Source organism: Salmo salar, chromosome ssa03 (genome assembly GCF_905237065.1).
Source record: "Salmo salar chromosome ssa03, Ssal_v3.1, whole genome shotgun sequence".
Classification (NCBI taxonomy): domain Eukaryota; kingdom Metazoa; phylum Chordata; class Actinopteri; order Salmoniformes; family Salmonidae; genus Salmo; species Salmo salar.
The window spans coordinates 51,621,193-51,842,528 of NC_059444.1; the positions used below are offsets into that span (position 1 = coordinate 51,621,193).

The following is a 221,336-nucleotide window of genomic DNA, read 5'->3' on the forward strand; positions in this document are numbered from 1 at the left end:
GAACATTTCATCCAACTCGGAATTGTAAATCGGGAACTCAGGCCTCTTTCTAGAGCTACAACCTGAAGATCACTGACGTCATCATGATTCAACCTTTTTTTTTGGAGTTCCCAGTTGTCTTGAAAGCACCATACATCCAGAGAATGCCAGACTTTGATGACGAAGTTTGATGACAAAACAAGGTGAGTCCAAAAATGTATTGTATGCTGCTGCATAAATTATGTAATAAGCCAGGGAGGTATACTGTACCTAAGGAAGTAATACTAAGTGTATGTTGTGTAGTAAGCTGTTAGTAGCCCATGTGACTCACCCTAATAATTTGGTCTATTTTCACCTCTTAATTTCGTCTACTGTTCTGACTTGGTGGTGCACATGTAGCCTATAGCCTGTTTTTGAGAAATGTAATCATCGAATATTGTAAGAGCTTTCATTGTCTGCTTATATGCCCCCTTTATTTATCCTACAATTTTGACTTGGTGTACAGGGAGAACACTGTAAGAACGGCCCACGTTCTGAATTCTGTCGCTGTACATTTCAAAAGTGCTGAACAAATAGTTATATTGACTACGTCCGTCCTAGCTTGCTCATTAATGTCTTAATCGAAATTACAGATGGCCTCTTATCCGCTCGTCATCCCCCTTATGCCATAGTTTGTACATCTCAATTGTCAGTAGAAACCACATTTGTTTAAGCAAGTCAGCCATATCAGATATGTTTTTTTAAAGGTAGTAAATGAGGCTGAATGAACTGTTTCGCTGCCAGACAAGGAAGGCTCCGTTGATAGCCAGGTGTAGCAGTGGTAAAGTGTTGGAACTGCTGTTGGGACTCTGCTGTTGGGACAGCTTTATGTAAGCTCTAACAGTTTGCGGGCACCGTTTGTCACCATTGTACTGCAATGAATGTATTCTTTAGTGTTGTGTAGTGAGAGAAAAACATAGGTAGACTGTTGTTTTACTATTAAACTCAATGCTGCTATTGTTTTTGATTTCGTAAAGCAGCTTGTGCTTCTTAACCAGGCAAAGGGCAGCTAACTAGAAGGCTGGTGGTGACTGGTTAGCTCCGGGGAAGCAAGAGAGTCACCTGCAGAATGTGTATAATCAGAGGCGGAGCCTGTCTGCCTGTCACACTCATCGCTTGCTCCTCCGCAGCTCACCAGCTGATGTAGGCTGTGTGTGCCGGGTCCTTCCCACTGCTGAACAGAACTGCACTGCACATCTGTGCTGCTAATATTTTCACTAAAAAGCTCTCAATCTCTCCGGAAACTCTTGTCCAGTCCACCTAGTAGTCCGATTTTAGTCACGGAGATACAGTACATTCGTCTCATCTCGTTTTAGTGAACTGAAATGAAAACAAAAAAAAAAAGTTTAGTTATAGTTTAAAGTTTTTTTCTGGGTCTATTTAGTCAGTTATAGTCTCGTCAACTGCCCCTGAAAAATAGGTGTTTGATGTATATTTTGTTAATGGAATTAACAAATTAACAAATTAAAATAAACTTATCCCGATATAGCCGGCTTCACCAAAACAAATCATGTTTCCCCATCATCAAAGGCATATGTATAACCTCTAGGAACTATACTTACCAGACGTAAAGTGAAATGTGTCCCTCGCTATCAAATAAACGTCTGAATCCAACTTTTGTCTGAAACGCACCATATTCCTGCTGTGTAAACAGCAGGGTTGGGGCCAATTCAGAATTTTATTCAATTCAAACAATGAATTTGAACTCAATATAAATTGATCACACCTACACCGAAGCAGAATTTGAATTAAATTTGAATTGAAGGAAGAAGAATTTAATTCAAACCAATTCAAACCAATTCAACTGAGACATGAAACATGAAAGTATCATTTATTTGACAAATATTTTATCAAAAGGATATGCCACCTATTAATGCAAAAAATACAGATTTCTTATATTAATTTGAACTTTGATTATAATTTAAAGATGTCAAACAGTATTATTCTTTATCACAAGATGTTCCCTTCCATACTGCGGTTTGATTTAATGCATTCTGGGATTTTTCTCACCAGATATTTTAAAAACATTAAGGGAATTATGAATGATTATAGACAACCCACAACATGATCTTGGAATATTTCCAGACCACTATAATTCAAAAAAATTATTTCAATACCACATTCAATTAGTTTTAGCCAAATTTGTATAGATATTTCTATTTGAATTAGTTTTGTGGTGTATGGTGTTAGAATGCCCTGCGTGCTTTCTCTCTCTCAGTTCATTCTCCGCCTCATTTAGGTGTCCAATTGAGCCTATTTTTAAGCCTGAGTAATTCTAGTCTGTGCAATACTCTATAAACGTTGGTCTAATTCCCTGAGATCTGGATATTCTCTGGAAAATCATTATTTTTGTCTTTTTGGGATTTACTGCCAGGGCCCAGGTCTAGCAGTACTGCTCTAGCAGGTCCAGGTTCTGCTAGAGGCCATGTGCTGTGGGTGACAGCAAGCACAAGTCATCTGCGAAGAGCAAGCATTTAACCTCTTAATTGTGGAGACTAACACCAAGGACTGAGGATTTTTCTTGAATAGTGTCCAATTCATTGATGTAAATATTAAAGAGCGTTGCAACCCTTGCAAATGCCCTGCCCCTGGTTAAAGAATTATGTTCTACTCTTGACAATTTTGATGCTGCACCTGTGTCCCCCCTAAATTGTCATATTATTATGCCATTTGATTTAATTATGTCATACGTTTTGCCCCTTCACCACTTTCAAAAACTTTGTAGAACAGTCCTGTATGCCAAATAGAATTAAATAATTTTTGGAAGTCAATAAAGCGAGCATACAGTTTGGTCTTATTGTGGTGGACATGTTATTTTATCAGGATGTCTAGGGTGGAAATATGATCGGTTGTGCGATTTTTGAAATATTTTTTGGGCGGGTATAAATCCAATTTGGTTTTTACTCAAGACATTGTGCTTATTAAGAAAGTTAAGAACTCTTTATGTCTCTGTCACTGTACTCTCTATCTGCCTCTCTCTCTGTCCCCCCTCTCTATCTGCCTCTCTCTCTGTCCCCCTCTCTCTCTCTTTACCTCTATCTGCCTCTCTCTCTGTCCCCTCTCTCTCTTTATTTTTATCTGCCTCTCTCTCTGTCCCACCCCTCTTTCTCTATCTGCCTCTCTCTCTGTCCCCCCTCTCTTTGTCTGTCTGCCTCTCTCTCTGTCCCACCTCTCTCTCTCTCTCTCTTTAACTCTATCTGCCTCTCTCTCTCTGTCCCCCCTCTCTCTTTCTTTATCTCTATCTGCCTCTCTCTCTGTCCCCTCTCTCTCTTCATCTCTATGTGCTTCTCACTCTGTCCCCTCTCTCTCTATATGCCTCTCTCTTTGTCCCCCCTCTCGCTCTCTTTATCTCTATCTGCCTCTCTCTGTCCCCCCCCCTCTCTATCTACCTCTCTCTCTGTACCCCCCCCCTCTGTCCTATCTGCCACACTGGACCCATCATTCAATGCCGCCTACCTCTCATTCAAAGCACCCCTGCCCTCATCTACCCCTCCCTGTTCTACTGTCCATGCTCCATCCAAAAACATATTTTATTTTCAGTTTGACGGCAGACAGCGGACCCCCTCTGCAGTTGGTGCCCAATTCTTCCACGCGTGACCCCCCCCATAGGACCCTCCCGGCCCACCCACCTTTGCTCCCCTCAGCCAATGAGGTGCAGGCGCATGGTGAGAGAGCACCAATCGCCCCACTTTTGTGTCTGTATAAAACTTTTCAGGAGCCTGTGCCAGGTTGCACTTTCTGTCAGTCCAGGGCTCCAGTTTGCCGGAGAGGTGAGAGAGTTGTGAGAGAGAGAGAGGGGGGAGAGAGAGAACAAAGGGGGTTGACAGTTTTTATCCCAATCCCACACTTTTATAAAGTGATGGGTAACAAATCATTTCTCTGGTTGTAAAACCTCATAACTGGAGAACTACCTACCTACTGCACCAAGCCACGCATTACCGGATAGATGTGTCCTAAACGTGTCTTTGTTTTGTTCTCTTCTTCTGAAGCGTCTCCTGTTTGGTGAGGATGGAGAATGCACACGCAAAAGAGCCGGAAGAGGTCGTGTCATACTTTGGTGTCGACCAGACCACCGGCCTCACACCAGAACAGTTCAAGAAGAACCTGGCCAGATATGGTCACAACGGTGAGAAAGAGAGACTGAGATGGATGGATGGATGGAAAAGGATAGAGAAACCAAGGGATGGACAGAGGGACATGGAGGTAGATAAGAGGAGGGATAGGGCTTGTTGGAAAGATGATGGCGAGGAGGAAGAGGAGGAGAAAAAGGGAGGAGAATCTGGTTGGGTGTAGAGGTTCAGACCCAAAATGGGGTTCATTGGTGCTAAATGCTGTGGAAGGGATGAATGCGATGGAGGGACAGACAGACATACATACAGACAGACAGCAACAGGTGTTCCACTGGCTTGGACAATAGTTAGTCTTTGTTTTGGCTATGAAGAGGGGAAGGTCGGATGTTGACTCTTTGTGATTGGCTGTTGGCTGGCTGACTGACACATTGGCGCACGGCAACCAACATGGTTCACGTGACCTTGTGATGGTGCGGCAGATGCCATTTGAAGGTCAGCTGCACCAAGGGATGCTTGGGTAGTGTAGTTTGTGATCAGTCCAGTACAGGCTCTCTATTGTGGTTGGTTGGATTCCAGAAGTTCATGACCACTTCAACTTGAATAACTGTTGTATCAGTCCTTTTATTTTAGTGTATTTGCAGTTAGCACACTTGATAATAACATTGAGTGGCTAAGCATCATACTTTATATACAGAGGCAAAAGTAAAGTTATGAGGTTTATGATAATATTTTTTACAAAAATGTTTCTTCTTGGTCATCCATGCTTAAATCATAATATGAAGCATTGGTATAGTCATTGTCTCATCCAGCCAATGAAAAGCAATGACAGACTCAAGGCTCTGATTGGCTAACCAATCAGAGGTCAGTGAGAAGGACAGAGGTTTGCTATGGCTACTGTAGGGCCGAACCGGGACAAACCAAGGCCCTAACACTTGTTTGCAAACGTTTGCTAAAGAAAACCACTTAGTTTGATCCTTTAGAAATAAAGTAGAAACACAGTTGTGCAATACCAATTCTTTGGTTTGTTCACGTTTTAGTTTTTGCATAATTTGAAGATTTGAAATTAGTTCAGAGAGATTTCAGTCCTGACGTAAGTTATCAATCAAAAGGTGGATGACATGAGCTAAGTAAAGGTTTTTAGGTAATTAACTATAGGCATTTGTATCAAGTGCAAAGGTTTGCACCTGTATTTTCAATGACCTGATCTGACCATTTTAAACAGGTGGAAACAAAGGCTTAGTAAATCTGGTCCTTTACGTTTAATCAGTGTATAATTAGCCTTTCTGCTATCAAAGTTAGAGGTAGTAGGCCTAATGCTGATCTCAATTAGCGATGTTAGTAGCAAATAGCAATGCTATGGTAATAATCTCCCATCTCTTGCTTTCCCCTTTTACAGAGCTGCCAGCTGAGATTGGTGAGTTCCCAACGTTTATCTTTGCCCCTCACACACCTGTCTGCGGTCTGTCTGCACACACACTCCTATTTCCGTCCCAGTGTCCGGGAGGTTACACATCCCATCAGTCACACTACCTCTTTATTTCTTGCCACCATGTCACACACACGCATATGCACTCACACGTACACACCTGTTGTTCTGCTTCCTGCCTGGGATAGTGGACTTCCTGTCAGTCGTGCTATCGTGACATCTGTCATCACAAACCCTCCAGACATTCCGATTCGCCCATTTATCTCTGTATACGCCCCCTCTAGGGTTTAAAATCATTGGATTGGTTGGTGTAGAGTAGCCATATTTTTTTATCCAATCCGATGCTTGACAGGGAGTGGCTACACACTTCAGAGAGAAGGAAGGGGAGGATGTGAACAGGATTGCTCTTCTTGTCAAACTTGTCATAACCCTGAAAGAAGAGGATCTTCCTATGCACAGATCTGTGTCCTCACTTACCCATCACATCTGTCACACAAAACCTAAAAAACCCAGAAGTAAAAACTTAAATTGGGTTATCACTAGTTAACACAGTCACAAAGTCATAAAACCCACCACCTATTTCTACAATTTATTTTCAAAAAATCTGATTTTAAACCCGAGGCGGCCAGTAGCACCTCAATTGGGGAAAACCGCCTCAGAGTGATGGCTGGGACAGAATAAATGCAATGGTATTGAACACATCAAGCACACCGTTTCCATGTTTTTGATACCATTTCATTCACTCCATTCCAGCCATTATTATGAGCCTTCCTCCCCTCAGCGGCCTCCTGTGTTTTAAACCTAACTCTAAACTTAACATTAATCTTAACCACACTTCTAACTTTATGCCTAATCCTAACCTTAAATTAAGACCAAAAAGGTCGTTTTTGCTTTGATACATTTTTATGATATACCCAATTTTGACTTTGTGGCTGTCTTATCTAGTGGGAACCTTCCAGTTGTGTTGTGTGTCTACCCATGAGAGTTTATTATCACACTGACTATTCCTCCCTGTAACAGTTATGATTCTCACATCTGACAGTACTATATCATCATGATGCAATAGAGACATTAGCAACGGTCATCGAAATTGTTCAAAAGTTTTAAAAACAATTCTAATAAATGCAACAGTTGGACAATGGATGAAGACACTGCAAACTTTTAGAATTTTTATAGTCCATCAGATATTGACTGAATTATAGCTCATAAAACATTTTACTGGCACGGACAAATAATGAATGGAGTCCAGGGATTTAGGTGGGGATTTAGGTGTTCAATTTATTGTAGAATGTCCCAATTTTTGGGGGGCGGGTGGGTATGCACTCATGTATACATTTTCTTATTATATCAGCAATTTTTTTGTGTGTTAAAATAAGGGAATGTTTATGTGCCTAAATTGCATAAATACAATGGGTGAATTTGCATATATTAGACATTAACATAAAGGGGAGAGACAGGGCTGCAACAACCAAACACTTGCTCTGTCTACCCTATTTGCGCTCACCTGCGCTGTCTAGACTGCTTCATTAATTACTGTTGTTGTCACTTTATTTAGCATAAATCAACAAGTGTATCAAAATAGCAGGATACCCTTGGATTATAAATCAACATGCTTGGCTCTAGATTACACCTGCTTTACGTTGTTTGCGAGACCAGACATACACTACATGATCAAAAGTATGTGGACACTCAAAATCATGGGCATTAATATGAAGTTGGTCCCCTATTTGCTGCTATAACAGCCTTCACTCTTCTGGGAAGGCTTTCCACTAGGTGTTGGAACATTGCTGCGGGGACTTGCTTCCATTCAGCCACAAGAGTGTTAGTGAGGTTGGGCACTGATGTTGGGCGATTAGGCCTGGCTCGCAGTGGGTGTTCCAATTCATCCCAAAAGTGTTCGATGGAGTTGAGGTCAGGGCTCTATGCAGGCCAGTCAAGTTCTTCCACACCGATCTCAACAAACCATTTCTGTATGGACCTCACTTTGTGCAAAGGGGCATTATCATGCTGAAACAGGAAAAGGCCTTCCCCAAACTGTTGCCACAAAGTTGGAAGCACAGAATTGTCTAAAATGTCATTGTATGCTGTAGCGTTAAGAATTCCCTTCACTGGAACTAAGGGGCCTAGCCCAAACCATGAAAAACAGCCAAGACTATTATTCTTCCTCCACCAAACTTTATAGCTGGCACTATGCATTTGGGTAAGTAGCATTCTCCTGGTATCCGCCAAAGCCAGATTCATCAGTTGGACTGCCAGATGGTGAAGCGTGATTCATCACTCCAGAGAATGAGTTTCCATGGCTCCAGAGTCCAATAGCGGCGAGCTTTACACCACTCCAGTCGACACTTGGCATTGGCATGGTGATCTTAGGCTTGATGGCAGCTTTGCCAAGAGTGTGCAAAGCTGTCATCAAGGCAAAGGGTGGCTACTTTGAAGAAACTCAAATATAAAATATATTTAGATTTGTTTAACACTTTTTTGCTTACTACATGATTCCATATGTGTTATTTCATAGTTTGGATGTCTTCACTATTATTCTACAATAGTAAAAATAAAGAAAAACCCTTGAATGAGCAGGTGTGACCAAACTTTTGACTGGTACTGTAAGTGTCGAGACGAAGCTTTAGCGTTCTTGTAGATTCAACGGAAAGCCAATGTATCTGCGGTCATAACGGGGGGAAAAAAAGGACAGGCACAAGCAAGAGTATGAAAGAGTCGCAGGAGTAAAATGAAAACAATCAATCGAGTGAGATTTAAGTGACAAGGTTCTGAAAAAGACAGATCCTCAGGTGGTCGGTCGGGCATGCACGTTGCTAGGGCACATTTCTGTTGGTTTCCACATTGCATGATGTTGGCAAGTGTCTTGAAGATTTGTCTGCATGTGTAACCACACAAAACAATCGTGAGATAATAGTACTGCGATTTCATTTGGCAGTTTAGTGATAATACACTCCTGCCAACACACACAGATCCACACACACACACTGACATTATTCTCATTCCCTCCTCTACTGCCTCTCTCTCTCTCTCTCTCTCTCTCTAAGGTAAGACCATCTGGGAGTTGGTCGTAGAGCAGTTTGAGGATCTGTTGGTCAGAATCCTGCTGCTGGCTGCCTGCATCTCTTTTGTAAGTAGACAAAATGTTGTCACTGATTTTGACCTCCTAGTCGCTAGATTCATTGCTGCGTTAGAATGGTGAATGACTTTAGATGTTCTGTTCCTAGCTTCATTGGTATAAGACAAAGTGAGGTCATCTGGTCTGCTCCTCAATGATTGGTGTAATTAGAGCAAGGGGAAGATGTTAATGTATTGATAATACCTATTGAGTCTTCTCAGATCTCCACAAGTGGGGTAGGGTCTATACAGGTTGATAGGTTTGGGTGTATGTATGTGTTTGTTGGTGTTAGCACCTGTAAGGTCACTGTGAAGTCACTTCCTGTCAATTTCCTCCTTCCACGTCCTCTCCTTACCCCAGCGCAGGATGGGTAAATGTTTCAGCGTAGCAGCTGTGCATGGTGGCAGAGGCCCTGAGAGGACACTGACAGCTAACACACACAGACACACACACAAGGTTACATACCTGCACAATGAAAGACACATACTGTACACACATAGGTCAATTATGCTGTGCGTACACACACCCAGAACACATGCTGTGACCCGTCAGGTTATATTTCATATGGATTGATGTCCTCCCTCTCTCCCTCCCTCGCTTACTCACTCACTCACGCACACACTTGCTCACTCACTCTAGGAATCCCTCCCCCGTCCCTCTCTCTCACTATTTCATTTCACTGTTGTCTCCCCTCCACCCTCCTGTCTCGCTCTCTCTTTTCAAATCTGTTTTGGGGTAGGGGGGGTGACACAATGTTTTAACCCCCCCCAACCCTTAACACTCTGTCCCTGACCAGCTGTCATTATGGCCTTAGAAAGAATGGTGTGTGTGTATGATATAGTGTGTGTGTGGGTGCATGGTGTGTGTGTGCGTACGTGCGTTCGTGTATGTGTGTGACAAGAGGGCGCGAGGGGAGAGAGGCCGCGTTATTTTAAGAAAGTCTCAAGCCAGGCCGAGAAACTGTATCCTTCCACAAAGGTCAGGGATGAAAGGAACGAAGGATTGCCGGCGAGAGCGCAAGAGCGAGATAGTATTGCACAATGGCATTGATTGTTGCAAAGACAAACAAACCGATAGGTGATAGGTATGTACAGTATATGGTTGAGGAAGACACTGTAATGATAATAAAATGTAATTCATAAACGCATAATATAAAGTTAATATACTGTGTAAATATATAAATGCATTGGCAATATTGTTGTAATGTTTTTCATGTACTTTCAAATTAAGTTTTGCTTGGAATGGAAGGGTTCTACGATAGCATGGTACGTGTGAGGAGGCTACAATGGATTTCAATGCGGCATCTTTTAGAATAGAGAGACAGAGAGGATGAACGATGTAGAAATCTTAAAAGAGAGGGAATAAGAGAATAAATGGATAGAAACAAGAAAAGAAAGAAAGAAACAAGCCAAAGAAAAAAAGAAAGAAAGAGAGAGAGAGAGAGAGAGAGAGAGAGAGAGAGAGAGAGAGAGAGAGAGAGAGAGAGAGAGAGAGAGAGAGAGAGAGAGAGAGAGAGAGAGAGAGAGAGGGGTAGAGAGAGAGAGAGAGAGAGAGAGAGAGAGAGAGAGAGAGAGAGAGAGAGAGAGAGAGAGAGAGAGAGAGAGAGAGGTAGAGAGAGAGAGAGAGAGAGAGAGAGAGAGAGAGAGAGAGAGAGAGAGAGAGAGAGAGAGAGAGAGAGAGAGAGAGAGAGAGAGAGAGAGAGAGAGAGAGAGGTAGAGAGAGAGAGAGAGAGATGTAGAGAGAGAGGTAGAGAGAGAGAGAGAGAGAGAGAGAGAGAGAGAGAGAGAGAGAGAGAGGCGATGGAAGAATGAAGTCTGCACTAAGGAACAACAGAGTAGAGAAGGGAGAGGCGATGGAAGAATGAAGTCTGCACTAAGGAACAACAGAGTAGAGAAGGGAGAGGCGATGGAAGAATGAAGTCTGCACTAAGGAACAACAGAGTAGAGAAGGGAGAGGCGATGGAAGAATGAAGTCTGCACTAAGGAACAACAGAGTAGAGAAGGGAGAGGCGATGGAAGAATGAAGTCTGCACTAAGGAACAACAGAGGATGGTTTGGACAAAGGGAATAGGGAATAACGAATAATGGATGGATGTATACAATAATGGAGGGATGGAGGGATATCTGTCTCTCTCTGTGGGTTAGATTGCTTCTCACTCTGCTTCAGTGGATCAGAACTGATCTGTGTCCATGTCAACACAGCCCCTTTCCTAAACAGACCAGTGACAACAACTCGTTACACTCACATACACGCAAGCGCATACACACACGTGTAGAAACACACACAAAAAACCTCCCTCTATCGCACATGTGCACGGACACGCAGACAAAAAAAGTCTGGCATAGAGTGGAAAAAAGTGTTTTGATATAGGTGCATACAGCCAAGTGTCATAAAAATGCATTCCATTCCATTATCAATAAACATAAATTCTCTCTCTCCCTCTTTTTCTCTCCCTCTCTGTCTATCTCTCGCTTTCAGGTGCTGGCCTTGTTTGAGGAAGGTGAGGAAACAGTCACAGCCTTCGTGGAACCCTTAGTCATCCTCCTCATTCTCATCGCCAATGCCATCGTTGGAGTCTGGCAGGTCAGTTAGTGGAAACACACACACACACGCGCGCACAAACACCACACACACACACATAATACATCACATGCATTAGTTTACCCGCTCAGGGTCAGAATGTGTTAACCGCGGGCTGGGGGGAGGGGTGTTATAAGGGGAAATGCAGCAGCCCCCAAACCCACAGCAAAAATACAGAGGGACGATCGGGTTACCGCAAGCCACAAGCAGCGGGTCCATATTGGCCTTGTGGTGGTCATTTGGAAACTATGTACAAGGATTCACACATAGGGGGTTATGGGACGAGGGAGCAGGAAGGGGGTGGGTGTGACGGGTGTAGGGGGTGGGCATATTGGCATAAGTCAGGCTTTACACTTCTGGGAGGGAGGTCAGGAGGAATAGGAGGAACTGATCTTCTGTGGGGTTATTGTTGCCCTGTAGGAGCGCAATGCAGAGAGCGCCATCGAGGCTCTGAAGGAGTATGAACCTGAGATGGGGAAGGTTTACCGGTCAGACAGGAAGAACGTCCAGATGATCAAGGCCAGGGAGATCGTCCCTGGAGATGTGGTGGAGGTGTCCGGTAAGATTCAGATCTGTGCCCAAGGGCAACTTCTACCCCAACCGGACCAAGAGTTGTAGGCCCAGGTCCAAGTCGACCCTTTAGCCCCAATACCCACAAGCCACTAAAAATGAATGTAGATCTGATGTAATCGAGAGAAAATCTACCTTGCCTATCGGAGGTGAAGGTATGGAGATTAAAGCATATAGCCCTTTTTACAACAACTTTAATCACAAAGTGTACAATTTCTCACAAAATATGTCAAAGTGCTTGAATCTGTCAAATCCTCTCAGATGGACATCACGTCTTTAGGGTTTGCTATTATTCCCCCCCCCCCCCCAACAAAAAATAAATAAATAAACAAACAAGGCCTAATACCCATAGTGAATATTATCAGTCTACTGGTTGACAGACAACATCGCAAAGGGCACTCCATTCACTTTATAGCCATTGAGCTCTGGTCAAAAGTAGTGCACTATGTACTGTAGGCCCCAGGACCCCTGAGGGTACTTGGCTTATCCACAGAGTGTACTTGAGAAGACTCACGACACCATAGGGCTACTGGTAAAATGCACATGAGCGGGTACTTCAGGGGTACTCAGGGCAGAGCAAAATTCAGTTGGTGGTACAATAACTGAAAAAGGTCGGGAACCACTGATGCAGGATGGGATGTATACCAGCAGCTGGTCCTGGGTCAGATTAGTTTATCCCTCTAATGGTTAAGGTTAGGTTTAGGGTTGGCTAATCTGATCCAAGTATAGATAAAGGGACAGATTTGACTAATAAGGGCGCATTTTAATGTTTAATGCGTGTTATTCATTTGCAGGCACAATTTCCAAACTTAGCAGGTGATCTAAGAACAATCACTATAATTAATGCATTACATTTATATTTGACATTTGAGTCATTTTACAGATGCTCTTATCCAAAGAGTCTTACAGTAGTGAGTGCATACATTTTTTATTTCGAACCCACAACCCTGGTGTTGCAAGTGCCATGCTCTACCAACTGAGCCACACGGGACCTGCACCAATGTACTAGATGTGTGGCTTGGACATGTGTGTGTGTGTGTGTGTCCGTGTGTATTTGAGAGGGTAAGAAAGAGAGAGAGGGATAGAGAGTGTATGACAATGACTAAGTGTCATTGTGTGAAGAAGGGAGGGAGGGTGGCTGTCCTTGTGTCCTTGAGACAGTGGGTCCTTTTAAGGCAATCAGAGGGTAAGAGAGAGAGGGAGGTATAGAGAGAATGAGAGAGAGAACAAGAGAGAGGAAGTTATATACATTGTATATACTGTAGTTGACAGTAGAACAGTGTAACCATCATCCATACATTTTGTTCTTTATTTATTAGCCATTTGTATTTTTTTATTTTTTATAATCCTATTTTTATTTAATTTTTAAAAAATTGACCGAAGATTCCACAATACGACAGCAGTAGTGTTGTACCTGTATACATGATTAGACGTACTGTTATTATTACTACTGAAATGAACTGTATTTCGTTATCCTCATTTCATTGTACTGAAATGCTGTACCACTATACTGCTTTGGCAATACCTACAAATTGTATTTCATGCCAATAAAGCAATCTGAATTTGATTTTGAGAGAGCGATAACGTGTGTGCTTATTACTCACACCTGTCTATCTATCTCACTCTCTTACACCCTCTCTCTCTCTCTCCCTCTCCCATACCCCTGTTCTCTCCATATCACGGTGTCTCGCCCTCTGTCTTTCTCTCCCTCTCGTTCTGTCTGTCTGTGGGGTCAGCTTTCAGTGTTGCTATTCATCCACAGTTCTAAAACTAGTCAGTCACGTCAGGCTCGCTCACTCCTTCTCGCTCTCATTATTGGCTCTCTCTCTCTCACTCTCTTTATTGGCATGTACTTTCAATTCATTTGGGGCTTTATTGGCATGGGAAGCAATGTTTTACATTGTTTATGTCACTTGCTTTGGCAATCACAAATAAACAGTTCAAATGAAACACACAAAAGTTTGTGTTATATTATTAACTATGTACAGTGTTGTTACAATGAGTAAATAGTACAAATCTTTTCCGAATAGGTAATATCATTGTATTTTTGTTTGGTTATGATGTGGTTGGACCAGACTGTCTGAGTGCTGTCCTGAGGCTTTGTTGGGTTGGTAGTGGTTAATAAACTTAGCCTCGAGAGTCAAGACTAGTTGGATGAGGGGACTTTTCTCCATGATCAATTCTCTCTCTCTCCTTCTCTCTTTCACACCCTCTCTCTCTCTCTATTTTGCAATACTGAAGAGTCAAGATGTCAAATGGTGATATTTCGACAGTGCTAAAAAGCAGTGTGTTGGACAGAATACACTTTAAAAAGTCAGACTAAGCACAACGTTAACCAGGGAAAACCTTGATTGTGATAAAGACTGTGAATTCCAATGTAGTAATTATGTTTGAACATACGTGAAATGAACTCTGAAGTGGAGTGGAGTTTGTGTGTATATGCATGAAGTTGAGGCAGCTACTTTGAGCTAACATTGTGTATTTTTGTTCTTTCTTTCCCAGTTGGTGACAAAGTCCCCGCCGACATCAGACTCGTCAAAATAAACTCTACTACTCTGCGGGTTGACCAGTCCATCCTCACCGGTGAGTGATATGATCAACTCTTGTCTGTCAGTCTTAACCCTCTTTACAAGATCACAATGGATATAAATGAGGGCTGACAAGAGTTAATCAGTTAACTCGAGTTGACTTTTTGTCATTTTTTAGTGCACTCTTTTTTCCCGCATTGTCTGAAAATACACTGAAAACATCCAAAGTACATAATATATACAGCTAAAAATCTACAATGTCATGTATAAACAAGTTGACATTGAGGTTCAGTAAAGTGCGCTTTCTCAATTTGGCCAAAATAAAATAAATCTATTTGGCTAACAATTATTTTAGACAAAATCACAACGTCAATATTCTTGAAATGTTTTTTGTATGAATTTTTTTTAATTACATTTGGAATTTGCAATAAAATCCTGAGAGTTAACTTGATTAAATGTTTTTCATCTTTTGACAGCCCTATTATAAATACATGTAAAACGTTTTTGATGTAAAACTCTCTCACTCTATCTGCCTCTCTGTCTCCCACCTCGCTCAGGTGAGTCTGTCAGTGTGATCAAACACACCGATGCCGTCCCAGACATGAGAGCTGTCAATCAGGACAAGAAGAACATGCTTTTCTCTGTGAGGGACTCTCCTATATATTTATCCATCTATCTATCTTTCTATTCCTCCATCTCGGAATCTTTCCATCAATCTAACTGTCATTTTCCACACTCCTGCCCTCTTCTACTCTCCATCTCCTCCACCCTTACAGCCATTCATTGACCGCTCCCTCTTTTCCCCTCTCGCTCTCACTCTTTCCACTATCTCCTTCTCCCCTCTCTCTTTCTGTCTCTCCTTCTCCCCCTCTCTCCCTCCCTTTACCTCGCTCCCTCTCCCCCCTCTCTCTCCCTCAAGGGCACCAACATCGCTTCAGGCAAGGCTATCGGCGTAGCCGTGGCAACTGGTGTCTCTACAGAGATTGGGAAGATCCGCGACCAGATGGCTGCGACAGAGCAGGAGAAGACCCCCCTGCAGGCCAAACTGGACGAGTTCGGAGAGCAGCTCTCCAAGGTGAGACAGACAGCTACTACTATACTACTACACTGCTACTATACTACTACTAAACTACTACTACTGCTGCTACACTACTACTATACTACTACTACTACTACTACACTACTACTACTACTGCTGCCGCTACACTACTACTACTGCCGCTACACTACTACTACTACTACTACTACTACTACTACTACTACTACTACAACACTGCTACTACTGCTGCTACACTACTACTATACTACTACTACTACACTGCTACTACAGCTGCTACACTACTACTACTACTATACTACTACTACTGCTGCTACACTACTACTACTACTGCTGCTACACTATTACTACTACTACACTGCTACTACTGCTGCTACTGCTGCTACACTACTACTAATACTACTACACTACTACTACTGCTGCTACTGCTGCTACATTACTACTACTGCTGCTACACTACTACTACTACTACTACTACACTATTACTACTACACTACTACTACTGCTGCTACACTACTACTACACTACTACAGCTGCTACACTACTACTACACTACTACAGCTGCTACATTACTACTACTACTCCACTACTACTACTACTACAGCTGCTACACTACTACTACTCCACTACTATTAATACACTACTACTACTGCTGCTCCTACAGCTGCTACACTACTACTACTCCACTACTATTAATACACTACTACTGCTGCTACACTACTACAATTCTACTACACTACACTACTTTAGTTGTTGCAACTTGACAAGATGAGTTTCCCCACGCCCTTAAAATGGTCAAGTAGCCAATTTTTGCCAGTTTTAATTTGATACATCTTAAAGGGATATTTCACCCAGATTACAAAATGACAGTGGGATTTGTGCCACAAACGGTAAAACGTAAGCATTTGGAAACAGTGACAGGGAAATAAAACCAAGTCATACCTTGTCCATAGACTTAGAATGTAAGGAAACCAATAGTGTAATGATGACAATTGTATTATATATATATATTTTAAACCAGGCTTTATCTGACAACCTGCGGTTGTCTATTCCATAACAGGTCATCTCCCTGATCTGTGTTGCCGTGTGGATGATCAACATTGGCCACTTCAACGACCCTGTCCATGGAGGCTCCTGGATCCGCGGGGCCGTCTACTACTTCAAGATCGCTGTGGCCCTGGCTGTGGCTGCCATTCCTGAGGGTGAGCAACTGATACTGGACTAGCACTAATCTAATCTAAAAAGTCTAGATGGGTCAAAGTAAAGTGGACAAAAGTCAATCAACCAATCACCCTCAAGACTGTGTTAACCTGGTCTGCGAGTCTTCAGGTCTCAAGAGAGGTTTCAATTCACAAGAACACGAACAGGGTTTACTGCATAACTAATAGCACTATTTTCCCCTCTCTCTCTACCATCTGTCCCCCTTCTCCCCCCTCTCTGCCCCTCCCAGGTCTGCCCGCTGTGATCACCACCTGCCTGGCTCTTGGTACCCGCCGTATGGCCAAGAAGAACGCCATCGTCCGCTCCCTGCCCTCTGTGGAGACCCTGGGCTGCACCTCCGTCATCTGCTCCGACAAGACTGGCACCCTCACCACTAACCAGATGTGTGTCACCAAGGTGGGTACACAAACACGCCGTACAAACACACACACACACAAACATACGCCCTACAAACACACACACACGCCGTACAAACACACACACACACACGTCGTAGAAACACAAACACACACACACAAATGCACATGTGCGCTGTCCGTTCAAACACACACACATACATCAGAGATCCAACACACTGTAAAACAAATATGTGGACTTTTGTTGATCAAATGTTGAGGAAACACACAATCCTATTGCAGCTGGTTGCCTTATAATTGTACGTTGAATCACCCTCAATGCCATTATTATTTTAGTTATTATTTTTTATTTATTTAACCTTTATTTAACTACTATCCTATTGCAGAACACTCACAATCCTATTGTAGCTGGTTGCCTTACAATTGTACGTTGATTCAAACCTCAATGCTGGCTTGCAAAGTGATGTTTAATTCCTATTGGAATCCAGAGTGAGAATATCCTGCAATTGGAACTTTTCACCTGCAACCTGCATTGAGAATGACTGCCGGGGTAGGAAGACTGATGAATGAGACTACCTAAATCATATACACTGGAAAAGACATCTCAGTAACGGGTGCAAAACGTACGTCTACTAACAGATTGGATTAGTTTATGAGTGTTCAAAACATTAGGAACACTGACCAGGTGAATCCAGTATGAAAGCTATGATCCCTTATTGATGTCACCTGTTAAATCCACTTCAATCAGTGTGGATGAAGGGGAGGAGACAGGTTGAAGAAGGATTTTTAAGCCTCGAGACAATTGAGACATGGATTGTGTATATGTGCCATTCAGAGGGTGAATGGGCAAGACTAAAGATTTTAGTGCCTTTGAACGGGGTATGGTGGTAGGTGCCAGGCGCACTGGTTTGAGTGTGTCAAGAACTGCAACGCTGCTGTTTTTTTCACCCTCAACAGTTTCCCTGTGTATCAAGCATGATCCACCACCCACATACTGTACAGCCAACTTGACACAACTGTGGGAAGCAATGGAGTCAACATGGGCCAGCATCCCTGTTGAATGCTTTCGACACCTTGTAGAGTCCTTGCCCCAATACATTGAGGCTGTTCTGAGGGCAAAAGGGGGTGCAACTAAATATTAGGAAGGTGTTTCTCATGTTTTGTAAACTCAGTGTACATTATTTGTGTAATCAGCCAATCAACCAATGTAATCAACCAATAAGTGCCTTAAGAAAGTATTCATACCCCTTGATTGTTTCCACATTTTTTGTTGTGTTACAGCCTGAATTTAAAAATACATTAAATTGAGTTGATGGGCTCTATTTCAACAAATCTAAACGCAGTGGTAAATCTAAGCACTGCTAGTAGCACTATAGCTTCAGGGGTGTGTCAGAAATATTTGTGCTATTTTCACCCCCATAATTATAGGCACAGTTGCTGGAGGTGGCGCAAAAGGGCTGGGTTTTGATAAATAAACCAGTTGTGGGTGTGTCGAGGCTTGCTGGCCAATCAGAACGTGATCCATGCCTAATATGTGGTCGCATCAAGTTGTGTCTTTTGTGTAGTGCGTTGTTATCAACTCCAATTCGAATGTTACTCTGTTATCACCTATTTTGTTAAGTAGCCTGCCCCATATTTGCAACATATTTTGAACATGTTTGCAGTCGAACTGTTTATATAAGCATTGCATTAGTATGGAAATACATTGTTAAATAGGCTATAGCATTTGCACTGATATAGGGGCTCTAGGCCTACTATAAATTGCTGTCTGGACATGCCAAATGTAGTCATAAGCAAGATTTACATTTACATTACATTTTAATCCCAATTTTTTCCCAGACATGAAAATATCCAAATCTTGTGTCATTAGTAAGCCTTTGAAATAATCAATCATCATTTTTTGAAGTTTTCATGGAAAAGTAGGTAAAAAAAGTGTTTTATGGTCGGTCACAATTGTGACTGGTGGGATAATGTTATGTATACTGAATCAACATATTTCTCCTATGCAGTCATGAAAATGCTTATACATCCCAGCCCAGTTATTAACACATTTAAAACTCTGTCACTGACAGTCCACAGCATTGCCACTAGAATGCCCCATCACATTCTAGTGTGACTATTTTACATATCAAAAACCCTTATACAACACCGATATGAATACCGAGAGCAAAAACAAAAATCAACAACCATCAACGTATTTCAACATTGTTACTTTAGTGCAACATGTATTGAAACATTAATATTGTAACATTTTAACTTGTACTTTAGTGCAATATTCATTGTAACATTGTCATTGTGACATTTTAGTGCAACATTCACTAAACTGTATAGCAGTCGTGTCATTCATTCACATTGAACCTAAAGGTAACATTTAGGATAGAGGTAGCCTGTAGAACATGCATTCAAGTAGAGGCCTACACTGAACACAATAAGAAATAAATAAAAAATATATATTATACACACACACATATATATATATATATATATATATATATATATATATATATATATATATCACACTGCTCAAAAAAATAAAGGGAACAATTAAACAACACAATGTAACTCCAAGTCAATCACACTTCTGTGAAATCAAACTGTCCACTTAGGAAGCAACACTGATTGACAATAAATTTCACATGCTGTTGTGCAAATGGAATAGACAACAGGTGGAAATTATAGGCAATAAGCAAGACACCCCCAATAAAGGAGTGGTTCTGCAGGTGGAGACCACAGACCACTTCTCAGTTCCTATGCTTCCTGGCTGATGTTTTGGTCACTTTTGAATGCTGGCGGTGCTTTCACTCTAGTGGTAGCATGAGACGGAGTCTACAACCCACACAAGTGGCTCAGGTAGTGCAGCTCATCCAGGATGGCACATCAATGCGAGCTGTGGCAAGAAGGTTTGCTGTGTCTGTCAGCGTAGTGTCCAGAGCATGGAGGCGCTACCAGGAGACAGGCCAGTACATCAGGAGACGTGGAGGAGGCCGTAGGAGGGCAACAACCCAGCAGCAGGACCGCTACCTCCGCCGTTGTGCAAGGAGGAGCAGGAGGAGCACTGCCAGAGCCCTGCAAAATGACCTCTAGCAGGCCACAAATGTGCATGTGTCTGCTCAAACGATCAGAAACAGACTCCATGAGGGTGGTATGAGGGCCCAACGTCCACAGGTGGGGGTTGTGCTTACAGCCCAACACCGTGCAGGACGTTTGGCATTTGCCAGAGAACACCAAGATTGGCAAATTCGCCACTGGCGCTCTGTGCTCTTCACAGATGAAAGCAGGTTCACACTGAGCACATGTGACAGACGTGACAGAGTCTGGAGACGCCGTGGAGAACGTTCTGCTGCCTGCAACATCCTCCAGCATGACCGGTTTGGCGGTGGGTCAGTCATGGTGTGGGGTGGCATTTCTTTGGGGGGCCGCACAGCCCTCCATGTACTCGCCAGAGGTAGCCTGACTGCCATTAGGTACCGAGATGAGATCCTCAGACCCCTTGTGAGACCATATGCTGGTGCGGTTGGCCCTGGGTTCCTCCTAATGCAAGACAATGCTAGACCTCATGTGGCTGGAGTGTGTCAGCAGTTCCTGCAAGAGGAAGGCATTGATGCTATGGACTGGCCCGCCCGTTCCCCAGACCTGAATCCAATTGAGCACATCTGGGACATCATGTCTCGCTCCATCCACCAACGCCACGTTGCACCACAGACTGTCCAGGAGTTGGCGGATGCTTTAGTCCAGGTCTGGGAGGAGATCCCTCAGGAGACCATCCGCCACCTCATCGGGAGCATGCCCAGGCGTTGTAGGGAGGTCATACAGGCACATGGAGGCCACACACACTACTGAGCCTCATTTTGACTTGTTTTAAGGACATTACATCAAAGTTGGATCAGCCTGTAGTGTGGTTTTCCACTTTAATTTTGAGTGTGACTCCAAATCCAGACCTCCATGGGTTGATCAATTGAATTTCCATTGATTATTTTTGTGTGATTTTGTTGTCAGCACATTCAACTATGTAAAGAAAACAGTATTTTATAAGATTATTTCTTTCATTCAGATCTAGGATGTGATCTTTAAGTGTTCCCTTTATTTTTTTGAGCAGTGTATATATAAATAAATAAATAAATAAATAGAGGTAGGCTTCAGAACCAAGTGCACGATTAGTTTGTGCATCACTATTTTGAACTACGATCAGTCAGATGCTGTAATACAGTATGTCTAGAATCAATTGATCCTCTTTTCCAAAAACATTTCAGTCATTTTGATTCTTTTTCCGTTTTTCGTCGACTTTTCTGTTCTTCCTAGAGTCTGTTGTACTGCTTCTCCTCACCCTTTATTGACTTTTCTATTTTTCTTTCATTGGCTTTTTCAGCCCTTTTTCATTCGCTCTTATCTCCTTTTCTACTGTCCATGGTATATCTTGAAGCACTCAATGTACAGTGGCGCTTTGCAGTTCTCACATGCGTAGGTAGTGCGTTTGTCACAATGAAGAGATCTATGGAACCGGTGCATCGTGTTGATTGGCCAATGAGAAGCTTTGTCATATCTTGCCCGATCTTCAATAGTAGCAGCCAGTAGAGATCTCCTTCCGTGGCTCAGTGGTTTCGTGCCAAACTTTTTCATAAGAGACTGTGCCACTATCCATGTAAAGGTGAGCAGGTTGATGGTCCCTCCCATGACATCTCTGTAAAATAAATGGCTGTTTACGAGTGCACTGTTGAGAGACCCTGCAAAGATGGGCCACCACCACTTCTTAGACCTGATGGAGATATGGTATCTTGAAACCAGTAGGTCGTGAAGTTCAACACCACCCATGTGCTCATTGTATCGGTTGATGCATTTTGGTTGTGGGACTTTGTCAAAAGGCACGTCGCTCCTTTATCCATCTCTCGACAGAGGTCTCACTGTATTTCTCCTCCATGTTTGATGCCACTGTGACAATGTTATTGTCTTTCTAACGGACCAGCAACTTGTCTCCTTGGGTCAGAACCTCAGAGGTTTCCCCGGGGTAACTTCATGAACTCCTTCTGTGGCTTGAATGGGACATCAAACAGACGATTTTGCCTCATCGTTCCAGAGCTCCCATATCCTCTTTTTGTCATTTCATCGAGGAGTGCAAGCGAAGTGAAGAGGTTGTCATGAAGGATCTTGCAACCTTGAGGCGCCTGAGATTGCTCTGCAATACCAAGAACGACACTGGGTCCATGACCCAACCCAGTCTCAGGGAGGAGAGTGTGGGGTGGTGAGGGGTAGGTCATCATCACTGATAACGTTGTTCCTGTCATGATCTGTTTGCATAGGTTCAGCATATACATTCAACAGCCTGGCTGGCAAATGGTCAGTCTCCCCCTCATAGTCCATATCTGACCAATCGCTATCACAATCACTGAGGGATAACTGCAACGTTGCACGCCTTGTCTGAGCAGTCACCTAGATCCAACATATCAGAACTTCACTCAAAGTGAAACTAAAAGAAAGAACAGAGTAGAAGGTTAGGTAGAACAAGAACTATGTATGTGTATAGCTAGACGCACTGTGTTATCCCGCCGGTCACTATTGTTGCCGTCAACATGTTTACTCATTCTATGACCACACTGAACAAAGTAGTAATTGAGTAATTGCACATGCATATATCAATACTAGAGACCTTAAAGATGACGTGTACCAAAAATCTTTGTCCTATCTGAATGTTAACGAACTTTACTAACCCTTTGTTTGGGAGCTTCAATGCAGCCATCGCCTTCTCATGGCGCAACCAGGAAGTAAACAGCTCTGGTCACGTGACAATTTACACTAAACATGTGACACTGCACATATTTCATTGAGACCCTTTATTATTTCAATATTTGCTGGAAATGCATTGATACATCCTTCAGAAACATTTTTAGAGCCTTATAACTGAAAACGTTTTTTTTTTACGGTCACTATTGTGACTGATGGGATTAAATAGGTTAAATTCACTAGGCTATTGATAAGGCCTAAAAATACAGTGTATACTTTTAATCAAATTCCAATAAAAACTAAACGACGACTTCTTTTAAATAAGCTATGTCTAAATACAGTTACAGGAACCATAATTGCTCCCTGTGGGCATAATACATACATCTTAGACTATGGAGGGTTTTATGCACATCCAAACTTTTCACAGGTGCTGGATAAATATCCAATATAAAGAGAAAGGGGAAATGTCCACACCATTATACTACTGGCAAATGTAATGTTTATAAACATTCTGGAACCATCTTACAGGTCATATTTGCACTCCGGAAATAGCAGATGAAATTTGCATTGCATTTGAGCCATGTTGCAGCTTACTTCATCACCATAAACCCACGGATGTGAATATTTCTAATAAGTTTGTTTTTCAATCAAATTAAACGAAAAACAATCAACCTGCTTTTTAAACCAACAACAACATTTCTAAAAAGGATTGGGTCAGAAGCTTGATATCATAAATCGCGTATCTCATTCCTTGGCATGTATGCACAGGTACGCCTAAATGACTTTACGCGTAACATTCGCACGTCTACATACAAACTAGACTCCTGTCAATTGTATCGTTGCCTACGTCCTAGGGAGATTCTGAAAAAAATACAGCATTGATATGGCATTATAGGAGGGTTGAATAGTTTGAAGGAGCGCGGGTGTCTTTGGTAACGTTATTTGGGTGATGAGCGCTCTTTGGGTGTGTGCAACGCCAGGGTTGTGGGTTCGATTCCCACGGGGGCCAGTACCAACAACAACAAAAAGGCATGAAATGAAATGTATGCATCCACTACTGTAAGTCGCTCTGGATAAGAGCGCCTGCTAAATGAATAAAATGTAAAAAATATAAATGTTATTCATAGGCTAGTTGGCTAATGGCCAGGATAAAAAGATGCACCTATGTGATGGTGCTTAACCAGCCTTGATTAAGGGAAGGGTAGGCTATGCTTGGTTCTTAATTAAACGAAATGGAGAGAAACCAATAGTTTATGTTTCTAAATACTAGATTCAGCAGCATAAAATCACATCTCTCTTCCATGGGCACTCACTGTGCATCATGGCTGGATAGGCTGCACTTCTGCTCTCAAAATCCATGCAATTATCAACTGCATTACTGCGAAGACCTGCTTTTTGTGAGTCTTAAATCTTCCCATTAGCACTGCATGAAATTGTCACTTTTGCACGTGTTTTTAAGGACACACCTCAAATATGGCCACCCCTCCCCTACAACGCCAGTGAGCTGATGTTAGAACATGGCGTTAGGGCTGGAAAATGCTATATTGACGAAAACAAAAATGTCTAAAAACATGTTTTCACTTTGTCATTATGGGGTATTCTGTGTAGAAAATAAATCAATTTAATCCATTTTGAATTCAGGCTGTAACAAGAAAAGGTGGAATAAGTCTAGGGGTATGAATACTTGATGAAAGCAAAAACACAGGTATTGAAAAATTCAAACTGCAATAAAGCATGCTGGAAAATAGGATAATGATGGCTCTCGTTTTCAGTGGTTTTGAGCAAACATACATTTTGTAATTTTACTCATCAAGCTTGTTTAAATTCAGCTCACCTCAAGCATAGTCTGTTGATTCAACGTACAATTGTAAGGCAGCCAACTGCAATAGGATTGTGAGTATGCTCAACATTTGGCACATACTGCAACAGACCCAACATACATTGCTGCCTTCAAAAGGCAAACATTAATTTGTCATTTTACTCCAAAAATTACTCATACACACATTAGATCAATTTAAGTCCACCCAACTCATAAAATAACGCTGATTAAGAAATTGGTTCAGTTGGCTTTTTTAAAGTGCATAGTTAAGTAGTGTGTGTTGTGTCTGTGATGTGGTTCCAGATGTTCATTATTGACAAAGTGGAGGGAGACAGCGTTTCTCTGGGTTCTTTCGACATCTCCGGTTCCAAGTACACCCCCGAGGGAGAAGTGTGAGTATAGCTGGACATGGACACACACACACACACACACACACACACACACACACACACACACACACACACACACACACACACACACACACCTGCTTACTGTCTTCTCCATCTCTCTCTCAGTACTAAGAACGGTGCGTTAGTGAAGTGTGGCCAGTATGATGGCTTGGTGGAGCTGTCCACCATCTGTGCTCTGTGCAATGACTCCTCTCTGGACTACAACGATGTAAGGAGAAGCTTTCTATGTGTTTGTGAGTTTGGGTGCGTGCATGTGTGTGCATGGTACTGTGTCAGCACTCAGTATCTGTATATGTGTAGCTGTTATTTTATGGATCTGATACGTGTATTGGTCTAGCCCAGATCTGATATCTGTATTAGTCTAGCCCAGATCTGATATGTGTATTAGTCTAGCCCAGATCTGATATGTGTATTAGTCTAGCCCAGATCTGATATGTGTATTAGTCTAGCCCAGATCTGATATGTGTATTAGTCTAGCCCAGATCTGATACGTATATTAGTCTAGCCCAGATCTGATATGTGTATTAGTCTAGCCCAGATCTGATATGTGTATTAGTCTAGCCCAGATCTGATACGTATATTAGTCTAGCCCAGATCTGATACGTATATTAGTCTAGCCCAGATCTGATATGTGTATTAGTCTAGCCCAGATCTGATAGTGTCTTTCTCCTCTCCCTCTCTCCTGTAGTCTAAGGGCATCTATGAGAAGGTGGGCGAGGCCACTGAGACCGCTCTGTGCTGCCTGGTTGAGAAGATGAACGTGTTCAACACTGAAGTGCGCGGCCTGTCCAAGCCCGACAGAGCCAACGCCTGTTGCTCTGTAAGTCTTCCTTCCTCCCTCCCTCCCTCCCTCCACCTTTCCTCTATCCCTCCTTTCCTCCCCCTTTCTGCCCTCTCTCCAGTCCACCCTCTTTCACCTCCCTCTTTTCCATCTGGCTCCCCTCTCCCCTACACCCCTCTCGTCCCTCTCGTTCCTCCCTCCCCTCTCCAGCCTACCTCCCATTTCTCCCTCTCTAACGCCTGCCTCCTTTTCTAAACCCTCTCCTCCCTCCCTCTCTAACCCATGGCCTCTCCGTCTCTCTCCCAGGTGATCAAGCAGCTGATGAAGAAGGAGTTCACCCTGGAGTTCTCCAGAGACAGGAAGTCCATGTCAGTGTTCTGCTCCCCAGCCAAGTCCTCTAAGGCCGCTGTCGGCAACAAGATGTTCGTCAAGGTGAGAGAACACCGGCAACAGTTTCTATGGAAATGCTCAGAGTAAAGGTCCCAGTGACGTTGTCATATCGATAATCTCTATAGCAATCTTGCAGTGATTGTTTCTAAAGTTCCAAAATGCTCCTTGAGTCCTGACCGTTCTCGCTCGCTCTCCCTCCCTCCGTCACCCTCTCCCTAGGGCGCTCCCGAGGGTGTTATTGAGAGGTGTGCATATGTGCGTGTTGGCACTACCCGTGTGCCCCTGTCCGAGCCTGTCAAGAACAAGATCATGGCTGTGATCAAGGAGTGGGGTACCGGCCGTGACACTCTGCGTTGCCTGGCACTGGCCACCCGCGACACACCCCTCCGCATGGAAGAGATGAACCTCGAAGACGCCACCAAGTTCGGCGACTACGAGGTGAGAAAGGAGAGGGGGATTTAAGTACCTACTGTATTCATTTCCAGGTAAATAAAGGGGTTCCTGAGTTACTAGGTAAATACAAACAGTACTACTGGAATTTCTAAATCCATCCGAAGCACTTACCCTATGTCTCCTCTCTCTCTCTCTCTGTCTCTGTCTGTGGTCCTCAGACTGATCTTACCTTCGTGGGCTGCGTGGGCATGCTAGACCCCCCTCGTAAGGAGGTCATTGGAGCTATCGAGCTGTGCAGGGCTGCTGGCATCCGCGTCATCATGATTACTGGTCAGTATGCTGCAAAAATCTGGTGCTTTTCCAAGAATCCTCCAACCAGGATTTCTGGAAAACCTTTATCACTCCCACTGTTTCCATCCATCTGCCTCTTCTCCGTTGGTTGTCTTTCCTCCATTATATTTCACTCTGGTGGTCTCAGAGAGGACTGAAATAAATTGAGAAAAAAGAAAACAAAACTTCCCTCCCTCCCTTCCTCCCAGGTGACAACAAGGGAACAGCCGTGGCTATCTGCCGTCGTATTGGCATCTTCACCGAGGATGAGGACACTACTGGCCGAGCCTTCACTGGCCGCGAGTTTGACGATCTGCCCCTCCACGAGCAAAAAAAAGCAGTCCGCAAGGCCTGCTGCTATGCCCGCGTTGAGCCCTCTCACAAGTCCAAGATCGTCGAGTTCCTGCAAGGCTTCGACGAGATCACCGCCATGGTGAGGGGAGGGAACAGGAACAGAGGAGACACTCCTATTCAAAACTCAAAAGCTTACCGTACAACCATCCAATTGACAAAAAAACGGAATATTTGCGGAAATACGATTCATATCATGCAGAACAAATCACTAACAGTCATCCTCCTTCTCTACCTTCTCTTTTCTTCCTTCCTCCACCAGACCGGAGATGGAGTGAACGATGCCCCCGCCCTGAAGAAGGCCGAGATCGGCATCGCCATGGGCTCTGGCACTGCCGTTGCCAAGTCTGCCTCTGAGATGGTCCTGGCTGATGACAACTTCTCTTCCATCGTGGCAGCTGTCGAGGAGGGCAGAGCCATTTACAACAACATGAAGCAGTTCATCCGTTACCTAATCTCCTCCAACGTTGGTGAGGTCGTCTGGTGAGTGTTCGGGGGGGGTGGGTTGAAGTGACCACATCGTGACCACATCGTGACCACATCGCGACAGACATAACCATGGTCGAACGCCAATCCAGAGATTCACTGTAGTTGCAGCATAAATACTTGGTCACGCTCCTGCATTGGCTGTCAAGACACCACCGCGAGCAAGAACATCAATATGACTGCCACACACAGTTCTAGTCAAAACTTACTCTTCTCCTTTCTTTGTTCTCTCTTTCTTTCTCTCGCTCCCCTCATCCATCCCTCCATCTCTCTCAGTATCTTCCTGACCGCTGCCCTGGGTCTGCCCGAGGCTCTGATCCCTGTCCAGCTGCTGTGGGTCAACCTGGTGACTGATGGTCTCCCTGCCACTGCCCTGGGCTTCAACCCCCCTGACCTGGACATCATGGGCAAGCTGCCCCGCTCCCCCAAGGAGCCCCTCATCTCTGGATGGCTGTTCTTCAGATACCTCGCCATCGGAGGTACGATAGGATAAGATACCATACCATATAATGTGACAACACTTTTATTGTCCATTTGCATGGAAATGTATTCTGGGAAGTCAGGAACACATCAAAAACACTAAATACATAACAAAACAATTACAAATGCACTGGCCATTATGCTTTCCTCCTCTCATTTTCCTTCAACAACCGTTGGGGTCACTAGAATACCATTGTGAATGCATGACCAATACATTGCCTCATTCGAAGTAGTTTGCTAGTGTGGATGTTGTTTCTAAATAGTATGCTATGGTGGATATTGTGTCTAAAGCCCCATCTATACCTGGTGCTAACATGCATCCTTTGTTCACATTCTAATTGTGCCCACATTTTTAGACAGGTGTAGACAACTAAAAGACTCCTTGTGATCTGATTGTAATCAGATCTTCCAAGTGTAAACAAACAAGATCAGGTCAAATAACACATATTTTACATGAACAAAATTGAGTAATTTAGCATATGCTCTTAACCAGAGAAACGTATTTTTCATACCTGTCCCCCGTGGGAATCAAACCCACAACCTTGGCGTTGCAAGGCGCCATGCTCTGCCAACTGAGCCACATGGGACCTGTTAGCAGTAGTTATAAATGGGGCTTATGTAGTACGCTAGCGTGGATATTGGAACAGAGTCATGTTCCAGGTTCAACATAGACGCTATGCTCACTATCCATCTCTGACCTAATTCTATCTCATGAAGCTATGTCTGACTCTCCAACCCTGAACTATCCCTGGCTCAGTCGTAAATCTAAATACAACCCTGACCAAACGTCAAACGCTTAGAGCTTTCAACCCTCACCGACTGCTGCTTTGCCCAACAATGGGCGTACAGCAGTTGTGGTCGGTGCCAGTTAATTAAGATGAGGGAGGACAATATATTTTTTTTATGAGCATGGCTTTATTTCTATTACAGCATATTGGATAACTTTAATTTATATTCCATTCCCTCAGCTCAATGTAACATCGATAGGTTTAGGCTACTACATGATACTTACATTTTCCCTATACGCATCATTAGATTTCTACAACCTAGCCTATGAATGAAAGTTTACAATGTAGGTGCAGAGGTCGAGAGAAATTTGAGTAATCAAGGTGACAGTGACACATTCAATACCGCCTTGCACACTCTTGCCTACATCTAGCTGATCTACGGTGTAATCATTAATCCAACAGTTACAAATAAGAGTTTCTATTGGACAAATTCAGGTACGTTTGTCCCCATTTTGTTTCCGTTTGCTTCTGTTTAAGAAACGTTTTAACAGAATCGGCGGAATGAATATACCCCTGATCACACACAAACACAGTTCACTTTCATAGCAGCCACATACAAACAGCATGATTACTTTTCTTGTAGTATATATCCTTCTCGCATCTACGTGATCAACCTCCTTTCACAGTTCCCTTCGCTTGTGGACTTCAGTGCACAACACATCAGCTGTCTGTGACCAGGCGAAAAAATACTTTCCAAGCCAAATCTTCATATCATAACCGCTACACACAGCCTACATCGTTGTCACCATATTATCTAATGTCATAGTCAACATAGCTACTAGAACTAACGCATTAGTAAACCCGCTACAATCACACAGTACAGTCAGCAAGCAGTTTAGCAGTTACACTGGTGGGGGCTCCAGTGGCAATACATTTATAAAACCAAAAGCTTACCTTGACTTAGAAGAGTTCCAGTGTTGGATACCCAAAGCTGGCTAGCTAACATAGCATCCCTCTCTGTTTGACCCGAGTGTTTGAGTAGGCTAAAGTAATTAGCTGCATTCACTAGCGAAGTAAGTGGAATTGAAAAAAAATATGCAACGAAATATAGCTAGCTTTCTCTCTCTCGCTTCGCCTTCATTTTTGAAGAAATTAATTTGTTAAAAACTGTTCATCTATTGTCGTTCTTTCTCTTTGAGTCAGCTACTCACCACACTTTATGCACTGCAGTGCTGGTTAGCTGTAGCTTATGCTTTCAGTACTAGATTAATTCTCTGATGCTTTGATTGGGTGGACAACATGTCAGTTCATGCTGCAGGAGCTCTGATAGGTTGGAGGACGTTCTCCAGAAGTTGTCATAATTACTGTGTAAGTAATTCTATGGAAAGGGGTGAGAAACATGAGCCTCCTAGGTTTTGTATCGAAGTCAATGTAACCAGAGGACGGAAACTAGCTGTCCTCCAACTACACCATGGTGCTACCCTACAGAGTACTGTTGAGTCTATTGTAGACCTTCATTGAAAACAGTGTATTTTAATAAATTATTTGGTGACGTGAATATATTTAGTAGTTTTTATCTAAAGAGGATAGGTTTTTTTATATTTCACTATTTTAAATTTTTATGAAATTCAACATAGCATTCCTTTCTGTTTGAGCCGGGTGTTTGAGTAGGCTAAACTAGCTAGCTGCATTCACTAGCTAAGTAAGTGGGAAAAAAATCCTATGAAATATTGCTAGCTCTCTCTCTCTCTCTCGCTTCAAAAATGTTCAACTATTGTTATTCTCTCTCTGAGTTAACTACTCACCACATTTTATGCACTGCAGTGCTAGCTAGCTGTAGCTTATGCTTTCAGTACTAGAGTCATTCTCTGATCCTTTGATTGGGTGGAAAACATGCCAGAGGACGGCGGAAACTAGCTGTCCTCCAGCTACACCATGGTGCTGCTCTACAGAGTACCGTTGGGCTACTGTAGACCTTTAATCCATTATTTGGTGTCGTGTAGATTTAGTATAGTTTTATCTAAAAAGGATAACTGTTTCACAACAACAACAAAAAACACCCCTTCCTCCTCTGAGGAGCCTCCACTGGCGTACAGCGTAGACACCCCCCCCTCTCTACAACACCACATACAAATTGAGCAGTGCTTTATTGGCATGGTGGTGGGACACAAACTGAAGCCAAAGCAATAATCAAATTAATGTTATATTGTTTCTGTACATCCTCGTGATAAAGGAACACAGTAGATTAAAAAAATCAAATTAAAAGTTATGCAAAACAAATTTTCACACAAGTAAACAACAAAGTATGTCATCATCTCATCTCGATACGTCCAACAGAAAAAGGAAATCAAATAGGACCAATTATAATTGAGATCAATGTTACCTGACTTCCTGTGGTGTGTGTTCCAGGCTACGTTGGTGCTGCCACCGTTGCTGCTGCCGCCTGGTGGTTCCTCTACAGTGAGGACGGCCCTGGTGTGTCTTTCTATCAGTTGGTGAGTAGCAGCATCAGATACGGAAGAGGAAGCAAGACCTCCCACATTTTTCTTTCAATGGAAGTCAATGAACTAAGCAGACTGTTATCTCATTGGTGTCTATGGGAGAGGTACCCCCTTAAGCAGACAATGGTAAACGGCTTGAGCATTTCATCTTAAAATCCAACATCTTTGGTAGCATCACCGATCGGAACCCGAGGCATAGCTCATTGCTCTCCATGTAGATCTGAATATATATATATATATATATTTTTTTTAAATCCTATACAATCCTGGGGGTACGGGCTACCTAGGACTTACATTTAAATTAGTTATTGAGCAAAAACGTAGTCTGGTGAGTAGAGGTTGCCTCCCCTATATAGGGCCCATAGGCTCTGGTTAAAAGTAGTGCACTGTAAGAAATAGGGTGCCGTTTGGGATGTACAAGACTCTGTAGAACAAGGAGTGGTCTCCACCTTTACTGGGTGTGCAGGCTTTTGTCCCAGCCCAGCACCAACACACCTGTATCAGATACTAATCAACTATTGTTTTTTAGAATTTGAAAAACTCAACACAATGTAGAGATTTGTCTTTGGCTTCACCAAATAATTAAAGAAACCATACAAAGTACAAAAGTGCCACTGCAGTTCCAAATTCATATATGTTGCGTCATTGGTCTAAAACCATAATTATCGTCAAGAGATCCTCATTTAAAATACATTAATGGTCAAAGACCTTCATCATGATCATCATCAATCTTGGAGATATTGCATCTTAGGTGTAGGGTCTACCTAGGATCTACATTTAAACTTCTTACTTAAAAAAATTTACAGTGAATGATTGTGATAACCCAGGAAATGGTTCTATCCTAATTTCGGATTTTTCTCCTCAGTCCCACTTCATGCAGTGCCACGAGGAAAACGAGGACTTTGTCGACGTCCACTGTGAGGTGTTTGAGGCCGCTCCGCCCATGACCATGGCCCTGTCTGTGTTGGTCACCATCGAGATGTGCAATGCCCTCAACAGGTCAGACTGCAACTAGAGCTAGAAGCAACTTTAGTTCCTGCCTGTTTCAATATAAAGCAATGTTTGAAGATTCATGGTAGAAATGCAAGATTCAATTAGGCATAACATGAAGGGCCTGTTTCCCAGTCCCAGATTAAGCCTACCCCTTGACTAAAAAAGCACTTTCAATGGAGATTATCCATTTGACATGCTTTGTAGTGCAGGACAGGAGTAGGTTTAATCTGGGTCCTCAAAACTTGCAACGTTGTCACGGTTGTCGTCGGTTAAGGAGGACCAAAACGCAGCAGGTATGTATATGCTCATCTTGCTTTTTAATAAATACAAAATGAACACCAAAATAACAAAGAACGAACGATCGACAAAAAACAGTCTGGTAAGGCACAAGGCTAAACACAGAATAATCACCCACAAATAACAAACACAAACACACCCTCATATATGGGACTCTCAATCAAAGGCAGATAGACAACACCTGCCTTCAACTGAGAGTCCCAACCCCAATTAACCAAACATAGAAACAGACATACTAGACAAAATCATAGAATACCTGAAAACCAAACAGTGCCCAAAAACCCCCGGAATACTTAAACCAAATGCCCCTTCAACAAAACACACCACCCCGAACCACATAAAACGAATACCCTCTGCCACGTCCTGACCAAACTACAATACCAATTAACCTTATACTGGTCAGGACGTGACAAACGTTGGTAGTTTGTTAGCACTGTAATTCTTGATACACACAGTATATCAACTTAGAGGTAGAACATGAACAGTAAAATTATATAAAACACTTGTTTATGTTTATAAATTATAGCACTTCTATAACAGTGTGTTTCTAAAACACAGAGTATCAAGAGTATGATATGAAAGCCTAATCTCAGAAGTAGCTATTACATTGAAAGTGTAGTGTAACCCCAAAGAAATTGGAAGAGTAACTTTAGATTAAACGTGCAGAACAAACATTATCCTCCATCCCTCACCATGTAATCTCAGATCCCCACATGCTTCTGCACACCTCTTGGCACACACCTCAGTGGATAACAGTGTATAAACACACACATTTTAAATACTTTATTTGGATCCACAAATCAAATTTACATTTCAAGAAGGATCCAAACATCTCAGCACACACACACACACACAGTGTTTAGCCAGCGTGGATTACGTAACCCCTCCGCCCCATCCCCCCCTCCCCCCCCAGCTTGTCTGAGAACCAGTCCCTGCTGCGCATGCCTCCCTGGAGCAACCTGTGGCTGGTTGGAGCCATGTCCCTCTCCATGTCACTCCACTTCGTGATCATTTACGTCGACCCCATGCCCGTAAGTCTGCCTTACCTCGCACCACAACCCTCCGGCTCAAAGGACCACTAGTTTTGATCCTACATCCACCTCTCTTTGTCTTACTCTCTCGATCTCGCCTTCTGTCTGCTTCTCGCTCTCTCTCCCAGTCAAACATTATTGTTATACAGACATTATTGTTATACACTCCCCTTTACTGTGATATTCAGCGTTAGAGCGTGAGTGAAATTTAAAGGCAATGTCCCCGCGTTAGCGGCGGATTCACGGTAAACGCTACATATGTCGGCGCAATCGTAAATTACCTGAACATTTCTATCACATAATCTGTAATGAATCAGCGATACAGATTGAATAGAGCCCTAAGAGTGATAACTGAGTAAGAGTATTTGAGAACTGAGTAAGGCCTAGATTCAATCTGGGCCGTTATAGTGCGATTGACATTTAAAAGGTAATTCCCCGATTGATCCGACATGTGCAGGATTTACAGTGAGTGGTCTGCGGAAACATTGCTTTTAAAAAAGGTGCATAGCCGAAAAGGGCCGATCGGATTGAATCTAGCCAAGAGTATGTGATAACTAAATAGTATGTGATAACTAAGTAGTAGTATGTGATACGTGTCTGAAATGTGCCTGCCCTCTCCGCTGCAGATGATCTTTAAGTTGACCCACTTGAACGTGGAGAAATGGATGGTGGTGCTCAAGCTCTCCTTCCCTGTCATCCTCATTGACGAGGTCCTCAAGTTTGTGGCCCGCAATTACCTGGAGGGTAAGGACACACACACACATTTCTGTTATCGATTAAATCTATAATATTCCTTGTAATAATATCCTGTAATATCCACAGAAATGTTCCCTCTATTTTGGGCACTGGGCAAATTTCAGGTCTTGCGAGTGGAAACTTGAATGTTGTGAGAATTCTGTGCAACTTCCGGCGTGCATTTACAGTGAACACTGAGGCTGTACCATTACAATTTTAGACAGCAGCCAATAGGATATCGTGGCTATTTGAGCATAATGTATGCCTATCAGCGTGGCCTACCAACAAAACCAATTATGGAAATCCCGTAACATTTTCACAATTTTGATGTCTATGATATAGCCTACAGTAGCCTATATGGGGTGTTCAATGCAGTCTTTTAAAAAACTTTTTTACATGATGCTCTTGTAGGAAGCAGTAACACCGCATTGCTGACCAATTGAAGAAAAGGCGCTAGGGTGGACTGTAAATTAGGTTTAGGACGGTTGCTACCGCTATTGTACATTGGTCAGGATGTTAGAGGAATGAGGAGATGGGGCAGGAATCCAATACTTGAGTTTATTGCACACACAAAGCACACTGGGTTGTTTGGAGGTTTTGGAATTGTTGTGGTTTTTGGTCAGTCACGCACAACAAAGAAAGAACAAAAGCAAGATGGCCACCCGATTTAAATCACCAGCACAACTGAAAGCTAGGGGGAAAATTGCAGCTTAGTGCAGGAATGTCAATTAGTTCAGTGGGAACAGGTGCGGTAATTAGACAGGAGCATGGCCAGAGTAGAGGGAAAACCTGGTTGCTGCCATGAGGCTTTGTAACACCAATACTTACCTAAAACTGGCCTAATAACTCGCTAACTAGCAAAGAATATCAAATGCGCACACCACACGTGCGCTACCCGTCAATAGAATTATTCTCCGATGCACTTTGGCTTAGCCTCGGCAGCCGATAGTGGCCACTTGATCTGTACTATTTTTTAGGATTTGATGTGCCCAGTCAGTAATACATTTGTGTCCCCTGTGGGCCGGCTCATACATAAAGCATCCTCCATTCATGCTGCAAAGGCATAATTTTCCTTAACTAGCTTTGATGGCGGGCCGTCCGAAAAAACCTGGAGAAATGTGTACTGTAGCAGTGATGTAAAGATACATTAAAGTACTACTTAAGTAGTTTTTTTGTTGGTATCTGTACTTTATTATTTATATTTTTGACAACGTTATACTTTTACTTCACTACATTCCTAAAGAAAATGTACATTTTTACTCCATACATTTTCCCAGACACCCAAAAGTAAATTTTGAATGCTTAAGCAGGACAGGAAAATGGTCTAGTTCACACTTATCAAGAGAACATCCCTGGTCATCCCTACTGCCTCTGATCTGGCAGACTCACTAAACACAGGCTTCATTTGTAAATTATGTCTGAGGGTTGGAGCGTGCCCCTGGCTATCTGTAATTTGTTTTTAAAAAACAAGAAAATGGTGCCATCTGGTTTGCTTAAGGAATTATAAATAATTTATACATTTACCTTTGATACTTAAGTATATTTAAAACCAAATACTTTGACTTTTACTCAAGTAGTATTTTACTGGGTGACTTTTACTTGAGTAATTTTCTATGAAGGCATCTTTACTTTTACTCAAGTATGACAAATTGGGTACTTTTTCCACCACTGTACTGTAGCTGAGGAAACGATCTAGAGCCCACTACTGGCTGCCTAGGCTAGCTGTGGCTCTGCCTACAACAAAACCACAGACTCAATCTTAGATTTGTTTTGGTTTGTTGCATTGAAAGTGGCTGATAGTGAAGTTCAACGTCTTGCATCTCTGTGCGGGCTGGCATTTCTTCTGCACAGCAGTCCTGGAGGTGGTGCGTGGCCGCGCACCCAAACAGCTTAGAGTGAACATTGATCCAGACTTTCATACTTGCTTCAGTTCTAAATATGAATCTATTTAATTGCAAAGTCTTTCATAATAATAATGATTAATATGATTTACCTTTCTATCAAGTGTTTTCATATCTCTTCATCGCCCTCTCCCCCACTTTACCGATACCTGCCACTGCCTTGGCTACTCCCCCCTTCCATCCTGTTTTCACTTTGTTTATGAATCAATGGTTTTGTATTTTGTGTCCAGATGGTGTCAACACTGAATTTACACAATACCCACTCTTACATGTATTCACTAAAGTCTGTGTGAGTGTTTTCCTACAGGTTTCTATGTATCCCCATACTTCTTAAAGTTTGTCTAATTTTATGGCTATAATGTCACATTTAGGTAGTAATTGCCTTTGTAGACTCTTCCACCAGCAAGATCATACTTGGGGACAAGGTTAGCCATTGCAGTTTTAATTTGTTAATATAAAACATTTCCAACATGAACATTTAACTATGGTCAACATACTTATGATTGTATGGAAAAGTCCATTTTTTTTAATGAACATAGTAAAAATATTGGTATCATTTAGCAGACACTTTTATCCAAAACAACTTGGTCATGCGTGCATCCATTTTATGTGGGTGGCCCCTGGGAATTCACAATCCTGCCGTTGGAAGCGCTATGCTCTACCAACTGGGCTACACAGAACCAGCGATATTTGGTGTTGAGTATATAGGTGGATAACATAAATTGTGCAGTACTAAAATATAACTAAATGGCCAGAATAATAGATGCAATAATAATAGATGCCCAACTCCACATCAATCAATAGTACTTCATGTAGATCTAAAAGGGTTGTATTAAAAATATGGTCATTTTTTTTGGCTGGATTGGAATGTTCCCCATATTGCTTATACCTATCCTCCAAATTGATCCCTGGGGGCTAGTGCTCAAATTGGGACTTGAGTCTAGTCCTACCTCATCCGGTTGCCAATACCCTGAAAATGACAGCCATTTTCTTTCCCATGCAGTTGCTGATGACAATCTAGTAAGCAAGAAGTGGGACTAAAAGAACACGAGGAGTATAAAGGAGAGAAAAGAACGAGAAGAGAAACGGTGGAAGCGCTTCCCAGAAACGAGAGCGCAGACCGTCACTAGAAGTGAGATTTTTTTTTTTTGACAAGCTCAAAGAATGAAACATAAAAGCCACCTGAAAAAAATTTATAAAAATAAACAAAAACAAAAACTTGCAAATAAACACTTTTTTTTCCCTTTCTGTGTATGTATTGAAATAAAGTTAATATATAGGTAAGCGTTATGAACATGAACAATATATTCAAATTATTCTGACTATTCTTAAAAAATAAAACTGTATTAAAAGAGAATGTGAGAGTGGCTGGTTAATTGTTATTGGTTTTGGTTTGATTCCCAGTATCTCACATACTTACGGTCGATGAGAAGCATCTTCTCCTTTACCGTCCTTTGGTGGCTGTGGAGATCAATCATGGTTTTACAGCTGTGGCTGCAGACTGGGCATGCAAAGGCTTGGTTGGAGGGGGCAGGAATAGCCCTGTTAGCATGCCTCTGCACGCTTTGCCTCCAGATGTTGTGTGCATTCGTCCTCCATACTCCTGATGCCCATTGCACAATGAGAGCGCCAGAATGTTCGGCAGGTGGCTAGGTCCTCTATACTGGATGGATTGATCTTGCACCTCTTCAGAGTGGTTTTAATTCGGTCCTGCATCCGCTTCTTCTGGCCAACAGCAGAGCGTTGGCCTTCATGTGACCGTTGAGCACTTTCTGCGGCAGTCGGCCCTCTGGCATGCGGATGACATGACCAAGCCATCTTAGTTGGTGATTGTTTAAGGTGGACTGCATGCTACCACTGCCAGCCCGTTTCAGTACCTTGGTGTGGGGTATTCTGTCCTGCCAGGTAACAAAGAGAATCTTCTGGAGGCACTTTATGTGGAAGGCCTCCGGGGTTTTCATGTGCTAAGGGATCCATGCTTCACAGCTGTTTAACAGGGTGGACACACAGACACCGCTCTCTCCGCAAACAATCACACAAGAAGAACACGATCCTGCAATGAGTAGTCTTTCAATGTATATTTATATATTACGGCAATTAGTATCAACAAGAGAGAATGCCAAAATCATTCACATTATTTTACAGGTTTCTCATCTCTTACTCTTCATTTAGAAAACATTGTGAAGTCTAAAAAAGGTAAAGATGGTAATCGTGTCACTGGATTGGTTTGGAACAGGGTTGTTAGTGTTAATAGCTGGTATCAACAAGGGCAGTGCTATTAGATCAATGGTCGTACGTCCTGAGAGGTGTGTGCTTATGTGTATTTACATGCATCAGAAGTATCATAATACGGTGGAACTTCCAGTAGATACTGGCCTTTTTTTTCTCAACATATTGCCTTTTAGTGACTTCCACTAAAGCAGTAATGGAATGTTTCTCATCACATCTGACCTGCGGGAATGTCGAGTCAGAAACTCCAATACAAATATTCAAGTTATCTCAATGAGTCCAGTTTAAAAAAAGGGGGGTTAAGTTTGGTCATAGAATGAGTGTTTGGTCATTGAACATGAGAAAATACATTTAAAAAAATTCCTAAAGATGGAGGGTGCTCAAGCAACATGAGTCGAGGTGCAACCGACAACAAAAAAATCAGAACATCATTGAACAGCTCCAAAGTACAAATATTCCAAGTCACATTACAAGCAGAGGTGGTGATTCCCAATGTTGGAGAGGACTGGCCTGAGCAAGGCCAGCACAGATCTGGTTCTCATTAGGAGTTGCCTGGAATGAAAGCTGATTTGTATATCAGTGATTATGCACAGCTCCTTGCTCAGCCCACTCCTCTTCAACACCGGGATAATCATGATAGTGGTCAAGTCATTCTCTGTGGTTACTGTTACACTTCATGTCCAGCCTCGTTCTTATTGGTCACCCTTGGAATATTTCTTGTTTCTCCCGTCGCTTTGGCTCTGTTGTGCTGCTCTGATAGACTCACGTGGCACCAGCGGGTGGGGCACCCTCTTCAGGAAGCCCCTCCTCCAAGATGTCCCTGACCTGGTCCAGAGTTTCAGCCTGACGGATCAACTCCAGCTTCACCTAGAAGAAAGGGATGGAGGGAGAGAAGGGGGTGTAGAGAGAGGGAGGGGGTAGAAGTGGAGTAAGAGAAGAGAAAGCGAGAGAGAGAGAGACCATTTGACTATGAACCAAAAATGAAAATGGAATCCAGCTGGACTGGTCCTAGATCAGTGCTGTAAACGAACATAAACCAACTCATTGTGAATACACCCTGAGTGGGCTGGTCCTGAATCAGTGTACTGTACCTGCAGTGACTGTGAAAGCTGGACAAAGTCCCTCTGCACCGTTTGGCTGGTGTCCACCTGAGAACGCATACTGATGATCTGGCTACGCAGCTCCAAACACTGTTGCTGAAGGGACGCCTGGGAGGGAGATAGATCGAAAGGGAGTGAGAATGGTGAGGGTAAGAGAGAGATAAAAGAGAGAGAGCTATAGTAACATGTTAGTGTTCCCAAAGTAGGAAAGATAAGTACACAAAAGGTATAACACGGACAGACGGACGCACACACAACTCTATCCCTGGTCTCCCTGTACAGTACCTTGTCATGGGTGAGAGTCTTGCTGTCTCCCTGTAGGTGTGAGAGCGCCACCCTGAGGCCTTGTAGCTCGGTGCGACAGGTCTGTAGCTCCAACTGCAGCTTCTCTTTCTGACACTGGACCCGCTCCATCTCGGTCTTCAGACTGGACAGCTGCACTGCAGAGGGCAAAGGTCAACAGGACTATTTTTACTGAACGTTTATTTATCAAGGAAGTCCCATTGAGGTCAGACGACCTATTTCACAAGGGAAAGACAATGGGCTTGTTGGAGCGGATACGTTTTGTCAAGTCACCGCCTTTCAATATGCATGACGTGGATAACTGCATGAAAAACCATGTGATCTAAGGTCATGCGGTTTTTGATAGTCTCTTTCAATTTCTGCAGTTGCTTTTCACCGATGGCACCATACAGCCATTGCCTGGCTACTGGTAGGCACTACTTGTCAACCAATCAGTGTTTTTGTTTGACCCACGAGGACAAGACCAAAGACGTGACTGAAACAGGAACCAGCCTGAAGCTACAGGGGATACAAATGAAAGCGATATGAGACCTCTAACAAATGCTTTATACAATAGCTTCAGAAAGTATTCATATCCCTTGATTTATTCCACATCTTGTTGTTACAGCCTGAAATCAAAATTCATTTTCTCAACCATTTACATACAATACCCCATAATGAAAAAGTGAACTTTTTAAAATTTTATTTAGGAAATGTATAGAAAATTAAATACAGAAATATCTAATTTACATAAGCATTCACACCCGAGTCAATACATGTTAGAATCAATGTTGGCAGCGATAACAGCAGTGAGTCTTTCTGGGTAAGTCTCTAAGCCACGTGTCTAACTCATTCCGCGGGGGGGGCCTAGTGTTTTCGCTCCTCCCTTGTACTTGATTGATGAATTAAGGTCACTAATTAGTAAGGAACTTCCCTCATCTGGTTGTCTAGGTCTTAATTGAAAGGATAAAACAAACACCACTGCTCTAAGCGCTTTGCACAGCTAGATTGTACAATATTTGCCCATTACGTCAAATTGTTTGTTGATCATTGTTAGGCAATCATTTTCAAGTCTTGCCATAGATTTTCAAGTAGATTTACGTCATAACTGTAACTCAGCCATTCAGGAACATTCACTGTCTTCTTGGTAAGCAACTCGAGTGTAGATTTGGCCTCGTGTTTTAGGTTATTGTCCTGCTGAAAGGTGAATTCACTCCACATGTCTGGTGGAATGCAGACTGAACCAGGGTTTCCTTTAAGATTTTGCCTGTGCTTAGCTCCATTACATTTATTTTTTATCCTGAAAAATGTCCCAGTCTTTAACAATTACAAGCCTACACATAACATGATGTAGCAACCACTATGCTTGAAAATACAGAGAGTGGTACTCAGTAATGTGTTCTATTGGATTTGCCCCAAACATAAGACCTTGTATTCAGGCCAAAAAGTTAATTGCTTTTCCACATTTTTTTCAGTATTACTTTTGTGCCTTGATGCAAACAGGATGCATGTTTTTAATTTGTTTTATTCTTTACACTTCCTTCTTTTAACTCTGTCAAATAGGTAGCATGTGGAATTGTTTTAAGATGGTCATACCAAGCACCATTTAGCTATTTGATTTAGAATTTTAGATATAAAGAATATATATTATTTGATAAAATAATGGGCTAATGGCCTTACTGCTATTAGCCCATAAAAACACATTGAATAACAGATTGATACATGGGGGAAAAAAGGACGTTTTTTTTAAAGTGTCTGTCCAATATCTGAGAAAGATATGAAAGATCAGGAAATTTAGAAAAAATATTGGGACCCAAATTTAACAAAACACTTGGCACTTAACTACTTCCATATATATACTTCCATTAATATTTTTAACTGGTACCGGGCTTCAGACGAGTCTTGTGGGCATCAAAACGACCGACAACTACGGTGCATTCGGAAAGTATTCAGACCCCTTGACTTTTTCCACATTGTTACATTACAGCCTTATTCTAAAATGGATTAAAAAATTGTTTTTTTCCCCCTCATAATAAATCTATAAAACAATGAGAAAGTCCTTGACAAATGTCCTTGAGTAGCCCAGCCAGAGTCCGGACTTGAACCCGATCTAATATAACTGGAGAGACCTGAAAATAGCTGTGCAGCGATGCTGTAAGGCTGTAATGTAACAAAACGTGTAAAAAGTCAAGGGGTCTGAATACTTTTTGAATGCACTGTACGTGTTCGAGTGAGTCTCACCTTTGCATGGAGGGGTCATATTACTGTGTCGACCAAACTGATAGGACACTACAGTCAGAAGTTGGCAGATCAGCGGTACCGACTTCATATGTGTCCTGTGGCGCTTGTGGGGGGTAGTAGAGCTAAAACGGAGAACACCATGTTCATAAGTCTCATGTAGGCCAAACCGTTCGGACGCTACAAATGTTTTTGTGAGAAGACACATTTTCGGGATGTCTCATGGTCTGACAAACACCGCTGTAGCTCGGCCACCTTCCACCCCAGATGCGGAAGGCCGCCATTGGCAGATGCGATGGACTGAGATGCAGCCCATGCAACAAAAAAAACATCTCTCCAACTTAAACAGATGGATTTTGCTGGGGATGTTTTTTATGCTAACTAGATTTCCGCAGAGGTGCAGATAGACTCTAGGGGGTTATTGAACACTATTATTGCACAGAGTGAGTCCATGCAACTTATTATTGTTAAGCAAATTCTTACTCCTGAACTATTTAGGCTTGCCATAACAAAGGGGTTGAATACTTATTGACTTTTGTGACCCGTTTCAAGAAGCTAGGCGCATGTCGCAAGTCACTACTTCACATTAGAGGCATTAACATTTAATAATTTTTATCAAAATGCATTTTGGGGCAGAAATACCTTCTGGAACATGTGAACTTTCATGTGCCTTAATACAAACGTGCATGCCATCTGTAAATAAGAATACAATTGTTCAATTACGAGCTTAGTTGGTTTAGCCACAGAAAAATACAGGAACCTACCCGCTAGCCATGATTTGCTGAGATAGATGGGCTGGACATGCCAAGAGATGAGTTCAGATTGGTCTGCCATTGTATCATGCTTCTGTCTATAACATAAGCTGCTCAGTAATGTGTGGATAATCCTTTCTACAGCAGATTTTTTTTTTTTAAGATATCAGAAAGAACTGAAAAAGTGTTGCATTGCTTCCCTGAAGTTAAAAGCGCTACCGACTAAGATCAGTGGGAAAAAGTTGTGATGGACTACTTTCCGGAGGACGATCGTGCCATTCCGACTCTCTCTGACGCTGAAAATGATCCGAGGTTGAGAAAATCCCTGATTTAGGTAAAAACATTTTTCATTGAACCAGACATTGTGGTCTTCTGATGACCATGATGGGGGAAGAAACGGCGATCAACAGTGTTGTTCTCACGTTGACCGAGCTTTGAAATCAGTGGAATTCCCGGTTGAAGCAGAGAGATGATTGCCAAATGCGGAGAGTCGAAAAGGCTATTGTATAAAACACCCGTCTCCGGATTACATCTTCAAACTAAGGGCAACCATGGCATTCATGACAGAGGGAGAAGCGTTCATCCATGTATATGGGTAAGAGTCTAGCTACATGTTCAGATATTATAAGTCTCTAATTTTGTCAGAAAGTTGTTTTCATTGCAAGTTAAAGTGTACTGTTAGCTAGATAGATGGCTGGCTGGCTAGCTAATGTTACATGTATGATCTGTGTAGTAATAATATTTGTATCTCAGAAAGCCATTTGCATTGTTAGTTATAGCCCAATGTCATTGAACCTAGTTGGTTATCTTTAGCTACTTGCAGAATCATGCATGGTAGTATGAGTTGGGATCATCGTTTGTTTACCTAGCTAGCTACATGTCTAAACAAAAGACTCTCCTATACAAGTAACCATTTCACTGTACCGTTCACAACTTCTGTATCCTGTGCAAGTGACAAATAAACAGATTTTATTTGATATAGTGTGTGTTTACCAGAGACGGTAATGTGAAGAACAACATGACCTGCACCAAAGTCAGATTAGGATATAGGCCAAAGACTAGGTAGTGTATTTTTACTACTACTTTTTGCTACTACTTTCACCCCTTTTAATCTAGAAAGCTTGGGTTGTTTACCACACTACCATATTCACTCGCTTTAGCACATGGCCTCACATGTGAATCCTTAAAGAGATGGGTGGGGCTAAGGCTTAAGCGGGTGTGAACGATGCTGAATGGGTGTAGACATAGAAGAGCTCTCCAGGTGTACTAAAACATTCACGTGCCATTTTCTCAAACGTGGGGTTACTTTCCCATTGTTCCTGAACTGCAGTGTATGATACACCACGTTCTTGCTCTGAGTCTCTACTCTTATCCAACGTAAAAAAAAATGTTTAAAAAATGTAAATGTTGCTACATAGGACCGAATCCAGGTGGTACATTTAAGCTTTACATTTTGTATTAATTTGTACAAATTTCTAAATACCTAATTCCACTTTGACATTACAGGGTATTGTGCATAGGCCAGTGAAAATAATTCTAAATTGTATACATTTTAAATTTAGGCTGTAACACAACAATATGTGGAAAAAGTAAAGGGCGTGTGAATACTTTCTGAAGGCACTTCAGAAAGAAAGTACGTTACGTTTTCAGTTTCTGAGTGTGTGATATTAGGGGTAAAGAAAAGTTTATTTAGACCTTTCATAAACATTTGCAGCTATGTTGACACCGCCATGTTGATCTGAGCTTCGCGGTTGGAAAACCACTACAGTGTCCGACTCGGCTGTGGCAGATGGACCTCCCCCGACTTCATTCGTCGACCTTCGTCTAAAGTTGGCTTCATTAGCCTAACTACTCGAACACACCCTATGAGTTTACTACGGTCAACGCCTGTTATCAACTGCCTGTGTGTAATGCATTACGGATTCATTTCTATGGCCTTCTATACCACACAATTTTCTAATTCTCTCGCTCGCTCTCGCGCACACACACACCAATGTCCACTCACCTTGTAAAACTTCTGTTGAGGCAGTACCAGGGAAGAGAGAAAGAGAGAATGGTTAAAAACCAACATACAGCTGGCAGTTTCTATTACACTTATCAACACAAAGAAAGAAACAAAGACACAAAGAAAGAGCGAACGAAAGGCAGATGAACAGACCGCTCTCCTCCACGCGGGTCTCCAGTTGTTCCTTTAGGTTGACGATCTCAATAAGCAGCCTCTCTTCACTGTGTGCCCCCTACAGGTGGGAGTACAGTAGTGCATACAGTAATAGTATGTTTTCAATGTATTTTAATGATTCTTGACTGTATGAATACACACACACAAACGTGCACGCATATACAGACACACAAACCGTACCTGTAGTGTAGGACCAAGGGGTCTGTTGGCGTCCCCTGCCCCATCAGTCTCCTCGATCTCCTCCCCTTTTAGCCTGGACAGCTCGCTACACACCCTCCTCTGAGAGAGAGACAGCTCCGCCTGGGAACACAACACACACAAAACACCTCAAACACACACTACATGGACCTCATCCCCCTCCTCCCTGGTTGGACCAGGTGCCTGTCACTCACCAGCCTGCTATGGACGGCATTCTGTGATTGGTTGAAAGATTTCTGCAGCTCCTGTAGGAGGGCCTCTGAGGTCTGAACCTGAGACTGGAGAACTGAGACCTAACACACACACACACACACACACACACACACACACAAGTAACATTCACATTCAATTCCGTGGATAACTGACGCTTCTCAATATACAATATATGCCATGTGTGTAAAGGTGGGAGTACGTGTTTGTGTGTCTCAGTAGTCTGTGTGTCCAGCTCGCTCTCCAGCTCTGTCCTCTCGTCCCTCAGTCGACTCAGCTCTCCCTTCAGCTCCTCAACCTGCACATCAGACCACACCACATCAGACGCCATGAGTCCACATCAGAGATAATGAGTCCACACCACATCAGACGTCATGAGTCCACATCAGACCACATCAGAGATAATGAGTCCACACCACATCAGACGTCATGAGTCCACTCCAAACCTGTACAGTTTGGCTCACCTGTTTGATAGAAACGCTGGTGTTTGACTGTTTCAAACATTTTACTGAGTTCTAGCAAAATAACTCAAATAACAAAATCAATCAATTTAAATAAATGCATTAGGCCCTAACCTATGGATTTTACACGACTGGGAATACAGATGTGCATCTGTCGGTCAGAGATAACCTAAAAAAAAATGTATTCATTTTTTTTCTTCTAAAAACCAGTCACTATCTGGTGACACCACCATTTGCCTCATGCAGTGCGACACATCTCATTCGTAGAGTTTATCAGCCTGTTGATTGTAGCCTGTGGAATGTTGTCCCACTCTTCAATGGCTGTGCAAAGTTGCTGGATATTGGCGGGAACTGGAACACTCTGTCGTATATATGTTGGCGGATGAATGGCACGACAACGGCCCTCGGGATCTCGTCACGGTATCTCTGTGCATTCAAATGACCATCGATAAAATGCAAATGTGTTCATTGTCCGTAGCTTATGCCTGCAGTACCATAACCCCACCACCACCATGGGGCACTCCGTTCACAATGTTGACATCAGCAAACCGCTTGCCCACACAACGCCATAAACGCTGTCTGCCATCTGCACGGTACAGTTGAAACCGGGATTCAACCGTGAAAAGCACACTTCTCCAGCGTGCCAGTGGTCATTGAAGGTGAGCATTTGCCCACTAAAGTCGGTTACGACGCCGAACTGCATTCAGGCAAAGACCTTGGTGAGGACGACGAGCAAGCAGATGAGCTTCCCGAAGACGGTTTCAGACAGTTTGCGCTGAAATTCATAGTTTGTGCAAACCTACAGTTTCATCAGCTGTCTGGGTGGCTTGTCTCAGACAACCCCACAGGTGAAGTCGGATGTGGAGGTCCTGGCCTGGTGTGGCTACACGTGGTCTGCGGTTGTGGGGCTGGTTGGACATACTGCCAAATTCTCTAAAACGACGTTGGAGGCGGCTTATGGTAGAGAAATGAACGTTAAATTCTCTGGCAACAGCTCTGGTGGACATTCTTGCAGTCAGTATGCCAATTGCACATCTGTGACATACCACCCTGCATCCCACTGCTGGCTTGCTTCTGAAGCTAAGCAGGATTGGTCCTGGTCAGTCCCTGGATGGGAGACCAGATGCTGCTGGAAGTGGTGTTGGAGGGCCAGTAGGAGGCACTCTTTCCTCTGGTCTAAAAAAAATATCCCACTGCCCTGTGTATGGTGCAGTCTTTCGGACGGGATGTTAAACGGGTGTCCTGACTCTCTGAGGTCATTAAAGATCCCATGGCACTAATCGTAAGTGTAGGGGTGTTAACCCCGGTGTCCTGGCTAAATTCCCAATCTGGCCCTCATACCATCACAGCCACCTAATCATCCCCAGTTCACAATTGGCTCATTCATCCCTCTCCCCTGAAATTATTCCCCAGGTCGATGCTGTAAATGAGAATGTGTTCTCAGTCAAATTACCTGGTAAAATAAATAAAAAACTGCACATTTTAGAGTGGCCTTTTATTGTCCCCAGCACCTGTGAAATGATCATGCTGTTTAATCAGCTTCTTAATATGCCACACCTGTCAGGTGGATGGATTCTCTTGGCAAAGGAGAAATGCTCACTAACAAGGATGTAAACAAATGTGTGCACAACATTCGAGAGAAATAAGCTTTTTGTGTGTATGGAACATTTCTGGGATCTTTTATTTCAGCTCATGAAACATGGGACCAACACTTTACATGTTGCGTTTATATTTTTGTTCAGTAGAAGTCCTAGTTGGAGTGTGTTTCTGTGGCTAGTGCTCACTTGTTTACTTAGTGAATTGATGTCAAAGTGTGTGTGTTCACCTGTGTGTTAAGCGAATCCCATTCGGTGTGTGTGACCAGACGGTGGCCGGGCGGGGGCAGGTAGATGGCCTCGGGCACCAGGGTTCCCGTGGAGACCAGGGAGGCAGTGTCTTCCTGGGGGGGTGGGCGGCGTGGCAGTGAGGGCGTGTCCAAGGAGAAGGAGGAGAAAGAAGCGAAGTCACAGTTCTGGGAGAAATAGCCCTCCAGGCCTGCCCCTTCACCCTCCCCTGGTCCCTCCCCCGGCCCCTCAGCCTCCGCTGGTTGGCTATCCCATCCGTCCGTTCCTGGTTCTCTGAGGGTATTGGTGGGAGAGTCTGTCGACTGTCTCTCGGACTGCATAGCTCCTGCCTCCAACCTGTCCTTCTTTACACTGCCCTGAGAGAGAGAGAGAGAGAGAGAGAGAGAGAGAGAGAGGTCAGAGACAAGGAAATAGGTTTAGTAACATTGAGGTGAACACACACACACCTGAGACTGCACACTGGCTCTCCTCCACTGGGCACGCTCAGACTGCAGAGTAGATATTCTAGCCTCATACTGAGAAGCCGTCTCTGAGAATAGAAGAGAGAGAAATGAGATGACAGACAATAACAGGTCATCTAGGTGGGTCCTACACATTATCTGCGTCCCAAATGAGACTCTATTCCCCATCTAGTGCAATACTTTTGACCATAGCCCCCATTGGGAACGCATGATGAATAGAAGGCATGGAGCGACCTTTCTCACAAGAGAGAGGGGGCCCGCCCCATCTATACAATGGTAGGGAAACACTGGTATGTAGAAAAGGTGTCTTCCACCTCTGACTGCATCTCCTGGTCACACTGTGTATATCTCTCTCTCTCTCTGACCTCTGAGGGCCTCCTGAAGAGACTGCATCTCCTGGTCACACTGTTTCTGCAGCTCTCCCAGCTCCTCCTGTTTGCTCTGTTCGCAGATCGTCGCCACGCCCTGCCAGTGCTCCAGCTGCGCTCGGCAACCTGCTAGCTGGGCCTGCAAGCTTTCTATTGCATCTGACAAGCAGGAAAATTGAGAGATAACATAAGATATCTGTTTATGGTGAATATAGGACAATACAAGGTTGTGAACAGAGTTAAACACTGACTTCAATGTATCTTATGAGCTGCATAAAAGCATGATCATGCAAGCAATTGCACTTAGTCCTACTACACAGGCTATTCCTTCCGATGTCAATAACATTACAAAACACCACACGCAAAGCAATTCATGAATGTAATAAAACACCTGTTGACAATCTAAGTGACAGATAACATTGTTTTGGCTGTGTATCAGTGGAGACACGGCAATCCTTGGCACACACCTGCCATAGCTTCTAATTAGGTTGACTGACGTCTCCACAAAATCATTATTATTATGGTTAAACCCCCGCCTATTTCTACAATTTCTCTATTTAAAATCAGATTTTAAACCTAACCACACTGCTAAACTTATGCCTAACTAACCTTAAATTAAGACCAACAAATATATTTTCGTTTATTCATTTTTACGATACAGCCAATTTTGACTTTGTGGCAGTAACAGAAAGGTCAAACGAGTTCACTTAGCAAGTGGCAGCTCTAGCAATAGAAACCTTTTGTACATTTTCAGTGATCTGTAGCTACATTCCGAAATGCACACGCGTTTGTGAGATTTTGTTATCACGAAGGGTTGGTTAGCTAGCAATCAAGCTAGCCTAGCTAAAACACTTGTTGATGACTAGCTAAGTGACATTCTTACCAGTGTCGTCATTCTGATATTTCTCCGACGGTTCCATGATCAATCATTTGTGTCCGATCTGTTCTGTAATGGCACCAAATGTCTTAGTCGTGAAAATAATCTACTGTATGTGTGTTTAGGGTTGGGTTGGGTTGGGTTGGTGTGAGAGCTCAAGGCAGGACTTATTCACTACTGGTCAACTTCAGGAAATAACTTTCCCCGGTTTAAGCCTACGGATATTACGTAAACATCCTTCCTAATGCCGACGACTGCATAGATGTTTTCCTTATTCTTCCCAGTTCCAACTACCGTATTGTCATGGGATGAGCGAATAATAATATGTGAAAAGACATACAGACATACAGTCATACACCAGTCAAAAGTTTGGACACACCTACTCATTCAAGGGGTTTTCTTTATTTTTACTATTTTCTACATTGTTGAATAATAGTGAAGACATCAACACTATGAAAGAACACATATAGAATCATGTAGTAACCAAAAAAAAGGTCAACAAATAAAGGTTCAATAAAAAAATAAAAAATAAAACAATTATTCAAAGTAGCCACCATTTGCCTTGATGACAGCTTTGCACTCTCTTGGCATTCTCTCAATCAGCTTAACCTGGAATGCTTTTCCAACAGTACTGAAGAAGTTCCCACGTATGCTGAGCACCTGTTGGTTGCTTTTCCTTCGCTATGCGGTCCAACTCATCCCAAACCATCTCAATTGAGTCTGATGCAGCTCATCTGATGCAGCACTCCATCACTCTCCTTCTTGGTTAAATAGCCCTTACACAGCCAGGAGGTGTGTTGGGTCATTGTCCTGTTGAAAAGAAAATTATAGTCCCACTAAGAGCAAACCAGATGGGATGGCGTATCTATCGCTGCAGAATGTTGTGTTAGCCATGTTGGTTAAGTGTGCCTTGAATTCTAAATAAATCACCTCCTCCATAGTTCACGGTGGAAACCACACATGCGGAGATCATCCGTTTGCCTACTCTGCATCTCACAAAGACACAACGGTTGGAACCAAAAATCTCACATTTGGACTCATCAGACCAAAGGACAGATTTCCACCGGTCTAATGTCCATTGCTCATGTTTCTTGGACCAAGCAAGTCTCTTCTTATTATTGGTGTCCTTTAGTAGTGGTTTCTTTGCAGCAATTCGACCATGAAGACCTGATTCACGCAGTCTCCTCTGAACAGTTGACGTTGAGATGTGTCTGTTACTTGAACTCTATGAAGCATTTATTTGGGCTGCAATTTCTGAGGCTGGTAACTGTAATAAACTTATCCTCTGCAGCAGAGGTAGCGCTGAGTCTTCCTTTCATGTGGCGGTCCTCATGAGAACCAGTTTCATCATAGTGCTTGATGGATATTGCAACTACACTTGAAGAAACTTTAAAAGTTCTTGACATTTTCCGGATTGACTGACCTTCATGTCTTAAAGTAATGATGGACTGTCGTTTCTCTTTGATTATTTGAGCTGTTCTTGCCATAATATGGACTTGGTCTTTTACCATAAGGGCTGTCTTCTGTATACCACCCCTACCTTGTCACAACACAACTGATTGGCTCAAACGCATTAAGAAGGAAAGAAATTCCACAAATTAACTTTTAACAAGGCACACCTGTTAATTGAAATGCATTCCAGGTGACTACCTCAGGAAGCTGCTTGAGAGAACGCCAAGAGTGTGCAAAGCTGTCATCAGGCAAAGGGTGGCTACTTTGAAGAATCTCAAATATAAAATATATTTAGATTTGTTTAACACTTTGTTACTACATGATTTCATATGTGTTATTTCATAGTTTTGATGTCTTCACTATTATTCTACAATGCAGAAAATAGTAAAAATAAAGAAAACCCCTGGAATGAGTAGGTGTGTCCAAACCTTTGACTGGTACTGTACATTAAGAGTAAAATTACGGTTTTCATCTGGTACTTTCCTTCAGTGACCCAAGGAATTTAAAATATTCCAAATCAATTATATTTGGTTCTCTGAGCTTGACACCATTAAGCATAAAATAAGAAAAATGTGACCTGTATTCGTTTTTATATTGGCACAATATGTGCCAGAAATGTAATGATTTTTCTTTTGGGATAACCAGAAATGTGCCTATTTTTCCAAGAAGGACCATAGTAATTCTATCAGATATTAGCACAGAATAAAGAGTTTATAAACAGTGGCTATTAAGGTGTCTTCACCTGCTCTTCTCTTCCTGGTGGTTTAGCTGTCGATCAAAGTTTTGTTTACAATATTTCATGGTATTGTGTCCAAAAAAAGTAATATATGTGAATACTGAATCTGCTATGATGAGAAGGCAACAGCCAACATACCAATAAACTTATTTCAATACATTTTATGTTCAATGTCCAGCAATGCGATACGGTATGAAATGACATAATAACATCAACAGTGTGTTTTCTTTCTTCTTTTAATATGTTAAAAAAAGATTATTCTCCACCCATTTAGAGAACCGGTTTATCCACTGTCTCTTTACAGTACAACTAATACATATCAACACTTCCTGAATAGCTCTGAGCCATAAAAGGGCATTATAATGTCAAACAGTAGAAATGAGTATTTCCTGAACAGCAAAACATATTCAGTGCTACAGTACTAATGTATTTTGAAAAGTCCATTATACAAGTCCCTCACTTCAGTCAATCTCTTCAATGGTTGGGCCTTGGGGGCTGGCACCAGAACTGGACCGTGCCTGATTTCCACAGCTACCTATAGGCATCCCTCCTTGCTGGTACAGCTTGATAATGATAGGCTGGCACACTTTCTCCAGCTCCTTCAGCTGAAGCTCGTACTCCTCTTTGTCGTCCTCCAACCAGAAAATGGCCTGGATGCACCTGTCCACCACTTTCTTCTTGTCCTCCTCGCTGATATTGCCTTTCACATTGTCGTCCTCAACGCTGCTCTTCATATTGAAGGTGTACGACTCCAGGGAGTTCTTGGCTGCTATTTTCTCCCTCTGTGCATCGTCCTCAGCTTTGTTTTCGTCGGCATCATGCAACATCCTCTCAATGTCCTCTTTGCTGAGCCGCCCCTTGTCGTTGGTGATGGTGATCTTGTTCTCTTTGCCCTTGCTCTTGTCTACCGCTGATACGTTCAGAATGCCATTGGCGTCGACGTCAAAAGTCATGCCCCTCAAGCTGAGGGATTCCTCGTGGGTCAGGGGGGATTCCAGAGAGCTCAAACCAAATATTCTAACAAACCATAATGTTAAAGCTAAGGCTTTGTCTACACAATCAAAATTGCATCATTTTTTATTTCTATGAAGCCTATAGCACAATTGTTACAGCCATTTATGAAAATAATGAAAGTTACTTACAGTTTGTGAATGTAGAAGTCTCGTTGAAAGGTATAGGGCAGTAGCTTAAGGTCGCTCTTCTCTTTACTTACTTTCTTCTCTCTTTAGTGTTCTCATTGAGTCGATGTTTGTAACTGAATTAATTTATATCATCCCTTTTAATTTCTCGACATTTCTCAACTCTCTGACTACACTGTAGAGCTCTGCTACCCGGCCCGAGCCTGTACAGCGCTGTACGGTCATATCTGACTAAGGCCATAACACGGTGTCAGAAGTGCTTAAATATCATCAAATAAAAAACAGGAGAGATTATTTCACAGAAAATAATAATGTTCCTTGAGTTTTGTCGGAGTTTAGAGTGACGAAAAGTAGCTCAGCTAACTACTCCCTCGTCTCATTATGGAACAAAGCAGCCCAAGCGGGGGGCCGACGTTGCTATGGATACTCACAGACCCAGAGCTGCCATAAGCAGAGCGTATGCAGAGTAAGCAGCTTGCAGGGAGCGAGTGAGACAGAGAGGAGCAGTTAATGGATTCACTAATGGAGTAAGTTATTTCTGATATCGGGTTTCGGGCAGGGCCGGGCCGGGCCTTAAATTTGGCAGTAGCAATCGGGCCTGGGTAGGGTAAGACCTGAACGTTGCAGACATGGGTAGGGCTTGGCTTAAAATTCATGCAACTGCAGGGCTCTACTATACTGACCAATGAGAGCGCAGCTTCCTGTGCAGTGGTCTTTCGGTTACAGAAGCACAGAGACCTGTCCAGAAGTACTTGTGGAAGAATATTTGTGCCATGAACTTTGACAAATTAATAATTTACTATTATAAACTGGGGGGTTCGAGCCCTGAATGCTGATTGGCTGAAAGCCATGTTCTATCAGACTGTATACCTAATTGCATCGGTAAACAGTTTATAATAGCAATAATAGCAATAACGCACCTCAGGAGTTTGTGGGAGATTGCCAATATACCATAGTTAGGGCTGTATCCAGGCACTCTGCGTTGCGTTGTAACTTAAGAACAGCCATAATACATCGTATATTGGCCATATACTACAACCCCACGGGCCTTATTGCTTAAGTGTCCAACGTGGAATAACATCTAAAGGCAATTATTATTATTACTCATGGATCAATTCATTTCAAATCTTTGCTACTAGTCGCTTTTTGGACACCACGGTTGAATCAGATAACCCATTACACAAACTCCACAGCAGGTGGCGGTAATGAAACTTTTGTCAAGCCGCTCAGTGGACAAACGAGGAACAGAGCATGCGCACACTTCATTGTTTTGTGCTGTTCCGTAGCAAGAGAGAACATGTGGAATTCTGTTCGGATAGGACAGAACGACGCCTTTCATTCTGCGAAAATGGCTCAAATATCGTTGCTGAGAGTGCTTCTCAATGAACGATTAACAGCAGTTGCTGATGAGATATTTGGGGCTGTTGAAAAAACGGTGGCAGAGTACCAGGAAGAAATCTACCGTTCAAAGGAGGAGAACGAGAAGCTACGGAGGCTGCTTGATATCGTTCTTAAACCAGATATAAAGTTGCATAGATCGGGTTAGTAACGTTAATTGATTAAAATGTGTGTATATGAAACATTTTAGCAGGAAAAACAACGGTTAGAAAACAACTCAGCAACCACCCATCCAGTAGCCTATTCACAACCAATAGCAATCTAATTTCACCTCATTTTAAAAGTTAAACTTTGTTTCAAACTACTTTTTACGTGCATTTGCAGAAAAACAGTCGCTAAACTGGTGGCATATGAATAAAAAAGGTAAACTCAACGATTTTACTTAGTTGAGTCAGGCCCTCTATGAATTTCACACAACTGGGTAGGGGCGCAGCTATGGGAGGGCATAGACCCACCCACTGGGGAGCCAGGCCATCCAATCAGAATGAGTTTAACCCACAAAAGGGATTTATTACAGACAGAAATACTCCTCAGCTGGATGTGGAGGTCCTGGGCGGGTGTGGTTACACGTGGTCTGCGTTTGTGAGGCCAGTTGGACATCCTGCCAAATTTTCTAAAACAAGGTTTGATGCGCCTTATGGTAGACAGTATTTTTGTGCATTCAAATTGCCATAGATAAAATGTAATTGGGTTTGTTGTCCGTCGCTTATGTTTGCCCATACCATAACCGCACCACCATTATGGGGCACTCTATTCACAACGTTGACATCAGCAAACGGCTCGTCCACACAACGCCATACACGTGTTCTGCGGTTGTGAGCCAGGTTAGATGTGCTGCCAAATTCTCTAAAAAGACGTTGGTAGAGAAATGAGCATTACATTCTCTTGTTGAACAGTTCTGGTTCAGTTCTGGTGGACATTCCTGCAGTCAGCATGTCTATGCACGCTCCCTCAACTTGAAACAGCTGTGGCATTTGTGTTGTGTGACAAATCTGCACGTTTTCTGTCCCCAGCACAAGTTGCAGCTGTGTAATGATCATGCTGTTTAATCAGTTTCTGATATGCCACACACGTCAACTGGATGGATTATCTTGGCAAAGGAGAAATGCTCACTAAGAGGGATGTAAACAAATTTGTGCACAACATTTGAGAGAAATTATTTTGTGTATGGAACATTTATAGGAGAAAAAAAAATTCAGCTCATGAAACACAGGACTAACTTGTTGCATTTTATCATTTTTAAGTGTAAATAGATTTGTAACAGGCTAATGTGATTCTCATGACCCGTTACAGGATAGTACTGTTTGGCTAGCACAGAGAATTTTCGACCAACCTTAACTCGGCGATACTCTTCATTCTCGATTCGGCAAAACGTGTATCTTCTAAAATGTCTGTGTTCAGTTGCAGTTGGATCATTGGAATTTAGAAAATGCTCCATTTATTAAAATAAATGTTTTACGCCATGAAGTAATCCAACAATGTGTACACCGCCATTTTGTCTATTTCAAATCTTCTCTCATTGATCGAGACAGGTGAGTGTCGTCATGCCGTGCGGCACTTTTGGGTGGACCCACCTATCTGTCAATGAGAGAAGATTTGAAATAGACAAGATGACAGTGTACACATTATTGGGTTACTTCATGGAGCGAAACGACTTACTCATTTTATTAACGGAGCATTTTCTAAATTCAAATGAACCGCCTGATTGATTGGCCAGGTGCCGCTTGTAATATTTTTATAATTTTTTTATTTTACCTTTATTTAACTAGGCAAGTCAGTTAAGAACAAATTCTTATTCACAATGACGGCCTACCCCGGCCAAACCTGGACGAACCTAATAGACTTGAGCTCCCTCGTCTCCACTGCTACAGCCACCTTTCAACTACGCTACTGTAGTTACTAGGCTACTGTATTGTGGGCGCAGTATTGACAACAGAAATGCTACGGTGATTTTAATGAATCAATAACTAGTAATTCAAAGACGTAGCCTACTTTTGGCTGCCTGTCATGTTCCAGTAGGCTTAAATGAGGTCATGATGCATTTTTCTACGGTGATTATTATGCACCGAAGTAGGTAAGGTTGTCCACCAATGTAGCTCCCGGGCTGCTAGCATGCATTGCATGATCAGCACTGCAAATGTGAACCGCAAGCCACTGAGCATATAGGCATGTTGCATATGGATGCTCAAAATAGATTTATTTGTATTTCTAGAATCAGATGCCTATATGAATGAATAGGCAGGTCCATCTTAATTCTGGTGCTAGGCAGTGGGCTATAGATTTCATGCCAAATATTTATACATTTTCTGGTTAGTATGCTGCAGTTGTTTGACTGGTTCCTCGAGTAACGTCAAAGTCCATTGTTTCAGAACGCCAAACGTCCCGAGCGTTCAAAACTACTTTGTAAACCGTTGGTTTAAAATTCCTATTGATTCATTTTTAGGGATATCATTTTCATCAATAAACAGAAAAACAATGCTGTGGTGCCTGGTGAAGGGTTTTGTTCTCCATGACCACTTGTTTCATATACACCCTTTAAGTAAATAACCAAGTACATGTATAGCTTCACAGGTGTGTGGGGGGGGGGGTCACAATTATGTTGTCTTGGCTTATTATTGTTGTCAGCTGAATTCACTTAGTCATCCGTCTCATCCTTCCTCCAGACCTACAGCAGCTCACTGTCTCTGAAAAGGTTCCCCCTGAGCAGCAGCACTGTGAACAGGAGTTGAGCCCCAGTCTGAGGCAGGAGGACCCAGAGCCCACACAGATTAATGAGCAGGAGCTCAGGACCAGTCATGGGAGAGAGCAGCTTCATGCTCTGGAGTCAAAAGACCCTAATGTTATATTCACAATTGCTTGTGTCAAAAGCTTGTGCCAGAATCAGGTCTCAACTGAGCCTTCACATATTTACCAAACCCAAAGTGTGGAATATGAACAGGGAGCCTCTATACAAAGCACTTCAACGGAACAGATCAAAACAGAACCCGATGGAGAGGGCTACATGTCATTAGAACCAACCAGGGAACCTCAGCCCCTCTCTGCATTTAATCACTATTCTGCTGTTCAGCGTGAAAACAGAGTAAACCTCAGTGTAGATCGTGTGGCGAGTGGAGAGCTTCCATCAGGATCAAAGAGCACACTGGTCAGTGAAATTGGTACTGCTGGTCTTCATTGTGGCACGTTATGTGGGGATTCCGTTCACACCACGTTTTCTGTTATGATCAGAGTGCATGCTAGTGGGAGAGAACCTGTCTGTGGTGTGTGTGCGTAGAATGCTTTAAGTTAAAAAAAAGTTTTTAATAGATAATCTTGAAACTAACGTTGACACACATTTGATTAAATGGAAATGTATATATTTTTTTCACATATGTCTCTTGCAAATATAATCTGAACCTGCACATGGAGACTCATGATGAGAAATCTTTCCAGTGCCAGGTCTGTGATGATTGCTGTAAGGTAAAGGGTACTCTCATAAAACATCAGAAGACTCACATAAGGGAAAATGGAGCAATGAAATGGCAGCAGGTCTGTTAAATGAAAGGGAATCCCATGAAAGTAACTTGAGTATTTAGTGCCATCAGTGAGAAGGTATATGAATAGATTAAAGTAGAATTCTTATAGGTATTCTGATTCTGCGTCTGCCCTGCAGGATCGAGGCCCCGCTGCTGCCACAGGCCAGGCCACAGCAAGCCAGTCCCTGGACCCCACTCTTTCCTCACCACCTTTCCACCGCCCAGCTGTGCCCCGGTCCATTGCATGGCGCCAAAAGAGGAAGGGGGAGGAATATGCACACGCCCAGCAGCAGGGCGCTCTTTACCCAAAACGCTCAAATGTATACCGCTCGAAGGTACATCCTGACATTTCCATTCCTCATCTGACGCCAGAATATGACGAACTGCTCACCAACCGCAGCGGGGGCCGTCCGGACCGCTATGCTGTTCTGCTATTCCGTGCATGCGTAAGCGAAGAGAGATACCGCGAGTGGGAACAGAATACCAACTGGGATGGATCACGAGGAAAATTTGGCTTGCCAGTGAACCTCCGAATGTTCATCAGGACCACTGTGTCTCAAAAGTTTCCTTCCATGAGTGATGTAACCCGAAAAAACATAAAAGACAGAGTAAATGAGTACTTGAGGTCACCGAGGAAGTCTGGACATGGACTGCTCTCGCTTATCTAAGGAATTAGGCATATTGCAGACCGATCTCATAATCACTTCCTTTCCTAGATGAGATGATTACAAACAGCTGCCTACAGTAACTCATTGTCCTGTTGTCACACTGTACAGTATCTTAATACAAATCTGCATTTTGAAATAAAAAATGGATTTAAATATTTTATTAATAAAAACAAAGATGTTGATGAAAAAGTACTATATAGTATATTTTTATTAGAATACTGGGCTTACAGTAGTGATGGAGGCTGGTCACAGTTCACGCCTTGATGAGCCATTAAATTGGACAATAGCTAGCCAAAACTCTCTCACTTCATAGCAAAACATGTGTGGCTAACTTTATTTTCCCAGAAGGAATTTAATTTGTGCTGTCAGATACATCAAGCACACTAATTTAAAACACACAACAGTGCATTATTACATTCAAATAAAACACAGTGCATGCAGGTGTAGCCTATTAATAAATGTATCCATAAATTGCTAAATAGGCAGCCAGGGTGACTAGGAGGACAGTGCAGCACTCACTCAGTAGCCTTATGGAGGCAGGTATAAATCTAGAAGCCACTTCCACTATCCTGGGCCCCAATGGTAGGAAGGCTTACTGGTCAGAAAATCTGTCCTTGCCCTTTTTGTGTGCCTATTCTTGTCTTTGAGGCTGCATAGCCAGTTACCTGCTATCTTGAAACTCAATGACAACTTCTTTCATTTACTTTTCCAGCCCGTTATAGTTTGTGACCCTGTGTTACCCAGCACAGTGAGGGGCAAGAAGCAGTGGACTGGGCCAGGCAGGACTGGTTCTGAGCCAGGCAGGTGGTTGGTCCTGGCAGCAGGAAAGAAAAAAGACATGAAGATACATCCAATGTAGTGTATAGTGCAACAACATAAGGAAGGAAAGTGTTCAGACCGCTTGACTTTCCCCATTTTTTTATTTTACAGCCTTATTCTAAAATGGTTTAATTGGGGAAAAAATACTCATCAATCTACACACATTACCCCATAATGACAAAGCGAAAACAGGTTTAGAAATTTTAGCAAATTGATAAAAAAAAGAAGCTTTAAATACCTTATGTACATAAGTATTGAGACATACAACATGTACAGTGAGGGAAAAAAGTATTTGATCCCCTGCTGATTTTGTATGTTTGCCCACTGACAAAGAAATTATCAGTCTATAATTTTAATGGTAGGTTTATTTGAACAGTGAGAGACAGAATAACAACAAAAATCCAGAAAACTGCATGTGTAAAATGTTATAAATTGATTAGCATTTTAATGAAATAAGTTATTTGACACCCTCTCAATCAGAAAGATTTCTGGCTCCCAGGTGTCTTTTATACAGGTAACGAGCTGAGATTAGGAGCACACTCTAAAGGGAGCCAGTTTGTTACCTGCATAAAAGACACCTGTCCACAGAAGCAATCAATCAGATTCCAAACACTCCACCATGGCCAAGACCAAAGAGCTCTCCAAGGATGTCAGGGACAAGATTGTAGACCTACACAAGGCTGGAAAGGGCTACAAGACCATCGCCAAGAAGCTTGGTAAGAAGGTGACAACAGTTGGTGTGATTATTCGCAAATGGAAGAAACACAAAAGAACTGTCAATCTCCCTCGGCCTGGGGCTCCATGCAAGATCTCACCTCGTGGAGTTGCAATGATCGTGAGGAATCAGCCCAGAACTACACGGGAGGATCTTGTCAATGATCTCAAGGCAGCTGTGAAGGACTGAAATCCTGCAGCGCCAGCAAGGTCCCCCTACTCAAGAATACATATACATGCCCGTCTGAAGTTTGCCAATGAACATCTGAATGATTCAGAGGACAACTGGGTGAAAGTGTTGTGGTTAGATGAGACCAAAATGGAGCTCTTTGGCATCAACTCAACTCGCCGTGTTTGGAGGAGGAGGAATGCTGCCTATGACCCCAAGAACAACATCCCCACAGTTAAACATGGAGGTGGAAACATTATGCTTTGGGGGTGTTTTTCTGCTAAGGGGACAAGACAACTTCACCGCATCAAAGGGACAATGGACGGGGCCATGTACCGTCAAATCTTGGGTGAGAACCTCCTTCACACAGCCAGGGCATTGAAAATGGGTTGTGGATGGGTATTCCAGCATGACAACGACCCAAAACACACGGCCAAGGCAACAAAGGAGTGGCTCAAGAAGAAGCACATTAAGGTCCTGGAGTGGCCTAGCCATTCTCCAGACCTTAATCCCATAGCAAATCTGTGGAGGGAGCTGAAGGTTCGAGTTGCAAAACGTCAGCCTCGAAACCTTAATGACTTGGAGAAGATCTGCAAAGAGGAGTGGGACAAAATCCCTCCTGAGATGTGTGCAAACCTGGTGGCCAACTACAAAAACGTCTGACCTCTGTGATTGCCAACAAGGGTTTTGCCACCAAGTACTAAGTCCTGTTTTGCAGAGGGGTCAAATACTTATTTCCCTCATTAAAATGCAAATCATTTTATATCATTTATTTTAAAATATTTAGATGCACTATTGTAAAGTGGTTGTTCCACTGGATATTATAGGTGAATGCACCAATTTGTAAGTCGCTCTGGATAAGAGCGTCTGCTAAATGACTAAAATGTAAAAAATAAAAAAATAAAATAAAAAACTTTTTTGACATGCGTTTTTCTGGATTTTTTTGTTGTTCTGTCTCTCACTGTTCAAATAAACTTACAATTATAGACTGATCATTTCTTTGTCAGTGGGCAAACGTACAAAATCAGCAGGGGATCAAATACTTTTTTCCCTCACTGTATTTTCCATAAATATTCCAATTATTAAACTAGTTTAAGGCAGATAAAGTAAATATGTGTTTTTATCAAGAGCAAACACTTTGCATATGTTGTAATCAATACTCTACGTGCTTGACATACGTCCATTTTGTTTTAAGCCGACTTCGCTATTTCACCCGGCTCATGCCCAGGAGGAAGCCCGGTTTCAAAACGAATGTAATTACTTTTCACCCGGTGAAATCTCCCACCCGGGTGCCTGGGCCAGCCTGATCAAATCCCCTCATTGGGACTTAAAATCAAGGCCATGCTGCTGTTTATATAGGCCGTAAATCTTAATGCAATCAAAATAAACAAATCCCAGTGACCATATTATTTTTGGAAGCCCAATTGATTCTGATGTTGGGCATTTAAAATGTATGCTTTTGGGCATTTAAAATGTATTGTTATGCTTAGACCTCTTGACGTCAGGACTAAGGCAGGGGTGTCAAACAAAATTCCTGGAGAGGCAAGTGTCTGTGGGTTTATTATTTTGGAACTCCTCTCACCTGGTTTTCTAGGTCTTAATTGAAAATTAATTCAAAGGAAATAACCCAATAGACACGTGGCTCTCCAGGAATTGAGTTTGACACCCCTGGACAAAGGTGTAGGACTGATTCTCATAGGGAGTCCCAGCTTGGCTACCCATCAAATTTGCTTTTGTAGGATATTATACAGTTAAACTGAAGATAGAATTATGGTAGACCAATTATGTACATACAGAATAAATTAGGATTGATTTCACCAGAATGTCATCTTGAGGAACATCACATCAAAGACAAAGAACAGCTTATCCAAGTTTGCCAGCCTGGGGTGCGCACCACCCAAAATGATGGCTTTAGGTCCGGTGGGTCCTGTCTGGTGTGTCCTGTCCATGACCTATGAATGTAGACACAGAGAATGTGGTTGCAGAGCATAAATACAGTCATTACAGAACACCATTACATGCACCGTCCTGATGCCTATTAATAATTTGAACAAAAATGTTACTTTCCATCATTCACACTGAAAATAAATACTTGATACAAATAGGCTATCCAATATCATAGCTTAGGCTAAATTGTATTGCATAATGTGGAGGTGAGACAAGGAGGTGAGACAAGTATTTTAAGATAGTCCTAAAACTACTTTCTTTATTCTCTGTTGTGGGCAGCCCTGGCATGGTCTGCCAGTAGTTTCCCCACCTGGATCTTGACTGGTGCTTTTGCCTCCCTCTCCCTTCACTACCTTGGTGAGGTCAAAGCATTTCTTTTTCTGAGGTGGCAGAGACAGGCAGTTGACACCTCAGGTGGTTGACCTCTTCTTCCAGTGGGGTAGTCTCCAATTGGCATTGATATATAGTTTGTCCAATGTGCAGACTTTAAATTGGCAATCAGCAGTTGCTACATACATTTTTTGGACTTATGTATCCATTGATTCTTGAAGAATATAACGTGTAAACGCCTCATGAGCTTAGTTCAACTGTCGCACCCCACCAGAACCCAAAATATGATCTTGTTTTACTCCAATGTAAGCAAACAGTATATAGTCTCAAAACATGGTTAAAACTATAATTTTGATATCATTAATGACAGTGGAGGAAGCGGAGGACCATCCTCAGTGAATTTCATTACAAAAATGTTTTAAACATTTAAAAGGTTATCCTTTTTAGATAAAACTAAACTAAATCACTTCACCAAATAATTTATTAAAACACTATTTTACAATGGTCTACAGTAGCCTCAACAGCACTCTAGGATAGCACCATGGTTTAGCCGGAGGACAGCTAGTTTAAAATTACTATAATTGTTTTTAATTACTCAAGCCTTGGCTACCTAGCTAGTCTCTAGGTCTCTGCGTCGATCAGAAGCAAGGATGGTTCTGTGCTATGTACCGGATGGTAAACACTACGATAAGCACACATGCATTTTATCGTTTCCCGATCTCTGTATGCGAGAGCAGTGCTTAATTTGTAAATTGGGCGGTCCCGGGGGCTCCGAGATACACATTGAGAAAAAAAGTGTCTAACACAACATAGCAGCGCAGCAGACGGAGTAAACAGGCAAGTCGTATGACGGTGAAACGGACAGCACTCTCCAAGGTGCTGATTAATTCAAAGCTTTTTAGATGTCACTGCTTTATGCAGACATACTTGAGAAAAGATAATATTTGTTCTATCTTTTCAGGGGGGGAAATTAAAATTGTAATCAACTCTGCAATGCTTGTTTAAAAAAATAGAGATACCTTGAAAAATATATAATTTTCAATTAATCGAAAAATGAGACATGGCAATCTGCACAAAGGCAAATGGGACATGTTTTATTAATGGATGAGCTTTTCTTAGTAATCTACTTGAGAACCATTTAGGGTTCAAGTAAAACTTTTGAATAAGTGAAGCTTTTAGAGAGAGGTTTAGTGCTTTTATATTTAATCTCAACCCACCCAATTGATATTCATTATATAGATAGGCACACTTTATCTTGTGTGGTTTAGGGTCCTAGATAAAGCCAAATATTTTTTGCTAATATGATTTGAAAACGAATCATCAGGAGTAGGCAGCGCCATAAGTGAGTAAACTGAGATACGACTAAGGAGTTAATCAGGGCAATTTTTCCATAAATAGACAGGTATTTACCTCCATGGTTGCAGGATCTTGTCTATGTTTTACAAGTTGTCTTTTGAAATTCATTGTGGAGAGCTCATTTATGTATTTTGTGATATGAATACCAAGCATGTCTACTTCACCGTCAGTGTCACGGGCAGTAAATAACAGGAGGGATGAGTCAGGCGCAGGAGACGGAGGTCCGTTGAACAAAAACGTATTTAATACTGCCAACGGGCAAAAATCCAAAATACAAGACAGGGTTCACAAAAGATAAACTAAGAGAACGACTCCACTCTCAAAGTTAAACGGGGCGCAGCCCGGCAACCCTAATGCCTATCCAACACGTAGCACAAACTACTACGTACATAAATTCTGACCCCTATCACACGTAACATAAAACAATCCCGCACGAATCCTAACTAAACACAGACAAACTAAATACCCCCCACTAATGACAAACACGAAACAGGTGCAGCCTAAAACAGACATAACTAACAGACACTGAAACATAGATCGGTGGCCGCTAGTAGGCCGGCGACGACGACCGCCGAGCACCGCCCGACCAGGGAGAGGCGCCACCTTCTGTGGACGTTGTGACAGTCAGCCCATGTTATAGGTAAACTGCAGGGTAGTGTAGAAGTTGTGTTTTTTAAAGATCCAATACGTAGTATTGTACACTCATAATTAGGTTTTAGTCCAGAGAGTCCAGGAAAGTTATCTAGATCTTCAATGAGATATTGCAGGGATCTAGCTTGCCGACTTCATATAAAACATGAATCATCGGCATACATGGACACCTTTGTTTTTAAGCCTTGGATAGCCGTTATTTACTATTTTACACCTGGGGTTGTTATACATTACTTTTACCCATTTTATAAGAGAATCACCAACATTGAAAACATCCAGGCATTTATAAATAAAATCCAGTTTTGAAAGGCCTTTTCAAAATGCGCTATAAATGCTTCTTAGATGTTTCATGATGTTCTATTATTTCTAGTAGTTTTTGTATATTATCTCCAATATATCATCCATGTAAAAAACCTGTCTGATCAGGATAAACAATACCTGGTAAAACCTATGCTGTGCATTTTGCTTGTATTTTTGCATCACACATTGAAGTGGATCTTTATATTTACCATCTGGGTCTTGCTTTAATAATAGTGAAATCAGACTTTCTCGCTAAGTACCTAACAGACTACCATTTCTATAGGAGTAGTTAAAACCAGCTAACAATGGAGCTTTGAGTATATCAAAAAAAGGCTTGATATACCTCTACCGGTATGCCATCAAGCCCTGGGGTTTTCCAGACTGAAAGGATTTAATAGCCTCAAAAAGTTAGTCCTCTGTAATTTGGCCTTCGCACTTTCTGTACATGAATTTTCCTTTTTTTTATTATTTGGAAATAATTCCTTACAGTAAGGATGAGACAGAAAAGAGAACATCTGCTTAAAATATTTAGCTTCCTCTTAAAATATAATTTGGAGAATCATAGATGACTCTCAGTAACGAGTTTCTGCAAAATATTTTAGTTAGCGTTCCTGGTGCGTTTCTCTCCATATTCCATCCAGTTTGCTTTATTTTTGTAATAGATTACATTAGATCATTCTTGACTACGTTCCCCCAATTCTTTTTGATTTTCCTCTAACTTATTTTGTATCTCTGTAGTATCGTTTTTATTGCTATCTACACAACAGTTCAAAAGTTTGGGGTCACTTAGAAATGTCCTTGCTTTTGAAAGAAAGGCAACTTTTTTGTCCATTAAATGATAAACTTGGATTAGCTAACACAACGTGCCATTGGATCACAGGAGTGATGGTTGCTGATAATGGGCCTCTGTACGCCAATGTAGATATTTCATAAAACATTTGCCGTTTCCAGCTACAATAGTCATTTACAACATTAACAATGTCTACACTGTATTTCTGATCAATTTGATGTTATTTTATTGGACAACAAATGATTTTCTTTCAAAAACAAGGACATTTCTGTGACACCAAACTTTTGAACGGTAGTGTACCTGTACTATTAGTTCAGGTATTTCCCTTGTTAGTCTTGTCTCTTTAGCCAGAAACATTTTTTTTTATTATTGATGAATATTGAATTGAATGACCTCTAAAGGAGCATTTAAAAATATCTAAAAAAATAAGGCGATTTGCTTAACTTACAGTTGAAGTCGGAAGTTTACATACACGTAGGTTGGAGTCATTAAACTTATTTTTCAACCACTCCACAAATTTCTTCTTAACAAACTATAGTTTTGGCAAGTCAGTTAGGACATCTACTTTGTGCATGACAAGTCATTTTCCAACAATTGTTTACAATTTTACTTATAATTCACTGTATCACAATTCCAGTGGGTCAGAAGTTTACATACACTAAGTTGACTGTCCCTTTAAACAGCTTGGAAAATTCCAGAAAATTATGTCATGGCTTTAGAAGCTTCTGATAGGCTAATTGACATCATTTGAGACAATTGGAGGTGTACCTGTGGATGTATTTCAAGGCCTACCTTCAAACTCAGTGCCTCTTTGCTTGACATCATGGGAAAATCAAAAGAAATCAGCCAAGACCTCAGAAAAATAATTGTAGACCTCCACAAGTCTGGTTCATCCTTGGTAGCAATTTCCAAACACCTGAAGGTACCACGTTCATCTGTACAAACAATAGTACGCAAGTATAAACACCATGGGACAACGCAGCCGTCATACCGGTCAGGAAGGTGACACGTTCTGTCTCCTAGAGATGAACGTACTTTGGTGTGAAAAGTGCAAATCAATCCCAGAACAACAGCAAAGGACCTTGTGAAGATGCTGGAGGAAACGGGTACAAACGTATCTATATCCACAGTAAAACAAGTCCTATATCGACATAACCTGAAAGGCCGCTCAGCAAGCAAGAAGCCACTGCTCCAAAACCACCATAAAAAAGCCCGACTACGGTTTACAACTGCACATGGGGACAAAGATCGTACTTTTTGGAGAAATGTCCTCTGGTCTGATGAAACAAAAATATAACTGATTGGCCAAAATGACCATCGTTATGTTTGGAGGAAAAAGTGGGAGGCTTGCAAGCCAAAGAACACCATTCCAACCGTGAACCTTGAAGCACGGTGGTGGCAGCATTATGTTGTGGGGGTGCTTTGCTGCAGGAGGGACTGGTGCACTTCACAAAATAGATGGCATCATGAGGTAGGAAAATTATGTGGATATATTGAAGCAACATCTCAAGACATCAGTCAGGAAGTTAAAGCTTGGTCGCAAATGGGTCTTCCAAATGGACAATGTCCCCAAGCATACTTCCAAAGTTGTGGCAGAATGGTGATTGAAAGTTTTCAAGAAAAATGCCCACCCTAATTTGTCTGGCTACCCAAACTCCTTGCTCTGGCCAAGCGCAACAGCATGACCACGGTCGTTAGTTTCTTCTCTGCAATGATTCTAGATCTGAGTACCTCCCAGACGATTTCCAGAATGCGAACACATTCTAACCGTTCTGATTGGTCCCTAGAAACCTATGGGTTAGGCAAGAGCCAGAACACACATGGGTAAAGCAGCTTTTTTGAAAATGTGTCGTTGGCTTTGATACGCTGATTGGTTGGAGATGATCCAATCGCTGATTACTTTGTTTTGTACAACACCCCCCACTTTAACTTCACCACAAACAACTTCAACGATGGAGGTCTCAGACTGAAGTACGTAGCGAACACAGAACAGAGGAAGAATTCCGTTTGAGTCGTCAGGCAACCTCATAATTTCACAGCAAATTGGCTGTTTTTTTCACATCATTTATTATTGTAAACATTTACATGAGTGTTTCATCAGTTAGCTAAGTTACCGACTAAGCTAATTCTTATATTTTGTTGCATTTCAGGTGGAGTGGCATTGATGACAAGCCAGCATGCTGACAGGCCAGGGCCCATATTCCATAGGCGAAATTGCCACAGGGGATTGGGGGGACATGTCGCCCCCCAATTCAGGCGAAAAACTCAATTTTCAAACAGAAATTATCATATATCCCGCACCAATATAGCTAGTTCATTAGCTAAGCTAGCCACTTGCAGCTAGCCAGTAACTCCTCCAGTATGTGTTGACGTCATTTCACAGAATCTTTTTTCGGATGGAAGCTGTAGAGTTCGGTAAGAAATGGCACTTCTGTAGCCCAAATACACTACCGGTCAAACGTTTTAGAACCTACTCATTCAAGGATTTTTCTTTATTTTTCTTTCAAGGACTTTCAAAGTTCAAATGGCTTGCATTGAGCAATAGCCCTGGTTTCCACAGACAGTGTAGTATATTCTGAGCCTGTGTGACATAGGATGTGAAATCTGAAACCACTGGGATGCCCTTCCTATCATTTAATTTGCTCGTCTGACTGTCCAACTCCTGGCAGAAGCCTATGTCACAGCCACTGACAAACCACATGCCTGCAATCGTTACATCGTACCACAGCAGGAGAGTGTAGGTTTCATCACGGTGGCACATCGATTTATAGCCATTAATCTAAAATAATTAAGAGATTTTAAACAGAAAACACTTTCTGTCTGTCACAGACCGACATTGACTTCACCAAAAGCTAATTGGAGTCAGGAGTCAGCTAACCTGGATTCCAATCAATGAGACGAGATTGGAGAAGTTGGTTAGAGCTGCCTTGCCCTATAAAAAACACTCACAAAATTTGAGTTTGCTATTTACAAGAAGCATTGCCTGATGTGAACCTTGCCTCGAACAAAAGGGATCTCAGAAGACCTAAGATTAAGAATTGTTGACTTGCATAAAGCTGGAAAGGGTTACAAAAGTATCTCTAAAAGCCTTGATGTTCACTAGTCCACGGTAAGACAAATTGTCTATAAATGGAGAAAGTTCAGCGCTGTTGCTACTCTCCCTAGGAGTGGCCGTCCTGTAAAGATGACTGCAAGAGCACAGCGCAGAATGCTCAATGAGGTTAAGAACAATCCTAGTGTCAGCTAAAGACTTACAGAAATCTCTGGAACATGCTAACATCTCTGTTGACAAGTCTACGATACGTAAAACACAAAACAAGAATGGTGTTTATTGGAGGACACCATGGAAGAAGCCACTGCTGTCCAAAAAAAACCCATTGCTGCACGTCTGAAGTTTGCAAAAGTGCACCTGGATGTTCCACAGCGCTACTGGCAAAATATTCTGTGGACAGATGAAACTACAGTTGAGTTGTTTGGAAGGAACACACAACACTATGTGTGGAGAAAAAAAGGCACAGCACACCAACATCAAAACCTCATCCTAACTGTAAAGTATGGTGGAGGTAGCATCATGGTTTGTGGCTGCTTTGCTGCCTCAGGACCTGGACAACTTGCTATCATCAATGGAAAAATTAATTCCCAAGTTTATCAAGACATTTTGCAGTTGAATGTTAGGCTATCTGTCCACCAATTGAAGCTCAACAGAAGTTGGGTGATGCAACAGAACAACGATCCAAAACACAGAAGTAAATCAACAACAGAATGGCTTCAACAGAAGAAAATACGCCTTCCGGAGTGGCCAAGTCAGAGTCCTGACCTCAACCCGATTGAGATGCTGTGGCATGACCTCAAGTGAGCAGTTCACACCAGACTTCCAAAGAATATTGCTGAACTGAAACAGTTTTGTAAAGAGTAATGGTCCAAAATTCCTCCTGACCGTTGTGTAGGTCTGATCTGCAACTACAGAACATGTTTGGTTGAGGTTATTGCTGCCGAAGGAGGGTCAACCAGTTATTAAATCCAAGGGTTCACATACTTTTTCCACCCTGCACTGTGAATGTTTATATGGTGTGTTCAATAAAGACATGAAAACGTATAATTGTTTGTGTTATTAGTTTAAGGAGACTGGGTTTGTCTATTGTTGTGACCTAGATGAAGATCTGATCAAATTTTATGACAAATATATGCAGAAATCCAGGTATTTCCAGGTATTTCCAAGACATACTTTTGCTTGCCACTGTAGCCTACATATCAGTGCATACACACAAACTATATAGGTCAAATAGGGGAGAGACGTTGTGCCACGAGGTGTTGCTTTATCTGTTTTTGAAACCTGGTTTGCTGTTTATTTGAGCAATATGAGATGGAAGGATGTTCCATGCAATTAGGGCTCTATATAATACTGTACGCTTCCTAGAATTTGTTCTGGATTTGGGGACTGAAAAGACCCCTGGTGGCATGTCTGGTGGGATAAGTGTGTGTGTCAGAGCTGTGTAAAAGTTGACTATGCAAACAATTTGGGATTTTCAACACTGTTTCTTATAAAAAGAAGAAATGATGCAGTCAGTCTTTCCTCAACTCTTAGCCCAGAGAGACTGGCATGCATAATATTTATTTCAGCCCTCTGATTACAATTAAGAACAAAATGTGTCGCTCTGTTCTGGGCCAGCTGCAGCTTAACTAGGTCTTTCCTTGCAGCACTGGACCACACGACTGGACAATAATCAAGATTAGACAAAACTTGAACCTGCAGAACTTGCTTTTTGGTGTGTGGTGTCAAAAAAGCAGAGCATCTCTTTATTACGGCCAGACCTCTCCCCATCTTTACAACCATTGAATCTATATGTTTTGACCATGACAGTTTACAATCTAAAGTAACGCCAAGTAATTTAGTCTCCTCAACTTGTTCAACAGCCACATCATTCATTACCAGATTCATCTTGACGTCTAGAACTTAGCCTCTATGGGCTAGGTGGGACGCTTGTGTCCCACCTACTCAACAGCCAGTGTAATCCCGTGGCGCGATATTCAAATACCTCAAAAATGCAAAAACTTCAATTTTTCAAACATATGACTATTTTACACCATTTTAAAGACAAGACTCTCGTTAATCTAACCACACTGTCCGATTTCAAAAAGGCTTTACAACAAAAGCAAAACATTAGATTATGTCAGCAGAGTACCCAGCCAGAAATAATCAGACACCCATTTTTCAAGCTAGCATATAATGTCACATAAACCCACACCACAGCTAAATGCAGCACTAACCTTTGATGATCTTCATCAGATGACAACCCTAGGACATTATGTTATACAATACATGCATGTTTTGTTCAATCAAGTTCATATTTATATCAAAAACCAGCTTTTTACATTAGCATGTGACTAGCATGTGACTAGCATTCCCACCGAACACTGCCGGTGAATTTACTAAATTACTCACGATAAACGTTCACAAAAAACATACCAATTATTTTAAGAATTATAGATACAGAACTCCTCTATGCACTCGATATGTCCGATTTTAAAATAGCTTTTCGGTGAAAGCACATTTTGCAATATTCTCAGTAGATAGCCCGGCATCACAGGGCTAGCTATTTAGACACCCAGCAAGTTTAGCACTCACCAAAGTCAGATTTACTATAAGAAAAATGTTATTACCTTTGCTGTTCTTCGTCAGAATGCACTCCCAGGACTTCCACTTCAATAACAAATGTTGGTTTGGTCCCAAATAATCCATTGTTATATCCAAACAGCGGCGTTTTGTTCGTGCGTTCAAGACACTATCCAAAAGGGTAAATAAGGGTGACGAGCATGGCACATTTCGTGACAAAAAAAATCTAAATATTCCATTACCGTACTTCGAAGCATGTCAACCGCTGTTTAAAATCAATTTTTATGCAATTTTTCTCGGAAAAAAGCGATAATATTCCGACCAGGAATCTGCGTTTAGGTAAAAAGAGGAAAGAAAATAAAGCACGGGGTTGACTCGTGCACGCGCCTAAGCCCATTGTCCTCTGATCGGCCACTTGCCAAACGCGATAATGTGTTTCAGCCAGAGGCTGCCTCGATATCATTCAGCTTTTTCCCGGGCTCTGAGAGCCTATGGGAGCCGTAGGAAGTGTCACGTTACAGCAAAGATCCTCAGTCTTCAATAAACAGAGCCAAGATGAACAACAAATTGTCAGACAGGCCACTTCCTGTTCAAGGAATCTTCTCAGGTTTTTGCCTGCCATATGAGTTCTGTTATACTCACAGACACCATTCAAACAGTTTTAGAAACTTTAGGGTGTTTTCTATCCAAAGCCAATAATTATATGCATATTCTAGTTACTGGGCAGGAGTAGTAACCAGATTAAATCGGGTACGTTTTTTATCCGGCCGTGTCAATACTGCCCCCTAGCCCTAACAGGTTAAGGAATGATTTGTTCCAAATACAATGCTCTTAGTTTTAGAGATATTCAGGACCAGTTTATTACTGGCCACCCATTCCAAAACAGACTGCAACTCTTTGTTAAGGGTTTCTCTTACGTGCCTCCTAAGAGAGGTAGGTGCAAGAGTCAGGAGCAGGAGAGCAAGGATTTCCAGAAGCACAAACATTTATTAGAACGTCCCAAACACGACAACAACAGGTGGGGAAACACACCCAACGAAGTCGCCACACACAGGGAAATAAACATAACACACGGAGGAGAAACCTCTACTCCTAAATACACTACAAACGGTACAACACGACCGTGAGAAAAAACCCTGTGGCGCAAACACGCACCCCTATCGTAACAACAACAGCAAATAATCCCACACAAAGAATAGCAGGCAGCGGGGGTTAATAAACCAACCGAAATTAACTAATAGGACACAGGTGTAAAACAAAACAGATAGACACAAACGAAAAGGAAAGATGGATCGGTGGTAGCTAGTAGGCCGGCGACGACAACCGCCGAGCACTGCCCGAACAGGGAGAGGAGCCACCTTTGGTGGAAGTCGTGACAGTTTCAGTGACTGCATTAGCTGTGGTTGCTGATGCGTATATGGTTGAATCATCAGCATACATGGACACACATGCTTTGTTTAATGCCAGTGGCAGGTCATTGGTAAAAATAGAAAAGAATAGAGGGCCTAGAGAGCTGCCCTGCGGTACACCACACTTTACATGTTTGACATTAGAGATGTTTCCATTAAAGAAAACCCTTTGAGTTCTATTAGATAGATAGCTCTGAATCCACAATATGGTAGAGGTTGAAAAGCCATAACACAAGTTTTTTCAACAACAGGTTATGGTCAATAATAAATGCTGCACTGAAATCTAACGGTACAACTCCCACAATCTTCTTATTATCAATTTCTTTCAACCAATCATCAGTCATTTGTGTCAGTACAGTACATGTTAAGTGCCCTTCTATATAAGCATGCTGAAAGTCTGTTGTTAATTTGTTTACAGAGAAATAGCCATTAAAATAATTAGCAACATCAAATGGTTTCGTGATGAATAAGCCATCTGATTCGATGAAATATGGAGTTGAATTTGTCTTTTTGCCCATAATTTAATTTAAAGTACTCCAAGGTTTTTTCCATCATTCTTTATATCATTGATCTTGGCTTCATAATACAGTTTCTTCTTCTTTTTGTTGAGTTTAGTCACATAATTTCTCAATTTGCAATAAGTAAGCCAGTCAGATGTGCAGCCAGACTTATTAGCCACTCCTTTTGCCCCATCTCTTTCAACCATACAGTTTTTCAATTCCTCATCAATCCATGGAGCCTTAAGTTCTAACAATCAGTTTCTTAACAGATGCATGTTTATCAATAATTGGAAGAAGCAATTTCATAAATTCATCAAGTGCATCGTCTGGATGCTTCTCATTAATCACATCTGACCAACAAATATTTTTAACATCATCCACATAAGAGTCATAGCAAAATCTTTTGTTGCTCTCGAGTGGCGCAGTGGTCTAAGGCACTGCATTTCAGTGCAAAAGGCGTCACTATAATCCCTGGTTCGAATTCAGGCTATATCTCATCCGGCTGTGATTGGGAGTACCATAGGGTGACTCACAATTGGCCCAGTGTCGTCCGGGTTTAGCCGGGGTAGGCCAAACTAGGACGGACACTATTTTAGGCCCAGCTGTTGGAACTTTGGCCCTCCTGGATATAGCCACTCTATTGTGATCACTGCATCTAATGTGAACGGATACAGCTTTAGAATTTAAGTTCTGCAGTATTAGTAAAAATGTGATCGATACATGTGGATGATCTTGTTCCTGTAGTTACAGTAAGAAGCTTCCCCTTGAGCGGACAGCTTGATAAAAACCAGTCAATATTCAGGTTCTCAAGAAAGTAGACCTCTCTGTTTACATCACATACACTATCAAACATACACTATCAAAATTTGGGTATGAGAAAAGTAACATTCATTGGACAGTTACTTTAAAGCTGCAAATGTTCTCTGAGCCTCATGGCAAAATGTGTAGAGTAGCAGGAAATTTGCTTCAAAACTATTATTTCACAAAGATTCTTTTACAATCAGTTTACCCTTCACACTGTGCATCTTTTTCCAAGAAGGAAAAAGATTGTATCAGACGTTATCACAGAATAAAGAGTTGATAAACATTGGCCATTACGGTGGCTTCACCTGCTCTCCTCTCTCTGGTGGTTTAGCTGTCGATCAAAGTTTTTGTTTACAATATTTCATGGTTTTGTGTAAAAAATAATATAAAAATGTGAATATTGAATCTGTTAAGGTGAGAAGGAATTTAAAGAAACAACCAACAGACCGAGAAACGTATTTCAATACATTTTATTTGCAATGTTCAGCAATGCAATATGGTATGAAACAACACATTTACATCACAGTATCTTTTATCTTTTGTTGTGATGTGACTGTCATTATTGTGATGACTGCTATTTATCAAATAATTACCTACTACGTCTAATTATTACTCAATTAAATAAATCATGTAACAATTCATTAGGAATTTGAGGCACCATAGGAAAAGTTTGTTTAATGAGTTACCGTCTCCCGAATTAACTCAAGAATATATAGAGATCATACCAGTCACTAATGAATAATTTCCTCCTATGAGTGTCATTCTGAACGTCGTAGACTCTGCAAAAACCCGGGTCTCACTGATCATTCCATACCACACAAATTGATTAGATTTTTTATTTACTAACAAGCTAAATGATAACATAACATACACACACACACGGTATAGGTTATTGATTAGAAACTTTGATGACAGCAGGTCCCTAGCGGACTAACACAATATGACACTGGTTACACAAGATGGAGAGTTAAAGAGAGAGAGAGAGAAGCAACACTTGGATACATTTGGGAACTACACTCGCAATAAGCCTAATACCTTGCCCTGAACTGCCGCTCTTATGGGTAAGAAGTAATGCATGTATTTACGTGTTAAAGGTCTTCGTCGGGTATCTTTGTTGGGCCCAGGCCTTCGGGGGCCAGGTTCCGCTTGGTGAGGAGGGTTTGATTGGGCCTTCTTATTTCGGATGGCCTCCTTTGTTTTCTGGTGTAAGTCTCTTGTCCACAAGATGTCACACTGTCCTTCTTAGTTGTCGGTTTACTTGCACTCGTTCTGGAAGAGTGGTCTCCTGAGGACGGCTAGTCAGCCGTGTTGATGATCCCAGAGCGGTGATGAAAGCAGTGTAGGACACGAGGATTTGAAGGGAATAACCGGATGGTCCTACTTAAATTAACCTTCTTAGATGCAGAACAGCTACTCAACCATAGCATTGATTTTTAAGAGGTTCCTTTGTCTTCTTCAACATTGTGTTGCGTTTCGGGGTTGTGACTAATCGTAGACCTCAGCTGCAGATGGTGGACCTTCCAGTCTGATATGTTAATTCTTAACTCAACACTTTTATACCCTTGGTATGCGCCAAATAATGTTTGTACCATGTTTTGTGCTGCTACCATATTGTGTTGCTACCATGTTGTTGTCATGTTGTGTTTCTACCATGCTGTATTGTCATGTGTTGCTGCCTTCCTATGTTGTTGTCTTAGGTCTCTCTTTATGTAGTGTTGTCTCTCTTGTCGTGATGTGTGTTTTGTCCTATGTTTATTATTTTTGTATTTTTTATTTAATCCAAGCCCCCGTCCTCGCATGAGACCTTTTGCCTTTTAGTAGGCCATCATTGTTAATAAGAATTTGTTCTTAACCGACTGGCCTAGTTAAATAAAGGTTAAATAAAAAATAAATAAAAAAGGGGAATTTACGTCATGCTGACACGCTCCCTGGGGCGTGGCTATTTATGAGGCAAGGTATCACAATTTACTATGATCTCGTTAGAGAACTAAAATCTCAATCTTATCGTCACTAAAATACATTCTCTTTATCCTGAATATTTTCTACACAACGTAAAGTATGTAAACTTGATATACATAGTGTTAAAGCTCTTGAAGTTACAATGTTTTTGTTATAACGTCTTTATAACAATTTTAATGACATCTCAAGATGGAATATGGAAAATTAATGTCTATCTCTCATAATTCAACATTCGGATGTTGAAATATATTGTCCCAGTGTCCATTGTTTGATGTTTTTGGGCGGCAAACTCTTCTGTAACACAAAGAGACATTCCATTCGCCCAAATTAGACCCAAAAAGGAATCGTCTGCTGTCTACAATCGACGTGAGGTGTCATAAAACCTCCACATCCACCCTTCCCCCCTCTGCGGGTGAGAGGGTTCTATTGAATGCTGATCCACTGTAACCTGATCCTTGAATACTCACAGGAGAGTCATGACTACAAAGGGAAGCACAGCCGAGAGCTGCCAAGTGACACAAGCCTACCAGACGAGCTAAATAACTTCTATGCTCGGTTCGAGGCAAGTAACACAGAAACATGCATGAGAGCATCAGCTGTTCCGGACAACTGTGTGATCACGCACTCCGCAGCCGATGTGAATAAGACCTTCAAACAGGTCAGTATTGCAAGGCCACAGGGCCAGACGGATTACCAGGACATGTACTCCGAGCATGTGCTGACCAACTGGCAAGTGTCTTCACTGACATTTTCAACCTTTTCCTGTCTGAGTCTGTAATACCAGCATGTTTCAAGCAGACCACCATAGTCCCTGTGCCCAAGAACACTAAGGTAACCTGCCTAAATGACTACCGACCCGTAGCACTCACGTCTGTAGCCATGAAATGCTTTGAAAGGCTGGTCATGACTCACATCAACACCATTATCCTAGAAACCCTAGACCCACTCCAATTCGCACACCGCACAACAGATCCACAGATGATGCAATCTCTATTGCTCTCCACACTTGGTCAAAAGGAACACCTATGTCAGAATGCTATTCATTGACTACAGCTCAGCGTTCAACACCATAGTGCCCTCAAAGCTCATCACTAGTCTAAGGACCCTGGGACTAAACACCTCCCTCTGCAACTGGATCCTAGACTTCCTGACGGGCCGCCCCCAGGTGGTAATTGTCGGTAACAACACATCCGCCACACTGATCTTCAACACTGGGGCCCCTCAGGGATGAGTGCTCAGCCTCCTCCTGTACTCCCTATTCACTCATGACTGCATTTCCAGGCACGACTCCAACACCATCATTAAGTTTGCTGATAACACAACAGTTGTAGGCCTGATCACCGAAAATGATGAAACAGCATATAGGGAAGATGTCAGTGACCTGACCATGTGGTGCAAGGACAACAACCTCTCCCTCAACGTGATCGAGACAAAGGAGATGATTGTGGACTACAGGAAAAGGAGGACCGAGCACGCCCCCATTCTCATCGACGGGGCTGTAGTGGAGCAGGTTGAGAGCTTCAAGTTCCTTGGAGTCCACAACACCAACAAACTAACATGGTCCAAGCACACCAAGACAGTCGTGAAGAGGGCACGACAAAACCTATTTGGCATGGGTCATCAGATCCTAAAAAGGTTTTACAGCTGCACCATCGAGAGCATCCTGATGGGTTGCATCACTGCCTGGCATGGCAACTGATCGGCCTCCGACCGCAAGGCACTACAGAGGGTAGTGCGTACGGCCCAGTACATCACCGGGGCCAAGCTTCCTGCCATCCAGGACCTCTATACCTGGCGGTGTCAAAGGAACGCCCTAAAAATTGTCAAAGTCTCCAGCCACCCTAGTCATAGACTGTTCGCTCTGCTACCGCACAGCAAGCGGTACCGGAGCGCCAAGTCTAGGTGCAAGAGGCTCCTAAATTGCTTCTACCCCCAAGCCATAAGACTCCTGAACAGCTAATCAAATGGTCACCCAGGCTATTTGAACCCAGGCTATTTGAACCCCCCCCCCCCTCCCGAACGCTGCTGTTATTTTTCTATGCATAGTCACTTTAATAACTCTACCTACATGTACATATTACCTCAATTATGTCGACACCGGTGCCCCCGCACATTGACATTGACTCTGTACCGGTACACCCTGTACATATCCCCGCTATTGTTATTTACTGCTGGTCTTAAATTATTTGTTATTCTAATCTCTTACTTTTTTGTATTTTCTTAAAACTGCGTTGTTGGTTAAGGGCTTGTAACTAAGCATTTCACTGTATTCGGCGCATGTGACAAATACAATTTGATTTGATTTGACAAAACCTTAACGAGAGTCCTCGGTTTATTGTTTTTGTAAAGTTGACAGTGTTTTCATATACATATACTCCCGGGATCCCTCCAGATTCCACAGAGGGTGAGAGACACGGAATCCCAGCTAGCCTAGCTGGCTCGGCGGCTCAAATGGAGGTCGCTATTGAACGTTTCCAGCACTGCAGGAGCTGTGTTTACTTTGCTTTGTTCTGGGACAATGTGGACCGCACTGACTTTCAATGTAGCAACTGCTTGCTTGCGGAGGACTACAGGGGCGAAGTGGCTACGCTTAGCAAACAAGTAGCAAACCTACACAAGCTACTGGGGAATCCACGCCCTCCTACTTTTTATTTTTCTTCCACCCCAGTAGCCGGACGCCGCTCTGGTCTGGTGGAAGTGTCGGCTCTCCACCGAGCTCAGCAGGGTTCCATCCCCGAAGGGGTCTCCCCCTTCCCTGGAGAACGAAGCTGTTCTCGACCCAACCAACCAGCCATAGAGATACGTCACTCGCTGTGGAAGTCAAAGACAGAGTCCTCTGGCAACGGGTGTCTCCTTGGAGGTGTTGAGCCCGGACCTGACAGACAAGAAGCAGCTTTGCCGCCCTGGATCCAGAGGTTCCAGCGCCTTCTTCCTTGGGGGCTTCCCATTCAAGATCGGATCCGGAAGTGCCTGCGTCTTCGTCCTCTGTTCTGTCTCCCTCTCCGGTAGCTTCTACCTTGGGTTCAGATCCTTGGAGCTCCCACCCTCATCAGACCGTGAGGCTGCCTGAGAGACCGGCCCATTTAACATCGCCACCTGTCATCATACGCAGCTCTACGGTGAAAACATCTCGGTTCCCAAGTCAAAAACCATGTGCTACCCAGGTGCACGAGTACAGGACATCCAAAAGCTGCTTCCGACTGTTCTACGACAGATGCCGTGAATTGACATTGTCGTAGTCCACGTGGGGTCAAATGACATCAGGAGGGCTAGCTCGGAACATCTGAAAATGTATTTTAAAGAACTGATTTTAGCATTAAAAGATTTTAAAAAACAGCCAATCATTTCAGGTCCAGTACCATTGTTGGGCCGCGGGTGTGAACGATTCAGCAGGCTACTGGCATTACACATCTGGCTAAAAGATTATTGTATCTCTGCTGGAGTCACTTTTATATATAACTTTGACACCTTCTGGAAACAGAAGATACTCAACAGGAGTCCATCCAAATCACCTTGTTTCCTGTCCATGCATTTCAAGGCTGCGTTGAAACAATGACTTATCAATGACCAAGAACAGCTTAGCTCATCCCTACCATTGTGACAATGAGTCATCATAATGCTGCATTAAATTAACATTATCCTCGGGGCGTTGGCAGACACAATGTAAGTAACTTAATTTATGTCACCCTAATTTCCCTGAATACCTTTGTTAATACTACAGCTACTGGATGCAGTAATCATGAGCCTATGAACCAGAGTAACACTGTTAGCATTGAGGCGGTGTGCCCTAGTAGGAAGACCACTTTGTGCAGCTCACCCTGCACTATCAAGTCTACTTCTGATAAGCTTCCCAGTAAAGCATTAAAAACAATCAATCAACCCAGTAAAGTGCTAAAAATAGCCCATATTAACATATGCAGCCTGAGAAACAAGGTCCATGAAGTCAATAACTTGCTTGTAACAGATGACATTCATATTCTGACAATACCTGAAACTCACTTAGATAATACCTTTGATGATACAGTGGTAGCAATACATGGTTATAACATTTACCGAAAAGACAGAAATGCCAACAGGGGTGGTGTTGCGGTCTATATAATGAACCACATTCTTGTAAAGCTTAGAGAAGATCTAATGTTAAATACTGTTGAAGTAATATGGCTACAGCTTAATCTGCCTCATCTAAAACCCATTCTTGTGGGAAGCTGCTATAGAACACCAAGTACTAACAGTCAGTATCTGGATAATATCTGTGAAATGCTTGATAATGTACAGTGGGGGGAAAAAGTATTTGATCCCCTGCTGATTTTTGCCCACTTACAAAGAAATGATCAGTCTATAATTTTAATGGTAGGTTTATTTGAACAGTGAGAGACAGAATAACAACAACAAAATCCAGAAAAACTCATGTCAAAAATGTTATAAAATGATTTGCATTTTAATGAGGGAAATAAGTATTTGACCCCTCTGCAAAACATGATTTAGTACTTGGTGGCAAAACCCTTGTTGGCAATCACAGAGGTCAGACGTTTCTTGTAGTTGGCCACCAGGTTTGCACACATCTCAGGAGGGATGTTGTCCCACTCCTCTTTGCAGATCTTCTCCAAGTCATTAAGGTTTCGAGGCTGATGTTTGGCAACTTGAACCTTCAGCTCCCTCCACAGATTTTCAATGGGATTAAGGTCTGGAGACTGGCTAGGCCACTCCAGGACCTTAATGTGCTTCTTCTTGAGTCACTCCTTTGTTGCCTTGGCCGTGTGTTTTGGGTCATTGTCATGCTGGAATACCCATCCACGACCCATTTTCAATGCCCTGGCTGAGGGAAGGAGGTTCTCACCCAAGATTTGACGGTACATGGCCCCGTCCATTGTCCCTTTGATGCGATGAAGTTGTCCTGTCCCCTTAGCAGAAAAACACCCCCAAAGCATAATGTTTCCACCTCCATGTTTAACTGTGGGGATGGTGTTCTTGGGGTCATAGGCAGCATTCCTCCTCCTCCAAACACGGCGAGTTGAGTTGATGCCAAAGAGCTCCATTTTGGTCTCATCTGACCACAACACTTTCACCCAGTTGTCCTCTGAATCATTCAGATGTTCATTGGCAAACTTCAGACGGGCATGTATATGTATTCTTGAGCAGGGGGACCTTGCGGGCACTGCAGGATTTCAGTCCTTCACGGCGTAGTGTGTTACCAATTGTTTTCTTGATGACTATGGCCCCAGCTGCCTTGAGATCATTGACAAGATCCTCCCGTGTAGTTCTGGGCTGATTCCTCACGATCATTGCAACTCCACGAGGTGAGATCTTGCATGGAGCCCCAGGCCGAGGGAGAGTGACCGTTCTTTTGTGTTTCTTCCATTTGCTAATAATCTCAACAACTGTTGTCACCTTCTCACCAAGCTGGTTGCTCGATGGTCTTGTAGCCCATTCCAGCCTTGTGTAGGTCTACAATCTTGTCCCTGACATCCTTGGAGAGCTCTTTGGTCTTGGCCATGGTGGAGAGTTTGGAATCTGATTGGTTGATTGCTTCTGTGGACAGGTGTCTTTTTTACAGGTAACAAACTGAGATTAGGAGCACTCCCTTTAAGAGTGTGCTCCTAATCTCAGCTCGTTACCTGTATAAAAGACACCTGGGAGCAAGAAATCTTTCTGATTGAGAGGGGGTCAAATACTTATTTCCCTCATTTTAAATGCAAATCAATTTATAACATTTTTGACATGCGTTTTTCTGGATTTTTGTTGTTGTTATTCTGTCTGTCACTGTTCAAATAAACCTACCATTAAAATTATAGACTGATCCTTTCTTTATCAGTGGGCAAACGTACAAAATCAGCAGGGGATCAAATACTTTTTCCCCCCACTGTATGTGATATCAACAGAGAAGTATATTTTCTGGGGGATTTAAATATTGACTGGCTTTCATCAATAAAATCATTCAATAAAACGCTTCAAACTGTAACCAGTGCCTGCAACCTGGTTAAGGTGTCAGTCTGCCTACCAGGGTGTCTACAAACAGCACAGGAATGAAATCATCAGCATGTATTGATCACATCTTTACTAATGCTGCAGAAATTTGCTTTAAAGCAGTATCCAAATCCATAGGATGTAGTGATCACAATATAATAGCCATATCTAGGAAAACCAAAGTAACAAAGGCTGGGCCTAATATAGTGTTTAAGAGGTCATACAATAAGTTTTGTAGTGATTCATATGTTGATGATGTAAAGAATATTTGCTGGTCTGTGGTGTGTAATGAGGAGCAACCAGATGCTGGACTTGACATATTTATTCCAGTTTATTCCAGTTACTAATAAGCACGCACCCATTAAGAAAATTACTGTAAAAACTGTTAAATCCCCTTGGATTGACGAGGAATTGAACATTTTTATGGTTGAGAGGAATGAGGCAAAATGTATGGCAAATAAGTCTGGCAGCCAAACTGATTGACAAACATACTGCAAATTAAGATATCATGTGACTAAGCTAAATAAAAATAAACTATACTATGAAACAAAGATAAATTATATAAAGAATGATAGTAAAAAGCTTTGGAGCACCTTAAATTACATTTTTTGGGGAAAAAAAAACAACTCGGCTCCATCATTCATTGAATCAGATGGCTCATTTATCACAAAACCCACTGATATTACCCACTGATAACTACTTTAATGACTTTTATTGGCAAGATAAACAATCTTAGGGATGACATGCCAGCAACAAACGCCGGCACTACACATCCAAGTATATCTGACAAAATTATGAAAGACAAGAATTGTACTTTTGAATTCTGTAAAGTCAGTGAGGAAGAGGTGAAAAAAAAGTATTGCTGTCTATCAACAATGACAAGCCACCGGGGTCTGACAATCTGGATGCAAAATTACTGAAGATTTCAATTTAAGCCTACTAGAGAGTGTGTGCCCTCAGGCGTGGAAGGAAGCTAAAGTTGTTCCGCTACCCAAGAAAAGTAAAGCCCCCTTTACTGGCTCAAATAGTCGACCAATCAGCCTGCTACTAAACCTTAGTAAACTTCTGGAAAAAATGGGAAGGACACTCAACAAGCACGGCACTTACACAAATGACTGATCATTGGCTGAGAGAAATTGATGATAAAATGATTGTTTGGGCTGTCTTGTTAGACTTCAGTGCAGCTTTTGACATTATCGATCATATTCTGCTGCTGTAAAACCGTGTCTTACGGCTTTACACCCCCTGTATATAATGTGGATAAAGAGTTACTTGTCTAACAGAACACAGAGGGTGTTCTTTAATGGAAGCTTCTCAAACTTAATCCAGGTAGAAGCAGGAATTCCCCAGGGTAGCTGTTTAGGCCCCTTGCTTTTTTTCAATCTTGACCAACGGCATGCCACTGATTTGAGTAAAGCAAGTGTGTTTATGTATGTGGATGACTCAACACTATAGATGTCAGCTACTACAGCGACTGAAATGACTGCAATGCTTAACAAAAAGCTGCAGTTAGTTTCGGAGGGGTAGCTACTGCCTTGGCAGCAGCTAATGGCGATCCATAATAAAGTCCTCCCCACCCAGGTGAGTGTCCCCAGCAGTGGCCTTCCCCTCAAAGATCCCATCCTCGATGGTCAGGATGGACACGTCGAAGGTGCCCCCGCCCAGATCAAAGATCAGGACATTGCGTTCCCTGGATTTGCCTTTGTCCGTTCCATAGGCGATTGCCGCCACTGTGGGCTCATTGATGATCCTCAGCACGTTCAGCCCAGTGATCACTCCAGCGTCCTTAGTGGCCTGTCTCTGTGAGTTGTTGAAGTAGGCGAGGACTGTGATGACTGCGTTGGACACCTTCTGGCCTAGGTAGGCCCCAGTGATCTCCTTCATCTTCACCAGCACCAAGGAGGCGCTTGGCGTCGAAAACGGTGTTGTTTGGGTTCATGGCCACCTGGTTCTTTGCTGCGTCACCGATGAGTCTCTGTGTCTGTGAAGGCAGGTGTGGTCCTGTTGCCCTGGTCGTTGGCGATGATCTCCACTTTGCCATGCTGGAACATCCCCACACAGGAGTAGGTAGTATCCAGGTCAATGCCGATAGACAAGGTTTTAGCTGATGACATCTTGATGGTTTGGAGTTAGCAGACAGTTTTAGAAATTGATATTATTCTACGAAAACCTAGGAGCAAGTAGTGTCAATCTCCACCGACAGAGGTGTTAGCCTAAATATACTTGAATAACAACCAAACCTGAGTTCAGTAATACATGCGTATTTAAGTATTTGTATTTTAAAGGCTTATTTTCATGCACAAACTAGATGTCCTAACCGACTTGCCAAAACTATAGTTTGTTAACAAGACATTTGTGGAGTGGTTGTAAAACTAGCCTTAATGACTCCAACCTAAGTGTATGTAAACTTCCGACTTCAACTGTATATTTATTGGAAGATAATTGAGTGAGTGTGTGTGTGACACAGAGAGAGGGCGATAGAAAGAGAACGTACAGTACAAATGGCATTGAAAGTATTATTTTATTTTTTACAAACAACCACTAGTTAGGTTCCTCCTTACTTCTCGACAGATTCCAGGGAATATATATTTTTTTGTATTTAAGATTTCCAGTATAATTTTTTTTTAATGAAAGACGAATTATGAACACACCGGCTAATCCTTCTCAATTCTATTTTAGTCTATTCAATGCTATTCTATTCTTTTGTAGTCCATTTGTCTATTTTAGAAAACTTTATTTGAAAACAATCACAGTAAGGAACATAATTGTTACCTGGAAAGGATAAATACTAAGATAAAAAAAATAAAATCTGCATTGGACCTTTAAACACATGCTGGTGAAATGAAAGAGAAATGCCATAGAAGATGAAGAGAAAGGTGGAACCTGAATTGACAGTAAGTACACGCTGTGTATAAACAACACAATACTGAAAGCAGCTATAGAGACAACACCAACACAGCAGTAGGTCTATGTGCTCATGTGGCCACTGATACAGAAAGGCTGCATATAGGCATACTATAGCCTACAGTAATCACGGATCTATTCAGCTAGTTTGAAATCAATTATCTCCATAAGGATATATTTTAATTACAAAAACATTTTAAATGATATGCTATTATATAGGCTTTTTGTAAACATTCATGCATTTTTTTAAAGATAGTCTAGTAGTTCAGTATGAGACAAATGTTAATTTACGCCTCACACAATTCACAGACGGTGGTGATTGTTTTTCAAAATGTTTTTAGTGCCCCTCCATTTTCCCACCATCCAAGTACTCAATGCAAACGTAGTCCCTGCAACTCCTCCTGCTGCCACCCTCCTCGCTAGTCTACTTTCCCTTCCCATCGTCTCTCTCCCACTATATCGCGAGAGATAGGGAGCACAGAAATATTCATGTTAGTAACAACTATTATAAAATTATATTTATTTCGCGGATATATGAACGAATTGTATAAAGCGCTGGAGCGTATAAATTACAATTCTAATGTAAGCCAACGCAAGATTACTAAATTAGTTGTTTTATTAATAGCTTGCTAGCTAATAATAATATCTAGGTAGCTAGCTAGCGATTCGCCTGTTGTCTGTAGCACGTATGGGAGGCTAGCTAACTGTAAGTGGACACTATTTTGAAGACAAGCGTGTACAAGTGGGTAAACATAACATTACTTCAATTAGCTAGCACCCCTTATTCAACGATAATAGCCATAGTCTAGGTAGCTACTATATCAAACGATAGCTCGCTACTATTAGCTTACTAAACCGCTGTTATTTAATTAAAACAGCAAGCTAGGCTTACATTTTAGCTACATTGTTGAATATTGGCTAGTTAGCTACTTAGCTAACTGCTTCAAGCTGGTGCTTTTTATTTAACTAGCTAACATGGTTCTGTTAAGATGGATGGCGTTACTAGCTAGCTGTGATGGGTCGCTAGTTAGCGACCGTTAACTAGCTAGCTCAGTAACGCTTACGCTAACTAGATTGTTTATCACGCGATGTGCTGGCTCTTGTTGCTAGTTAACGTTAGTTAAGCTAACATGACCTCACTGTGTGTCATTTTGCCATGTCCATGCACTATCATTACTCTGTAATATCAGCTATCTAGTTAACTGTCTCTCCTCCTCTCCTTTAGGTTATTTTAGCCATCAAGCACTGGCCTCGAGTATCTGACTAGGCCGACAATGGTTTGTGAATTCAAGCTAACTTCGTTAGCCAGTAACGTCAATACTAACCAGGCTCTCTGGATTGTTTACATCCAGCGCCAGTTTGCAACCTAGCTAGGTAATGTTGTTAGCTAGCTAACTGGTTTCATACGCAGTCAGTTGTTTAGCTTCAATAATCTAGCCAATAAGGTATTTTATTTATTTTGTTGCCAGTAAGGTAGTTAGTTAGCTATGCCACAGTATATTTGGCTTTGCTACAGTGTGTGAAAGTGATTAAGCCACTAGTTATCTGAACACTGACAAATCAGTTGGTGTCTCACAAGCAACCGTTTGGATCTTCACCACATGTAGCTACCTAAGTACCGTTATGTGAAGATATCTAGCTAACTAATTGAATGGGTTGTCAGTAAAACGGGTTGCTTATCAATTTGTTTTTGTGGATGTAAAGCATTGACTCAATTTAAGTCAATAGTTGACAACTATTGTGACCACTAGTCCAACAGACAACAACTGCAGGTGGCAACCGGTGTTAGGGGTATTTGTATTAGTTACAGTTGATTAGATATTGTAGATCATATTAGAGTTGGTTATGGCTCTGGAGAATATATGTAACAGGTAATGTGATGTATCGCCATTGATTGTGCTTGTATTGTTTTCACAGGCTGCAGTTGTATTCTTGTGGATGTGTGGTGGACCGTAAGCAGGGTGGCCACTTGTGAACCTCACCTATTTACCTCACCTCTTTGTCTTATACCTCCTCCCTGACACCGATTTTACCCTGTCTTTTATCATAGATATTTTTAAATGTATGAAAGCATGTTGCACAGAGACAGACCCCCTATATTTCTACCTCTTCTCAGTCTGTGCTCATCAGTGTGTTACAGTAGTCTTTTAGCTGAAGGTTTTAAATGGGGGTGAATCTACTCTATGCCTGGCATAGTACGGTACTTGAATTCCCACCTGTTTGTAAATTAGCCCTGATGAGCTGTGCAGGTTTCATTAATTAACCTTAAGTGATAAACCAAATAGCAGCCAGCTAGTTGGCCAATCAGCTTCCCCCCACGCCCTCCTGGTAGAATGAACGGCTCTCTTTTAACCCCACCTAGCCCGCGGGCAGCCAACTCCTCCCCGCTGCCCCTTTCACCCTCCCCCTCTCCGTCCCCTCCATCCCCATCCCTGTTGCCCATGTTCCCTCGGCCACCCCCCCTGCCTCCTCCCTTGGCCCAGCCTCACCCATCCTCGCTGTCGGACACCCCCACGCCCTCCCCCTGCCTGAGCTGGACGGAGTTCTGTGAGCTGCATGCCCGCATGGCGGCCGGGGACTTTGCCCGCCACTTCCGGGCGTTCCTCCTGGAGAACCCTCACTACTCCCCCGACTCTGCTGCCACCTTCTGTCGCCGCTTCACTGACCGCTTTGTCCGACATTTCCAGAGCGAACTGGAGGGAGTGGCAGGGGCGCCGGGTACAGCCCCTGGGATGGAGGCGGGGAGCTGGGCCCCCCAATCAGACGCCACCTCCCTGGAAGAGGAGGCGGTCTCTCCCCCTCCCGTCACCGAGGGAGCCTCCTACCACCCCTGTGCCCCAGCCAACCCGGTGAGAGCCCTGCCCAAGCCTGCCTCCACACGACTGGTGTTGGAAACCAGAAGTGGGGACCAATTTCAAGACTCCTATGCTGTCACAACGGTCCTCCCCCCATCCTCCTCCTCCTCCTGCTCCTCCTCAGTGGGAGGAGGAAACAACGGCAGGCGGGAAGAGAGGGGTGCCCCAGTTAGAGAAACGACAGCCGAGGAAGAGGACAGCTGGGCGGGCGTAACGGTCATGGAGGAGGAGGTGGAGCCAGATGAGGGGGAGGCGGAGCTGGAAGTTTGCTTGGACGATGAAGACCCCTCCCATATGCCCCAAACGCCTGCCTCCCCTTGCTCCGACACAACTCCTCCTCGCTTCAAGGGTAATGGCACCCCGGCCTCGGCAGGAAGCCAGTCCAAAACCAAACTGAAGAAGCGCTTCTCTCTGCGGAGTGTTGGGCGCAGCGTGCGGGGCAGTGTCCGGGGCATCCTGCACTGGCGCAGCTCGTCCAGCGACTCCCCCCAGAGCTCCTCCCAGATGCCCTCCAGCTACAGCTACACAATGGGGGTCCAGGACGCTGCCACCGGCTCTTCCTCCAAGAGGAACTCTGGCACTCAGCCCCCTACACCCACCTCCTCCATGCCTGTCTCCCTCTCCCTGCCCCTCTCCCTCCCCCACTCCTCCTCCTCCTCCCTGCCCCCGTCTTCCTCCAGCAGTGCCACCTCCCTCTCGCTATCGGAGGCACGGGACCGCCGGCGGAGCAATGGCGAGGGGGGAGAGAAGGAGAAGTGGAGCCACCGGCTGGAGAAGCTGCGTCTGTCTCGCTCCCCGCCCCCCGTTCTCTCCTCGGCACCCGCTTCGGCCGTGGTGTCACCTTCTTCCGGCCTGCCCCCCAGCAGCAGCAGCAGCGCCACCCCGAGGAAGATGGGCCGGCTGGTGAGGGAGGGAGGAGTCAGCGTCAGCTCCTCCATGCCAGATGAGTTTGCCGGGAGCCACAGTGGTTTCCCTGGCTTTTCCTTCGGCCTGCTGCACCACGGCACACAAGAACACAACAACGCTGGCACTGGCTTAAACAACACTACGTCCACCGCTAACGCCGCTCAGACAGCCGCAGTGCAGCCTCTCGTCCCCGGGGGCACTGTGGGCTGGAGGGGTGGTCGGTGGCACAAGTGCAGACTGGTCCTGAGGGAGAGGGACAAGGAGGGGGAGCGGGGCGAGGAGTACTATCTGGAGTTCTTCATCCCGCCTAAAGTGAGTGAGAGACCTGTTCGTTGCAACTCAATATTAGGAAGGTGTTCTTAATGTTTGGAGTACATAGTTGCCCCCAAAAAATCATATTTTATAATGATACATTAATAAAACGTTTGCAATTGTATTTTTATGTGAACATAATCAATGATGAAATTTAAACGCAATACTCCAGTTTGCATTTAAGTTGTCAGTTTTTGTTTAATTTCCTACCAGATAACACTGCCATATTGAGAAATAAAATTGGAAGATAAAGTTCACATTTGTAATTGTACTACATTATACTGATCGCATTATTTGTGACAAAAATATATAAACTAAATGTGCAATTTAACAATGCTTATTCTTAACCTACAAAGTACAACATTTTAATTCAAATCTTTTATTGGGTAAAACTATGTTATTCCTCCCATTTTCTATTTATTTTCCTCATTATCATTTGTTATCCTGGCCACATTAACAGTTTAGCCTGTCAATCGATCACTGTGGGTGGGATTGTCGGAAGGAGCTGGACATTTGTGAGAGTCACGGGGTTGGTAGGGTTTTCAGACCTGTTAAGGAATCATTGGGGTGGGATTTTCAGGGAAGGGAGTAGATTAGTAATTGAGTCATTAAAACACTTTTTCAATATAATTTGTGGCAAAACCTAAGAACAATATGCTAAACAAAAATATAAACTTAACATGTACATAAGATACCAGAAATGTTCCATACGCACAAAACAATTATTTCTCTCAAATTTTGTACACAAATTTGTTTACGTCCCATTTAGTGAGCATTTCTCCTTTGCCAAGATAATCCATCAACCTGACAGGTGTGGCATATCAAGAAGCTGATTAAATAGCATGATCATTACACAGGTGCACCTTGTGCTGGGGACAATAAAAGGCCACTTTAAAATGTGCAGTTTTGCCACAACACGATGCCACAGATGTCTCAAGCTTTGAGGGTGCAGGCAATTGGCTTGCTGACTGCAGGAATGTCCACCAGAGCTGTTGCTAGAGAACGTTGTTTTAGGGAATTTGGCAGTACGTCCAACATACCTCACAACCGCAGACCACCTCAGGACCTCCACATCTAGGGGGGAGGGTGCTGAGTTGTGTATCTGTCTATAATAAAGCCCTTTTGTAGGGAAAACTAATTCTGATTGGCTGGGCCTGGCTCCCCAGTGGGTGGGGGCCATCAGAGTAGATTGTGTATCTTTGATGTAACACTGAGGCATGACAACCTGTCAACATGCTCCTTTGGAATGCTTGGAGATGAATGTCATTGGCAGGCATTGTGCAATTTTCACATTATGGAATATTCACAATTTCTCTGAGTGCACAGATGTGTCTTATTCAATGTTCTTCTCTGTCCCCCTGTCTCAGTCCTCCAAGCCCAGGCTGACTGTCCCATGCTGCTCTATTGTGGATGTGAGGAGCACCACAGCCCTGGAGGTGCCTGACAAGGAGAACACCTTCCTCCTGCAGGTGATGCTCTGCTCTGTCCATCCTTTCATTTCCCCTTTCTTGTTCTCTCTCAGTTCATTATGTTCAGATAGTCAGCTCCTGTTCTGCTTGCATCTGTAGACTGACTTGTATTTCTCTTGCTCGCTCACTCACCCCCTCTCTCTCACCCCCTCTGTCGCCCCCCCCTCTCACCCCTTCCTCTCTCACCCCTCTCGCCCCCAATGTCTCTCGCCCCTCTTTCACCCCCCTCTTTCTCTCGCCCCTCTCTCTCACTCTCTCGCTAACCCTATCTTTCTCTCTGTCAGTTGGAGGGACAGGTGCAGTATGTGATTGAGACGCGAGACGCTGTGCAGATGAGAGCCTGGTTGAGTGACATCAGGAACGGTATATGTATCAGGTAAGCAAATTGTGTGTTAAGTAATACATGTAACACATGTTTTCTTTCAAGTCAGTGATTGGGGGGGGGGCAGTGAGGGAGAGTTAAGAGGGACCATATATATGCTTGTATTCACTGACTGTCAACTATTGATGAGGTCAACGGAAGTAGAAGCGACGCCCCAGCTACTGTAGAACAAGCTTTGTGTATCTTGACTCTACAGTGAACAGGAGGACATAGAAGCTGTGTGTGGGGGACCCATGGACATCAGTGGAATGCCAGAATTCAGTGACCGCCTCTCTCAAGGTGAGTGGGGCATGCCAAATCCCAAATCGACCCCTACACACCTCCCCAAGCTACTACTCTTAGACCAGTATATACCAACCAGTCAATCGCGGTCCTAGTCAACTAGGCATTCCTAGTCGATCGCCGAACCGTTGGTGGTAGATACACTTGATTCGGCAGCCCTGTGCGCCGGGTAGGCAAAGTGTTCCCATTTTGAACCATTTAATTTGTCTGAAGGAACAAACTCTAGAGCTAAATCAAGTGCGCCTACTGCGCTGGCCAATCGGATAGCTCAAATCATCGCGCCAGTAGCTTCCACTACCCCACAGCAAAGTCTGATACTAGCCTAAATGAGATTTGAATAACTTTTAAAACCCTGACCAGAGAGACTGTCAAAGAATACAGCAAATAGCTGCTGCTTTTACAATTCAACACTTTTCAAAACATAAAAAACGCGCTTCTCCCTACTTACACTCGCGTTACAACCAGCACTGCAGCTGCAGTGAATGAGTAGCCAAGTGTATCGATGGGCCTGCGTTTTTATTATTAACGGCTCGTCTTGTCTATTTTAATGTCGACTAATAATTCACTTTCTCTGGTCATAGGAACAACATGAATTTGTGCATGAGACAGAAATAATGCGGTGTGACTCGAGTTTGGTCATCAGACTGTCTCCCCTCTCTCTGGTCAGTCTCACCGGAAAAAGGAGAGATCAGGGACCGTGAGTGAGAGGCAGACCCTCTGCTGCTCACTCTCTCCCTTCATCCGCTGAGACTGACCATCAGATGCAGATACAACCAGACATGGAAACGGTTTGTGGGTTTATGAAATGCACATTCCTTTATTGAATATAATGTGTATGATGCCTTGTCCTTTTGGTGCTGTCGATGTAGCCTGTAGAGCGAAACGCAGGTTGTGAGTTCGCCGGCAATTCATTTGGTTTTGGCAGCAGCTATTTGTTTGTTGCACTGCATTTAATGTTTCTTATCAGGCCTTTTCTTATCAGTGTTACAATTCAAGTGCACAGAGTTCTGAAATCACTATGTGAAGTAAAATAATTGCTTTTAAAACGTAGCCTACCTGTGAATTGTTTGTTCCTCTGTCATGCTCCTGCTGAGATGGGAGGTGGGTCAAACGGAGCTTCTTCTTCTTTGGGATTTTGTTGGGAGATTGCATCCAACTTTTAGGTGCATACACCACCATCTACTGTACTGGTGTAAGGCCATTCACGGTCTACCTACATTAAATTATTTGATATGGTAATATATAAAATTGAGACAAAGGGAAATTGCCCAGCCAACTATTAGCCCTCTCTACAAAACCCACCACCCCATTCCACTGTTTAACCCTATCAAGTCCTACTTCAGACCAACGGTCTGAGAAGACAGAACACTACCACTCAACACCCCCCGCAACTGTTCTGCAGTAAAAGTACTTCTCTGCCACCTCAATTTTCTGTAGTACAATTAACAACCAAGGCTATAAATGCTAAAAAGTCCGCCGTACTGAAGCACATTTTCTTCCCATCTCTCAGGATCCCTCACCCGGTCCCCATCTTCCTCTACCACTCTCTTCACTGCTTTGGCATATGACACTTTCTGTACTACTCTAACCCTGGCTACCTCAATGTCCCTTTCTCCAAACTCCAGTTCCCTGCGAACCCCCACAACTAACATGTATTACTTTCTCCGCCGATACCACATATTCCTTCGTCTCATGCCCTCCTTTCTCACATCAAGGCATCTCCCTCCGACACACTGCTGCAACATGCCCATAAACTTGACACCTAAAACACTCTTTTGTTTTCGAAACAAAAGCTCTCACTGGGTAATTGACACTTCCTACCATGACCTTATCTGGCAAAGGCTCTGCATCAAAACTCAGCTTGACAGACGATGTCTTCTCCGTTTCCCCACACTCTCCACCAAATCTACAACTCACCAAACGGCGGGTGTTAGACACCGGAATCTTCAAGTTCAACTGCTCCTCCTCAACACTTAATGCCACCCCCGTTATCACTCCTTTCAACGGCACCCTGCTCTGCAAAGCAAGTCATAATTATTGTCCCTAATCGCGTAATCCGGAGCACCCACTCCCTCTGGGTGGATGAAACACAATAAATCATCACGAGTCCACTCCGAGTTAACTTCACCAACTCAACAGTCCCCAACCTGACACCACACACCACATATGGATCAGCCAAAATACAAGGATCCATTTGCTCTACAAATCTCACTCCCACTGGGCCAGAATCATCCTCAGGACAAGGCCTGAATTCGGCAGTCCTCACCGCATGTATTTCATCCTCACTCTCGCCAAGGCTCCATCTCGGATGAACTTCACGCCGACCTTCCTCACTTCTCTCTCTATTCAACTTTCTCAGCAGTCAGCAATGCACCTGCCACCACAGTTAATTCATCCTCACTCTCATCACCTTCAATTTCCATGGGACACTCGCCATTCAGCAAACTGCTCGGCCACACGACGCCATACACGCTGTTTGCCATCTGCCCGGTACAATTGAAACTGGGATTCATCCGTGAAGAGCACACTTCTCCAGTGGCCATCGAAGGTGAGCATTTGCCCACTGAAGTCGGTTAGGACACTGAACTGCAGTCGGGTCAAGACCCTGGTGAGGACAACGAGCACGCAGATGAGCTTCCCTTAGACGGGTTCTGACAGTTTGTGTTGAAATTCTTTGGTTGTACTAACCCTCAGTTGTTCGGGTGGCTGGTTTCAGATGATCCCGCAGGTGAAGAAGCCGGATATGGAGGTGTTGGAGGCGGCTTATGGTAGAGAAATGAACATTAAATTCTCTGGCAACAGTTCTGGTGGACATTCCTGCGGTCAGCAAGCCAATTGCACGCTCCCTCAACTTGAGACATCTGTGGCATTGTGTGACAGAACTGCACATTTTAGGGTGGGCTTTTATTGTCCCCAGCACAAGGTTCACCTGTGTAATGATGATGCTGTTTAATCAGCTTCTTGATATGCCACACCTATCAAGTGGATGGATTATCTTGGCAAAGGAGAAATGCTCACTAACGGGGTACTAATTGTGCACAACATTTCGAGAAATAAGCTTTTTGTGCATCGGGAACATTTCTGGGATCTTTTATTTAAGCTCAAGAAATGGGACCAACACTTTACATGTTGTGTTTTATATTTTTGTTCAGTGCATGTTTATTGTGCTTTTCAGGCCTTTATGTAAGGTAATAGTTACCATTGATTTGTGATTAATCTAAAAGTGTACAGTCCAAGATGAGGCCTGATGGGAATTGTACATGAAACCCTGTCATTTCATTGGTTGCCATGCTGGCTGAACGCTATATTTTCAGCTATTGATTGAAGCTTGGCTTCTTTGGAGCTCAACTTATTATTTGATTAATTATCCAGTTTATGCTCCTGTCCAGTTATGGTTATGTTATTTTTGATTGTACATAGTGAACAGTTTTCCGGCGGCTCCAACTCAGCACTGTAAATAAACACCCTCATTCTGAGTTGGCCCCGTATCGAAGCATCTGCCTCCTCACTGAAACCTCTACTGCTAGGGTGGCCTCCATTACAGGCCTACTGCAATAAACCTTATTTCTACAGAACTGTTCTTATTTGGTAAATGTTGCATAGGCTTACATAAAAAAAAAATATATGTTTAGAAACAGTTTTGGGCTGTAGATCTTGGCTTGCATTTTGAAAGTGAACTTGGCTCAGAAAAGGTTGGTGACCACTGCTCGAGACACTTAATCTGTAAGAATCTACAAACAGCAGACATGTAGCATAAGGTAAGCAGGAGCTACTCCTTACCTATCCAATCTTCTCAAATATGACTGCACAAGATAGGATCTAAGAGCCCATTTGGGATTGTTGTGTGACGATTTCCCTGTTTCACTATTTTTTGAAGCTTTACAAATATACAGTTAGATCACTTAACACCTGATACAGAAAGCGAGACGAAAAAAGTTGTTTTAACCACCAGTCCAACGTTTCGTTGCTGTTTGAAAGTAAAAGAAGTCTGGTTAAATAATAGTTAAGACTGATGTTTTTGCTCCTGTCCTGTTGCAGTGTGTTATGGAGGTGTGGGCAGCTCCTCCCCGCTGATGGACCCTCTCCCCCCAGAGTTACCGCCCCGCGCCCCTCTGGATGAATCAGACGGACGCGTGGGTGGAGCCGGCCTGGGCACACCATTTGCGGAGACACCAGATGCCACAGGTGTGAAGCCTGTTACTTACGCATTAGCAAACACACATATACACCAGAATGTACAGAGCAAGTCTGGTGATACCTTTTTTTTGGTCTAATCTTTTCATCAATCCCTCCTCACCTCCCAGGATCCTTCCTGTTCTCAGACGTGGCGGAGGCGGTGGAGCACCCTCTGAGCGAGTGCCAGTGGTTCCACGGGACGTTGTCGCGCCTGAAGGCGGCCCAGCTGGTGCTGGCAGGGGGTACGGCCAGCCACGGCGTCTTCCTTGTGCGCCAGAGCGAGACACGCCGCGGGGAGTACGTCCTCACCTTCAACTTCCAGGGCAAGGCCAAGGTACAAGAGATGGGGGAGGGAGAGTGTCTGTGTCAAATCAAATCACATTTTATTTGTCACATGCGCCGAATACACCTGGTGTAGACTTTACTGTGAAATGCTTGCTAACGAGCCCTTCCCAACAATGCAGAGTTTTGAAATTGAAATAGTAACAAGAGGAATACAATATAATACACAAGAATGGAGCTACATACAGGGAGTACCAGTACCAGTTCAATGTGGAGCTACATACAGGGAGTACCAGTACCAGATCAATGTGGAGCTACATACAGGGAGTACCAGTACCAGTTCAATGTGGAGCTACATACAGGGAGTACCAGTACCAGATCAATGTGGAGCTACATACAGGGAGTACCAGTACCAGATCAATGTGGAGCTACATACAGGGAGTACCAGTACCAGATCAATGTGGAGCTACATACAGGGAGTACCAGTACCAGATCAATGTGGAGCTACATACAGGGAGTACCAGTACCAGATCAATGTGGAGCTACATACAGGGAGTACCAGTACCAGATCAATGTGGAGCTACATACAGGGAGTACCAGTACCAGATCAATGTGGAACTACATACAGGGAGTACCAGTACCAGATCAACGTGCAGAGGTATGAGGTGCTTGAGGTAGATATATACATGAAGGCAGGGTAAAGTGACTAGGCATCAGGATAGGTAATAAGAGTTAAATAAAGAACAGAGCAGCAGCAGCAAATTATGTGTGTGTTTGTGTTGTTGGTCTGCGTGTAGGTGTTCTGTTTGTGGGTTTTGGTTGTGTGTGTGTATACATACATGCATACATACATGCATACATACATACATACATGCATACATGCATACATACATACATACATACATACATACATGCATGCATGCATGCAAAAAAACAAACCTTCCTTTTTCTGGACCCTGTCTTTCAAAGATAATTTGTAAAAATCCAAATAACTTCACAGATCTTCATTGTAAAGTGTTTAAACACTGTTTCCCATGCTTGTTCAATGAACTATAAACAATTAATGAACATGCACCTGTAGAACGGTCGTTAAGACACTAACAGCTTACAGACGGTAGGCAATTAAGGTCACAGTTATGAAAACTTAGGACACTAAAGAGGCTTTTCTACTGACTCTGGAAAACACCAAAAGAAAGATGCCCAGGGTCCCTGCTCTTCTGCGTGAATGTGCCTTATGCATGCTGCAAGGAGGCATGAGGACTGCATTTGTGGCCAGGGCAATAAATTGCAATGTCAGTACTGTGAGACGCCTAAGATAGCGCTACAGGACGGACAGCTGGTCGTCCTCACAGTGGCAGACCACTTGTAACAACACCTGCACTGGATCGGTACATCCAAACATCACACCTGTGGGACAGGTACATGATGGCAACAACAACTGCCCGAGTTACACCAGGAACCCACAATCCCTCCATCAGTGCTCAGACTGTTCGCAATAGGCTGAGAGAGGCTCGACTGAGGGCTTGTAGGCCTGTTGTAAGGCAGGTCCTCACCAGACATCACTGGCAACAACGTCGCCTATGGGCACAAACCCACCGTTGCTGGACCAGACGGGACTGGCAAAAAGTGCTGTTCACGTACGAGTCACGATTTTGCCTCACCAAATCAAAGTTTATTAGTCACGTGCGCTGAATACAACAGGTGTAGACCTTACAGTGAAATGCTTACTTACGGGCTCTAACCAATAGTGCAAAAACGGTATTAGGTGAACAATAGGTAGGTAAAGAAATAAAACAACAATAGAAAGACGGGCTATATACAGTAGCGAGGCTATAAAAGTAGCGAGGTTACATACAGGGGTGATGGTCGGATTCGCGTTTATCGTTGAAGGAAATAGCGTTACACCGAGGCCTGTATTCTGGAGCGGGATCGATTTGGAGGTGGAGGGTCCGTCATGGTCTGGGGCGGTGTGTCACAGCATCATCGGACTGAGCCTGTTGTCATTGCAGGCAATCTCAATGCTGTGTGTTACAGGGAAGACATCCTCCTCCCTCATGTGGTACCCTTCCTGCAGGCTCATCCTGACATGACCCTCCAGCATGACAATGTCACCAGCCATACTGCTTGTTCTGTGTGCGATTTCCTGCAAGACAGGAATGTCAGTGTTCTGCCATGGCCAGCGAAGAACCCGGAGCGCAATCCCATTGAGCACGTCTGGGACCTGTTGGATCGGAGGGTGAGGGCTAGGGCCGCTCCTGCCAGAAATGTCTGGGAACTTGCAGGTGCCTTGGTGGAAGAGTGGGGTAACATCTCACAGCAAGAACTGGCAAATCTGGTGCAGTCCATGAGGAGGAGATGCACTGCAGTACTTAGTATCTGGTGTGGCCACCCGCTGCATTGACTGTTACTTTTTATTTTGACCCCCCCCCCCCTTTGTTCAGGGACACGTTATTCCATTTCTGTTAGTCACATGTCTGTGGAACTTGTTCAGTTTATGTCTGTTGAATCTTATGTTCATACAAATATTCACACATGTTAAGTTTGCTGAAAATAAACACAGTTGACAGTGAGGACGTTTCTTTACATACACACGTGGGTCAGTGCAAGATACAGGCATTGCAGTTAGTATGGTTACCAATATTTGACTATTTAGTAGTCTGGCTATTTAGCGGTCTTATGGCTTGGGGGAAGAAGCTGTCTTTGAGCCTGTTCCTCTGAGAGCCAATGCTCTGGTACTGTTTGCTGGATGGTAGCAGAGTGAACAGTCTGACTTTGGTGGCTGGAGTCTTTAGCAATTTCTCTGGCCTTCCTCGGACACCGCCTGATGTAGAGGTCCTGGATGGCAGGGAGCTTGGCTCCAGTGATGTACTGGGCTGTCCGCACCACCCTCTGTAGCGCTTTGCTCATTTGCCATATCAAGTGGTGATGCAGCCAGTCAAAATGCTCTCGATGGCACCAAGGAACTTGAAACTCTCGACCCCCTGTGGATGGGGGGCGTGCTCACCTCTCTTTCTCCTATAGTCCACGATCAGCTCTATGGTCTTACTGACGTCGGGGGAGAGGTTGTTGTCCTGCCAGGTCTCTGACCTCCTCCTTGTAGGCTGACTCATCGCTGTCGGTGATCAGGCCTACCACCGCTGTGTCATCAGCAAACTTGTTCGTGTTTTAGTCGTGCGTGGCCATGCAGTCGTGGTTGAACAGGGAGTACAGGAGGGGCCCAAGTACACACCCCTGAGGGGCCCAAATACACACCCCTGAGGGGCCCCTGTGTTGAGGGTCAGCGTGGCAGAGGTGTTGTTGCCTAACCGCACCACCTGGGGCCGGCCCGTCTGGAAGTCCAGGATCCAGTTGCAGAGGTAGACGTCAGTCCCAGAGTCTTTAGCTTGGTGATGAGCTTGGATGGGACAATGGTGTTGACCGCTGAGATGTAGCCCATTCTCACAGTTATTTCCCCTCTTGTTCAGGTGGAAGAGGGCAGTTTAAAGTGCAATTGAGATTGCGTCATCTGTGAATCTGTTTGGGCGGTATGCGAATTGGAGTGGGTTTAGGGTGTCTGGGATGGTGGTGTTGTTGTGTGTCACGACCAGCCTTTCAAAGCACTTCATAATTACAGGTGCTACAGGGTGATAGTCATTTAGGCAGGTACTTTGGAGCTCTTTGGAACAGTGAAAATGGTGGTCAGCTTGAAACATGTTGGGATGACAGACTGGGACGAGGTCTGCGCATGCTTTGAGAACGCGCCGTGGTATTACGTCTGGCCCATCGGCCTCGTGATTGTTAACCTGTTTAAACGTTTTGGTTACAGAGAGCGAGATCACACAGTAATCTGGAAAAACAGGGGCTTTCACGCAAGGCACAGTGTTATATTCCTCAAAGCGAGCATAAAAGGCATTTAGCTCGTTTTTGAGTTCTGCATCGCTGGGCAACTCATGGCTGGGTTTCCCTTTGTAATCCGTTAACGTCTGCAAGCCTTGCCGCATACGACGAGCATCGGAGATGGTGCAATATTATTCCACTTTCCTCCTATATTGTCCTTGTGTGAAAGAGAGAGTAAGACTATTGATGTTTACGTGTGTTTGAAAGTACCAGTGTTTTTATGTGAAATGGTAGGGGAAACAACTATACCATGTTAGGAGATATACCTGCTAAGTAGCGTCCCCCTCTCTTCTCCCTTCTTTTGTCTCCCTCCCTTCTACTCCTTCTCTATCTCTCTCCTCTCTCCTTCTCTCTTTCTCTCTCTCTCCTTCTCTCTCTCTCCTTCTCTCTTTCTCTCTCTCTCCTTCTCTCTTTCTCCTTCTCTCTCTCTCTCTCTCTCTCTCTCTCTCCCCTTCTTTCTCCTTCTCTCTGTCTCTCTTTCTCCTTCTTTCTCCTTCTCTCTCTCTCTCTTTCTCTCTCCTTCTCTCTGTCCGCTGCAGCACCTGCGTCTGTCTCTGAACGAGGACGGCCAGTGCCGGGTGCAGCACCTGTGGTTCCAGTCCATATTCGACATGCTGGAGCACTTCCGCGTGCACCCAATCCCCCTGGAGTCTGGGGGTGCCTCGGACGTCACTCTCATCAGCTTTGTGGGCGCCACCGCCGTCCGGCAGCCAGGTAACAGGTCAGGGGTGAAAGGTCACAGGATATTCCACTAGGATGAAACTACACTGGGTTTACACTGGCCTCTAAATACAAGTCTTGGGTGTTGTATATACGTTGTATGTCTGGTGTATGTGTTTTATGCATTAGGATTGGGTTACACTATGCTATTACGTCAGTGAATCAATACAGTGTGCGTGTGTATCATCCCATTGAAGATCAGGAGTGTGTGCGTGTGTGTGTACAGGCCATAAGTAATTTTGTGTGTGCTAAAACATGGCCACTGCATGATGTTTCTGTCAATGTCATTATAACATAAGACTGGCTGCTTTGCATCCTCATCCTATGTCCACTACAGCATGCATGCTTACATGCGCACACACACACTGGAGTGGCTCCGCATGGCTCGGTCCCATCAATTTGCACTGATGCTCCCACCCATACACCCCTTCCTCTTACAACTGCCCCCCCCCACCACACACAATTCCAAATCAACCCCTAGTCCATATTACTCTCTATGTCCCTAGGCCCTAGCACTCTACCTCCTTTCCTTCTACACCCTTCTTTCCACCCACCCACCCCACCCCCCTCCCCCGTGCCTTCCAGAGCTCTGATTGGCTGTCTCTTATTGTGTTTTCGTTGGGTCATTCTTCGCAGGCCGGGACAGGGCAGGCAGCCGGCCCACAGTCTGTGATGTCATCACCACGCGCCACCCTGACTCTCCATCAACCCCCATCTCTGACTGTGTGTAAGTGAGACCAGACTCCACAGAGAGAGAGACACCGAGTTAGAGGGAGATGTAGCGCGAGAGACCGAGGGAGACGTAGCGGGAGAGACAGACGGCAAGAGGGAGACCTGGAGAGAGAGACGGCAAGAGGGAGAGAGCGGTGGCGAGAGAGAGACGTAGAGGGGGAGAGACCTACAGAGAAAGATGGCGAGCGAGAGGGACAGACCGAGACCTAGCATTAGAGACAGACCCAGGCCTCGAGCGAGCGCAATGGTACGAGAGAGAGACCCAGAGTGAGGGACCCAGAGCAAGGGACGGCAAGAAAAAGAGAGGCAGCGTGAGAAACCTAGAATGGGAGAGACTTAGTGAGGAAAAGACGGCGAAAGAGACAGAGATATCTAGAGTGAGAGAGACGGCGATCTAGCGAGAGACCTAGAGAGAAAGACTGTGAGAGAGAGGCAGCATGAGAGAGAGACAGACAGAGAGGGAGCGGAACCGAGAGAATGACCTAGAGCGAGAGACACCTAGAGACCCAGAGCGAGAGAGGGACCCAGAGCGAGAGAGGGACCCAGAGCGGGACCGAGAGAGACGCCCAGAGCGAGGGACTGCAAGAAAGAGGGAGAGAGGCAGCGTGAGAGACCTAGAGAGAGGAGAAACCTAGACTGGGAGACCTAGTGAGGGAAAGGCGGCGAGAGAGAGAGATCTAGAGTGAGAGAAACAGTGACCTAGCGAGAGACCTAGAGAGAATGATGGCGAGAGAGAGGCAGCACGAGAGACAGAGAGAGAGAAACCGAGAGAGGGACCTAGCCAGCGAGAGGGACCGAGACCTAGCCAGCGAGAGGGACCGAGACCTAGCCAGCGAGAGAGACGGCCGGCGAGAGAGAGAGATGTAAGAGAGAGCGAGAGAGAGAAAGTGATGGAACGCACCATAGTGCGAGTGTAGAGCTAGCTAGAGTGGCCATTCACCTCAGTGTACTGCTCAGTCTTCCAGTGAAGTTAGTCTGTACTAACCTTATCTAGAACTGGACTACCATAGAGTATTTTTGAGAACACAGATCACTCCTAGAGCAATGACTTGAGAGACCACCACTGCCATAGAATGTTGTATCTGCTAAAAAGTTTAGGGTCATGTAGAATCTTCATAGAACATTTTCAGACTATGCGTTGTTTTGTGTTTTCCATGAAATGTATTTAATAGACGGGAACAAGGTGTGTATGTGAGCGCACAGTGTGTTTGTGTGTGTCTCGACTGATTCCATGACATGGACCTGTCACACAGACGTCGCGGCCATGACACTCACTCTGTCTCTCCCCCTCTTCCTCCTCCTCTTCTCCCTTCTCACCACTCGCTCTCTGGAAATGTCACCTTTTTATCTTGTCCCCCGCCCCACCTGCCCCTCCTTTATTTACACCTTTTACCACTATTTCTTTCTCTGCTTTTCTCTCTGGGCTGTTCTTTCCTCCCAACAGACTTGACCAGCAGACCCCGTAGCCCCCCCCAGCCTCCTCCCCCACCCCTGCCCCCCGGCCGGCCCCCACCCCCAACCCCACCCCAGGAACGAGGGAACGAGACCGAGCTGGGAGGAGGTGGAGGAGGAACTGCAGCAACTGCAGGAGGAGGTGAAGGAGCGGAGGACTGGGAGGAGAGGGAAGCTCCTCTTCGCCAACTGGAGGGGGTGGAGGGGCGAAGAGCGGGAAGGAGGGAGGGCAAGAGCCATTGACAACCAGTACTCCTTCTTCTGAGGAGGGAGGGGGTTGTTTGTGCGAAAGGGAGAGTGGAGGAGGTGGGAGTCATAGCCATTCATAACCAGTATTTGTATTTTATTACGAGACTGTGAGGGGAAGGGGTTAGAAGGATGTACTAACACTATTAAAACACAAGCATTCTGGGAGATTCAGCAAGATTGAGAGAAAGAGAAAACGGGTGAAAGAGAAGAGAGAAGGATGGGAGCACCTTACAACACTAAGTAAAGGTACACTAATGTTTAGCGAGATAAGCTTTTTTGTCGGTACACCTCTTGGTACGCTTTCTGTAGACTTTTGAATCCATTTATGGATGTAGGTAGTGAGAGATATCCTCTGAACCCAGCAGTACCATACCTCAATATCCTGCAGACATTCTACTGGCCAACAGTACACTTTCACAGAGGTAGAGATGGAGGACAACCATATACTTACAAGGTGGCAAAGAGACTAGGCTAGAACCGGCAGGCAGGATACATATACCTCAGTCACTCTTTCAACCTCACTCTTTCTCTCCGTCTCTGTTTTTCTCTCCACTCATTTTCTGGTTTTCTTTAATGGTAGAGAAGTGGCCAGAGATAGAGAGTGATTATATCTATCATTCAGATAAAAAAAAATACTTTATTGATAATAATGATATGATTAACAATAATGATAAAGGAAATAATGATGATGGTCGGAAATAATAGTATTAATTTTATTTTTAAAATGCCTTTTATTGTATGTTGTTTACTCCATGTAATGCGTAACACTTGTTCCTGCCCCCATTCGGTTATTTCAGTTGAAATTTGTTTGCGTTTTTTTATATTCCTAAGCCTCATACTCAGTCTTTCCCTCACACTCATACAGTCCTCTCCTCCTGGACCTCATCCAAATTTAATTTTAATGTGCAGAAATAGAAAATAAGAAAAATATAAGGGGGGGAAAAAACATTTTTCTACTTGTGCCTTTCTTTGTTATCACCTCTGTCATACTCCTTCAACCTGTGCCTGGGTTGTGTGGCCATGTCCGTGTTTCTGCCATTCAGTTCAGTGCCTCTTTCTTTCTCTTTGTATCCCCCTCCTTCCTCTCTTTGTTTATACCTTCACTTCTTCTGTTTGTCCTCTACTCTGAGCCTTGTCATCTTTTACACATCTTACCCCCATCCCCCTGTTAATCCTTTTCAAATGTTGATCTCTATTTGTGCCTTTCTGTCTCTGTCGCTCTCTCTTTTGCTGGGACCTTGTGTTGACGGTGGGCAGGGTTTTGTCCAACCTGTGTGGTTAGTTTCAGGTACTACATTGAATTAAATGATAATATGATATAATATAATTATACTGAAACATTTTGGCCTCGTGTGTTGTTGCTTTGGTTCACTGTTATTGTTTCTTACTGAATAAAGGGGAAGGATGTAAAGGAATGTTACAGTAATTCTTGCAGTTTTGGGTTGTCACTAGTTGCCACAAAGTCAGATGGCAATGTCATGAAAACAAAAATTAGTTTTTGGGTCATAATTTAAGGTTAGGCATACGGTTAGCAACGTGGTTAAGGTTCGGGTTAGGTTTAAAATCAGAATTTAAGATACATTTTAGATATAGGCGGGGTTTGGCTGGAAACTAGTGCTGACCGCAGTTTTGGGGTCTAAAATGTTTAGCGCGTGCACGTTCTTAATTTGTGAATGCGCACATACACACTCGTACACGCCCCCATCAACCCAGTCAGCCACGCGCAGACTACAGCATCTTTGTGGTGCCAAACCGGCGAATTTGTTTTCCCCGAGTTTTAGAATTTGTTCAAGTTACAAATGACATGCAATCGGAATAAGCCACACGCAAGAGTATATCTACGGAGAGGAAACGAAAACAACGTGCTAAAAGTTTTAGCTACAGAAGGGACATTACTGCTTGCTCTTCTAGCTAGCCAGTAACCAGATAAACTATCGATTGAGATCCGAAGAGGCAATGTCTTTTCGTCGACAGAACGTGAGTTGTAGTTGTGTCAAGTTGTTAATGGTCACTTGCTGCTACATGTATTGGTTTCTGTGTGTATGAATTCTAGCTAGCTGGTTCGATATTTGTTAGCAGCTAGCTAAAAGTTGGATAGCTAACGTGAGCTTTATCGATGGTGTCCTCAATGACTTAATTGTACACTAGCGAGGTAGCTAGTCTGGTAATGTCAAATACTATTTAGTAGACTAAAGGCAAATGTAATCCGTATAACTGTTACTTGAGGTGTAATTATTGGCACGTGTCACACCAGCAACAACCCGGTTCAGGCGGACGAAAAACCTCAAATGGAACGGCAGGGCCAGCCGGTTTGCCCCCTCATATCAGCGGGAGCAATACCAACAGAGCTGTGCCTGGAAGGTAAGCACATGTTCGGCCACAGTCGTCAAGCAAGTCCGGGGATCTGCCACATATCCATAGAGGTTTACCGGTCAATACGAGGATTACAGTGGGTGTGCCCATGTCAAATGGAGACTTTAAATCGTTGTTTTAAGCCAATTGGAACCAAGTAAATATAATAGATGTAGGTTGCGGCCAATGGGCACAAAGGTTCTGCTAAATCGACATTGCTATGATTGACCGGTGTCCGAACCAATGGGATAGACGATACATTTTGATTGACGCCATTATGCCCATTCACTTTCTGTGGGGAGGGGATTATCCGTGTTTTGTTGTGTTTTTAAGCATTTGCTTTAGATTTTGTTTGGCCTGTCAAGTCGTGTGATTTTTCACAGAATCAACAAGACTGCGGAGTAACAGGGATGCACATGACTAAAAAGTATTAATGCTCTCATTATTTATTGTATTCAACGTCTCTCTCGATATCTATACATTCTTACATTATTTACCAGTTTGTAGTTGGTTTCCTCCTTACTAGCTGTCTTTTTTAGCTAGCTAGCTAACGTTAACTAGACAACAAACAGCTAGCTATTGTATTGTACCTAAACTAGCTAATGTTTATATTTTTGATCTTTTGACAATCTCGCCAGTTACTCAGTTGTTAGCCAGTTACCAGATTACTTTAGCTAAAATAGTTGCACGTTAGCTGGCTACCGCTAGGTAACGTGAGCTATATTGTTAGCCACACGCTTTAACGTTACCTTCGGTTTTAGCTGACCCTAGTTAGCCAGCTTGTGTCAACACAATTGTTTTGGTTAAGCCTCACAAACAATGTCGTACGGCACTGTAATAAAGAACAGAACATGATCCGCTGCGGGGCTAGCTTGTTTCCCCTCCACCAAATGTCATAGCTAGCTAACGTAGATCACCGGCGTCGGCACGCATTCGTGACCGTGATAAGTCTTTTGCCCTACGGCTGCATAGACGGGTCTTCTAGATCATCTAGCTAGCTTCATGCAGTCCTATGACAGATCGAGGACCACCAGGCTAAAAAGTCCACATTTGATCATCGCAAAATGTCCCGTGTCCATAATGCTTCGCAAGTTTGCATGTTAGTTAGCTACATTGAAAGTGGTGCAGCTGCCGGCCTATTTCTAGCGGTGCAGCATTTTGCCCCGGAGCCAGCTACACCCATTTGTCTTGTCTGTTGCTAATGTTCTCTCTTCACATTCAGGACAAGAAATACAATGAAGCCGCCATCTCAGTCCTCTCCCGTAAGTCATATATCATGAAATGTAGGCTATCCAGCATGTACTACAGAAGTGCATAGCCTAGTACCCTTTTGATGACATAATGTAGGTTGTCTTTCTCTTTGTTTGCTTCCATACTAGTGCACTACTGTACAAAGTGTAAACTCTAAAATGTTAAAAGAAAATTGCGTTTAGAGTAATGTCACATTTTTTTGGAGCTTTGAAATAGAGGTCCATGCCATACTGAAGTCAGACATGCTTGTTTACACAGGTATTTGAAGGTGTCTACAACAACACCAGGATGCTTCACTATCTCACAGCTGTAGTGGTGAGTGTTCATTTGGTCAATTAGGCCTGGTCCACCATGGTGCCTTACTTTGATGCAGCACATACACTATGCCCTAATGTGCACTATTTACACTATTTAAGTTGTCGACAACTGTCTACTAATGTATATCATCATGAAATGATCAATAACCATATTATTATTATTATTATTATTATCCATCAAGGGCTCCACCTGTGACGTCCGAGTGAAGAGTGGAAATGTGTATGAAGGCATCTTCAAGACCCTCAGCTCAAGGGTAATTGTATACTACCTTGTATTAGACCATACAGGGGTGTTCTGCATACTGGCACGTTATAGACCGCTCCTAGAAACATGGTTGTGGTCAGATCTCTGATGTATTCATTAGTCGGATTCGTTACAAAACCTAGTCAGTTGCACATCTGAATGCATTCAACCGAAATGTCTTCCGCATTTAACCCAACCCTTCCCTCTGAATCAGAGAGGTGCGGGGGTTTGCTTTAATCAACGTTCACGTCATCGGCGCCCCGGGAGCAGTTGTTCAAGGGCTCTGGGATTTGAACTAGCAACCTTTCAGTTACTGGCCCACTGCTCTTAACCGTTAGGCTACATGCTACCCCTTTTACCGTTTACTCTAGGGACTAGTATTGTCACGATACCAGATTTTTTTTTACTTCGATACCATGTTTACACGATATATCACGATAGATGCCAAAATAATACCACAGCAAATAAAAGAAAGCATATTAGCCAAAGACACAGAATGGCACCTGATCCAGACCGATAAACTCAGCTACTGTTCTGTTCAACCGTCGGGCATCTTTTGAGTAAAAAAAATGTTGGGACACTTTGTTAGGCACAGCCATGTGTATGCATTTATGAATCAATTTCACAATCATACAATCAATTTGACTTTGTTTTTAACAATCTAACTACTTAACATAATGGTAATTTATTTGAATGGTAAATCTCTTGATAAACTGGGTACATTTACGATGGCCTAGGCCTACCCAAAAACAAGGTCAATGCCTATTTTTTATTTTACCTTTATTTAACTAGGCAAGTCAGTTAAGAACAAACTCTTATTTTCAATGACGGCCTAGGAACAGTGGGTTAACTGCCTTGTTCAGGGGCAGAACAACAGATTTGTTTGCAACCTTTCGGTTACTAGCCCAACGCTCTAACCACTAGGCTACCCTGCCACCCCTATTCAATAGGAGTGTGTGCATGCATTGAGTTATTGAGCTTATTTTTGGCTGATTTCATGGGGCTACAGGTGACAATCTGTTTCTTTTACATTTTTGGACTTATTTTATTGTACCGATCAACATTTGCATTGAAGCAGCTTCTTTTATAAAAATGTGCGCTGTCTACCAGGAATGACGCCATTCACGAGGCAAGAGCGGGACGGCCCGTAGGAGCACAGTCAGTTCGCCGAGGCAATAGATTATCTTTGTGAGAGAGACCGAAATAAGAGAACGGATAACGTTTTTTGTGGCAATCAACTTTGAAGTCAGCATATTTTGCGTTATGGTTTGCAAAGTACTAGGGTAGTGAACTGATGTTAGCTTTACCTGTCAGCTAGCAAGGAAAGTTGGCCTGCAATAGCTGGAAGCTACTGGTGTCATCTTGCATTGTAAAGTGTTGTAGCCTATATTGACATTGTTTTGCGAACAGTAAGTAACAGTTTCGACATTTCTACGTGCCGTCGTGTCGCATTATTAAAGTGTGTTAACTTGTGTGCGGCAAACATGATGCAGCCCAGACTCCCAGTGCAGACTAGCAATGAGTAAGTGGAGCAGGCACAGTGCACACTATAATAAGAGGTCGGCTGTGCTGATAGACACACTTGATCCGTGAGACACGTTTGACAGAAGTACCGAAAGTAACAAAAAATGTAGTACCGAACAGTTTTTCATGTTCTAGTATCGAAAAACGACTGAAGTTTCGGTATACCATGCAACACCAGGAGGGACCTACCTGCAATTGTCCAAACATGTTTTACGTTTGGAGTAAATGGATTTCGTTGCAAAATGTTTTGCAATCGAATCAGTGTAAGGAATACACCCACAGGTCACATTGACCACTGCCTGCAGCCGCTCTTCACTTAACCTCTGTGGTTCATCTGTGGTCCTAATGTGTTTTTCTCCAGTGTGAGCTGGTGGTCGACGCGGTCCACAAGCGGAGTGAGGGAGGAGATGCGGATGGAGACGGAGGGGGAGGCTTGCCCCCCTCTCTGCCCAGGATCGAGGAGATCACAGACACCATGATCTTCAGCCCCGGCGACCTGGTCACAATGACTTGCCGAGATGTGGACCTCAACTACGCCATCAGAGGTACGTGTGTGTGAGAGAGTGCGTTGTCAGTGTGACTGAAACTGATTCAAGATAAGGATGTGTGTTTAAGTAAGCAGTGGAACTGAATGAGACAGATGGGAGGGTGAACCGTGTGTGTGTGTCATTATGTACCACTAGTAGATGACACATTATACCTTCAAGTTGGGGCTTTGTAGATGCTTTCACAGATACAGCAATCAGCTCATCGCGGGTGAACGGGGAACACCGGGAGAAGGTGCTACAGCGGTGGGATGGAGGCGACAGCAACGGAGAAGGCTTCGACCTGGAGACAGACACGGTGAAGCGCGCTCACACGCAGAGAAATGCATAGACGCAGTAGCTAGGTTTCCATCCAATTTGTAACAGATTCTAAAATCTGCGGTATAAAAAAAAATCCAACCTCAATTTGGGTTTCTATCAAACAGACTTGTTGCTACTAAAACAACTGCGTGATGACCTAGTGCACATAAACACTTGCGCTTCATTTACCATGTACCAAATGATAAACAGACGTTCAATGGGTTTCCATCACGTGTTTTACTCTACTGATGGTTTTGTCACACAAACTGTTGTGATAAATAGCAAACTTTCCCAGTCTGGTTTTAGTGCATGCTCTCTGTTTGCTGATGAAGTTGATAAGAGCAAGCTCATTTTTATTTGATAATGGCAGCCAATCATCACGTCACCAGCGTTCAAATAACACCCTCAATATTTATTGAACATTTTCATGAATCTCACCGTGCACTTAACCACAACGGGAAGTTCATAACTTATTTCATCTGCTTGTAAAGTCTTTATGCTTTCACACGTCGTGATGGTAGTAGGTTACAAGAACGTAACATATCATTGCGTGACTCCCAAGTTTATTTCGACACGATGGTTATTATTTCAGTAGTTGCACACAGCAGCGTTTCCACTTCAATTATGGCAAAAATCGATTTCACCCAACCAAAAACGGTGTTGTCGACAATAGGATATTTTGACGGCAAATGAGCTGTTTCTATCATGCCTTTTGAGGTTTTTTTTTAAATTTATTTTTATTTTTTGTCAAGTAATCTGCATGAAATGGTTGGATGGAAACCTGGTTACTGACTTGCGCACACTTGGTGAGACACAGGCACACACTTACCGTACGGTTCTTCTGTCTCTGTTAGTCTAATGGCTGGGATGCCAGCGAAATGTTCAAGTTTAACGAGGAGACATATGGCGTCACGTCCACCTACGATTCCAGCCTCTCCATGTACACGTGAGTATTCTCCCCTCAGCTCCTTATTCTGATTGTGGAATATGCTACGGTCACTCTGTCTGTCTATATAGCTCTGTATCATTCTGTGTTGTTTTTTTTCCAGTGATTGGTCTTTTGACCGATCACATCTTTTTCAGAGCTGATCGGTCAAAAGGCCAATTAGTGAAAAAGAGATCAGAATTGGGCTTCCTGTGTGACCACAGCCTTATTCACTCACATCTCCCTTTCCCTCTCACACACGTTTTTGAATGACCTTGGAGGTCTTATCTCTGTCTTTCTCCCCCTTCAGTGTTCCCCTGGAAAGGGGCAGCTCGGATGGCTTCCGGCAGCGGGAGGCACGTGCGGCCCGCCTAGCGAATGAGATCGAGGGCAGCCCCCAGTACCGTCACCGCACCAACCTGGAGAACGACGATAAGAGCGAGGAGGACAAGTACAGCGCCGTGGTCCGAGAGAGAGATGAGGGGAGGGAGAGAGGCAGCCCTGGATTCCAGAGTAGTGCCGGGAGCAGGTGAGACCGTAAGGGAATCGCAGACATACACTACCGTTCAAAAGTTTGGGGTCACTTAGAAATGTCCTTGTTTTTGAAAGAAAAGCCCTTTTTTTTTTTGTCCATTAAAATAACATCAGATTGATCAGAAATACTTTTTTTCTTTTGTGTTCTTTTGCCCATCTTAATCTTTTATTTTTATTGGCTAGTCTGAGATATGGCCTTTTCTTAGCAACTCTGCCCTTCATGTGCACCAGAAGCTTATTTCTCTCAAATGTTGTACACATTTGTTTACATCCCTGTTAGTGAGCATTTCTCCATTGCCAAGATAATCCATCCACCTGACAGGTGTGGCATGTCAAGAAGATGATTAAATAACATGATCATTATACAGGTGCACCTTGTGCTGGGGACAATAAAAGGCCACTCTAAAATGTTCAGTTTTGGCACACAACACAATTCCACAGATGTCTCAAGTTTTCAGGGCGCGTGCAATTGGCATGCTGACTGCAGGGATGTCCACCAGAGTTGTTGGCCCCTAACACGCTGGAGAAGTGTGCTCTTCACGGATGATATCCCGGTTTCAACTAAACCGGGCAGATGGCAGAAAGCATATATGGCTTTGTGTGGGCGAGCGGTCTGCTGATGTCAACAGAATGCCCTGTGGTGGTGGGGTTATGGTATGGGCAGGTATAAGCTACGGACAATGAACATAACTGCATTTTATCGATTGCAATTTGAATGCACAGAGATACTGTGATGAGATCCTGAGGCCCATTGTCATGCCATTCTTACTCCACCATCACCTCATATTTCAGTATGATAATGCAAGGCTCCATGTCGCAAGGATCTGTACACAATTCTTGGAAGTTGAAATGTCCCAGTTCAGGAGGCCTCCTGAGTGACGCAAGGCACTGCATCGCTGTGCCACTAGAGATCCTGGTTCGAGGCCAGGCTCCGTCGCAGCCGACCGCAACTGGGAGACCCATGTGGCAGCGCACAATTGGCCCAGCTTCGTCCGGGTTAGGGGAGGGTTTGGCTGGCCGGGATGTCCTTGTCCCATCGCGCTCTAGCGACTCCTGTGGCAGGCAGGGCGCATGCACGCTGACACGGTCGCCAGGTGTACAGTGTTCCCTCCGACACATTGGTGCATCTGGCTTCCGGGTTAAGCGGGCATTGTGTCAAGAAGCAGTGCGGCTTGGCTGGGTCGTGTTTCGGAGGACGCATGGCTCTCGACCTTCGCCCCTCCTGAGTCCGTACGGGAGTTGCAGCGATGAGACAAGACTGTAACTACCAATTGAATACCATGCAATTGGAGAGAAAAGGGGGTAAAAAAATGTTCCGGGTTCTTTCTCGGCCTGCATACTCACCAGACATGTCACCCATTGAACATGTTTGGGATGTTCTGGATCAACGTGTACGACAGCGTGTTCCAGTTCCCGCCAATATCCAGCAACTTCGCACAGCCATTGAAGAGTGGGACAACATTCCACAGGCCACAATCAACAGCCTGATCAACTCTATGCGAAGGATATGAGGCAAATGGTGGTCACACCAGATACTGAGTGTGTTTTTTGATCCACGCCTCTACCTTTTTTATTTATGGTATCTGTGACCAACAGATGCATATCTCTATTCCCAGTTATGTGAAATCCATAGATTAGGGCCTAATTTATTTCAATTGACTGTTACTCAGTACAATCTTTGAAATTGTTGCGTTTATACTTCTCTCTCTCTAGGGAGGGTAAATACATTCCTCTTCCCCAGAGGGCCAGGGAGATGGGTGTCCCCCCCAGCAGCCTGAGGGGTGGCGCCTCTGGTCCAATACCCAATCGAACAGGACTCCCCGGCTCCTCTAGGCCCTCCCAGGGTTCTGATAGGAGCAGCCCGCTGTCCGTCAGGGGCGCCTACTCTCCCCACCAGTCCCAAGCCAGCCCCCCGGCCCAGCCCAGTAGCCCTACCCCCTCCTCTTCCTCCTCTCACCCGATCCCTCACTCCATCTCTCACCCACAAGCTCTAGCCGATGCCTCACGCTCTTCTGTCAACGGAGGTAAGACTTCTGTCTGTTTGGGTATTTTGAGGGAGGGAGTGTGAGTTTTGGGGGGAATATTGAGTTTTAAGTGTGCTCTTTCTGTGCATCAGTGTCATCTAGAACTTCTCCCAAAGCCCAGAGATCCGTACAGACCAATAGAACTCTGCGCAACCCAAGTTCCCAGTCCTCACCTGCAGGTACACACACACCTCATCTGAAAGTGCACACAAACACACATTTCCATCACTCATATTCTAGACTATTCACATCCCTCACCTCTCCTTTTCCCTTCTTTCTCTCTCCCCGCAGTCTCTCGCTCTCCAAAACTAGACGACCCCGTTCTGGCTAGCCCTGCCTACCTGGACACTTCCTCCTCCTCGATTGCCTCGGCAACACCCAAGTCCTCTGGCCCCACCCCTCTGTTCACTGTGGATGGTGAGGAGGAGGATTACTACACTATTATTCTTACTTATTGTTCTATTGAAGTTATTTTTGTGAATAATTTTTTGATTTCTGTTCCTTTATTTGTCCATCTGTCTCTTGCTATCTTTTTCTCTCGCTCTCAGTGAATGAGATCCTGAGCTCAGCGGCTAAGGAGAGGACAGAAGGCCCAGCCAGCCCTCAGGACGGCAAGAGCGGCAAAGGTTAGCTCTCTCACTTCCTCTCCGTTTGACTGGTCCCTGTCCTTCCCCTCATCTCAGGTCTTTTGAAAAGTAGATTTTTCTCTCCATGATTTTCTCTCTCCCTCTCAGTTCCCTCAGTCCTGCAGAGAACACAGTTGGAGGAGCTCCGGAAATTTGGTAAAGAGTTCAGGGTACGTATGTGTCTCGTGTCCATGTGTGCCTGTGTGTGACCCCATGTATCTTATCTGATACTGACACCCTCGCTCTCTTCCACAGCTCCAGCCCAGCTCCTCCCCTTCTGCTGGCCCCACTTCCTCAGAACCCGCCCAGCCCTCCCCATCAGACTCCGCCACCACAGCCGAGTCTATACCCGCCCCTGGCCACACCCCCTCCCAGGACCCCCAGACTGGAGAGGGGTCCCCCTTCACCCCGAACCCCACCACCCCTACCCCCTCTCCAGCCCCCAACACCGCCTCTCAGTCATCAGGTCCAGACAGACAGGCTGCAGGGACACCCCAGCCAGCCAGGACCCCTGGCAGCGAGGAGGGCGGCGAGCGTGTGGAGGGCGTGGCTGAGTAAGTGACCCAAGAACAGTGCAATACAGTACATTATTCCACAGTGTAGTGTAATAGTCTACTCCTAAGTCAACCTTATACCTACAGTTCATCTGTTATATGTAGTAGTGTTGATTAGGGGGTTTAACGGTTCACCAAACCCACAGTTCGGTACATATTACGGTTGTGTGGTCACGGGAAAATTGTAATGTCATTCACAATGTTCCTTGCATTGTCTGTTTTGGCTGGATTGTTATGTTGGGCCTCAAGTTTCTACTCCGATGCTGCGTTTGTAACCATGTGGGAAGTTACCAGTTGTGAAGTCGTAAATACTAGTTGGACGCATTCTTGTGATTTGAACTCGTTGCAAAATGCCAATCGGCTAATGGCCAACAAGCTGTGTCAACCATAAACTGAAAGTACAGCTATCGTGCTTGTAAACAAATGGTAGAGTTTTAAAAAAACACATTAACTTCTCGGGGCTACGTGGGATGCTACCATCCCACCTGCGGGACACACTATTCAACAGCCAGTGAAATAGCATGGCGCGAAATACAAAACAGCAAAAATCTCATTATTTCATTTTCTCAAACAATCAACTATTTTACACCATTTTAAAGATAAACTTCTCGTTAATCTAACCACATTGTCCGATTTCAAAAAGGCTTTACGGCGAAAGCATAAAATTAGATTATGTTAGGACATAAACTTCACAAGAAAAACCACACAGCCATTTTCCAAGCAAGGACATGCATCACAAAAAACAAAAATACAGCTAAAATATTCACTAACCTTTGATCTTCATCAGATGACACTCATAGGACTTCATGTTACACAATACATGTATGTTTTGCTCGATCAAGTTCATATTTATATACAGAAACCCCATTTTACATTGGCGCGTGATGTTCAGAAAATGTATTCCCACCAAAACTTCCGTTGAATGTGCACATCAATTTACAATAATAGTCATCATAAACTTTGATCAAATTTACAACAGTTATTGAAAGAATTATAGATATACTTCTCTTTAATGCAACCGCTGTGTCAGATTTTAAAATAGCTTTACAGAGAAAGCACATTTTTCAATATTCTGAGTACATAGCTCGCCATCAAAGCAAGCTATACAGATACCCGCCAAGTTCTGGGGTCAACTAAACTCAGAATTAGTATTATAAATATTCTCTTACCTTTGCTGATCTTCGTCAGAATGCACTCCCAGGACTGCTACTTCCACAAGAAATGTTATTTTTGTTCGAAATACTCCATATTTATGTCCAAATACCTCCGTTTTGTTCGTGCGTTCAGATTACTATCCAAAGGCATAACGCGTGAGCGTAAATCCAGACACGAAAAGTCAAATAGTTCCATTACCGTTCGTAGAATCATGTCAAATGTTGTTTACAATCAATCCTTAGGGTCTTTTTAACCTAAAATGTTGATAATATTCCAACCCGACAATGGCGTATTCATTCAAGAAGAAAAAGAAGGAACGGTGCGCTGGCGGGCTTGCGCATCACCAAGTCCTTTGTCCATAGGCAGTCCACTCATTGACTGAGCTCCTATTTTCTGCCCAGTAACAGGAGAAGGATGAAACACGTTTCTAAAGGCTGTTGACAGCCAATGGAAGCCTTAGGAAGTGCAACGTGACCCCACAGACACTGTAGTTCGAATAGGGATTCAAAAGAACTACAATTTTTTTTGCCTGCCATATGAGTTCTGTTATACTCACAGACATAATTCAAACAGTTTTAGAAACTTCAGAGTGTTTTCTATGCAAATATTTGACTCTGGGCCCGAGTATAAGGCAGTTTACTCTGGGCACGCTTTTCATCCGAAAATGAAAATACTCCCCCCTATACCTTAAAGTTAATAGATTGCTTTTTATAAATAATGTTTTGTTGTATTTAACTGCCGAAAATGCTGTTATAGAGACCATTTCCTTAAGTGATGTCAGAGGTCAACATGTGGGAGAAGTGGGTGCTCAGGATGATAGACGAGTTTCCCTACTAGTAATTACCAGCTTGAGGACTGTTCAAGTGGGTTTTTCCCCCAGTCGTATGTGGTAAATTCCCCTTTCCCTCTTGGTTACGAACGCACAATGAAAGGTACAGGTTCACAATGCGGACCGAACCGAGGTCCCCTTACACCCTTATAGTACCCTTACAACCCCTAGTGTTGATAAGATGTGTTGACACTTATCTGTAGGTATTATGCAGGATCTGGGTGCTATATCATGAATACTGGTATGGATTTTTATAACAATATGTTGTATCTAACAATATGTTGATACAGTGCTAAATTAAGTCAAAAGTGAGCCCCATCCTCAGGTGGGCAAGGTAGTCGCCGTGTTGAGGATGGATGTAGGGAAAAGGGATTTGAAAGATGATTTGGAGTAGTCATCTCGCTCTCCTTCTGTGTGTTTTATTTAGCCAGGTGAAGAAGTCTACGCTGAACCCCAACGCCAAAGAGTTCGTCTTCAAGGCACCCATGACCCTGGTCTGTCTCTCTCACTCTCACGGAAGTAGTTGAGAACAAATTCTCTCTCAAAGCAACCTGTTTGGCCAGGAGTTCAGCTATGTTCAACTAAACACACACTCACATTATCTCACAAACCAACCTAAACTGTGCACCTTCTCTCCTCCCCAGGTGAAGCCGTCCCCAGCCCCCACTCCCCCGCGGCCCACTCCTCCCAGCCCCTCCGTGGTGCTCCAGCCCCCCCCAGGACAACAGGCCATCTACAGCACCCCCTACCTGTCCTACCTCTCCCCCGTACAGATACAGGGACACTCTGTACAGGTAGGACTGAGGCTGTGTGTTTGACTTCGTTCTCTGTGAAAAATAAGCATTAGTGTGTCTGGGGTGTAAAAAAACAAATGGTGTGTGTATACACTTGATGTTGGGGTATAACTGTCCTTTTGTTTCCCAGCCTCCCCAGATGTATCAGTACACCATGTCCACAGTCCAGCAGGGGAAGTATCCCAGAGCTAAAGGTACACACACTCACACCATTGTGTTGCCTAATCAATAGGTTGGTCGCAACACTGTCCTAACCTTTCTCTTTTTTAATTTAGCAACTGGGGAACATTTTGAAATCAACAAGTAAAGAATTAAAGTTATGATCAGTATGTTAATTCTCCTCCCCCCCAGGCCAGGTGGTAGGCCCTCGTCCGGACCACCACGGCTCTTCTCAGCCCCAGATGCTCCAGGCTGCAGCGTCTGCAGCAGGCCCTCCCCTGGTGGCCTCCCCCTACCCCCAGGCCTACCTGCAGTACAGTCAGGTCATCCAGGGCATGCCCCACTACCCCGGACAGGTAACTATTGTGCTAGTGGTGCTGGCGCTAATACTTATCCACACTTATAACAGCATAGGTCCGGAGACCCAAAATATGTGTTGTGGATGGAAGTTTTGTTTCAATAGAAGCCTGACCTGCATAGGATAAAAAAATATATATTTTGTTCATATCATTAAATGTTCTATCTCACTCTTTCTCCTTCTTTCGTTCTTTATCCTCTCCCTCTCGCTCGCTCTCTAGCCAGTGTACTCTATGCTGCAGGGTGGGGCCAGGATGTTGACTCAGGCGGGCCACCCCCAGGCTCTGGGCCCCCCAGGCCCTCAGTACCCCGGACAGACAGAGGGGCCCCCGGGACCACAACAGGCCATGTATGGTAAGATAACGCGCTGTCTCTGGTTAAAAGTACACAGCAAGACTACATCATTTTAGTCGTGTACAGGACAACGTCCTGCTTACAGACAGTCGCATCAATACAATTCATTTCTTCTAAGACTGTCATTGTTCAAGGCTCTTTGGTTTGTAAATGATGTTTAAATCCACATACTTCAGGTTCAAGTTAGTCTTTCATCTGTCTCTTAGCTCCCCAGCAGTTCTCCCACCATTCTAGCTCCATGCACCCTCCGCAGCCCTCCAGCACCCCTACTGGGAGCCAGCCCCCCTCCCCAGCACACTGCCCCCAGCCCTGGGCACGGACAGGTAAACCAACAGGCCCAGCTGTGTGTGTGTTTGTTTTGTCACATACACCGGATAGGTGTAGTAAAATGTGTTATTTTACTGGGTCAGCCATGGTAGTACGGTGCCCCTGAAGCAGGGTCACAGACAGATTTCACTTTGTCAGCTCGGGTATTCAAACCAGCTATCTTTCGCTTACTGGCCCAACGCTTTAACCGCTAGGCTGTGTGTGTGTGGGGGGGGGGGGAGCGATTCACGTAATGGTGTAGAACAGATTCTATCTTGTCTGTGCTGCATGTTTCCTGTGAGGAACCTGTAATTAAAGTGGCACTCCAGCAGTGTCGGGCGTTATGCGTTAAAGTAACTCGTTACATAATCAGATTACTTTAATGAGTAGTCTTTTTACTTCTTGGCGTCACTTTCAGAATCGGGACACGTGTTTCCATGATCCGATCTTGACCTGTTCCCTCATTTAGTTCTCAAGCAAGCGGAGAACGGCTGTTTTTAGAGAAATGTCATGACTGCTGCTGTCCATAGAAATGTATAGAGGGCGCGCTTCTGATCTTTGCTATTGATCGCTTCTGTGATAGCAAAGCCCATAGAGGGTTTTTCCCGTCTAGTAGAAAGTGTGCCCTTTATACATCTCTATGGGTCGTGAACGTGCGGTCTACAACCAGAACTGGCAGCTTGAGAGTGAGATTTAAGAGAGAATCTGTTCAGATGTTTGGCTTAGTCAGGGCCGTTGTTATGGGCAGGCCTTAGTGGGCCTGGCCCACCCTACCCCGTATCTCCTCACCCATCCAAATATTGATATTTTATTTCACCGAGACGCACGCCGACAAAGACGCATCAATCTCAGATATAGCATCCAAGCGAGCAAAACGGCGCCCCTCTGTCTCAGTGTGTGTTGTCGCCTGCATAGAACCCCACAATGTCATAATACCCATAAAACTTAGCGGTCAAACAAGGAAATGGTTCCAATTGCTTTTCTTTTGCTTAACCTGCCATGACTTTTCTCTCATACAAGGTGACTTATCAATATATTCGGCTCTATTTACTCTGATTGGAAAATGCTCATTAGCATTAAAGTAGACATCATGCAAGACTACAAATCCCTGCAAGCTCCTGCACGTCACCTCTAGCTGACACCTTCTCTAACAGGTATTGTGTCAATGTGAAACTTGCACAAGACGGTTCACAGAATTGCCAATTTATTCATTACTACATTTAGCTAACACTAGATAGTTAATCCAGAGATTTTTTGTCTTTAGATGATTTTTAGATTCAGCAGTCTCATCCAGATCATGGCATTTAGTTCTTTATGATAGCCACATTAGCATTTCATTTTGGCGGGGGTAAATGCAGGCAAATATATTGGTAAAAAAAAGTCACCTTGTCCTAGAGAGATTTTCAGTTCTCAAAATGTCAATGTTATTTGAAGTATTTCTAAACAGCATTATGGGAAAAATGAATGGTGGAAAAACAAATGGAACCATTTCCCTGTTTGACCGCTAGGTTCAGGGTATTATGACTCATATAGGGGCTCCCGAGTGGCGCAGCGTTCTAAGGCACTGCATCTCAGTGCTAGAGGTGTCACTACAGGCCCTGGTTTGATTCCAGGCTGTATCACAACCGGCCGTGATTGGGAGTCCAATAGGGAAGCAGACAATTGGCCCAGCGTCGTCTGGGTTAGGCCGTCATTGTAAATAAGAATTTGTTCTTAACTGACTTGCCTAGTTAAATTAAGGTTCAATAAAAATACAGTGCTTCTCTATTCGCACCTTTTGGGACAACTCCCATAGTTAGGGCGGAGACATTTGCATCATTCCCTGTGGCTCAGTTGGTAGAGCATGGTGTTTGCAACGCCAGGGTTGTGGGTTCGATTCCCATGGGGGGCCAGTAAAAAAAAAAAAAATGCATGAAATGTATGCATTCACCACTACTGTAAGTCGCTCTGGATAAGAGCGTCTGCTAAATGACTAAAATGTAAATACACGTTTCTGGTTCCAGCCAATTGGAAAGGAAAGTTTGTGGGTGCACTGTTCCCCTAAATTGATGTTTTGCCAAAATGATATAGTTATTCAAAATACTTCACCAGAGAGCATGACTTAGCCACAGATTAGCATTCTTAAAAAAAAAAAATGCTGTGTAGTGTGTAGGGCTATGGCTATTTGGGCTGCAAGCGTGGTATTATTAAGTTGCGGCTGTCAGTGAATAGCTAAAATGTGTCTAGAGTATAATTTAAAATGTTGAGACAAAGGGAGGGCTGTGTGGTGACGATATGGGCGTCTCTCTCCAGAATGCATGCGCTCAGCTGTCTCCCGCCAATTCTTGCACATTGTGTGAATTGTTGGCCCTTTGTTTATTTTGATCGATTCCCCATTTATATATGTAACCAGTGAGCCTAGTAAAAGTACCGTTAATCCTCGTCATTTGGTTACATCAATTTTTGTTAACGCATGTATTAGTCATTTACTTTTCACAACCTGCTACACTTGTGAGAAAGTTTAGTTAACATTGTCTTTTGTTTGGAGTGCTCCATATGAGCATGTCTGGTTTCTCTGTCCCGATGATGTCGAGGGAGCACGCGCCTGAGCCCACACCGAAGTTGGCCTGCTGCCCGCAAATGTAGGAAATTGCCCAGTTGGGGATGTCTGATTGTCTTAACTCACCACTTACACCACTAATAAGCTGCGCTTCTGTAAGTCTGCTTATCATGATCTCATATATCCATTGGAAACATTCAAAAAAGTCTGCCCGTCCCGAGCTCTGGAAACTGAGGGCCCGGAGTAGGCTAGTTGATACATTGTTACGCTTCACTAGTGATAGTTAAAGTCAAGACCGATAGAAAGGTAGGCAGACAGGCTGAGTAGAGAGATTAATGCGATTTGAAAGAACCTGAATTTTCATCAGGATATTTCTTACTGTTTTTATTTGTCGGCTTTAGGACTATGTATTTTACTTAGTTGACGATGAAAGTTATAGCCTGCAGGCCAATGCAGCAGTAGACCTATCTGAATTCCATGCGCTCATTTCTTTAGCTGCCAATGGATCACAGTATATCTGTGTCCATATGACAGAGGCTAGTGCCCTTGCATTAGCTGAATTGTAACTTTTTAGATTATAATTTTTATTCAGATTTTGGATTAACCACGTGACTTTAGTAAGTAGCATCTTTTTGGTAGAGCGCGCATGGCTCGCCTTGTTCCCTCCAACAGTCAAACAAATGCTGAGATTTAGATTTTTTTTTCATGAAAGTAAAGTAGGGAGACACGATATCGGTGAACATATCGGAATCGGACAACATTAGCTAAAAATGCCAACATCGGTATCGCCGATGACGAGTTTAACGCGATGTGCAAAACCGACGTGCATACCTATATAACGTAGGTACATGTAACGCCACGTAACATTTTGCGCTATACTTGCAACACAGCATTCCTAAACTAGCCCACCATGTCTGCTGTGTGGATCGATCAGACACACTACCAAGTGCGCTATTTTTCAGATGTTGCCCTACCGGAGTTGCACAGTAATAGCGTCAGTGTTATTAGCTCCACGACATACATACTATGGAACGCCGTTTGGTTCTTTGCGTGTCCAAAAAGATACAGTAGCATTGTCAAAGCTGTACAAAAAAAAAAGTCTGCAAACACTGGCCACGAACGACGTGTCTACAATACCGCGTTGGTAATAAAGCATAATTTCTTTAAACGCAACTTCTGGGGTAGCTAGCTTTAGTTTAGTAGAATCCTTGTGAGTAAGGTTGGCTAGGTTGCCACTTGTTGTTCGCCTATTGAAATGTAACTTCAGTTCGTGAAAATAAATAGCTAGCCAGCTACTTAACCCTGTTGCCCAAAGCTAACGTAATTTTTTTATTTTACCTTTATTTGACTAGGCAAGTCAGTTAAGAACAAATTCTTATTTTCAATGGCGGCCTAGGAACAGTGGGTTAAATGCCATGTTCAGGGGCAGAACGACAGATTTGTACCTTGTCAGCTCGGGGATTTGATCTTGCAACCTTTCGGTTACAAGCAGCCAGCTAGCTTCATCTGGCTAGTGAGGCTCGACCGGACCGGGTTATGTGTTGTGAAGCTAGCCACAATAAGGATTAGGCACAATAGTGGACTTTGCTGTTTGCCTTCAAAATAAAAGTATGTCATTGACAGTGATGCAAATTAATACAAATAGTAGAATTATACTAGGAATATTTATTTTCAACAGGAAAAGTTCAAAAATCACTGGAAGACATCTTACCAGCCTGTAAGGCCCCTGTTCAGTGTTTTCCATTAGCACCAGCCGTCGGCTAATCAGCGGGTTAGACTCATTTTCAACACTCTACTTTTTCCACTTCATGAACTAGGCTACTTGTCATTTAAAAGTTTCAATTCACTAGTCCGTCGAGCACTGTCCCGCTAGAATGAACAGTATGGATCTTCTAGCGATCTATTGAGGGGATAGGCGCCTGTCAGTCAAAGCGAGCGATGACGGGTAAACGCAGTCTGCTGTCTGTCCCACCTGCCATTACAATTTGTGTGCGCTGTGTGGTTGGTTGCATTCAAATGTCTTTACACGGAGAAGGCGTGATGCTCGTGGATTTACACGTCCCATGTAATGTACGTGGTAACGATGAGTTGAAATCCACTTCGCCTAATTATTGTTTTCTTGCATATTGCATTTATTTTTGTTAACGTAGCCAGCCACGCAGCGTCACTATTTAGCCTAGTGTGCTTTGGTTGACAACTGAACAAGTGTTTAGTTTATAAAAGGTGTCGAACTGATTGGCATAGGCTACTGGTAATTAACTGCAGATACTGTAAATTATGAAAACAGATGAAGATGGTGAATCATCACCGCAGCAATAGGTAGTGGGGAGCCTCATTCTGTTCCAAATATGATAATTAGGACACTCATGGAATCCAACAATATTCAGAAATGTATTGACTCAAATCATCAAAGATGATTGTCTACTGGTAGGGCAAAAACAAAATGTTCACCCTTTGTGCCCCCAGGACCAGGATTACAAAATACTGAGTTTACCTTTTAATTCGTTAATGTGGGGTATTTACTTCCTTTGTTTTTAATAAAATATGAAATTTAGATCAGTGTGGCAATTCATATCTTGCAGTAAAACCGTTAATATAACTTTAATCATAAGATGCAAAATGTTTAGTTCTCCTAGAAAAGTCCTGATCATATAGATATCAAACTAACAAACTGAATTCATACATTTTCTATAATTTTAAAGTCTTTCTACACAACACATTTTTCCAATCTGGGAGGTAAACTTGATAGTTTAATAATTTTGCTGTGTATTTCGGATGGAATCAAGGCATTAGAATGTACCAGAGGCTACCAAAATGGAGCTCCTTCCAGAGGCACCTGGCTGGCTAAAACACTACCTATTTATCCTGACCAGCCTATTTTTAGTCTACTGTATGTGTGTGAGAATATAGTGTTTGCCTCATTGTTGTGTATCACGAGTATGTGATTTCCTAACACATTTGTCTTCCCCTCTTCAGTCGGGCCAGGGAGGCCCCCAGCCCCAGTCCATGTACCACTCTGGGCCCCTGCCAGCACCCACACCCCCTAACATGCCCCCTGGCCACAGCTCTCCCCAGGCCTCTTACCCCATGCAGGGCTACAGCCTGCCCACCCACCAGCCCATGGCCCAACACTACCCCGGCCTGGGACAGCTCACACAGGTAAAACCCCAGACTACGCTGGACACACAGCCCATATACTCTCTCCTCTCTCTGGCGAGTTGAATGTAACAGATCTAAGCAAACAATGATACTAAGTCAAACAATAGATGTAGCAGAAGTCTTTGTTTCAATTACGTAAGGCCGATACAAGCTTCGCGTGGGTGGAGTCAGATTTTAATTCATATTTTTTTGGGAGCAGTGGACATCAGTTGGTAACAGGATTTCCTCACCAGTCTGTGTTTCCTAGACTCCCATTCGCAAGTTCTCATTTGTTGTGAAGAGTTATGTTAGTCTTCCCTTGATAGTATATTATAGTTGCCAGTGTAACCTACAACATGATTTGATATGCTGCTTTAAAGTTCAAGACTAGTGAGACTTGCTCCCATATCAGCTAAAAATAGTGGTATATCACGGAGGAAAGGCACATGGCTACTAGCTGTTTTTACTGTTTCAAAATAGCCTGGAATCAGTTATTACTTCAACAAAATACCTTTGTGGGGATTCTAAGGCAACAATGTTTTGTTTAAACAGTCGCTGAGATTGTAGTTGGTTATCAATGCAAAATGCTACTTATCAGATCAAGGAACAGCTTCATTGCCTACACAACACTGTGGAGCCCTGCACTGGCATAACTTTAAGCCAGAGCCCTACCCATGCCTGCGATGTTCAGGCCCGATTGCTTCTGCCAAATTTAAGGCCCTGCCTGAAATAACCTCCTCCATTAGTAAATCCATTAGCTGCTCCTGTCACTCGCTCCCTGCACACAGCTCGCTCTGCTTATGGTGGCTCTAAGTCTGGGTATCAATAACTACGGCTCAGCTCTGATCAATGATGAGACATGGGAGCACTGTTAGCTACTTTTGGTAACTCTAAACTGACAGCGAGGAACATTCTGTGAAATAATCACTCCTGTCTTATATTTGATGTTGAAGCACTTCTGACAATCTAGAAAAAAGAAACGCACACCTATAAAAGGCGAGGTGCTGGCTAGCGGAGTAGAAAACTAGAAAATAAGGGAAAGCCGCACACTCTTAAGAGCTCAGATGCAAAAATGTAATAACCAACGTTTCAACAGCAAAGCTGTCTTCATCAGGGTATCAAGCACTTCTGACACCATGTCAAGCCTGTCGGGGTCGGTTTGTAGAGCTTTTAACACTGCCCCCCCAGTCAGATTTGGAGCGCCAAAAAAGTCGCCAGCAACGAAGGTAGGACGGCGTTCTACAAGGAACCACCCATTTTGACGGAAAACATTCACATACTGCGTTGCGCTCTGAATCTTTCTAGCGCCGTAGTATGTAGATCACTAGTCTTGAATTTAAATATGGTTTTTAGAAAGGGATGACACGATCTCGCTCCCTCTTTCTCCAGGCCCATGTTGCCCAAGGTATGTCTGGCCCCCACCACCAAGGAGGCCACGGCCCGCCCCAGATGATGCTGCACTACGCCCCGCCCCCACAGCAAGGCCCAAGCTCCGCCCAGCAGCACGGCCCTCCCCCCCAGCAGGGGGCGCACCAACACTACTACATCCAACACCCACAGGGTAAGTAACTTCAAATCATGGAGCTACATCTCCAATAGAAATTAGCTTTACATTTCCAGATCTTCGTCAGTGACTGTTGTTCTGTGTTCTAGCTGTACAGGTGCAGGCTCACCCCACCCAGCAGCTCTCCTTCCACCCCCCTGGAAACTGACACCCCTACCTACACCTTGAGGACCACAGAAGAAGCAGGACACAGGATGGAAGAAGGGGAGGGGAGCTGAGGACAGGGAGCTGAGGCCCCCCGTCCCTCACTGAGTCTTTGACTGACCCAATCAAGTTGTTCTCTGATCGGCTAAACTGGTCTGAGAACTGAAGCCCCCTTCTGGAACCACCGCCGCCACTCTCCTCTCGCCCACAAAATAAGCAACTTGTTTTTTTTCTCCTGTTTTTTTACCCGGAGTCCTTTTTAGTTAAAGAGAGCCCATCAAAGGCTCCCTTTCTGCTACTCTGTTAGGGACGGAGAAATAAAATGAATTATTTTGTTTTTATGAAAGCTTAGAAAGACTGAGTCGTCCTCGCTAGCTGGATCCATTTAAGTTGAGAGGATTGACATGGCGAAAGCATCGTCTCACAGTAGACTGAAGAGACTCTGCAGAGAATTATAGGAGTTATCAATCAATGAAACTTGCTCCCTTTTAACCTAACCTACTTCTCTTTACTTCCTCCCCATCTCCTCCTTTTACAGGTAACCATTAATAAATAATGAAACTATTAAAATACAAAAAAATTGAAAAATCATAAAAAAAATAAAGTTTTAAACTCAACCTCATGCTGCCAGAACTCTTATTTTCTGTGCAAGAGCGAAATGATTGAAAAGGTATCTTGTTCATTTAGATTTATTTTAAAGGTATATGACAAACATAAGCATTTGTGAATTTCACCATAAACTGATTTGAATCATTAATAGTAAACTATGCCACCCATGGCGCATCACCCAATCTTGCTATAACACAATGCATTCAGAAATCACACACATGGTTTAAGCCCTATTCTCACAGGATTAGTATTACTGTAGAAAGTCAGCTGTCAGTTTTTCCAGAGGACGATTCGGATGGGATTCATTTTTTCCCTCATTCAAAATGGACCATTATGACTGGAGGCTCTTCTAGGCATGAAGATATTTCGCATCTTGGGACAGCCTAATGGCCTTCAGTTCGGAGAAAGTCAAAAATAATGCATATCAATAAGAACCTATGCAGACTTAATTACCGGACGTATTTGGCACAGTATCATCCACTTCATCTTGTAAAAGAAGTATGGCACTAGGGAAGTTGTGACCAAACAGAATTTATCATTACGCTACATTCATAGCACTGTTTTAAGCATCAATGTGTTCCCAAGTGCATTCCCAAACCAGGTGCAGCACCTGTTAAACTGTAATATCCCTCAAAACACAGGGATGACGATTCACACTATCAGAGGACCCAACCTTAGGGATGGGATTATTAAAAAAAAAGTATTACTAAAATGGGACTGAAATTACAGATGTGATTTGTGCTCATGCACATTACACTAACTGAGCTCCCCCAGTGAAACTTATCCTGTCCGAATAGGGCTACAGATTATGGCAAAGCATTTCTTATATAGTGACAAAAGTAACTTCAACTATAAAACCAGATTTGAATGTAGTTAACATGATTCCACAGTAAAAAAAAAAAAAAGTATAAATACAGCTAAGAGAAAATGGGTAAACTAGAACGAACATTCTCAGGAGTCGTCAGCAAATCCATACATTGAAAACGGTAATGCCGTCAACATGGGTTCAAATCTGGCCTACTGCCCTTTGACACCACCTTTATCTTTCCCTACTGTCATCCTCTCTTTAATAGTCAGAAAAAAGCTTAAAGATAAGAACAAAAATCATGGTTATAGCTGGTAGCTCACAAGCAGCTGGGGCACCAAGAGAGGTGTTCGAAGCCATACAATAAATCTTACATGTCCTCCCTATGCCTTAATTATTACCGCATAGTTCGGAGAGAGACGGCTGGTGGATGAGATTAAGGTCTTTTGAAAAGTTTCATCAGCCACAGCAGTGAGTTGCACAGTGCTCTTGTCCATATTGCAGAACCCCTATGTAGATGTTAGTTACGCTGTGTAGTCTTTGACAAACTTGGTTGCACTCAAATCCAGCAGTCGAGCGACTCATCAATTCCCTCCCCGTCGGAATCAGCTACATGATGGGGAGGCTTCACATATCTAAGAGAAAAAAAGGAGTTCGTACCAACTTTATTTGTTATGTAGAGCTGAGTTTCAGAATGGTATCACCCACCTGCTTGGTTATTAGATGGTCTAGCAGTTCAAAATGGAACACAGTGTTTTTGCAACATGAAATCTTATTAAAATCGGTTCATATACACCCCCAGGAATGAGACTTTTGTTGTACATTTTCTGACAATGGAGCACTTAGATATGGTCTTTCATAGAATGTATGGGAATGACATAGTAAGGCATTTGTGAAAATTGTATAGCAATATAGAGTGGGAAAGCGGCCTTGCGGTTGGACAATTAAGTCACTGCAGTAAATAAAACATCTGTCCTGTCCAGGACCATAGCCAATCAGAGATGCATGCAAATCATCAATTTGCCACACGGGCCTGCCATCATTCACTTTAAACTGGACTGTGTGATTACAGGCCGTAGCAACAGTGTGCCTTTAGAACGCATTTGCCAAAAGCCACATGACTGGATTTCTGCAAATGTGTAAATACTACGGGAGTCCTCTTGCATTTGCGAACTTCATAGCCCTATTGATGAAACAACCATGAAAAGGTAGGCTCGCTCCCTCAGTTGCCTATGCACATCAACAACTAATGCTAGCCAGAGCTAAAATCTAACGGGAGAACATTAGATAAACCCTCAAACTTTTTTCAGCTAGTTGGGCATCAGAATCGTACTGATAAACGACAGGGAATAGTAGCCTGCTTGTCCTTCCGCAGCATGCCTGCCAATGCATGCTTGTCCCAATCCACGTTTTGACAACTGAATGGGACTTTTATAAAATGTCCACTTATGTGCATAGGATGCATATAGCATTAACATTAAAACATAAGATAAATATTTGTCCAGCCTTTGCTGCTATGCATAATACGCTGCGACCCTAATGAAAAGGTATTTAACTCCAAATATTGTTTTGTTTGCCACTGCATGGATCACCGGTGCGGTGGAATGCAGCATTGCTGTATGGTGCACTCAATGTATTGTCGTTGAGTATACACGATTTTCTTATACATTTGTTAATTTGACTGATACTTATAAGAAACAAGATTGTCCACTTCCTCATTCTCTGTCCTGTTTTCGCATAGAGATCGTAGCGTTTTATTATGTTATCTGTGCACGCATGTGCGGCGCCATTCACATTTTAGTGGTCGCATACACATATTTAACAGATGTAATTTCGGGTGTAGCGAAATGCTTGTATCATTGCAAATAGGGCGTTATTGGTCGATTTCTTATTAAACTAAATCTGAAAAGCTTGTATGTATTTTTTAAAAATGTAATTTTATGAACCCAACCCCTATTTGTTCTATGTGCTCTTTATCTTATTTGTTGCTTTACCTCCACAGACGCTGTCATGAAGCACTTCCCGGGTGCAACAAAGGGACAAGTGGGAACGGCTTGAAACAGTAAAATGGCTGAATTGAGAATCGATGAAAGAAAATGAATAGGATTAAATTCAGTTTTGTGTTTGTTCAATTGTATTACCATGACTACAAGTAGCACTGAAATTGTGCTCCCGTAACATATGTTAACATGTATTGTGACAAAGGACATGTGAATACTGTGTGTCACACATGAGCATAAGGTAACATATTATGACATGTAATAAACACGTGAATACTACATGTATCACATATAGGAGCATAAGTATTATACATACTGTATAAGTCAAATGTCACGTGAAAATTATTCTATTTTTCAACATACAAGTGACGTGTGGCTACTTAAGCACTTATTGCAGGTTTTGTTTTTGGTAGCCTAGCTAGTGGCATGTGTACACTGTAGCATGTGTCTGTACACTTTCCGTCCACTGCGCTCTGTAAACGGGACACACGAAAGCAGCGCAATTGAAGTTGAATTCACTAATGCGAGCACATCACGCTGTAATTTCATTAAGTACATGACTCAATTATACTTGCCTGAGACCTTTTCGGGCCGCGGGCCTTGTGTGCTAGCCGATTAGCCACATTATGACTGACATGTGATCATTGCCCTTGCTAGTTTGATTGGATTAACATTCCAAGCCTTAGTTACAGTCGTCCGTTTTCATTCCAAATATTTAGTAATTGAAGATGAAACAGTGCATCACAAATGGGTGGAGGCAGCAAACAATGTATCAGGCCAGCTGTGATTTACAACCTGATAGCAATATTCTTTGGACTACCAAGAAATGTATTGGTGAATCATGTATTTATTATAAAATCCCCATTAGCTACTCTTCCTGGGGAACAGCAACATTAAGGCAGTTCTACCTTTTCATTTTATTTTTAAACATTACAATACATTTACAACAGATTGTGTGCCCTCAGACCCCCTACTCTATTACCACATATCTATACCACAAAATCCGTGTGTATAGTGTGTATGTTATCGTGTGTTTGTATGCATGTCTCTGTGCCTATGTTTGTGTTGCTTTACAGTCCCCGCTGTTCCATAAGGTGTATTTTTATCTGTTTTTTAAATCAAATTTTGGTTCGAGCCCGGGTTGGGGCGAAAAGAGGGACGGAACCTACACTGTTACACTTGCATGAGTTACTTGATGTGGAATAGAGTTCCATGTAGTCATGGCTCTATGCAGTACTGTACGCCTCCCATAGTCTTTTCTGGACTTGGGGACTGTGAAGAGACCTCTGGTGGCATGTCTTGTAGGGTATATGCATGGGTGTCCGAGCTGTATGCCAGCAGTTCAAACCGACAGCTCGGTGTATTCAACATGTCAATACCTCACAAATAAAAGTAGCGATGAAGTCAGTCTCTCCTCCACTTTGAGCCAGGAGAGATTGACATGCATATTAATGTTAGCTCTTTGTGTACATCCAAGGGTCAGTCGTGCTGCCCTGTTCAGAGCCAATTGTAATTTTCCTCAGGCCCTCTTTGTGGTACCTGACCAAATGACTGAACAGTAGTCCAGGTGCGACAAAACTAGGGCCTGAAGGACCTGCCTCGTTGCTAGTTCTGTTAAGAATGCAGAGCAACTCTTTATTATGGACAGAGTTCTCCCCATCCTAGCTACTGTTGTATCAATATGTTTTGACCATGACAGTTTACAATCCAGGGTTACAAGATTAACACTGTCATTACAAGGTTTAGTGAATGATTTGTCCCAAATACAATGCTTTTAGTTTTTGAAATATTTAGAGCTAACTTTTTCCTTGCCACCCATTCTGAAACTAACTGCAGCTCTTTGTTAAGTGTTGCTGTGGTAGCTGACGTGTATAGTGTTGAGTCAACCGCATACATAGACACACTGACTTTAATCAAAAGTGGCATGATGTTAGTAAAGATTGAAAAAAGTAAGGGGCCAAGACAGCTGCCCTAGGGAATTCCTGATTCTACTTGGATTTTGTTGGAGAGGCATCCATTAAAGAGCACCCTCTGTGTTCTGTTAGACAGGTAACTCTTTATCCACAATATAGTAGGGTGTGTAAAGCCATAACGCATATGTTTTTCCAGAAACACACTATGATCGATAATGTCAAAAGCCACACTGAAGTCCAACAAAACAGCCCCCTCAATTTCTCTCAGCTAATCAGTCATTTGCGTAAGTGCTGTGCTTATTGAATGTCCTTCCCGATAAGTGTGCTGAAAGTCTGGTGTCAATTCGTTTACTGTGAAAAAGCATTGTATCTGGTCAAACACCATTTTTCCCCAAAGGTTTACAAAGGGTTGGTAACAGTCTGATTACTGGCTCAAATAGCTGACCAAAGGGGGCTTTACTATTCTTAGGTAGGGGAAAAACGTTTGCTTCCCTCCAGGCCTGAGGGCACACACTTTCTAGTAGGCTTAAATTGAAAATATGGCAAATAGGAGTGGCAATAACGTCCGCTACTATCCTCAGTAATTTTCCATCCAAGTTGTCAGACCCCAGTGGCTTGTCATTGTTGATAGACAACAATAAGAATAGATGGATGCATTGAGCTGCATCTATTCTGCCAACAACGCCTTACTGTATGTCATGGAATTTTGAGTTAATTATAACCTATTTTTAAAACCTATTTTCAAAGTTGGTTTTGAAGCACACTGGGAATCTGATATTTTTTTGTGATATGATTGTCTGCTTTTTTCATATCTGCAAAGTAGTTAAGATGCTGTCAGTTACACTTTAATAATATCAGGGATGTGATCAGGACAACATACCGTAATGGCTATGGGAGGATAGGTCAGTTACTATCAAATATGAGTAGAGAATAAGGTTGTGTCCCAAATGGCATCCCAATTCCTTTATAGTGAACTACTTTTGACCAGGGTCCATAGGGCTCTTGTCAAAAGTAGTGCACTATATAGGGAAGAAGGTGTCATTGGAACATAACACTTAGGACTATGTGACGCCGCACAGGGGTGGAAGAGGGGCGTTACTACTTCATAGGAGAAGAGGCATTGGAAAGAATATGGTGTAATTGCAGACCACAACTCAGGGTGTTTCTTGATGTGGGTGTTCCCTGATATCAGGAAATGCCAATTGATAACTGCCATTGGTCAGTTCCGGTGTTATGAAACTGATGGTTTCTGGACACAGATGTGTTTACATAGCAGGTTAGGATAATTAATGTTACAAGTTAGGAAAAGGGTTCGATTTAGCTACGGTGGGGGGGGTTCGATTAATCTCTCCCAGGTGCCCGTGTAGGCGTGTTTTGCACCAGGTGAAAGTTGATTGCATTCGTTTTGGAAGCGGGCTGCCTCCCGGCATGAGCCAGGTGCCCCGTTCAAGTCCCACGGCGTAGTTGGCTCAAAACAAATTGACGTAGAAGCATTTGAAGTAATGAGTAGGATTCTGTGTTTTCGCATGCAAAAGTGATTGCTTTTGAGCTTTATCAGGAAAGTACCATGGGAATGCAGATGCCTTGAGCAGTCTTCTGCTGCGATAAACACCCACCATAACAGCTCAAGAGGACAGAGTGCTGATGTGCGTGGACACGGCACTCGTGACTGCAGAGCAAGGGAGATCCCGGACAAGTAAAGACACAGTACTGTCTAGAGTTAGAGAATATGTAGTAAGGGGATGGCCACAACAAACAGAAGGGACTGAATTCACACCATACAGTGTCAGGAAAACAGTGTTGAGTGTACAGGATGGTTGCGTTTTGTGGGGAGCACTAGTGATTATTCCACAGCCAGCACGCCAGGCTATCCTACAGCAGGGGGTCTCGCATATAAAGCCTTGGCTAGGAGTTATTTATGGTGGCCAAAACTAGATCAGGAGATAGACAATCTAGTCAAGACATGGAACACGTGTCAGGAACACAGAAAGGAACCAGCAGCAGCTCCACTCCACCCGTGGGAGTTTCCAGAGAAATCTTGGAGAAGATTGGCCCTGTGTAATTTATGTGCATTCATGGGGAAAATGTTCCTGATAATCATTGATGAAGATTCAAAACGGATGGATGTGTATCCGGTTAGTTCTGCTTCATCCACCACTACTATAGATGGCATACGACAGAAAAACAACCATGACAAACATACCAAGGGCTGAAATTTTGGAGGGGGACCCTGTCTTTATCAGAAATTTCAGTTGTGGGAAAATGGATTCCTGGATTCATAGACTCAGTGACTTGTCCTGTTTCTGACAAGGTGGTTCGCAGACATGTCGATCAGATTCTTGCCAGACGGGATGGAACAACAAGTGAGTTACCAGTTATGATGGCAGAGGACAGTCTGTTCTCTAGCTATCCCAGTGCTTCTGTAGTGCACATTCCTCAGACAGAGACAATAACAGAGGAAACAGTTCACCAAGAGGAGAATCCAGTTTCAGAGTCAAATACTCTGAGCCCGGCTCAGAAACAGCTGGTGGCTTTTCCACCGTTGCGAATGAACACTACCCCTAGTATACGTCATCCACAGAGGCACGCAAAGCTTCCAAGCGGCTTAAAAGACTGAACTCTGAACAAGAAAATAAAAAAATAACTGTGATAAATTGTTTTTAAGAGACTCAAGAGTTAAAATACTTAGTTACCCAAGCATGTGAAAATAAAAGTGAACTTGTGAAATGTCATGTTTATTGTTTAAAATGACTGACTTGTTTAGATCAGTAGAGTACATAACAAGTTTAAAATAATTGTTTCAGTTAAAATAACTTTCAGATTTTGTTGATTTGTGAAGACGTAATATTGAAATCTTATGAGGGAATGAATGTGGTATTAACGTCATTACACATTACCAGGTTGTGTAGCACTTGAGTACCTATTGGTATCATTATTAGAGTATTGGAATGCACCCCAATACACACTGAGTGCAGCTGCGACAGCCTGCCTGTTACACCATGCTCCGGGTTAGTAATAAAGTAATCAATTCATAAAGGGCTACTACCTTACTCCTCTCCCAAGGCATAAAGACTTCCATGGGTTGTCAAAAGAAAAGCAGGGATTCCTGATTAATCAGGAAAAAAAATCACATCCCTGAAAAGTCATATTCTATTCAATGTACCAATGTGGGCTATACCTTTAGTATTGACATAGTCGTTGCCTTCATCACTGTCATCACTCTTTTCCACGTCGATATTCATGTTGCCCTCTGCTCCACTGTTTTCTGTGAACACAAACACAGGATTGAGGTATTTACACAGTGCATCCGGAAAGGATTCAGGCCCCTTCCCTTGTTCCACATTTTGTTACGTTACAGCCTTATTCTAAAATGGATTAAATAAATAATACATTCCTCAATCTAAACACAATACCCCATAATGACAAAGCGAAAACAGGTTTGTAGAAATGTTTTCAAATGTATAAACAATAAACAGAAATACCTTATTTACATAAGTACAGACCCTTTGCTATGAGACTTGAAATTGAGCTCAGGTGCATCCTGCTTCCATTGACCATCCTTGAGATGTTTCTACAACTTGATTGGAGTCCACTGGTGGTACATTCAATTGATTGGACATGATTTGGAAAGGCACACATCTGTCTATATAAAGGTCCCTCAGTTGACAGTGCATGTCAGAGCTAAAACTAAGCTATGAGGTTGAAGGAATTTTCCGTAGAGCTCCGAGACAGGATTGTGTCGAGGAACAGATCTAGGGAAGGGTACCAAAAAAATTCTGCAGCATTGAAGGTCCCCAAGAACACAGTGACCTCCACCATTCTTAAATGGAAGAAGTTTGGAACCACCAAGACTCTTCCTAGAGCTGGCTGCCTGGCCAAACTGAGCAATTGGGGAGAAGGGTCTTGGTCAGGGATGTGACCAAGAACCCGATGGACAATGATATAGCTCCAGAGTTCCTCTGTGGAGATTGGAGAACCAGAGGCCGGACTTCAACTCAATCTAACATCTCTGGAGAAACCTGAAAATAGCTGTGCAGCGACGCTCCCCATCCAACCTGACAGCTTGAGAGGATTTGCAGAGAAAAATGGGAGAAACTCCCCAAATACAGGTGGGCCGAGCTTGTAGCGTCATACCCAACAAGACTCGAGGCTCTAATCACTGCCAAAGGCGCTTCAACAAAGTACTGAGTAAAAGGTGTTTTTACAAAAGTATTAGATTTTTTATAATTTAGCAAGAAAATTCTAAAACCTGTTTTTGCTTTGTCATTATGGAGTATTGTGTGTAGATTGATGAGGAAAAAACACAATTTAATCAATTTTAGAATGCTGTAACGTAACAAAATGTGGAAAAAGTCAAGGGGTCTAAATACTTTCCAAAGGCACTGTATTGTCATGCATTTCACTTATGACTTGAACTTATTTTTTTTAAATTATTTATATATTGTAATATCCATGTATTTAAGTGTTATTTGGATATCAATAAAAAATTCAAAAGCATTCAACCACAAGATGTCACAAAAGCCCTATTCGCAAGGGACTAGTATTACTATAGAACGTTGGTTATGTAATTATTACCCCAGAATTTCAGTGTTTCCAGTGGACAATTCGGACGGGATTAGTTTTACCAAACTGCCCCTGTAATTATTTTTTTTCCCTCATTCAAAATTGACCATTATGACGGTAGTCTGAAGGCTCTGCTAGACATGAAGATACTTCAAATGTCTCGGGATAGCTAATATTGACCTAATGGCCTTCAGTTCGGAGAAAGTCAAAATAATAATGCATATCAATAGCAACAATGAACTGCAACCTATGCAGACATTTAATTACCGGACATATTTGCCAATTTATCAATTCATTGGCACAATATCGTCCACGTTATCTTTTAAACAGAGAAGTATGGCACTAGGAAGGTTGATATGTGACAAAACAGATCCTTCACCTGTGTGCTACGTGCATAGCACTTTGTTTTAAGCATGAACTTGTTTCCATGTTTTTACCTAAACTAGGTGCAGCATCTGTTAAAGCTCTAATGTCCCTCAAAACACAGGGATGACGATCCAGGTTAGTAATAAAGTAATCAGTTTTAAAGAGCTCAATCCTTCCCAGGCATAAAGAGTTCCATGGGTCATTACAACTGTCAAAAAAGCAGGGATTCCTGATTAAATCAGGAACATCCCTGAAAAGTTGGATTCTATTCAATGTGCCAATGTGGGCCATACCTTTAGTATTGACATAGTCGTTGCTGCCTTCATCACTGTCGTCACTCTTTCCCACGTCGACATTCATATTGCCCTCCTCGTCACTGTTTTCTGTGAGAACACACACAGGATTGAGGTATAGAATGCATTTGAAATTGTATTCAGACCTTCACTTTTCCCACATTGATACGTTACAGCCTTATTCTAACATGGATGAAATAGTTTCCCCCCCTCATCAACCTACACACAATATCCCATAATGACATAGCAGAAACTGTTTATTAGAACATTTTGCAAATGTATTAAAAACAAAAAATTGGAATATCACATTTACGTAAGTATTCAGACCCAGTACTTTGTTGAAGCACCTTTTGCAGTGATTACCCCTCAAGCTCTGTCAGGTTGGATGGGGAGCATCGCTGCAGAGCTATTTTCAGGTCTCTCCAGAGATGTTCGATCGGGTTCAAGTCCAGGCTCTGGCTGGGCCACTCAAGGACATTGAGACTTGTCCCGAAGCCACTCATTGGCTGTGTGCTTTGGGTCGTTGTCCTGTTGGAAGGTGAAGCGTTGCCCCAGTCTGAGGTCCTGAGTGCTCTGGAGCAGGTTTTCATCAAAGATCTCTCTGTACTTTGCTCCGTTCATCTCTGCCTCAATCCTGACTAGTCTCCCAGTCCCTGCCACTGAAAAACATCCCTACAGCAGGATGCTGCCACCACCATGCTTCACCGTAGGGATGGTATTGCCCAAGTGATGAGCGCTGCCTGGTTTCCTCCAGACGTGACCCTTGGCATTCAGGCTAAAGAGTTCAATCTTGGTTTCATCAGACCAGAGAAACTTGTTTCTTATGGTCTGAGAGTCCTTTACGTGCTTTTGGCAAACTCCAAGCGGCCTGTCAAGTGCCTTTTACTGAGGAGAGGCTTCCGTCTGGCCACTCCACCATAAAGGCCTGATTGGTGGAGTGCTGCAGAGATGGTTGTCCTTCTGGAAGGTTCTCCCATCTCCACAGAGGAACTCTAGAGCTCTGTCAGCGTGACCATCAGGTTCTTGGTCACCTCCTTGACCAAGACCCTTTTCTCCCGATTGCTCAGTTTGGCTGGGCGGCCAGCTCTAAGAAGAGTCTTGGTGGTTCTAAATTTCTTCCATTTATGAATGATGGAAGCCACTGTGTTCTTGGGGACCTTCAATGCTACAGAATTTTTTTGGTACCCTTCCCAGATCTGTGCCGCGACACAATCCTGTCTCAGCGCTCTACGTACAATTCATTCGACCTCATGGCTTGGTTTTTACTCTGACACGCACTGTCAACTGTGGGACCTTATATAGACAGGTGTGTGCCTTTCCAAATCATGTCCAATCAATGGAATTTACCACAGGTGGACTCCAATGAAGTTGTAGAAACGTCTCAAGGATGATCAATGCAAACATGATGCACCTGCGCTTAATTTCGAGTCTCATAGCAAAGGGTATAAACACTTATGTAAATAAGGTCTGGTTTTTTTGTTTGTAATAATATTGCAAACATTTCTAAAAACCTGTGTTCGCTTTGTCATTATTGGTATTGTGTGTAGATGGATTAAAAATAAAAAATCCTCATCAATTTTAGAGTAAGGCTGTAACTTAACAAAATGTGTAAAGTGAAGGGGTCTGAATACTTTCCGAATGCATTGTATATGTACACTCCAGTCCACAACCCATGTGATGTTTATACTGATAAGCGTACAGGACAGATTTTTATTGCACCACATTGACATATCATATGAACACAATGTGAATACTCGAGACAGCATTTTATCAATAATATTTAATTGCCCACCAAGACGCCTTTTCCAGATTTCTAAACCTCTATAATGTTCTGCACGTTTCACAAAAACTTGAATGCGGAAATAAATCTGCTGGTGGTGGCAACATTTACGTACATGCAAATTAGTGCTCAATTCAAGCTGTATCGATGAAGCGTTCCAGATTGCGAAGCCTTTACATTTCAATCACGCTGCAATGCTGCGATAAGGATGGATACAGCCCTTAAAAAGAACAAAACTCAGGGTTTCCTAAATGTACATATTTGTCATGCATTGGACTTGTGATCTCAACTGAAATGTTTTATTGTGTAATATCCATGTGTTTAAGTGTCTTTAAAGCTCTATTCACACGGGACTACTATAGAACGTCAGTTCTGTAATTATTACCCCAGCATGTCAGTAATTTTACCAAACTGCCCCTGTAATTCTTTTTTCCCTCATTCAAAATTGACCGTTTTGACGGAAGCCTGGAGGCTCTTCTAGGCGTGAAAATATTTCACATGTCTAGAGATAGGTCAATATTGACCTTCAGTTCAAATAATAATGCATATCTATAGACCCCTTTATGCGTTTACAAACATTGCCGCAAGAGGGCGGTGCACGCAATTTGGAAGCAGAACAAAGGGGAGTTCTTATAGAACGCCAGCAAAAAATGCCTCTATTTACATGTTGCTTATGAGTGCATTTCACACTACTTTTGGATTATAATTGGATTTTAAGGCTCCTATGAATGTCCTACTTAATATACTGTTTGTGTAATCATCGCAAATCAACTGCATTATACATTTTTTTTTTAAAACACTTCAACCAGTAAAATGGCTCTTTGGCTAGCTTTTGCTACAGCCTATATCAATGAGCATTAGCATTCTAGCTAACAACTGCTGCATCCAAAAGTTATTTTGCAAAGATCACAACCAAACCTAATCCTAGTGACTGTTCAAGCAATAATCAAAACATAATTGTAAGAGTATGAGAACCCCTAACAGTTTATTTGTTTAAAAGTAATACAACCTTAAGGCTAGGCTGTGTTGAATGGGCGCAGATGGCGATGACTTTCTTACTGTCGCCAAGAGTCGCGAGCATCTTTGCGTGACGTCAATGTGTCGTGCACTGGAAAAGGGTCTATAAGAACCATGAACTGTAACCTATGCAGACATTTAATTACCTGACGTAGTTGGCAATTTATCAATTAATTGGCACAATATCGTCCACTTCATCTTTTAAAAGAGAAGTATGGCACAAAGAAAGTTGATATGTGACAAAACAGATCATTTGTCTTTAGGCTACATGCATAGCACTTTGTTTTAAGCATCAATTTGTTCCCATATTCATACCCAAACTGGGTGCAGCACCTGTTAAACTCTAATATCGCTCAAAAACACAGGGATGACAATCCAGGTTAGTAATCCGTTTTAAAGAGCTCACTCCTTCCAAGGCATAAAGAGTTCCATGGGTTATTACAACTGTCAAAAAAGCAGAGATTCCTGATTTAAAATCAGGAACATCCCTGAAAAGTTAGATTCTATTCAATGTGCCAATGTGGGCCATACCTTTAGTATTGACATAGTCGTTGCTGCCGTCATCACTGTCATCACTCTTTTCCACGTCGACATTCATATTGATTTTCATATTGTCAACCGCGCCACTGTTTTCTGTGAACACACAAACACACACAGGATTGAGGAATATACTGTATATGTACACTCCAGCCTAAAACCATTGTGATGTTTATACTGATAAACCTACAGGATGGATTTCTATTGCGTCACTCACCCTGCTCTTTGTCCTCCTCTGCTTCACATTGACATATCATACAAACACGATGTGAATACTCCAGACAGCATTTTATTAATAATATTTCATGGCCCATCAAGACGCCTTTTCCTGATTTCTAAACCTCTGTATAATGTTCTGCACATGTGCTTCACAAAAACTTGAATGAGGAAATAACTATGCTGCTGCTGGCAACATATACATGCAAATGAGTGCTCTATTCAAGCTGCATCGCTGAAGCGTTCCAGATTGGGCACCAGAAATGTTAAAGTAATTTGAAGCGTTCACCTTGAATGCAGTTTTCGCCAAAGCGGGAACGTAGCCTTTACATTTCAATCACGCTGTAAAGCTGAACTTCTGCGATAAGGTTTGAATATATATTGTCATGAATTGGAACTGAACTGAATTGAACTGAAATGTTTTATTGTGTATGTATTGTGTAATATCCATGTGTTTAAGTGTCTTTAAAGCCCTATTCGCACGGGACTAGTATTACTATAGAACGTCAGTTATGTGGAAAAAGTATACATTGTCATACTTCAGTAAAAGTAAATAGAAAATTGCTCAAGTAAAAGTCACCCAGTAAAGTACTACTTGAGTAAGTCTAAAAGTATTTGATTTTAACTATACTTAAGTATCAAAAGTAAATGTAATTGCTAAAATATACTTAAGTACAAAAGTAAAAGTATAAACTATTCCAAATTCTTTATAATAAGCAAACCAGATGGCACCATTTTATTTTTATTTTTGTATAGCATGGGCCACACTCCAACATCATTTACAAACGAAGCATGTGTGTTTAGTGAGTCCGCCAGATCAGAGGCAGTTGGGATGTTCTCTTGATAAGTGTGTGAATTGGACAATTTTCCTGTCATGTTAAGCATTCAAAATGTAATGAGAACTTTTGTGTATCAGGGAAATTGTATGGAGTATAAAGTACATCATTTTATTTAGGAATGAAGTAAAAGTTGTCAATACTATTTTATATTTAAGTACAGATACCCCAAAAAACGACTTAAGTAGCACTTTAAAGTAATTTTACACCACTGGTTATGTAACCATTACCCCAGCATGTCCGTTTTTTTCCAGTGGACGATTCGGACGTTATCAAACTGCCCCAGTAATTCTTTTTTTTCCCCTCATTCAAAATTGACCGTTATGATGGAAGCCTGGAGGCTCTTCTAGGCATGAAGATATTTCACGTCTAGGGATAGCCTAATATGTACCTAATGGCCTTCAGTTTGGAGAAAATCAAAATATTAATGCATATCAATAAGAACCATGAACTGTAACCTATGCAGACATTTCAATTACCTGACATATTTGGCAAATTATTAATCCATTGACAATATCGTCCACTCCATCTTTTAAAATGACAAGTATGGCACTAGAAAAGTTGATATGTGACAAAACAGATCCTTCACCTGTGGGCTACGTGCATAGCACTTTGTTTTAAGCTTGAACTTGTTCCCATGTTCTTACCCAAACTAGGTGCAGCACCCGTTAAACTCTGTAATATCCCTCAAAACACAGAGATGACCTGTGAGTTTGCCGAAAAACAGGACGTTTTTAGGGCTGGGACAATAAACTAAGATTCGGATGGGACTAAAATTACACACGGGACTAGTATTACTATAGAACGTCGGCTATGTAATTATTACCCCAGAATGTCCGTTTTTCCAGTGGACTATTTGGACGGGATTAGTTTTACCAAATTACAGACGTGGTAATTTGTGCTCATGCACATAATTACATTACCTGAGCTCTCCCATTAAAATGTATCCCATCCGAAAAGGGCTAAAGTAATGAGTCATTTTCAGTCATCTCTCCACCCTACGTTACCTACCTGTGCCTTGGGAGCTTAGACATTGGTTGGAATGACGCAGAGACCCAGTCCCAGGAAGAACTGATGGTAACACCATTCTATAAAGGAGGAGTGAGAGAGAGAGGTTACACAAAACCCGAGAGACCCCAGTACTCTATAGCCACAGAATTAACATTCATTTAATTTAGCGAAGACAGTCTACACAGTAACAATTGCCAGTTTTCTTCCCAGGAAGTCCTGGAAATGCAAAGTGTAACATTCACAGTGAGGCACTGACATACAGTATACACCGAGTATAAAAAACATTAAGAGCACCTGCTCTTTCCATGACACAGATTGACCAGGTGAATCCAGGAGAATGCCATGATTCCTTATTGATGTCACTTGTTAAATCCACTTCAATCAGTGTAGATGAAGGGGAGGAGACAGGTTAAAGAAGGATTTTTAAGCCTTGAGCCAACAGAGACATGGATTGTGTTCGAGTGCCATTCAGAGGGTGAACGGGCAAGACAAAATATTTAAGTGCCATTTCGAATGGGGTATGGTAGTAGGTGCCAGGCACACCTGTTTCTGTCAAGAACTGCAACACTGCTGGGTTTTTCACACTCAACAGTTTCGTGTGTGATTCAAAAATGATCACCCACCCAAAGAACTTGACACAATCTGTGGGAAGCATTGGAGTCAACATGGGCCAGTATCCTTGTGGAACACTTTCAACACCTTGTAGAGTCCATGCCCCAACTAATGGGGGGGGGGGCAACTCAATATTTGAAAGGTGTTCCTAATGTTTGGTATACTCTGTGTATTTTGTTTTAATTAAATTAACACTCACAGGTATCCTTGTTCATAGCTGTCCTCGTTGACATACTCTATAGAACAGAGATGGGAGAGAGACACACACACATGGCTGTCAATCAATCATGTCAGAGAATGAAGTGCCATCGAAAGTATTCAGACCCCTTGACTTTTTCCACATTTTGTTAAATTACAGCCTTATTCTAAAATGGATTAAATAGAAAAATATGCTCAGCAATCTACACACAGTACCCCATAAAGACAAAGCGAAAAAACTGTTTTTTTTAGATTTTTTTGCAAATGTATTAAAAATAAAAAACAGAAATACCTTATTTACATAAGTATTCAGTCCCTTTACTATGAGACACAAAATTGAGCTCAGGTGCATCCTGTTTCCATTGATCATCCTTGAGATATTTCTACATCTTGGAGTCCACCTGTGATAAATTCAATTGATTGGACATGATTTGGAAAGGCTCCCACTTGTCTATATAAGGTTGACTGTGCGTGTCAGAGCAAAAACCAAGCCATGAGGTCAAAGGAATTGTCCGTAGAGCTCCAAGACAGGATTGTGTCAAGGCACAGATCTGGGGAAGGGTACCAAAACATTTCTGTAGCATTGAAGGTCCCCAAGAACACAGTGGCTTCCATCATTCTTAAATGGAAGAAGTTTGGAACCACCAAGACTCTTCCTAGAGCTGGCCACCCAGCCAATCTGAGCAATCGGGGGAAAAGTGTCTTGGTCAGGGAGGTGACCAAGAACCCGATGGTCAATGACAGAGCTCTAGAGTTCCTCTGTGGAGATGGGAGAACCTTCCAGAAGGACAACCATCTCTGCAGCACTCCACCAATCAGGCCACTCCTCAGTAAAAAGGCACATGACAGGCCGCTTGGAGTTTGCCAAAAGGCACGTAAAGGACTCTGACCATGAGAAACAAAATTCTCTGGTCTGATGAAACCAAGAATGAACTCTTTGGCCTGAATGTCAAGCGTCACGTCTGGAGAAAACCTGGCACCATTCCCTACGGTGAAGCATGGTGGTGGCAGCATCATGCTGTGGGGATGTTTTTCAGCGGCAGGGACTGGGAGACTAGCAGGATCCAGGCAAAGATGAATGGAGCAAAGTACAGAGAGATCCTTGATGAAAACCTGCTCCAGAGCACTCAGGACCTCAGACTGGGATGAAGGTTCACCTTCAAAACAGGACAATGACCCTAAGCACACAGCCAAGACACCGCAGGAGTGGCTTCGGGACAAGTCTCAATGTCCTTGAGTGACCCAGCCAGAACCCGGACTTCAACCCAATCTAACATCTCTGGAGAGACCTGAAAATAGCTGTGCACCAACGCTCCCCATCCAACCTGACACAGCTTTAGAGGATCTGCAGAGAAGAATGGGAGAAACTCCCAAAATACAGGTGTGCCAAGCTGGTAGTGTCATACCCAAGAAGACTCAAGGCTGTAATCTCTGCAAAAGGTGCTTCAACAAAGTACTGAGTAAAGGGTCTGAATACATATTTAAATGCTTTGTCATTATGGGGTATTGTATGTAGATGAGGGAAAAACAATTTAATACATTTTAGAATAAGACTGAAAACTTAACAAAATGTGGAAAAAGTCAAGGGGTCTGAATACTTTCCGAAGGCACTGTATGAATGGTTTAATGTCCAAATATCTGAATGAATGTGAGTAGGTGCACATGTAGGCAGGTACAGTAGCCTAGCGGTTAGAGCTTTGGGCCCGTAGCCAAAAAGTTTCTGGTTCAAACACAGAAGCCAACAAGGTGAAAAATGTGTCCATGAGCAAGACACTTAACCCTGGCTCAATATGGCTGACCCTGTAAAACAATACATTTCACTGCACCCATTTGGTGTATGTGACAATAAAACACACACATTTTCACCTAAGTAGCAATGTGCCATTTTTCAAAACTTCTTCAACAGTTACTGTACACACAAGTTTGAGGGGATCAATGTTACTGAACACGGTAGGATATAACGTTTACATTACCATCTCCTGGACTCTCATAGCCGTCATTACTCTCTGCAAGAAAAAAAGCAAACTATTAAGAAGGAAGGAACACTATCGAGATAGTGGCGGAGGAAGGAAGAAAACAAGTGGAGAAAATAAACATTTGATGTAGAGGAAGAGCGAGACATCTCACCATTTTCAGTCGGTGTGACAGAGTTCGGTCTCAGAACGATCTGTGGTGAACTGTGGGATAGAAAGGCAGGTACATTTCACTTGACGGGTAATATGAGTCATTGTCTGTGTGCGTGTGTGTTTGTGTGTGTAGTAGCTCACATGGGTGAAAGAAGGCTGGAAGGGGGAGCACCCCAGCTTGTGGCAGCAGAGGGGTTGTCTGAGAAAGAAGGTTCATCATCAACATCAATTTTTCTGAAGATGTTTCATGAAAAGATTTGGGTAGAACTTTAGTCATCACACACATACTCACATGGTGGGTGGGCCAAGCCAAAACCTGGGGTGCTGAGTGGGGAAGAAATCAGAGCGTTGGTAGAGGTTTGTACATGCACGGATATCAGCTGGAGATTTGTGCAAACATTCAGGCGCACTTCTGGTCATCTCGTCTGGTACACTTAAACAGTGCACCGGACATATATTACAAGCGCCACACAAACTTTTGAATATTTGGTTTCATTTTTATTAATAGGCACTGAATAGTTGTTTAATGAAAAAGTGCTTACTGCTGAGTGTAATCCTCACTGTAACGCTGCTGAATGGACGCTGAGGAGAAAGAAAATGATGTTCTGTAAATGCGCTTTATTATTTCTAATTATTGACATTTAACCCTTATTTTACCAGTTAAGCTGACTGAGAAGAACACTGTCATTTACAGCGACAATATTTACTACATAGAGCCCAATTTAATTCAATACAACTTTATTGATTCCCTCAAAAAAGGTACAGGAACGAAGCCTTGGTATTACTAGGCAGGTTGTGTCTTCTGCAGCTGAGACACAGGCCAGTCAACAGGATGAGTGACAGGGCGACCGCTCCACCCAACAGCAACGCATACAGCTGCACAGACACCTCCATCACTGTCTGCAGGAATAACACAAGCACAAACTCATCCAGTCAGATGACACTTTTGACACGACACTATTAAAGCATTATTATGCTGTCTTCTCTGACCCAATTTAAGACTTGTCTTGAACTAAGAAGCAAGTTAAATGGAGATTCTCAATATAAAGTGATATTTTTTGTCCTAGACAAAATAATGGCCCCTAACATTTTTGAAAAATATCACCTCTGAATGAATAGGAATGCGGTTGTCATTGTTATCATCATGTCATTTTCCTTCCTTGTGGTTTTTGATTCTCCATTTCACACATGCCGTCTCTAACTTTCTTGCTAACTATCACTATCAGCGGTTCAGTTCAGCTTCCTAATGCCAGGAAACGGATTTCCTGCATTTTAAAGTTAAAGAAAATACCAGCACACTCTTAACACACTGTGTGTAAATCAGACACCTTTCTGTATGTCACATAATATCTACAGTAAAACTCCATGCAAAACTGACACAAAATAAGACTACCTCAAGAACAGACACGACTACAATGACACTACGGTGTGGTACCATAGGGCTGGCATTTACTCATTTGCAGAACCTTGCTCCCTCCAAACCTTTTAATAGGTAGTGAGTTGAACTCAAACGGGCCCATCGTTGTGACAAATGGTGTCTATTTTGTGTCTCGACACTCCTCCTGGAGAGAGCCATGAGGGTGACTTTTCTGCCAAATTCAGACTGGTCTAGATTTGGTAGGGAGAGAGGGGGGGGGGAGCGAGGGACGGCTGATCTGAAGGGCTAGCTTAGATCCAGTTAGGTGGTATAGTACAGAGCTGCTGAACCTGAGGAGTTCAGAAAACCTGGGCCATGGGCGGGTGGCCATGACGTTGAAGAACATTCAGATTCAGTCAAAGTAATTTATATCTATAACCTTGTGAACATGTCTCCATTTGGAATTCATCGTGGGTTAATCAACATTGCTGAGTACCAGGGATGGGGTCAATTCCAGAAGTACACTGAAACTCCAATACTCTTCAATGCTTTTCACTGGGGAAAATGTGGAATTGGAATTTGGTTTACTTTCTGAATTGAAATTGAACTGACCCCAACCCAGGTGAATAAATCAACAAGTTACTTTTTCACTTCTAGCTTATTCTCTACTAACCTAGAGGTTAAGAACCTAGGCATAAAGTAGGAGTCAATCAGTGGAGGGAGTTCTTACCAGCATGTGTTGTGTAGATTTCCAACAGAGCGTTAGGTCATAGGTTGCTGATGATCTGCCAGGTGGTCAATGAGACTGGTTCTAAACCGGAGGTCGAGTTCCGGCCGAGTTGACCCCAATCCAATCCCCAGACCAGCTCAGTCGTCAGCTACACTGAGATGCGCCATTTTGGATGCATCTGATCTTCTGTCTGTTGCTCAAATCCCTATCCTACCACATGCAACTCTCCCTAGCTGTTCTTTTTGTTCACTCTTGAGTTTTCCCTCCCTTTCAGTTAACTGTAAGGAACCTTGACTATAGCAGCTTGACATAGGTGCCTTCCTCGATGCACCTTTTGGTCTGTATGACCTGTTCAGTCGCCTCCTCCTTCCCTTCCTCCCTCACTCTTCTCATCAACTCTCCTACCCTGCCGTCATCTCAGCCTCCCCCAATCTGTCTTTTTTCTATCGTTCTCACAGTGTTGTTTCAGATCATCCTCTCCCCACCACCGTACCTCTGATCTTATCGCCTCCTTCTCGCTACTTTACTTGGAGAGACCTGAAAGGCACATTAAAATACGGGGAATGACAAATGTTCAGTTCGTTTCAAGATGTACCATCCTATAGATCTAAATCAAAATCCTACGCCGAGGTACCCCAAGGGTCTGTATTTGGACCAATGTTTATGCTGTAGAGGGAACAGTGAGAACAGCATAAGTGGCCAACAGTCAGACACTTGGCTATCATTTGGTCCATGCGAGTCAATAATCACTTACCATCAACTAATAATTGAGCTGTCAGTAATAATACTTTATTTTTGAGTCAGGGATGTAGAATCTGAAAGTCAACTCAAATGTCAGTTAGATTAAGTATACGACAGACATGGAATGGCAAATCATGACAGGTGCCTCCTAAAGCGCTGTGTGTGTGTTCCCATCTTCATCAGTGTACTCATTATTATTCTCTCCAGACAACTATTTTAGGGGAAATGTTTCCACCACTATAGATGCTCCTCTAGCAGACCGCCATCAGAAAAGCTGGTTGGCATGGCACCCACACATATAAAATGGCTGCCGGGTGCCTCTGTGGTAGCGTTTAGTGTTACCATCCTGGTTTAACTGCCAGAGCCTCTGAGAAGGCACTAGTTCTCAGAAGAACTTAAAATGTCAAACTGCTCTGGACACACACACAGTTTCGCAGCAGCGTTACGTTTGAATAGTGTGAACGTTGCACAAGCGACTTGCTTTACCTCGCTCCCCCTCCCCCCAGGAAACCACACCAACGGAAGGAAGCCGTGAGCTCCTCTCTCCATCAAAGAGAGAGACTATGTAGACAACTGAAAAAAAAAACAAGGGTAGAGGAGGAATTCCTGAATAAGTGAGAGGGGCAGAGGAGAGGGAGGTCAGAGGAGACAAGAGAGGGAAAGGTATAGAAAGGCTGAATGAGAGGTTACAGCTGCACTTGGTGTATTTGTGCAGCAGAGTATACAACCCCTCATTAAAGCGTGGCTATGGGCTTACAGGATCCAAGCTTCAAAGACACACATTTATCACCTCTGCAAAGCCCTAAGTGACATCTGCGCAGATACATAGAGAAATCATTCCAGGAGTCATCTCATCAACGGTCCATTCTCATCGTTTAATGTTTCAACGAAAGGTTACATCAAATGAAATTCAGGTTAGAAACTAGCAACTTCAACTAATTATTTTAAGGCTTCACTTTCCAAAATAACCATAAAAAAAAAGAAGAAAGAAACAATCGCCTTCATTAAAAAAAGGGATATTCATTTTCCTCAGACAACTAAGAAATGTACTCTGTAATAGTCCTGATTTGATCTCCTGGTCGATGTGACATCAGTGCCTCTATATGAGGTCACAAAAACCCAAAGTACACCTGACCTCCAAGATCATTCCATAAAAACACCAGTAATTGCTAATAAAAACTAATTAAATTTAAAAAAAAAGGTCTTAAAAACCATAGATTACCTTTTGGACCTGTCTGAAACATACATGTCCCTCCACCACGTTCTAAGTCGCTGAGGGACAAATCTAGTGTTATTATTATAATATACCAAACGGGTCTAAAAACAGAACAAGCATGATTAGGCTTAATCTGTTAAAAATGCACCATCGCACAACTGATCGGTGGGTTTGGAGCCCAATGCGGGTACCACTGGCCTGTGCCTGCAAACTCCCTTTTTTCAGTCTGATACTGTATGTAGTAAGTAGTGTGTGGTTACACTGAACGGACAAGCATCATATTTACAGTCTTAGTTTGTTGACGGGAGGATGACAGCATTGGTTGGAATGGCTTTGAAATGGGCCGGCCGTAGTTATTCCGTGGCCAATCAGAGCTCTGTGTTTCAGACCAAAGCAATAAGCGCAGCAGCAGTAGTAGTAGTAGGGATGTAGTGGTTACCACTCAATCAGAGCGCTGGGTGAAAAATATCCTGCCGGTTTTCCAGAGGTCTCCACCGTCAAGATATGGTCCCTGTGGAGTAACAGATGAGTGTCTGTCTAAGAGTGACACCCCTATTTGTGACCCTGTGACACATTGGCTTCAACAGGACACATAACGGGGGTGCACGCATCATAACGCAAAAAGGCTTTTCTGCTTCCTTCTTTCCCTCAGGTAAAGAAGTTGTTTCTCCTCTGAAGTTCCCTCTTTCCGGTCACCTCTTCCAGCCACAGAGGTCAGCCTTCCACTGATGTGGCTCTTTGACTTCCTGTTTGCTAGCCTGCATACATCTCTCATAAGTCACTATGTCTCATGTTGTCATGCCAACATGTGACGCCAATCAGAAGTGGAATATCTTGTTAGTGACTACAAAAACACCAGGAAATGATGAGCGGAAGGTTTGGCAGCTATGACTTTGCCATGTTCCTCAGCAGATAAAGGAATTAAAAACCATATCACATCAAATGTTACAAATAATAAATAAAAGTCTCTGTATAGGGCATTGTCCAATCAAAGACCCTAGTCGTAAAAACACTGCTGCGTGATTGGTCACAAACAGGGACCAATCAGGGCGCAGCATCTTCCACAGGAGCCTCCAACGCCCCTTCTATCTCCTCAAATCAAAACACTGGACACTGGCACCCTCGTGGACCTGCCGCTCTTGGGTACAACAATTGGTTCATCATCTGTCAAGGAAAGAACATGCAGGACAGTACAATTAAAGCATTGTATATTGATTATCAAGATGAGCAGAATGTGCCCTGGCAGTTTCTTGCAACTGTTGCTAGCCTCTCTCTGCTAACATCACATGTGGTCTGTAGACTCATCACTACCGGTCTCATCTGTGGTTGCTCTCAACTATTGTTAGTCTCTCAATGCTCACTCTCACATATCTGTAGTTAGCAGGAGCAACAGTGACGGGCCAGCAGCATAGCACCCTGCATCCTACTGCAGGCTTGCCTCTGAAGCTAAGCAGGGTTAGCCCTGGTCGGCCCCGGGATGGGAGACCAGATGCTGCTGGAAGTGGTGTTGGCGGGCCAGTAGGAGGCACACTTTCCTCTGGTCTAAAAAAAATATCCCAATGCCCCAGGGCAGTGATTGGGGACATTGCCCTGTGTAGGGTGCTGTCTTTCAGATGGGACATTAAATGGGTGTCCTGACTCCCTGTGGTCAGTAAAGATCCCATGGTACTTACTGTAGGGTTGTAAACCCTGGTGTCCTGGCTAAATTCCCATTCTGGACCTCATACCATTATGGCCACCAAATCATCCCCAGCTTTCAATTGGCTCATTCATCCCCTATAACTATTCCCCAGGTCATTGCTGTAAATGAAAATGTGTTCTCAGTCAACTTACCTGGTAAAATAAGAGATTTTTTTTTTTTTTGAAAGGCCCCTCATTGAATTTTACTACTTCGCATGTATTCATAGCTTCACCTGAGGCCCATGCGCAAAAACGTAGCTCCAAGCTTAGCCTCTCACCTGAGGGTGCGTAGTTTGCGGCACGTTGGCGGTCCTTCTCAATGAAAAGGGCGGTAGCCAGGAAGAAAGCCCCGCCCCCTACTGCCACAAAAGAGCAGGTGAGGAGGGAGAGCTGCAGGGAGCGGAACTGCCATAGGTACGAGTCAGTCTGCTTCAGAGAGTCTGACACCTGATGGAGGGATGGAGGGATGTTACAGTAAATGAGGATCGTACTCTGTTTCTTTAGACAAGTGCGTATCAAATGTGTAGGTATGCGTATATATACACATATATGTGTGTGTGTGTGTGTGTGTGATAATCACGAGACATACCACGCCTATGAGATAAGGACTCCCAGCATCTCCAAGCAGGTGAGAGAGAACGATCTGGAAGGCCTCAGCCGTGGAGCGACGCGTGGGGACCACCACATACTGAGAAAGATGGAGGGAGAGTGGGTGGGGGAAATCGATAGAGGGGAGGCGGAAAATAATTAGCAAACAGTTTTTCAAATCTTATAATCAGCACAATACAAAGTAACCTATCTATGAAAAGTGTCTATCCATATATGCCACTGACTTGGCATGATCGAAATTCCTCAACAGAAACCGATTCCATATTATCCAGCTAGTACACCGTTTTGTTGTAGCCCCAGGCAAGCACACCAGGTGAGTTTCTCTGGAGCTTCAACAAAAACGTGTACTGTTGGGGGTACTCGACGACTGGAGTTGGGGAAACACGACTCTAGACAGATTACGCTAATTTGACTAGAAACATCTGTATATGGACATTGATTGAATAGGGCACAACCACCTTGCGTTTTGATAGGGGATTGTTATGCATCTGAACTCACCAGCAGGATGTCAGCTACGATGGCCCAGTTCATAGACAGGAAAGTCTCTCCCAGGAAGATAAACACCTGATCACACAGAAAAACTGCTTAGATCACCATTACTATTACCATGCACTGGGGATACAAAGCCAACAGAGAGGAAAGCATGTGTGTGTGTGTGTGTGTGTGTGTGTGTGTGAGAGAGAAAGACAGAGGCTGTGTCCAAAATCTACCTTACTAAAACTGCATACTGTGTACTAATCATACTACATTCTATTTACGTACTGTTCAGTAAAATCAAATGCCGATAGCAACACGTGCTCCCGAGTGGCGCTGTGGTCTGAGGCACTGCATCTCAGTGCTAGAGGCATCACTACAGACCCTGGTTCAATCCTGGGCTGTATCACAACCGGCCGTGATCGGGAGTCCCATAGCGCGGTGCACAATTGGCCCAGCGTCGTCCGGGTCAGGGGAGGGTTTGGCCAGGGTAGGCCGTCATTGTAAATGAGAATTTGTTCTTAAATGACTTGCCTAGTTAAATAAAGGTTCAATATAACATACTAGGCTCAGCCATACTGAGAATGAGTCATCTAATGATCAATTGCATTGATTACCGCCATTCGTTTATTTTGGCACTATATCTGATTATCACCTGTTGTCAAACACAAGCTATTCTCTTCCTCAATATTGTGTAGCAAATTCTACTAGATGAAAAGCCGAAATGAGTAGGACACCCCTGACATTTAAACCAAACTAGATTTTCTAAATTTCACGTACTATAAAACAGTCCATCTTAGCACATGGTCATTTCCAGGTAAAAAGGACCAATGTGAAGTTCCTAGGAGCATATCAAATTGGGGGTCAAAATGAAAGCTAATCGTCTGAGAAAGTAAAGCATGTATACTGAACAAAAATATAAACGCAACATGTAAAGTGCTGGTCCCATGTTTCATCAGCTGAAATAAAAAAAATCCCAGAAATGTTCCCGACGTACAAAAAGCTTATTTCTCTCAAATTTGGTGCACAAATTTGTTTACATAGCTGTTAGTGAGCATTTGTCCTTTGCCAAGTTAATCCATCCACCTGACTGGTGTGGCATATGAATGAGCTGAATAAACAGCATGTTCGTCACACCTTGTACTGGGCATAATAAAAGGCAACTCAAATCTAAGTCTCAAATGCCTACTATTTAGAACGCAAGTATTCGGACACGGCCACACAGAGAGAGAGATGGGTGTTGACTTACGTATGTGGCGATGGGGCTTGCCTGAGCGAAGACGATGGCGAGGTAGAGGAAGGGAGCTGAGAGGAGGAGTCCTAGAGCACACACCAGGGGGTCAGCCCTCGGCGTCCTCAACCTCAGTCTCCTACTGACCTCTGCACCGCTGGCCACGCCCAGGATCCCCGACACAACTGTGATGATGCCAAAGTACAGGCTGGGAAGGGAGAGAGTGAGAGAAGGTTTCTAACAATTTATTCCACAGGAGACATTTGTTTACCCTTGCTAACTCATCTGTGTGGTTTTTTTGATATTTTGACAATTGACTATTTCCTGATAAACTGGATTCCTTTTAAAGCAGAAGTTTGATGTCTATTCTCCACTGCTGCGCTCTAGTCACTGACTCCTACTGTCATCCCAAGCCGTTGCAGTTATCAGGAGTCGAGTGTAGTAGTGGCAACGATGTTGTGATGATTCAATCTTATCCTGTGATTACAGAGGAGTCTGACGATCCCTTAACATTCTGACTGATTATAAAGTGTCATTGTTCAGCGCCTAGTTCCTGTGTGTCACCTGTTGGATGTCGGTGTGTGTTTGTCTGTGTGTGCGTGTTACCTATCAGATGTCTGTGTGTTACCTGTCGGAGGTGTCGCATGGCCCCTTAACGCAGGGGGGCCTCCCTTCGGTGAAGACAGCAGCTCTGAAGAGGAAGGCCGGGGCCCAGAGTGCCAAGGAGCCAGTCACAAAGGCCACTGCCGTGAAGCCAAACGTAGACAGCACAAAACTGGGGCTGCACACAGACACACACAAAGATATTGGTTTGATAACTATTCTATAGGACCAAAGATGCATTGTAATTGTGCAATGAATACAGAGCTATAGAGATATGGTCAAAACATAGTGAACTATTATAGGGAACATGGGTGTCATTTCAGACTCAACTCCAGTCAAAAGTAGTGCACAATATAGAAAATAGGATGTGATACTCAGCTCTGGTCAAAAGTAGTGCTATACAGAGGGATATCATTTGACACTGGGCTTGTGACGGTGGACATACTTCCTGCAAAGAGCCTTCATGTCACCAAGCCAGCTGGTCCTTTGGAGAGTGTGCTCCGGTCGGGCCTCGATAGCACCCCTCTTCGGCTCTTTCACCACAAACAGCAGCAACGACACCGCTACCAGTCCTAACGCAGGAGTCACCTAGGGGGAAAAAAACACAATTTTAAAATGGCATAATTGATCTATCTGACAGATATAACTAAAACATGGACACATTGAATTTAAGAGTCAGATGAAAGGTACCACCATGCTTTTATGCATGTTTGTATTACAGCGTTTTATTCCCTTTATGGTTGAGAGTGCATGTATTTAGAGTAACTTTTGTGTTGACAAGTATAATATCCAACAGCTCGGGGATTAGTTAACTTACCCGCAGGGCCCAATGCCAGTCCCCTGCCAAGTCATCAACCTTTGACCCCACGATGTAGCCCAGACCACTGAGGAAGGAAGGACAATGGAACAAACATTCACCACACATTTCGCTCCTCCTATCACATAAGCCAAGACAGATAACAAAGATGGATACAGATGTATTCATTATTATGTTCTATGACCTCACCTGCCCACTGGAATGGCGAAATAGAAGACAGAGAGCATCTGCGTCCTCCTCTCCTTGATGTACAGGTCAGCGATGATGGTTGGGGCGATAGTGGAGTAACTGGCCTCCCCGACCCCCACCAGGCCACGGGTCAACAACAGGAGCCAGAAATACTGACAGGAGGAATGTGGGAGAGGAGGAAGGAGAGAGGGGGGAAGAAAGAGGGGAGGAGAGATGGGTGGAGAGGGGGAAGAAAAGAACATGCCTTCAGGTTAAGATTTAACTTTCATTTAAAATTAGGGGAGCTTATTGAGACCAGGGTCTCATTTTCAATGGTGCCCTGAGGACAACAAATTCAACACAAACATTCAAAACATTTTAAAAAATTAAATAAATGCAGGTACATTTTTCAACAACACAATAGATATTTATTTTTTTACCCCCTTTTTCTTGATATCCAATTGCGATCTTGTCTCACCGCTGCAACTCCCCAAAGGGCTCGGGAGAGGCGAAGGTCGAGTCATGCGTCCTCTGAAACATGACCCGCCAAACCACGCTTCTTAACACCCACCCACTTAACCCGGAGGCCAGCAGTACCAATGTGTCGGAGGAAACACCATTCAACTGACTATCGAAGTCAGCCTGCAGGCGCCCGGCCAGCCTCAAGGAGTCGCTTGAGCACGATGAGCAAAGTAAAGACCCCCAGGCCAAACTCTCGCTTAACCCAGACGACGCTGGGCCAATTGTGGGCGCCCTATTGGATTCATGGTCATAGCCGGTTCTGACACAGCCTGGGATCGAACCCAGGTCTGCAGTGACGCCTTAAACACTGCGATGCAGTGCCTTAGACCACTGCGCCACTTTTTACATTTAAAAATGCCATTCGTATTTAACATATTCAACATTAAACCTAGGGAATCAAGATGCAGGTTTTTCTAAAAAATGAGCAGCATTAAATCTGAAGGCAAATTTACCTAATTCGGTGGAGACGGGAGCTTTAAAATGTACTCAAGTTTTACTCTAGCTCACATCTCTTCACACACGGAGACAGACAAGCAGGCAGGCAGGCAGACAGAGAGAGAGCTTAGGAGTTGTCACACACACACACAGTTTGATGTCAATTCATATACACTGTCTGAGAACCAGGGCTTGGAACTAGAGGTCTTCACATGTCCAAAAAGTTGGATTCGTCCCAAAATGGATCCATGGCTTTCCCACCCGACCAAATGAGCATACATTTATTTTACAAAAAGCAGGGACCCCTTCCGAATGGACCAAAGGTCAGTCGGACCCATTCTGAAAAGTACTGAGGAAAACAGACCCATGCTGGTTCGGATCCGAGAGACTCGTTCAGATCTGAGAGAAAGAGGGCTAGAGAAAGAAATCTCCAACTGGGCGCTGCCAGCACCATCAATAAACAAACAATATTGGCCAAACCATCCACAGTTACATGTCCTTAAACTGCCTATAACAAACAAACAATTTGTTGTGGTTCAATGTGTAGCATATTCCAAACTTTATAGTCTATTATATTTTTACTTTCCTAAAACAATAGTAGTCTACCTCACGGGTCGGAGATTTGAGCAATAGATGCATCTGGCCATTGCATGCACATAGAGCTAGGTATCCACAGTACTATATATTTTAAAAAATATGAATATATATTATTTGAAGGAGCCAAGGTTAGGCTTAGCCCTAGAGAGACAGGGAGATACTCGTCAATTGGCTACTACTGCTATACAGATATAGGCGTACAGAAGGAGGCTAATTCGTTCATTTTCGATACGAATCTATTTTATAAAAGTATTAACTTATTCGATTCAAGGAGTAACTCTGGTAGGCCTAAAACATTCTTCCTCATCTCAAGTTCAACTGTCAGTCAGTTGGAGTGTCTGTGCGCACTGCCTTCATAGGCCTGCTGTAGCTAAGCCTAATAGCCATACCACACCTTCACAAAAGGTGATTAACTTTATTAGGGTAATATCAAAAGTAAGTTAAGTCACTGTTTATAGGGGAAATACGAGCAGGTTATTATTTTGCGGCATTCAATGAATTACCAACAAAAGGCAATCGCCTATCGTAAGCCTAACTCTCTCGCTCTCCCTTTCTCTCAGCAGCAGGCGCACGTGCGCGCAAGGAGTAAGCGCGAATTCGTATGTAGGCTATGAAAGACAGCCTCTCCTCGTCGGCTACAATTTTATTTATCGCCATTTCAAAAAAAAATAAAAAAAATAATAATAAACAATTAAATCGGAAACCCTGGTGTGTGTAGCCAACCTGCCCCTCCCCCCTCGGAAGCATAGTCTGACGTTACAAGGGGTAATCAGGAAATTAGGGATATATATATATATAAATTATAAGAGAAGAATGGAGTAACGCTAACGTGAACCTTTTCAATGCTAGTTAAGGATACTATAGTTCACGTTTCACATTGGACTATAAAAAGGCAAGACGTGTTTCTATTTCTAATTCTGGTGCTGCTCTGCAAAAAAAAAAAGCAACAGAAAGGAACGATATAAACTGTCACTTTTTTAGGGATCAACCCGGTTTTATTTTGCTGGTCGGAAGAGTGGCTCGGAACCCAAAATATAATGATTCTGTTCAGAACGAAACGATTGGGAAATAATTTTGGTTCCAACCCCTGCTGAAAATGATAGTAAGTGTCCCTCACTTCTTTGGGCGTGTAGGAGCTGGCGAGTGTCACGATGGACCAGAAGCCTATGCCCACACTCATGATCATCTTCCTGTTGTACCTGTCGCCCAGGTAACCAAAGACAGGGGCCAGGAACATGTAGCTGCAGATGAAGACTGTTTGGAGCAGCCCTGAATTCCCATCATTGATCCCAAAGTACTGCTCAATGTCAGGCAGAACACCTAAACAAGACAGAGACAGACCTGTGTTATACAGCATATGAGAAATGACTTATCCATAGCATTTCTTGTGGTTATGATAGTCTAATCCAACATGCTTTTTAGGAGTAGCCTATGCTTCTGTAGCAAACAGATTCATGATTGTTCTTTGTGTGAAATTATCATAATATACACACTACCGTTCTAACTTTGGGGTCACTTAGAAATGTCCTTGTTATTGAAAGAAAAGCACCTTTTTTTGTCCATTAAAATAACATCAAATTGATCAGAAATACAGTGTAGACATTGTTAATGTTGTAAATGACTATTGTAGCTGGAAACGGCTGTTTTTTTTAATGGAATATCTACATAGGCGTACAGAGGCCCATTATCAGCAACCATCACTCCTGTGTTCCAGTGGCACGTTGCGTTAGCTAATCCAAGTTTATCATTTTAAAAGGCTAATTGATCATTAGAAAACCCTTTTGCAATGATGTTAGCACAGCTGAAAATTGTTGTTCTGATTAAAGAAGCATAAACTGGCTTTCTTTAGACTAGTTGAGTATCTTGAGCATCAGCATTTGTGGGTTCAATTACAGGCTCAAAATGGCTAGAAACAAAGAACTTTCTTCTGAAACTAGTCAGTCTATTCTTGTTCTGAGAATTTAAGGCTATTCCATGCGAGAAATTGTCAAGAAACTGAAGATCTCGTACAACGCTGTGTACTAGTCCCTTCACAGAACAGCGGAAACTGGCTCTAACCAGAATAGAAAGAGGAGTGGGAGGCCCTGGTGCAAAACTGAGCAAGAGGACAAGTATATTAGAGTGTCTAGTTTGAGAAACAGACGCCTCACAAGTCCTTTACTGTTAGCTTCATTAAATAGTACCCTTCAAAACACTAGTCTCAAAGTCAACAGTGAAGAGGCGACTCCGGGACGCTGGCCTTCCAGGCAGAGTTCCTCTGTCCAATGTCTGTGTTCTTTTGCCCATCTTAATCTTTAATTTTTTTGGGCCAGTCTGATATATGTATTTTTCTTTGCAACTCTGCCTAGACCTCACCCTGCAAAGTTTCAACTGAATTTGTCCAAGATGAATTAGCTAGATAGCTTTATAGACAGTGCTGACAATTCCATTCGGGCTAGCTAGATGAATTATATAGCCAACATTTATACTGATGCTGTTACAATAACCAAAGTGAAACCATGATGTATGACAGGATTGGATGTTGTATGCAATTTCAGTGTTGTTTGAGCTGCTTTGTGTGTCAGCAAATTTGTTTGAGATAATCTCACTGCAACACTGCTTGACATAGGTGTTTTCAATGAACCGCCAGTCAAGGTAAGCTCCCCGCCTACAGCCTACTAGCTCCCCACCCACTCAGTCTCTTAAGACTTCCTTGTAGTTTGACATGAGAGAAAAACTACTTACATTTTTTTAAATCAAATCTGGGAAAAAATATTATGGCTGATGTTTAAGTCACACAAGGCTATTTTACATGGGAATCAGAATGACTGTTTGGGAGCTTTAAGGTGAGGATCAATTTCTAAACACTTATGATATGTAGTTCCCTTTTAAAGAAATGCTAGGTGAGCGTTGGGTTAGGTAAATGTTGGTGTAACGTTAGATTGTCAATACCAGCCACAGTGAACCTGTCCATGTAGTTGAGCAGGTTGATGAAACACAGGACAATAACGGTGAACACCGCTCTCATGCTGGACACTCCGCTGGCTGGCTCTTCCTCTTCTCGGCGCTGGTTAGGCCCCGCACCAGGCTCTTCTGAACCCTCTGCCTCGCTGTCATCAGATAAGAAGGGCGTGGTGTCCGAGGTGGGGTCGGCTAGAGACATCACAGCTGCTGGAGAGAACAAGGAAGGAAACAGAATGACGAGGAGGCCATTTTGGGTCAACAAAGTAGGCACCTTCAGTTAAATTGAACTCACGTTCAAAGAGTTCTGGCAAAAACAAAGGAGAGGGAAAATAAGAGGAAAAAAATACCTTAATGAATGGCAGACACACAAATTGCATTTCAAAGCTAATGTGAGTGGTTTGGTTGTGTTATTTGGCTAAAGGGAAAGTAATGTAATTTAGAGCCAGGGGAACAAGAAAGTCAGAGATAATGTGGGAGAAGGGGGGAGTATAGAGATGTAGTCTTGTGATGTACGTTAACAAAACTAGCTTACTGTCATGTGAACATGGACAGCACGTGTCTGAATGTGTGTTTGCAGTGTTAAGACTTAGTGTGTGTGCATTCGTATCAGCATTTGTTTCAGCAAGAATGGACTCTTTTTTAGAAAGAGTATATGAGGAAACACAGGTAATGAAAGATACCATAGATAGAACCATGAGTTACGACTTGAGTCTGGTTTCTATGATTTACCCATTTCCTCAAGTGTTTTTTAACGTCACACAAAGACGAACTCTAGCTGGTCACCAGACTGTCGGGTCAAGTTGTGCTGACAGGTAGCCTAATACACAAACATCCTCTTCAAAACAACAACAAGCTAAGCTGTGTATAATTAACCACAAAACTATGTCTAGAGCAGAGGGTTAAAATGCATTGTCTGTTTACAGATGGCCAAATAAAATACTTAGCAAGTTAAACAAGATAATATTACAGACTGTTTAAACACACACACACACACACACACACACTGATTGCAAGAAATCATGGATGTTCTTTCAACTATGGTTGACTATATTAATTGTATTGTCTTTGTAAGGTTGCAGAAGTAGACATTATGTAGTTAACGTTAGTTAAGTTAGCTGGCTATCGTTACGTGATTGCTGGACAGCAAATGATGTAGTTAGCTAGCTATTCCGACCCTATAGTCATGGGACCTTGGCTGGTTAGCTTGTTGCTAGCAACCAGTGGCACCGTAAACAATTACCAATCGCCTTGTTAGCTGGCTAACTAGCTATCAGCTAGCTACAAAACTAAAACTACCTAACATATTTGGTCATTCATCAATGTCAGTACGTTAGCTAGCTAGCTAATAATATGTAACAACTGTATTCCATAGCTAGCAGCGCAGTAGTGTAATCATACCGACTCTCGTATACTTTGTAACAGATGTCCATAATAGCTTTGTGGCTGTGTGAGTCAAAGCTACTTGTTGTTATTGTTTACCTGGTCAACGCAGTGATGAGTCGGGGTTGATGCGTCTTCGCGAATTTATATCTGTCTCGGGTCCTGTGTTGATGTCAGATCTGCTCTTGGGATTTATGGCACTAGCGTCAACATTTCTGAAAAACTGGTCGGACGAAGGTAAACCGCTGTTTTTGTGAAGCGCAGCTAGGTTATTTTAATCATCGCGGCGCAGCCATGTTGAAATTGTATCCAACTTCCGCCCCTTACTCACATGACTTATTACGACACCACCTCCCTTGGAAATCGACCAACAATGAAACTGATACCAGAGACTGAACACTAAATAGATAGCAAAACAAAAATACCTTTCATTGGCAAATAGTAAAAGTAAATAATTGAATAATACATCCACAAAGAAAGAACCAGTGGAGGCAGCAACAGGCAGGTAGATGGGGGCCAGGGGAGATTGGGCCAGGTATGTCCAGGTGTCAGGCCAGGGAGTCATCAGTCACGGTCCAACGCTTCGATCACACCGACGGTCTCAGGGCCTCCGGAAGGGGAGACAGAGAAAGAGAAAAGATGCGGGTTAGTGAGACCATAGTACACCACATGCACTGGGGTTAGAGAATAATCAATAGTGTTGATGTGGACACTGGATAATCTGACTAACACACACAAACAACCTGTTTGACCTCGCTGTGATACTGTAGGCCTACTTATGTTACTTCAATGAGTCAATTCAGGTAGCATTCAATGTCTTGCATTTGTGTTAACCATGGCAGCCAGCATTGTAAATAAAGAGATGTGCAGAAAGATAATCAGCCTCTTGTGTCTGTGGATCCTTTCCCCTTAATGTACGTTTCATGTCAGCCAGGCCCAGCTTTTCAAAGATACAGCATTTATTTAAAGCTCTTGTTGAGTCTATTGCTTCAGTCCTTGTTTCGTTTTCACTTATTATTACCTGGTAAATAAGCAACAATGCTGGGTAACCACAAAGAGAATAAGGCTAGGAAACAGTCCATGTCAGCCAGGCCCATCTTTTTAAAGAAACACAATTTATTTCCATCATTATTTGAGCAAAATAAGTTTTGTTGAGATCACAAGAAAATCCTAACAATTCAGGTAAAGAGCGGCACAGTCAGGCAGACAAATCTGAATGTTCTATCACAAAGTGAGAACAATTAGTTTCCCTTGCTGTTATATGGCTGCTACTTAGAAATACTATAACAGTAAATGAACAGATGACATTCACTGCTATAAACCTGTCTCCAATATAATCGCATAGTTCACAGACCCAGCGCAGACCTTTGACAAATAAATCTGTGTGAAAAGGCATCCCATGGTGTTTTTTTTTTTATAAACAAACTCAATGTATTCCGAACACTGGTGGTAACCATATAATCCCAATAATGTAGGTAGCCTACCTACTATGATGGCCCCCTCTGGTATGTTCTATTGTGAAATGTCTGGGACTTGTTGTTGTTTCACAGTTAATAGGTAAAATATTTTTGAGTGGTTAAGTCAAAGATGAAATTAACTGCAATATACTGGTCTTAAACATTTTAGCATAACTAGGCTACATAATAGGCATAACCACAAGAGGCATTTCTCCATATTAAAACATGTCACAGTGAAACATGCCTAGCTCAGCTCACTGGGGCATGATTGTACAGGTCCATTTAAAAACAATTCAGATACAACGTTACAGTGCATTCATTTGAACAGAGACATTTTTATTTCAAAATCGGTTCAAAACACATCTTGTAAATAAACACAATCATAAATTGACAGTGGCAATATTGAAGAGTCTTAATTGGACCAAGTGCAGTAAGTGCATCTTTAAAAAAATCATAGCACTGGGACATCTTTATCCTTTTTTGTTTGTTGTGTCCATCGCATATACAACAAAATCATCTATGACAGGGATTCTCAAACATTTCCTTGTGGACCTCCAGCAGTTTCATGTATTTTAACTATATCAGCTAGCACACCTGATTAAAATGGTTAACTAATCAAGTCCTTGACTAGGTGAATCAGGTGAATTAGTTCAGGGCTACAACACAATTGTGAAACGTCTGGGGATCCCCGAAGGAGAGGTTTGAAAACCACAGCTCTATGCAAATATCACAGGTGTTTACACCCACACCTCGATGACATCACCATCCTCCATGTCCAACTGGGAGGGCGTCTGGCTGTGGACGACCTTTGACCCGTCAAACTGGAAGCGCACCTTGCGTCTGGCATCCACGGACATACTGGACACATACTGGGAGAGAATGGAGCCCAGGGGGGCATCCTGAGGAAGAGAGAGAGAGGGAGGGAGCAAGAGAAGAATGAGAGATGCAAGAGAAGGGGAAAATGAGAGTAAGGGAATTAGGATGAACTGTGTTCCTTCTATTCTTTATGAACAGTTGAGAAGAAAGGTGAGTTTAAGACCAAGGCTGTACTCCAAACAGCTTCATTCCCTCTGCCCTTGAACCTTATCCTTACACATTGGTGCTCAACCCCAAATTCTTAATTGTGAGAAACGTTGGGTAATGCTCACTTTGTGTAGGGAATATTCCTGTGCTGAGCCTTTCTCCTTGGCCTGCAGTCGCACAGTGATCATGTCACCATTTTGCTCGGGCTCGTGTTTATCATCTGCTGCTATGACAACACAGTCTGACAGAAGGGAGGGTAGGGTTAACAGAACAGAAAAGAGGGTTTGTGATCAAACATTGAGACTGGAGTTTCTGCCTTAAATTTTGAAGCAATACATTAGAACACCGATTCTCAACTCGTGGCTGTAAAAAAATATATATACTCCAGTCTGAACTTAAACGACTTAAATCAGCTAAAAAGTACGTAGAAATGATAATGAATTAAAAAATATATATATAATTCAGTCTCCGAATTTTTTTTCTTCAATCACAGTATTTTCTATATAGAGCTATTAGCAGCACTATTTTGGTAGATTTTTGAGTCTCAAATCAGTTTATTATCATTCTTCATCAAGAATATGGGCAACATTTTATCATTGACAATGAAACAGGTGGGAATGTTGTTCCCTTGTCATATAATTGCTACATTTACATACAATATAGCATAAAAATAGTTTTCCAGATTTGGTGACAAGCATTTTATAATTTAGTGTAAAAAGCAATCTAGAACAAAAGCACTCTTATTTACACGATGCTAATATTGGGTTGTGACTCAGACAACACCAGTTGTGAACCACTGCATTAGAAGGTGAGGTGCGACACTTTCCCCGTTGTAACGACTGTGTGAAACATCCAAGTGTGCATCCCACTACTGTACGCCACTATGAGTCATCTCACCTATGATGTCAGCGATGCCCAGGCCCAGCTCATTGGCTGTGGAGTGGACAGGAAGCTCTATGTCTCTCCTCAGTAACAGGATGCGGGAGGGCGGTACTTTGAGCTTGACTGACAGCTGCTCCACCGCTTTGCTCAGAGGCACCGTCTGGGAATGAAGAGCCTCAAGTTAGGAACTAGAAGAAGCCTTCAGTGTACTTGTGTAGTAGCGGTGGCTCACTGAGCTAAGCTAACATGATGATGAGTAACCTTGCCTGACACCAGAAAACCTGTGTTAGCTCCCCCTGAGTTAATAACGCCAAAGGCTTTAGCTTAGTAGGCTTTGAGAGTCTTGTGGCGCACAGACTACCTGGGTTCAAAAGCAGTCACACTCATCACACTGCATCACATCCGGCCGTGATCGGGAGTCTCATAGGGCGGTGCACAATTGGCCCAGCGTCGTCTGGGTTTGGCCGGGGTAGGCCGTCATTGTAAATAAGAATTTGTTCTTAACTTGCTTAGTTAAAGAAAGGATAAATAAAAAAATACATCATGAGACTTGTCTCAGTTCTGGCACACTCAGAAGTCTCCTGATTTTTGCAATAAAAAATGACACTGTCGCCAAGGTAATAGTTTTCCTAATTGAATTTCATAACTATACTGAACAAAAAAAATATAAACACAACATGCAACAATTTCAACAATTTTACAGAATTTAAGGACATTAGTCAATTGAAATAAATTAACTAAGCCCGATTTCCCGACTGGGTAGGGGTGCAGCCATGGGTGGGCCTGGAAAGGCACACCCACTTTGGAGCCAGGCCCATCTACTGGCAAACCAAGCCCAGTCAATCAGAATGAGTGTTTCCCCACAAAAGTCCTTTATTACAGACAGAAATACTCCTCAGTTTCATCAGCTGTCCGGGTGGCTGATCTCAGACGATCCCACAGGTGAAGAAGCCGGATGTGAATGTCTTGGGCTGGCATGTTTACACATGGTCTGTGGTTGGGAGGTTTGTTTGACATACTGCCAAATTCTCTAAAACAAAGTTGGAGGCGGCTTATGGTAGAGAAATGAACATTACATTCTCTGGCAAAAGCTCTGGTGGACATTCCTGCAGTCAGCATGCCAATTGCACACTCCCTCAAAGCTTGAGACATCTATAGCATTGTGTTGTGTGACAAAAGTGCACATTTTAGAGTAGCCTTTTATTGCCCCCAGCACAAGGTGCACCTGTGTAATGATCATGCTGTTTAATCAGCTTCTTGATATGCCACACCTGTCAGGTGGATGGATTATCTTGGCAAAGGAGAAAAGTTAACTAACCGGGATGTAAACAAATTTGTGTACAACATTTGAGAGAAATAAGCTTTTTGTGCGTATGAAACAATTCTGGGATCTTTTACTTCTATGAAACATGGGACAAACACTCTACATGTTGCATTTATATTTTTGTTCAGCATACATTCAGCCTGAATTGAACACAAAAGCCCTCTTTGATCCTCTAGCTAGTCTCTGTTAAAGGATATTTTTTGTCCAGGAATCTCTGAATCTGAGAAACTGGCCCCTAGAAGTTAATGTCCAAAACCGACCCTGGACCACCAGTTAATGACAACCTACATCTTTAACCCAAATCACAACACACTCACTTGAGCATCACTATGACACAACAGGAAGTGGTGCTCTTCCTGATTCTTACGGTTAACACAGGGATCTTGTAGAGGTCTGTCCGGCTGCGGAACTTGAGGGTGATCTCTCTGGATGTCAGGGGGCTGTGGTCTTGGGAGGGGGGCTGGCTCCTGGGCCGGGAGTTTGGGGACATGAGGATGATGTCATCATCGTCGTACTCAGTGAGAGGAGGGGAGTGGCAACCGCGGCGTCCGGACCGCCCCTTGGCCTCGGGAGAGAGGAGAGAGCCCACAGCCTTTAGCTTTCTGTTGATCTCTCTGAGAGAGAGAGAGAGAGAGAGAGAGAGAGAGAGAGAGAGACCAATAAAGTGACTGGTGATGATATTGTAATTGCATTACTGAAAGGGCATTGCATTTCTGTCTTGGACATAGACAAAACGTCAACTCACAGAATCTTTCGATTGGCCCGATTGGATACTTTGACAAAAGGGCTGCCTGGAGGTGGGGGTGGAGAGGGGGAACGGATGTCTACCCTGAGAGAGAGAGCATTTTAGGGGGGGAAAAAAAGGAGGTTACTACACTAAGAATTGTGAGCCGTTCTGGCTCGCACAAGCCAAAGCTCATGCAAGGCTACTTACTTAAACTAAGAATTTGTTAAAGATGCACTACGCAGAAATCGCCCACCATTTCCTGGTTGCTAAAATTGTAATTAGTTTGCCTAATTACAGTTTATGTGACAAAATAAGCAAGTATAGTGTAGAGAATCATTGTACCATCTAAACCGCTGTGAAATATATTTTCCATAACCAAAAATATTGTATTTTTAGAGGTTTGAAGTTGGTGTACAAAACTGAAAGTATAAGACGCAAAAACGAAACTTAAGAACGGGGAGCATAGAAATAGCGCACATAGAACAGATTTAGCGCTTTTTAGACTTGCTTTCCATTCACATTTACATGTGAATTTGGTCAGGTCCCCAAAAAAGTTAAATATTGCAGCTTTAAAACCATACTTGAAATATTGTACATAAATACAAATTAAATACACTACTGTCACCTTCTGGTTGCCTGAGGTAGTACAAAAACATGCTACATATACAGTAAACACAGTAAATGAAAGCAGAACAGAGTACACCTTTAGCAGCAAGTAACTCACAGATCTTTGTCCTCTGGCTCAGACTCATCCTCTGAGTCATTCAAGACAACGATGACTGGCTTCTTTTTCTTTGAAGGTGGAGACTTGGCCCACAAACTGACCTCCTCTGCATTGTCACCTAGGTAGAGAAAGCAAATTCGGGTGAGTATAATTTCTGGAACGTTCCAACAGGAATCTGTTCCAAAAACTTCGTAAATAACAAGGTTGTCAACAAATAACGCATAGAAAGTTGTATGGCGGCCAAATAAGATACCGGGTAGGGAGTGGGCTATTTCATCAAGTTTTTACTTACCACATTTGTTCTGAAAAATGTCTATGGTCAAACATTAAGAATAAGCTACGTGGTGAGTTGATGCCTATTCGGCAGCTAGTTAGCTAGGTGAATTGATCATGCTACTTGCTAACCATGAACTTTACGAAGTTTTTGTAACAGATTCTTGTTGGAATGTTCCACAAATTATACCCACCCGTCAAACTCCATGTTCAGTTCAACAGACAGGAATTGAACAGGAACTAACTCGTAGCAGATCAGACCTCTGTCAGTCTGTGGTCTGACTGTAGTTCATACCTGCGTTAACATCACAGGAGAAGAGAGTTGGATTCAGCTGTAAGCTGCTGTTCACCTACAAACATAAATACAAAATGACCAGTATTTGGTAATGAAATAGATTTTACAAATAGCCCAGCCCCATTGCTTTGGCAAGGCAAAAAATCTGTGTGGGAGTTTTGCAATTGTTCATCTGCAGCAGTTGATGTACATATCCAAATATTTGTGTGGATGGATCAATCTACTTTGATACACTCAGGCAACACACTGATACAGAGAATCACAGACAAATAGAATTTGCCAGTCAATAAAATAATTAAAGCACATTTCAATAGAATTGACTATGCCAGTAGCAGAGTGGTAATTAACTTCACACCATAGAATTAGAATAATTAAATAAGAACAGGAATATGACTCATTTAATAGTAGCTCTATGGCCCACACCTTGTTAGAGTAGATAGGCACGGTGGTAATAGACGAGGGGTCGATGATACGACGCCGTTTGGGTTGAGGCTTCACGGGGGCGGTCGACTCAAGGTCGCTGTCACTGTCAGAAATCTGAACGAAGGGGGGAGATCACACACACACGCAGTAAGCTTTGATCTATGCTTTACATGCTGAATTAACGTTACTGTAAGTTGGATAAACTTGTAAACATTTGACAAGCTAGTAAACTGTCATCGATGACACCATACACCCTTCAAATTAAAATATGGACCTCGAAGCCAGTCCTCTTGCTTTTCTAATCAGCGACTGATATGGGTGCAATTCATTATCAGGTAGAACAGAAAACAAGCAGTAGTCCGGACCTCGTAAGGTACGATTTGAATACTCCTGCCATACACCAACAATTTCACTCAGCATGTCTAGTTTGATCCGCTCTATCACAGCCGGTCGGGGACGGCTGGCTTGGTAAGAATTTAGCATAAGCATAGCATATTATGCTCGAAAATAAACATTGACGCAAGCAGCACCAGTAAACCTAGCTAGCTTAAGCTAGCACAGATCGCGCTACTGTTTTAGCTAGCTGGCTACTTGAGTAAAGACTCGTTTGCATAGTTTTGTGCTAGATTGCTTTCTACACTAAACGAGCTTATCGGTGAGAACTTTTCTTTTGGACGTCCTGGAAAATAATTACCACTTCAGCCATTGTTTCCCTCCAATGTGATGATTTCACCAACCAATCGCAGTGTTTTCTGGGGGGAGGTTGTGACCTCATTCTGGACCAATCATCTCTGGGAAGAAGACGTGGTCGTAGCTTTTCCCAACCAATCGCAGTGTTTTCTGGGGGGACTTTGTGACCTCATTCTGGACCAATCATCTCTGGGAAGAAGACGTGGTCGTAGCTTTTCCCAACCAATCGCAGTGTTTTCTGGGGACTTTGTGACCTCATTCTGGACCAATCATCTCTGGGAAGAAGACGTGGTCGTAGCTTTTCTAAACCCAGAGACGCAGCATCGCGTGTCACAGAGTTTCTAAACCCACAGGCGCAATATCACAAGACTTCTGGGAACGCTTACGAAACAGACCAGGCCGGGGTTTGGGGTATGAGAAGTCCATAAGAGAGGTGAAAAGTTATTCCTTAGTTGTTCGTTTTCTCAAAATCTAAAGGCACAACCTAGATTCCAGCCAATGTCCTAGGTAGTTGAACATGTTATCAGTGGTGGACAAATTACCCAATTGTCATACTTGATAGGAAATTACTCAAAAGTGAAAGTCACCCAGTAACATACTACTTGAGAAAAAGTCTAAAAGTATTTGATTTTAAATAAACTTAAGTATCAAAAGTAAATGTAATTGAAAAAATGTACTTAAGTATCAAAAGTAATAGTATACATAATTTCCCGAGTGCCGCAGCGGTCTTTTAAAAATGTTTTATTATTTAACTGGGCAAGTCAGTTAAGAACAAATTCTTATTTACAATGACGGCCTACCCTGGCCAAACCCGGCAAAAGGCCTCCTGCGGATAAAACATAAAAAATGAATAAAATATAAATATAGGACAAAACACACATCACGACAAGAGAGACAACACAACACTACATAAAGAAAGACCTAAGACAAAAACATAGCAAGGCAGAAACACATGACAACACAGCATGATAGCAACATAACAACAACATGGTAGTAGCACAAAACATGGTACAAACATTGGGCACAGACAACAGCACAAAGGGCAAGAAGGTAGAGACAATAATGCATCACACAAAGCAGCCACAAATGTCATTAAGAGTGTCCATGATTGAGTCTTTGAATGAAGAGATTGAGATAAAATTGCCCAGTTTGAGTGTTTGTTGCAGCTCCTTCCAGTCGCTTGCTGCAGCGAACTGAAAAGAGGAGCGACCTAGGGATGTGTGTGCTTTGGGGATCTTTAACAGAACGTGACTGGCAGAACGGGTGCAGTAGATATCTCAGACAGGGGGGAGTGAGGCGTAATAGGGTTTTATAAATAAGCATCAACCAGTGGAGTGGGTCTTGCGACGGGTATACAGAGATGACCAGTTTACAGAGGAGTATAGAGTGCAGTGATGTGTCCTATAAGGAGCATTGGTGGCAAATCTGATGGCCGAATGGTAAAGGAAATCTAGCCGCTCAAGAGCACCCTTACCTGCCGATCTTTAAATTATGTCTCTGTAATCTAGCATGGGAAGGATGGTCATCTGAATCAGGGTTAGTTTGGCAGCTGGGGTGAAAAAGGAGCGATTATGATAGAGGAAACCAAGTCTAGATGTAACTTTAGCCTGCAGCTTTGATATGTACTGAGAGAAGGACAGTGTACCGTCTAGCCATTCTCCCAAGTATTTGTATGAAGTGACTACCTCAAGCTCTAAACCCTCAGAGGTAGTAATCACACCGGTGGGGAGAGGGGCATTCTTCTTACCAAACCCCAGGACCTTTGTTTTGGAGGTGTTCAAAACAAGGTGAAGGGTAGAGAAAGCTTGTTGGACACTAAGAAAGCTTTGCTGTAGAGCATTTAACACAAAATCCAGGGAGACTGTATCATCTGCATATAAATGGATGAGAGAGCTTCCTACTGCCTGATCTATGTTGTTGATATAAACTGAGAAGAGCGTGGGGCCTAGGATCAAGCCTTGGGGTACTCCCTTGGTGACAGGTAGTGGCTGAGACAGCAGATTTTCTGACTTTATACACTGCGTTCTTTGAGAGAGGTAGTTAGCAAACCAGGCCAAAGACCCCTCAGAGACACCAAGACTCCTTAGCCGGCCCACAAGAATGGAATGGTGTACCGTATCAAAAAGCTTTGGCCAAGTCAATAAAATTAGCAGCACAACATTGCTTAGAATCAAGTGCAATGGTGACATCATTGAGGACCTTCAAGGTTTCAGTGACACATCCATAACCTGAGCAGAAACCAGATTGCTCGACTAAGGCACTGCATCTCAGTGCTAGAGGCATCACTACAGACCCTGGTTCGATTCCAGGCTGTATCACAACCGGCCATGATTGGGAGTCCCAAAGGGCGGCGCACAATTGGCCCAGCGTCGTCCGGGTTACGGTATGGCCGGGGAAGGCCGTCATTGTAAATAAGAATTGGTTCTTAATTGACTTGCCAAGTTAAATAAAGGTTAAATAAAAATTAAATAAATACATTTCAAATTCCTTACATTAAGCAAACCAGATGGCACAATTGTTTGTGTTTTTTGAATTTACGGATAGCCAGGGGCACACTCCAACACTCAGGCATTATTCAGAAACAAAGCATTTGTGTTTAGTGAGTCGACAAATCAGAGGCAGTATAGATGACCAGGGATGTTCTCTTGACAAGTGTGTGAATTGGTCCATTTCTGTCCTGCTAAGCATTCAAAATGTAACAAATACTTTTGGGTGTCAGGGAAAATGTATGGAGTAAGAAGTATCGTTTTCTTTAGGAATGTAGTGAAGTAAAAGTTGTCAAAAAATATAAATAGTAAAGTACAGATACCCCAAAAACTACTTAAGTAGTACTTTAAAGCTGGGGCATAACTTTCACTGGGGACATGTCCCCCCCCCACATTCCGAAATGTCATTTTTGTCCCCCCTAGTTTTGTCATTGGAATGTGATACAAAATGAGGCAGTTGTTTGGTTTAGGACCATGCAGACGCCTCCGAGTGGTCGGGTAGGCTGTTTGGAGTAATAATTATGTAATAACTATGTCCCCCATACTTTTAAAACCAAAGTTGCGCCCCTGCTTTAAAGTATTTTTACTTAAAGTACTTTACACCACCGCATGTTATTACTCCAACCTCGTGAAATGTGCAAACTGACATTTTTGTCAAAAACAACTTTATTTCAAAGGAGTGCCATTGATTTGAAGGCCTGCACATGCTCAGTTTGGCGCGAGACGATCGCTAGACCCGGTGACGTGTTTTCTATGCATGAGCTTTGCTAGCCAACGTTGCTATGACATTGCCTACAAATGTGGTTCTTTATGCTGTACTGTCTTTTGTTCTGTTCTGGGCCTGGTTTCCCAAAAACATCTTAAGGCTAACTTGAACTTAGCCTAATTAACATGCTTCATCTTAGAACCAAATTATGTGTTTGCTTTCAGGGGCAAAGGAAAAACACTACTATATTTCATCTTCAATAATTTAAGAAAAATGATTGATTTCTTTAAAGCGATTGAACAGTCTACTCTATATTCTAAGAATACGGTTGTACAAGATTTGTGTAAGATTCCCAGCCACTCACCACTCGTTAGTAAATCCAACTAAATGTTAAAAACACTTTTCATGTGTACCCAAATAAAGCCTAGTATTTATGCTGCAATAGTTTATGTCTCGGGGGGCTAGGGTCAGTCTGTTATATCTAGAGTATTTCTCCTGTCTTATCCGGTGTCCTGTGTGAATTTAAGTATGCTCCCTCTAATTCTCTCTCAATCTTTTTCTCTCGTTCTCCTTCTCTCTCTTCTCTTGGAGGACCTGAGCCTTAGGACCATGCCTCAGGACTACCTGGCCTGATGACTCCTTGCTGTCCCCAGTCCACCTGGTAATGCTGCTCCAGTTTCAACTGTTCTGCCTGCGGCTATGGAACCCTGACCTGTTCACTGGACGTGCTACCTTGTCCCGGACCTGCTGTTTTGGACTCTCTCTCTACCGCACCTGCTGTCTCTAACTCTGAATGATCGGCTATGAAAAGCCAACTGACATTTACTCCTGAGGTGCTGACCTGTTGCACCCTCTACAACCACTGTGATTATTATTATCTGACCCTGCTGGTCATCTATGAACGTTTGAACATCTTGTCCATGTTCTGTTATAATCTCCACCCAACACAGCCAGAAGAGGACTGGCCACCCCTCAGAGCCTGGTTCCTCTCTAAGCTTCTTCCGAGGTTCCGGCCTTTCTAGGGAGTTTTTCCTAGCCACCGTACTTCTACATCCGCATTGCTTGCTGTTTGGGGTTTTAGGCTGGGTCTCTGTACAGCACTTTGTGACATTGGTTGATGTAAAAAGGGATTTATAAATACATTTGATTGATTGATATACACTACTATTCAAAAGTTTGGGGTCACTTAGAAATGTCCTTGTTTTTGAAATAAAAGCAATTTCTTTGTCCATTTAAAATAACATCAAATTGATCAGAAATACAGTGTAGACATTGTTAATGTTGTAAATTACTATAGTAGCTGGAAACGACTGATTTTTAATGGAACATCTACATAGGCGTACAGAGGCCCATTATCAGAATACATCACTCCTGTGTTCCAATGGCACATTTTGTTAGCTAATACAAGTTTATCATTTTAAAAGGCTAATTGATCATTTGAAAACCCTTTTGCAATTATGTTAGCACAGCTGAAAACTGTTGTTCTGATTAAAGAAGCAATAAAACTGGCCTTCTTCAGACTAGTTGAGTATCTGGAGCATCAGCATTTGTGGGTTCAATTACAGGGTCAAAATGGCCAGAAACAAATACATTTCTTCTGAAACTCATCAGTCTATTCTTGTTCTGAGAAATGAAGGCTATTCCATGTGAGAAATTGCCAAGAAACTGAAGATCTCGTACAACGCTGTGACTACTCCCTTCACAGAACTACGCAAACTGGCTCTAACCAGAATAGAGAGAGGAGAAGGAGGCCCTGGTGCACAACTGAGCAAGAGGACAAGTATATTAGAGTGTCTAGTTTGAGAAACAGATACCTCACAAGTCCTCAACTGGCAGCTTCATTAAATAGTAACCGCAAAACACCAGTCTCAACGTCAACAGTGAAGAGGCAACTCCGGAAAATGTCTAAGTGACCCCAAACTTTTGAACGGTAGTGTGTGTGTGTGTATATTTATATACAGTTGAAGTCGGACATTTACATACACTTAGGTTGGAGTCATTAAAACTCATTTTTCAACCACTCCATAAAATTCTTGTTAACAAACTATAGTTTTGGCAAGTCGGTTAGGACATCTACTCTGTGAATGACACAAGTAATTTTTCCAACAATTGTTTACAGACAGATTATTTCACTTATAATTCACTGTATCACAATTCCAGTGGGTCAGAAGTTTACATACACTAAGTTGACTGTGCCTTTAAACAGCTTGGAAAATTCCAGAAAATTATGTCATGGCTTTAGAATCTTCTGATAGGCTAATTGACATCATTTGAGCCAATTGGAGGTGTACCTGTGGATGTATTTCAAGGCCTACCTTCAAACTCAGTGCCTTTTTGCTTGACATCATGGAAAAATCTAAAGAAATCAGCCAAGACCTAAAAAAAAAATGGAATACCTCCACAAGTCTGGTTCATCCTTGGGAGCAATTTCCAAATGCCTGAAGGTACCACGTTCATCTGTACAAACAATAGTACGCAATTATAAACACCATGGGACCACGCAGCTGTCATACTGCTCAGGAAGGAGACGCGTTCTGTCTCTTAGAGATTAACGTACTTTGGTGCCAAAACTGCAAATCAATCCCAGAACAACAGCAAAGGACCTTGTGAAGATGCTGGAGGAAACAGGTACAAAAGTATCTATATCCACAGTAAAACGAGTCTTATATTGACATAACTTGAAAGGCCCCTCAGCAAGGAAGAAGCCACTGGTCCAAAACCGCCATAAAAAAGCCAGACTACGGTTTGCAACTGCACATGGGGACAAAGATCGTACTTTTTGGAGAAATGTGGCCAAACAGAAACTATTTTGCCATAATGACCATCGTTATGTTTGTAGAAAAAAGGGGGAGGCTTGCAAGCTGAAGAACATTATCCCAACCGTGAAGCACGGGGGTGGCAGCATCATGTTGTGGGGATGCTTTGCTGCAGGAGGGACTGGTGCACTTCACAAAATAGATTAAATCCTGAGGCAAGAAAATGATGTGGATATATTGAAGCAACATCTCAAGACATCAGTCAGGAAGTTAAAGCTTGGTTGCAAATGGGTCTTCCAAATGGTCAATGACACCAAGCATACTTCCAAAGTTGTGACAAAATGGCTTAAGGACAACAAAGTCAAGGTATTGGAGTGGCCATCACAAAGCCCTGACCTCAATCCCATAGAAAATTTGAGGGCAGAACTGAAAAAGCGTGTGCGAGCAAGGACGCCTACAAACCTGACTACACCAGCTCTGTCAGGAGGAATGGGCCAAAATTCACCCAACTTAATATGGGAAGCTTGTGGAAGGCTACCCAAAATGTTTGACCCAAGTTGAACAATTAAAAGGCAAAAGGCAATGCTACCAAATACTAATGGATTGTATGTAAACTTCTGACCCACTGGGAATGTGATGAAAGAAGTAAAAGCTGAAATAAATCATTATCTCTACTATTATTCTGACATTTCACATTCTTAAAATAAAGTGGTGATCCTAACTGACCGAAGACAGGGAATTTTATTAGGATTAAATGTCAGGAATTGTGAAATACTGAGTTTAAATGTATTTGGCTAAGGTGTATGTAAACTTCCGACTTCAACTGTATGTAAACTCAGCAAAAAAATAAACATCCCTTTTTCAGGACCCTGTCTTTCAAAGATAATTCGTAAAAATAGCTTCACAGATCTTCATTGTAAAGGGTTTAAACACTGTTTCCCATGCTTGTTCAATGAACCATAAACAATTAATGAACATGCACCTGTGGAACAGTCGTTAAGACACTAACAGCTTACAGACGGTAGGCAATTAAGGTCACAGTTATGAAAACTTAGGACACTAAAGAGGCCTTTCTACTGACTCTGGAAAACACCAAAAGAAAGATGCCCAGGGTCCCTGCTCATCTGCGTGAACGTGCCTTAAGCATGCTGCAAGAAGGCATGAGGACTGCAGATGTGGCCAGGGCAATAAATTGCAATGTCTGTACTGTGAGACGCCTAAGACAGAGCTACAGGGAGACCGGACGGACAGCTGATTGTCCTCGTAGTGGCAGACCATGTGTAAGAACACCTGCACAGGATCAGTACATCCGAACATCACACTTGCGGGACAGGTACAGGATGGCAACAACAACTGCCCGAGTTACACCAGGAATGCACAATCCCTCCATCAGTGCTCAGACTGTCCGCAATGGGCTGAGAGAGGCTGGACTGAGGGCTTGTAGGCCTGTTGTAAGGCAGGTCCTCACCAGACATCACTGTCAACAACATCACCTATGGGCACAAACCCACCGTCGCTGGACCAGACAGGACTGGCAAAAAGTGATCTTTTTGCCAGACAGGACTGACAAAACGAGTCGTGGTTTTGTCTCACCAGGGGCGATGGTCGGATTCGGTTTATCGTCGAAGGAATGAGCATTACACCGAGGCCAGTACTCTGGAGCGGGACCGATTTGGAGGTGGAGGGTCCGTCATGGTCTGGGGCGGTGTGTCACAGCATCATCGGACTGAGCTTGTTGTCATTGCAGGCAATCTCAACGCTGTGCGTTACAGGGAAGACATCCTCCTCCCTCATGTAGTACCCTTCCTGCAGGCTCATCCTGACATGACCCTCCAGCATGACAATGCCACCAGCCATACTGCTCATTCTGTGCGTGATTTCCTGCAAGACAGGAATGTCAGTGTTCTGCCATGGCCAGCGAAGAGCCCGGATCTCAATCCCATTGAGCACGTCTGGGACCTGTTTGATCAGAGGGTGAGTGTTAGGGCCATTCCCCCCAGAAATGTCCGGGAACTTGCAGGTGCCTTAGTGGAAGAGTGGGGTAACATCTCACAGCAAGAACTGGCAAATCTGGTGCAGTCCATGAGGAGGAGATGCACTGCAGTACTTAATGCAGCTGGTGGCCACACCAGATACTGACTGTTACTTTTGATTTTGACCCCCCCTTTGTTCAGGGACACATTATGTTCATACAAATATTTACACATGTTAAGTTTGCTAAAAATGTATGCAGTTGACAGTGAGGACAATTCTTTTTTTGCTGAGTTTATGTATGTGTACAGTACCAGTCAAAAGTTTGGACACCTTTGCCTTGATAACAGCTTTGCACACTCTTAGCATTCTCTCAACCAGCTTCACCTGGAATGCTTTTCCAGCAGTCTTGAAGGAGTTCCCACATATGCTGAGCACTTGTTGGCTGCTTTTCCTTCACTCTGAGGTCCAACTCATCCCAAACCATTTCAATTGGGTTGAGGTCGGGTGATTGTGGAGGCCAGATCATCTGATTGCAGCACTCCATCACTCTCCTTCTTGGTCAAATAGCCCTTACATAGCCTGGAGGTGTGCTGGGTCATTGTCCTGTTGAAAAACAAAGGATAGTCCCACTAAGCGCAAACCAGATGGGATGGCGTATCGCTGCAGAATGCTGTGGTAGCCATGCTGGTTAAGTGTGCCTTGAATTCTAAATCAATCAGACAGTTTTACCAGCAAAGCATCCCCACAGCACCACACCTCCATGCTTCACGGTGGGAACCACACATGCAGAGATCATCCGTTCGCCTACTCTGCATCTCACAAAAACACGGCGGTTGGAACCAAAAATCTACAATTTGGACTCATCAGACCATATGTCCATTGCTCATGTTTCTTGGCCCAAGGAAGTCTCTTCTTTTTATTGGTATCCTTTTTTTAGTGGTTTCTTTTCAGAAATTTGACCATGAAGGCCTGATTCATGCAGTCTCCTCTGAACAGTTGATGTTGAGATGTCTGTTACTTGAGCTCTGTGAAGCATTTATTTGGGCTGCAATTTCTGAGGCTGGTAACTCTAATGAACTTATCCTCTGCAGCAGAGGTAACTCTGGGTCTTCCTTTTCTGTGGCGGTCCTCATGAGAGGCAGTTTCATTATAGTGCTTGATGGTTTTTGCGACTGCACTTTTTGCGACTGCACTTTCAAAGTTCTTGACATTTTCTGGATTGACTGACCTTCATGTCTTAAAGTAATGATGGACTGTCGTTTCTTTGCTTATTTGAGCTGTTCTTGCCAAAATATGGACTTGGTCTTTTACCAAATAGGGCTATCTTCAGTATACCACTTCAGTATACCCCTACCTTGATTGGCTGAAACGCATTAAGGAGACATTTCACAAATTAACTTTTACCAAGGCACACCTGTTAATTGAAATGCATTACAGGTGACTCATGAAGCTGGTTGAGAGAATGCCAAGAGTGTGCAAAGCTGTCATCAAGGCAAAGGGTGGCTACTTTGAAGAATCTCAAATATGTAATATATTTTCATCTGTTTAACACTTTTTTGGTTACATACATTCCATGTGTTATTTCATTATTCTACAATGTAGAAAATAGTACAAATAAAGAAAGACCCTTGAATGAGTAGCTGTGTCCAAACTTTTGACTGGTACTGTATATAAAAAAACATTTATTCTTACTCAGTGTCCATAGTCAACATACACATTTTTAAAAAGTTTTTTTTTTTTTTCACATCACACATGCAGCATAGCCCGTTCCACAAGAAGCACAGTCATGTCACCACCAGGCCAATACAGACAGAACAGAGCACAGAACATCCTGCACGTCTCACGATGATCAAACAGATGAGCCATTATAACACACCGTTGGATATCAATACAACTCCCTAGATTGACTGAGCCTCACAGATAGCTGCCCAAACCTGCCCTCAGTGTGTCCATACGTGTGGCTAGGGTATGGAACCCATTGTTATTCTGGGAAGAGGAGTGGTTGGAAACACTTGTCTTGGAACACTTGTCTACACAGCATCTTCAGTCCCCTTGATTTCGACTGACTCCCTCTTCTCTTCTTTACTTCTTTTTGTTCTCTTTGCAGGCCACCACGTATCTCTGAGCTACGTTGAGGGGCGGGGAGTAGCCGTCTGCGTACGACGTGTCCTCAAACAGCACTGAGTAGTCGTCCTGGGGCTGAGAGGGCAGAGAGAGCATGGTGGTTAGTGGAGAGAACAGGGTTCACTGATTTGGGGTCAGTTGACCATTTTGATGGAGAGGAAGCTGCCAAGCGAGGGGCCAGCCTGGATGCAGGGTTTGGTGTACAGTAACATTATCTCCAACTGAACCAGCTTCGCGTAGCTTCGTCATCAAATAAAATGTATTCCAATGACATCAATAAGTCCCCCCCCTCCCCTCCTCTCCCTTTCCTTGTCTCACCCGGTGTGGGTGTGTGTGGATAAGGGCTCTGTAGAAGCAGGTGGTCTGGGGGTAGAGTGCCAGCACCAGCTGGTCTTTACTGAACAGGGCCTCCGGGTCCGTCTCTGGGTTGGCCTTCCACTGGGGCAGGGGGATGATACGCCGCCTGCTCAGGGTGTGTCTCCTGGAGGAGGAGGATGGGAGATTGGGGGGGGGAGAGAAGTAGAGTAGATAATTGTCATTACATCCGAGGTAAGATTTTCAGGGCATAAAATATAATGTACAAGACAAAATAGTAGGAAGAGAAATAAAGAAAATGAAGACAATGACTTACTCTTTTCCTTCCTCATCAATGTCATCCACTTCGTACCTGAAGGACAGAGCAGAAGAATACAACTCAAAACAGTCTGTGTTGTAGCTGATTGGCTAAAAGTGTTAAAGGCTGTAGTTGATTGGTAACAGTGGGATATGGCTGTACTTGATTGGCTAACAGTGGCTGGAGCTGATTTGCTGATAGTTACTTGTTGGTGGAGTGGCTGTAGCTGACCACCTCGGCCAGGATCCACTGTTCGTCTCCGTCCACGGCCTTGACCCGCGCTGCCACCTTGTCCCCCTGCTTGGCCACGTAGTCACTGCTGGCTGGCATCGCCCCACACAGGGGAGGAGGACTGGAGAGGAAGAGGAGAGGGGGATACAGGGAAGGGTGGAGGGTTTAATATAGTAATGGAGGACAGAAAAAGGCAGGTGGAAGAAAAGTGGGGGAGGTACTGAACTTTAACTGTGCACAATAAGAACACAGATTTTCATTTACCGTTGTAAAACATTTTGCTATGTTGTGCAGTACTGAACAGGGCTCAGGAGAGAGACTGAATCATCAGACCCTACCTGTCTCCTGGCTTGCCGATCCACAGCGGGAGCGTCATGGCTGACTGTTGGAGCAGTGTCATCAGCACCCCCCTCCGCATGGTCTTCCTGGGGGGGTCATTGTCGCTGTTCACCCCTGCCATCTTAGCCGCTGGGGGAGAGGAGAGAGAGGAGATAGTGAGGCATGGGCTGTATCTCAATAGTATACAGTGGCTCCTTCACCTCGTCTCCTCTCCTTCCTAAATAGGATGTAAGCTGTTATGAGAATTCAGTCACAGCCATACTCTCCTTACCTATTCGCCTCTCCTCCAATAAGGATTTGATCTCTGCAATTTTGTCGAGGGCATGACGAAGAATACTGTGGGGGAGAGAGTGGTGCCCGAGTTATTACTTTGGAATGGAGCTGTACTTACTTACTCCACATGGTGGCGATGATTTCTGAACGCAAGACAAAAACACATCTAATCACTGAACTACCACAGTTGCATAGGTGAAAGGAAACATTACATTAAATGGCTTACACCAAACCTATCATATCAGATCAGCAGACACTCCAAGGGGCATAGTGCAAGGGGCATAGGGATGTCAGTGTAGGCTACCCTGATGAAGACGGCTTGCCTGTCGAAACGTTGGTTATTAAATTATTGCATCTGAGCTCCTAGAGTGGGCGGCTCGCCTTTTCTTTTTCAGGTGTAGGCTACCGACCTGCACTCTGCCTCAGCGTCTGCTCTGGCTGTGGTGTAGAGTCCCCTCAGCTTAGTCCGGTAATAAGGGGAGGCTGGGGGAGATGGGGACAAGAATAACACCTTATTACACTGTGTGTGTGTGTGTGTGTTTGTCTATCCTTGTGGGGATCTAAAATCCTCAAAAGTCCCCACAAGGATAGTAAAATAAAGAACATTCTCCCTCGTGGGGACATTTCCCCACATCCCCATGAGGACAAAGGCTATTTTAATCTTCGGGTTTAGGGTTAGGGTTACAATTAGGGTTAGGATAAGAGGTTAGTGGTAAGGTTTAGGGTTACAAGTACGGGTTAGGTTTAGGGGTTAGGGAAAATAGGATTTTGAATGGAAATTCATTTTAGGTCCCCACGAGGTTAGAAGAACATAACGTGTGTGTGTGTGTGTGTGTGGGGTAAAGAGTTAGCCAGACGACACATGAATAGAAACGGTGTGTAACTGTAATATGAAGAGTTCTAAAATAGTGTTGCAGTGTTGATGGACAAAGGGGAACGTGGCGAGGCGAGGTAGAGGCTCACTCTTGTTCTCAGTCTGCATCCTCTCATGTGTTTTCTGGATGTTGAGCAGGTTGTGTTCACTGCGCGACCGCTCCTCCTGAAAAAGAGAAGGAAAGGGATTAATATTACAAAGTGGTTGTTTCATAGGTGCAACATGACGCAGTAAATCAGCAAGAATAACATGTCATGTGCACGCAAAACCTCAATGTATTACAGTGACTTATGTTTTGGCAATGAGATTTAATTTGATCTCTGCATATCATTCCTATTCTGCATTGCTAGGTATATTTTTTTAATTTATTTAAATAAATAAAATATTTTAGGGTGTAGATCAGCTTTAATATTGCATATAGATTGTAGCTTCTGTCAATGTAATTGTCTGCATCACTTCCAATCGCCCATATGTTTCTTTGCAAATAAATATATACACACACACACACACACAGTTCAAGTTGGAAGTTTACATACACCTTAGCCAAATACATTTAAACTCAGTTTATCACAATTCCTGACATTTAATCATAGTAAAAATTCAGTTTTAGGTCAGTTAGGATCACCACTTTATTTTAACAATGTGAAATGTCAGAATAATAGTAGAGAGAATGATTTATTTCAGCTTTTATTTCTTTCATCACATTCCCAGTGGGTCAGAAGTTTACATACACTCAATTAGTATTTGGTAGCATTGCCTTTAATATGTTTAACTTGGGTCAAAAGTTTTGGGTAGCCTTCCACAAGCTTCCCACAATACGTTGGGTGAATTTGGCCCATTCCTCCTGACAGAGCTGGTGTAACTGAGTCAGGTTTGTAGGCCTCCTTGCTCGCACACGCTTTTTCAGTTCTGCCCACAAATTTTCTATAGGATTGAGGTCAGGGCTTTGTGATGGCCACTCCAATACCTTGACTTTGTTGTCCTTAAGCCATTTGCCACAACTTTGGAAGTATGCTTGGGGTCATTATCCATTTGGAAGACCCATTTGCGACCAAGCTTTAACTTCCTGACTGATGTCTTGTGAAGTTCCTTCAATATATCCACATAATTGTCCTGCCTCATGATGCCATCTATTTTGTGAAGTGCACCAGTCCCTCCTGCAGCAAAGCATCCCCACAACATGATGCTGCCACCCCCGTGCTTCACGGTTGGGATGGTTTCTTCGGCTTGCAAGCCTCCCCCTTTTTCCTCCAAACATAACGATGGTCATTATGGCCAAACAGTTCTATTTTTGTTTCATCAGACCAGAGGACATTTCTCAAAAAAGTACGATCTTTGTCCCCATGTGCAGTTGCAAACCGTAGTCTGGCTTTTTTATGGTGGTTTTGAAGCAGTGGCTTCTTCCTTGCTGAGCAGCCTTTCAGGTTATGTCGATATAGGACTCATTTTACTGTGGATATAGATACTTTTGTACCTGTTTCCTCCAGCATCTTCACAAGGTCCTTTGCTGTTGTTCTGGAATTGATTTGCACTTTTCGCACCAAAGTACATTCATCTCTAGGAGACAGAACGTGTGTCCTTCCTGAGCGAGCTACAGCTATGTGGTCCCATGGTGTTTATACTTGCGTACTAGTGTTTGTACAGATGAACGTGGTACCGTCAGGCGTTTGGAAATTGTTTCCAAGGATGAACCAGACTTGTGGAGGTCTTCAATTTTTTTTCTGAGGTCTTGGCTGATTTCTTTTGCTTGTCCCATAATGTCAAGCAAAGAGGCACTGAGTTTGAAGGTAGGCTTTGAAATACATCCACAGGTACACCTCCAATTGACTCAAATGATGTCAATTAGCCTATGAGAAGCTTCTAAAGCCATGACATAATTTTCTGGAATTTTCCAAGCTGTTTAAAGGCACAGTCAACTTAGTGTATGTAAACCTCTGACCCACTGGAATTGTGATACAGTGAATTATAAGTGAAATAATCTGTCTGTAAACAATTGTTGGAAAACTTACTTGTGTCATGCACAAAGTAGATGTCCTAACCGACTTGCCAAAACTATAGTTTGTTAACAAGAAATTTGTGGAGTAGTTGAAAAACAAGTTTTAATGACTCCAACCTAACTGTATGTAAACTTCCGACTTCAACTGTACACACACACATACACACACACACACACACACACACACACACACACACACACACATATAAGGTGGTAGGTAAATTGTTACCCAGAAGTTATTTGATATTTAGAGAAAAACGGTAGCATTGGACCATATGAGCCATAGGAGTGACATTTGAATATTACTAGCGAGGTAGCTATTTATTTATCAAATAACCGTCCTCCACTGTGGTCCCTGAGTCACTGGTCAGTGCTTCTGATGACAACATCACTTGGGCGTAGCAATTAATATACACTGCTCAAAAAATAAAGGGAATACTTAAACAACACAATGTAACTCCAAGTCAATCACACTTCTGTGAAATCAAACTGTCCAGGAAGCAACACTGATTGACAATAAATTTCACAAGCTGTTGTGCAAATGGAATAGACAACAGGTGGAAATTATAGGCAATTAGCAAGACACCCCCAATAAAGGAGTGGTTCTGCAGGTGGTAACCACAGACCACTTCTCAGTTCCTATGCTTCCTGGCTGATGTTTTGGTCACTTTTGAATGCTGGCGGTGCTTTCACTCTAGTGGTAGCATGAGACGGAGTCTACAACCCACACAAGTGGCTAAGGTAGTGCAGATCATCCAGGATGACACATCAATGCGAGCTGTGGCAAGAAGGTTTCCTGTGTCTGTCAGCGTAGTGTCCAGAGCATGGAGGCGCTACCAGGAGACAGGCCAGTACATCAGGAGACGTGGAGGAGGCCGTAGGAGGGCAACAACCCAGCAGCAGGACCGCTACCTCCGCCTTTGTGCAAGGAGGAGCAGGAGAAGCACTGCCAGAGCCCTGCAAAATGACCTCCAGCAGGCCACAAATGTGCATGTGTCTGCTCAAACGGTCAGAAACAGACTCCATGAGGGTGGTATGAGGGCCCGACGTCCACAGGTGGGGGTTGTGCTTACAGCCCAACACCGTGCAGGACGTTTGGCATTTGCCAGAGAACACCAAGATTGGCAAATTTGCCACTGGCGCCCTGTGCTCTTCACAGATGAAAGCAGGTTCACACTGAGCACAAGTGACAGACGTGACAGAGGCTGGAGACGCCGTGGAGAACGTTCTGCTGCCTGCAACATCCTCCAGCATGACCGGTTTGGCAGTGGGTCAGTCATGGTGTGGGGTGGCATTTCTTTGGGGGGCCGCACAGCCCTCCATGTGCTCGCCAGAGGTAGCCTGACTGCCATTAGGTACCGAGATGAGATCCTCAGACCCCTTGAGACCATATGCTGGTGCGGTTGGCCCTGGGTTCCTCCTAATGCAAGACAATGCTAGACCTCATGTGGCTGGAGTGTGTCAGCAGTTCCTGCAAGAGGAAGGCATTGATGCTATGGACTGGCCCGCCCGTTCCCCAGACCTGAATCCAATTGAGCACATCTGGGACATCATGTCTCGCTCCATCCACCAACGCCACGTTGCACCACAGACTGTCCAGGAGTTGGCGGATGCTTTAGTCCAGGTCTGGGAGGAGATCCCTCAGGAGACCATCCGCCACCTCATCAGGAGCATGCCCAGGCGTTGTAGGGAGGTCATACAGGCACGTGGAGGCCACACACACTACTGAGCCTCATTTTGACTTGTTTTAAGGACATTACATCAAAGTTGGATCAGCCTGTAGTGTGGTTTTCCACTTTAATTTTGAGTGTGACTCCAAATCCAGACCTCCATGGGTTGATAAATTGGATTTCCATTGATTATTTGTGTGATTTTGTTGTCAGCACATTCAACTACGTAAAGAAAAAAGTATTTAATAAGATTATTTATTTCATTCAGATCTAAGATGTGTTGTTTAAGTGTTCCCTTTATTTTTTTGAGCAGTATATATTTTTTAAAGATGTGTGTGTGTATACACACATCTTAAAAAAATAAATATTTCCTTTATTACCCTCCAACCCTGCCACCCCTCCCCCAATTGGAGCAAACGAGTGAACAACAACACATATGGGTGGGTTAATCCTAGATTAATTTAAACCATGTTGGTGCAATGTTGGTGCCTTAGGCCTGTCTTTCCAGCTTATACATACTGTATACATTTCATGGACACAGTCTATTTTATAAATTTTATTTTTAAATTGTCATTCCTCTACCCTCAACCTCTCCCATATATTTCTGATGTCCATCCGGTTTGATTTCTATTTGCCATATCTTTCAAACTGTGTTCTTTCAAAAAAGTTCTTAACCTATATACGTTTTACAGTATGTTTTACATTAGTTATCTTGTTGTTATTAGTCCCAAAACAAGCTACATATGGACAGTACCAAAACAAATGATCTAATGATTCTGCCTCTTCGCAGAAGAGGTTTGAATCCGGCGTTGTTTTGCGTATCAGTTCATAAACCACGTGCCGTGGAATCGTTATATCAAAAATCTCTTTTGCAATCTATATGGCACAGCTGTACATTTTTGGTCCTTAAATGAAACTGATATACTTTTTTATTTATCACAATTTTCTTTAACCAATTATGGTCTTTAATGCAGGTCCAACAGAAAAGTTCCTGACTTTTTCCCCCTTCCACTTTCCTCTTCCATTTTTGCTGTGTTTTAGTTAGCTGCATGTATGACATAACTCCACCAGTCGTATTTATTTTAACAACAATATTTGTAGTATTACTTGTTTTGTCTTTTCTGGTGGATTAAATTGAAATTGCAACCAACTTTCTATGGCTTGTTTTAAAAATAGCAATATTTGGGAGATGATTTCCTTTTCGAATAACAAAGTGAGAGGTTGTAATCTGAATAATGGCAAAATAGCCTTTCTTGAATATAGGGTGAGACATTCTTACTAATTTGCTAGAGAACCAGTTTGGATTTAAGTATAACTTTTGTATGACTGGAGCCTTTATTGAGAGGTCTAATGCTTTAACATTTAATAATATCTGCCCCCCACATTCATATTCATTATATAAATAGGCCCGTTTAATTTTGTCTGGCTTGCCGTTCCAAATAAAATGTAATATTTTTTTTCTCATATAATTTAAAAACTGTTCGCTAGGTGTAGGCAAGACCATTAGCAAAAAGGTAAACTGGGATATGACTAAAGAGTTTTCAGGGCAATTTTGCTAGGTATTACATTACTCCCAAATGTGACTTCAATCCCTATGATGGCATGATGTAAAAATATGAGCCATAGGAGTCACATTTGAATATTACTAGCTAGGTAGCTATTTATTTATCAAATAACCGTCCTCCACTGTGGTCCCTGAGTCACTGGTCAGTGCTTCTGATGACAACATCACTTGGGCGTAGCAATCATTGGTTGAGACTTACCTGCGTCTGCTTGATGAGTTGATGGAGCTCTGTTAAAAGCTCTGCGATTTTGGTGTCTGCTGACATGATTTTGCCTGTGGTAACGAGATGTCCAAAATGCATTCATCAAATTAGTTTCACTTGAGTTTAAGCAGCAACATGATAGACATGCCTTGCAGACATGATAGCTAGCTAGCAGATTCCAACCCTACCGTTACGCTTGTTTACACTGAGTTGCACTTGGGTCGGAACATCATCATGGTTAGATTAATACTCTGGAGATGAGAAATTGTGTTGTACTCCGAATTGCCCCATTATTCCAACTGTTACACCGGGAAGATTGAATGACTACTTTTAATTCCGGAAAGCTGCCCTTTTCGTCCTCATGCTATCCAGCAGTAGCCATTGTGGAATGACATGCGTTAGACAACAAAGGAGCTGATTGGCTGACACTGCCATTCCAAAATGGTGGCGGTGGCTACTGCTAGCTAGCATGAGGAAAAAAAGGGCAGTTTTCCCAGAAAGCTAGCAGTATTTCAATCTTCTCGATGTATCAGTTTGGTCCAATGCTGCCGTTTTTCTCTAAATATCAAATAACTTTTGGGTAACAATTAAGTACCTTATTGTGACTGTTTTCAATTAAAATGGTCAACAAGAAACAAAAATAGCTTCTTAGCAAATACCAATTTCTCAAGCAAGAATTGTTAGGACTGTCTGGGAGTGGTCTATGTGGGGCGGGGGAAAACTATCTGTTATTGGCAGAGAGGTTTGGAACTCACTCGCTTACTGAGGGGATTAAATTAATCTGGCCTGGGCGCCCGGATAGGCGTGTTTTGCAACAGGGGAAAGTTGATTGGATTTGTTTTGGAACCGGGCTTTTGTTAGGACTGTCTGAGAGTGGTCTATGTGGGGCGGGGAAAACAGAAAACTAGCTGTTATTGGCAGGGAGGTTTGGAACTCACTCGCTTACTGAGGGGATTCGACTTATCTGGCCTGGGTGCCCGGATAGGTGTGTTATTCAACGGCTGAATGTTGATTGCATTTGTTTTTGAACTGAGCTGTCTGGGCCATGTGTCCCATTCAAAGCCCACGGCGAAGTTGGCTCAAAACAAAAGTGACGTATTTTAAGCACGTGGAGTAATGAGTAGGATTCTGTGTTTTCACATTCAAAAGTGATTACTTTTGATAAAAAACATTATCTGCCTTTCCAATAAAAACCAGTTTGAAAATTCAAACATAAATTTTATGGAAAAGAGATGTTGTATGTTACTGGATGATGTACCATGCTGCCTTGTTGACAACATGACCGGCATAGATCAGTACTCAATTTTAGAAGGGTGCTCCTCCCTCACCGCTTTCCCCATTCATGTCACGGGCCATAGACCCGTGCCCTGCAGCTCAGCATAATCTAATACCGCCCATTGGTCTATTAACTAATTTACCACCTGGTGATGTCACCAGGCAGGCAAAAACTCCATCCCACCAAAACAGGCTGAAATTTCAGGTCTTTTGAAAGAGCTCTTACAGGCATTATAATTTTCCCAATATTATTCCAACAACATAGTGTGGGAATATATTATATATATATACACAACTCAGGAAATCACGTCTTTGACTGCAATAGGCATTTAATCTAACCGTGATTGCGTTCTGACCCCAGTGCAGCTCAATGTAAACAAGCGTAACGGTAGGGTTGGAATCTTCTGGCTAACATAGCTAGCTAGCTAACAGTAAGGTTACATTACTAGGTAGTTGTATTGTTCGCAACGAACGTCATATTTACTTTGTACTGGCAAGTTGTCTGCAAAAGTTAGCTAACGTGGTCAGAACAAACATATTGCAGGAAGCTAGCCAGCTAAATTGTAAAAATCTAGCAAGCTAGCTTCTATGATGACTTAAACGTGATCTTTCCTTTTTATCAACCACCAAACGCAGTTTATTTTGTGGAGTAAAGTTACATTTTGGTAAATTGTTATACAACATGTTTAGAACTATACATTCCCTACCTTTACCTTTGGTAGCTTGTTAGCTTTCATTCGTTTCAAGGCCTACTACGGACTGGCAGCGAGGACAAACCGTACTACCCCAAACGTTTGTCTTACGCGTCTTTCAATATGGCATATCGGCCATAGACTGTATACAAATAAGGCCTCTCTCTACCATATGGGTGTTCTAATGTAAAAAAAAATATATATATATATATATATATATAATATAAAATCACACGTAAATATAATTGTTTGAATTCGTTTAGCAACACATGTAATTTACTCCACCACTTACATTCCTTCTTCCAAACATCTCTCCTCAATGTTTACATATTGAAACATACAGACAGTTCTTTTGAGGCGTTCTCTTGTAAACACATTAAATCGGACTGTAATGTTCTGTTCTTTTTCTGAAGCTTGTGTAAAATGTTCCGTCAGCAGAATTCTGCGAGGGAGTGGAGGGAGGTTTGGCATCTGGAAACAAACACCAGCTATAAACACTATGGTGAAGAAAACAGCTACATAAACAGCAAAACAATCACTAAGAACAAAACTCAATAGACAACTAATATGAATGTAAAGCTAGGTAGACAGTGCCCTAATGTAAAGCAATATATTGTATCTATTTGATATTACTAGTTGGGTGTGTGTGGAGGGGGGGCAAAGGGTGGTGAGGTGGAGATACTGAAAAGTTAATATTCAACACTGTCATGGAGAAAATGAGGTCGTAAAATGGACCATAGACAGACACAGATAAGTGTTGGCTTATCTGCCATGTGTAAAAACTGTCTGGGACGCTCTGTGCTGTTTATAATTGTGTGTGTGTGTGTGAGTATTTGTGTGTTCAGTGTGTTTGTTGAGAGTAGGCTTAGTCACAGCTCATATGGGTAAGCTCGTATTTCAGCAAATAGTTATTGAACAGAGCGCCCACATGACTGAGAAATGCCAAGAAAGTGTGAAGGAGGAGTCACAGAAAGAGTAAGGGGAGAAGGAGAAAACAGTGAAATAAAAAACAGGAATGTTGTTAGACAACTGAGAGATAGCCGTTGAAAGGAAACAAGCACAAATGTAAGAAATATGAATAGTGGGAGTGAAAGAGAGATAAGAGAGACTGGGAGAGAGTGAAGCCTAAACATGTCACCCCACCCCTCTCAGCTCTGACTCCAGTTTATGGCCAGTACAGTACTGTTTATGACTGTTTATGGAGGCAGCGAGGGAAGTAAAACATGCCAAGAACTCTCTCCCTGCTTCAGTACGCCTGCGTCAAACCTTCCTTGCTCAAAAACAATGAGGTCATATCCAAAAGGACTGGTTTGTGGAATATTCAAGCCAGGCTTTAGGAGAAGAGGCTACTTTGAGAAGTTTTACTCATAGCTCCTGGTTCAAGGCCTGTAATTTATTCGACAGCGTCGGAACATGAGTATATTTATGTGAGGGAAGGGCCTTTCCTCATTGTTTTCACAGATACAGACAGTCATGTGTTTATTTGTCATGACTACCGTCTGAATCATTCTATCTAGGACATATATATATTCCTTTATGTAGGCCTACAGTACAACATACATTTAATTTCCTCTCTATTAACATGCACACGTGAGAACACACACACAATGAGATTTCATGGGTGCTATAGAACTGCGATCAAAATGGTTTCAATGCCTACTGAACAATCAGAATCTGTCTTACAACTTACCATTGTCACCAAAAGTTGGTTCACCCTGCTCACATTCACACACCTCACCTTCAAGCACCCTTTGGATTGGCCCTGACAGACAAATGGAGGTCATACAAAGAAAAGGGGGGCTGTTAGAAAACGTGAGAAGTGTGAGCTTTGAACCACAGGTGTTGATAAGACTGAAGGAAAAACATTGTTAATCTAATCTTTGTCTCCGAGGAGGGAGGAGTTAATAGGGCAGAGAAACCATGTCGGTGAAGGAAACTAGGTGCATTTAGAATTAAGAAATTAGTTTAATTGCCCATGTAAAATAAATTACTATTGGAAGATGACCAATAGAAAGAAAGCATGAAGCATAATTGTGCAATGGAATAGATTACACAAATACAAACAGACTACTAATAAAGAGAGAGAAAGACAACATGTACCACGAGATGTAGAGCAAATTGAATCAATAAAGGGCACCTGATTAAAATAAACAAACATGGGTGACCTTAAACTACAGAGACATATTTTATTGGAAGTTGGCGTCAAACATTTACCAAAAACTCATGCAACGTTCACTGACTCAGGCAAGGGCCAATGACTCATAACAAAACTGGGAGGAGGACTCAACTTAACTGGGAGACATGGAGAAAGGGAGGAGCGACGATACTTTATAAAGCACATGGGCAAGCGCATAAACCACTAATTTCGAGAGTTGAAAGAAAAAGAAACACCCGTGGAAAATAACTGCTTTCTAACGTTGTTTTTGTTGTTGTCCAGCGAAAAGTTAGTTTTCAGTTACTTTTTATCTGTTCAATAGAAGAGTCACTATGTCAAGCTTCGTAGACGTGAAGAATGTTGAGCCAACCTACTTTGAAGAACAGCACTACGACGAATATGAATACTATAACCTTTCAGAAAAATACACATGTAAGTATCAGTAATTCTTAGGCTTGTTTGTGCTATGAATTATCAAGTTATGACCACCAAATAATGGTCAGCGCAAAGAATGGAAAAATAAAAGTCTAACTCCTCAACGTGTCGTAAGTGGCCCATGTTGACTGCTATGACGTTGCATTGGGGGCAAGTGGGTGTGTTTTATATTGTTTTCAAAGTCTCACAATCTGAACTGTGAACTCGCACTGTTTCCAGGTGGCGCTAGCCGCAAGGGGAGGTCAAAGAAGGAAGCCAGCGACAATACCAACCGCCCCAACCCCGGAGGCCACGAGCGCAAGCTCGTAGAGAAACTTCAGAACACTGAAAAGAAGGCCAAGGAGTGAGTAAATGGAGGTAAGCCCCCCCCACACAATCTTTGTACACTTCACAATTTTAAACATGAACTCCCACATCTGGGGCTCAGGCGTGGGACTAAATATAAAGTTTGAGAAAGTGAATATTCAACATTTGATCTACAGTGAATTCTTCTCTTTTTTTTGGCTTATTGGCCTACTAAATACTATTTTAAGGCATTGTTTTGATCCTATCTCAGTACTCTATTCCTACCACCCTCGTGTAGAAAACGGTCAAGTAGGCAGAACGTAACCAAAGTGCATTTGTCTTTCAGTTCAGGACAAATCGGACGGCTAACCCTGGCAACCGACCACGGCCGCCTTGGCGACAAAACAAGATGGGCAGGCAGACGGTGAACTCCAATGTAGAGGGGGTTGAATATGAGGAGGAGTCACATGCTGCCAATGAGTTTGACTGTAGCTTCAGTGAAGGGAGATTTCAGTCCTCTCCTTCATAGAGCTGATGGTACTGTCGGTGGGAGTGGCCCCCATATTGGTTGTTCACCTCAGTCATGGGTAGATCTCCACTGAAGGTGATGTAGACCACTTGTGCAAGCAGCTTCTGAACGACCTTCCCCACGCAAGTGGGGAGTAATGGGGGTTTTGGCAGGCTGCATCTCTTTTCAGTATCAATGTGGTTTTGTTTTTAAGTCTTAATTGACGATGCTTGTCACTTAATGTTTTTATAAACCAAAGAGGTTCTGAAAATTGCTTTATTTTTAAAAAGTGTATTGAAAATAAATGCTTTCAATGAAATATATTAAAAGTCTTGGTTTAAAGTGGTACTCCAGTCTCCTTTTCACATCCATTTAACCCAATTTACTTAACAAAAGGCACATCTCAATAGGTGGTCCAGGTAAGTCATGACATAGCAGGGGGGAGGCTGACATCACAACTTCCCATCCAACCAACTCTTTGAATGCCCTATTCCTTGAAGTTTGCAGTTGTATAAAACACTATTTTGCTTAACCTATTTTTATATTTTGGTGTGTGTACTTTACTGTCTTTATACTTGGGATATTAATTTTCCAACATCACTGGAGGATGTCTTTTAATTATGAATTTGTCTTCATGGAAGGTGTCATGGGCTGCAATCTTCAAACAAGCCAATAGGTGGCAGTAACAGATTTGTGTCAAGTTACAGTCCTCTCTTTAGGAATGCTCTAGCTTAGAAAATTTCTGCCAAAGAATTAAGGGATTACTGTCAAGAAATGTACAATTTGAAGAGCCCTTGACAAAGAACAGAAAATGCAAAAGAATAGCAATTTGTATGACTGCTCATTCAACTGTTTAAACTAAATGGCTAATGAGAATAAGTCTGGTGCTTTGCATCTCTTCATCTGAAAATGTAGGCTACCCTTGAACTGAAATTAGTTGATTTTGGACAGGGTTTTTATATTAGGTTAGTTTCACGTGTCTTTCAAGGCGGCATAGCCTACATGGCAATTTGTCTTGTTTTGAAAGTAATTCCCCCCCCCCCAAAAAAAAACTTCCGGTCAAATGCACTCGTGTGACAAATAAAATTTGATTTTTGATTTGATACAGAGTGCTGTTGAGGCTACTGTAGACCTTGATAGCAAAACGGTGTGTTTTATTTGGTGACGTGAATATATTTAGTATAGTTTTATAACTTTTTTTAATTAAACAATTTTATTTTTATTAAATACACTGAGGAGGATGGTCCTCTCCTTCCTCCTCCGAGAAGCCTCCACTGATTGATACTTAAAACCTAAGTCGATACTGTCATTGTGGTTCTTCAAAAAATGATGCATAATACATGTTGGATGTGCATTTGGTGTCCATCTGTTGTTGATTTACAGCAGGGTCTCGTTAGATTTAACAGAAAAAGCACCAAGGTAATTCATTTTTTGTCCTGTTTTTTGTGCCTTGGATTGGACACGTCTGCTGGGGGTGAATATCGGATAAACTATTGTGCAACACCCAACGCTTTTCCTATGAATTATTCTGGATATAATGACAAATTACATAGCCTAGTGGGTTTATTCACAATATGATCTGGTAATGGAAGAACATGTCAAATACATTTTGTTTTCCATGTTACACCTGCAATTTTGAACAATACAAGGGGCTTGAAGTAGCCTACTTGAATTTGGAGCTCAGAAATGCAAGCACTGGAATAGGCCTACCTTTAAAATCAGACATTTCCTCAATTCGGTACTTGAAAAGTCATTAATTATTGTTGCCAATTTAGAAGTTCTCCTTATAGTTATCCGTGATTTCATTTTTTGTGAGCGATATGGCCACTTTCATTTGTTTCCCGCTGGTGCAATTGAAGGATGTTGTGCTCCTCTGTTGCGGTAAAACCACATGTGGTTATGTGGATGACATACATTTACATTTTAGTCATTTAGCAGACGCTCTTATCCAGAGCGACTTACAGTAGTGAATGCATACATTTTATAATTTTTTTCTCTGTACTGGTCCCCCGTGGGAATCGAACCCACAACCCTGGCGTTGCAAACACCATGCTCTACCAACTGAGCCACACGGTGGCTTCAACTTGACTTTCCATACAAATTCTTCCATTAAAATAGGAACCTGTTTTATTTCTTTTTTATACTTTTTTCATGCTTTTTGGGGGGAGGTGAGGTTCTATATTAGGCCCTATATGTACAATTATATAAATTATGCAATTGTATAACATTGAGGTCCTTGAAAATTAAAATTAAGTGCTTGAAAAAGTCCCTTAAAGTCCTTGAATTTGACCTGACAATGTCTGTATGAACCCTGCTTAAAGAATGTATAGTCCTAGGCCTATGTTCTTGTATAGGTAGATTTATGGGCCAATTTGCATATATTCATTTTAATTCCTGTAAGTACAGATGTCTAACTGCATGACAATACTTTTTATTTTTGTTTCAAACCATATTAAAATGTTGGTCCCAGTGTCACACATTGGCCCCATTATATTTCTAAAAAGAACCCTTAGCAGAAATGAAAACATCATCTAATGAAAACGTATACATGAAACAGGGGAATATACATTCATATACACACACACTGTAGCCTTTTTCTGCATGTACATGCACACCCACAGTTGTCAAATTCCCCCTGCTGTCTTCGGAGAGTGTACCTCAGCGTAACACGAACTAATCGGATTATATAAATCACCCCATCATGGCCTCTTGAAAACACACACACACACACACACACACACACACACACACACACACACACACACACACACACACACACACACACACACACACACACACACACACACACACACACACACACACACACACACACACTTGCATGATCAAACAAACAGATATTGTCATCAAACAGACAGATGTTAGCTTATTTCATGTTCGTACTTAACAGCTGATCAAAACAGAACACAAGGCTGCATTTACACAGGCAGCCCAATTCTGTTATTTTTTTTGCTAATTGGTCAGATCAGATGTTTTGCCATTGGGCAAAATATCAGAATTTGACTGCCTGTGTAAACGCAACCATAGTCTGGGACAAGTGATTGGTTTGTTGATGAATTATAGATGTTTCCGGCATACATACATACATACATAAATAAGTTACAGCTAACAGAAGATAAACATCCAATGGTCTGGATGCTGTAGTCTGTTTCTGCTTCAGCCAACTTGTCATTGTCATGCCAGATCCAGATCCCATTAGATTTGTTGTGCATAGCCTATGCATTGACTTGTCAGTTATTCAGGCTCGATGTATAAAGACAGGAGAAATCACAAATTCACTACTCCCCTCCACTCACTCATGATATAGGTGCCAATAGGATTTAGGCTTATATAAAATCAGGGGTTAAAAATATGAATAGAAAGGCAGAAACATAAACCATTTCTCAAATTGTTGCATGACTTGTGCATCATCACATCAACTGCTTTAGAGGAATGGGAAAGAAGAGAACACTCACCCCAACGGTGTGCCCCCCCCCCATCTGCAGTGGAGTTACCGGTGATTTTAGAAGTTGCCCTGGTTGCCTAGCAACTAGCCCTCAGAAATTCCGAAAGAGACCACTGAGACCATGGTGTGTGTATGTTGGAGTGTGTTAGAAAGATCATGTGTGTATGTCTGTGCACGTTGCTGTTGTATTATACACTATACAGTGCATTCGGAAACTATTCAGACCTCTTACCTTCTTCCACATTTTGTTACCTTACAGATTTATTCTAAAATGGATTAAATAAAACATTTTCCTCACCAATCTACACACAAAAGAGAATTCCCGTCTGTTATCGTCACAGCTGTATATATAACCCATCAAGCAGATACTACGACGGCCCTCAAGGAACTTCACTGGACTCTATGTAAACTGGAAACCATATATCCTGAGACTGCATTTATTGTAGCTGGGGATTTTAACAAAGCAAATCTTCAGAACAAGGCAACCTAAAATCTATCAGCATATTGATTGCAGCACCTGCGCGGGCAACACACTGGACCATTGCTACTCTAACTTCCCCGATGCATACAAGGCCCTCCACCGCCCTCCCTTCGGGAAATCCGACCACGACTCTATCTTGCTTCTACCTTCCTATAGGCAGAAACTCAAACAGGATGTACCCGTGACTAGAACCATTCAAGGCTGGTCTGACCAATCGGAATCCACGCTTCAAGATTGTTTTGATCACGCGGACTGGGAAATGTTCTGGGCAGCCTCAGAGAATGACATAAATCTATACGCTGACTCAGTGAATGAGTTTATATGGAAGTGCATTGGAGATGTTGTGCCCACTGTGACTATAAAAACCTACCCTAACCAAAAACCATGGATGGATGGCGGCATTCGTCCAAAACTGAAAACGCGAACCACCGCATTTAACCATAGAAAGAGGACTGGGAATATGGCAGAATGTAAACAGTGTAGTTATTCCCTCCGCAAGGCAATCAAACAAGCGAAATGTCGGTATAGGGACAAAGTGGAGTTGCAATTCAGCGGCTCAGCCACGAGATGTATGTGGCAGGGTCTACAGGCTACAAAAACTAAACCAGTCATGTCACGGACACCGACAAATTAAACACCTTCTTTGCCCACTATGAGGATAGTAAATAAATACAGTGGCACCGACTCTGCCCGCTAACAAGGACTGCGGGCCCCCACTCTCCTTCTCCGTGGACGATGTGAGCAAGACATTTAAACGTGTTAACCCTCGCAAGGCTGCTGGCTGCTGCATCCCTAGCCACGTCCTCTGAGCATGAGCAGACCAGCTGTCTGGTGTGTTTACGGACATATTCAATCGCTCCCTATGCCAGTCTGCTGTTCCCACATGCTTCAAGATGGCCACCATTATTCCTGTACCCAAGAAGGTAAAGATAACTGAACTAAATGACTATCGCCCCATAGCATCACTTCTGTCATCATGAAGTACTTTAAGAGACGAGTAGCTGCTGCTTTGGCAGCAGCTAATGGGGATCCATAATTAATACAAATACAGTACCTGGTTGACTGGGATGGTTATGGCCCAGAGGAGAGGTGCTGGGTCCCCACTTGGAACATCCTGGACCCAGCCCTCATTGCTGAGTTCCGCCGCCGGCACCCCGTTCAACCAGGTATGTGCCTGGGTAGGACACCAGGTGGCATCCCGGGGGGGTACTGTCACGCACTGATCTTTCACATTTCTTGTGCTTGTCTCCACCCCCCACCATTTTACATTTACATTTTACATTTAAGTCATTTAGCAGACGCTCTTATCCAGAGCGACTTACAAATTGGTGCATTCACCTTATAATAGCCAGTGGAACAACCACTTTACAATAGTGCATCTAAATCTTTTACGGGGGGGTTAGAAGGATTACTTTATCCTATCTGTACTATCCCCCTCCTGTGTCTGTTGTGATACCTGAGATGGGTTAGACTGGGAAACAGAGCCAGCTTTCCAACTCGGTCTTGGGGAGTGGTTAAATTTTGCCTACTCACGAATCGGTTTAGAACTTCATTATTTGGGATATCAATGAATCTCCATCGGGAGTATAATAACTTGTAGCCTTAAGTTTAGTTAATAAGTCTTTACATGTACAACATTCATTGGTTCATTTTAACAAGGCATTGGTTTTGTTTCAAAATGCATTACCGGGTGGAGGAAATCTCATAACCGTTTATAGTTTTATTGGTTATGGGTAAGTCAGTTCCCGTACCTTTACCAAAAGTGAATATGTACCAATCTTTGTCTGAGACTTTATTTCCCAGACCCTTTAGACAGCCATACAATGCTTGAACCTTATCTTTATCAAATGATCCATAAAGGGACCACTCTGAACACCTTTTACACCCCTTACGTACGTCTACATGTGGGTGTGCAAGTTGTATATTATTATTATTTCCATTATTACTTTATCAAATCCCTAGTAACCCATTATACTCTTCTTCACAAATTCGTCCTTTACACTAGTGTTCTATTCATACAGACGTTTACATTTTTACACTAGTGTTCTATTTAACAGCATATTCGGGAATAGTACTCTCTCCTTTCATCTCTTCACATACACAGATTCCCTATATAACGTTATAAATCAACTTAGGTATTTACATCCACACCACCAGCAACGATCACAGCGCAGCCAGCCCGAGAGGTACATGTATCATGTTTGAAGAAATCTCAGTGTCCAGGGATATCAATGAACAGCCATTACCCATCCCAGCTCTTACCCTTTCAAACTTTTCAATGGCTTCTCCTGTCAGTGCTCATTACCTGTAGATCGATGGGCGGTGGTGGACAGAACCCCTAGATAACGTAAAAGATTGAAAATCTCAGCTCACACAGATCTGGTTGGGGTATTCAATTCAGAAACGCACCTCTTTCACACCGAAGCTAGTCCCCTGACAGCTCTCATTCACTCAGTACTTCATAATAATAATATCTCTTATCTCAATTTGAAACCTCTTATTATCCAAATTTCAAACCTCTTATTATCCCAAATGTAAATGCTTTGTTGAACTCAGTTTACCACTTATTATGCAAATTTCAATCTCTTATCACTAATATCTCTATCACGTTTCTGGTATGACCCAGATGCAGACAGTGTCGAAGAAACAAAAGTTTATTTCTTATTATCCAAATTTCAATCAGTTTAATATCCAAATTTCAATCCCCTTAACACATCCTTTCCACACGCTCACATCTACATTCACTCATGACTATTCCCAAACACACTCAGAAATCTCCCTTATTACTCCATATGCATCTTCAACGATTCTCTTGTCGCTACTTCCTATGCACCATATGTATGTTCTTATACATATAAAATAACACCTCGTGCTTAATAACAACTCGTGCTATTACCTGTGGATGCAGACCACGTAGACACTTCAAATAAATGCCTACAGACACCTGTCAGCGGGACTTTCTCATGGTACCGTTACTTGCCCTCGCTTGTTTTCTCTATAAGACTAGCTCTAGCCTTCTTCTGTCATATGTATCTTCTGCGGTTCCTCTATATTCTCTACAGTCACCATAGTCTCTACAGTATCTATATTCAGTACAGTATCTATAGCCTTTAGTATCTATAGAATTTCAGTGTCTATTGTCTCAGTAATCTATGCAGTCTTAGATGCTACAGTCTCTATAGACTCTATAGTCTTACCGCATACATATAGAATAACAACTCATGCTATTACGTAACTTAAGCCAAGTGGTACCTTTTTATGTTTAGTTTTATTTAAAAAAATATTTTTATTTTTATACAAATTCATTTAAATTTACTTACTGAAACTCATTCGCCGTGTCCCTCAAATGTTCGTGGATAATGTGTGACCTCCTGGGCAGCTCACAGTAAGGGTGTGGTCTGGGCGGGTCCTCATCGTCTTTTGGTTAGACGGGAATTTCACCTCACACTTCTTAAAATGCGCCACCGGTTTTCCTCACAGACCCTCACTTGAATGCTCCGCAGGATAATTGTTGTGGAAATTGTCACCAGGTACACATGAAGTCAATCTTAAATGAATAATTCTTTATTATCAGCAAGCTGAATGTCACAGTCAAACTTAGATGCATAAAGTAACGATCTGAATTGAGCTCTGCAGGGGCAGTCCCGTTAGGTCTCCTATATACTACTTACACAGACAAGTTATATTTGCATGATTTAGCTCATTCCTTATTCATAATTAATTCATCATTAACATTTGGTTCATGCATGTGACCGACCAATACCTCACATGGCTTCTTCTCTCCAAGCTGAGACCTTGAAACTGAGACATCCCTTTCAGTTCTCAAAACAATGTTTTGGGCGTACTGCCAAATCGCTAAAACTGATAGTGAGGATTCCTCCCAGGCACGATCAATCAGTCACTTGCATGATACCAGTCGAATTGGTTATTAGAAAAGCACAAATATAAAATGTTCCTTCACATGTTATATTTCAGTTAGACATTTTTACTAAAAACCGGTTTTTGCTATGTCAATGGACTGTAGATTGATGAGGGTATTTAAATATATATATATATATATTTTAGAATAAGGCTGTAACTTAACTAAATGTGGAAAAAGTGAATGGGTCTGAATACTTTCCGAATGCACTTTATCCCCAAGCAACTGGCAGAGAGTGAGTGGTCTGTTATATATAACAGCAAACCAATCTGTGGGTAAAGCGATGCTACGACTCAAACCCAACAAGGTATAGCTTTCCTTAGAGGAAAAGACAAATAACAACTCTGAGATGCAAATGAAAGCAATGTACAACTAAATTACAGTTGAAGTCGGAAGTTTACATACACTTAGGTTGGAGTCATTAAAACTCGTTTTTCAAACACTCCACACATTTCTTGTTAACAAACTAAAGTTTTGGCAAGTCGGTTAGGACATCTACTTTGTGCATGACACAAGTCATTTTCCAACACTTGTTTACAGACAGATTATTTCACTTATAATTCACTGTATCACAATTCCAGTGGGTCAGAAGTTTACATACACTAAGATGACTGTGCCTTTAAACAGCTTGGAAAATTCCAGGAAATTATGTATTGGCTTTAGAATCTTCTGATAGGCTAATTGACATCATTTGAGTCAATTGGAAGTGTACCTGTGGATGTATTTCAAGGTCTACCTTCAAACGCAGTGCCTCTTTGCTTGACATCATAAGAAAATCAAAAGAAATCAGTCAAGACCTCCACAAGTCTGGTTCATCCTTGGGAGCAATTTCCAAACGCCTGAAGGTACCACGTTCATCTGTACAAACACTAGTACGCAAGTATAAACACCATGGGACCATGCAGCCGTCATACCGCTCAGGAAGGAGACACATTCTGTTTCCTAGAGATGAACGTACTTCAGTGCGAAAAGTGCAAATCAATCTCAGAACAACAGCAACGGACCTTGTGAAGATGCTGGAGGAAACCGGAACAAAAGTATCTAAAACAAGTCCTATATCGACATAGCCTGAAAGGTTCTTCAGCAAGGAAGAAGCCACTGCTCCAAAACTGCCATAAAAAAGCCTGACTATGGTTTACAACTGCACATGGGGACAAAGATCGTTCTTTTTGGAGAAATTTCCTCTGGTCTGATGAAACAGAAATATAACTGTTTGGCCATGATGACCTTTGTTATGTTTGGAGGAAAAAGGGGGAGGCTTGCAAGCCGAAGAACACCATCACAACCGTGAAGCATGGGTGGCAGCATCATGTTGTGGGGGTGCTTTGCTGCAGGAGGGAGGAAAATTACGTGGATATATTGAAGCAACATCTCAAGACATCAGTCAGCAAGTTAAAGCTTGGTCGCAAATGGGTCTTCCAAATGGACAATGACCCCAATCATATTTCCAAAGTTGTGGCAAATGGCTTAAGGACAACAAAGTCAAGGTATTGGAGTGGCCATCACAAAGCCCTGACCTCAATCCCACCAAAACATTGTGGGCAGAACTGAAAAAGCATGTGCGAGCAAGGAGGCCTACAAACCTGATTCAGTTACACCGGCTCTGTCAGGAGGAATGGGCCAATATTCACCCAACTTATTGTGGGAAGCTTGTGGAAGGCTACCCGAAACATTTGACCCAAGTTAAACAATTTAAATGCAATGCTACCAAATACTAATTGAGTGTATGTAAACTTCTGACCCACTGGGAATGTGATGAAAGAAATAAAAGCTGAAATAAATAATTCTCTCTACTATTATTCTGACATTTCACATTCTTATAATAACGTGATGATCCTAACTGACCTAAGACAGGGAGTTTTTACTAGGATTAAATGTCAGGTATTGTGAAATACTGAGTTTAAATGTATATGGCTAAGGTGTATGTAAACGTCCGACTTCAACATTACATTTTAAAATAAATTACAAATATATTGTTTTTTTATTGTCCTATTACGATGGAATGGGGCCCAACCCTATATCCTAGATGCCCATCTGAGTGACCTACCTACTAAGATGTCCTTAGTGGGTAAGAAGTCCTTAGAGGCCCAACCCTATCTCCTTCTTAATGTGTTTGAGCCAATCAGTTGTGTTGTGACAAGGTAGCGGTGGTATACAGATGATAGCCCTATTTGGTAAAATTACAAAGTCCATATTATGGCAAGAACAGCTCAAATAAGCAAAGAAGACAGTTGTAAATCCTGCAGCGCCTTGTGTCACAATCGCAGATTTTAGAGAAACAACAAATGTCGGTACGTATAAATGTCTTATATCGGCTGAAAGCTTAAATTCTTGTTAATGTAACTGCACTGTCCAATTTACAGTAGCTATTACTGCGAAAAAATGCCATGCTATTGTTTGTGGAGAGCTCCTAACAACAAAACAGATTTTTCACCGCTATAGGTTTGATTAATTCACCTCTGAAGGTGAAATGTGTACTTACGTTCTGAAATTTTGCTATGATTCCTCATACAAAGGGTCCCAGTGATAACATGAAGTGTCGTTTTGTTAGATAAAATCATTTTTTATATCCAAAAAAGGTCCATATAGCATGCGCGATCGATTTTGTATTTCCTTGTTCAATTTGCAAAGAAAGGAATCTGTGAAAATCTAACCATAAACCTTGTTTCAACCAGTCAAATCACGTTCATATGTTTTCCTCAGAGATCCTAGAACGTAACCATATTCCACTATATCATTAGGGGTGAAGTATATCCTATAGTACACCAAATTTGGTCATAGAGCGATGCCTTCATGGCACGCCGATGACGCCGGCATCTTCACTTGATCAACTCTAACTTTGTCAAATAAGCACCAATCGGGGTCAAATAAAACTAGCTAGATAGCCAATGAGCTGGGCTTCACGGGAGGATCCGGAAACCCTGTATCCGTCGCAAAATTTAGCTGCTAAACTTGTGGGACAGCATGCCTTTTCCTTTTGGACAAAAATGATAAGAATATTCAGTTATGAAGTTATGAAAACTGTTTGTTTTGCAAATGTTGAACTTATAATATGGCTATGAATACTGGAAAAGCTAAATCAAAGTCCAAGTATACAGATTTGACAACATTCTTGCAGAAAAATGTCATATGAATGCAAATGCCTCCTTGACGATTTGCCCAAATGTATCTGGTGACTTCACACTAAATGTCATGTAGTTCACTCATACTTCAAGTTATCCGTCTTTGCACATACACTGCTGCCATCTTGTGGACACCATCGGAATTACAACCAGAGTGATGGCTAGAAGTGGGACCTTTCTGTTGCATTTCAAAGATGGTGGTAGAAAATAAGCAGTTGGTTTTTTCTTGCTATTTTCTTCTACCAGATCTATTGTGTTATATTCTCCTACATTCAATTCACATTTCCACAAACTTCAAAGTGTTTCCTTTCAAATGGTACCAAGAATATGCATATCCTTGCTTCAGGGCCTGTGCTACAGGCAGTTAGATTTGGGTATTTCATTTTAGGCGAAAATTTAAAAAAAGGGGGCTATCCCTAACAAGATAATTAAGGTCAGTCAATCAGGAAAATTTCAAGAACTTTGAAAGTTTCTTCAAGTGCAGTCGCAAAAACCATCAAGCGCCTATGATGAAACTGGCTCTCATGAGGACCACCACAGGAAAGGAAGACCCAGAGTTACCTTTGCTGCAGAGGATAAGTTCATTAGAGTTAACTGCACCTCAGATTGCAGCCTAAATAAATGCTTCACAGAGTTCCAGTAACAGACACATCTCAACATCAACTGTTCAGAGGAGACTGCATGAATCAGGCCTTCATGGTCGAATTGCTGCAAAGAAACCACTACTAAAGGACACCAATAACAAGAAGTGACTTGCTTGGGCCAAGAAACACGAGCAATGGACATTAGGCCAGTGGGAATTTGTCCTTTGGTCTGGAGTCCAAATTGTAGATTTTTGTTTCCAACCGCCGTGTCTTTGTGAGACGCAGAGTAGGTGAACGGATTATCTCCGCATGTGTGGTTCCAACCGTGAAGCATGGAGGAGGAGGTGTGATGGTGTGGGTTGCTTTGCTGGTGACATTGTCAGTGATTTATTTAGAATTCAAGGCACACTTAACCAGCATGGCTACAACAGCATTTGTTCAGCGATGTCATCCCATCTGGTTTGCGCGTAGGGGTACTATCATCTGTTTTTCAACAGGACAAACACCCAAAACACACCTCCAGGCTGTGTAAGGGCTATTTGACCAGGAAGGAGAGTGATGGAGTGCTGCATCAGATGACCTGGCCTCCACTATCACCCGACCTCAACGCAATTGAGATGGTTTGGGATGAGTTGGACCGCAGGGTGAAGGAAAAGCAGCCAACAAGTGCTCAGCATATGTGGGAACTCCTTTAAGACTGTTGGAAAATCATTCCTCATGAAGCTGGTTGAGAGAATGCCAAGAGTGTGCAAAGCTGTCATCAAGGTAAACGGTGGCTACTTTGAGGAATGTAAAATCTAAAATATATTTTGATTTGTTTGACACATTCATGTTACTAAATGATTCCATACGTGTTATTTCATAGTTTTGATGTCTTCACTATTATTCTATAGTAAAAATAGTAAAAATGAAGAAAAACCCTTGAATGAGTAGGTGTGTTCAAACTTTTGACAGATACTGTATATACTTTTTAAAGTTACTTTATGAAGACACAGACTACTTCTGTAAATTTATACTGTTTAATATAAAGTAATAAAAGCCTTTTATTGAACACACATGCTGGCTAACATGTTGACCACACCGCTCGCGTTGCAAAATAAATGTACACATACATGTTATTCAATCATTTAATCCAAACTGCTTGCGTGCATCAATGAGAGTCTGCGTAGCCAGGCGCTAAAATATAACTTGGTTCTATTTTTGACGCTTGATGTGCTGCAAGTCCCGCCTCTCCCAGCTCCTCATTGGTTTTTAGCTGCATATACCCACGTGGGTGATTGAAAGATGAACTGAGGTCCACACTCCAGTCCAGTTAGGGGTGGTAATGCACCTTAAAGTTGCTTAAAGTTGGTTGCCAACCGCTATATAAAGTCCAAAGAAGAAGACTGAATGAGAGTTTACTATGAACTAACTGGGTTTACCCTTTTATCTTTGCATTAATTGGCGGAGTAGAGGACCTTGTGCATTTCAGGTAAAATAACGACCCAATGTTTATATGCCAGGACAAATTATCTAGCAACAGCAAGCTAGCTAGCTCAATTGCCATGAATGTTTCATGTGTTTCGACCTGTCCCCAAATGAATATAGTTGGTTCAGAGTTTGTTTTAATATTTAAACCTTCGTGTCCTGATGGCGTCTGGTGTGACAGGACAAAATTAATTTGCGCGCAATGGCGCATGCGGACACACGCGCGCCCGTTCTAGTCAGCATGTAAAGCATTCCTAGGCTTCCACCTTCTTCCCGTGACATTCCAGCCCCCCCCCTAGGTCACTGCTCAACATTAACATTACACCACATTGCCCTTTCTGAAGAACAAAGGGTGGTAGTGCCTTTGTCTCAGCAGGTCATAAGGGGTTATTCTGCATTTTGTAAAACAGACCTGTTCCCAGCCTGGCTTTTTACTAAAGCTCAGTATATCACGTGAACATTTCACTGTTATTTTATTTAACAAATATTTATGTTGAACCGTTCGCACTACTTTAAACTTTTATACATGTTACTTTCACTCACTCAAAGATCACTTCTCTGCCTGATCTTGTTCTCACAAAGGCAGGTGTGACCTGACAGTACAGAAGTATGTCCTCCTCAGGTAGCTACACCTGTTGGCTGTCTTCACAGTTGTTCTTTGTAGCAGGCATAGGCACCAAATGATGGCGGTGTGCCAGTGTGCTTTGTGGCTCACTGATAAGGTAAGAGCAGGGATTGCGATGTGGAGATGTCACTGTGCCTTGTGCTTTTGCTTCATTGTCTCCTGGTGACAGTCTGGAAGGTCTCTCACCCAATGTCTCTTGACCTAGCATTTTGCTTCCATTCACCTCTTCTCTCTTTCCTTGAGTTGAACTTTCCTGAAGTCTGGAAGTACTGGTTCTAATGTGGCTGGTAAGGTAATGCATAGGCGACTAGTTCTGCTAGACTGTATCCATTGCTCAGAGCTGTAGATCTCTAGGCAAGCAATTCCAGATATGGATCCACAGCCTTTTTCAGCAGGTTTTTGACCGTCTGAATGGCTTGTTCAGCCTCCCCGTTGCTCTGGGGAAACCGAAGGCTGCTCGTCACATGCTCAAACCATAGTCTCTTGCGAAGGCTTGCAGGTCTCTCCCTGAAAACTGTGGCCCATTATCTGTGACTAATGTCTCTGCTATCCCGTGGCGGGCAAACAGATTTCAAATGTACAATGACATCTGTGGACCTCGAAAGACTGAGCTGAGCTATATCTACATACAGTATCTTGAGAAATAGTCGACCACCAGTAAGTAGTTAGTGGCGCTCAATGTGAATAGGTCTGCACCTAGTTTCTGCCATGGTCGGTCTGGTAGTTTTGTTGGCATGAGTGGCTCTCTCACATTTGTTCACTCCTTGACACACACCCTGCAGTGCAAGACTAACTCGCTTAAGTGACTGCTAAGCCCTGGCAACCATACTGATTGTCTAGCACGTTCTCTGCATTAGTCTCTCATGTATTTTCTCGAGCACACTGTTTCTCATTGTAAATGGTATCACTAACCTAGTGCCCTGTAACAGAAGACTCTCATGCACAATCAACAGAGCTCCCTCAGTCCAGCAGTGCTTTAGTGCCCTGTCTAGTCTGCCGGGGTCCGGCCATCCTTCTATGCAGTGTCTCATCACTTCCAAACCCAGCAGATAGTGATCACTCGTGGGTAAGTTCTCTATTATTGTGTCGATATAGATGTTTGTATCCTCCAGCAGTTCACCATCGGCTCTGCTCCCACTGTTCAACACAGTTGCGCGTGAGAGCGTGTCGGCTGTTGTTAGGCTCTTCCCTGGAACATGAGTGATGAAGTAAGAATAGTTCACTTCTCTAGGGCCAGTGGAACGATTTCGTCCCACCTACGTAACAGCCAGTGGAATCCCGTGGCGCGTTATTCAAATACCTTAGAAATGCTATTACTTCAATTTCTCAAACATATGACTATTTTACACCATTTTAAAGACAAGACTCTCGTTAATCTAACCACACTGTCCGATTTCAAAAAGGCTTTACAACAAAAGCAAAACATTAGATTATGTCAGCAGAGTACCCAGCCAGAAATAATCAGACATAAACCCAAACCACAGCTAAATGCAGCACTAACCTTTGATGATCTTCATCAGATGACAATCTTAGGACATTATGTTATACAATACATGCATGTTTTGTTCAATCAAGTTCATATTTATATCAAAAACCAGCTTTTTACATTAGCATGTGACGTTCAGAACTAGCATACCCCCCGCAAACTTCCGGTGAATCTACTAAATTACTCACGATAAACATTCACAAAAAACATAACAATTATTTGAAGAATTATAGATACAGAACTCCTCTATGCTCTCGCTATGTCCGATTTTAAAATAGCTTTTCGGTGAAAGCACATTTTGCAATATTCTAAGTAGATAGCCCGGCATCACAGGGCTAGCTATTTAGACACCCAGCAAGTTTAGCCCTCACCAAAGTCAGATTTACTATAAGAAAAATGTTATTACCTTTGCTGTTCTTCATCAGAATGCACTCCCAGGACTTCTACTTCAATAACAAATGTTGGTTTGGTTCAAAATAATCCATAGTTATATCCAAATAGCGGCGTTTTGTTTGTGCGTTCAAGACACTATCTGAAAGGGTAAAGAAGGGTGACCCGCCCGACGCGTTTCGTGACAAAAAATTCTAAATATTCCATTACCGTACTTCGAAGCATGTCAACCGCTGTTTAAAATCAATTTTTATGCCATTTTTCTCGTAAAAAAGCGATAATATTCTGACCGGGAAGTCGTGTTTTAGTACAAAGAGAGAGAAAATAAAAACATGGTGTCGCCCCGTGCACGCGCCTCAGTCTGATGGTCCTCTCATCGACCACTTACCAAAGGCGCTAATGTGTTTCAGCCAGCAGCTGGAATTACATCATTCAGCTTTTTCCCGGGTTCTGAGAGCCTATGGGAGCCGTAGGAAGTGTCACGTTACAGCAAAGATCCTAAGTTTTCAATAAACAGAACCAAGAAGCCCAAGGAATGGTCAGAGAGGGCACTTCCTGTACAGAATCTTCTCAGGGTTTTTGCCTGCCATATGGGTTCTGTTATACTCAGACACCATTCAAACAGTTTTAGAAACTTTAGGGTGTTTTCTATCCAAAGCCAATAATTACATGCATATTCTAGTTTCTGGGCAGTAGTAATAACCAGATTACATCGGGTACGTTTTTTATCCGGCCGTGTAAATACTGCCCCCTAGCCCTATATTAATGAGCCTCATTCAGAATCTCTCGTCCTATGATAAAGTAACTGGAACGCTTTCAGCTGCTCACATCCCCAGTACCAATGGTATTTTTTGAAAACATCTGTGGAGATGATATGACTGAGGAACTTTACCTCACTTTTCCCGAACTCGCACTTTTTGTTCCCGAATGCCTGCTTTTTTGGCTTTTTCCAGGACTGTGTGTACTCTCGCATCGTACTCTGCTTGATCTCTCCCCCAGACTAGCACATCATCCATGTGGCACACCACTCCATCGAGACCCTCCGTCACCTCCGTCCCCATCTAGTTCTGGAAGTGTTCTGGGGCGGAGGCTATCCCAAATGGAAGACGGTTGGAAAAGTACCTTCCGAATGGAATGATAAATGTAGTGTAGTATGCCGACTCCTTTGTTAGTGGTATTTGCCAACATCCCATGTTAACATCAAGCGTGGTAAATATCTGTACTCCTGCCAACATTCCCAGTGTTTGCTCCAATGTTGGCAGGATGAATTTCTATCTGCACACAAACTCATTCAGCGAGGTTAGATCCACGCAGATGCGAACCGTGCCATCTTTCTCAGGAACAACAACCATCCCTGAGCACCAGTCAGTAGGCTCCTCTATCTTGGTGGTTACGTCCCACTGTTCCATTCGCTTCAATTCCTACTTCACCTTTTCCATCAACGGCAGGGGAACAACAGCAGGGGAACTCTCCATGGCACCTTGAGTGAGAACTATTTGGCATCTGGCTTGAGTTTAATTGTGTAAGGCTGCTGCAGTAAACCTAAACCACCACAGAGCTTGGGGTAAGTTACTTTAACTGTGTCCATGTCTATGTTATCTAGCCTATCCACTAACTTCAGTTTAGTTAAAACTGGCCTGCCTAACAGAGCTGTGTGTAGATTTTTCACTACATAAATGTCTTCGTTTGCTACCCCAACTACACTAAGTCAAGCTCCCCCTGGCCCAGACAGTGGTTTGTTGACAGGTTAGATTGTCTATATTGTCCTCTTTAGTAATCTCTTTGTACACCTCCTCTGGTATAACAGTCAGGACAGCTCCTATATCGATCTTAAACTTGACATTGGTATTCCTGATTTGTATCCGTACGGACCATGGGTCTTCTCCTGCATTCACATTGCCAAGGAAAAGTCTACTATTGTCTTCTGAGACAGCATTTACTGTGATACCTGACTTACACTTTTCCATAATGTCCTCTCTTACCACAGTTGTGGCACTGAATGAGGCGTTTTCCCACAATTGGAGCATATTTTCTGTTCTTGCTCGCTAAGTGCATCCTGTTTACTTTTTTCCTGTGTGTGTGCTTGTCCCTTTTTCTTGAACTTACTTTGTTTGAAGCTTTTCCTAGCATGCACTGCATCCACAGTAATTGCTTTTCTAGCACTATTCATCTCTACCCTCAAGTTAGTTTGTTGTCTTTTTATTACCTCAGATTGTGTCGCCATATTAGTGTATTTTGTTAGAGTCAAGTCTTTGTGTAACTGCATTCCCTCTGACAATGTTGTTTTCAGACCTACAACTAGTCTGTCCCTCATGAGTTTTTCATGTAATGGCCCATAGTTGCAGTTTTCAGCCAGTGTATACAGTGATGTGATAAACGAGTCTGCAGTCTCATTTGCCTGTTGCATCCTCTGATTAAACCTAGCTTGTTCGTAAAGAAAAAAATATTTGTCACAAAAAATTTACCAAAGCTTTCTTTCACGCTGGTATACGCCAGTCTTTCTTCTTCTGTGAGATTTAATCATTTTAGCACATGATCTGCCTCTTCACCCATGCAATAAACTAGTGTGTCTACCTAGTTTCCCTGTGATAAGGTGTGCAAATTGCTAGCCAGTCTAAAACGTTCAAACCTTCTGATCCATTTCTCCCACTCCTGTGGTTTTGAGAATTAAAAAGATTCCAGGGGTTGTATGGTGAACGTCGCACTTGGTGGTGCTCTCCCTTGTTGCCCCGCACCTGCAGGTGCTTGCTGTGCAGCCTCCTGAGCCGGAGCTTGCTGCTGCTGGCCATCCATATACTTATACTGCTTATACTGTTTAATATAAAGTACTAAAAGCCTTTCTTTCTTTCTTTCTTTCTTTCTTTCTTTCTTTCTTTCTTTCTTTCTTTCTTTCTTTCTTTCTTTCTTTCTTTCTTTCTCTCTCTCTCTACCTCTCCCCCTTTCTCTCCACTCTCTATCCTCTCCTCCTTTCTCCTTTCAGTATCTTCTCTTCATATTTTCTTCTCTTTCTCTTCCTCTCTCCTCTATCTCCTCTGGCTAGGGGGTGTCTCCTCAGTTTGCTCCTAATTCACTGGGTAATAATGAACAAATCATTTAGCTATTAGCATTAGATTAAATAGGCAGGTTGTCTCAGGAAATCGAAAATGTTCCACTTGTGTTCTGGATGACTCAGGAATACTCCAGAATGTTTTACGACCAACTTGTTTCCATGGTGACGGCTTGTCTGGAGTAAGTGAATGTCACATCAGCACTTTGACCGTCTGGTCAGTCTGGGTCACTCACTCACTCATCCCCATCGCACCGGCTGGCGCATAGGGCAGCAACAGAGGCACTCAATTTCTCTCTGTCTCTGGCCATCTCCACTGTGCCCCAACTCTGCTGATGCTGTTGAAGCTCGGACTCGATTGTTCTCCGCCACGTTGTCTTGGGCCTCCCCCTCTTACGTCTGCCCTCTGGAGTCCAATGGACAGCTATTCTTGGGATAGAGTCTGTACTCTTTCTCAGGACGTGTCCAATCCAGCTCCAGCGTTGTCTCTTAAGTATGGCATCCATGGCTTCCTGCTTTGTCTGTCTAAGGAGGTTGGTGTTTGATATTGTGTTTGGCCAGAAGATGTGCATGATTCTCCGGAGACGAGTTGTGTGGAAGGTAGATCTTTTTTTCAGGTCTGCTTCTGTCATTTTCCAGCATTCTGAACCATAAAGGAGAGTTACCAGTACACAGCTCAGGTAGATTTCGAGTTTGGTATTTGTGCTATAGTGTCTGGAATTCAAGACTTTATTGATCTTCATAAAGATTGCTCTTGCTTTATTGATTCTGGTACAGATGTCTGGTGCCTCCATCATGGCATATGGTTCTCCCAAGGTAAGTAGAATTGCTGGGTTAACTCCAGGTCCTGTTTCTTGATTTTCTTTGCTGATGGGCATGACCTTTTCCTTGCTGCAGTTGATAAACAGGCCGACTTGCAGGCCAGTTTTATCTTGTAGATGTTGGTGTGTGTGATAAAAGGGCAAGGTTATCTGCAATGCCGCGCAGAATAAATGCTATTCCGTGCAGAGATGCAAGAGATTGAACTACACTGAGGTGGCCCATTAGTTTTCACTATATAGATCAATGTTTTTTCTGTGTTCGAATCAACATTATATCAGCCACTTTTCAATGCAACAAACCAAAACAAGTTAACTTTGCAAGATTGAGCCAGTGATTTGTTGGCGGGGGTAGCCCACCAGACACACAAGTGAATGCGCTTTTCAGATCAGTTCAGATCAGAGCGCAGAGCCGCATGTGTGCACATTTGTTGATATTCTTTTCTAGTTAGCAGTTATTAGCACAGTTATAGATAAGTATAGGTCAGAAATGAGGAGTTACTGCTTCCTACAAGAGCACAAAACATGTAGGCTACATTTCAAGCTGTCTTTGAAAAGCCAGTCACGTAAAACACTGTCTTAATGTCTTAATTAATTGGGCAATGTTTTATTTTGAGACAGGCTTGAATATGCAAATAAGCCAATAGCATACATTTTCTAATTCTCTGTATGGTAATAATCACCTATTTACAGTCACCTATTTGGCCCATGGTGTTACAGACCAAGTAAAATGTGGAGCCCTTCAAAATGTAAAAACTTTTTAAAAGGCTCAAGCAAAGTAGACCTGCATTGAACACTGTTGGCTATATCATAGAAATCAAAAGCTGTTCCCATGTGAACATGTTATGGGAATTGCTCCATTGGTTTTGTTGGTAGGCCTACATTATGATCAAATAGCCACAATAGCCTATTGGCTACTGTCTAAAACTTTAAGGGTACAGCCTCAATGTTCACTGTAAACGCACGCCAGAAGTTGCAAAACATTTTTTCAACATTCAAGTTTGCGCTCACAAGACCTAACATTTGCTGAGGAAACATTGGTCATCGGCGAAGTCAAGGTCTTCTAGAGTAGAATGCAAGGTCCATCGTATTTCTCTTGCTTGATCTTCTGTTGTTCGCCACATGACCTAGTCTACCGCCAGGTTGAAGAGTAAGGCTGTTCATCACACAACCTTGACAAACTCCAGACTTCACAGCAAAGCTCACGTTGCTCGTTCCCACAGTGCATGAAACATTGCTGTAGAACTGTTTTATGATGTTAACAACATGGGTGGGGATTCCATAAATCCTTAAGATCTTCCATAGGCTTTCGCGGTGAATGCTGTCAAAAGCCTTCTGGAAGTCAATAAAGTTTATTTAGTTTCCGCTGCCACTCACTCCATTGCTCAATGATGTTCCTGAGGGTGAAGATCTGGTCTTTACAGCTCTTCCCTCCCTTAAAACCCGCTTGTTCATTCCTAAGCACTTTGTCTACAGCTGAAGACATCCTTTGTACGATAATCTTGCAAAAGATCTTGCTGGGAACAGATAAAAGTGTGATGCCTCTCCAGTTGTTGCAATCGGATAGTGTGCCCTTGATAGGTACCTGTATGATGACCCTCTTGGTCCAGTCTGAAGGTATCTTTCCCTTCATCCAGATATCGGTGAAGGATGTTTGCAGCCAACACTCGATTTTGAACAGCTCTGTATTGAGATTATCAGGACCTAGAGCTTTCCCAATCTTTAGTGACTTGATGGTTGTGATTATTTATTATTTGGTTTGTGGGTTTATGTCTAGATCTTCTGGAGCAGCTTCAGGTATGTTAATTGGATCTGTTGAGAACCTCTATGAAATGGTGTGTCCATCTTGCGTCCTGTTCATTTTCTGTAGTCATGAGATTGCCTTGCTTGTCTTTGATTTGAGTATTTGACTTGACTTTGCCACAGATTAGGTTAATGATTTTGTATACTGTTCCTTGCTGGTTTCATGCTGCTGCTTTTTCAAGTGCACTTGCCAGCTCCTCCAAGTAGGCCATTTTGTCTCTTCTTACTAACCTTTTGACTTGTGTGTTGATTTTTCTGTACTGCTCCTCCAATTTCTGTTTTAGCCTTTGTGATTTGACATCTGTTGTTTTATTTTTCAGGTCCCTTCTTTCCGTGATCATTCCCGATGTTTCTGGTTTGATCCATTCCTTGCGTTGCCTTTTTCTGTGTCCTATTTGGTATTTTATTAGGATCCCCATTAACTGTTGCAAAAGCAGCAGCTACTCTTCCTGGGGTCCACACAAAACATGAAACATAATACAGAATGACAGAATACAGAACAGCGTTAGACAAGGACAGCTCAAGGACAGAAATACATACATTTTTAGAAAGGCACATGCAGCCTACATATCAATGCATACACACAAACTATCTAGGTCAAATAGGGGAGAGGCGTTGTGCCGCGAGATTTTGCTTTATCTGTTTTTTGAAACCAGGTTTGCTGTTTATTTGAGGAATATGAGATGAATGGAAGTTCCATGCAATAAGGGCTCTATATAATACTGTATGTTTTCTTGAATTTGTTCTGGATTTGGGGACAATGTAAAGACCCCTGGTGGCATGTCTAGTGGGATAAGTGTGTGTGTCAGAGCTGTAAGTTGACTATGCAAACAATTTGGGATTTTCAACACATTAATGTTTCTTATAAAAAGAAGAAGTGATGCAGTCAGTCTCTCCTCAACTCTTAGTGTCACGACTTCCACCGAAGTCGGTTCTTCTCCTTGTTCGTTCGGCGGTCGACGTCACCGGTCTTCTAGCCATCGCCAATCCACCTTTCATTTTCCATTTGTTTTGTCTTGTTTTCCCGCACACCTTGTTTATATTCCCTCATTAGTTGACGTGCACATAACCCTCTGTTCCCCCCATGTCTGTGCGTGGAATTGTTTGTTGTAAAGTGTATGTGCACTCCAGACTGGTTTGTGACAGGTTATTTCGACCCGTATTTTGTTGTTCTGGGTGCAGTTTGTTTTGCCTCATTAAAGTGCTCCGGTTGTTACCCATTTCTGCTCTCCTGCGCCTGACTTCGCTGCAGCCAGTTACGCACCTCTTACACTTAGCCAAGAGAGACTGGCATGCATAGTATTTATAGGAGTGTCTATAGAGTCTGATTACAATTAAGAACAAAACCACTCTGTTCTTGGTGAGCAGCAGCTTAACTATATCTTTCCTTGCGGCACTGCACCACACCACTGAACAATAATCAAGATTAGACAAAACTAGTGCCTGCAGAACTTGTGTGGTGTCAAAAAAGCAGAGCACCTCTTTATTATGGCTAGACCTCTCCCCATCTTTGCAACCATTGAATCTATATGTTTTGACCATGACAGTTTACAATCTAAGGTAACGCCAAGTAATTTAGTCACCTCAACTTGTTCAACAGCCACACCATTCATTACCAGATTCAGCTGAGGTCTAGCACTTAAGGAATGATTTCTACCAAATACAATGCTCTCAGTTTTAGAGATGTTCAGGACCAGTTTATTACTGGCCACCCATTCCAAAACAGACTGCAACTCTTTGTTAAGGGTTTCAGTGACTTCATTAGCTGTGGTTGCTGATGCGTATATGGTTGAATCATCAGCATACATGGACACACATGCTTTGTTTAATGCCAGTGGCAGGTCATTGGTAAAAATAGAAAAGAGTAGAGGTCCTTGAGAGCTGCCCTACAGTACACTACACTTTACATGTTTGACATTAGAGACGCTTCCATTAAAGAAAACCCTTTGAGTTCTATTAGTAGATAGCTCTGAATCTATGATGCGGCAGAGGTTTAAAAGCCATAGCCCTTAAGTTTTTTCAACAGGTTATGGTCAATAATATAAAAGGCTGCACTGAAATCTAACAGTACAGCTCCCACAATCTTCTTATTATCAATTTCATTCAACCAATCAGTCATTTGTGTCAATGCAGTACATGTTGAATGCCCTTCTCTATAAGCATGCTGAGAGTCTGTTGTTAATTAGTTTACAGAGAAATAGCATTGTATTTGGTCAAACACAATTTTTTCCAACAGTTTGCTAAGAGGTCTGCTGTTAGAACCAGTAAAGGCCGATTTACCACTCTTGGGTAGCGGAATTACTTTGGCTCCCTCCAGGCGTGAGGACAAAGACTTTCCTCTAGCAAGCTTATAGGTCTGCTGTTAGAACCAGTAAAGGCCGATTTACCACTCTTGGGTAGCGGAATTACTTTGGCTTCCCTCCAGGCCTGAGGACAAAGACTTTCCTCTAGGCTCAGATTAAAAATATGACAGACAGGAGTGGCTATAGAGTCAGCTATCATCCTCAGTAGCTTTACATCTAAGTTGTCAATGCCAGGAGGTTTGTCATTATTGATCGTTTACAGTAATTTTCCCACCTCTTCCACACTAACAAAATTCAAACTTGCACTGTTTTTCTTTCATTATTAGTTTTTTTTATGCATGATTATAATTCCTCTCTGTTTGTCGGGGGCATTTCCTGCCTAAATTTGCCAACTTTGCCAATGAAATAATCGTTAAAATAATTGGCTACATCAAATGGTCTTGTGATTGAATAAGACATTTGATTCGATGAAAGGTGGAGTTGAATTTCTGCCCATAATTTCATTTAAAGTAGTCCAAAGTTTTTTTCCATAATTCTTGATATCATTGATCTTGGATTCATACTAAAGTTTCGTCTTATTTTTGTTGAGTTTAGTCACATCATTTCTCAATTTTCAGTAAGTAAGCCAGTCAGACTTATTAGCCACATCTCTTTCAACCATACCGTTTTTCAATTCCTCATCAACCAATGGAGCCTTAACAGTTCTAACAGTCAGTTTCTTAACAGGTGCATGTTTATCAATAATTGGAAGAATCAATTTCATAAATTCATCAAGTGCAGCGTCAGACCAACAAATATTTTTAACATCATCCACAAAATCTTTTGTATGATCTCTTATACACTATTTTAGGCCCAGCTGTTGGAACTTTGGCTTTCCTGGATATAGCCACTATATTGTGATTACTGCATCCAATGGGTACAGATATAGCTTCAGAACAAAGTTCTACAGCATTAGTAAAAATGTGATCGATACATGTGGATGATCTTGTTCCTGTAGTGTTTGTAAACACCGTGGTAGGTTGATTAATAACCTGAACCAGATTACAGACACTGGTTACTTCCTCTTGAGCGGACAGCTCGATGAAAACCAGTCAATATTCAGGTCCCCTAGAAAGTAGACCTCTCTGTTTACACCACACACTATCAAGCATTTCACACATATTATTTAGATACTGACTGTTAGCACTTTGTGGCCTATAGCAACACCCCAAAAGAAAATGTTTTAAATGTGCCAAGTGAACCTGCAACCACAACACTTCAATAACACTTGACATAAGATCTTCTCTAAGCATTACAGGGATATGGCTCTGAATATATACAGCAACACCTCCCCCATAAGCATTTCTGTCTCTTCTATATCCTTTTATTGCTGCTGATGTATCATCAAATTAATTATCTAAGTGAGTCACAGAAATGGCTAATATGTGAACGTTATCTGATGTTAGCAAATTATTGATTTCATGAACCTTATTTCTAAGGCTACATATGTTAATATGGGCTATTTTCAGCCCTTTCCCGGGTAGCTTATCAGAGATAGACATAATATTGAAAAGAGCAGACAAAGCAAGAGAAAAAAATATACTTTCAGCAGTCCATTAATCAATTGGTGTGTGCTGCGGGGTTGAGGCTACGAACCCATAGGCTTGGCTGTCTCATCCCTTCCAGGCTTCTGGGAGGGAGGGTGGACAATGAGCCTGTCGTAGCGGATGTACGCAATGTCCCCATGTGCTCTGGCAGCTTTCATGGCTGGGATCAGTTCTTTCCTCTTCTGGCGCACAGCTTCAGGATAGTCCTCGTTGAGGAATATATATGTTCCTCTCAAGTTCTTGGCTCTTTCCAGAACAGCTACCTTGTCCTTAAACCTCAGGAACTTGACCACTATCGCCCTGGGCCTATCACCTGGTCCGGTGGTGGGTTTTCCAGCCATGTGGGCGCGCCCCACCACAATCTTCCTGTGGTCCGTCTTCAATTTCTCAGAGATCATTTCCCTCACTTTGTCCTCAGACTCCATCCAGGTCTCATGTGGAGATTCTGCAATTCCGTCCACAACCATGTTGTTTCGCCTTGATTGTCCCTGGAGATAGTCTGATTTATCTGTCATTGTTATCATGGATTCACACACAGAACTGATGTCCTCTCTCAATGATTTACAGATAGCTGTCATCTTGCCGTTCTCCTGTTTCAACTCGTCGAGCTTACCCTGAGAGAACTGCAAACTGTTCTTCAGGTCCTGGACCTCTCTGGTCAGGTCATCCGTTCTTTTATTAGTAGAATCCACGAGTATTTTGGAAAAAACACTTGAAACTATTTTCTTGTTGTTGTAACAACTGCTTATAGGTCTATTTTTGTTTGTTTAAAAGATCCTTCACGTGTGATAGAGAGACACCACTGGCACTGTCCTCAATGGTACTCCCACCATCTTTGGTCTTTGTCATGGTAGTTAGCAACGAGGCTGTTACTCCTCGCAGTTCCAGACAGGACAGGTCACTGGGAAAATTTAAAACAACAAACAGCAGGGATCTAGACAGCCACAAACCCGGGACAATCTGCGGTCCCAGCCACAATGGCTAACCGCGTCGCGGTTTCCGTTCAAGAACACCTCGCTAGCTTGATGTCCAGCTAGCTAGCAGCTAGGCTAGCTGCGACTCCAAATAGCTCCTCAGACCCCGTCCTTGGTTGGCAGGATCACTGGAAAGATACAAGCAGTCCCAGCAATTGATTCAAACTGTGTCACGGGATCCAACATAAGAAGCTAGGTAGCTACCAAGAAATTTCCAATATACCTTAGTCCTATGGTTTTCTTTCTGCTTCCACTGTAAGCTTTAATCACTTTCTCCCACTATATTTCCTTTAGTCGCTTCCTCATCTTCTTCTTCTGTGTTGTTTGAAAGGGCTTGATACTTGTTGCAAACTTGCATTATGAAGGTTTTCTTGATGGTTTGGTCCTTCAGCATGCCAACATCACGTCTTGTTGTTCCTTTTGTCAGTGGGCTTGAACGTTTCAGCTTTAGTTTGATGTCGGCAGCCACAAGATGGTGGTCACTGGCGACATTTGCCCCCCTTCGCACCTTGACGTTCCTCAGCAAGCTTCTCCATTTGCCTTTCCTCATCAGGTTGTCACGTTCTGAATTTTCAAATTCCCTGTCATAAAGGAGCCAAGGCGCAGCGTTCCGGTAATTCCACATCTTTATTGAGGGAAACCGAAACCAAAACAATAAACAGGTACGCAGCAAGAACGTAACGCACTGTGCCGTACACACACAGAAATAACAATAACCCACAAACACAGGTGGGGAACAGGCTGCCTAAGTATGATTCCTAATCAGAGACAACGATAGACAGCTGCCTCTGATTAGGAACCATACTCGGCCCAAAACAAAGAAATACAAAAACAACATAGACATACAACACATAGAATGCCCACCCATGTCACACCCTGACCTAACCAAACAGAGAAAAACGACTCTCTCAGGTCAGGGCGTGACACAGGTGGTCAATCTGGTTCTTGTCTCTTCCATTACGAGAGTACCATGTCAGCTTGTGGATATTCTTGTGGGGAAACAGGCTGCCACCAATCACCAGGTTATTTGTGACACATAATGTTGCCAGGTCTCACCGTTGTCATTCATCTCTCCACAGCCATGCTTCCCCATTGTTCTCTCGTAGTTGTTGTTGTCGGTGCAAAACCTTTGCATTCAGATCTCCGATGACGAGGAGCAGGTCTTGAAGCAGGTGTCTTCTCTACTTCAGATTGGAGGGTGTTATAGAACAGGAATTTTTCTTCATATATGGCATCGTTTGTGATACTCTTTCTCTCTCTCTGGCTCTCACTCTGGCTCTCACTATCTATCTATCTATCTATCTATCTATCTATCTATCTATCTATCATCTATCTATCTATCTATCTATCTATCTATCTATCTATCTATCTATCTATCTATCTATCTATCTATCTATCTATCTATCTATCTATCTATCTATCTATCTATCTATCTATCTATCTATCTATCTATCTATCTATCTATCTATCGCTCACTCTCCTTTCTTTCCCTCTCTATTTCCATATCTTGATCTTTTAAACAATGTAACATCTTCACCTCTCAGTTTTTTACTTTATTTTGTATTTATAATTTGAAGGGGTGTCCACATACTTTGTATTTACAGTGCCTTCGGAAAGTATTAAGACCCCTTAACTTTTTCCTAATTTTGTTATGTTACAGCCTTATTCAAAAATGCACTAAATAAAAAAAAGTCCAATTGAATCCATTTTAGAATAAGGCTGTAACGTAACAAAATGTGGAAAAAGAGAAGGAGTATGAATATTTTCCAAATGCACTGTATATGTGTATATGTACACTACCAGTGTGTCACGCTCTGACCTAGGAGAGCTGTGTTTTCTCTGTTTAGCTAGGCCAGGGTGTGATAGGTGGGTGGGCATTCTATGTTTTGTGTTCTATGTTTTGGCCGGGTATGGTTTCCAATCAGAGGCAGGTGTCTATCGTTGTCTCTGATTGGAAGCCATACTTAGGCAGCCTGTTTTTCCTTTTTTTGTGCGTAGTTATTTTCCGTTTAGTTGTAAGTACCTGACGGAACTGTCTGCTGTCATTTTTTGTTTAATTTGTAAAGTGTTCATTCTTTTGCATTAAACCACAAGATGAACATATTCCACGCTGCACCTTGGTCTACTCATTTCGACGCCTGTGACAGAACTACCCACCACAAGAAGACCAAGCAGCGTGCACTCTCCAGGAGGAGGAGCGGGACCAAGCAGTATGGCTCAGAGGAGTGGACCTGGGAGGAGATCCTAGATGGGGCAGGACCCTGGACAAGGCCTGGGGAGTATCGCCGTCCGCAATGGGATATAGAGGCAGCGAAGGTGGAACGGCGATATTGGGAGGAACGGCTAGGCAAGCAACAGGAGGCCGAGAGGCAGCGGCAAAACATTTTTTTGGGGGGGAACACGGGTAGATTGGCTAAGGCGAGGTTAAGACCTGAGCCAACTCCCCGTGCTTACCGTAGGGAGCGAATGACCGAGCAAGCACCGTGTTATGCGGTGATACGCACTGTGTTGCCAGTGTGTACTCACAGCCCGGTGCGCTCGGTGCAAGCTCCTCACCGTTGCCGTGCTAGAGTTGGCCGGCAGCCAGGGAGAAGTGCACCGGCTCAACATATCTGGTCTCCAGTGCGTCTCTTCGGCCCAGGTTATCCTGCACCTGCTCTACGCACGGTACCCCCCCCATTCACCAGCACAGCCCAGTTTGTCCTGTAGCAGCGCTCCGCCCTTGCCGGGCTATAGTCAACATCGAGCCAGGACGGGTTGTGTCAGCCCTAAGCGCCAGACCTCCAGTGTGCCTCCAAGGCCCTGTGTACCCTGTGCCTGCTCCGCGCACTCTCCCTCCAGTGCGCCACCATAGCCCAGTACATCCTGTGCCTGCTCCGCACACTCTTCCTCCATTGCGCCACCATATCCCAGTACGTCCTGTGCCTGCTCCTCGCACTCTTCCTCCAGTACGCCTCCATAGCCCAGTACGGCCGGTGCCTGCTTTGAGCACGTGGTCCTCAGTGCATCTCCCCAGTCTGGTGAGACCGGTTCCAGCTCCCCGTAGGAAGCCTCCAGTGATGATCAATGGTCCAAAGCCTCCAGTGATAATCCATGGCACGAAGCCTCCAGTGATGATCCATGGCCCAGAGCCTGTATTGATAATCCATGGCACGAAGTCTCCAGTGATGATCCATGGCCCGGAGCCTGTAGGGATGATCCATGGCACGAAGCCTCCAGTGATGATCCATGGCCCGGGGCCTGTAGGGATGATCCATGGCACGAAGCCTCTAGTGATAATCCATGGCCTGGAGCCTCCAGTGATGATCCATGGCACGAAGCCTCCAGTAATGATCCATAGCGCGGAACCAGTAGCGATGATCCATGGCACGGAGCCTGCAGCGAAGGTCCCCGGTCCGGAACCTACAGAGACGCTCCTCGTCCGGAGCCTCCAGCGACGCTCCTCAGCCTGGAGCCTCCAGCGACGCTCCTCAGCCCGGAGGCTCCAGCGACGCTCCTCAGCCCGGAGCCTCCAGCAACGCTCCTCAGCCCGGAGCCTCCAGCGACACTCCTCAGCCCGGAGCCTTCAGCGACGGTCCGCAGCCCGGAGTCGTCAGCGACGGTCCGCAGCCCGGAGTCGTCAGCGACGGTCCGCAGCCCGGAGTCGTCAGCGACGGTCCGCAGCCCAGAGTCGTCAGCGACGGCCTGCAGCCCGGAGTCTTCAGCGGCGGTCAGCAGTTCAGAGCCTCTGGCGCTGATCCACGGTCTGGTTCCTCCAGCGACACAGAAGCAGGGGGATCAGCGGGCGGTGTGGGGGCTACGCCCCGAACCAGAGCCGCCGCCAATTATAGATGCCCACCCGGACCCTCCCCAATAGGTTCAGGTTTGCGGCCGGGAGTCTGCAGCCCGGAGTCTGCAGCCCGGACGGTGCAGCCCGGAGTCTGCAGCCCGGACGGTCTGCAGCCGGAGCCTGCAGCCCGGACGGTCTGCAGCCCGGGGTCTTCAGCGACGGTCTGCAGCCCGGGGTCTTCAGCGACGGTCTTCAGCCCGGGGTCTTCAGCGACGGTCTTCAGCCCGGGGTCGTCAGCGACGGTCTGCAGCCCGGGGTCGTCAGCAACAGGTGTGGAGCCCGGGGTCGTCAGCAGCGGTCTGCAGCTCGGGGTCGTCAGGGGCGGTCTGCAGCCCCGAGTCTCCGGCGCTGATCCACGGTCTGGTTCCTCCGGCGACACAGAAGCGGGGGGGATCAGCGGGCGGTGTGGGGGCTACGCCCCGAACCAGAGCCGCCGCCAATTATAGATGCCCACCCGGACCCTCCCCAATAGGTTCAGGTTTGCGGCCGGGAGTCCGCACCTTTGGGGGGGTACTGTCACGCTCTGACCTAGGAGAGCTGTGTTTTCTCTGTTTAGCTAGGCCAGTAAGTACCTGACGGAACTGTCTGCTGTCATTTTTTGTTTAATTTGTAAAGTGTTCATTCTTTTGCATTAAACGACAAGATGAACATATTCCACGCTGCACCTTGATCTACTCATTTCGATGCCTGTGACACAGTGTACATAAACTATTGTTCAAAAGTTTGGGGTCACTTAGAAATGTCCTTGTTTTCCATGAAAACATACATGAAATGAGTTGCAAAATTAATAGGAAATATAATCAAGACGTTGACAAGGTTATAAATAATGATTTTTAATTGAAATAATAATTGTGTCCTTCAAACTTTGCTTTGTCAAAGAATCTTCCATTTGCAGCAACTACAGCCTTGCAGACCTTTGGCATTCTAGTTGTCAATTTGTTGAGGTAATCTGAAGAGATTTCACCCCATGCTTCCCGAAGCATCTCTCACAAGTTGGATTGGCTTGATGGGCACTTCTTACGTACCATACGGTCAAGCTGCTCCCACAACAGCTCAATAGGGTTGAGATCGGGTGACTGTGCTGGCCAGTCCATTATAGACAGCTGACTGCTTCTTCCCTAAATAGTTCTTGCATAGTTTGGAGCAGTGCTTTGGGTCGTTGTCCTGTTGTAGGAGGAAATTGGCTCCACATAAGCGCCGTCCACAGGGTATGGCATGGTGTTTCAAAATGGAGT

At 43.0% G+C, this 221,336-nt stretch overlaps 10 protein-coding genes, 1 long non-coding RNA gene and 1 pseudogene across 16 annotated transcripts; 6 read left to right on the forward strand and 6 right to left on the reverse strand.

The window, feature by feature from the left end:
- Nucleotides 1-3,687: 3,687 nt before the first annotated feature.
- atp2a1 (ATPase sarcoplasmic/endoplasmic reticulum Ca2+ transporting 1) lies at nucleotides 3,688-37,639 on the forward strand. The gene is made up of 25 exons (XM_014192319.2): nucleotides 3,688-3,788; nucleotides 4,008-4,144; nucleotides 5,485-5,502; nucleotides 8,559-8,641; nucleotides 11,108-11,212; nucleotides 11,630-11,768; nucleotides 14,282-14,362; nucleotides 14,865-14,950; nucleotides 15,227-15,382; nucleotides 16,425-16,566; nucleotides 16,815-16,981; nucleotides 24,779-24,867; nucleotides 24,991-25,093; nucleotides 25,574-25,705; nucleotides 25,973-26,098; nucleotides 26,276-26,494; nucleotides 26,668-26,779; nucleotides 26,989-27,212; nucleotides 27,393-27,613; nucleotides 27,893-28,095; nucleotides 31,234-31,319; nucleotides 32,191-32,324; nucleotides 33,529-33,646; nucleotides 34,273-34,390; nucleotides 37,286-37,639. Exons 2-25 carry the CDS (start codon nucleotides 4,027-4,029, stop codon nucleotides 37,321-37,323), a joined length of 3,018 nt encoding a protein of 1,005 aa, XP_014047794.2. The 5' UTR covers nucleotides 3,688-3,788; nucleotides 4,008-4,026; the 3' UTR covers nucleotides 37,324-37,639.
- Nucleotides 37,640-38,345: 706 nt separating this feature from the next.
- On the reverse strand, nucleotides 38,346-49,645 carry rabep2 (rabaptin, RAB GTPase binding effector protein 2). Its single transcript, NM_001173813.1, is given in 12 exon segments — nucleotides 38,346-39,378; nucleotides 39,603-39,719; nucleotides 39,897-40,051; nucleotides 44,889-44,900; nucleotides 45,042-45,120; nucleotides 45,243-45,362; nucleotides 45,455-45,553; nucleotides 45,673-45,768; nucleotides 47,757-48,131; nucleotides 48,222-48,304; nucleotides 48,602-48,763; nucleotides 49,488-49,645. Coding segments are annotated over 12 exon segments (1,440 nt in total). The 5' UTR covers nucleotides 49,525-49,645; the 3' UTR covers nucleotides 38,346-39,273.
- A 2,242-nt stretch (nucleotides 49,646-51,887) lies between these two features.
- Nucleotides 51,888-83,826, reverse strand: LOC106600736 (heat shock 70 kDa protein-like; annotated as a pseudogene).
- Nucleotides 54,053-58,578, forward strand: LOC106600735 (uncharacterized). Its single transcript, XM_014192320.1, has 3 exons — nucleotides 54,053-54,349; nucleotides 56,870-57,348; nucleotides 57,856-58,578. Exons 1-3 carry the CDS (start codon nucleotides 54,106-54,108, stop codon nucleotides 58,384-58,386), a joined length of 1,254 nt encoding a protein of 417 aa, XP_014047795.1. The 5' UTR covers nucleotides 54,053-54,105; the 3' UTR covers nucleotides 58,387-58,578.
- Nucleotides 83,827-85,035: 1,209 nt separating the features above from the next.
- sh2b1 (SH2B adaptor protein 1) lies at nucleotides 85,036-103,724 on the forward strand. Its single transcript, XM_045716124.1, is given in 11 exon segments — nucleotides 85,036-85,358; nucleotides 85,842-85,893; nucleotides 86,534-88,689; nucleotides 90,057-90,158; nucleotides 90,443-90,534; nucleotides 90,737-90,819; nucleotides 94,861-95,007; nucleotides 95,127-95,332; nucleotides 99,696-99,870; nucleotides 102,053-102,264; nucleotides 102,266-103,724. Coding segments are annotated over 9 exon segments (2,817 nt in total). The 5' UTR covers nucleotides 85,036-85,358; nucleotides 85,842-85,893; nucleotides 86,534-86,949; the 3' UTR covers nucleotides 102,326-103,724.
- A 251-nt stretch (nucleotides 103,725-103,975) lies between these two features.
- atxn2l (ataxin 2-like) lies at nucleotides 103,976-125,461 on the forward strand. The gene is given in 25 exon segments (XM_014192330.2): nucleotides 103,976-104,286; nucleotides 104,564-104,670; nucleotides 105,884-105,923; nucleotides 106,171-106,227; nucleotides 106,412-106,483; nucleotides 108,359-108,542; nucleotides 108,719-108,840; nucleotides 109,697-109,788; nucleotides 110,078-110,296; nucleotides 112,015-112,325; nucleotides 112,418-112,504; nucleotides 112,617-112,742; nucleotides 112,874-112,951; nucleotides 113,060-113,121; nucleotides 113,207-113,505; nucleotides 115,917-115,983; nucleotides 116,134-116,283; nucleotides 116,414-116,477; nucleotides 116,635-116,798; nucleotides 117,021-117,153; nucleotides 117,360-117,433; nucleotides 117,435-117,476; nucleotides 122,975-123,157; nucleotides 124,526-124,697; nucleotides 124,790-125,461. Coding segments are annotated over 25 exon segments (2,985 nt in total). The 5' UTR covers nucleotides 103,976-104,265; the 3' UTR covers nucleotides 124,849-125,461.
- A 56-nt stretch (nucleotides 125,462-125,517) lies between these two features.
- Nucleotides 125,518-146,506, reverse strand: lat (linker for activation of T cells). Of its 2 annotated transcripts, XM_014192332.2 has the most exons (13): nucleotides 145,814-146,248; nucleotides 144,512-144,626; nucleotides 144,269-144,308; nucleotides 144,019-144,050; nucleotides 143,868-143,925; nucleotides 143,728-143,777; nucleotides 143,574-143,606; nucleotides 141,602-141,638; nucleotides 140,791-140,867; nucleotides 138,722-138,823; nucleotides 135,394-135,483; nucleotides 133,350-133,436; nucleotides 125,518-126,893 (listed from the first exon to the last, which is right to left on the reverse strand). In XM_014192332.2, exons 1-13 carry the CDS (start codon nucleotides 145,817-145,819, stop codon nucleotides 126,886-126,888), a joined length of 735 nt encoding a protein of 244 aa, XP_014047807.1. In that variant the 5' UTR covers nucleotides 145,820-146,248; the 3' UTR covers nucleotides 125,518-126,885. The 2 variants fall into 2 exon arrangements, with proteins under 2 accessions (XP_014047807.1, XP_014047808.1); XM_014192333.2 differs by lacking the exon at nucleotides 135,394-135,483 and having other exon boundaries at nucleotides 145,814-146,506.
- On the forward strand, nucleotides 127,291-128,543 carry LOC106600741 (uncharacterized). Its single transcript, XR_001327893.2, has 2 exons — nucleotides 127,291-127,466; nucleotides 128,261-128,543. It is a non-coding gene; the product is annotated as an uncharacterized lncRNA (long non-coding RNA).
- A 904-nt stretch (nucleotides 146,507-147,410) lies between the features above and the next one.
- spns1 (SPNS lysolipid transporter 1, lysophospholipid) lies at nucleotides 147,411-159,826 on the reverse strand. Of its 2 annotated transcripts, none has more exons than XM_014192335.2 (12): nucleotides 159,329-159,826; nucleotides 157,838-158,053; nucleotides 156,024-156,226; nucleotides 153,374-153,525; nucleotides 153,185-153,251; nucleotides 152,813-152,955; nucleotides 152,393-152,545; nucleotides 151,783-151,972; nucleotides 150,558-150,623; nucleotides 150,040-150,138; nucleotides 149,729-149,897; nucleotides 147,411-148,934 (listed from the first exon to the last, which is right to left on the reverse strand). In XM_014192335.2, the coding sequence occupies exons 2-12, from the start codon at nucleotides 158,046-158,048 to the stop codon at nucleotides 148,864-148,866; spliced, it is 1,524 nt and encodes a 507-aa protein (XP_014047810.2). In that variant the 5' UTR covers nucleotides 158,049-158,053; nucleotides 159,329-159,826; the 3' UTR covers nucleotides 147,411-148,863. The 2 variants fall into 2 exon arrangements, with proteins under 2 accessions (XP_014047810.2, XP_014047809.2); XM_014192334.2 differs by having other exon boundaries at nucleotides 157,838-158,056; nucleotides 159,329-159,819.
- Nucleotides 159,827-161,001: 1,175 nt separating this feature from the next.
- Nucleotides 161,002-167,157, reverse strand: nfatc2ip (nuclear factor of activated T cells 2 interacting protein). Its single transcript, XM_014192336.2, has 9 exons — nucleotides 167,052-167,157; nucleotides 166,358-166,471; nucleotides 165,935-165,989; nucleotides 165,367-165,484; nucleotides 164,661-164,744; nucleotides 164,283-164,529; nucleotides 162,607-162,751; nucleotides 161,835-161,950; nucleotides 161,002-161,585 (listed from the first exon to the last, which is right to left on the reverse strand). Exons 1-9 carry the CDS (start codon nucleotides 167,130-167,132, stop codon nucleotides 161,424-161,426), a joined length of 1,122 nt encoding a protein of 373 aa, XP_014047811.1. The 5' UTR covers nucleotides 167,133-167,157; the 3' UTR covers nucleotides 161,002-161,423.
- A 9,474-nt stretch (nucleotides 167,158-176,631) lies between these two features.
- On the reverse strand, nucleotides 176,632-188,580 carry sgf29 (SAGA complex associated factor 29). 4 transcript variants are annotated; one of them, XM_014192171.2, is made up of 10 exons: nucleotides 188,513-188,580; nucleotides 184,853-184,926; nucleotides 179,513-179,588; nucleotides 178,960-179,032; nucleotides 178,548-178,612; nucleotides 178,276-178,405; nucleotides 177,912-178,058; nucleotides 177,725-177,760; nucleotides 177,412-177,574; nucleotides 176,632-177,168 (listed from the first exon to the last, which is right to left on the reverse strand). In XM_014192171.2, exons 2-10 carry the CDS (start codon nucleotides 184,916-184,918, stop codon nucleotides 177,052-177,054), a joined length of 873 nt encoding a protein of 290 aa, XP_014047646.2. In that variant the 5' UTR covers nucleotides 184,919-184,926; nucleotides 188,513-188,580; the 3' UTR covers nucleotides 176,632-177,051.
- Nucleotides 188,581-189,111: 531 nt separating this feature from the next.
- On the forward strand, nucleotides 189,112-190,553 carry nupr1b (nuclear protein 1b). Its single transcript, XM_014192337.2, has 3 exons — nucleotides 189,112-189,409; nucleotides 189,632-189,769; nucleotides 190,044-190,553. Exons 1-2 carry the CDS (start codon nucleotides 189,310-189,312, stop codon nucleotides 189,757-189,759), a joined length of 228 nt encoding a protein of 75 aa, XP_014047812.1. The 5' UTR covers nucleotides 189,112-189,309; the 3' UTR covers nucleotides 189,760-189,769; nucleotides 190,044-190,553.
- Nucleotides 190,554-221,336: the final 30,783 nt, after the last annotated feature.

What these genes read in the sequence shown, in the direction of transcription:
- atp2a1 (XM_014192319.2), top strand. Translation starts at nt 4,027, where the DNA reads ATGGAGAATGCACACGCAAAAGAGCCGGAAGAGGTCGTGTCATACTTT. An exon ending in CAGATACCTCGCCATCGGAG is followed by an intron (nt 28,096 to 31,233) that starts GTACGATAGGAT and finishes TGTGTGTTCCAG; the next exon opens with GCTACGTTGGTGCTGCCACC. An exon ending in GTGTGTCTTTCTATCAGTTG is followed by an intron (nt 31,320 to 32,190) that starts GTGAGTAGCAGC and finishes TTTTCTCCTCAG; the next exon opens with TCCCACTTCATGCAGTGCCA.
- LOC106600735 (XM_014192320.1), top strand. Translation starts at nt 54,106, where the DNA reads ATGTGGAATTCTGTTCGGATAGGACAGAACGACGCCTTTCATTCTGCG. An exon ending in TATAAAGTTGCATAGATCGG is followed by an intron (nt 54,350 to 56,869) that starts GTTAGTAACGTT and finishes TCCTTCCTCCAG; the next exon opens with ACCTACAGCAGCTCACTGTC. An exon ending in CAGGATCAAAGAGCACACTG is followed by an intron (nt 57,349 to 57,855) that starts GTCAGTGAAATT and finishes TCTGCCCTGCAG; the next exon opens with GATCGAGGCCCCGCTGCTGC.
- lat (XM_014192332.2), bottom strand. An exon ending in TCTAAGCTCCCAAGGCACAG is followed by an intron (nt 138,824 to 140,790) that starts GTAGGTAACGTA and finishes GTGTGTTCACAG; the next exon opens with AAAACAGTGGCGCGGTTGAC. An exon ending in CGACTATGTCAATACTAAAG is followed by an intron (nt 135,484 to 138,721) that starts GTATGGCCCACA and finishes GTGTTCTCACAG; the next exon opens with AAAACAGTGACGAGGAGGGC.
- spns1 (XM_014192335.2), bottom strand. Translation starts at nt 158,048, where the DNA reads ATGTCTCTAGCCGACCCCACCTCGGACACCACGCCCTTCTTATCTGAT. An exon ending in GGACAGGTTCACTGTGGCTG is followed by an intron (nt 156,227 to 157,837) that starts GTATTGACAATC and finishes TGTCTTGTTTAG; the next exon opens with GTGTTCTGCCTGACATTGAG. An exon ending in CAAGCCCCATCGCCACATAC is followed by an intron (nt 150,624 to 151,782) that starts GTAAGTCAACAC and finishes CTGTGTGATCAG; the next exon opens with GTGTTTATCTTCCTGGGAGA.
- nfatc2ip (XM_014192336.2), bottom strand. Translation starts at nt 167,132, where the DNA reads ATGAGGTCACAACCTCCCCCCAGAAAACACTGCGATTGGTTGGTGAAA. An exon ending in TGCCTATCTACTCTAACAAG is followed by an intron (nt 165,990 to 166,357) that starts GTGTGGGCCATA and finishes TTATGTTTGTAG; the next exon opens with GTGAACAGCAGCTTACAGCT. An exon ending in AGGAATATTCCCTACACAAA is followed by an intron (nt 161,586 to 161,834) that starts GTGAGCATTACC and finishes TCTCTTCCTCAG; the next exon opens with GATGCCCCCCTGGGCTCCAT.
- sgf29 (XM_014192171.2), bottom strand. Translation starts at nt 184,918, where the DNA reads ATGTCAGCAGACACCAAAATCGCAGAGCTTTTAACAGAGCTCCATCAA. An exon ending in TACAGCCACTCCACCAACAA is followed by an intron (nt 177,761 to 177,911) that starts GTAACTATCAGC and finishes TCTGTCCTTCAG; the next exon opens with GTACGAAGTGGATGACATTG. An exon ending in ATTGATGAGGAAGGAAAAGA is followed by an intron (nt 177,575 to 177,724) that starts GTAAGTCATTGT and finishes CTCCTCCTCCAG; the next exon opens with GAGACACACCCTGAGCAGGC.
- nupr1b (XM_014192337.2), top strand. Translation starts at nt 189,310, where the DNA reads ATGTCAAGCTTCGTAGACGTGAAGAATGTTGAGCCAACCTACTTTGAA. An exon ending in CCTTTCAGAAAAATACACAT is followed by an intron (nt 189,410 to 189,631) that starts GTAAGTATCAGT and finishes CACTGTTTCCAG; the next exon opens with GTGGCGCTAGCCGCAAGGGG.